General features: G+C 38.0%; 1 long non-coding RNA gene and 1 other non-coding gene across 5 annotated transcripts; both read left to right on the top strand.

Moving 5' to 3' along the window:
- The first annotated feature begins 64,870 nt into the window (after positions 1–64,870).
- Positions 64,871–229,001, top strand: LOC149127321 (uncharacterized). Of its 4 annotated transcripts, none has more exons than XR_016231975.1 (4): positions 64,871–65,234; positions 179,018–179,142; positions 224,807–224,891; positions 228,724–228,997. It is a non-coding gene; the product is annotated as an uncharacterized LOC149127321 (long non-coding RNA). The 4 variants fall into 4 exon arrangements; XR_016231972.1 differs by having other exon boundaries at positions 64,872–65,363; positions 228,724–228,998; XR_016231973.1 differs by lacking the exon at positions 179,018–179,142 and having other exon boundaries at positions 64,875–65,363; positions 228,724–229,001.
- On the top strand, positions 191,453–191,639 carry LOC149127322 (U2 spliceosomal RNA). Its single transcript, XR_016232035.1, has one exon. It is a non-coding gene; the product is annotated as a U2 spliceosomal RNA (small nuclear RNA).
- Positions 229,002–288,358: the final 59,357 nt, after the last annotated feature.

Genomic DNA, 288,358 nt, shown 5'->3' with positions numbered 1-288,358 from the left:
GCACTAGATTTCATGGGTCTCCATAAAATATTTTTGGTGCGGTTCTATTCCTAGCATTTGTTCCATCTCCATTCAATGTGCTTTTATTGTGCTTGAAGCTGACAGAAAATTGCCATAGCCAATCACCAAAAAGTGCTTATTTTTTTATGATGTTTTATTTTCATTGCTCAACATTAACATAATGAAACTTTAGATTTTTCTATTAAAACAATGCAGTACATGTGAAGTGTCATGATGAATGACAATCTCTCGTGATATACATTTTGGCGCTTGTAAAATAAAGACTGACATTAGAGCTTCCTGGATTAGATGCTCTCCAATTTTATTTAGAGGCTTTATAAAAAGCAAACATACACGCACGCGCACACACACACACACATACACGTTTAAGTAGAATTTCTCACCAGAAGATAAATAATAAAAATTATGTATTATAGCATTGTTGTTTCTATCAGTTATTACCAGTCAGCATCTACTATGAAACAAACCTAGGCCTTATTCTTTTGAACTGACATTTTTCATAGAATGGGATGCCTGCAATAAATGGTTGTATGTTGGTGTAGATTCTCAAAGACAGTACACATAGTATGAATAAGATATTTTTGGAAGCAGTGAACCATTAAGAAAATGTCTTAATTTTCTTTTGTGCAGATAGGATAAGGCTGATGAACTTAAAACGATTCTTGAGATTATCTATAAGAAGCCCTTACAATTTATGTTTAGAATAATTTTTAATAAAATGATACATAAATTAAGCTATAATAATAGTGATGTAAGTGGGCAGGAAGGGACATGTCATAAAAGTCTGAGATTAGAATGAAAATGTTGAGGATTATACATGCTTTGTTAAATAATTGGCTGATGTCAAAGGTCCAGTTATGTGGCGTGAGAGTGAGGAAAAGAAATAGAAGAGTAAGAGGAGTGAGGACCTTCAAGATTTGTCACCGTGTGTAATGTCCTTTGCTTTCTCTCTGTGTAGGTTGATTGTACACTCACTGGGGCTTCATACTTTGAAGGAAAAACCAATGTGGTTTAGATAAGAAGGGCTTTGGTTCAGGCATCTTTTACTTGTCTTCTTTCTAGAAATCTGTCTGTAAGTGACCTGGAGCAACTTATTCAATCTCTCAGACTTGGTTAAGTTTTCTCATCTACAAACAGAACAATGGAGTTAAATTGTTGTTATGTGAAAATCAGATAAATTACCAAATATTCTTGCTAAATATGGTTTGGCACACAGTGTCAGTTGAAGAATGGTTACTATTCTGCAGTGTGTGTGTGCTGCTTCTACTCCCAGCAAAGATATAGTGACCTATTAGATGGTTTGGTTTCTCACATATATTTATTTAATTTAGTTAAGTGACTAGGATTTTGATAATTAAGTATACGATTTTTAGAAATAAAAGTTGACACTTACTGAGCATTTACTGTGTGTCTTGCATGGTGCTAAACATGTTTGCCTTAATACACATGATATAGCACATGTAGTATCACTTTATTCTCCCCAAATATTTATGAGGTAGATGCAAGCATTTTCACCATGTAAAAGGTAAGGATGTGGAGGCAAGAGAGAGTAAGTCTCTGGTCCAACATCTCTCCCTTATTAAGTGATGAAAGTGAGATTCAATCCAAGTGATGCTGGAGTCTACCTACATTCACTATGAAGAAATCTTTAGCTTGAGTGTCAAAAAGAACACAAATAATTCATTCCTTTTGTGGGTCATAAGAAGCCTAGAGTACTGAGAAAGAAAAGCCAACAGCAGAAAGGAAGAAAATAGAAAATGGTACTCAGGCATTATAATGGAAGATAAGCTGCAGAAGGTCAATGGATGAGATTTTTAGCATTTAAAATGTTTGTATATTTGAAAGGAAGAGAAAGAGAAAAAACAGAGAGAGAAAAAGAGATAAACACAAAGAAATAAGCACACACAGAGAGAGAGAGAGGGAGGAAGGGAGGGAGTGAGAGAGAGAAAGAAAGATTACTAACATTTGATTTTTCATTCCTCAATGCCTGCAGCAGTCAGGGTTGGGACAGGCTAAAGCCAGGAGCCTGAAACTCAGTCCAGGCAGGTCTCTCATGTGGGTTTCAGGAAACTAAGTTCTGGAGCCATCATCTGCTGCCTTCCAGGGTGTGCATTAGCCAGAAGCTGAAACCTAGGCACAATGAACTGGGATATGAGCATCCCAAATGGTGGCTTAATTGCTATGCCAAATGCCACACTCCATCATTTTTTATATATTTTCAATGGAAATGTTTTATGTTACATTTTGTCTTCTCAGAGGCTCAGTTTTCTCCACTGAAAATGACCATGTTAGACAAAATGAACTCTGGGCTGCTTGCTCTGGTTCTAGTCTTTTTCTCCATGAGTTTTTTTCAGCTACAAATAACACTTTCCATTTCTCTATTTATGGCTCATAGGGGATCCCAACTTACATTTTGTCACCTCTAGTTATAGCTGAGAGCTCTAGGTTGATAACTGACTTGTTTGTCAAGATACAAAGAGGAGTTAAATGGTGGTGGAGAGGGAAATAGACTATGATACACAGAGACACAGAAGATCCCTCATTGGTAGCAGAAGCAAACAGTAACAAAAGTTGAAAGAATTCTCTTCCAATTTCGACATTTGAACTCTTCTTTGAATATCCAAAAAAGAAATATGTGCAATGGAATCTTATCAGATTTAATATTTTAAGCCAACAACATAACTTGAATGCTTAAGCTCTTGGGATTACTGCATCCAAGAAGTGAACAGACTTTTAGCCCCAGCTCAATAGTTAGGTTAAACTTTTGTATAGAAAAAGTGTGGAAATCAAAACCTTGTCCACTAATGTAGTGTTTTTTCATCCTTTTTTTTCAACCTCTGAGAGGAGGCATTTTATTTTGCTTGCATGAGTGTTCCCCAAAGAGACAGACATACAGTGATAGACCAAGACACTGTGAAGTTAGGAGCAAGAAGTTCCGGTATGTTCACCACCATCAGGTAGGTGAGGTGGCTGAATGGACCAACAATTATACAATGTGTGCCCAAGGTGTGGTCCAGCACTCTGTGGCATCTGCAAGTGTAGAGTTCCTTTCCCAACATGATGATAATTCTTGACACTTGCTATGATGCACCACACAGCATCAAGACAGTCCTGCAAAGTGAGAGGATGTCATAGAAGCACTTTGTAAATTGTAAATCACAGATTTGAAGTAGTTCTGTGTCTGGCTTCAAAATGAAAGGGCTTAGTTGAGGGCAGTCTTACACAATGATAGTAGCATCCCCAAAATAAAATCTATTTAAAAGCAGGATAAGTGTTCACAGAAACTCATGAGCATAAATAACAAAACAAACAGAGTATACTAGAATTTAAGTGCTGGAGAGGTTATACGCTATTAAAGAAGAAAGTTAGCAATGAAGTCAGCCAAAGTAAATGGCTGTTTCGACTAAGTTATCTTAACATTTTAATAGCTTGGAAATGTGAAGAATAGACTGATTAAAGGATTTTTGGAAAGCAGAAACTTTGAAAACACAATTATCCCAGAAAATGTTGGACCTTTTAAAAAAATACCTGAAAATTTAAATGCAGCTTAACACTATATATTTATCCAAATTGCCGCAAACATTACTTTCTTTATGGTAGAAATTACCCTGGAAAATTCTAATTAATGTCTTCTTCCTTTGTGTATTGCATAGCTCTCTTCAGCACTGAAATTATCACAAGGTAAATATATCAGCTTATCTACTTCGTGAACTCTACTGGTCAACTACCTGAGATAACATTAAACAAAAGTCTCAGGTAACTTTATGCTGAGTTTCTCAACTTTGGCACCCGTGATATTTTTGACTATGTAATTCTTTGTTGTTGGGGATGTCCTGTGAATAGTGAAAGGTTTAGTGGTATTCCTGGATTCTACTCTCAAGAGGCCAGTGATGTCTCCTTGTTTTGGCAACCAACAATGTCCCTTATGTATTGACAAATGTCCACTGGGGCACAAAGTCATTCCTGATGGAGAAGAGCTGCTCTCCAGTGATATTTGGCAGACTTCAGCTTTAATGGCTCAGAACTCACTAAATTCTGAGATGGCAAAATGAACTGAGGACACTGTAGAGAATAAATGGGTATATATCGAAGTGTTTTTGTGTTACAAGCATCTCCTTTACTTTTACTTTCTAACTCACTCTCTTTCTGGTTTGGCTATGAAGGTGCATAATCCTCCCCATGTGCTTCAGAGGGTGAGGACTGAGTTGTCTTTGGAAGGATCTCTGTATGTCTGTTTCTCTTCTACCTCTGCAGTCTCTCAAATTTTCTTTTGACTCCCATATTTCATTTTTACATATTCTCAGATGACTCCCAAACTAGGAAGAAATACAGTTAGGACTGGTTGTTTCTCTAGCATTTCAAATTGATGATGTTCCCACGAGCTCAGTGTCTCCTTGCATCAGTATTCTTCTGTTTTGTTGTTGCTGTTCCTATCTCATCATTTCCTACGTGTGCAGGCCTTTCAGAGTCAGCTTTAGCTTTTTTCCTTCTTTGCCTCTAAGTTATTGAAGGACCAAGTATTATTATTTCTAGCTCTGCAATCTCTCTTCTAATTTTCCATTTTAGCAATCTAAGACATTACTCCTGCCCAGCTTTTACTTGGATGACTGCCCTTCCAGCCTTGTCTTTCTGCATAAAGCACGTTTTATACTGTTGAGTTAACATCACTGAAGCACCTCTACTCCAACAAATCCTTTGGCCTTGAACAGACTCAATCTGATCTACTTCTCCAACCATATTTCTTACCACTGGAGCTAAAGATAACTCCTCCTTATCCTGTAGATAGGAAGTTCTACTTCTTTAGGACTTTATATCTTAGCTTTTTGAAATACTATCATTTTCTCTAATCCATATTTTCTTTTGTGTTGGTAATTTGGCTTAATATTTGAGGAGATACACAAACACCTTTTAAGGTATGAATTATATACAGGAATCTGAGAGTCCACTTTTACTTAAAGTTATTTAACAGATCTCTAAAGTTACTTTAAAGATCATTGTAGAGAACTACAATATGCAGATGGTCATAAAAATCTTTACATGGAATCCATGCACCCCTGTTATTGCTACTATTTATTTTACTTCTTGGAATTTAGCACAAGCATGCTGTCATTTCCTCCTCATTCTATGTCAGAACATTTAGTTTCCGCAGTTCAAAGAATTGTGCATCAATCTTAATCTGCATTCTATTTCAATAGTATTAAAAATACTATTTTTTTAAGGAAAGGACAACTCTAGTAAGTCAAATTATGAAGAGAACACAGAGGATGAGAGAGAAAGTCATGGTTATTTAGTGTTCAGTGGCACTTACTGCCACAGTCATGGGTCCGTTTATTGAAGGGAGTGAACACACATTTGAGCTTGCTGTTTATCATCAAGAATGCTGAAGCAGTTCCATGGGAGAAAGGCTTGGCTAGAGCCCAGGTTAGTAGTAAATGGAGGCCATTACTAGTTGATGTCTGTTAGATGGTCTGTGTGAAATGATTTGCTGGTCTCAACCCAGTTATTAGAAGACAGGTGTCTACATTTCAAAACATTATGACAATTGACACCAATTGGGACCTTTCTTGGGATTCTCAGCAGAGAAACAGGAGGAGAGAGTTATTGTTGCCTAAGATAAATAAATCTTAGGGGGAATTCAACAAAATTAATACCTACTGCCAGAAGAATAATATTTTCTGAAGATCTAGACATTTCCCACTTTGAAAGGACTTGTTTACAGTTACTTGTCCAGTATCTCTCCTTTTCCCTGATCTACTGTTATATTCCTCTGTTTCAGGAGAGGGCATTAGGTCTGTTTTTTCCTTCCTTATCCCAGGAATTGTGTTTTGAGATGAAAGAATCACATTATTTTATCAGTTCAGCTTCAGACTTGTTTGTGCTTTTGATTTTCTCCCTGGATTTATGATGTCTCTGTCTTCATGTACATAAAAAAGCTAGCGTATTGGCTTGGTTGCTGCCTGTTAATGGATTTTCCTTCTGTGGTACACTTAACTTGGTTGGACTGGGATACATAGCCCTTATATTTTGCTTTCTTCCTTCTCTTCTGAGCTCCTTGAGAGCTCTTGCTTAGTTTTAACATCCCTGCAATGCACATATTAGGTATTCAGTAAATGAACAAAATAAGCAATGAATGAATAAATGCATTCTTAGGCTGTTGGAGAAGTCTACCCACATCCAAGAGTCAAATGAGAAGTAAATATGAAAGAGACATATTCCAAGAGACCAAGTGGCAGGAAAAACCCTAGACAAAATTCATATATTGATATAGAGAAAGAAAAACCATTTTACTAGTCAAGAAGATTAATAAATACTTCTAGCATTTTAAAATTTTATTTAACCCATATACTTTTTAATCACATTTTTGTCAATATTTACTAATTTATATTTACCTTTTGTTACATTTAATAGTCTTGTTTTAAACATTAGTAATGTATTCAATTAAGTTATCAAAATCAGAATCAAATTAAGTCCTCTTTTAAACATATTCTGGCAGGTATTTGAAAATTTATAACTCACAGAGTAGTACTCTTTTGAATTTTCATGATAAATTAAATTTTGAAAAATAACAAAACACTTGGAAACATTTACCCAATTCTAATATATAAAACAATTCTTATATGTTTATTTGCAGTACTCAAATATAGTCGTGGTGTTTCATAGTTATGAAATTCTCTCTTTTGTCTTAAATAATTTTATTGGGTAATATAATCAAAAACCACACTTATTGAATTATTAATTCACATGAAATGAGAAACATTGGATCTAACAGTGCTGAGATTACAGAGAACACAGAAATTCCTCCTTACAAACATACATTGACGCAGTCTCCTCGCTTAGAAAGCTAAATCATGCCGATTACAGAGTGATTGTGTAAGATAGTTTGCATGGATTGGAACACTAAGCAACCATTCAAAATGAGAGTGGGAGAATTTCAAAGGCGTCAAGTAATTTGCTGAGAAATGTTTTCTAATTTCAAATCACACATTGGTTTTGCATATTAGACTATCAAATAATTAAAAAGCAAATATTTATAAACCCTTTTAGTATTAGAAGCAAATAACTCTTGTGTTAGTTGCCAGGAATTGCTGTATATTTTTGGGTACTGGGAATCAGCACTGCAAGGTAATTATCAAAGACAAAGCCAAATCCCAATGTTCAGGTTTCTGACACAGGACTACAAGCATTCAAAACCAAGGTGAATCAATTCAATTATGTCAGTCTTTCATAGCAGAACAAAAAACATAGATACTAGGTTCCACTCATTGTTCTTTTCATAGGTAATAAAATATCTTTACTATTTAAAGTATGAGTTAAATGGTACGTATTAGACAAGATGATTACCAAGACAGTGGCTTAATGCAGTCCACATGCATATTAGTGCTGTTAGGTAGTTCATATCAGTTTTAAATAGGCAGTTTCTGCTAAGCACTTATCAAAAATTATTTTCAGTAAAGCATATGATGTTGCAGGCCCAACACAGAATTTCTATTAACAACAATCAGTTTGTAAGCTGATCAATGTGAGATTCACTAGCTAAGGCATCTCAATATGCTATGCTTTCTTGCCTTTTGATATCATCTCTGGAAAACTCCTTGGATTTATTTCCGTGATGCTCATTGTAACCATCTCTGGAAAGCACAGCTTATAGAATGGTTTTGAATTTCATCCCTTAATTCAGTTTATGGGGCCTTACCTTCAAAGTTTTCACGTTCCCTTAAGACATATTTGCACTCGTCTTTCTTTTTGATGGAGTTGTAATTAGTCCTGGGGAGCAGTTGTTTCCAATTAACCAGGAGGGGAAAATCACAACTGAAGTTTTATAACAAATCATTAGGTATTCTGATATCAGACCAGTGGATTACGAATTTCTGTGATAAAAATCTGTTATGTGTTTTAAAAAAATCTTGCCCATTCTTATTTATTTGTGAAATTTTTTCACTTCCTGACATTGCCTGAGACAATGTGCCTCTTGTTTTCTTTGAGCTGCCCAGAGGAACAGTTTCTACCATGCACATACACAGCATTTTGCTGTAACTCATTTTATATCACACAAACAATAAAATGCAAAACACCCAAATACCTATTCTAACACTGTAGCTTGTGTTGATGGTCACAGTATTAATTTATTTTAAGCTAACATATTTTTAAATGAAGGAAATGGAAGTCCTCTTTTAAAAAGAAGAAGGTGACTTTTAATGAAACAAATGTATTTTTTAATTTCACAGTTTGAATAGTGGTGGTCTCTGCTTCTATTATTTAATTAAAAATGTATATAGCAATAACAAAAAGTTTTGAATCCTAACATTTAGAAGTATATTAAATCATTTGCATAGGGTCTTCTTTTTATATAAAAAATAGTTAATTGTGATATCAGTAAGTATGTTCAAGCAGTAAAAATGTGTAAGACTTATCTTTGGTAATCAATGATTTTTTAAGGAGATAAAAAATGAAAACTGCTATGTAGGTTGAAATAATTTTTTATGAGATGCTGTATGATGTATAGAGATTGCATGTAGATTATTCTTTTGTATAGTACACACAAAAACATATGGAGATCACATTTATGATAATGGAACATACATGGGCATGTCTGTAGGAGGTGTAGGTATAGGAGGTGACCCTTGAGGATTTTAAAAGTTCTGGTAAAGCTCAGAGGGGAAGATAATGTTTACTTGATCTTAGAAATCAGTTCTGACTTTCATAATGCAATCAGCCAGCATTATGAAATGGAAATATATTGGTAAATTTTTATCAATAGACATGTATTTTTCATGTTGGAGCTCCAAGTAAAAATAGAACACTCCTGGGTTGAAGAAAATGGAAGAATTCTGTGCTTTTTATAGAACACTGTAACCTAGGTTAAATAATTCCTTCGCTGTTTGGGAACCATATGAAAGTTTCTACAGAGCAGCCTATGAAGTGTGTGTTTGCATGTCTCCCTTGGGCTAAGTGTTTGCGTGTCTCTGGAAGAGGTGAAAATAGAATAGAGGGACTTGTCAGTCAGCTGTCTTTGTAACATGCCTTCATGATGAAAAGTGTATGTAGAAGGTTATCCTGTTGTTTTTCAGATATATTTTCCTTCCAGATGCAAGGAAAAAGTTTGCTTGATGTCTAATCAAGCAGTTCAGCTTCTTCAGATTTGAAGAACTCAGAAAGTTAGTTTTTTATTCTTCTTCATTTAAGTATTATTTTTTAATTGCAGCGTATTAAACATAAAATCTGGTACAATCTTTAAAAATAAATAGGACCTAACTATAAATGGGCCCTGTTGTGTTTTTATCTTTGACAAGCAAGTAATTGCTTCTCAAATTTATCAGTTTGTTTATGCAAAAACCATTTACCAAGCCTAGCTCAAAAGCATCAATTTCATCATTATCATCTTATTAATTTAGCCAAGCTATAACACAGCTGATTATTCCTGAGTAATATCCTCTGCAGCACATCATGTGTGGCAAAACCATCTGTACAGTACCTATTTAATAAATAAACCCTCGGCTAAATGTCTCTGTTTATTGAGAACTAATGTTTATAGAAAATATAATGGAACTCAATAAATAACTCAGCTTCATCAACCTGCATATGAATCAGTGCGAAGAACGCTGACATCATCACCTTTCAAGTACCAGAGAAAGCAAAATTACCCAAAAGAGCTATAGAGTCAATATTAAGGCATTAAAACTGCAATGAAGGCATATTAATGCTTAAAACTTCATTGTTGGCAGTGGAATTGGCACAATGGACATATTTTATAACTCTAGGAATACTTAGGCTTTATGGCTGCTTCTTTGTTGACTGCCTTGCACTTAATGTAGTTTTCCACTTTAAATAAAAAAAAAAAACCCGCAAGATCTTAAAAAAAAAACAAGAAAATTGCTGATTCTAAGCATTCATTTTTAAAATAATGCAAACTGCTGATTCCAATTGTTCAGATTTAAGAAAAAAAAAGCCAACTTCTTTAACTCCATGCTTCCTGAATTTGTTTAGAAGCAACTAGATACTTGGAGACAATGTTTTTCTTTTCTTTTTTTTTTTAAATCACATGTTATTTTTTTCCCTTTTATTAAGGACATTATTCTGAGTGACATCATTAGTACTGAGGACATACAAATGATTTTGTAATTTTGGAAAGAAAAGCTCATATATAGGGTGTTTGACCCTTTATTGATATTCATGCCCAATAATTACAGGTGCATGATTGTTTGACATCATTGTGTAATCCCATTGTGTAATCCATAAATTCAGTTTCATCTCATTTTCATGTTGATTCTCCTTAATAAGATATTAAACATTTTAGACTAATAGTTTGAATTTTTGTGCTGGTATGTATTCCAGTGGGTGCATTTTTTACAATTTGTTTTAAAAGTCTATATGCCTTCATTTTGCACTCCAAAAATGAAAGTTCATTGAAAAGAGAAAAAAAAATCTTGACTGATACCCAAGGAATGGCCTTCACCAATCTCTGAATACAGCTCTACTTTTGAGCATTAACATGATCCACTTCCTCCTAGAAGCCTTCCTGTCCTGTAGCTTAACTCCTCCCCTTCTCCCAGTGACCAAAGGATTTCTAATCTTTACCATGTCCCAACACTGACATAATGTGAAAATCAAGGGAAAGAACAGACACCAACCTGTTGCTGGGAACATGTGGGCTCCTTCTATAGACCTTGTTTCTCTATCTGTTCTTGTAGCTCTGAAAACTATTTGATTCATTCTTTCTTGGGAAATATAGTTATGCTCACACTTGGAAATTTTTTCTCAGGGCCATGAGGTCTTTGTAAAATCTGAATAAACAGAGCTGAGAACTGCTGAAATACCTTTGAAATGTCAATATAAAAGTAGAATTTTTTAAAATTTTGTTTGTTGTCATTTTTTTTTTTTTTTTTTTTTTTTTTTTTTTTTTTTTGACAGGCAGAGTGGACAGTGAGAGAGAGAGACAGAGAGAAAGGTCTTCCTTTGCCGTTGGTTCACCCTCCAATGGCCGCCGCGGCCGGCGCGCTGCGGCCGGCACACCGCGCTGATCCGATGGCAGGAGCCAGGAGCCAGGTGCTTTTCCTGGTCTCCCATGGGGTGCAGGGCCCAAGCACCTGGGCCATCCTCCACTGCACTCCCTGGCCACAGCAGAGGGCTGGCCTGGAAGAGGGGCAACCGGGACAGAATCCGGCGCCCCGACCGGGACTAGAACCCGGTGTGCCGGCGCCGCTAGGCGGAGGATTAGCCTAGTGAGCCGCGGCGCCGGCCCTTGTTGTCATTATTAAAAACATTTATTCCAAAGTCTCACCAGATAAGGGGACAAAGTGCATAAAACCAGAAGGTTGAAGTCCTATAATCTGTAGACATCAGCTTTCTTTCCTAGATTTTGGGTCTATTATGCTACATGTACTTTTTTTTTAGTGTTTTAATTTATGCAGTGGGCTCTGTGGTTTGCACAGAGACTACCCATTCTCCAAACCTAGGAGGGCTTGGGGGTAATTCTAACAGAATCCCTCTACCTCCTAAATTAGGCAAATGCCTCAAACAAAACGAATACCACATGAAAGAGCAGAAAGATAGTGAAATAGTGCCAGTAATTGCCTTGTGGGGCAACTCAGCTTAAACAACTTAAAGCTTGCAAACACTGCACCCACACTGCCCAGAAGAATACTTTGTTCGAGGGTTTAAATTGCAAGCTAGGGAGCCAATAACTCTAAAATCCCTGTTTGGGAGCCAGAGCACGCATTGTGCCTCTGACATATGTCTATAAGTAAACCTGTGTCTGGCACGTCAGCAGTTTTGAATAGCTTGGGTTTGGTGACCAAAGTCTGCTTCCCACGTATTCTGTCACAATCAGGCCCAGATCAGCAAAAAGGCTGTTGGGTTGACTGACTGGGTACGTCTAATTTAAGATGACCTGTGGTTTATAAGAGGAAAAAAAAGGAAGAATGCTAGCAAACAAGTTATATACTGTCCAGGGCCTTACACCCAGAGGACTCCAGAGATAAAGCAAAGTAATTTTTTCTATTTGTTCTAGTTCAGTGTCTAGCCTCCCATTGTGTAATCCATAAACTCAGTTTCATCTCATTTTAAGAAATCAATTTTAGATATTTCTGATGAGTGGTGATGTCAGGCCTTATGATTTTCAGGCAAGAAATCAAAATGCCAATTCCAGTCATCTGTCCAGAGATGGGTTATAGTGAGGCAGATGTCTGTCTGCTGTGTATGAAAGAAAGGGGGAGTGTGCCTCCCATAAAGCATGACTAATCTGAATATTTTTAATGCATTGACCTTACCTGGCTCTTAAATGCATCTACCCTTCTTGGTCCTCAGGACCTATTTTTAAAGGAGTAGTAATTTAGATGGCATTGTCTGAGAAGCAGTAATAGCAACCTCTGAATCTGACAGACCACAGTTCATGGTTTTAATATGGAGGCTTTTGATGTAGGTGGCCCTTTCTTAAGGGCTACACATTCTTGATGAAATGTAGTAATTGATAAAAGTATGTTTGTGTAAAATCCTTCACTTGATAAAGAGAAAAGTATAAAGTAGGTGAGGCCTTTTGGCTTTCTTCAATACTATGGTGGTAATGGTAGCATCTTTACAAAGAGTAGCTGTTCAAAGACAAAATTGCAATAAATATCAATATGATAGCTTTAGTTGGGTGATTTTGGGCATTGTGAAATATGTATATTAATTTGTTCATTCATCTAACCATGCAACAGCATTTCTGAGGTGCCCACATTGTTCTGGATATTGGGATACTTTAGTGAACATAAGGAGATACTGTCCCAGGTTCATAGATTTCACAATGTGTTGGGGAAATGAAAGGTTTTACAAATGAATGCAAAATTCAACTGTGAAAAAGACTATGAAAGATAGATATGAGACAGAGATACTGAAAACATTTTGAGCAAAAGAAATAGTCCCTTAAAACATTCATAGTGATAAAGAGATCTATTGGTGCATGCAAAGAACTGGAAGAATAGTTTAATTAGACAGTAGAAAGCAAGAGAAATCTGGTGTGAGATGAACCTGGAAAAGTTGGTAGGGTTTGATGTTATGATTTTTGTTTAGAGCAAGGTTATAGTTAAGCCACATAATCTATGTCCCTATTTTTCACTGTTTGGGGAACTTACTACTGAGTCTCATGACAGAAAATACTTGGTAACATTTGGTTCTAAAAAATCATTCTCTTTTAGCTGATATGTTTTCAAGATTTATTTTATTTACTTGAAAGGCAGAGTTACAGAGAGAGAGAGAGAGAGAAACAGGAAGAGAGAGAGAGTTCCATCTACTGGTTTACTTCCCAAATGGTTGCAACAACCAGGTTGGGCCAGGCTGAGGCCAGGAGCCAGCAGATTCTTCCAGATCTCCCACGTGGGTGCAGGGACCCAAGCACGTGGGCCACCTTCCATTGCTTTTCCCAGGCTATTAGCAAGGAGCTGAATAGGAAGAGGAGTAGCCAGACTTGAACCAGTGCCCATATGGGATGCTGGCACTGCAGGTGGTGGCTTAACCCACTGTGCTACGATGCTGGCTCCATTGCTGATGCTTTATGAAAAGAGTAAAAGATGTTTTACCAAAGAGTAAACATTGGAATTATAAAGGTAATCAATATAGATACGATCTTTGGTTTTATAAGACTTTTACTTTATTAGAAAAGATAACTTAGAATAAATACTGACACAGCAAGTGCCATAAAAGAGGAAGCACAGGTTTATGACGGGGTGCTAATTTGATGATGTGAGCTGGAGATGCCTCTATAAAAAGTGATTCCAGCTGATGTCTGAAGGATGTAAAATGTCCATTCAGGACAGTGAGGAAGAAAGTGGTAGAATATGGAGTTAAAGATAGAGAATTCAGGACTTGAAGTCATAGTGACTACTGTATTTATAGCTGAGGGTGAAAACTAATATGATTTTGCTCAACTGTGGATATGGCAGTTTTGTTGTCTGCATTTTTCTTCTGAAGCTACAGGGTTTTGAAAAGTGAAGATATCTTTATGAAATAGCTCAGCACGACACGCAGGTTAACCTGGATCTGTTCTGCCAAGCACACTACTGTGTAAGGACCAGTCTTGCACTTCACCAGGGTTCTCTGGCAGGTATGAACACTGACTCCAGATCATATTCTTTTTGATGAGACACTTTTGTCCTGGGGTGCCAATTCTGGCAGTGTGCATTCCTGCTCTAGGATCAGGACTATCCAAGTTGAGGGTGGAATGGGGCAAATTATAGTGATTATCTTTTATTTTACCTTTTTATTATTTCTCTTTTGAAAAAACTTACATGGAAATACATGAAGCACTTTTTCTCCCTTTATCACAGCAAAGGAATGAAAAGGAAGGGATTAGAAATTCTGAAGCAGGAACCAGCATTGTAGCACAGTGGATAAAACTGCTGCCTGCAACACCAGCATCCCCTAAGGGTACAGTTTCATGTCCCTGCTGCTCCACTTCCAATCCAGCTCCCTGCTAATGGCCTGGGAAAGCAGTGGAGAGAGATGGCCCAAGAACTTGGGTCCCTGCTACCCACATGGGAGACCTGAATGAAGCTCCTGGTTCTTGGCTTCAGCCTGGCGCAGCCCTGGACATTGTAGCCATCTGGGGAGTGAACCAGTGAATGGAAGATTTCTCTCTCTCTGTCTCTCCCTCTATTTCCGTAACTCTGACTTTCAAATAAATGAGTAAATCTTAGGAAAAAAAAAAAAAGAAATTCTGAAGCAGTTAAAGGCAGATAGAACTAAAATGGGACTTACTGTGGTTTACACACTTCCAAATTTTCCAGTTCTCTTACCTTTTTATTTTATTTTTGACAAGGAGCAAATTGCTCAGATGTATTTCACAGCCTCCAGTCCTCCCAGGGTTTTGGCTCTGTTTTATACCAAGATTCAGACCAAAACCCATAGCCATAGAAGGATGCACTGGAATAATTGAAAATCAATTTAATACTGTAGAATTCTGAACAATTTCTGTATGATATGGCTCAGACAATACTACACACAATGTAGGAGTTTGTCTGGTGTTCCACATTCAATAACCCTGTATTTTACAATTAGACATGTTTATGGCCTAAAATGTCACATTGTACTGGGCCTGGGTCTAGCTATGTTGCACCTGTTGTTTCTGCTTTCCACTGGTTATATAGAAAAAGATGCTTATATAAAAGCATTTGGTAAATTGGTTGTGACCCAGGGATTCAAAACTCTTGAAAAATAACTTCAATGGAAAAAGCCCCATATTTTATAAATTTTCTTTTTTATATGTTGAAGGTTTTATTTTAGCAAAATCTCTTGCTTTAAACATTTTTTGTTTTGCACAACTGCACATGTAACTGAGCTAAGCAATATGGATGTCACTTTTCTTATGGAAAGGACAAGCTACAATTTACCAATATTTTCCGACGTTTTTGGTAAGATTTACAACATAGTGTAGTCCAAGGAAGTATTTCCCACTTAATGTGTTAAATTATTTGTGTTTATTTTAACCTCTTTCCTATAAATCTGTACTGACTCTGGCAAGGTAAGTGATAGTTGTCCTGATGTTTACAACTCATTAGAAGGTGGAGACGGCTTTGACTGGAAGGGCAGAGCTTAGGTGAGAAGGGTCATTCTTTATCCAGTGATGGTCTTCGTACAGCGTGCATTGTTGGAATGCTACTGGGACATCCCTTCTTTATCACTCTATGTCACTTTTGCCACTTTGTTTCCTGATAAAGTATATCTCCCAATGCTAAAGATTAATTACTCCTACTGTGCTTCAACTTACAAACACAAGGACTGGATCAGGTGCCAGGGTTTCATCATCAATGTGTGTCAGACCAAGAGACTTGTTTACAGATTTTGCAGTTATGATCATTTATACAAAGAAAGTAGAATTTTGTTAGTGTCACTGTGATTTAGAATCCCAATGCAGGAAATGGCTCCTAAACTCTACAAGTTTACTGCTCTTTTTTAATAGCATGTGTAATTTTCATTACTTTGTCCTTGAAGTGTAAGGAAAGATCAGAAAGGTGCCTACTAGCGGGATAAATTCCACTCACCTTTTTTTTTTTTTTTAAATATGTTTTGCTTGCTACCTTTTGAATAGAATTGAGATCTAGATAACACAGGTAACTCAATAGGGGCAGTTTGATTTTAAAAAAAAATCATTTAGAGAATGACCACCAATTAGTTGATCAGAATGAGCTCAGATGGCAGAGTTCAGTGCCCATGGTAGCCGTCATCACTGATGAGCCTCAAGATTTCCAGTCACCTACAGTCATATAGATATGGTATAAAACAACAGCACTAATGAATGAGAGTACTTCAAAAAGTTTGTAGAAAATGCAGTTAAAAGTTATTGTGGTGCAAAAGAATTTTTGAAATCCAATCAATGAGGGGTCATCAAAAAGTTTCTGAAAATTGCATATTCTGGAAAAACTGTATAGATTTCAAAATTTTTCTGTAACAAAATAAACTTGTCTTTGAATTCCATTTATCCACAAAGTTTTTGAAATAGCCATGTATGTATATGAAAGCTATGTAATATTTTTATTGACTAAAAGGAAATTTACAATAAAGAGGTCATTGATGAAATTATGTTACAAAACTCAGTAAGTTATATGTTTTTATTAAACAAATGTTCTGCAGGGAATCAATCTGGTTAAGAATTCTGGAAGTTAATGTTTAAATATTCACCAGGCTAGGGTTTTTAAACTTTTAAACTCAAAGCTCACATTTGATAATACATATTTTGTGATGCCTTAATTTGTAATCTTGAATTCAGAGATAATATTTACCTACCTCTGTACATCATTGAAAATCTATAATGGCATAATTATAGTAAGAAATATAAATGGAAAGTATAAAATAAAATGTCATGCATGTAATTTGTACATATTCTAATACCACCAAAAAGTTCAAATCGCTCCTTGGTAGTGGGGTCATCCCTGTTTCTAGTGGTCTGTAAACATACTTGTTGTATTCTTTGCTCCATATCCAGTTCTGAACATGAAATCTGGCTTGAAGTCAGTGCTCAGTAAATATTTATGTAATGGATGTTGAATGAGCAAAAGGAATAAAGCCTTCTCAAAAGCTTACTGTCTGTCATCATAGGTCAGTTCAGTAACACAAAAAGCAAGGTGTAGATCCCTACAAGTCCCAAAAAGGGAGTGAGGTGTGTGTGCTACAGGAACATGAAAATGAGGGTGCCTGCCCCAGGCAGCTGTGAGCTGCAAAGGGATGCTATGACTCTCCAGCACTAGAGCAATGCCAGTGTGCATTTCAGCCACCCTACCCAGCACACATCTGAACTGGGTGCAGGTTCCGGTGAAGAGGACTGAGATCGTGGAGCTGCCATTCTAGGGCAATTCCAACGTTTCTGTGTGCCAGAAGCCCTGGATGAACAGTCATACACATGCTCCCAGGTTAGGCCCCTGAGATTGCAATACATATTTTAAGCAAGTTTCAGAGATAAATCCTCAAGTAAGTGGTTCATGGGCCACAAAAATACCCACTTACAGGAGGACAAAGCACTTAATGTATTCCTCCTAAGAATTTTCAGTGTTTGAACAATGCTTTGTAATCACTGGATGAATTTTGAGAGTCATCTTGAAAGGTAATTTCTTATATATTTTTATAAACAAGGTAAATAGAGAAGATGGGAACATATGTTTTAAAGACTTCATTTATTGGCTGATGGTATTTGTAGGACATTATTGTTTTAACATCTATGTGACAGTAAACATGATCTTGATTATAGGTGGTACAATTGAATTTGTTTTCTTTTTTTGTCTAAATCAACCAAACTCAAATTTGACCGACCCATGTATTTTTTTTTTTATTATTTTTTTATTTATTTGGGAGACACAGAGAAAGTGAAAGAGAGCTCCCATCTAACTGATCATATGCCTGGGAGAGTCCTGGCTGGGACAGACTAAGACAGAGCCCTGGGAACTCAATCCAGGTCTTTTCCATGTAGGTAGGAGAGATCCAACCACCTGAGCCATTGTCACTGTGGCCCAGAATCTGCATTGGCAGGAAGCTAGAGTCAGGAGCTGCAGCCAGGAATCAAGCCCAGGTACTCTGATGAGGGATATGGCTGTCTTAAATGCTAGGCTAAGCAACCTCCTCCTAAAGTTGTTTTCTTTTGCTAGTATTGAAGCCCTGCCACACAAAATGAGTTTTTTTTTTTTTTAACTTTTATTTAATGAATATAAATTTCCAAAGTACGACTTATGGATTACAATGGCTTCCCCCCCATACCGTCCCTCCCACCCACAACCCTCCCCTTTCCCACTCCCTCTCCCCTTCCATTCACATCAAGGTTCATTTTCGATTATCTTAATATACAGAAGATCAGCTTAGTATACATTAAGTAAGGATTTTAACAGTTTGCTCCCACACAGAAACATAAAGTGAAAAATAATAGATGATTTTTTTTAAATGATGATGAAATCAGATCAGACCTAATGTCATGTTTAATCCCAGTGAGAGTCAAGTTGGGAATTGATAATTTCTTTTTTTTTTTTTTAACAGAAGATCAGTTTAGTATGCATTAAGTAAAGATTTCAACATGTCTCTCATCATTATTTAAGTTACTTCTATAAAGGTAGCAGGGAGTAAAATACAAAAAATAAATCTTGATATTATAAATTTAACGTTCTCCATATTTTTCCCTTCTTAAAAAAAAAACTCAACAGTAAGCAGTTTATTTTTTTTTTTTTTTTGTATTTTACTCCCTGCTACCTTTATAGAAGTAACTTAAATAATGATGAGAGACATGGTATAATAAAACAAGTTAATTATCGCTGTCATCACAAACTTTAAAAGCTATCTTACAAACATCATTTTTTACTAAAATTACTTCCAGGTATTTTGAAGAAATTTTCTTCCCATTCCTTTCTAATAAACACCTTAAGATTATTGACCAACAGTGTTTTCTCATTAGGTTAACACTTAATTTTGTGTGCCTTGTGCAAAGTTTTTAAACATGATTGAAATCATGAGGACTCATGATGCATGCATGCTCTTTTAGTAGTAGACATCTGACAAAATTTGAGAATCTTCTCAATATACTAAAACTAATGAAATTTTTGACTTTATATATTTGAATTTGCTTTTCCAAAAAGATGAGGCAGAAGCAGAATAAGACTCTAAATTTTATTACAGTTTACAAGTATATTTTTAAGTTAGTAGAAAATGGGGTTATAAGCTTATTTTGGTGCAAAAGAGTTTTAAAATCCATGCATATGAAGGGTCTTCAAAAAGTTCATGGAAAATGTGTGTTATGAATAACTATGCACGAGTTTCAACATTTTTTACATCAAAATAAGCAGCTTTTAACTTTCCATGAACTTTTGGAAGTGCCCTCATATTATATAGTTCAATATAAAGGAAAGAATGCACAGTTATTCTGGTGAGGGAAGACCAATAGCTTTGCATAATTTCATGACCACTTCCTCCAGGCGAGGGAAGCTCCACCTCACAACTGCTACATTCCCATGTACCCCCAAGCCCCATCCTCATCAAAGTGAACGAACAAAGCAAAAGAGCCCTGATTTTGAACCACAGATCATTTTATTTATACCTGTATTCAAATTAATCATAAACTCACAAATTACATAAAATGATCAATCGATCACTAAATTAATAACTCTGCATGACACAAGACAATTTGTTTTAGTAATTTTTCTAAACTGAATTTTTTTTCTCTCTTAACTGGTGTTATTGAGTATTCAGCCATTTTAAAAAATGTATTAAGAAAATTTACAGAATCCTAAAATTATAGCTCCTTTCTTTTAAAATTAGTATTTCTCTTAGCACATTTAAAATAAACAGAATGACAGAAAAAAACAAATGTTCAGTTTATTGTTTTAAGCTTCTGAATAAGAAGAAAGTTGCCTTTTCATTTGCTAGAGTAATCCTAGGGATTATTTAAAAAACTTACAGAAGTAGGTATATCTTTAGTGGAAAATATTTTTACAGAAAGGCTTTTAAAAATTATTTCTTTGATGGAAATTATTTGCCTAAATCTTGTTTTGTGGGTATAAATTCAACTGGATAGTAGTGCGAAAAATTCCCCATTTTCAGTTGGATTTCCTTATTTTATTTTATATGTGTTCACTGAGAACTGTAGAACAAAATTTAATTTCTATTTAGACTTTTTACAAGGAGACCCAGTGTCAGGAGTCAGCAAATACCATGGATTTGAGAACCTTTTTGTTTTCTGTGCGTTCCAAGTGTGTACAACTTTTGAAAAAAATGACCCAGCACATGTTTATATTCAAACAGAAAAATGATTTTTTAACATCAACGTATGTATGTTTCTGTAGACTTTCTGATGTTCACATGTACAAATACTGAAAAAAATCACATTCAACTACATATGTACAAGCACACATGGAAGACCGAGCCAGAGCAGATCATAGGCAGTGGCCAGTTGTCTGTGGGGCTGACCTAGCTGGACTGATAAAGTGGTAATGTGTGCAGGCTGTGCCTCTTGAGAAGAGCCCATGGTTGTAGCAGATACAGGCGAAGGGCCCTTCTGCCTTGTGTTGCTCTGAGAGTCCAAAAAAGTTTGGCAAGTAGATCCTCAAGTCCTGCCCAGAGAATCCAAAATCATCACCCATGGAGCTTAATTCTGAATTTCCGGCCCAGACAAAACTCCGATTAAATTCAATGAGTGTTTCTCATTTTAGAAAGCTGTGCATGTGCATGCCATGTTCTTTTCTTAGATAAAAACGTACCCACAGCTCCTTCCATACAAAACGAAACCAAACGCATTTAGAACACATGTAAGCCATTTTTCTATGGGAAAGGCCATTTGTGGTTAACACAGAAAGTATTTATGGTTTCACTGTTAATTGTGGTTTCTTTGTATTAGCCAAAAAAGGTAGCATTTTTCATGGTAGGAATGGTATGAAAGCAATAGCCTTCCTTAAAAATGTCCGCATTTTCTGGTGCACGAGGAAGTGACTGAATTTATGATATCTCCTAAACACCAAAGCAGTATATGCAACCCAGAATTGTGTTTCCAATTTGAGGAAAAGTTTATTCAAAATTGTTTTAATTGTACTTTGGTACATTTCCACAAGTTAAGACTGTATAATCAACATCATATAAAATTTAAGGCTTGGACATATTTTATTTTTTATTCATATTTTCTAGGGATGTTGCAATTTCTGGATCAATGCTGTTTATGGCAATTGTTAATTTCACTTTCTGGCTATTGTTAATTTTACAAATTGTTAATCTGTAAACATTAATTCATTTACCCCAATCAGTGGTTTGGCTTGCCTGGTTTCCTGATTCTTTTCCTTCTGTCTTTCTTTCATCTCTTATTTCCTGTTTTTATTTCCTTTTTTGAATTAAAAATTGGAGAATCATTTCAGTGTTGAAACATTTTATTTCATATTTCTAAAGATATTATTTAATCTTTAAGTTGCATTTTGACAAGGATTCTGTAATGTGAATGTGTGAATTCAAAAGGTTAATTAAATATGAAAACAGCCAGATGTATTAATTTGAATGTACATTTGTTGGGTCTATATACTAATTTTTTCAGCAGGCATTTTCATAATTGCTACATTTTAACTTTCAAATGTATCACATATATATTATTAAAGCTGAAAAGACAGCTTCATGTTATTTCTAGGTCAACAACAAGAACACTTAGGAAGATTAACATATGAGGCAGTTTTTGTTAAGTACACTAGCTTTTATTACTTATAGGAAAGAATATATTTTATAGCTTCAATATTATGAATTTTTTTAAATTTAGAAACAGCACAACAAATAAGTATTAGACTATCTTATTAAATTCCATAAGAAAAAAAGTGATTAAGCCATGACCCTAATCACCTCTAAGTGTGAAAAGCATTCTTTATGAAAATGCTTGAGAGAATAATTTATCAATTTAATCACATATATTTATGTGTATCTCATGAATGTATGTGAAATTGAATCTAAATGAACATTTTATGTTACAAGCAGTTTTCCAAAGATCTGCATTTATTCAAAGATCATGTAAAAAGCTATTAACTTGGATAAATATCGTGTCCATTGCAAAACATTTATTTAATTCTGGGTTTTAAATTAATAGTTACAGACAATAAATACATTTGTACATTTATATATTTATACATTTATACAATATTAGTATTCAAAATCTTTCCATTAAAAACTATGAAGGTTTTAGTATATATTTTGCCTTTCCTTTCTTTTGCAAATGCAAAATTAAACTGGAATATTTTTTACATATGGAACTTTTACATTGTGACTACGTGACGTACTGTAAAACTTGCTGCCTCCCAATTAGCCTACAATATATTTATATAGTGTATAATATTGAATATTGATTGTATTACATCTTGACATGTTTGCCTATACATTTACATATTATTTTATTGCTAACCACAGGATGTGTTTTTCATGACTTTTGTTGATTTTTGTTCTGAAAATTATTGACATTGTGGGTGGTGATGCTCCTGGAAAGCAAATACTTCTCTGCAGAATAAAAGGGATAAAAGCTCAAACTAGATATCATGTAACTTCATTTTGATATATACATATCATTTTCTTTTTATGTTCTTAACCTCAGAAGCAATTCATTTCTGATCCCAGATAGTTTTTTTGCATAGCCAAAATATGCATTTTTGTAATTATTTTCATGTGTTCAAATATTGATATGAAGTAACCAAAGAAGGAAAACAGACTATGGATATACTGTGTTTTCTAGTTGGAAACAATAGGCGGTGGATTGTCAAATAGAAGGAAAATCCAGCGAGGTTCTTCCTTTTTTGCTGTTCACATGCATGTAAAAGAAGACTTCATAATACCTGGACATTCTAGCTTTCAACCGCCTTCCTCAGCGGAGCCTTGCCTTCTTTGATGCTGAGTCCTCCAGCACTGCGGCTCTGTTCTTTCCCGATCATCTGCGTGTGCTGCACACGTCAGACTGTAGGGGGCACTCCTCAGCTGCCACAGAGAATCTTGTCAGTCCTTGCTGCAGCTCCGAGAGCAGTTAATATTCATTATTTTATCAAGGCATTTAGGTGAAAAGGAATTCATAATTTGTCTTTAAAGTATACATAGCCAGAATTGAGTGAAACAGAAAAAAAATCACTTAGTTAACAAGGTGTGTATCTGGATTCCTGAGGACGTTAATAAAAATGTACAAAAATGCGCTGTAGCTGGGTAAATTAGTACTTTTCAGAGCTCAGGAAGATTTTGTAACACGCAGGTTTTTGTTATTATTCCTCAAGTCTTGTTGTCTCTGTGCTTTGAGGACTCCCAGGGAGCAGAATGATCGTGATTTCTGTTTGGGAAGAGGAACCACAGAGTTTTTACATAGAATTACGTGCCCTACACTGAAGCTTATAAACAGCTTATCTTTAATGGGAGTTAAATATTGAATTTAAGATTGTGTGTGGCCTTCTCCACTCTCTTGCATCCACTTTCTCTCCCCTGGGTCCTCCCCACCCAACAGAGTCTACTTGGGTGGCACTTCCAAGAGCCCGGCCGACCGCGGTAAGGACCCTGGTCCTCTCACCGGGCTGCACCTTTGAGGCTCACGTCAGCTCCCGGCGCAGCGGCGCTGGCCTTTTATAAAGTGTTCACAGTAACCTCTCTTGGAGACCCTGCAGGGGCATCAACTAGCCTGATGCGTCGGAGCCCGACTTTCTCTCCACATTCGGCCTCCTGCCTCTGTGCCCGATGTTCTGCCGCCTGCCATAGCCTTGACTGCACCCTCCCTACTCCAGCCAGGCCCGGGCCCCTCAGCTCTTCCCGACTCCCAGAGCCTCGGCCGCTGCTTCATTTCTCTCTTACCTTCCCTCTCTTGCTTGCAGCTTCCCTACTTCTCTTTACCCACACCTCCGTTCTGCAGTCTCTGCAGGTTTCCGTACATTTGAGAACAAAGCCCCTGGAGGAACTGTCTGTTCCTGGTGCCCTCTCTTTCCCTCCCTCCCACCACTCTACCCACACTCCCTTGTGAACTCTGCTGCGAAACCCAGGATCGTCCTCAGCCCTTCTCCTGGCTGACGGAGCAGCATCTTGCTTTCTTCCTGGGGCGTCACCCCTTCCTCCCTAGGCTACCCCTTCATGTGGTTTCCAGGTTGCACACTCCCTGCTTGTCCTAACTCACCAGCTGTGCGCTGTGTCTCATCTGTTTCAACTGGGAGGTGCTGAGGCCTCCAGCTTCTATTTTTACTCTCTACACTCACTCTCCAGGTTTGTCTCATCCCGCGCTTAAAATGCAGTTCTATACTTTGGAAAAGCTCTTATTTTCATAAATTTCCAGCTGCGACCCCTTCCCTCAACTCCTGACTTGCGTTTTCACACTCTTTCTTTACGGGATATTTCTATTTGGATGTCTAACAGGTTTCTCAAACCCATCTCCATTCCAATCCCCCAAACAACACATCAGCAAGCAAACCACTTCTTCACAGGTGTTCACATTTAAGACAAGGAATTTTCTCAGGATAAAACCTTGCTTATAATACAGTCACTGAGCCCCTGTCATCCTCTCCTTGATTGTTCCCCTGGTTCTCCCCAACATCAACAGTGCAGGGGGTACAGGCGCCCAGTCCTTTTCTAGAAATCTGCTGATGAGTGTCCATCTCAGAGGAAGAGTCACACGGCTGCCCGTGACCCACTGGCCGTGCTGGAAGTGGACCCTGAGATACCCATGGCCTCATCTCCCACGCTAATCCTGGCATCAGAGTTGCATTTTGCCTCTTCTGTTTTAAAGCTTGCATTCTGCTGTAAGCTACTTCCTCAAAGTGATGCCGCTTTATTATGTTTTTGTACCATTTGTTGTTCTCTTTTCAACGTAATAGCTAATTCATTATTTTTTTTGAAATAACATTTTTAAAAGATTTATTTATTACAAAGGCATAGTTACAAAGAGAGAGAAGGGGAAAGGGAAGAAGTAAGGGATGGAGTGGGAGAGAGAGAGATGGGGGAAGAGAGAGAGAGAGGGAGAGAGAGAGAGAGAAGAGAGAAAAGCAGGGGGTGGGAGGGGCAGGAGAGCTTTCATCTGCTTGGGTTCACCCCCAAAAGACTACAACCCAGGTCTCCTATGTGGGTGGCAGGGGCCCACGTACTTGGGCCATCTTCTGCTGCTTTTCCCAGGTGCATCAGAAGGGAGCTGGCTGTGAAGTGGAGCAGCCAGGACCCAAACTGGTGCTCAAATGGGATGCAAGCATCACAGGTGGCAGCGTAGCCAGCTGTGCCATACTGCTGGCTCAGAGATGACACATTCTTAACTTACATTATTAGTCAAAGGCTTAATAGCTCTACTAAATAAAGAGTTCAACAAATAAGAAGTAAGAAGATCACAATCCTGCAAGAAAATAGACAATGGCAATAAATAATAATCAAATGAAAAGATGTTCAACCTCACTTATATTAAAATAGTCACATCATTAAAGCAATCATAATATATAATTCCTATCAATTTGTTAAACAAAGATTTAAAACAAGGTTGGCAAAACACTGAATTTACTGCAGAACTGATACTTATGGGCGTATCTTTTATGTGTGACTTTATGGGATCCTGTTTTAAACATTAAACACACAAGAAGGAAGCTGTTTAATTCTGTGTTTCAAAAGAAATCACGACACTTCACCTAACTAAATATAAAAAAGCAGGAGAGAAAGAAACCAGTGTTTGGTTAGGTCAAGAATTGCATTAGGCCATTTCTGTACATCAGCTCTCAGAGTCTTTATAATACAACCCATTATACAGACAAAGAAACTGAGATGTCTAGAGATTGTGTAACTTTCCCAAGATTTCACATCTAGAAAATTATAGTAGTAGGCCTCAGAAATTTATTGATTTCTCACATTTGTATTCCTTTCAATGCATTATGTTGCCATCTGCATGTTAGCTTGACACAATTTGCTGTAAGCCCTGAAATGCTTTTTAGGCAGTTTTCAGCAAATAATATGGGTGTATCCTAAATCTTGACAGTCAACAGAGTTACATAGTTGTATGAGATGATGACAACCAGTTATTGTACTGGCTCCCTTTCTAATCTTTTACAGACATCACCTGTAGTATTTACAAGTCTAAAATGGTGATAAAGTGATGATATTGTCATCATCATCTTACAGAGAAGAAAGCTGAAAGCTCACAGAAGTTAGTTCATTTTCCTGATGATAAAGTTACTGGTGCTTGGGCTGCTCAGCAGGAAAATCAATCGGATTTCTGTATCTTTCATTTGCTTACTTTATTCACATGGTCAAATGTCATCTTATCAGAAAGACCTTTTCTAAACTCTGCCTCCAGATGGTGTCCTCTTAGCCTGCCTGACTTTAAAAACCTCTTATCAGTGCGTGTGTTGTGGTATAGCAGTAAAGCCACTGCTTGGGATGCCCACACCCCGTATTGGAGTGGCTGGGTTGCAGTACTGGCTCCACTTCTGATCCTACTTCCTGGATGCACATACTTGGAGTCAGCAGTAATGTTTCAAGTATTCCAGTCACTACAACCCACAAGGGAGAACCAGAGTGAGTTCCTGGCTTCTGGCTTGAGCCTAACTCAGCACCAGTGGCTGTGGACATTTGGGCATTTTGGGGAGTAGGCCAGTGGAAGGAAGAACTCTCCGCTCTCCCCACTCCCCTGCTGCTCCTCCTGCTCTGCCTTTCAGATAAATAAAAGTAAACAAAACTTTAAAAACTCCTACTGGGGGGGGGGGGCTGGATTGTGGCATAGTGGGTAAAGCTGCTGCCTGCAGTGCTGGCATCACAATAGGTGCCAGTTCACGTCCCTGCTGCTCCACTTCTGACCCAGCTCCCTGCTAATGGCCTGGGAAAAGCAGTAGAAAATGACCCAAGTGTTTGGGGCCCTGCCATCCACATCAGAGAATTGGATGAAGCTTCAGGCTTCTGGCTTGAAAACAGTGGATGAAAGATCTCTCTCCCTCTCTCTTTCTCCTTTTCTTTTTGTAACTCTGACGGTCAAAATAAATAAATAAATCTTAAAAAAACCCTATATTTATTTTTCAACCAATTTTTTAAGATTTATTTATTTGAATGTCAGAGTTATACAGAGAGAGAAGGAGAGGCAGAGAGAGAGAGAGAGAGAGAGAGAGAGAGGTCTTCCATCTGCTGGTTCACTCCCTAGTTGACCACACTGGCTGGAGCTATGCAAATCCAAAACCAGGATCCAGGATCTTCTTCTGGGTCTTCCAACATGGGTACAGGGTCCCAAGGACTTGGGGCATCTTCTACTGCTCTCCCAGGCCATAGCAGAGAGCTGGATTGGAAGTAGAACAGCTGGGACTTGACCCAGCGCCCATATGGGAGGAGGCGGCTTTACCCACTATTCCACAGTGCTGGCCCCCCACCCAATTTTTCAAGGTAAAACACCAGCTGTGTGAGAGTCAGAACGTTGATGAATTGCTTTGTTCAGGATTTCCTGTCTGTGTCTGGGGGTGCATAGGTTTGAATTAAGTGCAATGTGACAAGGCAGAGCAGCTTTTGATGGTGCCAGATGCTGTCACTGTTTTCATTCTGAACCTTTCAATGTTCTTTTTTTTAATCTTATTTTTGTTTAATCTTATTTTTTGTTCTCTTTATATTGAGTGTTTAACTGTTTTGAATGACTGTTACATACCATGCTTTTCTATTTTCTTTTTTGGCTAAAGCTCGCTACTGGCTTGTTTGGCTCCTACACAATGTCTTGGTGGCACTCAGCATGGAGGAGCTTCCTTGCCTTGTCTCGGTAGGCATCAGAGTTGTCATGAATTCCTTAGGAGTCTAGAGCTGGTGGACATTTGGTATGTTAGTTAATATGCCATTTGCAAAGCTTGCATCCCATATAAGCATGCGTGGGTTATAGTTCCTAGGAGGAAGCAGGTGATGGCTCAAGTACTTTTTTTTTTTTTAAGATTTATTTTATTTGGAAGCCGGCGCCGCGGCTCACTAGGCTAATCCTCCGCCTAGCGGCGCCGGCACACCGGGTTCTAGTCCCAGTTGGGGTGCCGGATTCTGTCCCGGTTGCCCCTCTTCCAGGCCAGCTCTCTGCTGTGGCCAGGGAGTGCAGTGGAGGATGGCCCAAGTGCTTGGGCCCTGCACTCCATGGGAGACCAGGAAAAGCACCTGGCTCCTGGCTCCTGCCATCGGATCAGCGCGGTGCGCCGGCCGCAGCGCGTTGGCCGCGGCGGCCATTGGAGGGTGAACCAATGGCAAAGGAAAACCTTTCTCTCTGTCTCTCTCTCTCTCACTGTCCACTCTGCCTGTCAAAAAAAAAAAAAAAGATTTATTTTATTTGAAAGGCAGAGTTACAGACAGCAGAGGCAGAGAGAGAGAGAGAGAGAGAGAGAGAGAGAGAGAGAGAGAGAGACAGAAGAGTCTTCCATCTGCTGGTTTACTCCCCCTATGGCCGCAATGTCCGGAGCTGCACTGATCAGAAGCCAGGAGCCAGCAGCTGCTTCCGGGTCTCCCACGTGGGTGCAGGGCCCAAGGACTTGAGCTATCTTCTACTGCTTTTCCAGGCCATAGAAGAGAGCTGGACTGGAAGTAGAGCAGCTGGGACTGGACCCGTTGCCCATATGGGATGCTGGCACTGCAGAGGGCAGCTTTACCTACTATGCCACAGCGTCAGCCCCTACTTGAGTTCTTGTGGAAGATTCAGATAGGGTTCTTGGTTTGTGGTTTCAGGCTGGCTCAGCTCTAGCTGTTGTCAGTATTTGGGGAATAAAACCAGTAGATGACATCTCTCTCTCTTTCTCTCTCTCTTCACTCTGTCCCCCCCCCCATTTCAAATAAATAAAATGAAAAAATAAAATTTATTTGTTTGGCCTGGCAGTTAAGCCACTGGTTAGGATGTCTCTGTCCCATATTGGAGTGCCTGGGTTTGAATTCCAGCTTCAGCTCGTGGGGCCTGCTTCCTGCTTCCAATGCAGACCCTGAAAAGCACCAGGTAATGACTCAATGGCCAGGTCCTGGCCACCCACATGGAAGACCTGGGTTTGGCTTGGCCCAGGCCCAGTGGTTGCAGGCACTTGGGGAAATGAAGCCGTGGCTGGGAGCTCTGCCTGTCTGTCTCTGTCTCTCTCTTTCTCTGTGTGTCTACATTTATGTCTCTCTGCCTCTCAAATAAGATAGACTTCTTTGAATGCTTAGGCGACCATTATTACTGGATTGTTGGGCAGTGAGAGATCAATCAGAGACCTTGGCCGAGGCAACTTCTGGGAGAAGTGCTTTATTTTTTCTTGACAGGACTTCACATGAGCTGGCAGAAAGGAAATACATACATCAGAGTAAAATCCAGGTCCTCTATGATAGGAGGAGATGCAGTTGTGGCTTCACATGCTACTCTTCAGGAGCTGAGGAATCCTGACTGTACTGGTGTCATGGGGAAAGTAGGAAGAAATGCAAAGTTTGAAAACTAGAGAAAATAATTAAACTTCTTCAGAGGTGTCAGAGAATACATGTCAGACAGTGGTGGAAATTTTAAAATTTTAAATAAAGCAAATGTGAAAGGGAAAATATAAAGGAACTTAAAAAATTTCATGGAAATTGGAATTAAAAGGTAAGGGGGTGGGCACTGCGCTCCCTTAACTGGCACAACTCTGATTCTTGACTCCACCTTCCTGCCAGCATGGACCCTGGAAAGCAGAAGTGACAGCTGAGGTAATTGGATTCCTGACATCCAGGTGAGAAACCCTGATTGTTTCCAGCTCCCACTTTGGCCTCCATCCAACCCTGCCTGTTGAAGCATTTGGGTAGTGAACCAGAGGATGAGAGCTCTCTCTGTCTCTCTCTCTTTGCTTTTCAAATAAAAGTTTATGTTTTCGTGGTTCCACGGCACATGGAACAATATGTATTATGTGCTGTATGAAGAACTAAAAGGGAGCTGGCAGGTTCTAATTAAAAAAAAATAGAAAATGGAAATGTTATTTACCTGATTTGATCAGTTTATGCCATAAACATGTGTTGGAATATGCATTAATATTACATATTAATAGAGAAAGATAAGCTTATTTTGGTGAAAAAGCTTTTTTCAAATCTATATGTATGAGGGATCCTCAAAAATACATGGAGTTGGAAGCATACCAGGGGATTCCAATTCAATCCCATCGAGGTGGCATGTACCAATGCCATCTCACTGTTCCAGGTGATCAGTTTCAGTTCACAGTTGGTCATGGTGGAGGGACTGGGAGTCAAAGGGAGCACATAGACAAGTCTAGTACCTGCTAACGCTAACTGATGGAGTAAATAAAGGGGAGAGTGATCCAACATGGGAAGTGAGATACTCAGCAGACTCATAGAATGGCAGATGTCCTAAATAGCACTCTGGCCTCAGAATCAGCCCTAAAGGCATTCGGAGCTGGCTGAAAAGCTCATGAGAGTATTTCAGGCATGGAAAGCCAAGACACTCTGGCAAAAGATCTCTGCGAGTGAGATCCCAGTGGAAAGAACAGGTCATCAAAGAAGGAGGTACCTTTCTCTGAAGGGAGGAGAGAACCTCCACTTTGACTATGACCTTGTCTAAACAAGATAAGAGTCGGAGAACTCAGAGGGCTTCCATAGCCTTGGAAACTCATGACTGGAGCATAGGGAGATTACTGATGCCATAGACAGGAGTGTCAATTGGTAAAGTCAACAACAGGAGTCACTGTGCACTTACTCCTCATGTAGGATCTCTATCCTTAATGTGCTGTACATTGAGATTTAATGCTATAACGAGAACTCAAACAGTATATTTCACCTTGTGTTTCTATGGGGGTGCAAACTGTTGAAATCCTTACTTAATGCATAATAAACTGATCCTCTGTAAAAAAAAAAAAAAAAAAAATACATGGAAAATGTGCCTCCTGAAAAATTGTGCATGGATTTAGAAGTTTTTGCTCCAAAATAAACTTTTAATTCCAATTCCAATGAATATTTTGAAGTATATTCATATATAATTAATTACAGCTAACCATCTGTCCATTTATCTCCCTGTCCATCCTCCATCCATGTATTGATCCACCCAATCACATTCTACATACGTTGGAGCTGGTGACAGGAATGGAACAAGTTGATCATAAATGTCATTTACTGTAACAATTAAAAATGTTTTCTTTACTGGAAATAAAAATTTCAATGTTGTTATAACTAAATGTAAATGGATGTTATCTCACATACATTCATGTGTCTTTTAGTCTAATATCAAACACAGGGCCTTTTTTAATTATCATATTGAGTGTTATGAGTGTGCACTGGCTGTGAGACTTGATGTGTACAGATTTGGATCATTTTTGAAGTGAGGAGATGATGATCTAAGCTTTACAGATCTGTAGTTACGATTGAAAATGTAATTCCTGAACTTTGCACTTATAAATTGCATATATGGTTTGGTCCATAGTGTGACCTTTTGATAAACAGGTAGATTTCTCTTTCCATGAGCCATGTTTAGTTGTAGAGAGCCGTTTAGGAACAGGAGAAGACAATTATAAAATTGATATTGTGATAGGCACATGATAGTGATGCTAATATCAAAGTTACCTCTGCCTGGTGATAAGAACAAATTATCAGTAGAGATTTGTGTTTCTTAAAAACCCAGTATGTGTTATTAAGTGGATATTTGTTAAAATTTTGACTAAGCATAAAAGAAAAAGTTCTTTTCCCATGTAATAGCAAATATTTAGGTCTTCTCTGCCTTTCAGATATATTTTGGAAATACCTGGAGGCTTTTGTATCTTTGTTCCCAGCTTTGCCTCTCTGCCAGTTCCTTTTGCTCATGCTCACACGAGCATATACCATTCGTTGGCTGGTATATGACAGATGTGTTTTTCAGCTCCTACTTCACGACACTGTAGAATTAGTTCTTATTGCTTGAGTGTGAATTTATCCTTACTAATTGCTTCTCTATGCCCCGCATGCTGTTTTTCCAGGGGAACACCAGACTTGGCAGGTATTTGGAAGTGTCCAAAGATGTCTTGTGTCTTCATGTAATATAACAAGTATCTATTGTATTTGAAAGGCACCACTATAGCCCAGGGTTTCTGTGTTGTTTTTATTTGTTTTCCAGTATGGTTTTGTGAAGGGGAAGTGTTTTTCTGCTCCAGCTACCTAGGACTGAAAACTCTTTCAGTTTCCTAGGTATGAGAGATTAATTAGAGGCATACTGTATAGGAACTCCATCACAATATGACTGAAACATGATAAAGGCCCCCCCCCCATGTAGGAAAAGTGTCAACTCTTGTGTGTGTTTCTCTTCCTTTGCAACTCATTGTGTGGAAGAACAGTGGCTCTCAGCTGATACTAATCTGGATGTAGTTGGATGACAATCCCACAAGAGATGAAGGAGAAAAAAAGTTCCTGAAGTAGATAACCATTCCTAATAGGACACAACCTTGGGATTTATGTGGGAGAAGGAAGGAGATATAAAAGTGTACCTGAAGTGACATGAGAAAAGAGAGAGATAAAGAGATAAAACTATCCTTGTCAGGAGACAGTTAAGTGTTTACATATACCATGGATACAAACTTTTGATAATTTTACAAAGAGGAAAGCAGAAGGAGGAGTAACAATAGTTAATAAGGCTGGTGACTGACTTTGGAAAGGGCATGTCATATAGTCTCCATTTAGTAATGTTGTAATAAACCAATGAATGGGCTTCAAAGGCTCATGGTTGTAAACATTTTGGGATGTTGGAGAAGGGCAACAAATAAATACAGAACACTTGGGAAAGAAAAGCATCATTCATCCCAATGTGGATAGACGCTAGTCTCACAGAGCCTGTGTCTTCCGTTGATATCCAGACTGTAGGCTGAGGATAGGTTTGCCATGGTTAAAATCAGTACTCCACGACTTGTGTGTTTAAAATGGAAAAAAGACTGGTGGTTGGAAACCTCATTTCTCTTTGTTACTGTTTTTGAAACATCAGGACATCAGCTTGTCTCTTGGGACTGTGCCCAGGAGGTCTAATTTTGCTGAAGGATCCAGTCAAGACTTTGGAACTAGTTTAGTATTCTAAATTAGTTATATTTTGATTTTACTTGGATTTGTGGAAAAACTAAAAAAGTCAACATCTAAGAGAAGCAATTCCAGGTTCTTCCTACCTCCCCTGAAATTGTATTTTGGTTGTTATGTTGAACATAAAAAGTAAAAAATATCTTGCAAAAATTGTTCACAAAGCACAAGCAGTTCCTCTTTGAGAACTAACTCATTTTCCTTTGGACTGAATGGTGTAATGTCATTCCTAGAAGCATCACAGGGATTCCCTCCTCCTGTTCAGGGATTAGAACGTTGGGATAAGTCCTTGCCTCTGCTGTCTCCTTAGAGCTGGAATCTAGAATATTTTATAGAATATATATTACATTTGCATTACCAGAGGAATGAAAGGAATTGGAGAGTGAGGGAGAGAAAGAAGAACTAAACATTCAAGCTACAACCACCATCACTGAAGGCTGAAAATAGTGAATCAGAGATCAAGAGTTCAAGATCTGGATCCAGGAAATAGACACTGAAGTCAAAGTAGAGAAGTGAGTCAGAATCAAAATGGCAGTGATCATGAACTGGAAATACAGATAGAATGTTTAAAAGTAAGTGAACAGAAATATATATGGTTATTAGGTCGGTGTACATTGAATTTTGTCATATCTCATCTTTCTGACAGAGTAAGGACCAATGACTCTGGGTGTGGTATGAGACTATTGAGGGTTACAAAGCCATGTAGCCCACAGTAACACACACTGTTATGCCAGGGGTGGGAGTGAGAGATTTTGGAATGTCCTAGAGGTTGGATTTGGAAAGTAAGACCGTGATGAGAATGCTTATACTTTCTGTAAATCACTTCAGCATTCGTTGATCCATGCCATTCAGAAATATGTATTGCAAATTTAATTTGGTTAATTCACAAGTCTATTTTTTACCTATTCGATTTAATACCATTCAAATTTGCCAAAAGTGATAAGCCAGTTTCCTGCCAGACTACTCAAGGCAAAATGTGAATCATCAGTGACTAAATTGCTTTTCTTGACATTGAATAAATTTCCAATTTCCTATTTAGCAATGATGCATGTATATAACTGACCTTAATAGGAAAATAAGGTCTTTCTATACTTTATCTAACTCAGGTCTTCACATAATTCTGCTCCATTGCAGACTTCTGTGTCAGTATATCTTTATGTATGTGTCTATGTGTGCATATGTGCATAACATGAAATGAACACATGTAGATTTAAATATAAGAACCTATGCATAATGTAGAATAAAATGACATGTTTATTAAATTCCAATTTTAGTTAATATTAGTGATGTGTCCAAGGTGTGAGAAGTTTTCAAGCATATTTTGTTTAATCCTTTTTTTAAAAAAGATTTATTTATTTATTTGAAAGGCAGAGTTACAGAGTGGCAGAGGTAGAGAGACCTTCCATCCGATGGTTCACTCCTCAAATGGCTGCAATAACTGGAGCTGGGCCGATCTGAACCAGGAGCCTGGAGCTTCTTTGGGTTTCCCATATTGGTGCAGAGGCCCAAGCACTTGAACCATCTTCCACTGCTTTGCCAGACTGTAGCAGAGAGCTGGATTGGAAGTGGAGCAGCTGGGTCTCAAACTGGCACCCAGTTTAATTCTTTTAGGTGGATAATATTATCTCCAATTTCCAGTAGAAGAAACAGATTTTGAGATGTTAAATAACTTCCTGGACAACTCTGATTCAAACTGTTCATGCCAAACTCATATTCATTTCTACTTTGAGGTTGTTGCTTGCATCATTGTGCTTGAATTTTCATGGAAAACATGGATTTATTTAAGATTTATTTATTTATTTGAAAGTCAGAGTTACACACAGAGAGAAGGAGAGGCAGGGAAAGAGAGGTCTTCTATCTGCTGGTTCACTCCCCAAATGACTGCAGTGTCTGGAGCTGCGCTGATCTGAAGCCAGGAACCAGGAGCTTCTTCCAGGTCTCCCATATGGACGCAGGGGCCTAAGGACTTGGACCATCTTCCACTGCTTTCCCAGGCCACAGCAGAGAGCTAGATTGGAAGTGGAGCAGCCAGGACTCGGACCAGTGTGCATATGGGGTATCGGCACCACAGGTGGCTATGCCTTCTATGCCAAAGTGCCGGTCCCAGAAAACATGGATTTCTTTGCTTCACTATTATAGTCACTAAAGTCTAAGTATAAGTGTTAAGTTTATGGCCATAACCATTTTAATAGCTGCTTCTCCCCATTCCTAATACCAGGAACTGAACTGAGAATGTAAAATTTGCATACTAGGCTTATCTTCCAAAATAACTTTCAAAGTATATGGGCAGTACATATTAGGAATACATGCCTAAGAATATTGAAACTTCTGAATTCTTTCCTTATAACCACATCAAAGGTAATTCTTGAGGTCTTGAAAGACAAAAATATTCCTTGGAAAAACAAAAGAAAATTAGCAAAAATTAGTCCAAACACAAACACCACAAGAAAAACTGTATAACTATATGCCCATAAGTATATGTTAATAAATTTAGCAACAAAAAATATACAGTACTTCATGATGTGACTCATTAAAAATGAATTTAACTAGATGGTGGCGGAATTATGAATGCATGCACAATGGTTACAGTAAATGTGCAAGTGTAGCCTTTCTTTTAGACCAAGTATTAGGGAAGAAAATTGCATACTTGATGTCTGGTGGTTTCTAGAATGCTGTTTTTGTTTACGGGTTGGGCAAATGCCAGTGGTTTCAACAAAATAAGAATAGAAATCATACATTATTGTGAAGTTATTTTAAAACAACACATGCGGGGCAGGTCACATACTGTTTTGTGACTATTGGGCTTGGAAATGGAACCAGACTCTGATATTTTTGAAGAATTGAGGGTATAATTTTTATTTGGTATCTCCAGAACTGACATTATGAATACTTTTCCTGATGCATATTTATGGATAAATATCAGATCATTGGAATATTTGCTGTGAAGGATAATTAAGAACTGAATAGAGTTTTTCCAGATGTCAATGAAGGTAATTTATCTCAGTGATTCTAGACTGATGTTAAAATTTATAAATTTTTTTTCTCCTTTTGAATGTTTGGCTCCTGGTGTCACTCTGACTGAATTTACAGATTTCATTTGAACATCATAGACATAGCTCCTTAATTCATTTTAACATGGATAAGACCTTCTGTGTATTTGGAAATATGTGCACATTTCATTATTACAAGACTGAGATAAAGTAGTTATAGCCTGAGGAGAGGGATGAATCACAAAAAATATTTCCAAAATCATGGTCCTTTGGTTTCCAGTTCATGGTGTACAGTGGAAAGGACTGTTATATGGGGAAATCTGTGGATGAAAATTGGATAAAAGTTGTTTATAAGGCTAGGGTGTTCAGGCCCCCAGGAGTGGTTGGGAAACCATATGTTCCAAACAATGGGTTACTGACCTGTTTCTTGAGAATCCATTGCCTAAGTGTTTGATTTATTTTGTGAATAATTTGCTTACTGTAATCATTGCCTTCCAGTGCAGATATTTGAAGATTGAAATGCAACATGTAATTTTTATCTTTTGAAAGAATTTCCAAATGTGTGTGGTTACGACGTACTTCATCCCCCTCATTTTAAACTGTTTCTGAACTATTATGTTATCTTTTTCAACTCTTCCCTCAATACAGCATTTAAAATTTTTGTTTGTCATGGTTTGATTGCTCAATATGACCCCTATTTGTTCCATGTACTTCTTGGCTACATCATCCCTAGTCAATGGATTGATATTTTTTTCCCATCTGCTGCCTGCTCGGATCTTCTTGGCATATGAGCACTCAAGGCGGCGAAGGGCAATGCTGTGCCACCTGACTGGTTCAGGCCAGGCCAGAGAGCCTAGGCTTTCATTTATTACAGCCTGTACCCCCAAACCACCAGCATGATTATTCTAAACTAAAAATCTGATTAAAACATTGCTGTTGTAAAAATCCTTCAGAAATCCTTTCCATAGGGTATAAAAAATTCATGATCTTCTGTTGCTCTGGACAAATCTCTAGTGGTCTAAAAAACTGGCTTTGAGGGCTCTGAGCTGCCACGACTGCCCCATAGGAAACCGGGTTGACTGCAACTGTGTTCCAGTCTCTACCATGGTGATAACAGAACTCTTCTGTCGCTGGGGTTGCTTTCAGGGAACCAGAGCCACAGGAGGTTCATTGGCCCTGACATATGGGGTTCTTCATTTGACCCCAGGGTTCTCCCCTCCTTTTTATTTATTTATTTATTTTTTATTTTTTGACAGGCAGAGTGGACAGTGAGAGAGAGAGAGACAGAGAGAAAGGTTTTCCTTTGCCATTGGTTCACCCTCCAATGGCCTCCACGGCCAGCGCGCTGCGGCCGGCGCACTGCGCTGATCTGAAGCCAGGAGCCAGGTGCTTTTCCTGGTCTCCCATGGGGTGCAGGGCCCAAGCACTTAGGCCATCCTCCACTGCACTCCTTGGCCACAGCAGAGAGATGGCCTGGAAGAGGGGCAACCGGGACAGAATCCAGCGCCCCGACCGGGACTAGAATCCAGTGTGCTGGTGCCGGTAGGTGGAGGATTAGCTTAGTGAGCCGCAGCACCGGCCCTCTCCCCTTCTTAAGGTGCACACAGGCTACCACGTTTGCTGAGTCTGGCTGGATTCAGGTTATCAGCCAGAATGCCTTTCCTGCAGCAATTCCTCCACTCTGACACTCACCCTTACTAGTAGGATCTGCTCATTCTTCTAGACACTTGTCTGCATGGTACATTCTCTCCTAGGGAGACTATAATTCCTGCTCAGAATTTGCCTTTCCTACAGGACTCAGATCATCTAAACAGCAATTATAAATGTAGTTCAAGTTGCTTTCCCTAAGTTGCTCCTTAGTCACCACGAGAATCAATCAGTGGGTGCAAAATAGGGTATCTGTAGGCAGCTACTACCATAAGCGTCTGTGTAATTCCCAACACATTGCTTTAACAATGTCCATTGTCTTTTCTTCCACCAAGATGTAAACTTTTTGAGGAGGGGATCAGATGATGGCACAACAATAACTTTATTTAGAGATATTGAACATAAATACATTGATTTGTATTGATATAGTAAAGACCAGTGTGCTTATAAGGGAGAATTCAAGGTGTTGGGAAAGTACTTTGCTTCTGGGGCTGATTTTTCAAAGCACTTGTTTCCTAGTTCATTTTTCAGAACAAAGAAAAGAAATTAATTTGCATTCTCATTCTCAGTGGTCAGAATGTGCATGAAAGTTTAGTGTATTTGTTTTCACTCTTTTAGTCTGGATCTGCCCAGCAGCAATAAACATTGTCGTTCTTTTGGAAACAATACTTGCCTAACAATCTTCTATCTATCAGTCTTTGTTGCTTTGGCCATATTAGATACGGAAATGGGCAAAATTTGATTTACCAAATCTCTCATTAGCTAACAAACCTGTGCTTGATGAATATTTGATCATGAAAGATTGATGTGTTATGGTAGTGACTGTACAGTGATGCTGCCTAAAAAAATCAGCTTTGTTAATGTAATAGATGAGCAAACTGGGAAGTTAATATGTATGCACTATGTCCCTTTTATATTCATTTAAGAATGGTTTGTCAATAATCTTACCAAATATAAAAGTACAGTGCAGTATACAAAAAATCAGTTGATAGAAATCTAAATATGGCATAATTACAAATAAATGCTAAAATAAGTTTACATTTTTAAACATGTAGGTCAGGTAACATATGGAAAAGTATAAACAAATAGACATCATTACTTCATGGACTGTAATTATTTCCAGTCAATTAGATTATAAATTCCAGATTCTTTTTTATTTTACAACATAATATGTTGTATATAAATACCTGTTTTTCAGAAGGAAAACAGTGCACTATGGGTATTGACCTAAAGATGTAAGCATCTCTCTATAATTTGTGTGCTGTTTTCTGCTAGCCATATAATTTTGCTTTGATAAATAACACATGATATAGTTGGCCTTGCTGGTTGACCACCCCAGAGAAGATACTTAAAAGACTATAATATTTGCAAAGGAGTTGGGTCAGTGACCACAAGACAATGACTACTCCAAAGCAAATAAACATGCAGGAAGTCATTGGTGGTCACAGTTCATGGAAGTCAATCTACAGATGATAGGAAGTAGAGATTAACAATGAGTAGAGGGGGCCCCCAATCAGCTCTACAATAAGTGCTGCAGAAGGGAGAGAGTGCTTCATTTAGAAATTTTTTTGTTCTTTTTTGCAACAAGTCATTTTATGTAGTATTTAAAATGCTAATTTAAAATGTTAATTTAAAAATAGGATAATGCTTAAACTTTAGAATTGAAAGATAAAATTAGGTAACATAGGTGAATATCCAAAATATCTGTATCTACAGGAATCTAGTTCCCACACAGATCTCCTAATTACTATTGCTGTGAATAACAAGGTTATAAGAGACACTTTGAATTTTACAGCCAAACAAATACATGCAGTAACAAAGAAACTCTTGTCATCTAGATTTTGCATATGGCAACTGTTCCATTTTCTTGGTCTTCTTTATTTTTCTCTTTGGATTCTTCTATCTTTTCACTGAGAATTTTTTCCTAAGGTCACCTCTTCTTTTTAGAGTAAATTCATTTAAATCAGTGGCTATGATTATTTTGAAACTCCACCAAACTTGGTAAATGCTTGCATGCAACTCTAATTTTCAATATATATCCTCTGTGTTTTGGGCCATTTGAATGTTTTACACATTATGTTGTATTTGGCCAGACAGAATATGTTTCCTCTGGACTCCCATATCTTAAAGGCTACCTTCAAATGATGGCTCCTTGGAAATGATGATTGGTCATCTATTGATCTTTCTTTACTCTTTTTCTCTATTTTCATAATAGAGAATAGCATGTTTCTTAATATTGTCAATTTGGAGTAGTTTCAGTGCTTTCACCATACCACAGAGCTGCCATCTCAGGTCACCGATATGCTTTGCTTACAATTCTCTCCATAGTCTTTACTTGAAACTCATAGCTTGAATTTAACTTTCTTCAGAGTCTTCAGCATGTCATGCTCATGGCTGTAATACAGTAAATTACTTGATACCAGAAGTCAATTTTTTTCCACCTGAAATATTTGATGATAAATTTTTATTTAAAATGATGGAATAGAGTGGTCTACTTATAAAGAAAATGTAAGTCTCTCAAGCCTGTAGCTTCACATGCCAGATGTATATGTTATGAAATATAGCTTGTGGTAGTTAACCAGAGAATTTGGAAGAAAATCCTCACCAGAATTTGTTATTTTTTGATATTTTGGTGATAGTTATTCTAACAAGGGTGAGGCAAAACCTCATTTGTGGTTTTTATTTGCATTTCCCTGATGGCTAGTGATGCTGAGCATCTTTTCATGTTTATGTTGGCCATTTGTATTTCACCCTTTGAAAAATCCTATTCATGTTATTTGCCCATTTCTTAACTGGATTTGTTTTTGTTTTGTTCTTGTTGAGTTTCTTGAGCTCCTTATATATTTGAGACATTAATCCTTTATCAGCTGTATAGTTTGCAAATATTTTCTCCTATTCTATTGGTTGCCTCGTTGTTGAGTGTTTCCTTCATTGTGCAGAAATTTCTTAGCTTGATATAATCCAATTTGTCTGTTTTTTGCCTTTATTGTCTATGCTGCTGGGGTCATGTCCAGTAAGTCTTTGCCTATGCCAATGTCTTGCAGTGTTTCCCTTATGTTTTCCTCTAGTAATTTGATGGTTTCAGGTCTTATATTTAGATCCCTGGTTCTGTGAGTTGATTTTTATATAGGGTGTAAAGTAGGGGTCTTGTTTCATATTTCTGCATGCAGAGATCCAATTGTCCCAACACCATTTATTAAAGAGACTGTCCTTTCTTCATGGAGTGATTTTAGATCATTTGTCAAAGAAAATATAAAATTTCAAGAAAATTAATAATATAAATTGTCACTCTTTGAGATTTATTAATTGAAAGTAGCAAATATACCTTTCCATTATCCATGTTAATGTATATGGTCAGGATAGTTTATTCAATAAAGAACAAATGCCCTCATATGCACCACATTATTGTATTCATCAACCTTATAGAAAACCCACTTACAAGCCATCACTTTTTATGTGATCTCCAAAAGAATTAAAGGAGATACTAATAATCAACCATGAGCATGTAATATCTGCTGTGCCTTAAATATGTGATACAAAAACTTCATAGGCTTCAACAGAAGAAATGTGGGTTTCCTAATACTTAAAGGCTTATAAAGAGGAGATGAGGTAGGACAAACAAGGAGAGCTTATATAAATACATAGAATTGGTCAACAGAAGCATTGTCAAAGTGGCAATGAATACAGTGATGAAGGAAACAAGCACAAGGCTAATTCTATCCTTGGAAATACATGTATAACCAACAAAAGGCAGAATTTGCCTAAAAAACAAAAATGGCAAGAAGCAAAGCAAGCAAAAAAATTAGAGCTGATTAGGAACCTATTAAATAAAGTTTTTTGCAATATTCAGTCACTGAATTATCCTTTAAGTAAATTCATGAGAAAATTGGAGACAAAAAATTAGGAGGTAGGAAGGTAGGGAAATTAAAGTCAGCTGACTTTCAGCAATCAAAGGAGTAGTTAAGATGTTTGTAAATTTCTGTCCTTTAGGAGAGAATGATCCAACATGGGAAGTGAGATACACAGCAAACCCATAGAATGGCAGATGTCCTAAACAGCACTCTGGCCTCAGAATCAGCCCTTAAGGCATGCGGATCCGGCTGAAAAGCCCATGAGAGTATTTCAGGCATGGAAAGCCAAGACACTATGGGGGAAAAAAAAAACAAAACAAAAAAACAAAAAAACAACAACAACAAAAACAAAACAAAACAAAAAAAACTCCGCGAGTGAGATCCCAGTGGAAAGAATGGGTCATCAAAGAAGGAGGTACCTTTCTCTGAAGGGAGGAGAGAACTTCCACCTTGACCATGGCCTTGTCTAAATATGATCAGAGTCAGTGAACTCAGGGGGCTTCCATAGCCTTGGCAACTCATGACAAGAGCCTAGAGTGATTACTGAGGCCATAAACAAGAGTGTCAATTTGTTAAGTCAACAATAGGAGTCACTGTGCACTTACTCCTCATGTAGGATCTCTGTCCTTAGTGTGTTGTCCAATGTGAAGTAATGCTATAACTAGTACTCAAACAGTATTTTTCACTTTATGTTTCTGTGTGGGAGCAAACTGTTGAAATCTTTACTTAATGTATGCTAAACTGATCTTCTGTATATAAAGAGAATCGAAAATGAATCATGATGTGAATGGAAGGGGAGAGGGAGTGGGATAGGGGAGGGTTGTGGGTGGGAGGGACGTTATGGGGGTGGAGCCATTGTAATCCATAAGCTGTACTTTGGAAATTTATATTCATTAAATAAAAGTTAAAAAAAAAAAGAATGTCCAGAATGAAGGCCAATCCCGCATGGCCTGACCTGAGTAGCTGTTCTAGCAGCAAAAAGACTGCAAGTAAGACAAAGCAAGGGCTTACCCAGACAGCATTTAAAATAGTGTTTAACAGGACTTTATACTTCATGTGTCTGTGTGGGTGCAAACTGCTGAAATCTTTACTTAGTATGTACTAGGTTGATCTTCTGTATATAAAGATAATTAAAAATGAATCTTAATGAAGAATGGGATGGGAGAGGGAGTAGGAGATGGGATGGTTTGCGTTGAGAGGAAGGTTATGGGGGGAAAAACCGCTATCATCCAAAAGTTGTACTTTCAGATCTGGCTGAAAAGCCCATGAGAGTATTTCAGGCATGGAAAGCCAAGACACTCTGGCAAAAGATCTCTGTGAGTGAGATCCCAGTGGAAAGAACAGGTCTTCAAAGAAGGAGGTACCTTTCTCTGAAGGGAGGAGAGAACCTCCACTTTGACTATGACCTTGTCTAAACAAGATAAGAGTCGGAGAACTCAAGGGGCTTCCATAGCCTTGGAAACTCATGACTGGAGCATAGGGAGATTACTGATGCCATAGACAGGAGTGTCAATTGGTAAAGTCAACAACAGGAGTCACTGTGCACTTACTCCTCATGTAGGATCTCTGTCCTTAATGTGTTGTGCATTGAGATTTAATGCTATAACGAGTACTCAAATAATATATTTCACTTTGTGTTTCTATGGGGGTGCAAACTGTTGAAATCTTTACTTAATGCATACTAAACTGATCCTCTGTAAAAAAAAAAAAAAAAAAAAAAAAAAAAAGAAAAGAAAAGAAACTATCAACTCCCAACTTGACTCTCACTGGGATTAAACATGACAATAGGTCTGATCTGATTTCATCATCATTAAAAAAAATCATCTATTATTTTTCACTTTATGTTTCTGTGTGGGAGCAAACTGTTGAAATCCTTACTTAATGTATACTAAGCTGATCTTCTGTATATTAAGATAATCGAAAATGAATCTTGATGTGAATGGAAGAGGAGAGGGAATGGGAAAGGGGAGGGTTGCCGGTGGGAGGGACGTTATGGGGGGGAAGCCATTGTAATCCATAAGCTGTACTTTGGAAATTTATATTCATTAAATAAAAGTTAAAAAAATAAAAAGTTGTACTTTCAAAATTTATACTTATTAAATAAAAAAAGAAAAAAAAGACTAAAAAAAATTTCTGTCCTTTATATTTACAATACAGATATTTCTAGGTCATTGATCATATAAGAATAAGATTTAATATATTATTATTGTAATGCAAAATTATATGACCTGGCGATGTCATTTTGAAAGCATATATAGTGAGTTGACATTAGATTGTGTTCAGTATCATCGGAAACTTTGTTCTATAAAGTCAATTTAACTTTTTATACTGACCCAAATATGTAGAAATGATGTTTCATTTGGGTTGAACTTGCTGCATAACAGGCCTTACATTTTCTTGGCTTTGCAAAGATTCATAAGTGAGATCTCTAGCAGCCAGAGTCTCACTTTGTCCCCTAGGTTTCCTTATGCCTGGAAGTTGCTGGTTGATTTAAGACCTGAAGTTAGTCCATGAGAGCCAACCCCAGCTTGTTAATAGTCAGGGGCCATGATTTACCATCTGACCTTTGTCTCCCCTAGGGCCTAACATGTCTTGGTTTCCCAGACTTTTTGTGATTCAAACCAGACAACTTGGGTATGATCGTTTGACTCAGAAAATGGCTTAATTAACACAAAAGTACAGTCAAATTGGTCAATGTTGCTTTTCTGAGTGTTTTCAACACGTCAAATTCATCTTATATGTGCTTCTTACAGTTTGAGCTTGGAGCAAATATAGTTCTCCATTATTGATTGGCCTCCATATTTTTTACTTAGGCAAAACCCCTTTGGCACCATCTTTCATTTCTCCTTCTGAAGAAAGGTTGAAATGAGATGTAAGATTTCTGGTTACATCCTCCTGGATGCCTTCTTATTGTGAAAGAATAAATGTTATCATATAGCTTCTCTATTATCCTTTTTCTGGTTTCTTATCCTTTGATATCATTGCCCTCCCACTTTGGTTGCTAGTTCATCAGCAAGATTACTCCTTAAATTCATGTTTACCCTATGTGTCTACTCTATTAGTCAAGATTAATTGGTACAATGATGAACAAGACACACCCATTGATTTCAAGTAGTTTCCAATCTAATAAGGGAGAGAAAAGGGTAGGCATGGAATTACAGGTGTGTAAGTACCACAACTGTTGTAAATACAGGGCAGGAATACATATGCATGGCTAGGAGAGTAAGCACAAACTGAGGCCATCATTAGCTGTGAAAAGGTGAACTGAGCCAATCAAATTCCTTCCCTCAGGAATTTGACCAGGAATACAGAATTAAGCAGAAAGGGCATCATGAAGTCACAGAATATGTAAAAAAACAGATGTTAGTCAGCATGTGAAAAATTATAGATCAGTCATCACAAAAGAGAATAGGAAGCACCACAAGGGACTGTGCAGCTCCTCGTAAGAGGTATAACTGACAGATGGGCTACCTGCATGGTAGGGGGCATGAGAAAGAGCCTTACAGGGTTTATTGAAATTTACTAAGTCATACATCTTGGAATTGTAATTTTCGAAGTTATATGTATTCAGTTTTCAGGGTGAAGTAGGGGATAACAGCATGTAGCAGTTATTAGCAATTGTGTCTAGAATGATATGGCTATACAGCATAATCTTTGGCAAACTACTAGACCATTCTAACACTTATGTTCTCCTTTATAACCGCCAATCTAACAGTAAACCTTGTTGATAAAGCTTCAAGATATATATGAAATCTCACCACTTGTCATATATCCCTATACTCTTATCTGAGATAAGTTAGTAGTCTGCTAACTAGTCTCCTGTTTTGCGTCTTCATTTTCCCACAGTTTGTTATCAATAAAGTGGTCAAGGTAACTCTTCATAAGTTTGTGAAAAGTCATATCACTCCTCTAATGATTGTCCACATCAACAAGAATAAAATTAAAATTCTTTGTGGTGACTATACCGTACTCATACGCTGTTTTTTGTTTTTTGTTTTTTTTTTTTTTTTTTTACCTATTGGAATGTATCTCCTGTTACTCTTTTTCTCTCCAACATTCCATTCCTGGAAATCTATCCTTGCAGATACTTGCATGGCTTAAATAACCTACCGTTCCTTTGGGTTCTTTTGGAATTATCACCCTCTGAGTATCTGACTCTGACCATACTACTTAAAATTGCATCTCTGTGCTCCGTTCTCCCTTTATTGATTTTTTTTTCTTCATCAGAATCATTACCACTTGGCATCTCTTGCCTTTCATCTCTTTTTTTTTCTATTTTCTTCTGAATATAGCATAAGCACCAGGAATTTTTTTGGTCTTATTCCCCACTGTAATCCTAGTGCTTAGAATAGAGCAATGCCTGGCATATAGAAGGGATTCACTAAATAATTTTTGCGTGAGTATATGAGTCAGTAGACAAAGAGATACAAGAGAAAGATATGTAAAGCAGATGGCAAGTAAAAGCTTGATCATTGTATAAAGAGTTCTAAGAAATTTATAACTAGAAGATAAACAAACCAATATAAGACATAAGTGAAGTATATTATTCCTGTGGTCAGTTATTCTATACCATGTCAATTCTTTCTTCTTTCCTACAAAAGTGCTGGCTGATGTCATTTAGGGTCACCTGGATTCAACTAAGGAGCAGCACCTTCCCCTGCAGCTGGAGTGTTCTTGCCACATGGTCTTGGCCAAGGAGGCATAAGCGAAAGGGCTTCTGAAAAAGTGCTTTTTGCCTTTTGTACTTTACTTTCTTTTTATCTGATTAACAGGAGCTTTGTTGCTACCTTGTAAGCGTGGAAAGAGGTTTATGTTTCAAAGAGAAGGGGAATGCTCAAAACATCAGGGCAGGGCAGCCATAGTGTGAGGGCTGGACTGTTCATCTTTGGACATGTTTTTATATGAAAAAGAAACAGCAAGACTTTGTTATGGCAGTTTTATTTGAATTTTATGTTACAGAGAGTTCAATTTAACTGCTAACTGAAACAAATCTGAATGAATAATTATTTTATAAGATATAATTATTTATTTGAAAGGTAAAGTTACAGAGAGGCAGAGAGAGAGAGAGAGAGAGAGAGAGAGAGCTTCCAACCGCTGGTTTGCTCTCCAAATGGTTGGAAAAACTGGAGCTGGGCTGATCTGAAGCCAGGAGCTAGGAGCATCTTACGGGTCTCCCACATGAGTGTAGGGGCCCAAGGACTTGGGCCATCTTCTAGTGCTTTCCCAGGCCATAGCAGAGAGCTGGATTGGAAGTGGAGCAGCTGGGACTTGAACCGGTGCCTATATGGGATGCTGGTGCTGCAGGTGGCAACCTTACCCCCTACACCACAGTGCTGGCCCCTAAATAATTTCTTAAAGAACATAACTTGGGGACAGCATTGTGGCATAGAGGTTAGGACTCTGCCTACAGTGCTGGTATGTCATATGGGCACCAGTTTGTGTCCTGGCTGCTCCACTTCCGATCCAGATCTCTGCTGTGGCCATGGAAAGCAGTAGAAGATGGCCCAAGCTCTTGGGCCCCTGCACTTGGGTGGGAGACCTGGAGGTATCTCCTGGCTCCTGGCTTCGGATTGGCCCAGCTACAGCCATTGAGGGCATTTGGGGAATGAACCAGTGAATGGAAGACCTCTCTTTCCTGGTTTCTCCCTCTCTCTGCCTGCAAATCTGCCCTTCAAAAGAATAAATAAAATCTAAAAAAACAAAAAAAACAAAAAAAAAAACTACATGAGGAAAAAATATCTGACAAAATGTTATGCTACTTTAATATTGAGGAAAAAATTCAATGAAAGGAATAGAGCATAATCATTTTTTATGCATCACATTGAGAATAAAAGTAAAATAACCTAAGTTTAAGAACAAAGGCCTTGGGGGCCAGCACTGTGGCTCACTTGGTTAATCCTCCACTTGTGGCACTGGCATCCCATTTGGGCGCCCCATTCTAGTCCTGGTTGCTCCTCTTCCAGTCCAGCTCTCTGCTGTGGCCCGGAGTGCAGTGGAGGATGGCCCAAGTGCTTGGGCCCTGCACCTGCATGGGAGACCAGGAAGAGGCATCTGGCTCCTGGCTTTGGATTGGCGCAGCACTGGCCGTAGCAGCCATTAGGGGAATGAACCAACGGAAGGAAGACCTTTTTCTCTGTCTCTCTCTCTCTCACTGTCTATAAATCCACTTGTCAAATAAAAAACAAACAAACAAACAAAAAAACAAGAACAAAGGCCTCAACACCAGATGGCCTAGGCTTAGATTCTTGCTTTTCCATTTAAAAACCTGCTAACTCATGTAAGCACTTATCCTAGCAGCTAAGATGCTGGTTAAGATGCCCAGGTTGCATATCAGAGTGTTTGAGTTCAATGCCTGGCTTCACTCCTGACTTGGGCTTCCTGTTAATACAGATCCTGGGAGGCAACAGTGATACCTCAGGTGATTGGTTTCCCATGTTTCACATGGGAGATCTGAATTGAGTGCCTGGCTCCTGGCTGTGATTTGGTCCTGTTTAGGCTGAGGCAGGCATTTGGGAGAGAGGAACAGCAGATAGGAGCTATGTGTCTTCCTGTCACTCTGCTCTGTGAACAAACATACAGGGTATTCGTGTGAAAATTCCTTAACCATGTTGGGTCTCTATTAAATAAGTTAATATGACAGGTCCTTGCAAAGTTAATGGAAAATCCATATTACAAAAAATGCATGAATTTCAAATACCTTTTTCACCAAAAAAAGCTTACCTTTTAATTCAATTGTAATGATCTTTTTGAAGTAACTTAAATATCTAGAAAGTTCAGAATATAGTATTTTCAATTACTATTGATTAAAATCCTACTGTGGTAAGGGTTACAGATTACTGGATATTATCATGCATTTGTAGTAAATAGTAGCCATTTGGGAAAAGCTAGGTGGTCGAGCTGGTGCTAATCCTCTGCCTTGCGGCGCCGGCACACTGGGTTCTAGTTCTAGTCGGGGCGCCGGATTCTGTCCCGGTTGCCCCTCTTCCAGGCCAGCTCTCTTCTGTGGCCAGGGAGTGCAGTGGAGGATGGCTCAAGTGCTTGGGCCCTGCACCCCATGGGAGACCAGGAGAAGTACCTGGCTCCTGCCATCGGATCAGCGCAGTGCGCCGGCTGCAGCGCGCTGGCCGTGGTGGCCATTGGAGGGTGAACCAACGGCAAAAGGAAGACCTTTCTCTCTCTGTCTCTCTCTCTCTCTCACTGTCCACTCTGCCTGTCAAAAAAAAAAATTTAAAAAAAAGAAAAGTTAGGTGGTAGATTTTTAAAATAAAAAACAATGTACATATATAATGAATATAATCCCAATGAATACTCCCGTTCCTGGAAATGTATTCCCTAGAAGTAAAAGGTCCAATATATAAGAATATTTATACCAAGACAATTAGTTTGTATAAGTGTCTGAGACAGCTAGAAACAACTATCCCATGAGTAGAAATCAAAGGAATGCCCTATCGCTACAGGGGTTTTGAATAATTTGCATTATATTCTAATGATGCATTATTAGACAGCTATGAAGAAAGTCAATTTGATGTATGAAAGTTAATTTGGAGAAATATCTGCAATCTACTATTATATGGGTATAATAAAGATTCAGAAATACTGTCCAATATACATACATATCTTTGTAAACAATTATATGAACTGGAAGACTATGTAAGAAGGATTCAGCCCCAGTAGTTAACATTGGCTATCACTAACGGGGTATATTGTGATTCAATAGGGATGGGAGAGGAAGGCAAAAAGAAAACTCCATTTTAAAAAGATGATAATAATAGAATATAATGCCATGTATGTAAAACTCTACAGAGGCATGGGCTCAGACACATGGACTGAAACATGCAGGGCTGTTTCCAAAATGTTGCTGGTGGTTAACTCACAGAAATGGGGTTTTGGTTTATTTTGGCTTCTTCATTATACTTTAGTTTGTTTCTTGCTTTGTGAAAATTACTACATATTTCACATAATCATAAAAACAGTTTTGTCATTGCTAAATATTTTTAAAGAAAAGAGAATGGGAAGAACAGTAGTTGAGGCAGATTATGTAGTTTTGTTTTTGTCTTTTGATATGCTTAGCTCTAAAGAGAAGGTGAAGTGGGCTGGAAGCTAGAAACAAATAGAAGTTTGGTTAAAATGATAGTTAGCAGAGTAATGTTTATGTAGTGTGGGAGATCTTAAAGATTCAGACAGAGCAGACAACTGAGCGAGGAAAGTCCTGGGAAAGATGAGAGGATGGGATCCAGCTAAAACACTGAAGCCTAAAGCATTGGTAAGATAAAGGATAGGTCCTCTATCATAAGGGGGCAGGAGTGGTGGAGAGAGGAGGGGGAAGAGGAAGAAGAAGAGGAAGAGGAAGAAAAGAAAGCAAATGAAAGGGAAAGTTTTGGCGATACAAAGATGGGGAAGTTCCCAGCTAATCACTTGTATCTTCTCATGAAGTTTCAGGAGTCAGGGACTTTTGTGGGATGACTTAGAATGAAATTTGATGAGAAAATTAAATAGTCCTGGAAGAGAAAAGGAAAGGCAGATCACTTAAGAATACAGAATTAGGCGGAGAGGAACCCTGTGTGTGCCCTCGGTTTCCTGGCCCACTGTTTTTGTTTTCTGGAAACTGAGTATTGAGAAAAAGTGTTAGGATCTGCCCTGAGTGGTGAAAAAAGTGATTCCATATTGGATATGAGTTAAAGGAAGAATTCCTCCCTTGTGCAGAAATGTGTATGTGATATTTCCTATGTAACAAAAATTAGAAAATAACCAATGGAGGAGTTGATGTGTGAATCTGATTTCAGACTGGAAGTCAACAGACCCAGGTTATAGTTCCAGATCCATCTCAAGATATACACCATGAGGAAAATGATTTAGAGTTTTGGAGTATACTTCTGTTTCCTATTCCGGTGGCTGAACTAAATTTTATGAGTATGCTTCTAACTCAAACATTCTGCTAGCTATAAATGCTATATTGGGTAGGTTTTGCATGGCTGAAGACTTTTCCAGGTTGGTTTGCATGTCATCTCCTCAATAACTTTGTTGTTTAAGTTAACACTCTTGAAATATTCTATAGCACTCTCTTGTGTTCCTTTCCATGACTGAACTGATTACTATGACTATTTACTTATTTGCTTCTTGGTTTTTGGCTATGTAGCTGAAGGTAGGGACTATGCTTTTTCAAATATACCAATTTTGTGCCAGTGACTAGTGCAGTGTTTGACACATTGAAATGACTCAAAAATGATTAATAGTTGGATACAGATCCAACAGATACTAAAACAGGCAAGAATTCTGTGGAGCTATAGCAGTTATAAAAGGATTCATAAGCTGTCTTTGAAAGATCAGAAGGATGAGGTGAGAGGGAAAGAGATGATATTCCATGTGTAGAGCACAGTACAGGATGTGAGAGAGAAGGGCATGTGATATTTAGGAGAAGATGAGTAGACCTGCTAGACAGGACTGTGAGGTCGACAGATTTACCAAGATGGACAATGCAAAACTAAGGAGTTGGGTCCTTAAATGAAAGAAACCTGTGGGCACCACTGATAGTTCTTAAGAAATAGAAGTGATATGAAATACATGAAGTTTACATTCCTTAAATAAAATTTAAAAAAAGAAAAAAAATGGAAGTAGTATGACTGACAGAATGGAAGTTAATGACTCAGCAGGAAAAACTAAGCTACATATTTGTGATAAGATAATTCTTCTTATCTGGCTGATAACAAAGACATGAACCTAGGTGAGACACAGGGTGCCTGGAATGCCTAACTCAGACTTGTATTTTCCTTTCAGAAACTTTAAATTTACCTTTTTGAATTCCAAACAACATGAAATCTTCACTTTTAGGCCCTTGTAAATCCCTGGATATGTTATCTGTGCTAACACATTATTTGAATGATATTAAATTTTTCAAATTGTGTGTACTTTCCCTTATTCTCATGCGGCCTCCAGGGATCAACTTTCAACAGGGCCATGTGACTATAAGAATCTTACTCCTTCTAGTCTTCTAGTTTCCTCTTTATTCAGAAGCCACTTCTTCCTTATTTATTTATTTATTTTTTTAACTTTTATTTAATGAATATAAATTTCCAAAGTACAGCTTATGGATTACAATGGCTTCCACCCCATAACGTCCCTCCCACCCGCAACCCTCCCCTCATCTACTCCCTCTCCCCTTCCATTCATATCAAGATTCATTTTCGTTTCTCTTTATATACAGAAGATCAGTTTAGCATACATTAAGTAAAGATTTCAACAGTTTGCTCCAACACAGAAACATAAAGTGAAAAACACTGTTTGAGTACTAGTTATAGCATTACTTCACATTGGACAACACACTAAGGACAGAGATCCTACATGAGGAGTAAGTGCACAGTGACTCCTGTTGTTGACTTAACCAATTGACACTCTTGTTTATGGCATCAGTAATCACCCTAGGCTCTTGTCGTGAGCTGCCAAGGCTATGGGAGCCCCCTGAGTTCACTGACTCTGATCATATTTAGACAAGGCCATGGTCAAAGTGGAAGTTCTCTCCTCCCTTCAGAGAAAGGTACCTCCTTCTTTGATGACCCATTCTTTCCACTGGGATCTCACTCATGGAGATCTTTCATTTAGGTTTTTTTTTTTCCCCATAGTGTCTTGGCTTTCCATGCCTAAAATACTCTCGTGGGCATTTCAGCTGGATCCACATGCCTTAAGGGCTGATTATGAGGCCAGAGTGCTGTTAGGACATTTGCCATTCTATGGGTCTGCTGTGTATCTCACTTCCCATGTTGGATCATTCTCTCCCTTTTTGATTCTATCAGCTAGTATTTGCAGACACTATTCTTGTTTATATGATCCCTTTGGTTCTTAGTCCTATCATTATGATCAATTGTGAACAGAAATTGATCACTGGGACTAGTGAGATGGCATTGGTACATGCCACCTCGATGGGATTGAATTCGAATCCCCTGGTATGTTTCTAACTCTACCGTTTGAGGTAAGTCAGCTTGAGCATGTCCCGAATTGCACATCTCTTCCCTCTCTTATTCCCACTCTTATATTTAACAGCGATCACTTTTCAGTTAAGTTTCAGCACTTAAGAAGAATTGTGTATTGATTACAGTATTCAACCAAAAGTATTAAGTAGAACAAACAAACAAAAAATACTAAGAGGGATAACATATTAAGCTGCTCATCTCTCCCACTTCTTCCTTATTTAAGAACTTGTTTTCAAATGAAAATGAATGTGTCATTTGCAAGGCTTTTATACTAGCAGTTGTGGTTGTTTATGGCATAGGTTTTACACACCATGTAATGGAAGGAGGGGCTGCCTCCACGTGCATGTCCCCGTGGTCCTCGGACTTCTGTTTGCTATTCCCAACACCTGCCACAGTAGTTTTGCTTATATAGTTTTTCAGTCATAACTAGGGTACTTTGGGGAGAAAAAGGGGTCATTGTTAATACATACCCTGGAATAATAGGTGTAAACTGATACTATACTGAGTATCTTGGGACATTTAGTCAACCTACTGACATTATACTTCCCCCCCTATATTTTATTGGAATCATATCTATTTTCTTAGTTTCTTATTGATGCTAGAAGAAACTGCCACAAATTTATTCTCTCATACTTATGGTGATTAGAAGTATGAAATGGGCCTTCTAGGGTTGAAATCAAGATATGGCAGGTGTGGTTTCTTCTGGAAGCTCTAGGGAAGACTCTGTGTCCTTGCTTTTGTCAGTTCCTAGCTGCTCACAGACCCCTGTGACACCGTCTATTCATTCCCTGCTTATGTTGTCATGTTTCCTTCTTCCTTTGATCTTCCTGCTTCCCTTTGGAAATGACTCTTGTGATCATATTTAGAGAATAGCAAGATAATCCAGGATAATCTATCTTGGTATTCTTACTTTATTCACACCTCTAAGATTCTTTTTGTCATTTAAGCCAACATGTGAAGGTTTCTGGGATTTGGGGGCCATTATTAAGCCTACCACACTTATCCTTCCAAGGGACATCTTCCAGGAAGTTGTGACATATTCCCTTCTGCAAATGACCTTTCCAAATGCTGGTTTCTGGTAGTAGCCACTTGTTGTCATCTTAGGGCTCTTAGGACTCCTCCTGCTGCCTTAGGGCTAGTTATGGCTCTGCTCCATTCCCTTAAGAATCACAGTGTAAAAATACAGTGTTGAATTTGATATGGATTCCTCCTGCAAAGGAGGAGTCAGATGGCTAGAGGTTTGCTGAATATTCATTTCTCTTAATCTCTCTCAGGAAAGAGAAGCTCAATTTTTAGCTTCATCTTTCATGGCTTCCCATTGCCTACAGATTAGAGTTCAAATTTTTACACTGGCCTATAGGTCAATATAATAATCTGCCCATGCCAGTCTCTGGCATTATCTCGCACTACACCCCACTCCTATGCCCAAGAAATACTGGACCATTTTATCTCCTCTAATTATTTCAAGGACTTTGTTTTTCTCCTATCTGCCTTCCTTCTGTCCCCTGCTCCCCGTAGATGTGTGTGAAGTGCATGTACAAACATACACACCTATCATCTGAACATTTCTTCATTCTTATGGATTCAGCTTAGAAGGCACTTACTTATACAAAACTTGCTTGGCCCTCCAATTAGTTTGGGTGTGCTTGGTACATATTACCATTGCAATCTGAATTTTTAAAAAATGTATATTTGTACAATCTTTTTTTTTTAACAAAAATTATTTATTTATTTGAAAGGTAGAGATACAAAGAGAGTTAGCGAGCGAGAGAGAAACAGAGAGAGATCTTCCATCTATTGGTTCACTCCCTAAATGGCTGCAACAGCTAGGGCTGGGCCAGGCTGAAGCCGGGAGCCCAGATCTTCCTATGCATCTCCCATGTGGTTGCAAGGGACTTGGACCATCTTCTCTTGCTTCCACAGGCACATTTGCAGGGAGTTGCATCAGTAATGGAGCAGCCGGGACTTGACCTGGTGCCTATGTGGGATGCCAACACTGCAAGCAGAGGCTTAACTTCTACACCAAGTATTGTGAAATATCAATTCCATGCCAAACTCATGGTTTTAGCTTTCTGTTTGGCTAGCATTGACTTCTCATTTATAGGAAATGGACAACTGATATTTCAGAATACTTTTTCATAAAGATAAGTTTTTTTTTAAACTTTTATTTAATGCATATAAATTTCCAAAGTACGACTTATGGATTACAATGGCTTCCCCCCCATACCATCCCTCCCACCCACAACCCTCCCCTTTCCCACTCCCTCTCCCCTTCCATTCACATCAAGATTCATTTTCGATTATCTTAATATACAGAAGATCAGCTTAGTATACATTAAGTATGGATTTCAACAGTTTGCTCCCACACAGAAACATAAAGTGAAAAATAATAGATGATTTTTTTAAATGATGATGAAATCAGAGCAGACCTATTGTCATGTTTAATCCCAGTGAGAGTCAAGTTGGGAATTGATAATTTCTTTTTCTTTCTTTTTTTTTTTTTTTTTTTTTTTTTTTTTTTTTTTTTTTACAGAGGATCAGTTTAGTATGCATTAAGTAAGGATTTCAACAGTTTGCACCCCCATAGAAACACAAAGTGAAATATATTGTTTGAGTACTCGTTATAGCATTAAATCTCAATGTACAGCACATTAAGGATAGAGATCCTACATGAGGAGTAAGTGCACAGTGACTCCTGTTGTTGACTTTACCAATTGACACTCCTGTCTATGGCATCAGTAATCTCCCTATGCTCCAGTCATGAGTTTCCAAGGCTATGGAAGCCCTCTGAGTTCTCCGACTCTTATCTTGTTTAGACAAGGTCATAGTCAAAGTGGAGGTTCTCTCCTCCCTTCAGAGAAAGGTACCTCCTTCTTTGATGACCTGTTCTTTCCACTGAGATCTCACTCGCAGAGATCTTTTGCCAGAGTGTCTTGGCTTTCCATGCCTGAAATACTCTCATGAGCTTTTCAGCCAGCTCCGAATGCCTTTAGGGCTGATTCTGAGGCCAGAGTGCTATTTAGGACATCTGCCATTCTATGAGTCTGCTGAGTATCTCACTTCCCATGTTGGATCACTCTCCCCTTTATTTACTCCATCAGTTAACGTTAGCAGGTACTAGACTTGTCTATGTGCTCCCTTTGACTCCCAGTCCCTTCACCATGACCAACTGTGAACTGAAACTGATCACCTGGAACAGTGAGATGGCATTGGTACATGCCACCTCGATGGGATTGAATTGGAATCCCCTGGTATGCTTCCAACTCCACCACTTGGGGCAAGTCAGCCTGAGCATGTCCCAAATTATACATCTCTTCCCTCTCCCATTCCCACCACCATGTTCAACAGGGATCACATTTCAGTTAATTTTCAACACTTAAGAATAACTGTGCATCAATTACAGATCTAAACCAGTCATATTAAGTAGAACAGATAAAAAAACTACTAAGAGGGATAATGTATTTAGTTGTTCATTAACAGTCAGGGCTATGCTGATCAAGCCACCATTTCCCATAGTGTCCACCTCACTCCAACAGGTTTCCCTCTTGGTGTTCAGTCAGTCGTCACCGATCAGGGAGAACATATGGTATTTGTCCCTTTGGGACTGGCTTATTTCACTCAGCATGATGTGTTCCAGATTCCTCCATTTTGTTGCAAATGACTGGATTTCGTTGTTTCTTACTGCGGTATAGTATTCTAAAGAGTACATATCCCATAATTTCTTTATCCAGTCTATCGTTGATGGGCATTTAGGTTGGTTCCAGGTCTTAGCTATTGTGAATTGAGCTGCAATAAACATTAGGGTGCAGACCTCTTTTTTGTTTGCCAATTTAAATTCCTTTGGGTAAATTCCAAGGAGTGGGATGGCTGGGTCGAACAGTAGGGTTATCTTCAGGTTTCTGAGGAATCTCCAGACTGACTTCCATAGTGGCTTGACCAGTTTGCATTCCCACCAACAGTGGGTTAGTGTCCCTTTTTCCCCACATCCTCGCCAGCATCTGTTGTTGGTAGATTTCTGCATGTGAGCCATTCTAACTGGGGTGAGGTGAAACCTCATTGTGGTTTTGATTTGCATTTCCCTGATTGCTAATGACCTTGAACATTTTTTCATGTGCCTGTTGGCCATTTGGATTGTACAATCTTAAATAGTTAATTTATCATCATTTATTTGTCCTTTTTTCTTTAGTTTCCCACTAAACCAGAAGCATGTCTAGGGACCTCTCTGTTTTGTTCACCTTGGCCCCTAACACAATCTTTTTTTTTTTTTTTTTTTTTTACAGGTAGAGTGGACAGTGAGAGAGAGAGAGACAAAGAGAAAGGTCTTCCTTTTCCGTTGGTTCACCCCCCGAATGGCCGCTGCGGCTGGCGCCGATCCAAAGCCAGAATCCAGGTGCTTCCTCCTGGTCTCCCATGCAGGTACAGGGCCCAAGGACCTGGGCCATCCTCCACTGCCTTCCTGGGCCATAGCAGAGAGCTGGACTGGAAGCGGAGCAACTGGGACAGAATCTGGCGCCTCGACCGGGACTAGAACCCGGGGTGCCGGCGCCGCAGGCGGAGGATGAGCCTATTGAGCTGTGGCACCGGCCCCTAACACAATCTTTGTGTGGGAGAAGGTGCTCAGTAAGGATACACTGATTTACTGCTGTATTATGAAGAGGACCTCATTTGAGCAATAATTCTTTCAAAATCTGCTTATTGACTTGACTTCAGGAGATGATATATACATACTCATTTATTGATATAAAGACCTTAGAAAAATATTATGTATTTTAAAATTCTGGGAAACTTTTTGCCATGTGTATTAACAAGCAACTTGCTCCTTCTTAGAGTACTCTTGTCATGTCCCTGAATCCAAGGAGGGTACAGTAACAAGGCAACACTAGGGTAGAAATAATGTAAAGAAATCAAACCATGATCTAGGCTTATCCTAGAATGGTTTGTATTTTTGTTCTCTGTAATCTGCTAATTCTTACCCACATAAATTTATAAAAACTTAGGTCTGAGTTCATGAAGGGACCTAACTGATCTCTTTAACTTACTGAAAAGCTATGCTTCCTCTGTTTGGGCTGTACCCATCTTACACTTCTACCGTGTTATATCTTCAAGAAAGGCAAGATATTTTTCTTTCTGGTATTTGTCTATCTTTTTCTGCTACTAATCGATTTCTTTTCATTTGTCCTCCCACATTACACCATGCCCAAAGAGTTTTCTATTTTATTATAAAATTTTATTCTGTCTCAGTGTTAAATACGTGTGCTTTTGCTCTAGTGGCTTAAACCAGGCATGTGCTGGTATCATATCTCTCTTTCTAGTAGATAGTTCTCTAAATATGGAAAACTATTCATTTTCAGCTTCACAGAGACTCTAACAAGGGTCTATTCTGCTTTCTGAACCTTTCTGGGTTGTAACAATGTGTGCCATATGGCCTCAACAAACACTCCTTTGCAATGCCTAATTTTTTTGCAGCCAGCTTTCCCTTTTGAATGTATGTACTCATGTGATTTTGCATATGCTTCTTTTATATAATGATCCAGATTCTTTGCTCTTCTGTTATATTCTTTCATCATTGCTTCAAGGTCTTTAGCTTAAGCAAAAGATGACAGTGTCATCTACATATTTGAGGTGTCTCTGGTCCTTGAGTCCTTGTCTTTATCTGTAGAAACCTTGAAAGTTTTCTCAAGGCAGGAGGTGAAGAGTCTTAGGGAGATACCACCTATTAATTCTACACTACAAACTGACCTTTACCACCCAATTTTCGAGTTAAATGTGACTGTATCATTTGTGAAGATATGTTTGGGGCACTTACCATGTGGATCTTCTATTGCTTCTTTGCAAGGCTCCCAACAAAGCATCAGTTTCCATTAAGTCAAAAGTCTTTTCAAGTCCCACAAAAGCCATACAAAATGACTTGTTTATTGTCTATTGTTCAGTCTGCTCTGCAGTTTGAAAGCAAATAAAAAATAATGCCCACTTTAACTACCCATACATGAAAGATTACATCAGTTGTTACATGTTGTTTATTGTCTACGAAAAAGGTGTCCTGCTAATTGAACTTCTGTGCCACAGATAATATTAATCAAATGATTAATTAAGATGCAGCAGTCTTGAATGAATAAATATTGTCTAAGGAAATGGCCACATTTTCAAACTGATTCAACCAACACTGGCACCCAAATCAAATGCATGCGTGAGAAAATAGAAAATAATAAATGGAAGTTATGTAAAATTTCAGGATGCATACATACCCACCAAATACAGGTACAACTCATATCCAGGGGTGCACAACCTCATCAGCAGCTGTGCTCAAAGATGCCTTTGCCAGATCATTTCCGCCTTTCTGTCTCCCTTCTAAGCACTGTCTTCTTTCTGTCCTCCTTGCTTTCCTCTCTTGATACAAGTTATTTATGAAATAGGACACTTCTTGGCAATCTCCATATGGTGGGATGAGAGGTGGAAGTGCTACAGAAAGAGGCATTATTTGTTATCTAAGGCTAAGTAACACATTATTCCTACAGCAACTTAAAACAACAGATATTTATGACCGCAGAGTTTGTGAGGGGTCAGGCATCTGAGTGCAGCTGGGCTGGAAGTCTGTGACTCACTTCTCATGGAAGTGGGGTGGGTACCTCATCTGAGGCTTGTTGAGGGCAGGGAAACAGAATTCATTGTGAAGTTCACTCACCTGTTTGTGGGTGGATTTCAGTGTTCCACCATATGGATCTCTGCACAGGGCTTTCTCATGATGTGACAGCTGATTTTCCCAGTGTGAGTAATGCAGGAGATGGAGAGAGCAAATCCAAAATGGAAGCCATGTTCTTTTTATAACCTAATCTCGTGCGTGACATCCTTTCTGTTCTGCTGCATTCTATTCAGCAAAACTAACTCAATCTGTCCTAACCACGCTCAAGGAGAGGTTGCACAAGGGCGTGGATATCAGGAGATGGGGATTATTTAGAGACATCTTAGAGGCTGCCTACTGCAACGTCCAAAGATTTCTTCTGCCACTTCTTTGTTCTTTTCCCTTAAAATGGAATTTAAATTTACTATATTTTCTGCAGTTAAATACAGAAGCAATCACAATGCCATTTTGACAAATTTGTAAATAGATTGTTGGGGAAGAATTCCTTTTTCTTCTAATCCATACTCTGCTTTATCTCTTTTTACTGAAATCCTGCTTCTCCATCAGTTTGGCTCATCTGATACACTTTTGCTCTTTGCCAGCTTACTCCTGGTGTCTAGCACAGTGTCTTGTGTCCAAATTAATATTTGTTGAACAAATGAAAGATGCTGGCACCATCAAAAATTACTGGTTACTTCTCTAGACATGAACTCTCCTTTCTGTCTGTCTCTGGATTTTGAGAAGCAGTAGGTTAAACACTTAACCTCTGGAGACAGAAACCCTACCTTCACCCTATACCTTTTTGTCTGTGGGGAAGCTCCTGAATCTTCCTGCGCTTCAATTTTTTCACCGTATTTGGTGATAGGGTCGCTCTGGGAGGCAGAATGAGAAAACACCTGTGAAGCTTATAAGGCTATTTGCATATAGCGGACACACTGATTACTCAACTATTTCTCATTACTTGGGTATTTCTTATCACTCATAGTATTCTCATTCCACTTCTCTGATAAAGTCTTGCATTATTGTTGTTTACATGCTTATTTTATCCCAACAAGCAGAATATGTCAGAACACTGAACAATGAAATCACTCATCTGCCTCCTTTTTCTACACTGTGATTTCCTTATAATGGATCATGTCTGATTTGTTTTAACATCGGCTGTATGATGGACACACAACTACTTTTTAACATGCATTTGCTTGACCTTGGACTAGGTATGAATAGGATTGGTGGCATGCCTTTTTTTTAATATCCCTTATAGCTCCAATAGTATATGTCTTTTGTATAGACGCTTAATATTTTTTAGAAAAATTGAACTAAGTGCCTTATTCCTTTACCTCTTCCTAACCCTAACTTTTGCTCTTGTACTTGTAGTGAACTAATATAGCAAATTCAAACCTTCTGCCATATATTATTTTAAGTTGCCATGAATATTTTTTAGACTAACATGGGGCTTGCTTAAATAAATGAAACTGACTCACCATACATATCTTTGGTTTCAAATTCTTGTTTGCTTTGAATCATTAACTAGCCTGCAGCCTCAGGGACACATGATTAAAATTATTTCTTTTTTATTAACCCGAATTCCATAATTATAGCTCTTCTTAGCACAGGTGATAATAGTTGACTATTAAAGGATATGATAATAAACTATGGAAATGCTCCTCTAACCCAACACAAACAACTCTGAAGATGTATGGTATATTAATACTTTTCACAAGGGGATTGTCTGAATTAGTTTTTTTCCATGCAAAAAAAAAAATGCCAAACCTGTACTTGGAGAATGAGAACCTCCGAGGGCTGGTTCATGATACTGAATTTTATTATGCATATAACAAAATAAAAATTTAGGGAATTAAAAGATATAACCAAGAAAAAAAACCAGAACATATCGAACTATTTATTTTTAATGTTTTAAAATAAAAAGAAAAAATGATGGCTAAATAAAAACTGAGTATTCACTTTATTATAACAAAGTACACAAGCTAAAGAGCTTGGTTAGATGCTGCATTTAGAAATTGTTTAGAAGTTGAATTCATTACAATATTTAATAGTTCAGTGTTGTTTCAGAAGAGACTTCCAATGAAAATTCAAAAAGGACATGCCTAGGTGTTCAAGAAAATGTGGGACCACATTTTAAAATAAGTTCTTTTACAAAAATGTAAAGTATACATTTCCCATTTGGAGTCAGAATCTACCAGCTGTCTTGTAAGTTTTATGATTATAGCACAAAGAAAGCTAGAAATGAATAAAGTAGCATGATTCAGTTTCTATCAGATATCTCAAAGATTTCCATTTGATGTTTGTATTAGGGACATAGGTTATATTTGATTGTTGTGAGCATGTGTAGACTAACAATTACATTTTTAAATAATGCAGTTATATATTAAGGTGTGACAAATGGTACAATTATGCCTACTTCTTAGCACTAGGAAAACCACATCCTTAACTTTTGTAATTTATACAAAGAGCACCCTGAAATTCTCCCATCAGAGTCATTCCAAGACTATTTCAAGTCAGTATAGCGAGTATCATCCAAGAGTATTTAGATATCCTCGAGTCGGCTGACACAACTTGAATCGCAAAGCAGCTGAAGAAAAGAACGGTGCTTGAAGCATTACAAAGAAACGTGGATATAGGAGATTGCTGCTAAATAAAACTTATAATAAACCAATAACCAATATAGAAAGTTAAGAGAAAGAGAAAAATATTTAAGTGAAGCTCTTGCAGTTGGGTTGCTCAAATGAGAAAAGTGTGTTTAGAATCTTTTTCTCAGCAGATTAGAAAATGCTGTTCCTTCCTACTGCCTCTTCAAGCCTTGATTGTGGTTCCACACGTTTTTCCTACATGTTAGACCCTATTTCCTTAGGCATCCTTGCAGACTTAGGTGAGAAATTATGGGAATGTAGCAACTTATCCCACAACAGTAGCACTACAGAGAAATTAAAATCCTTGTCCTCTGAAAAGGATGCATTGTAAATGATTACACTGGAAATTTTTAACTGTGTGACAGTCAGGATTGAGGCAGCCTTCCTTTGCTTTCCTTCAAGTTGAGCTTGACCAGCTAAGGCTTCCTTTGCCTCATGACACTCATGGGGGAGAGGGTCAGAAATGATACAATGATGGTTTTAAAAAAAAGAAATATTTTTCATTCTCAAAAGAGAATGTTGAAACTTCTGTTGTTTCAGGGAATAAGGATGGTAGTGGATTTTTAAGTACTTTTAATCAGTACTTGTTGACCATGTGTAATTGGGTTGAATCGCTATTACAAGCTGTTGTTATTTGTTAATTATTTTAAATGTAATGATACTAAATATAATCAAAATGATACTTAAGAATTATAGGGGTGGGCAGTTGGTATAGTGGTTAGGACACCACTTGGGAAGCCCACTCCCTATATTGGAATGCTTGGGCTCATGTCAAGCTCCACTTTCAATTCCTGCTTCTTGATAATGTGCATGCTGAGAGGCAGCAGGTGATTCAAGTACATGGGTCTCTGCCACCCAAATGGGTGACCCAGTGAGTTCCAGGCTCTTGGCTTCAGCTTGGCTCAGCCCTGGTTGTTGTTTAGGGAGTGAATCAGCAGATGGGACATATCTCTCTATCTCTATTACTCAGAAACAAAATTAATAAAAAATATGATAGTGGCTCTTAGTTTGTTTTGTTCTGTATTATTTATAGCTTGAATTTAATTTTTGAGTGTAAGATACCAGTATTTGGATTATCTTGAACATGTACAATCAGAAAGTATGATTTTTTTGAAGACAAATAGTTTTTATTCAAGTTCCAAGCCTCTACTACAAATGTTAAGAAACACAAAAGCTGTCAGGAATCACACATTTTTTTAAAATATTTTTTTTAAAAATATTTATTTATTTGAAATTCAAAGAGAGAGAGAGGGGGAGAAATAGAGATCTTCCATCCATTAGAAATAGAGATCTTCCATTCCCAAATGGCCGCAATGGGCCAGACTGAAGCCAGGAGCCAGGAGCTTCATCCAGGTCTTCCTCGTGGGTGTAGGGGCCTAAGCACTTGGGCCATCCGTCACTGTGTTCCCTGACCATTAGTGGGGAACTAGATCAGAAGTGGAGCAGCAAGGACTCGAACTGGTACCCATATGGGATGTTGGCATTGCTGCTGGTGGCTTAATCTGTTATGCTATAATGCCAGCCCCAGGAATCACAAGTTTACAGTTTCATTAATAATCTTTTCTACTAGCTGATGTTAAGTTCTAGGCACTAGATTTTGCTTTGCTTATATTTGGCTTTTAACTAAAATCTGAGAACAAGATAGTGTAGAAACATCAGTTTCTTCTGAGTCTTGTTTCAGTTATTGTAGAAATGGCAACTTTTCCTTTAAAATATCATGTATCAGATATTTTAAGTATGAAGATAGATCAAACTATTCAAGAAGGAATGAATTGAACTCATCTAAGATTTCACCCCGTGGGCCCAGAGTCGTGAATGACATACAGCCCCCTCCTGCCTGTGGTGGCTACTTGAACTTCATGTTTGAAACTTCTCCTTTTCATTTTTGCTGGCTCCCAGACATCACGGCAGAAAGGAAAGAACTTCACTTCTGAGTAATTTATAAAAAAAAAAAGAATTTTGATTTGTCCTCCAAAATATGGAATTTTCCAAGTTATTGGCTGAAGGTGAGGATCACAGCGACCTCCCTGCTAGGTCAAAGAGAGGGAAGTATCGGACAAGAGCAAGGGTTTGGAGCCATGGGCTTGGGTAACTTGTCATTAACCATGTGGAACTTAAGTGTTTTCATCAGTAAAATCAAACATCAGGATAATAATGCATATCCCATGGAGCTGCAGAGGGAGTAAATTAGGAGATATACGAATTTCTCTGCTCAAAAATACTAATTGATTTTAGTAGTTTTACTTCTACTGTTTTTTATACCTGTATGTGTATGTATGTAAGTAAATCTGTCCTTAAAGGCATGTATCAGTATATAGATATGAAAATACCTATAGAACATAAAGATCGATCATATATTACTGTTTCATCAATTTTTTTATTTAATACTTCATTATGACCATTTTCCTGCATCACTAAATATCTTTCAGAGTTGATTTTTTTTTACTGAATCATAATATTGTATAATATGGTTGACCTCTCATTTATTTATCCTCCCTCCATTAATGTCAGGCTGATTCTAGCATTTTTTGTTAGGATTACTGCATCAAGGCGATTTTCACGTGAATCTTCATATACTACTCTGATATCTTCCTTAAGGATTATCTACAGATTAGAATTATGGGATGGGAGGAAATGGACAATTTAAGGCTATAAGATCTATTGAACATTTGTCTCCAAGTGGCAAAAGTTGTATCAAGAGGGAATGAATTATAGCAGTTTATATTATCAACAGCAGAATATACCAGTGCTCACTTTCCTAAAATGTTCATGGACACAAGGAAGTTTAAATTAATCTAAAAATGTGATAGTGATAGTGAGGGGAAGTATAATGTTTTAAGTGAGAAAGGTAGTATCCTGTTACTGAGGCTAGTACATATGAAAGGTATTTGTTTGTATACATTTTTTGAATTCATTTTTAGTTTGGAAAAGATGTTTAATTTTTTTTATCATATTTAGATGCTTTTTTCTGTTACATCTTTAGATTTGTAGGAGAATATAGACACTGACTTACTAAATATTTGTTTTATCCTTTAAGAGTTTTCTTTCCTTTTATTTTTCTTAAATGTTAATTTTTTGTTTGTGTGACTAGTTTGTCTATTTAAACTGTAGAGCAGTAGCCATAATCTAGTTCTTTAAGGGTCCTGCACAGTTGGGTTCTCATGAAATAGAGATTTTACTTATCAAATTTCAGTTTCATTCTCTGAATATTCAAATACATTTGTTAACTGCATTTAGAGGAGAAAGTGAGCCTGCGAACGGAGGATGAGAAATCTGGAAATACAGTTCTAATCTTTGGAAATGTAAAATCATGTTTTCAAGATCAGGGGTCCACTGATTCTAAATCGAGGCCAGTCACAGTCACCAGGGAGATGAAAAACTACCACAGGGCCTGCCTCGCATCATCTAAGAATATAGAGTAGGGCTGAGCTACTCATCCTGGTCCCAAAGCTTCTCAGGTGATTCCAATGGACAAGGAGACGGTAATGAGACGCAGGTTCAAATCCAGAATCTGCTGCTACTCAGCTGCGGTGTCTCCCATAAAGCACCTAAACGCCCTGGCTTTCAGAGAGGTAAGGTGAGGGGAGTGAGCTATGGCACTCGAAGTTCTCTGTACCTGTTCTATAATAAGCCCTTGCTGCTTCTTCTATGCACGAATGTCCCCAGCCTGGTGGTATTGGGAAGAAATGTTAACATCGCAGGTACACGTTGATGTATTTGATAGAGCATATATGTGTGGTTTATATACAGAATATATCATTTGAAATTAAAATAGAGGAAGTTTTAAGTGATTTCACTTCAGGGTCCTTGCTAAAGGCCGGGTAACGCTGCCAGTTCTTCTGTGAGAATTACAGATTAGCAAAGTGAGAATTGTAGCAGTTTGGCTGTAAAGATATTAAAAAGTCTAGTAAGTTTAAGTTATTTTCACTCCAGGAAAACTATAATCATTTGAAAGATCGAAGAGCAAGAGTGAAATTTAAAATAGGATTTTATATTCACAAAGCACTGTGTTTCTGGTGAAGAGACATTGATGATTGTTTTCCTGCATTTTAACTTAACTTAGTTACCGGCTGATATCTTGGTATTGAAAGCAATTTGCAGACATTCTTATGAATGTTTTAAATCTATAAGATTTTAAAAATTCATTTGATGAATATTTTTGTTATTGTAAGGGAATCATGGCATTTCATATTCCAAGTAACTTTTCCTTTATTGAAATCAAATGTGTTACTGGACATAAATGTTGACATGTCACTGAGCACTTCTTCAGCTTAGCTCTATCTGAGCAAATACAACTATTTTTGATTAATCCTTTGTGTAGAAATTCTTGAACTGAGTTTGCTGACCTAACAATACACCATTTCAAAGTAGAAACTTAAAGCAACATAGATGTTAAAAGTGTTCATATGTCTGAATTTATACATGCTGATGTGAATTTTCATGGCCTTATTGTTTAATCTTTGTAGATGTACATCATTATTAACTTTTTATGCAACAACTGTTCCTGTATTGAGTGCAAACAATGCAAGAGGTGGAAATACCACACGTGACAGGCACAGGTTTCTCGATCCAACTCTTAAAGGGGTGCTTGTGAGGAAAGTAGCATAAAAGATGGAAGAACCCAGATTTCTCATGAAATTTAAATTGTATATATTCATCAGCTAAAATTACTGCTTTTAGCTCCCCTGTCTTACCGGTGTATTTTCTAAACTAGGGCAAGTAAACTAAAATTCATAATTTATAAACAATCTGTGGGAAAATTGGTGAATTATTTACAACACTTTTGAAAAATGTGTTTGCATCTTATATAGAAATTAGCTACTCTGTTAATCACAGTGGTGCCACAAATATGCTGGAAATTAGGACTTGCAAAGTGAATTTGGAAAAAAATAGTCCTGTAACTCAATCTGCGATTGGAAAACCAAACTGATCCTGAATGGTCTATTTAAACAAATGCCAATTATTGAATAATTCTCTGACCTAAACAGAAAGTTATTGTATATGGAAGGAGTTTTTTTTTCCTTTAGAGTGCTTTATTCCAGATGCCCTTTTAAATTGTTTTTAATTCTCTGTGGGCAGTAGATAACTAAACCTACGGAATGTAGTAATGGCAAGGAGGAAGCAATCACGTTGGCCACTTCTAGCTCAGAGTCATGGAAAAGGCATCTGTTATATATGAATTGCAGACTATAAGGACTTTGACAGTTCATAGACCAGACCTAATTTATTAAACTAAGTTTCTAATATAAACAGTAATTTGTTTCAGGCACTGACACTGCAGGTCTGGATTATGTGAACCAAATATAAAGAACTGTATTTCCTTTTTGGAAAGTGTGTGCCTTTCCAGCACTGAAAGAAAATAATCTAATCTGTCATAATAGTAAATATGATGAACATGGCCCACCTTCCTGAGCAGGGGCTGATTCACACTCTCTGTTTTTAAAAAGTTTCAGAAGTTATTTTTAAAGTACTAAGGCCTAGTTTATGAACTTCATGGCACACCTGTGGATGATACTCCAAATGGTTGAGAAAATGGTAAGACTACTTTAAGAGGCTTAATCTGTTGTGCACTTCTAACCTGAGGTACCGTTTAAACTGTTGATAAATAGTCTCACTGAAAAATCAACTGAGTAGAAAAACAAGAAGATTCCATTACTCTGTGATTCTTACAATGCTTGATAGAATGAGAATTTTGATATTTACATATTAAAGTAGTTTGGACATGTGAAAAAGACCATGTGCTAAATATAGCTTTACCACAAGATTTTGGAAGGTATGTTTCAATCAGGTCAAATCACATGTGGCCACTTTTTTAAGTGTGTGTATTCTTTGTCGTTTATGAAAGTACTAGCATATATTCTCGCCTGTACCCAGTATAGCATTAATAAACTATTTATATTGCCAATCCCTATGTTAGGTAAAAATAATTTATCAATGCTTACTTTTTGTTAATTCTTTTGTTCAAAAGATGCATGTTAGGGTGATTATAGCTACAAGTAGCAAACTCATCTTAAACTGTGGCTAAAACATAAAGGGCATTAGCAGAGTGGATGGAGGCACTTCCATGACAGTTAGTTCAATGGCTCAGTGGTAAGTTCAGTGAAATCAACACTGTTAACCACATTACTAGGTGATTTTTCAGTTATATATTCCTCTGTAAGGAAAAATATAACTTCCCTGAGATCTCAGTCAAATGCATCAAATGTCCGCTTATGACTCATTGCTCAGCAGTGAGGGCAAGAGCCTATATCAAGTATTTTAGGAGGATGGATCCTGATGGGCTTAAACTAATGAATGTGGCACCCTACATGAGGAATGATAGGATTTCTGATACTCAAGCAAAATCAGGGTATGGGTTACAAGAAAGAATGAGGAAATAGCCACCAGGTAGACAACCAGCAGTATTTGTCAAAGATAGGAATAAAAATAGTATTAACTTATTGATAATACCTGAACAATAAATAGATGTTAGGTAAATTGGAAGATCTATACATTATTTTATTGCCCACATACATTTAGGAATAATTGCTTTATTTTCTGACACATTTTATATAATAAAAATACTTGTAGAATAATCAGTATATAATAAATTAAGATCCACTAGTGGTGCTATGAGTGAACTGAAACATTTAGTTCACTTTGGTAGGACTATGCTAGATAGTCACAAACAGTTTTCTGAAGTCATGTTGTTGTCTATAATACTGAATTGACAGATTGGTTGCATTCAGTCAACAATCAATAGATTATTTCATGGAAAAACAATCTGAATGTTCCTCCTATCTAATCACTCACCTGTCACAAGTAATGTTACCTTAGTGTGGGGAAATGAGAGAAAGATGGGGGAGGAGGAGGAGTATGTTAGGAGAGGAGGCAGTAAATATAACAGAAGAGCAAGTTGTTGGATACAATGAGTCACTCAGTTCTTTATATGGAGTGGTAGGTATCTTTATTCCTTTTAACATAATTTATTTATTTTTTCTTTTTTAAAAAACTTGGCTCTCCAGCTCTGTAAGAGTCTTTTTTTTTTCTGCCAAGAGCCATTTGGATATATAAAACATCATTTGCAGGCAAACAAAGTTATGAGCTTAAACATCAACCTGCCACAGATTTATTAAATTTCAAGTCCTGCCTTCCATTGCCTTCACAGGGTTCAACCAAATGATTTGCAAGCCTTGTATGGCCCACTGGCCTGAAGTTCCCAACCTCATGTTGAACTCAATATACTACATAGCCTTAAGAATATGTCTTCTTAGCATAGAAATTTTCCTTATGGATAATGACGGGGACCTATTTGAAGGAATCATTTGCTGTCACATCTTAACAGTCATAAAGTAGCTTCACAAAATCTTCAATTAGTAGAGGTTGACATCACACTAGAACTGCAAGGAACAGTACTAATCTTAGGCATTTCTGTTAATAGCACAAAAACCAAGCCTGTGTAATCTTTAAACATATTTTAAAAGGAGTAATAAAGATTCAGAAATAAAAAAGCAAACACTTGTAATAACCAGAAACATGCTAATTCTTGGAATAGAGTGATAATACCATGGAGAATAACTGCAGCTCTTTCCCCAAATATACCCAGATAACACACAGGCTTTCTGCTAGCTGTGCAACTGTAGCGCACCTGGCGGTTGGTTTTGATGCTACCTGCAAATAGGCTGTTCTCATGAGGTATATTGTACAAAGCAAGGAGCCTGAAAAACATGCACACAACAAAATAAAACCCAACTTTACTTTATAACTTTAAGGTTTTGGGATTTCTATGTGCATGTTTACACACTGGCAATTATTTGAAGGTATATCAGTTATATGTATACATTTGTAGTTTTTTTTTTTTTTTTTTTTTTTTTTTTTTTTTTTTTTTTGGCAGGCAGAGTGGACAGTGAGAGAGACAGAAAGGTCTTCCTTTGCTGTTGGTTCACCCTCCAATGGCCGCCGCGGCCAGCTTGCTGCAGCCGGCGCACCGCGCTGATCCAAAGGCAGGAGCCAGGTACTTCTCCTGGTCTCCCAAGCACTTGGGCCATCCTCCACTGCACTCCCTGGCCACAGCAGAGAGCTGGCCTGGAAGAGGGGCAACCGGGACAGAATCTGGCGCCCCGACTGGGACTAGAACCCGGTGTGCCAGCGCTGCAAGGCGGAGGATTAGCCGAGTGAGCCACGGCGCTGGCCCCATTTGTAGTTCTTAAGACCAACATCTATTCGGACCATATTCGGTGCTGCTTATTCCTTTCAAATGTAACTTTTTAATGTTGGCTTTGGCTTGAAAACCTTTGACATCATCTATATTTAGAACTTTTAGCCTGGGGTTTGAATCAATCATATAAAGATGACTTCAATTACATCACTCTGTGCCCCTTCCCCCACTCCATTATTCTTCCTTTCAAAAAAGAAGAGATAATTTTTTAGGAATAGTGCATACCTGCAGTCATAATACAAAATTCTTGTCCTGTAATGCCCTGAATTCTATTCATTCATACTTTTTTGTGATGCATTTCTGATTCATTTACATTGCCATTGAACCAGACAATGTAATTCAGTTTCCTCATCTGTAACAGTAAAAGTCTATATTTCTTAGAAAAGTAGATGTCTGTTTATTGGCTGATTATTTTTGTTTTGTATGATATAACTAGAATCCCTCAAGAATTTAAGCACTATTTAATTTGAAAAACAGATCAAACTCTCATGTGCTGTTTCACTACCTAAATGCTCATTATAATTGGGAACAGCCTTAAGCCAGGAACAAGGGTTCTTTCATGTAGATGGCAGGGAACCAAGGACTTGAGTCACTTGCTGCTTTCCAAGCACTTATTAGCAGAGAGTTAGAATGGAGAGTGTCCCTGGTCCTCAGACCCAGGCAATCTGATATGGGATGTGGGAATCCCAACCAGAACTTAAGGACTGGGCAAAAACTTACCCACCTGCCCTGATTTTTTTTTTTTTTTTTTTTTTTTTTTTTTTTTACAGGCAGAGTTAGACAGTGAGAGAGACAGAGAAAGGTCTTCTTCTGTTGGTTCACTCCCCAAATGGCTGGTGTGCTGCAACAATCCAAAGTCAGGAGCCAGGTGCTTCCTCCTGGTCTCCCATGTGGGTGCAGGGCCCAAGCACTTGGGCCATCCTCCATTGCACTGCTGGGCCACAGCAGAGAGCTGGACTGGAAGAGGAGCAACAGAGACAGAATCCAGTGCCCCAACCGGGACTATAACCCGGGGTGCCAGCGCCACAGGCGGAGGATTAGCCTAGTGAGCTGAGGAGTCAGCCCTGCCCTGGATTTTTAACACTTCAATGCAAGACTTTCAATGACAGATTCCTTCTTACTGACAAAGTTATATGGCCATTGAGTCTACAGAAGGACACACTAGTCTTGACTGTAAGTTGCTAATTAGAATTGCATATTTCAAATGTTGATTTTCTGAAAACAAATTGCCATCATATCTACTTAATGTGTTTAGCAATGAATTTGGTTAAAAATAAATTCTATAAATTGATTAGTTTTTCTTGTATCAGAATTCTGAGTCATTAAGCTTCAGCAATATGTCTAGTTTCGGTGTAAAACGTTAAATTGAGCACTTTTCACATTTGTGCATTGCTTTCTTCCTTTGAGAGAAGTAAAAGCAAAATGAGCTGATTCTTTTTAAAGGGTTATAAAAAACTGTCTTTTATAAGTTAAATAAGCCTTTAAAGGGTATTAGCTTTTGAAAAGAATGCATTTTAGTTTGATATTTATTTAAAAGAATTTTCACTTTTTAAAGTTATCTTGACAGGCAGAGTTAGACAGTGAGAGTGAGAGAGAGAAAGGTCTTCCTTCCGTTGGTCCACCCCCCAAATGGCTGCTACAGCCGGCGCACTGCACTGATCCGAAGCCAGGAACCAGGTGCTTCTTCCTGGTCTCCCATGTGGGTGCAGGAGCCCAAGCACTTGGGCCATCCTCCACTGCATTCCCAGGCCACAGCAGAGGGCTGGACTGGAAGAGGAGCAACCGGGACTAGAACCCGGGGTGCCAGCGCCACAGGTGGAGGATTAGCCAAGTGAGCCGTGGCGCCGGCCAAGAATTTTCATTTCTTAATTTTTAGAAATTATCTTTTTAGATGAGGGTATAAAAATAGAAGTGTATTTGTAAGCCTATGATTGTTTTTATTATATTTTATATAAAATTGGGATTTTTATTGCTCATTAGTTGATGCTTAGAACTTATGGTCAAAACACAATGCAACCTCTTGTGATTGTGTTCAACTGGGGGGATCTTTCTGGATTATAACATTAATTGTCAACTTTTTGATAGGGCATAGAAAGTAGGTAATCAGAAAGCTGATCAGTTATATATAAATGCTTTTGGGTCAATCATGTACATCAGAAGAAACTCAACTCCCACATTCTCAACTTGAAGAATGCATTTTTTTCAAATGGGATCTTTATTGAGGAGAATTAAATATGGCATATTAAATTTCTTTAAATGAAATACTGAGATATGGCCTCAATAAAATTGATTGGTTTTCTCCAGATTTTTACTTTGTTTATGCTTCAGTTGGGACAATTGATACATTTCTGATTAATTCTCACAATAAATTGTATTTTCCTTAAATCTATTGTCCATCTTTTAAAATTATTTTAATAGCTACATTTTTCTTACTGATAGTTAGCTTATCTTAATTGTGGGATTTGATGTGATGCCCTAACTGGCAGAGTTAATATCAAGCAATTGGCCCCAGCAGGATGCAAGGGAGTAGAAAACTGTTATTGGTTCACCACTGGAGGCTGTCATTTCCATCCTCAGTGGTGGAACACGGGCTCTGATGTGACTTTCTGGATCTCACATGGTCTTTACGGTCAACAGTCAGAGATGCTGAGTGCTTGATTTGGGTCCCTCAGAGAGGACACTTTTCTTTGTGTGTTTCCTTATAAACTTTTATCCTATCTGTTCTTACCTGTCTTGTGCATTTGGAACCCTGAGAGATGTATTTGGCTGATTTTTCACAATGAACCATTCCCTTCCATTTGCTCACCCTTCTTGAACTCTGGGAATGCTACAACAGGGGATGCACTGGGTGAATGTGGTTATGAAGACAAAAGTATTTTCGGATGATGAGATTGGTGAGATTTATTTCTTTGCATAAGATTAGATGTAGGAAGTAGATTGCATTTCTAGCTTTTAATGCTATTTCTAAGAGACATAGCTTATAAGATATTAAATTTATGTATGTGAAACCAGAATAGGAAGAATACAGAAAATGCAAGGAGTCTTCAGAAAGTTCATGGACAATGCATTGTATGAACAAAATATGCATGCATTTCAACAGATTTTTACACCACTATGAACTTATCTTTTAATTTCACTTTCCATCAACTCTTAGGAGTACCCTCATCTTGTCATTTATAAGTTAAAATTATTTTCTTTTAATTCTTCATGATCATGCACTTATTTTGAAAGTGTCTTTTTTATTTTTGACAGAGTGGACAGTGAGAGAGAGACAGAGAGAAAGGTCTTCCTTTGCCGTTGGTTCACCTCCCAATGGCCGTTGCAGTCGGTGCACCGAAGCCAGGAGCCAGGTGCTTCTCCTGGTCTCCCATGGGGTGCAGGGCCCAAGCACTTGGGCCATCCTCCACTGCCTTCCCGGGCCACAGCAGAGAGCTGGACTGAAGAGGAGCAACCGAGACAGAATCTGGTGCCCCAACCAGGACTAGAACACAGTGTGCTGGCGCCACAGGTGGATGATTAACCTATTGAGCCATGGTGCCGGCTGCAAGTGTCTTTTAAAAAGATTTATTGATTCATTGAGGGGCAGAATTACAGAGGTAGAGACAGAGAGAGAGGTCATCCATCCTTTGGTTCACTCCCCAAATGGCTGCAACAGCCAGGGCTGGATCAAGCCGAAGCCAGGAGCTTCTTCTGGGTCTCCCATGTGGGTGCAGGGGTCCAAGCACTTTGGCCATCTTCCTCTGCTTTCCCAGGTGCATTATCAGGGAGCTTGACTGGAAGTAGAATATCTGGAACTCGAGCAAGCATCCACATGTGATGCACAAGCCAGCCCCATGCAAATGTCTTTGAAATCTTTGAGAGCAACCTAGGTAGATATTATTTTCTGGAAAGAGGAGTGAGATAGGAATGTAAACTTCTGAAATGACAGGCCAGCGCCATGGCTCACTAGGCTAATCATCTGCCTGTGGCGCTGGCACCCCAGGTTCTAGTCCCGGTTGGGGCACTGGATTCTGTCCCGGTTGCTCCTCTTCCATCCAGCTCTCTGCTGTGGCCCAGCAGTGCAATGGAGGGTGGCCCAAGTGCTTGGGCCATGCAACTGCATGGGAGACCAGGAGGAAGCACCTGGTTCCTGGCTTCAGATCAGCGCAGTGCGCTGGCTGCAGCGGCCATTTGGGGGGTAAACCAATGGAAGGAAGACCTTTCTCTCTCTCCCCCTCTCTCCCCCTCTCTCCCCCTCTCTCCCCCTCTCTCCCCCTCTCTCCCCCTCTCTCCCCCTCTCTCCCCCTCTCTCCCCCTCTCTCCCCCTCTCTCCCCCTCTCTCCCCCTCTCTCCCCCTCTCTCCCCCTCTCTCCCCCTCTCTCCCCCTCTCTCCCCCTCTCTCCCCCTCTCTCCCCCTCTCTCCCCCTCTCTCCCCCTCTCTCCCCCTCTCTCCCCCTCACTAACTCTGCCTGCCAAACTTTTTTTTTAATTTTAATTTTATTTTTTTAAAAAAGTAATGACAATAAATAAAACTCTTCTTGCTTCAAATGAGAGGTAGTCTCCCAATGCTTTTTGTTGCTCCAAAGCATAGAAGAGTCTTAATTTTCTTTGCAGTAAACATAAGAAAAGAGGGAGAGAAAATATTTGCCCTATAATATAGATGGATCTTAAATCTTGTTCACTAATAACAAGTATTCCTGGATCTGAGGCAGAGTGCTACAGATACAACAGTGGTACAAAAGTTCGTACACATGGGGCTGATGCTGTGGTATAGCAGGTAGAGCTTTTGCCTTCAGTGTCAGCAACCCATATGACTGTGGGTCCAGTCCTGGCTGCTTCACTTCTGACCCAGCTCTCTGCTAATGTCTGGGAAGATAGTAGAAGATGGCTGTAGTCCAGAAGAAGCCCTGTGTGGGGAGCAACTGGGAGCAGCTCGGACTAGACTAAGTTACTGGAATTAAGACTTATTCTATGCATCTGCTCTCCCACAATATGGCACTGGGAGAGGAGGAAACAGCTTCTACACAGCTGCCTCCAGTTCAATCAATAAACTGTAGGACCTGCTCCTGATTGGAGGAGAGCAGCGTACTCGGCGTGTGGGTAGCAGAGTTGGAATTGGTGTAAGAGGACTATAAAGGAGGAGAGAGACAACATGCACCAGGAACATCTATCTGAAGGAACACCTGTGCAGCCCCCGAGAGAGCCGGCCGGTGGTGTGCCGCTCCCCCGCGGAAGTGGGGAAAGTGGCTAGGGGGGACCGCCCTTCCATGGAGGTGGAAGGGTAGGTAGCCAACCCCGGGAAGAACCAGCAGCAAACCCGGGGAGGGCCGAGCAGACAAAAGAACAGCGCAGGGTCCTGTGTCGTTCCTCCACGAAGAGGGGGAGCGACACCCTGGCTCCAGGCTTTGGATCAGTGCAGTGCTGACCATTGTGGCTATCTAGGGAGTGAACCAGTGGATGGAAGACACCTCTCTGTCTCTCTCTCTCTCTCTCTGCCTCTCTGCAACCCTGCCTTTCAAATAAATAACTCTTTTTATTCCATTTTCCCATAAGCATTTTTTAAAAGCTTCTACACATTAGCATCACTCATGATCCCAGCACTTAAGTTTCTAGGATACCTAATGTTTGGAGCTAGCAGATTCAAGCGCCCCTCAGGGTTGAGGCAGTTAAACTGAGTCAGGGGCATGGTGTATAGACTGTGGCCATCTGTAAGCACACCCTTTCTTGCTGGGTCTCAAAAACAGCCTTTTGCTGCCAAGTCAGAATGCAGGCCTGGTGTTACCAGATATTCTAGTTTTCAAGAGAAACCACAGGTTTGGATTTTCATGAAAAAAATTTTTTTTAACGTTTATTTAATGAATATAAATTTCCAAAGTACAGAATATTGATTACAATGGCTTCCCCCCCCCATAACGTCCCTCCAACCCACAACCCTCCCCTTATCCACTCCCTCTCAAAAATATTTTTAATGTAACTCCAATAAATTTTAAATGTTGGCTGCTGAATACAATTCTTAAAATTACCTATTAGTCAGATTGGAACAGGTGAATATTTCAGATATAGATGAAGTTTGGCTGCCAATTGTGCTAACTAGTAACCAATATTATTCTCTTAAAGATATATTTTTGCCCTTCTAGAGAAAGAAGTATGATCATGGACATATTCACTAAAGCAACCTAATAGCTTAGAAACACATGGTGATTTTTGTTCCTATACATAAAGGGGGGGAGGATTTTAAATTTTTAAATTTTATTTTTAAAATTTATTTTATTTGACACACACACACATACACATACACACACACATACAGAGCAAGAGAGGGAGGAGAGAGGACCCCAAACCTCTGGTTCATTCCCCAACTATCTATAATGGTTGGTGCTGGACCAGGCCAAGGCTTGGATCTAGGAACTCAATCCAGTGCTCCCATGTGGTGGCAGAGACCCAGATACTTGGACCATCACTTACTATTTCACAGAGTATGTACTAGCGGAAAACTCCAATATGGTAAGCAGGTGGCAATTACACCAAATATATGTCCCTAGACTGTTACTGCTCAAAGTAGCAGTGCTAGTTTTTTTTTCCATTATTATGGTATATACACATCCTTTTATTTCTACATTTCAGGTTATGTGCTTAATTTTTATATTTTGAAATGCCAGTGTTTTTGTGAGGATAATACCATTATTTTTGTATGGAGTCTAAAACACGAATCATTTTTAAAGTTTTTCATCTACGTTCACAAAAGGTGTAGGAAGGAGACATACAAACCTAGACATGGTGGAGTGGGAGAGAGATCTTTACCAACGTTTATTTTCCAAATACCTGTAATAGCTGGGCTGGGCCGGGCTGAGTCCAGGAGCCCGGAACATCTTCCAGGGCTCCCACGTGGGTCTCAGAGCCCAACACTTGATCCATTATTCTCTGCCTTCCAGGATACCTTGGCAGGAAGCTGGATCAGAAGTGGGGTAGCTGGGATTTGAATTGGCTCTCTGGTATGGGATGTAAGCATCTCAAGCCCCAGCATAACCCACAACAACACACACCTCAACATGAATCATTTTAAGGCATGCCTAGAATTAATTTTTTTAAAAAGATTCATTTATTTGGAAGGCAGAGTTAGAGGCAGAGTTAGAAGCAGAGAGATAGAGAGGTCTTCCATCCACTGGTTCACTTCTGAAATGGCCACAATGGCCAGAGTTGTGCCGATTCAAAGCAAGGAGCCAGGAGCTTCTTCCAGGTCTCCCAGGTGGGTGCAGGGGCCCAAGCTCCTGGGCCATCTTCTACCCCCTTCCCAGGCCATAGCAGAGAGCTTGATCAGAAGTGGAGCAGCTGGGACTTGAACTGGCACCCATATGGGATGCTGACACCGCAGGCGGTGGCTTTACCTGCTATGCCACAGAGCTGGCCCCTAGAATTTTTTCTATCAAATAATATCTAGAAAGTCTTTCTGTACTTCCGTGGCCCTCATAAGGAGGAAGAACTATGACAACCAAATTCTTTTGCAACACAAATTTACGTACATCTTCGACCTAAAAGACTATAAAGCAGTTGAAATACTGGGCTAGTGCTGTGGTGTAGTGGGTAAAGCCGCTGCCTGCAGTGTGGCATCCCAAATGGGCCCCAATTAGAGTCCCAACTGTTCCACTTCCGATCTAGCTTTCTGCTATGGCCTGGGAAAGAAGTAGAAGATGGCCCAAGTCCTTGGGCACCTGCACCCGTGTGGAAGAACCAGAAGAAGCTCCTGGCTCCTGGCTTCGGATCGGTGTAGCTCTGGCCATTGCGGCCAACTGGGGAGTGAACCTGTGGATGGAAGACCTCTCTTTCTCTCTCTCTCTCTGCCTCTCCTTCTTTCTATGTGTAACTCTTTCAAGTAAATAATTAAATCTTTTAAAAAAGAATATTATACAAATAACACTGCATCTGGATTTCTTTCTGATATGATGAAACCAATGATTACAAAGTTAAAATGGGGGCAGATAAATCACAGCTTGCCATCTTCCTGTAGCAGTACATGTATTTTAATATTAAATTATTTTTGCTCTATCTTGCAGTTTCTTTGTGCATTGACCAGATGTGGCAAGTTTGATTGAAAGAATATGTAATATGTAAGTAGGGTTTAACAGGAATATACTAACAATATGCTAATTTTCCTTATTTATCTTTTGCTCCTAGTGATCATCTATAAACAAGATATTATTTACTTTTAAATAAATTTACAAGCTCTTACCTAAATGACTTATTCAATCCAAGATCAAAAGTCCAGTTAGCTTTTCTGAACTTGCTTGACATTTTTGAAAATTCTATTTTCCTAGACACGTTTCCCTATGATCTGCTACCTGAATAATTGAAATATATCTAAAGTGTATTTTTGTATGCTTTCAATCTCTAACAGTCCATTTTGTCTTGCAATTCACACAAAATCAATTATGCCTTTTTTTAAAAAAAATTTGGATCGGGAGAACAATAATGAAGTCAATATACAAAGGATGCTACTAAAAAGAAAATATTCATCAAGGAGAAGAATGCAGTTTCATGTGTGTATTTAAAAAGGTTGAATCTCCAGGTAGACAGATTTCCAGTGTTCAGGGGCTCAGCTGCGGTACTCTGTACTATACGCTTGTCTTTGAACTATGAAGCTCACTGATTACAGTCTTGCCCAACTCTGGGAAGGGGAGAGAGGGCTTGATACTTTTAATAGATTCTATTGGTTGTGAATAACCCATTTTGCTTTTATAAATTTATTAAACTTATATTGTACCTTTATATCTGTAATATATTCATTATTTTGCTTAACAAATAAAAACATCATTTACAACTGAAGTAGAAAACTTGGGGTCAAAATAAACAGCTTGTTAAGTGGATTTATGCAATTATTTCTCTGATTTTTTTCAAACCTGAAAAACTTGAAGAATTGCTCACAGATTTTCAGCACAAAAAGTGACACTGGGCAAGAACTAGAAAATTGCAAGAAGTATAATCTATCAATGCATGAAAATTGCATTTAGTCTGGTGTGTTTCAATAAAGAGAAATAACATAAATGTCACACTGAGCTGTTGATTATTATGAAATAGTTTAGGTTCAGATGTGTTTCATTTGCATATATATTTTGACATCAATATCACAAATGCAGCAACAGATAGTAGATATAATTTTTAAAATTTAGAGTGACATATAAGAATGTTTTTTCTTTTTAAAATGCTTTTTTAAAGAAATTAATGCATTAGGTTCTCAGGGTCACAGCAAATGCATGGTAACTACTACAACTCAATTCTCATGTTAGTGTGATATTAACACAAAGAGAACTGATTCGGTGTAGTTCATAGAATATGATACTTTTTCATAACAACTTTTATGATCATCTTCATTTGACCTGAAATCTCAATGACAGTGATAATTTACCATTGTTGGGCAGCGATAAAGTACTATATGTAGCTCAGAGAGTTTATGCCTTGTAGGGATAAATCCATTTTAGTTTTGATACACATAAACATTGTCTATTTAACAGACACTTAAACTGCTGTATATTGACAATAGTGTTCTCAGAGAAGACATAGGTGCTTGTCATGGAAAGCATAGAAGAGTGGTGGCTACTTTAACAAATAAATATAAAGATCTCTCCATTCTTCTCAAAGAATAGCAAAATACTCTACAGGAAAATAGCCACTTTATATATACAAAAATTGCTAGATGTATATGCAATGTCTACCTGAGCTGCATAGTGGAAAAAAGTTCTGAGGATTTAAAATAAAAAAAAAATCTTGCCTCTGCTGTATGTTTGATATGTGACCTTGGAAATATAATAGGGGTAAGTGAGAATTGCAAGAGAAATATTCAGAGTATGGCATGTTAAACTGTTGCTCTAATAATGTTCCCGGTGTATCTCCAAATAAATTGGAACAGGAGGAGGTAACATATCCCACTTGTAAATGAGAGTGGTGTTGATAGAAAACAAAACTCCCTTAACTAGTTAGCAAAAACTCCGACTGTAATATACTAAGCTTCTGGATTTGTTTTGCCAGATTTAAAATACAGTAATGAGTATATAAATTTCTGAGATATTTCAGTTCTAAAACTTGATGACCCTTTCCACTAAACGACCTTTAGTTGTTTCTTGGCACTGATTCTTTCCACTGATTCCCATAGTAACTGTTAGGAAAACTTCCTTCTCGGATCAGTCATGGTAGACGCTGACTTCTCTTCCCCATTGGTTTCTTTGTACACTGGATGTAGTTCTTTGTTCTTTTGCATGCAGAATGCTCTGAATCTCCTTTGCCTTGTGTGTGTTGTAGCTACTCGTTCCTTACACTTGCCTGTAACATTTTTCTGCTTGTATTCCCAGGAGCGGATTATCGCACCTAAGATGTATTTGCTTTAAGTGATTTTTGTAAGAGGACTAGAATGTATGCATTTAGAATTTTCTTCCATTCCAAGAGGTATTTTGTGTCCTATGCAAATCTGGGGTACAGTGTGGCAGGGAAACGTCTTTTGGACATGGGTTATATAAAGTTTTAGGCTCATCTCTTCCATTTATTTGCTGCTTGATCTTCTTGAAGCTTTGATTTCTTTCATAAAAATGGGAATATCAATTCCCATTTTGTCTATATCACAACACTACTTTTGGGTTAAATTGAGATACTGTATTGAAAGTTCTCTGAAAATTTGTAAGCTATTACAGAGAAGAAGAAATGAAAAATTTGTGCCCATGACTCCATGTATTTCTGACTCTCCTTTGAGAAAAAGAAATCAATAGATTAAAGGGATATATGGCTTTTTCTATTCTAAAATGTAATATCTTTCGACCTGAAAATCTGCAATTACTAGTGTGTTCTGCTGCTTGTCTACCAAGAGCTGGGCATGACTAATCTGAGCATCCAAGTTATTATAAGCCAGGTTTAATTAGACCTAAGGATAAGGCATGATAGAGTCCCTACAACGTGGAAAGGATAAAAATTCCATCCTTACAGGGATGTAGAAAAAGAAAGGAAGATGAGGCAGGAGGAGAAAATCACATGGTGAAATTCTTTTCCCATGTATTAGGGACTAACCTTGAGACAGGGCAGAATGAGCTGCAGCATCATTTAGAATCCCTGTTCTTGCTATGGAAATAAGAGATGGAAGATAAGATGAAAAAGTCTAATTAACCATGTAAAATATTTTCTGAAGAAAGCAACTTAAATCAGAACAAATAAAAATAGAAGGGATATATTTCATATTTTGTCCACCATCTTTTTATCTCATGTCCATTCAGCAGGAAAGGAGTTTATCAGGAAGATAAATATATGACAGAAAAAGGAAATTTAAGAAATAATATAAAATTTTCTTTCTACACACATTTATATTACTTAAAGTGTTGTCAAACATTTCTAATAAATATATTGATATCTAGTCTTTATTATGTTCTAGGTATAGGCTTACTTACTTTACAAAAATAATTCATTTAATCTTCATATAGCCTTATGAGAGCTATTGTGTATCCATTTCAGGTGAGAACAGGTAGGCCCAGAGATATCAGTTTGAAAGTAGAAGGGCTAGCATTCAATTCACACAATTTAGCCTTGGAATGAATGTTTTCTACCCCTAGATGATGTGGCCTTTAAATCTGTCTACTAGGTCTATTTAAACTTCCAAATGTTTTGTAAGTTGTTTTTTTAAAGGACGATCTTAATTTTTTTTTTTTTTTGTATTTGTAATGGGGGTGGGAGAAAGACATCTCCCATCTACTGGTTCACTTCTAAAATGCCCAATAGCTGGACTGAACTGAAGCCAGGGCCAGCATCTCAAACCCTGTCTTCTGCATAAGATACAAGAACCCAGTTATTTGAAACATTACTGCTGTCTTCCTCGTGCATATTGGCAGAAAGCTGGAATCCGCAGTGGAACTTAAATATAGGTACTCTGATATGGGATATGGGCATCCCAATTAATGTCATAACCACCCCCCAAATGCCCATCCCAATCCTTTTACATATCAAGTTCAAGGATATTAGTATTGGACAATTTTGATTTGCAAACACATTGGAATTATTTATGTTGTGGCTTCAAACTCACAACCCTGTGTTTGAGGAGGTTGGGGACATATAATGTTTGCTCTAAAAGGCCAATAATTAATAGGTGGTTGTCATAAAATTCACCTATTAAAAGCCATTTATTACATTCTAATAAAAATGCACATAAAGTAAATATGACTTTAAGGCAGTTGTAAGATTGTAAGATTTTATTTGGTGATTTTACCAAGATTTTGTTTGGATTTTCATTGCTTACCTAGAAGCTCTCATGAGAGGCATGAAATATATTTTCTTATATTCTATAAATTAACATGGAATGGGAACAGAAGGCTACTTCTCAGGAGTAGGAAACTTCCTTGTGAGGAAATATGTATGTTAAAACAAATGTCGGCCGGCGCTGCGGCTCAATAGGCTAATCCTCTGCCTGGCGGCGCCGGCACACCGGGTTCTAGTCCCGGTCGGGGAGCTGGATTCTGTCCCGGTTGCCCCTCTTCCAGGCCAGCTCTCTGCTGTGGCCAGGGAGTGTAGTGGAGGATAGCCCAAGTGCTTGAGCCCTGCACCCACATGGGAGACCAGGATAAGTACCTGGCTCCTGCCTTCGGATCAGTGCGATGCGCCGGCCGCAGCGTGCCGGCCGCAGCGGCCATTTGAGGGTGAACCAACGGCAAAGGAAGACCATTCTCTCTGTCTCTCTCTCTCACTGTCCACTCTGCCTGTCAAAAAAAAAAAAAAGTCAAAGTTCACATATTACCCTGTAATTATTTAGACATAAGAATCTAAGATAATTAATGAAAATATTTATTTTTATCAGAGTATATGAAAAATATCTACTATGAAGAGTTGAACATTTTTTAAAAACTGAACTTGCAGGGGCTGGCACTGTGTACACTGAGTTAAGCCACAGCCTGCAGAACCAGCATCCCAAATGGGCACCAGTTCAAGTCCCAGCTGCTCCATTTTCAAGCCAGCTCCCTGTAAATGCACCTGGGAAAGGCCCTGCACCCACGTGGGAGACTAGGAAGAAACTCCTGGCTTCTGGCTTCTACTTGGCCCAGACTTGGCCATTGTGCCCATTTGGGGAGTAAATCAGCGATCAAAATATTCTCTCGCTCTGTCTTTCATATGCACACATGCTCTGTCCTTCAAATAAAATAAAATACAAACTTGTAAATATGATGCTTGTCTGCTCAGCCAGAGGAAAACGAGATTTTGCTCACATGTGAATTTTATAGCAAAGTGATGTGACTATAATTTGCAAAAATATCTTGAAACAAAACAAAAACCTGGAAGAGAATAGTCAGTAGGTTCCCAGGGAAGATCATTTGGTACAGTGGTAAGACAACACTTGGGATACCTGCAAGCCATACTGGAGTGTCTCAGTTTGAATACCAGCTCCGTTTTTGACTTCTGATTTATGCTAATGTGCACCCTGAGAAGCAGCAGGTGATAGCTCAAGCAGTTGTGTCATTGCCACTCATGTGGAAGACCCAGACTGGGTTCTCTTCTCCTGTTTTTACCCTTGCCCAGCCCTGGCTGTTGTGGGCATTTGGGATGTGAAACAGTAGATAGATCTCTTTCTGCCTCTATCTGCCTTTCAAATACATAAAAAAAAAAATCAGGTCGTAGATTTAGGTCTTTAATCCATTTTGAATGGGTTTTTGTGTAAGGTATGAGGTAGGGGTCCTACTTCATACTCCTGCATGTGGATATCCAGTTTTCCCAGCACCATTTATTGAATTACTAAAGAACATTGGAGAAACCCTGCAAAACATTGGCACAGGCAAAGATTTCTTGGAAAAGACCCCAGAGGCACAGGCAATAAAAGCAAAAATCAACCAATACTATTACATCAAATTGAGAAGCTTTTGTACTGCAAAAGAAAAACTCAGGAAAGTGAAGAGGCAACTGACAGAATGGGAGAAATTATTTGCAAACAATGTAACCGATAAAGGATTAATATCCAGAATATAAAAAGAGATTAAGAAAATCCACAACAAAACAACCCATTTAAGAGATGGGCCAAGGCTTAAACAGGCATTTTTCAAAAGAGGAAATCCAAATGGCCAACAGACACATGAAAAATGCTCAGGATCACTAGCCCTCAGGGAAATGCAAATCAAAATCACAATGAGGTTTCACCTCACCCCAGTTAGCATGGCTTTCATACAGAAATCAACAACAAATGCCAGTGAGAGTGTGTGTGTGTGTGTGTGTGGGGAAAGTACCCTAATGCACTGTTGGTGGGAATGTAAACTGATAAAACCACAGTTTTTTTTTTTTTTTTTTTTTTTTTTTTTGACAGGCAGAGTGGACAGTGAGAGAGAGAGACAGAGAGAAAGGTCTTCCTTTTGCCGTTGGTTCACCCTCCAATGGCCGCCGCGGCTGGCGCGCTGCGGCCGGCGCACCGCGCTGATCCGATGGCAGGAGCCAGGAGCCAGGTGCTTTTCCTGGTCTCCCATGGGGTGCAGGGCCCAAGCACCTGGGCCATCCTCCACTGCACTCCCTGGCCACAGCAGAGGGCTGGCCTGGAAGAGGGGCAACCGGGACAGAATCCGGCGCCCCGACCGGGACTAGAACCCGGTGTGCCGGCGCCGCTAGGCGGAGGATTAGCCTAGTGAGCCGCGGCGCCGGCCTTAAAACCACAGTTTTAAAAATGTAAACTGGTAAAATTCTCACCCCTGGGAATTTACCCAAGGGAAATGAAATCAATAAACAAAAGAGCTATTTGCACCTCCATGTTTATTGCAGCTCAATTCACAATAGCTAAGACATTGAATCAATCTAAATGCCCATCAATGGAAGACTGGATAAAGAAATTATGGGATTTGAACACTATGGAAAATTACACAGCAGTAAAAAAATTAAATCTGGTAATTTGCAACAAAGTGGATCAATCTGGAAAACTTCATACTTAGTGAAATAAGCCAGTCCCAAAGGGACAAATACTATATATTCTCCCTGATCTGTGAGAACTAATAGTGCACCTAAAATGAAAGCTGTAGAAGTGAAATTGACACTTTGAGAAGCAATGACTTGAACAGCTCTCGGTTTGACTGTCGAGGATCAATTTTTAAAAAATTTTTTCTCTTCATACTATATGTTGAACTCTTTAGAATTAATCATATATATATATAAATTCAATTGAAAATAGTTCTCAGTAAAAAATAAGAGGGAGGAGGAAGTTTATAACTGTAAAGCTGTATGGTTCTGCATACAGAAATATGGACTTACTTCCAAGGGTACAGTTTAAAAACTCGTCAGGAGACTCCAAATCCCATTAAAATTGGGGTAAAAATGCAATCTTAATTGTTAAAGTGATCTTATTAAGTGTTAAACTGATCATATAAATAACATCAAGTGCCTGGTAATAATAATAGAATTAAAAAAGGAAGGAATTTACAACATGGGAAGCAGTCCACACAGCAAACTCAAAGTGATTGTCTTTCTATAAGTTACACTCTGACCTCAGAATCAGCCCGTAAGCTATTCAGATGTGGCTGAAAATCCTATGAGAGCATTTCAGGCACAGAAAGCCAAGACATGGTAGCAAAACAAATATCCTACTTGAAGGATCTCTGTGAGACCCCAATGGATTGAGCGGGCCATCAAAGAAGGATGTACTTTTCTATGAAGGGAGGAGAGAACTTCTACTTTATTTATGGCCTTGTCTAAATACTGACAGAGTTTATGGTCACAAAATTCTTCCATAGCCTTTTAAGCTCACAGCAAGAGCCTTGGGTGATCACTGATGTCATAAATACGAGTGTTAATTGTTAATTTAACAACAAAAGTCACTGTGCACTCACTCCCAATGTAGGACCTCTATCCTTAATCAGTTGTACTATGAGAATTAACTGCAAAATTTGTTCTCAAATAGTACTTTATACATTGTATGTGTGGGGTGCAAGCTGTTAATCTTTACTTAGTATGGAATTGCTCTTCTGTATATAAAGTTAATAAAAAAGGAATCTTAATGAAAAATGGAATGGGATATGGAGTAGGGGTGGGAGGGCAGGTATGGGGGGGGGAGAGCCATATATTCCTACAGTTGCACCTATGAAATTTGCATTCATTAAATAAAAGCTTAGAAGAAGAAATCAAAAGAAAAAGAACTATTGAACTGTTTTTCATACTATTTGTTGAACTCTGAACATAGAGTTAATCTTCTGTGCATAAAGTTAATTGAAAATAGATCTTAGTAAAATAAGTATCTTAGTAAAGTAAGATCTTAGTAAAAATAAGAATAGAGGGAAGAAGAAGGGTGGGAGTAGGAATGGGAGTGTGGGTACAGAGGGAAGAATAACTATGTTTCTAAAGTTGTATTAGTGAAATGCATGAAGTTTGTACACCTTGAATAAAAGGTTTCTGGGAAAAAGAATTTAACTGGATAAAGATTGGTGAAAGTCCCATTGGTGGGATTTATACTTCAGATAATGCACATTACGGAAATATTTTAATAATATAACACTCAAAGCTTGTGAAAAAAATTAAATTATGGGATATGTACTCTATGAAATACTACACAGCTGTAAAAAGTGAAATCTATTCATTTGCAACAAAATGGATCAATCTGGAAAACATCATACTTAGTGAAATAAAAATAAGACAGTCCCAAAGGGACAGATACTGTATGTTCTCCCTGATCTGTGATAACTAACATAGCACCTAAAAGGAAATTTGTAGAAGGGAAATAAACACTTTGAGAAGCAATGACTTTAATAGCCCTTGTCTTGACTATTGAACAGTTTTTTTTTTTTTCTCCTTAATGGAGAATGGGACTGGGAATGAGAGAGAAGAGGTGGGATGTAGTTGGGATAGGAGTGTGGGTATGATGGAAAGAATCACTATATTCCTAAAGTTGTACTTATAAAATTTTGTACTCATTAAATAAATGGTTTCTTTGGGAAAAAAATCAAAAATAGACAAGGAAGTGGAAACGCTTATTGTATAATTCCTCAATGTTATTCTATACTGTATACATATATTGAATTATTGCACTATACCCATAAAAGTGTATAATTATTTAATAATTTTTAAAATACAAACATTTCAACACTTAAGAATAACTGTGTTGAAAATTAGCTGAAATGTGATCCCTGTTGAACATGGTGGTGGGAATGGGAGAGGGAAGAGATGTATAATTTGGGACATGCTCAGGCTGACTTGCCCCAAGTGGTGGAGTTGGAAGCATACCAGGGGATTCCAATTCAATCCCATCGAGGTGGCATGTACCAATGCCATCTCACTGTTCCAGGTGATCAGTTTCAGTTCACAGTTGGTCATGGTGAAGGGACTGGGAGTCAAAGGGAGCACATAGACAAGTCTAGTACCTGCTAACGTTAACTGATGGAGTAAATAAAGGGGAGAGTGATCCAACATGGGAAGTGAGATACTCAGCAGACTCATAGAATGGCAGATGTCCTAAATAGCACTCTGGCCTCAGAATCAGCCCTAAAGGCATTCGGAGCTGGCTGAAAAGCTCATGAGAGTATTTCAGGCATGGAAAGCCAAGACACTCTGGCAAAAGATCTCTGCGAGTGAGATCTCAGTGGAAAGAACAGGTCTTCAAAGAAGGAGGTACCTTTCTCTGAAGGGAGGAGAGAACCTCCACTTTGACTATGACCTTGTCTAAACAAGATAAGAGTCGGAGAACTCAGAGGGCTTCCATAGCCTTGGAAACTCATGACTGGAGCATAGGGATATTACTGATGCCATAGACAGGAGTGTCAATTGGTAAAGTCAACAACAGGAGTCACTGTGCACTTACTCCTCATGTAGGATCTCTATCCTTAATGTGCTGTACATTGAGATTTAATGCTATAACGAGTACTCAAACAATATATTTCACTTTGCGTTTCTATGGGGGTGCAAACTGTTGAAATCCTTACTTAATGCATACTAAACTGATCCTCTGTAAAAAAAAAAAAAAAAAAGAAATTATCAATTCCCAACTTGACTCTCACTGGGATTAAACATGACAATAGGTCTGATCTGATTTCATCATCATTTAAAAAAAATCATCTATTATTTTTCACTTTATGTTTCTGTGTGGGAGCAAACTGTTGAAATACTTACTTAAGGTATACTAAGCTGATCTTCTGTATATTAAGATAATCGAAAATGAATCTTGATGTGAATGGAAGGGGAGAGGGAGTGGGAAAGGGGAGGGTTGTGGGTGGGAGGGACGGTATGGGGGGGAAGCCATTGTAATCCATAAGTCGTACTTTGGAAAATTATATTCATTAAATAAAAGTTTAAAAAAAATACAAACATTTAAGAATTGATGGCCAAGACTATAACTCTCCATATTGACTTTTGTGAGAATTGAATTTCTTTATCTATTTGTTTATCGAGAAGTCCAACACTATAAACTGTATCTTTTTTTTTTTTTTTGACAGAGTGGACAGTGAGAGAGAGAGACAGAGAGAAAGGTCTTCTTTTTTTCTATTGGTCCACCCCACAATGGCTGCTGCAGCCGGCGCGCTGTGGCTCTGAAGCCAGGAGCCAGGTGCTTCTCCTGGTCTCCCTTGGGGTGCAAGGCCCAAGCACTTGGGCCATCCTCTACTGCACTCCCGGGGGGCCACAGCAGAGAGCTGGATAGGAAGAGGAGCAACTGGGACAGAATCCGGCACCCCAACCGGGACTAGAACCTGGTGTGCCGATGCCACAGGCAGAGGATTATCCTATTGAGCCGCAACACCAGCCACCGTATCTCTTTCTGCTGAAGAAATGTGGCTCAGTTTGCTTATTAAGCTTTGTGGATGAAAGGAAAGCATGACTACTGGGGTGGTCAAGTCTTGAAGAGGAAACATTCCTTTTTCTATAGTAGTGATACCCATGCATAGTGCCATCGTAGCAATACAGCTATAAGTAGGCAGTCCAATATTTAAAATCATTTGTGGTCAAGTTATATTTGTACTATATTTCAATGTATGATAAGTAATAATAAAATATTACCAATATATGATACTTACTAAATTTAAATACATGAAGGTAAATTTATATGAGATTTGGTATTAATTTTTCTGTTAAACAGTAATATTCTATTTTCAGTAGGCTTTTTCAAGATCCTGTTAATTCAAAGGCATTTAATTGGCTGGCAATCCCTAATAACAATAATTATAACTTAGGCTAACAGTGGGTAGATAGGCTTGAGAATGTTATTTTCTCCTTTAACTTGTGTTTTTGAGTATTGAAATAAAGGTTCAATAGTCACTTTGAGTAAACTTAAAAAATATGGCCTGGTATCAAATCTCATTAGTTGTATGTTGTAACAGAAAGACTCAGTGGTTCTAGCAAGAGCAGAACATTTTTGCTAAAAGAAGTGATGACAGATGACCCTATGTTTAACCAAGACTAAATCATAAGCCAGATCACATAGTAGACAGAGACACACTTCACTGAGAACAAGCACTGTGGGATGATGCAGTTGTTGCACTCTGCATCCCTTCTCACTGAGGACACAGCAGAAGCCCTATAACCTCATTCATGAAATCAGCGTGTCAGAGTACTGCAGCCACTTCCTGGCAGGGTCTTCCAGACCTAGTGTTTGTGTGCATATCATCTCTAAGGATAAGTTGTTAAATGAAATCTGCTCTTCTATGGTAATTCACTGTTTCTCCACTTTTCTTAGACATTAAATGGTTATAATATTTGATTCAAATGAGAATCTAGAGTATATTTTTCATGATTAAGGCACTGTACAGAATTTTCAGTGATTCTGAAGAAGACTGGCACCAACCTTACCTTCAATAGGCTTATATTAGTAGAGAGAAGGCAGGTAACCCATAACACTAGGCACATCATTCATTCAACGGGTATTTCTAGAGACCTCTGATTTGTCTGGTGGCATTCCAGTGGCTTTAGGAGATGATGTGCTTTTTTGGAGCTCATGCTTTGCAGAGGCTGTGAGCTTGCAATTTGATAAAGAGTAAGGGACAGGATGAGTTCAAGGACACAGACTTTGGATGTTATGGGATGACCCAAGGACCATTTGGTGAAGGGAGAATCATTTGAGTTCAATGAAGGGGAATGGAGGTATATGTTATATTCTTTTTTTTTTTTAAGATTTATTTATTTTTTAAAAGGCAGAGTTACAGAGAGAGCCAGAGAGAGAGAGAAACCTTTCATCCATCTGCTGGTTCACTCCCCAAATGGCCTCATTGGCTGAAATTGTTCCAATCTGAAGGCAGGAGACTGGAGCTTCTTCTGGGTCTCTCACCTGGGTGCTGGGGCCAGAGGACTTGAGCCACTTGCTACTGCTCTCCCGGGCCATAGCAGGGAGCTGGATCAGAAGCGGAGCTGCTAAGACTTCAACCAGAACCCATATGGGATGCTGGTATTGCATGTGGCAGCTTTACCCGCTATGTCACAGTGCTGACCATGGTATATGTTCTTTAAAAGAACTACCATGACCAATTCAGGACAGTCAACATTAGTTTAAAGAGATGTGCATGCATGATTAATGAATAATGTGCAATAGTCCTAGAAAGATAGCTTGAGATGATGTTGAGTTCCAGATTGAAGAATTTAGTAGGTAATAAGCAGCTATTATAAAATTTTGAAGAGAGTCACAAAATAAAAACACTTGAAGGAGGTTGTTATGGCAATGGCTAGCATATATTGAAATGAGGCACTTGCAGGCAGGGTGGTCTCACAAAGAATTATTGCTGTATCTGTGGTGAGCAGTCCTCCAGCCTGAACTTGTGGAGGCAGAGTGAACAGAAGAAAAGACAAAAAACTGGGGATGCTAAATGTTTTAGATGATCTGGGGTCTTAAATTCTTTGAATAACTCCTTGATGTATATATTCTCAGCAGTGTTATTGCCCATGATTAATTTAGTCACCATTCTAAATTTCCTTATAGCACATTCTGACCTTGTTCACAGATACCTGTAGCACTTGTATCTCCTGCTCTTGGTAGACTTGATCCCTATAGTTATTCTCGTGAATAAATAAGTCATTCTTTGTTCAGCTCGAGCTGCATATTTGCTCTATGTTTTGGAAACTTCATACATCAAGGTTTCAACCACTTAAAGAGCTAATTAACCCTTATTATAAATTACTCACTATTTTTCTACTTTATTCTTGTCTTCTTTGCAATGGAAACTGTGGCCTTTAGCTCATTCCTGTGGCATGAGAAAAAAATGAATGCATATAGGAATGTGCTTGTGGATGGGGAGAGGTGGGCGAGACTGCTGCAGTGGAGGAGAGGAGAGGAAGAGGGCATCGAGATGCAGGCTTCCCTCTTCTCTGGAGGCGTCTCCTAAGTTCCAGTGGGTGTATGAGCAGTCAGCTGTCGGAGGGCACAGCGGTTGCTGTTATTTTTGTCCTTCTGTCCATTTTTTTTCCTGTGTCCCTGCTTCTGTTCTTTCCCTCTATCTTGCTATATTTTTCTTTCTGTCTTTCCTTTTGTCAATGTTTCTCTGTGTATTTTTTTTTCTTCCCACTTTCCTGCCTCCCTCCCTCCCTTGTTGAGCATACAACTGGAGAGTAGCCACTTTCCCTGTGAAAAGAAATGCTTTAATTTCAATAGGAAAGCAACCCAGTTTAGGTCAGGAAGCAGCACCGAAAACACTGTTTAACTATTCTCTCTAGTTTCTCTTAGTTTGCTCTTAAATGTATGAATTCACATGAGTTATTATGTGTTTGGATAAATAAGCCATGAGCAGCTTTACTCAGTTTTTTAATGGATACCATGGATGTTTTTTTTTTTTTTATCATGGACTATTTTCAGTAAAAATGTGAACCATTAACATTCAATAAATGACCGTCTTTTATATATTACATGTATGATATTATCTTAAACAACATATTATATAAAATATAAATATTGTAGAACTTCAACATTTAAATATAAATATACTATAAGTATACTACCTGCCTTTAATAATATTTTAAGACAAATACAGGGGCCAGAGTCGTGGCTCACTTGGCTAATCCTCTGCCTGCGGCGCCGGCATCCCATATGGGCACCAGGTTCTAGTTCCGGCTGCTCCTCTTTCAGTCCAGTTCTTTGCTGTGGCCCAGGAAGGCAGTGGAGGATGGCCCAAGTGCTTGGGTGCCTGCACCCGCATGGGAGACCAGGAAGAGGCTCCTGGCTCTTGGCTTCAGATCTGCGTAGCTCCGGTCATAGCAGTCATTTGGGGGGGTGAGCCAACGGAGGGAGGACCTTTCTCTCTGTCTCTCTCTCTCACTGTCTAACTCTACCTGTCAAATAAATAAAAAAAGACAAAATATATACATAAAGTTTAGCATCATGAATAGTAGATGTAAGTCCATACTTCCAATAGTTTTTTTGAAGATTGAATAAAACCGGCCCTTGTTTTTACACCATAGTGTCGCTGGTGAGCTCATCATCAGAAGAGGAAAAACAGCAACATCATATTTCTCCCGTTCACTGCTTACTTCCTGGTATCTCATTTAGTCCACAGAGTCTGCAATAATCTTTGAAACCTTTGTTCTTTTTGTGAAGATTATTTTAGGTGATATTTGACAGTAAAATCTGTGTATCTACTTTCTTGAGCACATATACTCTGCAATCCTTTGGAATGTGGTCAACGTTGATAAATTGCTGTGAGTTCTCTGTTGCCCATGTTGGTTTGCCATCAACAACATGAGTACCAGAAAGTACACAAACCCCACTGAACGATAAACAGAAGCATTAGAGTCGATCTAAATTCACAAATTAATGAAGATTTATTTCTTTACCATTTTTATCTGAGTAGTTAATGTGGGGTTTGCCTTGCTCATCTCCCAAGGTTTAGGCAGTTTTGCTCTGAAGTCTCTTGATTGGAAAATGTACAAAGCCCACTTCAACCTAAATTGGGTTACATGTATGGGTTACATGTATTTCTCCTACATGAGCAGCCTAATTCATGGGTTGTCTAAATGTATTATAATGGCTAGACATTTCATTGATGACTTGGCTTTACCGGGATTTTATTCTGTTTTATAATATAATCACATTGGTTTTCAAAGCTTAATTTTAAAACAACATAGCAGAACACACCTTTTCTTTGTTGGTTTCCAATTAACAGTCTACAACAGATGGCATTCAATTCCTAATTTCTTGAAGTTGCCTTTTTGATTTTGTTTTATCCCTTGGATGTGTCTTTTTAGTTCAAAGACCACCAATTCGTATTTTAAAAGTGTTTTAAGATATAGATTAATATTGATATGTTAGTGTATTTTCAAAATGAAAGAATTTTGGTTTGTATCTGTAAAAATAAACTCAATTTGGTAAAACGTAAGGACTATAGTAGCAGGGGCTCATAAAAATAAACAAATTAGCCAAACGAATGTGTCTAATTATCTTTGATTCATCAATGTTTATGCCATTGAAGTGGGTGTAATGGAAACATTTATAGATTCAGATTACATATGCTCTTATATTCTGTAATAAGAGGAGGAAAGAATTTGGAATGGAAATATCTTATTGACCTGGGTTTTCATAAGGACATGAACCTGGTATCTAAGTAGAAGTTCAGAAATGTAAGGGACAAAAAAACTTTCATATTATTTAATAGCCAGTTTCTTTTCTTTAACATCGTATCACAGGTTGAAAAAAATTTCCAGACCTAACTAGGTGAATGGACTAAACATTTATTCTTTGGAAGATGTGTTGTGAGTTTTGGTGAAAAGAAATAACTCAGGTTTTAATTCTCTTTACTCTGTCAATTATTTTCTGTGTAACTGAAAAGAATGTTTTTATTCTTCAGTGATTTATTTTTTCACTTTCAAGATAAGAATGATAAATATTCTCACTGTTGCAAGAGGAAAAAAAAATCTCATACTCTCTTAATTGACTGTTGTTTCAGAACTTTTAAGGAACATTTGTTTACATCTAGGCAATTTTCTCCAGAGGAACAAAAATGTTGCAATGCTTGATAAGAAACTCTTAGTTTCATCAAATTAATTCAGTTTCATACATAATATAGATTTATGATTTTTGAACAAAGAGAAAATTTCATGAAATTGTGGAAAGACAAATTTTGCATTCAGTAACCAGCCAGTTTTAAAACAAGCTGCTTTTCCGATGAAAGCATTGCTACATCTCATGCTGCCCTAATTTCAGAGGTATTTAATCCACATCCCCATCCATTAAGCAAAGACTATTGGAGGTTCCATTATAAAGAATCAACATTTTTAACAGCTCTCACTTAAATTATCATGACAGGTACTGCAGTGCAACATTGTTAATCTTTTCCTAAAAGCTTAATGTTGCTATGCAGTTGTTTACTAATAAATCAAAGAAAATATGTCTTGTCATTTTAAGTTAGACATAGATGGATGAATTTCTAGTATCTGGAGATGGAGAGATGGTTCTACATGAATAGAACTGATCATTTGCCTTAAAGAACATGTGGGGGCTGATGCTGTGGCCTAATGGGTTAAGCCATTGTTATCAGCGCCAGCATCCCATATGAGTGCCAGTTTGAGTCCCAGCTGCTCTGCTTCTGATCCAGCTCCATGCTTCTGTGCCTGGGAAAGCGGTGGAGGATGGGTGAACTGCTTGAGTCCCTGCACCTATGTGGGAGACCCAGAAGAACTTCCTGGCTAGCTCCCATCCTAGCTGTTGTGGCCATTTGGGGGATGAACCAGTGGATGGAAGATCTCTCTCTCTCTCTCTCTCTCTCTCTGTTTCTGTAACTGTGTCTTTCAAACAAATATTTTTTTTCACTTTTATTTCATAAATATAAATTTCCAAAGTACAGCTTATGGATTACAATGGCTTTCCCCTCCCATAACTTCCTTCCCACCCGCAATCCTCCCATCTCCCACTGCCTCTCCCATTCCATTCACATCAAGATTCATTTTTAATTATCTTTATATACAGAAAATCAATTTTATATATTAAGTAAAGATTTCAACAATTTGCACCCACACAGAAACACAAAGTATAAAATACTGTTTGAGTACTAGTTATAGCATTAATTCACATTGTACAACACATAAGGACAGAGATCCTACATGAGGAGTAAGTGCACAGTGAATCCTGTTGTTGACTTAACAAATTGACACTCTTGTTTATGGTGTCAGTAAACTCCCTAGGTTCTTGCCATGAGTTGCCAAGGTTATGGAAGCCTTTTGAGTTCGCTGACTTCAATCTTATTTAGACAAGGTCATAGTCAAAGTGGAAGTTCTCTCTTCCCTTCAGAGAAAGGTACCTCCTCCTTTGATGGCCTGTTCTTTCTGCTGGGATCTCACTCACAGAGATCTTTCATTTAGGCTTTTTTTTTTTTTTTTTTTTTTTTTGCCAGAGTGTCTTGGTATTCCCTGCCTAAAATACTCTCATGGACACTTCAGCCTAATCTGAATGCCTTAAGGACTAATTCTGAGGCCAGAGTGCTCTTTAGGACATCTGTCATTCTATGAGTCTGCTGTGTATCCCACTCCCATGTTGGACCGTTCTCTCCCTTTTTGATTCTATCAGTTAGTATTAGCAGTCACTAGTCTTGTTTATGAGATACCTTTGAATCTTAGACATATCATTATGATCATTTGTGAACTGAAATTGATCACTTGGACTAGTGAGATGGCATTGGTACATGCCACCTCGATGGAATTGAATTGGAATCCCCGTTTCTAACTCTATCATTTTGGGCAAGTCAGCTTGAGCTTGTCGCAAATTGTATATCTTCTCCCTCTCTTATTCCCACTCTTACTTTTAACAGAGATCACTTTACAGTTAAATTTAGACACCTAAGAATAACTATGTGTTATTTATAGAGTTCAACCAATAGTATTAAGTAGAACAAAAAAAATGCTAAAAGGGATAAAGTATTAAGTTGTACATCAACAGTCAGGACAAGGGCTGATCAAGTCATTGTTTCTCATAGTGTCCATTTCACTTCAACAGGTTTCCTTTTTGGTGCTCAGTTAGTTGTCACTGATCAGGGAGAACATATGATATTTGTCCCTTTGGGACTGGCTTATTTCACTCAGCATGATGTTTTCCAGATTCCTCCCTTTTGTTGCCAATGACCGAATTTCATTTTTTTTTTACTGCTGCATAGTATTCTATAGAGTACATGTCCCATAACTTCTTTATGCAGTCTACTGTTGATGGGCATTTGGGTTGGTTCCAGGTCTTAGCTATTGTGAATTGAGCTGCAATAAACATTAATGTGCAGACAGCTTGTTTGTTTGCCAATTTAATTTCCTTTGGGTAAATTCCAAGGAGTGGGATGGCTGGGTTGTATGGTAGGGTTATATGCAGGTTTCTGAGGAATCTCCAGACTGACTTCCATAGTGGCTTTACCAGTTTGCATTCCCACCAACAGTGGGTTAGTGTCCCTTTTCCCCACATCCTCGCCAGCATCTGTTCTTTGTAGATTTCTGAATGTGAGCCATTCTAACCGGGGTGAGGTGAAACCTCATTGTGGTTTTGATTTGCATTTCCCTGATTGCTAGTGATCCTGAACATTTTTTCATGTGTCTGTTGGCCCTTTGGATTTCCTCCTTTGAAAAATGTCTATTGATGTCCTTGGCCCATCTCTTAAGTGGGTTGTTTGTTTTTTTGTTGTGGAGTTTCTTGATTTCTTTGTAGATTCTGGTTATTAACCCTTTATCTGTTGCATAGTTTGCGAATATTTTTTCCCATTCTGTTGGTTGCCTCTTCACTTTCCTGACTGTTTCTTTTGCTGTACAGAAACTTCTCAATTCGATGCAATCCCAATTGTTAATTTTGGCTTTGACCGCCTGTGCTTCCAGAGTCTTTTCCAAGAAGTCTTTGTCCGTGCCTATATATTGTAGGGTTTCTTCAATGTTCTCTAATAATCTGATGGTGTTGGGTTGTAAATTTAGGTCTTTAATCCATGTTGAATGGATTTTTGTGTAACGTGAAAGGTAGAGGTCTTGCTTCCTGCTTCTGCATGTGGAAATCCAATTTTCCCAGCACCATTTATTGAATAGACTGTCCTTACTCCAGGAATCAAACAAATATTTAAAAAGGAAAATACACAATTGGGGCCAGTGTAGGGGCTTAATAGGCCAAGTCGCCCCTTGAACTGCCAGCATCCTACATGTATGGTTTCTTATCTGGCTGCCTCACTTCCAACTCAGCTCCCTGATAATATGCCCAGGAAATCAGAAGAAGAGTCTTAAGTCCTTGGGCCATTGCACCCACATGGGAGACCTGGATGAAGCTACTGGCTTTGGTCTGGCCCAGCTCTGACCATTGTAGCCATTTGGAATATGAACCAGTACATGGAAAAATCTCTGTCTCTCCCTATTTCTGTCTGTAACTCTCTACCTTAAAAACAAAGTATGCAGGCACATGTGCACACAGACACATAGAGCCAAAAATACCATACCCAAAGAAGTTGAAATAAGAAGAAATGATACACATGAAAACAATTTGTAATTATCAAGAGATATAAAAATTATTCTTCCTCTCTATCTTTGCTTAAACTTTTTATTTCCTTCTTTGATGTTTTCTTTTTTTATTTTTTTAATTTTTATTTATTTTTTTGACAGGCAGAGTAGACAGTGAGAGAGAGAGAGACAGAGAGAAAGGTCTTCCTTTGCCGTTGGTTCACCCTCCAATGGCCGGCGCGGCCGGTGCACTGCGCTGATCCGGTAGCAGGAGCCAGGTGCTTCCTCCTGGTCTCCCATGGGGTGCAGGGCCCAAGCACTTGGGCCATCCTCCACTGCACTCCCGGGCCACAGCAGAGAGCTGGCCTTGAAGAGGGGCAACTGGGACAGATTCCGGAGCCCTGACTGGGACTAGAGCCCAGTGTGCCGGTGCCTCAAGGTGGAGGATTAGCCTAGTGAGCCGTGGTGCTGGCCCTTTGATGTTTTCTAACAGGGCAACCAAGATTGGATACTTCATAGTTGTGCATTTTTGTTTCTATTTGCTGTTGTGTCCATTTCCTCTGGATGTTTATTTGAAATTTTGATATACTTCTTTCCTTACTGATGCCATAAACAAGAGTGTCAATTTGTTAAGTCAACAACAGGAGTCACTGTGCACTTACTCCTCATGTAGGATCTCTGTTCTTAGTGTGCTGTACATTGAGATTTAATGCTATAACTAGTACTCAAACAGTATTTTTCACTTTATGTTTCTGTGTGGGAGCAAACTGTTGAAATCTTTACTTAATGTATGCTAAACTGATCTTCTGTATATAAAGAGAAATGAAAATGAATCTTGATGTGAATGGAAGGGGAGAGGGAGTGGGAAAGGGGAGGATTGCGGTTGGGAGGGACATTATGGGGGGGAAGCCATTGTAATCCATAAGCTGTACTTTGGAAATTTATATTCATTAAATAGAAGTTTAAAAAAACAATATAAAAAAAACTTTCTTTCACGTTAGTTAAAAATATTATTCTATTTAGTGCTGATAATTTGGTACTGCAGAACTACTATGAAATAATGCACATTCAAGCTACTGATTTTATTTAATTTCTGTACTTCTCATTGCTCCGTGGTGATAGTGAAAAATAATTAATGAAAGACTGAGTGAATAAATGTATCAAAGAAAGAATAGGCCATTCTGTAGCATTTTATGAAATATCACACATTGTTTCCCTTTGTAGAAGCACATCAGTTCTCAATTCATAAAAATTCTTATCAGGAATGATGATATGACCAAAACGTACAATATCTTTATCATATCATCATAGTTTTGTGTAAAGTTTTACTTTACTTTCAGTATTTCAGCTGCTTCTAATTCTACACACACGCACGCACACACACACACACAAGTGATTAAAAGAAAACTTTTTCAGAAGCTCGAATATAGTTCCCTAAGAAGGAGTGACTCGGTATTGTAGAATTACAGGCTGATCAAGTTTTGGCTTGATGGTTACATAATAAGTTGGTGCCTTCCCAAGTTATTAAGTTTTTAGAGTCGTTTCTATGTTTATTTGGTTTCATGAAATGTTAATGTTAATTATGAACTATTCAAAACCTCCAGGAATTGCAGCATTTCTCAAGTGTTCAAGAATCATAAAGATTTTAAAATAAATATGTTGAGCAGAATAAACAATAACAAAACTGAAATTTTCTTTCAAGGTCTGCTGTCATTATCGCTGATAGCAATTTACTGACAATCTTAGGTAACTGACAAAATTCAATTACAGGAACAAGTGGGGACTTTAATAAAAAAGCAGAACTATGTAAAATAGTTTAAGAAACAAAATTGTATTGATAATGCAGAGTAGCTGATTCAAATTGATCAGTAAGAAAAACATAACAGAAATATTTCACAGGTTTTGAACTAGGTTTTAAAATATCTTGCTTTCAGCTCCTGCAAACATTGGATAATACAGATCAGATTGCAAGTATGAGAACTTGCCCTTCTGTTATTTGGGGGGACATTAAGTGCCCTTTAAGCTTTTTTTCTATTATAAAGAGAACAGATTTCATGCATTCTATAGGTATAATTCCAAGAAGACAACCACAGTTTCCTCCCTCTCCACATTCCTCCCCCTTCCTCCTCACTCCCTCCTTTCTCTTCATTGGCTTTTGCAAAGACATAATTTTAATTCAGTCTATTTTCACAGGCTTAATTTACCACTAACCATTATATTCAACAGGTAGAAAGTAGGAAGATTATGGTTCCATAGGAGGATAACAAGGGTTAAAAATGACAGTCATATCACAAAATGCCCTTTTCATTCCTATACTTTTTTTAAAATTTGTTTGTTTATTTGAAAGGCAGAGTTACAGAAAGGCAGAGGCAGGGAGAGAGAGAGAGAGAGAGAGGTCTTCCATCCATGGTTCATTCCCCAAATGGCCACAACGGCACAGCTGAGCCTGTCCAAAGCCAGGAACCAGAGCTTCTTCCAGGTATCCCACATGTGTGCTGGGGCCCAAGGACTGGGCTATTTTCTCCTGCTTTTTCAGGCCATAGCAGAGATCTGGATCAGAAGCGGAGCAGCTGGGACTCAAACCTGCACCCATATGGGATGCTGGCACTGCAGGCGGCATCCTTACCCACTATGCCACAGTGCCGGCCCCTCCCATACTTGCATACTTGTTTCTATTCCCCTTTTTGATCATGGACACTGGGGAGAGGAAGAAGTATGGTAGAATTGGGTGGTAAAATTTATTTTGAAGACCCCAAAGAATCCTTTCCCTAAATCAATGAAATGGCTTTTTACCCTCTTTCTGTAAAAACTTTTCATCTGATTTAAGTATTCTAAGGCAAAGAATGAAAGTTCAAAAGTAGAAGGGATAGAATGTTATGCACAGTGGAACACGGGAGCTGCTGGTAGTGAGTGGTAGGGGTGGCAAGAATCCAAGCTTAATATCTGGGGAGCTAAGAATACTATTTTAAGCCAAGAAACTAATTTTACACCACTGTGGAAAAGCGTTTTAAGATAAAGTCCTTTCATTGCACCCTAAACCCGACCCTGTATCTCCTTTTCTGAGTCCTGTCAACGGCACCCCGAGTCTGTTTTTTTTAATCAAGACTGGAGATTTCACATATTTTCTGATACCTCACCTTCTGCCCCATCAACATTGTCAAATATTTGCCAAGACCTGAAGATGCTATCACCTGCCGCTTCCCAGGCACACTAGTAGGAAGCTGGGTCAGAAGCAGAGTCGCTGGGCAGGAAGTGGTGCTCTGATGTGTGATGTGAGTGAGCTGCAGACCCTGCACCCCAACACTCAACCCTTGAGAACTTGTGACAGCTTGTTTTTGGTGTGTGTCTCTTTAAATATTGTCTTCAACTGTCTGTACCCCATGTTACCCGTGAGCCCATTACACTCTTATCTCAAGAGGCCCAATAAAGTGAAGAAGAGCATGAGGTCAATATTTTCCTTGCTGGTGTTATTCTAAGTAAAGCATTTGCTTCAAAACCTCAGTATAGAATCGCAGATTCACATTTGATGTTCAACTAACTTTCTTTGACCTTTACTCACATTATAATACCTTTCACAGGTTTTCTAAGTGCACACCAAGCATGGAAAATTGTTTGCAATGGATCCTGAAGATGAGTTTCATCTTAATCAACTTAATAGCTGTTTTTAATGCAGCATGGTATAACCTAAATGTGTGCCTATAAAACCATCCAATTTACAGATGGATTAGTCACCGAACTGGTCAAGTTAATAAAAACACAATTAAGGTTAACTTGATCTTTTCTTCTTTTTGGACTTTCCATATATGGGCTTATGAATCAGAAAAGATCAAATGGGTTTGAATTCCATCATTTTCTTCCTCAGCTCATTTCCTGGTGTGTGTGTGTGTGTGTGTTTTCCTATAAACACTTAGGTTATAGCACAATTTGGTACCTTCTTTTTAATTTGCACTCTTTACCCCAAATGATAATTAGTTATATGTGCATCACGTTTCCTTCCTTGTTATCAGTTCCCTTAAAGACTGTGTCAGTATTTCACTTTCTCTCTGGCCTCTGCATTTATTTCATGCTTTGAACCAAGAACATATTTGGCAATCGGTTGTCAACACAGTTAACTGCAAAAGCATCTTAACAGGGCAGAATTGCTGTCTCTATGTTCAATGTCTGATTGAGATGTCTGATTGAGATTTACTATATCCTTAAGGAGGTTTTGGAGTTAACTTTTGTTATCTTTTAGTCTGCATCTAACATGTGCTTTGACCATGAACCAATGTGCATCTTTTGTGTGTGAGGGACTGTTTAGCCATTGCAATGAGCAGCATGATAAGATGTGTGTCTGGGTCAGTGCAAGGAGGTGGGGTGGGGGTGTGTGGGTGAACAGCACGTTTCCTAGAGAGGATGTTTGGGTTGGGTAGTACTAAAGGATTATAGGACATGCAGTGGAGGCACTGTTACAAAATACCAAGGTGTCAGGGATCTGGAAAGCCAGTGTAAGTGTGGAGCTAATCCTGTAGACAAAATAATTTGATCATCTGAACATTGTGTATGTGTCAACTTTCTAGTATCTTTGCGTGTAGAGACCATAGCAGAGACTTGGACATTTGCTCACCCAAACATCCATTCTATCTTTACTTCCTAGCAGCAGACCCCTGACTTTTAATTTGGCTATCTGAAAGAAATGTCTGTATTTCCCATCCTCCTGCACTGAGGTGTGACCATGTTCTCTCCAATGGGATGTAAGCAGTGGTAATTTAAGAGGCTTCCAGGAAAGCTGACTAAAGAGCAGTCACAGGTGAAAGGGCCCAGTATTAGGCTCTTCTGACTTTATTTATTTTGCTTATAACACTGATGTGATGGCTGGAGCTTCAGAAACCATTTTGGACCATGAAGCATTCAGACAATATAATCCATATGCTAGAAAGTAGATTCAGAAAACAGAAGAATCTGAGTTTTTGATGGAACTGCCTCACCAGTTCTAGGCTGCTAATCTCTAGTCTTCCATAAATGAAAGGGAAATGAATATTTATCTTATATAAGTTTATCTATTTTAGGATTTTATGTGAATATGCCTAAATCTAACCCTTATAAGAACAAGGCCTATTTAAAACATTATGTTTTAATCCACTCTGGGACACAGCAAAATATTAGACATATGACGTCCTCTTAAGGCATTGAACATATGTTTTAATTTCTTGGCAGTTAAACAAGCAGAGTAAGGATGTTATTATCCCCAAGATCATTGACTCTGGCTATAGAGAAAGCATTGAAAATATCATTTCTTAGTTCTTCAACTGAAGCAGTATATTGCGAGGGAGGACTCCACATGCAGTAAAGAATAGACTTCAGTTTTAGTCCTTCACCAGAAGTGTGAAATGGACAAGTCATCTTCTCTTCTGCAGAAAGGGAGTTGCATCTACTGTCTGGCTGATTGTGAATATTAAATGATTAAATGAGGTAACATAAGAAGTAACATATGTTAGTTCTTATTTTTCTCTTTCCCTTCTCTAAGAACAAGAAATAGGAAAATTGTGAAATAAACCAGGCATATTCAGATAATTAAAAGACATTTGTTAGCATTGCTATTAATGTCTTTATTGGTATTAGTGTTTCATTTATTGTCAAAAATAAGGTTATTGAACTCTCTAAATATTTCTGCTTGCTTGCCTTCTTAGCCACATTCTGAAAAATTTCTTTTGAAAATTATTACTAATTAGATATACTTCACTTAGGATATATATATATATATATAGAAACTAATAATTTTCCTTTATGTTTTTCTTAAAATTCAAAATGATTCACTGCCAGAACCTTGAGATTCTTCTAATTTATTAATATTAATATTGATTACTGGAGTCGACGCTGTGGCACAGCAGGTTAATGCCTGGCCTGAAGTGCCAGCATCCCATATGGGCCCCGGTTCTAGTTCTGGCTGCTCCACTTCTGATCCAGCTCTCTGCTATGACCTGGGAAAACAGTGGAGGAGGGCCCAAGGACCCGGAAGAAGCTCCTGGCTCCTGGCTTTGGATCAGCACAGCTCCAGCCTTTGTGGCCAATTGGGGAGTGAACCATAGGATGGAAGACCTCTCTCTCTCTCCCTCTCTCTCTCTGCCTCTCTTCTCTCTGCGCAACTCTGACTTTTAAATAAATAAGTAAATCTTAAAAAAGGTAGGAAAATATTAAATTATTTAAAAAAATACTGATTACTAAGAAATTTTGTTAACTAGCTTCCTCATCTAGTTTCATATAAAATTATAAATAGTATAGCTGTTTAATTGGTTTTTGACTTTTAAATAACACATTATGTTGTGAAATTTTAATGTTTATCTTATAATAGTTTCAAGTTCTGTAATTCTAAAAGAACTAAAGAGTATTTTATTAGGTTTATTGTAGAGCTGTACAGGAGTACACATTTTTCCTTGTGATTTTTAAATTCATATGGCTGTCAATATATAACAGGTGGCAATAGGGAAGATAGTCATCTTAAATTTATTATCTTCATCTTATATTTAATACTTGAAACAAATTTTTATAAATAAGGGAAGTAGAACAGAGTCTGGTACACATTAGAAAAATAGAGGATGATATGAATAATTAGCATATGGGTTTCAGAAGAGAACTTCATTAATCATTAGCAACTGTTATAAATATTTTAGACTTTTATTAAGAATATGATGCCAAACATTTTATAATTTGCATGTTGAGGAGAAAGAGAATGGTACTTAAGAAACATTTCATGAAATAAATTCAGAGTCAGCTGGAATTTTAGAACAACTGAACTTATAAACTAAAGTTTTGTTCACTTGATTGATAGTAGAATGTATCTTATAATTACAAGTAAGCATAAGCATTTTTGAAATCTGATTTTTGTGCAAGATACAGGTTAATGGGATATATACAAGTTTTTCTTAAAAGATGGTCATAAAACACTTGAAGTTCCATAACTTGGATTGTGAAACATTTTCATTATAAGGTGATGATGAGGAAATTCTCTGAAGAGTGATCACCATCAGGATAAAAGGACATCTCAATGTGGCGTGCCCATCACTTGGTGATCTCTCTACTCTGCTTACCTCTCTGACTTCCCCTCACCCTGCACACTCTCATCAAAGGCTGCTTATGCTTATCCTGTACACTGCTTTCTCTTTCCTCTGCTTTGCAAATTGTGATCTCTCTAGCTCAAATCATCCTTCTCCTACTTCTCACTCTACCTGCCTTTGCCTGGTTAAAACCCACTTTCCTTTAGTGTCAGCCAAGACGCTATGCATTACTCCTCCATCCCATGTTAGGAGTCCCGTCTTTGTAATCCCAGAATGTGCTGTGTGCCCCTTTTGTGGCAACCACCACACCATACTGTATATCAGCTGTCTGTAAATTCACCTCTGTTGGAAGTCTTGTGACTTGGCTAGCATAGTGCTGGGGTCTGATATTTACATTCCCACACAATCCATGTGTTGAAGCAGGCTCTTTGCGAGGTGACTGGATCACGAATGGGCCCAATAAAGGCCTGAGAAAGCTCGTTTGTTCATTGTGCCTCACGAGGTTACAGCCCAAAGTTGCCCTCCGTGAACGAGAGGCCACCAAATCTACTGACACCATGCTCTTGGACTTGCCAGTTTCTAGAACTGTGAGCAATAAGTTTTCTTAGTTTATAAGTTATGCACTTTATGATCTTGTGTTATAGAGACCTGAAGACTAAGACACACAATAAACTTGCATGTATAGGCATGCTGGCACATAGTAGGCAATCAATAAATTTGGTGACTGAATGAAAGTTGAGAAAGAGAGCTATCTTTTTTTTTTTTTTTTGATAGGCAGAGTGGACAGTGAGGGAGAGAGACAGAGAGAAAGGTCTTCCTTTTGCTGTTGGTTCACCCTCCAATGGCCGCCATGGCTGGTGCGCTGTGGCCAGCGCACCGCGCTGATCTGATGGCAGGAGCCAGGTACTTCTCCTGGTCTCCCATGGGGTGCAGGGCCCAAGCACTTGGGCCATCATCCACTGCACTCCCGGGCCACAGAAGAGAGCTGGACTAGAAGAGGGGCAACCAGGACAGAATCCGGCGCCCCAACCGGGACTAGAACCCGGTGTACCAGTGCAGCAAGGTGGAGGATTAGCCTATTGAGCCAGGGCGCTGGCCAAAAAGAGCTATTTTAAGGTTAAATGTGTATATGTATGTAAAATGCTAGCTCTGACCACATTTCTTCCCTATTGTTGAACTGGATTGCAATATGACCAATTTGATTACAACCATCTTTAACAATAAACTTAGGTTTCTGCCTGATTTATTTAGTCACAGTTTCTGTGCCAATTGTGAAGATGAGTATGATGGACAGAATGGCATTTACATAATGTTGCTTTGTCTCACATTTAGATAGACCAAAATCAAGATATATTAATAAAATATATGAGAATTTATCAAGGTTAGGCATAACACTATTTAAGTTATAAGTATTAATTCTAATGACTATTGAATATGATTATGAATGGTCAGGTATTTTAAATAAAAATTTAAATAGAACAAATTGACAGCAGAATGATGTACATAATATAATAATTCAATAAAAAACCATTATAACCATTATATCAATATTACTTTGATTTTATATTGTATTTATAGATGTTTAATTGCACTTGCAGTTGGGGTAAGTGCAAGAGACTAAACATATCACTAAACCAGATGCCCATCCTGGATTCTGTATTTGAAGAATAATCTCAGTTTAAGCCAAGTAAATGAAAATAGAAAAGCTAGTGTATTTTGGAGTAATTAGGTCTAAAAAATGTGCTGCCATAAAATGGCTTTCAGTAATGCACCTCATCATTGCCAACCAACTGCCAGTGGGCACATGGAGCAGCTACTCTAAAACTGACATGAGCAAGCATATTCTGGAGTTTTTCTTGATTGTGGTTGGATGTTTTCTTCTACGAGGGACTAAGAGAAACATCACCCTGCCTCACACCTTCTTTGATCTCAGTTGCCATCTTCAAGGCCTGACTGTATTATCACTCCAAGTGCCAGTTTTACACAGCTGCGTATGTCCCTCCATGACTTCATCTCAACCCTCGAACTCTCCATGTTTGTCTACTGAGAATCCCTGTCTGCATTCAGTGGCCTCCCATACTTCCTCAACTTTTTATCTGAAAAACGCATCTCCTTGTCTTTACTGAAAACTGTATGTCTCCTAAAAAATGCCCCTTTCGAGGAGAGAACTTCCACTTTGACCATGGCCTTGTCTAAATATGATCAGAGTCGGTGAACTCAGGGTTTCCACAGCCTTGGCAGCTCACGACAAGAGCCTAGGGTGATTACTGAGGCCATAAACAAGAGTGTCAATTTGTTAAGTCAACAACAGGAGTCACTGTGCACTTACTCCTCATGTAGGATCTTTGTCCTTAGTGTGCTGTACATTGAGATTTAATGCTATAACTAGTACTGAAACAGTATTTTTCACTTTATGTTTCTGTGTGGGAGCAAACTGTTGAAATCTTTACTTAATGTATGCTAAACTGATCTTCTGTATATAAAGAGAATCGAAAATGAATCTTGATGTGAATGGAAGGGGAGAGGGAGGGGGAAAGGGGAGGGTTGTGGGTGGGAGGGACATTATGGGTGGGGGGAGCCATTGTAATCCATAAGCTCTACTTTGGAATTTATATTCATTAAATAAAAGTTAAAAATAAAAAAAAATGCCCCTTTCTCTAAACTTCCTCAAGCAGGTCCTCCAGGTTCCTGGGTGGAGTAGATATCCACTTTTCTTTTAGTTGTATTTATTCACATTTTTCCAATCTCACTCCTGTATGATCCCTTGTACTCTAAACTGCGTATCTTAGTTCTGTACTGCATCCCTATATTCTCATACATATACCATTTCTTCTTGCTAATTCCTATTTTTTACTGAGATCAGTGTCATAGTTCGGCATTTCGTGATCTTGCTGGGCTAAATAAACACTCTTGGAGCAGTCATGACAAGTTACAACTGTTGCTTCCTCGTGCCTCCTAGGTAAAGGAGAGACCTGTGTATGACCTTCTTAACAGCCTCATCTCCTATAACTTCTCTTATTTAGTTGCTTTCATTGTTGCCTCATGGACTTCATCATCAGGTGTGTAGCATCTCCTACAATTTGGTTTTAAACACTTGAATGCCAGCTCTTGTCCTTCTCCTCAGTTTCTCACTCTGCAGAAATTCTTCATTCTCCTTGGGACTTTCCAATATTATCAATATCACTGTATCTCTTTATTAAACCCACTTCTGGCCAGAGCCACGGCTCAATAGGCTAATCCTCCGCCTAGTGGCACCGGCACACAGGGTTCTAGTCCCGGTCGGGGTGCTGGATTCTGTCTCGGTTGCCCCTCTTCCAGGCCAGCTCTCTGCTGTGGCCTGGGAGTGCAGTGGAGGATGGCCCAAGTGCTTGGGCCCTACACCCCATGGGAGACCAGGAGAAGCATCTGGCTCCTGGCTCCTGCCTTCAGATAGGCGTGGTGCGCTGGCCACAGTGCGATGGACGCGGCGGCCATTGGAGGGTGAACCAAGGGCAAAAGGAAGACCTTGCTCTCTGTCTCTCTTTCACTGTCCACTCTGCCTGTAAAAACAAAAACAAAAACAAAAACAAACAAAAAAAAACCACTTCCACTTCTCTTCTTTATTCTTAAATAAGTTGAGGGGAGAAGGAAAAGTAGGGGAAAATAGGAGAAAGCAATTTCATTCTCTGGTTCACTCCACAAATGCCTGTAACAGCAAGGACTTGGGATAGGCTGAAAGTAGGAGCCAGGAATGCAATCCAGGTCTCTAATGTGGATGAAAGGAACTTAATTACTTGAGCCACACTGCTGCCTGCAGGATCTGTAGTAGTAGAAATGTTGGAGTTCGGAGCCAGAGCTGGGTATATAACCCAGGACATCTGTTTGGGACATGAGTATCTTAACTGCTAGGCTAGACACTCACTCACTCACCCCTCACGACAATGCTTTTTCCCTTATTCCTTTCCTTAAACTTTCTATTCTACTCAGATGTTTCCCACGCCCATTTCTTTTTATGGGGAAAAAACACTATCAAATCATCTTCCTCATAGATATATAAACCTTTTCTCATATATAATTTTTTAATCTTTTCTTCTGTTAAAATGAAAAAAAGTGTTCCTCCACCTGCCAATGGTACATTATTCTGATTGTCCTTTAGGTCATTGCACTCTCTCAGCTTTCCAAATATTTCTCTTCTTCAGTATTCCCCATTTCTATTTGGCATCAATTATTTTTCCATATACAGTGAATCATTCCTTCCTGGTGTTAAAGTGTGTTCTAGAATTTCTCTTCTTGATAACTCTGACCTCTAATCCCAAACAGTGAAGATTCTGTTTGTCCTCATATTCTTGCTTCTATTACCTCATCTCTTAAACAGAGATCAACTTCTCAGAGATTCTATACCACATATCTCCATTATTCTGCCTTTTAAAATTCAGTCTTACATTCACCACTCAGCTGAAAACTGATCTTGTTAGATCACAGAAATGTTTATATTGTCAAATTCATAAAAAAAAGACCATTTTCTATCTTCATCTTACTTGACCTTTTGGTAGCGTTCAACGTAGTTGGCTGATTTCCCCCTATGCACACACCTTTCTGATTTCACTGACGCTGAAATCTCTGGGCCTTTCTCACTTCCCTGCATTCTGCTTTATAGTTTCCTCTACTATCTACTCCTCCAATCAATGAGTAAATTTTGCAGCTCTACTGGGTTTGCCCTCTTTTCTATTTGCATCCTCTTGAGAAATGCATCCCTTTCGTGACTTTAAATACCACTCATACACCAACACCTCCTAAGTTTCTATCTCCAGTCCAGATGCTCCTTAAACCCAGACTCATTTATCTTCCCACACCTTACTTTGCATACCTTGGCAATGTCTTAAACTAAATATATTCCAGACTCAGCTCATGATCTTGTTAACCCAGCTGTCTCTCCAACACGTCCCTCCTCCAGTCTTTTTTTGTTGAGACAAGAGAATAATGCTTGATTTTTTGCTTTTATTCATTTCAAGCTTATGACATATTGGATTTCCTTTTTGCTGTATTCTGGAGTTCTGTTTCTTTCCACACCTCTACTACTACTGTGCTAGACCAAGCCCTGGTCACCTCTCATCTGAACAGCCAACTTTCCCTTTTGTCATTTCTAAATTTAGTCATCTAAAAAATTCTAATATGGCTGTATACTTTTGCTGTTTAAAACCTTTAATATTTTCTTATGTTTCTGAAATAAAATCCAGCATGACTTGATTATTATGGCTAATATGACTCAACATGATCTGAGTTCTACCTACCTTGGAATCTCATCTCGGGCTTCTGCTATTCTCCTTGGTCATTGTGCTGTACATATTTTGACTTACTTATCTATCTATTTATTTAAGATACAGACAGACTAAGCGATAGAGCTCCCACTGCTGGTTTACTCACCAAATGCACTATATGGCCAGGAGACTGAATCTAGGTGCCAGGAACTCAGTTCAGGTCTTATACATGGGTGGTAGGAACCCAGTTACTTGGGCCATCACTGTTTTTCCCTAGGATATGTGTTAACGGGAAGAAACATTCAAGAGCTAGAGTCAGGGATCTAACCTAGTCCTCTAATGTAGAATGTTGTCATCCTAACTGGCAACTTGCCTGCTAAACCAGGCAATTTCTCAGTCTTTTTAAATTCCTTGAACACACTAAGTTCTTTCTTATATCAGGCCTGTGTATATGCTTAGTCTCATACCTGATCTGCCTGATCATTTTCTAATCTTTTAGATCTGAGCCCTAATTCTACAGATTTCAGTTTAAATTTCAATTCTTTACAGAAATTTTCCATGATTATATTATCGAATATTTGGTAACTTTTAATGTGTCATCCTGATGGTTTGTTGCCTTTATACGTATTATGATAATTTATGCTTATTTAATTTTATTTTCTCATTGAAGTAAATATTTAATCTGCCAAATTCTTTTATTCCATGAGGTCAAATAACCATGTTCCCTTGGCTCATTTCTGAGCTATCAGAACCTAGCACATTTCCAGGCACATAGTAGTTGCTAAATGAAGACTGTCCTGAATTCATCTTGAAAAGAATGAGATTTTTTTCTTACATTTCCTCTCTATACCATTATATAATATTCAGTAAAACTATTCCCTTTTTAAAAAATATATATGCTCAAAAGGCATTCCATGCATTTTTCTTTGGATAATAGTGACCAATTACACTTGCTTATATAATGATACTCTGCAATTATATATTTCTAGGTTCTCATAACCATTTATAAATAATAATTAATGAGCAAGCAGATGCAGTGATACTGGGTTATTAAATAATTTTCAAATATACCTGAGCTTATTTTCTTAAGAACTATCTTATAACATACATCAACTTTGATTGAACTCCCTGGTTCACTGCATTATTAGAAAAAACTGTAATTTAAAAAACTAAATGCTTCCAACTTTTCCCCATTCAATAGGATGTTGGCTGTGGGTTTTTCATAGATTGCTTTGATTGTATTGAGGAATGTTCCTTCCAAACCCAGTTTGCTTAGAGTTTTCATCATGAATGGGTGTTGTATTTTATCAAATGCTTTCTCAGCGTCTATTGAGATAATCATATGGTTTTTCTTCTGCAGTCTGTTAATGTGGTGTATCACATTGATTGTCTTGCGCACATTAAACCATCCCTGCATACCAGGAGTAAATCCCACTTGGTCTGGGTGGATGATCTTTCTGATGTGTTGTTGCATTCTATTGGACAGAATTTTATTGAGGATTTTTGCATCTATGTTCATCAGGGATATTGGTCTGTAATTCTCTTTCAGTGCTGCATCTTTTTCCGGCTTAGGAATTAAGGTGATGCTGGCTTCATAGAAAGAATTTGGGAGGATTCCCTCTTCTTCGATTGTTCTGAATAGTTTGAGAAGAATTGGAGTTAGTTCTTCTTTAAATGTCTGGTAGAATTCAGCAGTGAATCCATCTTGTCCTGGGCTTTTCTTTGTTGGGAGGGCCTTTATTACTGTTTCAATTTCTGCCTAAGTTATGGGTCTGTTTAGGTTTTCGATGTCTTCCTGGTGCAATTTAGGTAGATGGAATGTGTCCAGGAATCTATCCATTTCTGATAGGTTTCCCTGTTTGCTGGCATACAAGTCCTTGTAGTAATTTCTGATGATTCTTTTTATTTCTGTGGTGTCTGTTGTTACATTTCCTTTTTCATCTCTAATTTTATTGATTTGGGTCTTTTCTCTTCTTTTTTTAGTTAGTTGGGCCAATGGGGTGTTAGTTTTGTTTATTTTTTTCAAAAAACCAGCTCCTCGTTTGGCTGATTTTTTGTAATGTTTTTTTGGATTCAATCCTGTTGATTTCTTCTCTGATTTTAATTATTTCTCTTCTCCTACTAGATTTGGGTCTAGTTTGCTGTAGGTTTTCTAGATCCTTGAGATGTGTTGAAAGCTCATCTATTTGGTGCCTTTCCAATTTCTTGATGTAGGCACCTATTGATATAAACTTTCCTCTTAACACTGCTTTTGCTGCGTCCCATAAGTTTTGGTATGTTGTGCTGTTATCCTCATTTACTTCCAGAAAATTTTTGATTTCTCTTTTAATTTCTTCTATGACCCATTGTTCATTCAGGAGCATGCTATTCAATCTCCATGTGTTTGCGTATGCTCTAGGGATTCCTGAGTTGCCAATTTCCAACTTCATTCCTTTATGGTCTGAGAAGCTACATGGTATGATTCTAATTCTTTTGAATTTGCTGAGACTTGCTTTATGGCCTAGTATGTGGTCAATCCTAGAGAAGGTTCCATGTACTGCTGAGAAGAATGTAAAATCTTTAGCTGTAGGATTGAAAGTTCTGCATATATCTGTTAGATCCATTTGGGCTATAGTGTCGTTTAAATCTACTTTCTCCTTGTTGATCTTCTGTCCTGTTGATCTATTTCTGAGAGTGGAGTATTGAAGTCCCCCAGTACTATTGTATTGGGGTCTAAGTCTCCCTTTAAGTCCCTTAACAAATCTTTTAGATAAACCGGTGCCCTGTAGTTAGGTGCATATACATTGATAATAGTTATATCTTCTTGTTGTATTGATGCCTTAATCATTATATATGGGCCTCTTTGTCTCTCTTAACAGTTATGAAAAACCAACGGCCAACATCCTATTGAATGGGGAAAAGTTGGAAGCATTTCCATTGAGATCTGGTACCAGACAGGGATGCCCACTCTCACCATGCTGTTCAATATAGTTCTGGAGGTTCTAGCCAGAGCTATTAGGCAAGAAAAAGAAAAAAGGGATACAAATTGGGAAGGAAGAAGTCAAATTATCCCTCTTTGCAGATGATATGATTCTTTATTTAGGGGATCCAAAGAACTCTACTAAGAGACTATTGGAACTCATAGAAGAGTTTGGCAAAGTAGCAGGGTATAAAATCAATGCACAAAAATCAACAGCCTTTGTATACACAGACAATGCCATGGCTGAGGAAGAACTTCTAAGATCAATCCCATTCACAATAGCTACAAAAACAATCAAATAATACCTTGGAATAAACTTAACCAAGGACATTAAGGATCTCTACGATGAAAATTACAAAACCTTAAAGAAAGAAATAGAAGAGGATACCAAGAAATTGAAAAATCTTCCATGCTCATGGATTGGAAGAATCAATATCATCAAAATGTCCATTCTCCCAAAAGCAATTTATAGATTCAATGCAATACCAATCAAGATACCGAAGACCTTCTTCTCAGATCTAGAAAAAATGATGCTGAAATTTATTGGAGACACAGGAGACCTCGAATAGCTAAAGCAATCTTGTACAACAAAAACGAAGCTGGAGGCATCACAATACCAGATTTCAGGACATACTACAGGGCAGTTGTAATCAAAACAGCATGGTACTGGTACAGAAACAGATGGATAGACCAATGGAACAGAATTGAAACACCAGAATGCAACCCAAACATCTACAGCCAACTCATATTTGATCAAGGGTCCAAAACCAATCCCTGGAGTAAGGACAGTCTATTCAATAAATGGTGCTGGCAAAATTGGATTTCCACATGCAGAATCATGAAGCAAGACCCCTACCTTTCACCTACACAAAAATCCACTCAACATGGATTAAAGACTTAAATCTACGACCTGACACCGTCAAATTATTAGAGAGCATTGGAAAAACCCTGAAAGATATAGGTACCGGCAATGACTTCTTGGAAAACCCCCAGAAGCACAGGCAGTCAAAGCCAAATTAACATTTGGGATTGCATCAAATTGAGAAGTTTCTGTACTTCAAAAGAAACAGTCAGGAAACTGAAGAGAAAACCGACAGAATGGGAAAATATATTTGCAAACTATGCAACTGATAAAGGGTTGATAACCAGAATCTACAAAGAAATCAAGAAACTCCACAAGATCAAAACAAACAACCCACTTAAGAGATGGGCCAAGGATCTCAATAGACATTTTTCAAAAGAGGAAATCCAAATGGCCAACAGACACATGAAAAAATGTTCAAGATCACTAGCAATCAGGGAAATGCAAATCAAAACCACAATGAGGTTTCACCTCACCCCAGTTAGAATGGCTCACATTCAGAAATCTACCAACAATAGATCCTGGAGAGGATGTGGGGAAAAAGGAACACTAACCCACTGTTGATGGGAATGCAAACTGGTTAAGCCACTATGGAAGTCAGTCTGGAGATTCCTCAGAAACCTGAATATAACCCTACCATTCAACCCAGCCATCCCACTCCTTGGAATTTACCCAAAGGAAATTAAATTGGCAAACAAACAAGCAGTCTGCACCTTAATGTTTATTGCAGCTCAATTCACAATAGCTAAGACTTGGAACCAACCCAAATGCCCATCAACAGTAGACTGCATAAAGAAATTAGGGGACATGTACTCTATAGAATACTATACAGCAGTCAAAAACAATGAAACCCAGTCATTTGCAACAAGATGGAGGAATTTGGAAAACATCATGCTGAATGAATTAAGCCAGTACCAAAGGGACAAATATCATATGTTCTCCCTGATTGGCGACAAATAACTGAGCACCAAAGGGGAAACCTCTTGAAGTGAAATGGACACTATGAGAAACAGTGACTTGATCAGCTCTTGTCCTGACGGTTGATGTACAATGTAATACTTTAACCATTTTAGTATTTTTTTTTTTGTTTTAGTACCATTGGTTGAACTCTGTAATTAACACACAATCATTCTTAGGTGTTTAAATTTTAACTGAAAAGTGATCCCTGTTAGGAATTTGGAAAACATTATGTTGAGTGAAATAAGCCAATCCCAAAGGGACAAATACCACTTGTTCTCCTTGATAGGTGACAACTAACTGAGCACCAAAAAGGAAACCTGTTAAAGTGAAATGAACACTATGAGAAACGGTGACTTGATCAGCCCTCGCCCTGACTGTTGATGAGCAGCTTAATATGTTATCCCTCTTAGTATTTTTTTTTTTGTTTGTTCTACTTAATACTTTTGGTTGAATACTGTAATCAATACACAATTCTTCTTAAGTGCTGAAACTTAACTGAAAAGTGATCGCTGTTAAATATAAGAGTGGGAATAAGAGAGGGAAGAGATGTGCAATTCGGGACATGCTCAAGCTGACTTACCTCAAACAGTAGAGTTAGAAACATACCAGGGGATTCCAATTCAATCCCATCGAGGTGGCATGTACCAATGCTATCTCACTAGTCCCAGTGATCAATTTCTGTTCACAATTGATCGTAATGATAGGACTAAGAACCAAAGGGATCACATAAATAAGAATAGTGTCTGCAAATACTAGCTGATAGAATCAAAAAGGGAGAGAATGATCCAACATGGGAAGTGAGATACACAGCAGACCCAAAGAATGGCAAATGTACTAACAGCACTCTGGCCTCATAATCAGCACTTAAGGCATGCGGATCCGGCTGAAATGCCCATGAGAGTATTTTAGGCATGGAAAGCCAAGACACTCTGGGGGAAAAAAAAAAAACACCTAAATGAACTATCTCCACGAGTGAGATGCCAGTGGAAAGAATGGGTCATCAAAGAAGGAGGTACCTTTCTCTGAAGGGAGGAGAGAACTTCCACTTTGACCATGGCCTTGTCTAAAAATGATCAGAGTCGGTGAACTCAGGGCTTCCATAGCCTTGGCAGCTCACGACAAGAGCCTAGGGTGATTACTGATGCCATAAACAGGAGTGTCAATTTGTTAAGTCAACAACAGGAGTCACTGTGCACTTACTCCTCATGTAGGATCTCTGTCCTTAGTGTGCTGTACATTGAGATTTAATGCTATAACTAGTACTGAAACAGTATTTTTCACTTTATGTTTCTGTGTGGGAGCAAACTGTTGAAATCTTTACTTAATGTATGCTAAACTGATCTTCTGTATATAAAAAGAATCGAAAATGAATCTTGATATGAATGGAAGGGGAGAGGGAGTGGATAAGGGGAGGGTTGCGGGTGGGAGGGACGTTATGGGGGGGAAGCCATTGTAATCAATATTCTGTACTTTGGAAATTTATATTCATTAAATAAAAGTTAAAAAAAAATTTATATTAGAAAAAATCAAAAAAAAAAAAAAGAAATCTGTCATCTTAAAAAAAAAAAAGTAAAGCTCTATAATTAAATATCCATGATATACTGTTTTAAATAGCCATGAAGTTTAAAAAATAGTTGTATGGAAAAAATTCTTTGTAGGAATCAGAATCAAATAATTATATTTCTTTTACCTGATGCCTACTGGGCCCCCACTGTATTTCAAAAAGTTTTCTGATCTCTGGAACTATAATGCTCATTGTGACATGATCTCTATTGCATTGTAGTAGAGAGGCATCTAAATTGGCAGGTAATTCTAGTCCAATGTGCTAAGTGTCATGGAGCACTAAGGCATACGTGCTTCATACACAAAGAGTAACTTCACCTGAAGAGGGCTGGGAAATCCCTACAGATAGGACTCTTGGGCTGCTGTTTAAGGATGTATAGGACTTCACAAGGTAGAGATAGTGAAAAAGTAATTAGAGAGAGGGATGGATATGGGAAAGTAGATAGCATGTAACAAAAACCACCAGGGAGGTTAGAAAAGAGGGTATCAAAAGAGAAATAGTAATGGCAGAGAAGGCTGTAAACCACAAAGATTTTGTTTATTCAGGTTATCTCCATTCAATTCCATGTTATTATCATGGTTTAAGAATTCTTAGCCTTAATAATATTATAACACTGATGAAATACCACATTGAATGTTTTCCACTGTATTTTCTTTAAGAGCAGAGGTCATTAAGGCCACTTAGGCATGGTAGTATTTTGTCTATGTATTGCTGCATCTTTAGATGATTTATGGTTTCAATTTTAGGCTATCAATGTCAGGAATTTTTAAAGCTTAAAGTTAAAAAAATTGACTCCTTAGGTTTCCTGCACACAACTTGTTTTTCACATATGTATTTTATATATACATGTATATAATATATAACATATATTACACACACACACACACACATATATATATATATAAATAATATCTCATACCTTTTAATGAAAGATACTCCACATTAGAGATACCTCAAGGGGGAAAAAAAAAAGAAATCCCTCAGGGGATTGGCATTGTGGTACAGTGAGTTAAGCTGCCTCCTACAATGCCAGCATCCCATATGGGCACATGTCCAAGTCCTGGCTGCTCCATTTCCAATCTAGCTCTCTACTAATGCACCTGGGAAAACAGTTGAAGATGCCCAAATATTTTGGTCCCTCCACCCACATGGGAGACCCTGTTTACTCACAAGTCTATGTATGTTTACTTGCAAGTCTACATGAGTTTCAAGTTCCTGACTTTAGCTTGGCCCAACCCTGGCTGTTGAGGCCATTTGGGGAGTGAGACAGATGATGAAGAATCTTGCTCTGTCTCTCCTTATCTCTCTGTGCCTCTGCCTTTCAAATAAAATAAATAAATCTTAAAATTCCTCAGAGTTAAAATCTTACTCCCTATCAAGTTTCTTTTTCTTTCTTTAATTTCTTTTCTTTCTTTCTATCTTTAACATTAATTTTTGTTTTGTTTGCTAAATTAACAATCACCTGATGAGCTTCTTTCCGTCTTTCATAATATAATTGATGTTGTGGCCTGTCCCATTTTGATCTTCTGAGATTATAGCAATTTTATTCCTTTTCATATAATTTTGAGAGGGAAATATGATAAATTCCTGACTTTACACTGTCATGGTTAATTGGAAACCTTCAGAATAATTTTTCTAAAATAAAAATCGGATCCTGTGAGTCAACTGGCTCATACTTTAAATCGCCTTGCCTATACAGAGAGTAAAATGTGAACTCTTTTTACACGTTTTCCAAAGTGTTTCATGATCTGGCTCTTATCTACCTATCTTCTGGACAATGCCTTTGCCTTCTTCAGTTATGGTGCTCTTGTAAGAGTCACATGTAGCTGCTTCCTAATGTTCCCTGATGTAATAGTACAGAGAAGTAGATCACCAGCAAACAATTTTCCGCTTAGATTGTGGAATATGGAAAGACTGCAAACCTGCTAGTATAACATTGTAAGCAATAGGCAATGTAGAGCACATGGGAGAATATTTTGAGCAAGGAAAGAACGCCTAAGATCTCACCAGAACCCCAGAGTCTACAGGTTCATGTATGGCAAGTACAATGGAGGACAAGAGATAGAACTGGCTTGAAACAGAGGCAAGCCTTAATTGAAACCTGTTTGTCCACAAGTTACGTAAGTTGGCTCCTATTTTTCATTCTTCTTTCTTCCCCCTTCTTATATTCTAATTCTAATTGCCTTGCTCCAAGCAACTCCAGATGCCCCTCCTCTTACCTTTCAGTTGATTGCGTTATTATTCCTAAATCTCCTCTCCTGTGGCAGTACTATCATATGCCACTTTAGTTTAGGCCTCATGGTGGGTGGAATGTACTTTCTCACTCCTTGATTTTGAACTTTGTCTTGTGATTTTGGACAATATGTGTACAACAGGAGCAGAGGATACAATTGTACATACATAATTTGGCTTGCTCTTTTATACTTTTGAAAGAACCATGAGGATAACATTTCTTGGATACTTGTTGACTCTCTTTTGTCTGGATGCCTCAGGGAGATTTTTGGACCTAGAAATCTAAGTCAACCCATAGACCTGTTTCTTGAAGCAGAGCTTACCAGTCACCTGCAGATACATGAGTAGGAAATAACTTTTATTGCTAAATTATACTTCCATGTTATGTATCTTTTTTGCAGAAAAAGATGACAGATTCAAAAACTTATTCCAAGAAGTGGGGCACTTCCATAAAAAAGAACCTCTGAAATACGTCACATTTGATTTAGGTCTATGATATTCAAAATGATTTAGATGATACTAGAAATAATAGTTCTTACACAGGAAAAAAAATGGGTGCAGGAAAGCCCACAGAAATGATCCCACAAATATCTCATTCATCCCATCTAGAGATTATGGCTAAAAATCAAATGTTTGGGTGACTTTGGTACATGGAATTAACAATAATGAATTATATAAAACTCTACAATGATTTTAAAAGATATGTATAGCAAAATCACCATCCACTTGGAACAAAAATAGACTAGCTGTACCTGTTGTAAAAAGACCCCTGAGTCACCAATTATCTTGGCACAGAAATACATACATTTAATTAATGATACATATTTCTTTATAAGTTTTGCTTCAGTGATATCCCACTAATTTCAATGTCATGTGCTTTCATTCTCATTTAGTTCAAAATATAAATTTCTTTTTTTTACTTTTTTCTTTGACTCATGGTTATAGAGATTTATTATTTACAACAACTGCTTTATTCTTGTCTGCTGATTCTAACATCTGTATCAGTTCTAGAGTAATTATGATGGTTCCTTGGAGGGAGGATATCTGGTTGAAAAAAGAACAATCCTGAGCTCCCATTTTCTTTGGTTTTCTCACATCTCACCATTTTGGTCTTGAGATATGCAAAGCTCTTTTCCTGGGTAGGTTATGGTCAAGCAGGGTCAAAGTCCTTTCCCTTGGAGCTGAGACATTTCATTGTTCCCAGAGAATTTTGAATGGACAAAAGTCCAGCAGGGAATCTGTTCATTCCATATCTCATCCTATCATCCATGCCTACCTCATTCTGTGCTTAGAGTTCAAACTTTCTCCCAGCCCTGGCCTCTGGTCTGAGAAATAGTGTCCCCTTAACACTGGGCACCAGAAAGGAAACTACCTTCAATTGAGGCCCCATTCTCAGCTGTAAGGGTATGGACTTATTTTAGCATAGGTTCCATAGTACAATCAAGAATAATTAAAACTGTTGAATGCAAAGTTCTAAGACAAGAATTACACAAATATTTGCATGCATTTGATTATAGAAAGAATAACCATGTTTTTTTTTTTTTATTTTTGTGTGTGTGACATGGCTATTCATGATCCCAAGGGAAATATTTTTATTTATTGAAAGAGAGAGAGAGAATGACTGATTTAGTTCTTATATTTCTATGACAGCCAGGAGCCTAGAACCCAATCTGGATCCCCTATATGGGGGGCAGTGACCAGGCCCTTGAGCCATCTCCTGCTGCCTCCCACGGTGTGTATTAGCCAGAAGCTGGAATTGAGAGGAGCCAAGATTTGAACTCCAATATGTGATATTGGTACCCTAAACAGCATCGAAATTGGTTTCCAAAACACCTGCTACCAAGAAAATGTTTTTGAGGGGATTACTGATATATTTTTATTCTTGGTATTACTTCAATTCCCTAATACTTTTCAGCAATCATTTTTATCTCCATTGTCCCCTAAATATAGAGAAAAGAGAGGGGGAATGCCACACATTTAAGTCTTTAAAGACTAAATGAGAGGTTTGGCATCTCTACCTGGAGTCTGTTCCTACCTGCCCAGGTAATACTCAGGAAAGCAATACCCACAATACCAGTTTGTCTGTATCTGTGAAGGCAGTGAAGCAGCATACATGGCATCGCTTGTCCCAGGGGCCTACACCTAGACTTGGAGTTCTTTTTTTTTTTTTTTTTTTGTTTGTTTGTTTTTTTTTTTGACAGGCAGAGTGGACAGTGAGAGAGAGAGACAGAGAGAAAGGTCTTCCTTTTGCCGTTGGTTCACCCTCCAATGGCCGCCGCGGCCGGCGCGCTGCGGCCGGCGCACCGCGCTGATCCGATGGCAGGAGCCAGGAGCCAGGTGCTTTTCCTGGTCTCCCATGGGGTGCAGGGCCCAAGCACCTGGGCCATCCTCCACTGCACTCCCGGGCCACAGCAGAGGGCTGGCCTGGAAGAGGGGCAACCGGGACAGAATCCGGCGCCCCGACCGGGACTAGAACCCGGTGTGCCGGCGCCGCTAGGCGGAGGATTAGCCTAGTGAGCCGCGGCGCCGGCCTAGACTTGGAGTTCTTTTAACACAGTTGAGTACACAAAGTATAGGGAATTTCAGGGGCTAGGAGAGGTGAAGGTGCCATTTTCTGAAGCTCAGAATGGATCCAGAATGAGAACTTTTCCCAAGGCTCAGGGGTGGCCTTTTTATGGGACATGAACAAGTCTTTCAATTAAGAATGAAAAGCCTCAAACATTTGGTGTCTCTCTACCTTTGAATCATTTAAATTAAATATTTATTCTTTGTGATCATATCTGATTATGGTTATAAAAATAAGCTACAGAACAAACTTGCTTTTTTGATTCAAAAAGTTATTCAATACACAGGGCAACATGAAAAATAAAGAAAATAAATAAGACATGGTCATTTTTTGAAAATAGCTTTCTTTGTTTATAAATGATAGTCATGTAATTAGTCCCAACACACAAATACAGCATAATTAATGCTATTAACCAAAATGTATGTTTCAAAATATCTACAAAATTGTATAATTAGAATGTAATTTAAGCCACTTAAACTGAAACTTTGGCCTTTTATTTTTATCTTAGGTATTTCATTGTCATGCCTGTATTTTCTGATTTTAAAAAGTAAAATATACTAGATATTTCCAATTTCTAGACTTCTTTTATTGTGATAAATTGACTTATATTTAGTTATATACAGTCATTACAATGATTCAAAGTTGCATAAAATTCACACAACAAAATATATGTATGCCACTTTTATGAACTATGTAAGGAATATCAACATCATATGAAAATTTCAAATATGACTACAAAAACAAATACTAGTAAGAGTATTATGAGTAATCAGCATTTCTACAGTTAACTATGTTGGCATTTTCATGATTAGCCCCTATTTCAAAGATTATAACTTTTTTTAATTGTATCTTTTGCTCTTTTTAAAATTTTTTTTCTTTTTTCTTTTTTTAAAATTTTTTAACTTTTATTTAATGAATATAAATTTCCAAAGTACAGCTTATGGATTACAATGGCTCCCCCCCTCCATAACTTCCCTCCCACCTGCAACCCTCCCATCTCCCACTCCCTCTCCCCTTCCATTCACATCAAGATTCATTTTCAATTCTCTTTATATACAGAAGATCAGTTTAGCATATATTAAGTAAAGATTTCAATAGTTTGCACCCACATAGAAACACAAAGTGAAAAATACTGTTTGAGTACTAGTTATAGCATTAAATCACAATGTACAGCACATTAAGGACAGAGATCCTACATGAGGAGTAAGTGCACAGTGACTCCTGTTGTTGACTTAACAAATTGACACTCTTCAATTGGTAAAGTCAATAACAGGAGTCACTGTGCACTTACTCCTCATGTAGGATCTCTGTCCTTAATGTGCTGTACATTGGGATTTAATGCTATAACGAGTACTCAAACAATATATTTCACCTTGTGTTTCTATGGGGGTGCAGACTGTTGAAATCTTTACTTAATACATACTAAACTGATCTTCTGTAAAAAAAAAAATATATCAATTCCCAACTTGACTCTCACTGGGATTAAACATGACAATAGGTCTGATCTGATTTCATCATCATTTAAAAAATCATCTATTATTTTTCACTTTATGTTTCTGTGTGGGAGCAAACTGTTGAAATCCTTACTTAATGTATGCTAGGCTGATCTTCTGTATGTTAAGATAATTGAAAATGGATCTTGATGTGAATGGAAGGGGAGAGGGAGTGGGAGGTGGGAGGGTTGCGGGTGGGAGGGACGGTATGGGGGGGAAGCCATTGTAATCCATAAGTCGTACTTTGGAAATTCATATTCACTAAATAAAAGTTAAAAAAAAACAAATTGACATTCTTGTTTATGGCATCAATAATCATCCTAGGCTCTTGTCATGAGTTGCCAAGGCTATGGAATACTAACTGATAGAATAAAAAAGGGAGTGAACGATCCATCATGGGAAGTGAGATACACAGCAGACTCATAGAATGGCAGATGTCCTAAACAGCACTCTGGCCTCAGAATCAGCCCTTAAGGCATGCAGATCCAGCTGAAAAGTGCATGAGAGTATTTCAGGCATGGAAAGCCAAGACACTCTGGCAAAACAAAAACAAAAACAAAAACAAAAACCAAAAAAAAGCACAAAAACCTAAATGAAAGATCTCTGCGAGTGAGATCCCAGTACAAAGATTATAACTTTTTTTTTAACTTTTATTTAATTAATATAAATTTCCAAAGTACAGCTTATGGATTACAATGACTCCCCCCCATAACTTCCCTCCCACCCGCAACCCTCCCCTTACCTTCTCCCTCCCCCCTTCCATTCACATCAAGATTCATTTTCAATTCTCTTTATATACAGAAGACCAGTTTAGCATACATTAAGTAAAGATTTCAACAGTTTGCACCCACATAGAAACACAAAGTGAAAAATACTGTTTGAGTACTAGTTATAGCATTAAATCACAATGTACAGCACATTAAGGACAGAGATCCTACATGAGGAGTAAGTGCACAGTGACTCCTGTTGTTGACTTAACAAATTGATACTCTTGTTTATGGCATCAGTAATCACCCTAGGCTCTTGTCGTGAGTTACCAAGGCTATGGAAGCCTTTCCAAAGGATTTTATATTGAAATTTATTTTTTGAGCTCTGAACCAGAGAAATTTTTTGAAAGTAAGCTTTTCTCAATATATTTGACATTTCTCAGTACTTAGATAAGCATAGGACCAATTCCCTTATGTCAGCCATCACTTTAAATGTCCTGTTGCTATTGGAACACACTTGCATGCAAAAGCAGAGAAGAAAGCCACCAAGGACTAACCTGTGACCTTGGGTCTGTGATGTCCCTTTTGTGGGGAAACAATTCATCCAATTATGGGACTGTGGATAAGGCTCCAAGACAGAGTCAGCACATTTCTTTTGTTGCTCTATTCCTATCTTTATTTGGACTTTCCCTGGGCTACCTTCCTATTTCCCTATTTCAAAACCCATCATTCTATGAAGTTTCCCATTCCCAATTCTCTCAAATGAAATGAGTTATCTCCCTAAAACTATAAGACCTTGTTTTCTATTGATATTCTGTGTTACTTGTTTTTAACAGATATTTTCATACTTAACCTTATTCTTGATTTTGAAGGTGGCCTTAAATGAGTCTCCAATTTTAAATTCATAGTTCCATTGTTCATTGCCTTATATACATACAAATATAATACTTCTTAGGTCCCTAGGCCCTATCCGTTGGAACTGAACTTTTAATTATTTTTTCCTACCATGTGCTCAGTATTCTCACAGTACAAATCACTGCTATGGTACTTGACCATGCACAGGATACTTTGCCCTAGGAACTTATGGAAGAAAGTCTGTCTGTCAGTATAAAACAAAATTCTTTACCTCTGACCAAATCCTGGCTGCCTGAACTCTCTCAATTGGCTCTGCTTTATTTGATACTACAGAAGACCAAACATGAGCTCATTGATGTGACATTTCACATCTGAACAATGGAGTCCTCTGTAGCACTCTCCATAAACCATCTCCTCTCTTATGAGGGGGGGAGGGTATTGGGACAGGTGTCAAGACTTATTCCTCTTTGTATTTCCAGAACTAAGGACATAGCAAGTGCTCACTAAATATTTACTGCATACATGAGTTCGTCTAAAAAAAATCAGTTAATTGGGACTTATTTGTTAACTGGGACTCATAGTGTTCCTTCCTATCAGTTGACATAAAGAGCAGTTAGATTAAGGGACTTCCTATCTGTCCATTGGGCATAATGATGAGAATTAGATATGAGATTATATCTGTATTAGCTCCATTCACCAACAAAATGAACTCACCACGTACAGACTGTTCTGCAGAAGGTGTTAATTCACAATGATTCAAATTAACATTAATATTTGCAGACATTGCCTTTCATTTATCTTAGCTCATTTACGTTATCATAAAATAAAGTGGAGTTAAATATTATTATATGCAGAAGAAATTTAAAGTGGTTATGTAGTACAACAAACCTTATAAGGCATTTATCTTCATTACTGAGGAGACATTTGAAAATTTCCTTAAGGATAAGCCACTTGAGTTACAACATTCCTCAAGGGAAAAGATGAATGCTTGGAGATCTAAGCATCTAACATGTTACCCAAATAAAGGATTTCTTATGATAGATTTGAGGATGGAGCCCATTAAAAAACTATAAAGGTACATGTGCTAGATTGATTTAGTCTATATCCCCTAATTTTTACATCTCCCTATAGCTATGCCCTTTGATATCACTCCTGTAGTGCTCTTAGACATGGCCACATACTTTGGCAAGTAAGACAGAAAAAGATTGATAGAAGAAACGGCTAGGAAAGTATTTGCTCATTTCCATTTATTCAACTCTGACTCTTTCCACTTCGAAAGGAGCACATCTAGTCTAGTCTGCTGGACGGATGTGAGAGGGTGGGAGGGACCAGAATTGTCCTAGCTAAGGCCATCCTAGACCAGCCAATCCTAGTCCATCACCAGTGAATAAGACACACATCCGGAATCATCTCACTAAGCCCTGATTATCAGAACTGTGCAGTAGGGCCACAGCTTCATGAGAAATGTTTAATTGTTTTAACTTACTGTCTTTTAATGTGATTTGTTGCTTAGTGTTATTATGGCAAAATATGATTTATACAGTGGCTAATTCTACAGAATCAGGTGGAGTCTACAATATTTTTGAGAATACATAATGGATTCAGATTTTAAACTTTTCAGTGATTTCAAGTACAGGGGAGACATAGAGGTAAAAATGTAAACTAGAAATTGAAAGTAAATTTGTTTTCAGAAGGAATTAAATATTCAGAGAGTGCAAGACAATTTCCAGAATCAGCATAATAACTTAGCATAGGCTGTGTAGGCAAACTATGTAGGCTAGAATTTGGCTCTAAAATGTAATAGCTGTCTGACCTTGATCAAATTCCTTAATCTCTCCACCTCCTTTTCCTCATCTGTGAAACTTTTGTACAATAAAATTACATGAGGACATAAACATATATGAGTATGTGTGTGTATACACTTAAATATATGGTATTCAAGAGTTTTTATTTAAAATAAGCAAACTTTAATATTTATTGTACAACAGAGAGACATAAATTGAGTGACACCGAGTCATCACTTTTGGCAATTTTCAGGATGACAATATGTGACTTCAAATAAGGCATTTTTCTGGCCATTATCAATGTGTTTCCTTTCTGGATATATTTAAATGTTGCTATCAGTTTCAAATCCTTTTAATAATAGAGAGTGGTGGATTATAAGGGATGACAAACGTATATTCAAATTGTATGATAATAAGAAAGCCACGGAGCCTTCTGAAATTCAATTTTTTCATCATCAAAGACTTGGTGTTGGGCAAAATGACCTCATAGGAACTGCAGACTCTGAAATTCATTATGTCTATCATAGTACTAAGAATTAGCAAGTCATCTCATGTCACAGCTGTGGGTAAGTGATTTTTTAACACATTCATAGTTTAAGTGGTAAGAGAATACACTGTTTTATGCAAGCAAAGACTATAATATGCATTGGTAATGTTTCTTGAGGGCCTAAATTATGGCAGATACTGTGGTAGATGATGAGGACTAATAGATACAGGCCCATTTCTATAGGTACCTATTGTGTGGTTGGAAGGTAAAGAAGTGAAGACTGGCAAGTGGGGCAACAGGGCCAGCAAAGAGGAAAAAACCCTACTCAAAAATGTTACAATGGGACCGTCGCTGTGGTGTAGCCGATAAAGCCACTACCTGCAATGCCAGAATCCCATGTGGGTGCCAGTTTGAGTCCTGGCTGCTCCACTTCCAATCCAGTTCTCTGCTATGGCCTGGGAAAGCAGTAGAAGATGGCCCAAGTGCTTGGGCCCCTGATCCCACGTGGGAAGACTCAGAGCTCCTGGCTTCTGGCTTTGGATCAGCAAAGCTCTGGCTGTTGTGGCCAACTGGGGAGTGAACCAGCAGATGAAAATATCTCTTTCTTTCTACTCTCCTCTCCCTGTGTAACTCTGACTTTCAAATAAATAAATAAATCTTTAAAAAGAAAAAGACGCACTACAATGGAATACAAATAAAATATGTGCTAGGATGTAAAAATTTTTTTTAGAAAAAGTTATCATGAGACTGTCATTGTGGCTCAGCAGGTTAAGTTGCCACCTGTGATTCCAGCATCACAGTTGACACCTGTTTGAGTCCCAGCAGCTCTGCTTCCAATCCAGCTCCTTGCTAATGTGCCTGGGAAATCAGTGGAGGAATCCCAAGTACTTGGGTCCCTGCCATCCACTTGGGAAACCTAAGTAGATTTCCAGGTACCTGGCTCTGGCATAGCCCATGCCTAGTCATTGCAGTCATTTGGTGAGTGAACCAGTGGATGTGAGATTCTCTCTCTCTCTCTCTCTCTCTGTGTGTGTGTGTGTGTGGTCTATCCTTCTCTCTGTGTGACTCTGCCTTTCAAATAAATAAAAAAAAAACCTGTCATATGTTTTAATAAAAACTTGCCCTTGGCTGATTGATAAGATAAAAACATTTACCATTCTACAATCATCATACTTGTCATACTATCTCCCAATAAAAGTATGAAAAGAGCCAGCGCCATGGCTCACTAGGCTAATCCTCCACCTTGCGGCGCCGGCACACCAGGTTCTAGTCCCGGTCGGGGTGCCGGATTCTGTCCCGGTTGCCCCTCTTCCAGTCCACCTCTCTGCTGTGGCCAGGGAGTGCAGTGGAGGATGGCCCAAGTGTTTGGGCCCTGCACCCCATGGGAGACCAGGAGAAGCACCTGGCTCTTGCCTTCGGATCAGCGCGGCGGCCATTGGAGGGTGAACCAACGGCAAAAGGAAGACCTTTCTCTCTGTCTCTCTCTCTCACTATCCACTCTGCCTGTAAAAAAAAAAAAAAGTATGAAAAGAAAAAATTTAACCCTACATGGAAATTGTTAATCCTAGACAAACATTAAAAATAATGTAATACTTAATGAGTTATGGTCTTGACATTGTACTCAACCTTGCTTCTCTAAGACTGTCAATAGAGGAACTAGAGGAAGACTGGAAGAGGTTCTTGCTCCTTCCTCTATGGTTTTAATAATCCTAGCATCTCATTTGGCCCTCAGTTCCTAGGCTCAGATGTGTTTCTACAATTCTATTTGTTCCTTTTTGTTTGTTTGTTTGAGAGTCAGAGCTACACAGAAAGAGGAAATGACAGGTAGATCTTCCATCCATTGGTTCACTCCCTTGCTGGCTATAATGGCCAGGGCTGAATGAGGCTGAAGACAGAAGACAGGAGCTTCATCCAGTTCCCCTATGTGGGTGCAGGGGTGCAAACACTTGGGCCATCTTCTGTTACTTTCCATATGCCATTAGCAGGGAGCTGGATCAGAATCGGAGCAGTGGCACCCTAACTGGCATTGCACGAGGTAGCTTTACCTGCTATGCCACAATGCCAGCCCCTACGGTCGCTGTTTCTGAGATAACTTACAGCCCTATTTTTGCCCTTTTTTTAAAATGGTTAACAACTTTATATCTACTTATCCACTCTTCATAGTACATTTTCGTGGAGTAAAAACTGTTCTGGTTTGTCTATCTTTGTAGAGCTTATTGAAACCAGGAACAAAATAAAACCTCCTGAAAAGTATACCTATAATTTATTTGAGAGAGAAAAAGAGACTTCATCTGGTGGTTTACTCCTCAAATGTCCACATAGGCCAGGACTGGGCTGGGTCACAGCCAGGAGCCAGGAACTCAATGCAGGTCTCCAATGTAGGTGGCAGGAACCAAATTATTTAAACCATCACCACTGCTTTTCAGGGATATTCACTCTGAGAAAGGTGGCATTGGGATCTGGAACCTAGTGACAAACTCAGGCACTCCAAAATGAAATACGGGTATCCTACCTGGTCTTAACCTCTAGGCCAAACATCTACTTTTCCTCCATATATTTGTAAGCATTGTGTTATCAAGTGAGTATTCATATAATATTTTAAAAAGAATTATTTCTTAATTTATTTGAAGGGCAAAGTGAGAGAATGATTGATTGTTTTTTCCACCCATAGGCTCACATTCTAAATGGTCTGATAGCCAGTCTGTTACAGTTCAGCCAGGCCAAAGCCAAGAACCTGGAATTCTAACCAGGTCTAACACATAGATGGCAGGGGGACAAGCACTCAAGACATCCATCTGCTGCAGCTCTACCAGGTGCATTAGCAAAGAGCTCAATCAGAAGTGGAACAGCTGCAAGTTGAATTGGTGCTCCTATGGGATGACACACAGCAGGTGGCAGCTTAACCCACTGTGCCACAATGCTGGCCCTCATGTAGTATTCTTACATCGTTTCAAAGAATTGACCATGTTGTGTTTATGTAGTGTTCCTCTTTGTCTTTGATGATAATCCTTGTTCTCAAGTCTACTTTATTTAATATAAATATATCTATTCCAGTTTTCTTTTTATTATATTTGCATGGAATATATTTTTCTGTTACTTTGAATCTATCTCTGTTTGTATTTAAAATAGGTTTCTTATAGATAACAGATAGTTGAGCATTTTATTTTTATTTAATCTGACAATGATCTCTATCTTTAAAATGGCAGTTTAACCCATTTACATAAAATGTACTTATTCATGTAATTGGATGAAATCAATTGTCTTGTTAGCTATTTTATATTTTCCCATCTGTTCCTTTAAATTTTTCTTCTTTTACATTTTCTCATTTAATTGAACATTTTATGATTGATTTTAGTTTTATTTCATCTATTGATTTATTCATATCTCTTAAAAATTAGTGATTACTCTGTGTAATCAGTCAGCATCTACTTCATGCATAGTATAAAGCTTTTATAACACTATTCTTACAATGTCTTTCTTTTCTTTGTGACATTGTCGTATCTTACAGTTGCATATTTCATGTAAATCTACATAAGTTGCAGTGATATATTTTTCTGTCTGAAAAACATCCTTCTACTCCATTACATAATAAGTAGTCAGTACTTATTTATTTACTTGAGAGAGTTTTTACTTCTTTTTACAAGTATGTTTTTGTTTGATATAGGATTCTGGGTTGACAGATTTTTAACAATTTTCAACATTTAAAAAATATCACACACAGTTTTCTAGCTGGCATTATTTCTAGTGAGAAATCTGCTATAATTCTTTGTTCTCCTGTAGGTAGTGTGCTTTCATTTTGTCTTACTGCCTTCAAGATTTTCGTAGTCTTTTGTTTTCAGCACTTTGAATATAACATATCAGTGTAGTTTACATTTATGTGGTTGCTGGTCTGAGCTTTTTCAATCTGTCATTTGGTAACTTCATTAATATTGGAAAATTCTTGGGCATGATTTCCTAAAATATTTCTTTTGCCTTTTATTCTCATTCATTCTCTCTCTCTCTCTCTCTCTCTCTCTCTCTCTCTCTCTTATTCTTTGGGCATTAGACTTGTAGATTCTAATGAATTTAATGATATATCAATTGATATATTGACATTGTTATATAGCTTTTGGAGTCTAATTTTTATTTTTGTTTGTTGTTACTTGTACATCACCTATATTCTTTATTGTTTCAGTTTAGGTGATTTCTGTTGAACTATCATCAAATGATCTTCACATTCACCGATTCTTTCTTTGACTCGGTCAAGTCTAATGATGAGTCTATCAAACCTTATACATTGATGTTACTGTATTTTTAACTTCTAGAATTTTCAGTTGATTCTTTTTTAGAATTTCTATATCACCTATAATTACCCAACTGGTCTTGCATTTTGTCCATTTATTTCTCAACAGGCTTTAAGCATGTTCATCTAAATTTTGTTAAATAATTTCCTGTTTGGTAATTTCAAGATTTGCCACATTTTTTAAAAGATTTCTTTACTTATTTGAAAGTCAGAGTTACACAGAGAGGGAGAGGCAGAGACAGAGAGGTCTTTTATCCACTTGTTCACTTCCCAGATGACCGCAATGGCTGGAGTTGGGCCGATCTGATGCCAGGAGCCAGGATCTTCCTCTGGGTCTCCCACGTGGGTGCAGGGGCTCAAGGACTTGGGCCATCTTCCACTGCTTTCCTAGGCCATAGCAGAGAGCTGGATCGGAGGTGGAGCAGCCAGGTCTTGAACTGGCACCCATATGGGATGCTGGCACTGCAGGTGACAGCTTTATCGACTATGCCACAGTGAGACCCCAAGATTTCCCACATTTTTAATTCCTATGATTTTTTTTGTTGCTCAGGAGTGTGTTGTTCTTTTTGTATGCTTTATGATTTCTGCTGAAAGTCATGTATCTTAGATAGTAAAGCCAGTCATTTTATGTAGTTGGCATGCCTGAAATTTGGCATGGTTCTCCTTTCATCTGACCTATAATATGGTAAGGAGGTCAGTTGTGTTTCAGGTTTGTTGTTGTGGTTACTGTTAGAGTGCGAAAGTCTTCAAATTTATCCATCAATACCTTTTGTTAGTTTGGTTTCCCAGAGGTTTTCTTTTTCCTTGGTCAATGCTCCTTTATTAACTCGAGACCCTCCTTTATGCTGGACCTCAGAGTGTTTCCTTCTATGCTCCTGTTTCTTTCCTGTTTTGCTCGCATCTGTCTGAGAATGTTAGTTGCTATGTGGTGATTGTTGACTTGTCAGAAGGGACTGGCATTGGGCATCCTCCCACGTTTGCACTAAACCTTAGTTTTAGGCTGGAACGGTGCTTTGTTCTTGGCAGCTGGAATGTGGACTCCTCCATGCTGCCTCTTACCAGGCTCTAGACCTGGGGCTCTGCATTTATTCCTGCCCCCACTCTCTCAGAGGTTGGATTTCGGGGAAAGGGGTATAATTCTCATCTCCTAGCTGCAAGAGTGTGCTAACGGTCACCAGTGTTTCGCCTTTGCTCCCACAGTGTAAGGCTTTGTTCAACAAGGAGACTCCAGAAGGGCCCAGTAGAGTTCTGTGTGGATGCTCTGAGCTATAGTGCAGGTACATTTCCTTAAAACTGCCTTCAATCTCTTCTGTGTTTGCCCACTGTTCATGGCGCGGGGGGGGGGGGGGGAATCCTAAAGAAGGTGCTACATTTTATTTTACTTATCTCTTAGGAGGATCATACTCTCTCCAGTGTATATTTGACCTTACCAGTTGCCAGCTACCCTGTTTGATCTCTTGTTCTGGTGTCCAGCTGCGTCTCTCTTTAGGAAGTTATTGCTTATGTCTTACTCTCTTGGCACCTGTCTTTTCTTAGACTTGGGGCTAGTTGGTGCCTTATGATTTCAGCTTTCAAAGATTTCAATAAAATTTGTAAATTTGTTGGACTCCATTACATTTTATGGAGAGAAATGACACATGTTCACTATTCCAGCTCTCTGTACTCTTGGGTGAAAAGTAAATTTGATATTAATAAAAGCATCATTGTAGGAATAATCAGAATTTCACATTTTCTTGCAAATTAACAACCAAGGGTTTTATGGGATTTAAAAAAGGAAGATATCCACAAGTAGATGAAGATGTGTTATATTTTGTTCCTAAAATACTTGCAAAGAGCTTATTCTCACACTCCAAGCATTGCAACTGAAGGTGGGTTAGATTGCCAAATTCTTTGGAATAGATGAAATCATTTCAAAGCAATGAGGGACTGATGTTCTCAATTCATGTGTTGTACAAGATTATCATTAAGATATTATTTCATGACTTAAATAGCAGCATTTTTCCTAGTTCATAAAATAACAGTGTGCATACAACTGATGACAGTGTCTGGACTGTTAGCACTGAATAGGGCTTCATTAAGGTAGTGTGGCAGGTGACTTTGATTAGACATTGAGATTTGAGTGCATAGAAAGCTTTTAAAAATTATGGAAGGCTACAATATTAAGTTTTCTCATTTGAAATTTCCTAAAATAAATTTATTCATGAGATTAATGTTACATTTTATAATAGGCAAAGGTTTTCTTACAGCTTGGTATATAGCTCAAGTATATTTTTATTGAGGAAAACATAGACTAAAGGTCCACAAATTGTATTCCAAAAGTGAGAATTACTGGCTTCTAAGAAGTACAACGTAGGGCATGGGTGACTTGGGATAGCAAGGAAGGCAAAAGGCTGAAAGATAACAGTGTCAGTGGGTCGAAACAAAAGTCCATCAACAACTTGGTGCTTCTCAATATTATCTAGGTTAGTCCCTTCTTCACATGTTGATGTAAAATTACATAGTAAGTATAAATTTATGAAACTGAACTCTATTACATATTCAAAGAAAGCTAAACTCCATTAACAATCGTATCACATATCCCTATGGAAAATACTTTTTTAAAAAAAGATTTATTTGATTTATTGAAAGGCAATATTAGGCAGAGAGACATAGATAGAGATATTGTCCATCTACTGATACACTCCCCAGATGGCCACAGTGTCCAGGGCTGGGCCAGGCTGAAGCCAGGAGCTTCATCCAGATTTGCCACGTGAGTGGCAGGGGCCTAAGCATTTGGGCCATCTTCTGCTGCTTTTCCCAGGCCATTAGCAGGAGCTGGATTTGCAGCGACGCACCCATATGGGATGCTGGTATCACAGGTGGTGGCTTTACCTGCTAGGCCACAACACTGGTCACAGCGAAAATTCTTGATCATTAAATTGACCTTGTTTGATAGGCTTTGTTAAGGAGATATCAATGTGGCCGGCGCCGCGGCTCACTAGGCTAATCCTCCGCCTAGCGGTGCTGGCACACCGGGTTCTAGTCCTGGTCGGGGCGCCGGATTCTGTCCCAGTTGCCCCTCTTCCAGGCCAGCTCTCTGCTGTGGCCAGGGAGTGCAGTGGAGGATGGCCCAGGTGCTTGGGCCCTGCACCCCATGGGAGACCAGGAAAAGCACCTGGCTCCTGGCTCCTGCCATCGGATCAGCGCGGTGCGCCTGCTGCAGCGCGCCGGCCGCGGTGGCCATTGGAGGGTGAACCAACGGCAAAAGGAAGACCTTTCTCTCTGTCTCTCTCTCTCACTGTCAACTCTGCCTGTCAAAAAAAAAAAAAAAAAAAAAAAAAAAGGAGATATCAATGTATTGTGGAATTCTGTACATTTCTTCCTGTAAATTTCTTCCTGTTCATGGTCAGAGAAAATACATACTTGTGAAGAAAGGCCTTTAGTGTTTTATGAAGTCTTTATAGTACTTATACTTTCGTTTGTACATCCCTCTTTCAAAACTCCTTAATAAATTTCAAGGAAAAAAATGAAACAAAATAGTTGTGTTAAACTGAAGCTCCAGCCTTCAAGAAACACTCTATATTTTACATTAGTATTTTTTCATTAATCATCAATTCTACATAAAATGTAAGATTTGTACATGTCATGAATTAGGAAATAGAGTTGAGACCTGATAAATATTTCACTTCCTTTACTGTAGTTAGTTTTATCATTCATAAAAATTCCAAATGAAGAGCTATGCCACATGCTAGTGTACTTTTTGGAATGCATTTCTTTGGTAGTATTTTAAATAACAGGGAGTACCAAAAAACTGATCATTATGTAGGGATTTAACCTCAGCTAGCTATTTTATAACCAATGCTTTATTCCAGCTCTATAATTAACATCTAAAATTAACATTTTTCAACATGGCTTTAAACATTAGAGAATCTAAGTCGATATAAATACTTAAAGTACTATTGCTTTGCACTTTTTAGGCCGTTCAAAATGGAACTAAAGACAGTCTCTCTCCACATAGAATATGGTACAGTACATGATTTGGAAGTATTTTGTAGTTTTAAATATTTTTTATGCAATTGGGTGTAACTATTTCCATATGTTTATAAGAACTAAAAGGAGGTAGTGGCAGAGATGCTGAGAAGTTCTGTGTCCATTCTCATTATTAACCATAGAAGAAAATTGCCCCTTATCTTTAGTCTGTTGGTCAATGGAAATTATTCACTTTCCTTAGTAGTAACCTGGAGAACTGTTTAATGCACCATAAACAAATCTTATGAATATTTTACATGATTAAAATGATCATAACTAGCCGATGTTTCTTGCTGATTGAATCTGCCACTTCTGTTTACTAGGAAAATAAATAACACATGTTTGCTCTCTTTCTAAAAGGTTCCTATTTATTCTGTGGTCATTTCCCACTTATAATATTTCCAGCTTAATTTCATAAAACAGCTTTTATATGCCTTGAAAAAACTTGTATTGTACATTGTCTTCAAATATTTTGCCTTTGAGCTCTGAACTTTTATTTGAAGATACATCCAGCTATCTGGTTTTTCTTTTCAATTTTTGAGGCCTGTATTAGAATCAGAATTTAGAAAATGAAACAGCTGCATGCCTTACATATTACATGCAGAATAGGCAGACTTCAGCTGTTTGAGAATTTTTTTCCTTTGCTACATTAGCAATGTTTGTGCCTAATTTATAGTTGTCAAACAGAGAAAAAACAAGGTTTACAGGGCATTTGTCTGTCAGTGGGTTTATTATCATGAAAAAACATGAAGAGAAAATGTTCTAACAAGAAAATTCCCATTGTTGTCATTTCTTCAGACATGGATGCCACAAGTAATACTATTTATATCTCCCTTCTAATGATTTAAGACCTATCAATGAACATGACTAAATTATATCATCAAGAGATAAATTTCTAGTATGCCATGCACTCTGTGTCATGTGCTTGACATATATTCAGATTGAGAGTGAAGGTCTATTTCTGTACCACTATGAAGCCTCTTGGGTATTTGATTCAAGGTTTATTTTATTTCACCTGTTTGTGTCGGATTGGACGTCAAAGTTCTATATGCTTCAACACATTCTGCTTATAGAATAATTGCTTATGAGGTTGCCTTATTTTCCCCCATGCCTATCATATGAGGTTCTGCTTCTCTTTCCCTTTCAGCTACTTTTGTACTTGGTAATAAAGCTCTGTAATCTAAAGTGAGGGTTAAGTGTAGGCATTCTTCATCCATGGATCCAAGGAGTTGAAGCAGCTAGGCCCATGTTTCTGCCAGTGGTAAAGTGGGAGCCGGTCTCAGCCTGGAGTCAACATCATCCTCTTACTCCAAAGACCATCCATGTGAGGAATACATTCAGTAAGGGGCCAGAGACCTTGTGGAGCATTTCACTCCCCCCATCAAGTCTGAAACCAAAGGGTTCACAGTTCAGAGAGGCTCACTGTAAATGAGGTTCCCCTTTATTAAAGAAATATTTTCTTTCCCATAAATCCCAAAAACTTTTTCTTATAAATTATTTAAATTTACAATGGCAATTATACAAGATTCTGACAGAGTAACATATCTAAGGTGCTGGATAATGGTGCCAGTATTGTTCATGTCAAGTACCCTGATCAATACTTCATGTGTGTTAACTCATCTTACCATTGTACCAAACCTATGGGATATTATAATTCCTACTTTACATGAAAGTTACTCAGGACTCAGTCATGTAAATTAGTGAATGAGGGTGTTGGATCCAGGTTTCTCTTACTTGAGAATATATATTTTTCATTTATCAAACTGAATTTGTCTTAAATTTAGTTATAGATCTCTCATTTTTGGAAGTCTAAACTTGGTTCAAATTCATTTGCAAGAGGAAAGAGGCTGAGTTAGCCTTATTTATAAAATCAAGTTGGCAATTTAAATTATATCCCATAGTCAACATAATCTGTAGCAACTGCCTTTTGCATTTCCAAATGGGGCAAATAAAGGTTATGTGAATTACATGAACTTGCTTTATTTAATAATTAGCAAGTTCCATAGTGAATATTCTATGTAGTTAACCAAAAATATGGGAATCTAAGGTGCTTCCATCTTTTTGGAGCTTATGTCAGGAAGTCTGTGCATGAAATTAAGACAACTATGTAAGTAGGGATTAGCAGGGCCAAAGAAAGGAGTGTTTTTTCTAGAAAAGCGAAGGAGAATTTTTTGGGCAAAGCCAAGTGTTACAATATTACCCTTGTTTGTAGAATTATATGTTTTTTGACAATAATAATTTAATAAATAGTTGTGTGTCACTGGCTAATGTAAACCTATTTAGTTATGCACAACTGTTTTTGTGGTTAATGTTGCCACACACTTAGTGTAAGGGTTAATAGATACTCCTCCACAAACTCTAACCACCTAGTCTTCTAAAAAATATTATATATTTATTTGAGAGGAAGGGAGTAGGAGAGGGGAGGGGAGGGAGAGAGAGAGAGAGAGGGCGGGAGAGGGAGGGAGAGAGGGGGAAATGGAGGGAGGGAGGAAGAGACCATGCTCCCATTCACTGGTTCACTACCCAATTTTCTATAATTGCCAGGGTGGGCAGATTGATGCCTAGAGCCAGGAACTCAATCCAGATCTTCAATGGTGATATTTTTATTACTTGAGCCGCCTTCACCTCTGCCTCTCAGGGTCTGCATTAACAGGATGCTAGAGTCAGAAGCAAGAGCTGAGTATCAGCTCCAGGAATTCTGATGTAGGATATGGTGTCTTAAGAGCTAAATAAATGCCCATCCCCAACCACCTAGTCTTGTCTTTACTCATACATGCTCTCTTTCTGTCTCCTTCAACATATGAACTCCAAATCCCATTAAGTTGCCGGGTACCGATGCCATCTTACCAGTTAAACTAATCAGTTTAAGTTCATAACTGATCATAAAGATAGGATTAAGGTCAAAGAGATCACATAAATAAGACCAAATGTCTGCTAATAATAATTGATAGAATTAAAAAGCAGAGAATGATCCAACTTGGGAAGCAGGACATACAGCAGACTCATAGGATGACAAATGCCCTGAACAGCATTCTGACCTCAGAATCAGCCCTTGAGGCATTTGGATCTGGCTAAAAAGCCCATGAGGGCATTTCAGGCATGGAAAGCCAAGACACTATGGCAAAAAATTACCTCCATGAAAGATCTTTGGGAGTGAGATCCCGGTGGAAAGCAAGGGCCATCAAAGAAGGAGGTACCTTTCTCTGAAGGGAGAAGAGAACCTACACTTTGATTATGGCCTTATCTAAATAATGTCGGAGTTTGTGGACTCAAGAGTCTTGGCAGCTCATGACAAGAGCCCCGGGTGATTACTGACGTCATAAATAAGAGTGTCAATTGTTAAATCAACAACAGGAATCACTGTGTTCTTACTCCCCATGTAGGATCTCTGTCCTTAATGTGTTGTACTATGTGAATTAATCGTATAACTAGTACTCAAACAGTACTTTACACTTTGTGTTTCTGTGTGGGTGCAAACTGTTGAAATCTTTACTTAGTATATACTAAATTGATCTTCTGTATATAAAGATAATTAAAAATGAATCTTAATGTAGAATGGGATGGAAGAGGGAATAGAAGGTGGATGGGAGTGGGGGTGGGAGGGAGGATATGAGGGGAAGAACTGCTATATTCCTAAAGTTGTACCTATGAAATTTCTATTTATTAAATAAAATCTTTCTAAAGGAAAACATATGAACTCTTTGTGCTCCTTTCTAGAGCTAATCCTCTATTAGTGCAGGAGATTCCTTCACTGTTTCCCTACTCAAAGACATTGCTTCAGAAATTCTTCCCTCACTCTTTTGCCCATCAATTTTAATTCTCTCACATAAACCTTCTCTTATTTCTTTCTGCTCACTATTTCCTACCATAGATTGATCCAATTATTAGTTAATGGCAACATGGTTATTTCTGAGGACAATGATATACAAAAATTAATATCTTGAGGGGCTGATTAAAGTTACGAGGTTTGAGTCAGTTGTGCCTGCAATGACAGTGCACAATTAAATCTTCAATGCCTTTGAGAGACAGATGAACTCCAGAAAACTGATGCCATGGGCAACCCAATGTCTGGAATTTATCAGTGAAAATAAAGATTAAAGGACAGATATAGCTTAAGTACAGGAAAGGCAGCATTTTCCCATTTTTCAATCTGTAGATATTTGTGGGACCACTCTGTATTATAAATAAAGGCTGTGAGAGATAAGATTTTATAAACTGTCTTCTTTTTCATTGTGTATGTCAGTGCAGAAATATTTGTAGTGAGCCAATAGGAGTGATTATAAAAATAAGAGCTAAGTTCATTAACATTTATTGAACAGCTGTTATATGCTTAATATACTAGACATTTTTCCTTGAATTACCTTATTTAATTCTCACAGCAATCCTGAAATGCTGATGCTAGTACCTTTATCTATAGAAGTAGGTCAAGTAACTTATCCAAAATAAGGCAGTCATGCATTTGTTAGGTTTTAAAGGAAAAAAAATGTTCACTACAAACTGGACTTGCCAAAGATTTAAGTTAATATTGGGCAGTGTAGAACGAATAAACAGGCTAGAAGAGTGGAAAGGTACCAGAATTCAGGGTATTGAAAGAAGATTGAGGACCATGAATAGGCTAGCTGGTTGGAAGACGGCTCATGTTTAAAAGCAGATGGAAAAATGTATTTTGGAAGGGAAGTTTAGCCCAAATTACAGTGCATCTATGCAGTTTTAAAAACCTAACTTTTATCGATGTAGTTTTTAGTTCATTTAAGAGGTTAGTGATTTTAGTTTTACATTACCTATTTTATGATTATTTGGTTGAGGAAAGATCAAAGATGAAAAGGATTTTAGTTTCACGTTCTATATCATATGGCAATTTAGTTTTGTAAAAAGATGCCCAAATACACTATTTGGATCTTGTTCATAATTTGTGCCTAATATAGTCTACACCTCAGTTATGTATGCATATAAAGCCAATTCCAAGCAACTTAAAAGTAACACAGGAAATTCAGGTTAACATTTGTCACAGTTTCCAATGGAAACAGCCTCTTCTATTTAACTTGTGATGAAACGAAAATGCTACACCTCATTTTCTCCCTCTCTTAGTGTAATGCCTTCTTCTATCCTAGCCAAAAATCTCACAAACTTGGACATTGCAAAGAATACTCTCATCCTGGCCTTTATTGTGAGACACTGAGGACTGTTTTCTGTAAAGGACTTAAAAATATGCATTTAAGAGATGATGAATGTTGCTCAGTGGTAAATCTTTGTGTAAAAATGTGTTAAATTTTAGTCATTTTCTGTGGGATTGTAGCATCAGCAACTGGCATGAGATGAATCAGACTGATGATTCCATTTCTTTGCAGAGCAGACAGCATGATATAATGGCACAGAAAAATCTCCCTTGGCAACTTTTGTAGCCACGAAGTAAAAGAGAGGTGTTAGATATTACTATACTTGGAAAGAGCAGGAGTCCTCATTTCAACTATTGAAATTATTTGAAGCCATCTTTTACCATTTCCTTTAATGTTGATAATATGGATATTGTCTGCATTTGATCTCTTGAGCAAGACAACCTTATCTTAGTTTTCTGTGGGCTTCTGGAATCCTTCAGAAGTCTAAGAATCTTTCCTATAAAGGACTGTTGAACAGTGCATGTCCATATATATTTTTTCTTTGCACACATTCCACCTTGCCAAATATCATTTCAAGAATTATTTCTTTTTAAATTGTTTGGAAGGTCACCTTCTATGAAAACCAATTAGTTGCAATTCCTTTAGGAAAGAATTTTAAGGTGGAATATATATGTAACAATTTTAAAGGAGACATGCATGTTTCAGAAATCACCTGAAGCAAGTTTCTATAAACAGGAAGTTATAAAGCCTGTCAGGATGTGTAAATTTTGAAGCTTTTAGAGATTAATTGGTCATTAGGAATTACCAAATTACTCACTGAATGAACCATGGATATTCAAAATGGTAAATGCTTGCATAAGACACTACCTTCCAGCCAACTTCAAATAATTGTCTCTTGCTTGATTATATGAAGCTACTTACTACCATCGAAGGAGGAAATCTGTTTTAAGCTATAGTTTGCTTTCACCAGACAAGTGTAGCTTTTCTAGCCCTAATCAAGCTAACCTACAAAATAAGGCTTAGAGACCACATGGCTTAAACTTTTGGCAAGTTGCTCTTACATCAGGGAAGACAGTTTAAGTTATTATAATCCCAGAATGTTACCTTTAAAACACAGCCAGTGTAAACTCTCATTAATGAACATATCCTCAATAGGCAGGACCAGCATGGAAGCTCAGATGAGCTCCTTAGACAACCGAGAGCAATCTCTGAGACAATGGGCATATGCTTGGGCAGCAGTTTCAGGAAACTGTGAAGAAAGTTGAAGAGGGGATTGTCAAAGAAAATGGTCAGCAATTTTACAATCTTTCTCAGAAATAACACTACTTACACATAAAGAATACTCATCCTTTGAAAGAAACTCTCTCATCAGAAGTTGATAATGCATTTGCTAAGTAAGAGCACTTTCATTAAAATATTTGAAAAAGTTGGAAAGGGAGAGGAAGAGATTCCATCTGCTGGCTCATTCCCCAAATGCCTATGACCCAGGAGATCAATCCAGATGTCTCAAGGGAGTACCGGAGCTCAAGTACTTGAGCCATCACCTGTCGCCTCCCAAGGTGTATACACATCAGCAGGGAGCTGAAATTGGGTGCAGAGCTGGGACTCAAACCTAAGCACTCTGATATGGGATCTCAAGCAACGTCTTAGCCATGAGGACAAATGCCCACTGCATATTAACATAACTTTTAAAAAGCCTTACTTATTTATGTGAAAATCAGAGTTATAAGAGAGAGAGAGAGAAAGATATCTCCCGTTTTCTGGTTCAATCCCCAGATGGTCACAATGACCAGCGTAGGTAGTTGGGACCCAAACACTTAGACCATCTTCTGCTGCTTTTCCCAGGACATTAGCAGGGAGCTAGATCGGATGCCAGCATCATCTCATGCCATGGCTTGACCTGCTATGCCACAGTGCCGACTCCTAAAATATTTTTAATGACTGGATTCTGAGGTTATTTCATTCGAAGTTCATAATGCAATATAAAGATACTACCACATTAAGGCAAAATATTATGAAAAGTTTTAATATCATAAACATAAGCAGTTTACAAGTACAGACAGTGTTTGTCTATAGTAAAAACTAGTTTTCCCATTCCCATTCCTCTTAGGAATACAACTAGATAGCAATTCCTAGCCTCCCCTGCAAGCAAGTGAGGGTAAGTTCTGAGTTCTGACCTATTGGATGTGAGTGCAAGTGACAGATACTACCACACTGAACCTGTAGGTTCAGTCCCTAAATATCTCCCCTTAGTATTCAGTCCTCTGTCTCTACCCACTGGTTGGAGGTAAAGGATTCAGCAGATGTCTATGAGATTCTAAAGGATAACAGCATCAAGCATTGGAAAGGAGTTCCGTCCTTGAACCAATGCATGAAAAGCTTTCCCCCAAAATACTTACCTTGAACTGTTGTCACATGATCTTAACTAACTGAGATTTGCTATTTTTGTGGCATTTAGACTGACCCAATCCATAGACATACCTATGAAATTGCATGTGGGATTTTTTTAGTCGTCTTCTTAGGGGGCCTTTGAAGTACAGAGGGTTCCAGACTTACAGTGGTTTGTATTGCAGTTTTTAAACTTTATGATGCTGTGGAAGTGATATGCATTCAGTAGAAACTGTGCTCCTAATTTTAGATTTTTATCTTTCACTTAGTAATGATATACAGCTAGATGTCTTTCACAAAGCTGGGCAGCAGTTGTTAACCCTCAGCTCCTGGTCAGCCACATGATCATGAGCACAAACAACCAACATGCTGTACAGAGTACATTGTGTTGCTAAGCTATGATGTTTGGAACAATTACATGTATTAAATGCGTTTTCAATTTATGGTATTTATTATGGTGTACTCCCATCATAAATTGAGGAGCGTGTGCATTAATTAAAATAAATACACAAAGCACTTTACCTTGAGGGGCACCCTTTAAATATGAAAGGATATTGAGTAATCTGTAAGATAAAATATATCTTTAAATCTAATATATCTACTTAATAAAAGGATTGTGTTCCTATGTAGCTTCATGTATAACAGAGTATTAATGAAGAACATGAGGTTAAATCTTTTTTACTTATTTATTTCTTACTTAAGATATTTATTTCTTAAGAAATGAGAACAGAAGGAAGGAATTGTGGAAGGTAGAGTAGCAAACTGGCATAGCAGCTGGACAGAACTCTAACTCCTCACACCTGGCATAGAGGTGCCTTAGTCTCCTGGAAAAGGGCTAACATTCAGTGCACCGGCATTTCCCCAGCGGCACTGATTCCTATGGAATGTTAGTAAGTGTTTCACACAGGCACACACAAATACACATATGTAGACACATACACACACATGCATACACTTGCACAGATCCTATGGCCCTCTAAATTTAGGAATAATTATGTAATCAAACAGATTTCTATTTTAAAATATTTTGTAAACCTGTACTAGGCGAATGTGCATTTTGACTCTTCAAGAATTAGAAATAATATGTAATATTTCCCAAAGTTATTTGACCTTGGGAACTTCATTTTTACCCCAAGGGACTGTTTGCAGGAAAACACTATTTCAGAAACACTGATTCCTGTATAGCAATAATCCTGACATCACAGGACTATGCAGGTGAGAATTGCTGGCTCAAAGCTTTTTGTAAAAGTAAGGCCATCTCCAGTGGGATAGAGATATCTATTCTTTTCTTATGCCAGAAGATATTACTTCATTCAAAGCCTTCTTTGTTCCCAGATACTGTAGTTAAGAGATATTATCATGATCCATAAAATCAACTCCTGTTAAAAATATTTTTTGTGAATGCTATAAGCAACAGTAACTTAATACTCCAAAGAAGTGCCAATAAAATCTTACATTCTTTACTTTTAATGACTTTGTGCTTTCCACATCTCTTAAGCAGTAAAAGATGAATATTTTATTTTTATAGTAAATGGTGAGTCTAGTGAACTTGAAGAAGCTTTGTTGTCTAAAGAAGAGACTCTAATGAATAACTGGGGAAAGAGAGCACATTGGTATGTTCTTGAATCTAAGCAGCAAACTTTTAATGAATTTCAAGTCATTTGCTATTTATAACTAAAATCTTGGGAAATGACATTAAAATATTTTGTGACCTACAGTATAATTTTAAGTCCCAATGTTGTTGGCTATGCATTTTCAGTTGTGCTAGAATTTTATAAATTATTAACTTCATGTTTATTTTCTTCACACACAAAATCATTATAAATCAAAATTTCTTGTTCTTTGGTCAAAAAAAGTATTATATTATCATATTATTTTTTCTTTATAAAAATGTTGAGAACTTTGTCTTCAATGCATTTTCCCAGATTTATTTTGGCTGAAGATTTCATATATTTGAATAAAGATGAACATTTAAAGATTTTTTTTGGAACCACATACTGTAATTTCACCAAGTGGGCTAAACAGAGTGCATTGGAGAAAACTTGCCTTGGGCTCTAGATCTTGCGTCCCATCTTAACAAGAGACTAAACAGCACAAACCACTCCTTTGTTAATGGTTGGGCAGAAAAGAGGATAAATGATAAACAGTGAAAACGTATAATTGGATCTGTTTCTTAGACATCCATTGATGACATGCCAGCAAAACTGAGGCATTTTAAAATGACATGTTTGTCAACATTAAAAGAATCTAGGCAAAAGTTGCATATCTGTGTGACAGGAACATTTTAGACTTTGCACTGGCCCCTGAAACATCCCTTTACTCACCACTACTAGAAAGAAAAAAACATTACCGTTTTATTCACTTCCTTAACATGGCAAATATGTACATACAAGTAGCACGTACTAAAAAATGATGGGCAAGAATTTTATACAGTTGATTGGTTTGGGATTGTACTCTAGGTTACCACCAAGAGTAGACAACCCTTGGAGCCCACCGATGGCTGGGGTCATTTGTGTTGCCATAAACCAGAGGGAAAGAACTTCTGACTCATGGGATATTGAGTAGACCAGACCTTTCCATGGTGGTAGTGATGCAGTTTCTCCTCTCCCATTTCCTTCTCCCTTGCTTCTTTCTCCCGTATATCCTCCCCTCTTCTCAGCTATTTTTCTAGTTAGGAAGCATTACAGCCTGGGAGGATAAAAATACATCTTGACAATCTTGAGGAGAAGAGAAATTAATTAGTTCTTTAAGGAAGCAAATGTATTTGGGGGCTTGGGGAAAGAGAATTATGAAAATTATTTTTATGCTAGAATCTATATAACATTGGTGCTCAAGACATCTGTTGAATGTTCTCAAACTGAATTTCTATTCTGCTCTTTTGATCTGGCCTTGTCAGGTATGTAGACATTGCAATCTCTTATAGTTCAACTGATTAATTATTAACTTGAAACCTATGCAATGTGTCTCAGAATCACCCATCCCCAAGGGAGAAAAGACTCATTTATTGGTTCTATTCTTTTTGTTGGTTAAAAGCTGATCCATGGACTTTTGAGTTCCAAGTGCAAAACTTTCAAAAAGTTCTTAGGGATGTCCCAGAGAAATGCATCAGTGAAACCCCAGGGAGAGAAGAACTCTCTAATCAGGTGCTAATCAGGTTGGATCTAAGTAAAAGAAATCAGAGATATAGAACTGATGATTATCAGAGAAGTGCCTGAGATAAGAACATTGAGTCCAAGATCATTTGAAGTACTGTACACATGTCCAATAATCCGTGTGAGTAAAGGAAGTGAAATAATTATTGCATAATAAAATGCTAAAGACCATGATGAATGTTAATTTTGATTACCTTATTACCATCAATAACATTCAATGTTTCCTTTGCTTACAATCTCTAGAAAACATACGAAGGCCCCAGGATGCATGGTATGAATGGGGTGCTTGAACATATGCTTCTCTAGAAAATTCAGCTGATTTCCCATTGAAACCATGGACTCAAGTGTGAGTCAGAGTACAGTTATAATACTCAACGCCCTGCCACAAAATCCCCTCAAAATCTGATCAACACTTCCAGATGGAAGTGTGCCTGGGGTATTTATAGGTTAAACACTAGTTTTAGGTTAAATTAGCTCCATGTTATTGGAGGTACTTTTAAATTGTGTAAGTGACTGGAGTTAGTCAAGTAACAGTGATCTTAAAATAGCCCAGTTCCAATGACAGATGTAAAGACTCTTATTAGAGAATAAAAGTCTAAACAATTCTTTTCTTGAATAGCAGATACAACAAATTTTAGTAGACATGAAAAGTGACTATTGTCACGTTGATGTATTTAATGACTAAGCGTTCTGAAATGATTATAATTTAGGATAGTATTAAGTATTTCTTTATATCACTACTGCCATCTCTTCTACACTTCCAAGTTTACTTGTGGAGCTCCTTTCACATTTATCATCCAAAGATACATATTAATCCACATTCACATAGACTTTCCCTTTTAGTATGAAGAAGGACTGGACTTCTTTCCTACGCTGGTTGAGATATTAGAGCAAAATAAAACCCAGTGTTTTGTGTTTATTCGGCCAGTTTCTCTCTTCTACTTCCATACCCTTAAAAACTAGTCAGCTACCTTGACATATACTTGTCCTGATCCTCAGCAGTATAGCTTTTAGAGTAGACTGAAGAATATCTGTACTTTTTCAGTGTTTTTGGAATACTGTTCTCCGTGTTTGTTCTGTTAAGGGTATGTTGTAGATTAATTTTCTATCAATCATAAATAGAAATAATGAAATTTAATCCATGCTCATCTAGACCTTATCAAATACAGACTTTATATTTGGAAAAGTATGGAATTAAAATTAGAACAATTATTTAATTTCTTAATTTATTGTCTAATATAATTTTTAGTTGGTAACTAAAAGATTATTGCATCTTATTATTTATAAAACTTGTTCAACACTAAAAGCTGGGCACCTAAGCTTCTTGTAAATGTTAATGTACTCAAAGACCTTTGTTATGTTCACTTGTCATTTGAAGTTATCAGAAAATGATTATTAAAACTAATATTTTTCTTAGGAAATGAGTATAGTTATTATTTGATAACAGACTTCAACACATTCACAATTACTTGCATTTTATATGCAATTTCTCATGGAACCACTGGGCCAACCACAGTTAGTTTTGAATCAAGCTTGGAGTACACTGATGTAAGATTCACATTAACAGTTGATATAGTTGAGTAGTTTCAAAGCTGGTAGAATTTTAAGAATAGTTCATATTTTAGAAGTCTTACACTTTTGAGCCGGCGCCGTGGCTCAATAGGCTAATCCTCCACCTTGCGGCGCCGGCATACCGGGTTCTAGTCCCGGTTGGGGCACCGGATTCTGTCCCAGTTGCCCCTCTTCCAGGCCAGCTCTCTGCTATGGCCAGGGAGTGCAGTGGAGGATGGCCCAGGTGCTTGGGCCCTGCACCCCATGGGAGACCAGGAAAAGCACCTGGATCCTGGCTCCTGCCATCGGATCAGCGCGGTGCGCCGGCTGCAGCGGCGGCCATTGGAGGGTGAATCAACAGCAAAGGAAGACCTTCCTCTCTCTGTCTCTCTCTCTCACTGTCCACTCTGCCTATCAAAAATAAAATTAAAAAAAAAAAAAAAAAAAAGAAGTCTTACACTTTTGAAATAATGCTGGATTTTCAAAGAAAAAAAGGTATGTTTTATTTTAAGGGGCAAATATTTTTTAACTTGTATTTAGTAGATATAAATTTCCAAAGTACAGTTTATGGATTATAATGCCCCCCCATAACTTCCCTCCCACCCACAACCCTCCCATCTCCTGCTCTCTCTCCCATTCCATTCACATCAAGATTCATTTTCGATTATCTTTATATACAGATCAATTTAGTATATATTAAGTAAAGATTTAATCAGTTTGAGGGGTAAATATTTTTAAAACTTTTCCTGACATGTTACTTTAAAATACGTAAAGAGAAACTCAATGAGGTTTATTTTGTAAGATTAGGGTCTAAAGAACAATTTTCAAGACTGTTTTCTTTTAGTGCAAAATCTTAAACAGAAGAAGCTAAGAGTGAAGGTTCTCCACTTCTTCTTTATACTTTGGTTCTCCTAATAGAACTCTGCGAAGTATTTTAAAGACAGTTAAGAATCTTTGACAAGAGCAATAGGGATAGTGAAGAAACTATCTGAGGCTATGTAAACACCCACCTCGGAAGATTGGGCAGACAATCCCTGGAGCTCACACTTGGCTGGGAATTATTTGGGTTGCCATAAGCAAAACAGAACTTCTAACTCATGGGGCACTGAGTAGAGTTGAAATCTGGGTATTATCTCAGCTGTGGCACAGAATGTTTTCTAGATCAAGGGAGAATAAATGACAGCCAATAGGTCAAATCAAGCTTGGAGTCTGTTTTTGTACAGCATTCTAGCTAAGAATGGTTTGTAAATTATTAAAGCATTGTAAAAGCAGCAGGAGGAGAATAAGAAAAAGCTTAGCAAGAGGAAGTAGAGAAAGGGGAGGTTGGGAGGAGGAAGACAATTGATTGACACCTTGATTGAAGCTTTGTGAGACCCAAAGTACAGGACGCATTTAAGCCATGCTGATTTTAGGTGCTAAATTTATGTAATTAATTAATCCACAATATATAACTAACACAAGGGAACACACTTTCCAACTTGCTCTATGAGGCCAACATTGCCCTAATGCCAAACAAGAAAAAGATATTATGAATAAAAAGCAAAGCTTAGGGAAATACCCCTTATGAACATAGATAAAAAAAAGAGTGAGTCCGATGATGCATACGTGAGAAAAATAAGACATCATGACCAAGTAGAATTTACCCCAGAAATATGACTGAATTAACATTTGAAAATGAAACCAGTATAATTCAGTTTATTGATGGACTAAAAGAGAGAGAAAAGGTATGATCTTTTCAACTGATGTAGGAATATGTTTTGACAGAATTCAATATCCATTTATGATTTAAAAAGAAAAAGCACCCAGTAAGCTAGAAATAGGGAATTTCTTGAGCTTGGTAAGTGGTATTTACAGAAAAACCCTGTCATACATACCATATCAAATGATTTCTGCCACTATTGGGAAAAAGGCAAGGATATCTGAATTTATCATTTCATTCAATATTATAGTGAAAGTCCTAGCTAGTACTGTTAAGCCACTAAAAGAAATAAAACACATTCATATGCAGAATATCAGCATTCTTAAAGAAATGAGCATAGGAATAGAAAGTGCTTTTGTTTAATGAAATCCTAATTTGTTTCTAGTGCAGATGAATATAGTTTTCCTTTTTATTTTTGCATGTTTAAGTTTCCTCTTCCTCATTAGATAAAATAAAGAGGTAAATGAACTTCATATTGGTATTTTGCCAAATCAACCATTTTTCATCCTTTTGTCAGTAAGTGCTTTTGAAAGGCTGATGTCGATTCATGTCTGTGTTGTACATATTGCTTCATGAAGCCTGTTAATATTCATCAAATAAGTAATTTCTTATTCTTATATGGCAGTTAGCCTACTAATTTTTTGGCTAGCATTATAGTATCCTAGTATATTCTTATAGACATAATAACTGCCAGGAAAATGCTTGGCCAGACCTCATTCAAGTGAGGGAAAGGATATTCATGATTATGTGACATGTATATTTAGAATATAATATTTCAAGTTAGATTTGGCAAGAAAACAGTCATGCACTAAAACATGTGAGATATCTTGAGTACTTTTGGAAAAACCCTGAAAGGAAAATAATTTAAGAGTTACTAACATTTCTCTTAGCTCTGACTTCCCAATAAACTTTGGGTACAACATTTGCATTTTACTTGACTGGCATCTTTTCTACGTGAACTTTCATGAAACATGCTTTTCTTTCCAAGAGTTCTTTATTGTAAATGACCAGGTGACATATTTTCCTAAGAAGTCATGGATCTTAAACAATGATCATTTTCTATATTGATTGAAATGGTGTTAGGGAATTTTATGCTAGTTTCTGCAAAAATAGCCTGAAGCACATGTTGGGTAACCATGTATGTGGAGACATACATATATTTAGGACATCATAATAAATTCAATTTCTTATTTCGGTTGATTATAATTATAAATCTAGGCCATCAGTTGTATTGGAGCTCTGCTCTACAATCCTTTCCAAGCCACATATATGGAGTCACCTCTGGAAAATGACTTTGGAATATGACATATCACTTACTGGATAACTGCTCTCCAGTCAAATCAGGGTAATTCTTTGTATAGTGTACTGGAGTTGCAGAAAAAAAAAAAAACAACAACAAAAAAACAAAGTAAAAAGCTTCCATCTGGCCTTATTTCAATTGTTTTGACTCCTCACTCTCACAGTAGCTCATGTCAAAACCAATTCCAGTTGGTTTTAGTTAATAAAAAAACACAAAAGTTCATTGGAGATACTGGAAATAGGATTATTAATGTGTTGGTGACTATGGTAAATATTGAAGATTAAAGCTTGGTAGTGACTCCAAGTGATCAATTTCAGTTCACAATTGATCATAATGAAAGGACTAAGAGTCAAAGGGAGCACATAAACAAGTCTAGTATCTGCTAACACCAACCGATAGAATAAATAAAGGGGAGAGTGATCCAACATGGGAAGTGAGATACTCAGCAGACTCATAGAATGGCGGATGTCCTAAATAGCACTCTGGCCTCAGAATCAGCCCTAAAGGCACTCGGATCTGGCTGAAAAGCCCATGAGAGTATTTCAGGCATGGAAAGCCAAGACACTCTGGCAAAAAGATCTCTGTGAGTGAGATCCCAGTGGAAAGAACAGGTCTTCAAAGAGGGAGGTACCTTTCTCTGAAGGGAGGAGAGAACCTCCACTTTGACTATGACCGTGTCTAAACAAGATAAGAGTCGGAGAACTCAAGGGGCTTCCATAGCCTTGGAAACTCATAACTGGTGCATAGGGAGATTACTGATGCCATAAACAGGAGTGTCAATTGGTAAAGTCAACAACAGGAGTCACTGTGCACTTACTCCTCATGTAGGATCTCTGTCCTTAACGTGCTGTACACTGAGGCTTAATGCTATAACGAGTACTCAAACAGTATATTTCACTTTGTGTTTCTATGGGGGTGCAAACGACTGAAATCTTTACTTAATGTACACTAAACTGATCTTCTGTAAAAAAAAAAAAAAAAAAAAAAGAAAGAAAGAAATTATCAATTCCCAACTTGACTCTCACTGGGATTAAACATGACAATAGGTCTGATCTGATTTCATCATCATTTAAAAAAAATCATCTATTATTTTTCACTTTATGTTTCTGTGTGGGAGCAAACTGTTGAAATACTTACTTAAGGTATACTAAGCTGATCTTCTGTATATTAAGATAATCGAAAATGAATCTTGATGTGAATGGAAGGGGAGAGGGAGTGGGAAAGGGGAGGGTTGTGGGTGGGAGGGACGGTATGGGGGGGGAAGCCATTGTAACACATGAGTCGTACTTTGGAAATTTATATTCATTAAATAAAAGATTAAAAAAAAATAAATAAAAAAATTAAAAAAAAATAAAGCTTGGTAGTGAGAGTTTTAAAAGATATTCTGGTATAGAGATTGGAAGATAAAGAGATCAAGGCCACTTATCTCTTCTTTGTATTATATTTTTCTGAAGATGAGTCTTTAGTTCCAGTAACATACTCAAGAATATGGGGAGTCAATTCTTCTATGAATGTCTGCCAAAACAGCTTGGGGAACAGCTGGTGATAATTCTGGCTTCATTCCCCCACTCAACAGCTGATACTCAGGAGCAGGGAGGCAATTGAGGAGGTGTGTGTTCTGAGCCAGGCCATCACTGCTTCCCCTTCAGCTACTTCTACTCCCACGGTAAGGAGCAGATTGGAAGGCTGGGTTCCTAGAAGTGGCCTCAGAGGGAGGCCGGTCCTGGGGAAAAATGATGGTTTTGGCATATAGAGGTTCAGTGGTAGTAGTGGAAAAGATCAAGTGCTTCTGTCACCTGCAGATGAACCCTTATTTAAGGTATACTGGTAAGGGTTCTATTTTGTGAATAGAATATTGAACTAAGTGTATAGAATTAGGTGATTTACTACCTAGGGATAAAATTCCTTAGCTAATGTAGTTTTCACTAATTATTTAAATAAATTACCTTTCTCTTAACCGTTGGACATGTTTCTTCAGAAATTAAAAAATGGTAGCTTTGGATATGGATAATGTCATCTATTTCACCTTTTAATAGCCAATGTAGTGAGAAAGTGTTATCCACAACTGGAAATTTTCAGATCCTAGTTCTATTCTCCTCTTTACTAATATCTAATGTTACTGTGAACACATTATTTTTGTTCTGAAACCTCATTTGCTTTCTGTAAAATCAGAATTATGGTAAAATAAATTATATCTGTATCCCTTTGAACTGAAGTCAGTACCTTGTAATAACAGTGTTGAACCAATGTAGAATGACTTGGATTTCTCTTTTACTTAATGACATTTCCCATTTATTTAAGAATGCACCTGTGTTCATGCTATAGCACTCCCTGAAGCTCATATTCTTTCTCCTTTCATCCTTTTTTCTCACTACTCAATTTCAGTCCCATGGGTCTGAAATGCTCAAGAATAACAAATTGCATCTTAAACCATGGCTTTAAAAATTATACACAAAGTTGTAGATGTGGCCTGGTTAATTTGGGGTGGTATTTTATTTTGGGAAGTTGCATGATTCTCTTGACTTTTGTTGAAATTAAAGTCAACTAAAATTACTAAGTCATTTTAACACTTTTAGCATTATCTTTGATAGTGCATATTACCAAAATCATTTATAGACTCTTTAAGTCTGATTCTATTGTTATTTTATTTTATTTTATTTTACCAGGCAGAGTTAAACAGTGAAAGAGAGACAGAGAAAGAGAGTTATAGGCAGTGAGAGAGAGACAGAGAGAAAGGTCTTCCTTCCGTTGGTTCACTCCCCAAATGGCCACCACGGCCGGCGCTACACTGATCCGAAGCCAGGAGCCAGGTGCTTCCTCCTGGTCTCCCATGCGGGTGCAGAGACTAACACTTGGGCCATCCTCCTCTGCCCTCCCGGGCCACAGCAGGGAGCTGGCCTGGAAAAGGAGCAACTGAACTAGTACCTGGCGCCCCAACCAGGACCAGAACCCTGGGGTGCTGGCACCACATGCCAGAGGATTAGCCAAGTGAGCCATGGTACCAGCCAGTCTGATTCTAGTGTACTATCCACCTATTATTCTGGTGTGAGGTAAGATTTAGAGTCCACATATTTGTAGCACTTAGTATAGCATCTGAAATATAGTGAGTGGTTATGAGTAATCATCATATTATCCTAACTCCTTCCACTGTATTTGATATCCCATCAGAAAGATTGATAAATAAATTATTTATGTTTCATTTAGATTTGGTATAAGATTTGTTTTCATGGAGCAGGCAGAGGTGTGAATCCTTAAGTGTCATGATTTCTAGACAAGAGATTGTTTTCTGTTGCTATTGTTTTAGTTTTAACTCAGAATGCTTTGTATCATCTTATCCGATTACATAAGCATTCATGTAATATATTCTGTCTTCATATTTCCATCTTGTCTAAAAGAAAAAATATGAGCTTTCAGATTTTCCATGTCCTAATTTATTCTCATTGATATTATTCTGTGTTAAGATAATCAATAGTTTCTAAGATTTCATAATCTCTTCATAATTTGTTATCAAATATCATCCAAATATATCCTACATTTTCTGACATTGTGCACTGCAGAATTCTGTTTATTCCCTGGCTTTAATCTCCAGTTTTGTAAACCATCAGTCCTGAATGACTGTTGCTGGCAGTCAAATTATTTTTTTCTGCTGTCTTCCTATTCCCCTGGACAGTTATCGGCCAGGTCAGGGGATTTGCTTTTGAGAAAATGTAGATAGTCACTGCCATATGCTCACTGATTTCTATTTTGAATTTATTTTATTTTTGTTGTTTAATACAATATAGTTTGGTAATGCCTCTTTTAATATTCACTTCTTTTCCTCTCCATTCAGAATAATTTTGCTTTGAGAAGCTTGGAAGCTTCCTCAGAAAAACATTATGAATTAGTTAGGATTCTTTTGGATGCCAGTAATAGAAAATTAATCCAAGAGAGTTTATTGGGAAACAACTGAACAGTCTAGGGACAATATGGCTCAGACATTATTGGAGACAGTGCTTCGGTTTTCAGGACCCAGCTTCTCTCTTCTGTGTGAACTCTTGTTTCTTGGCTGACGCTGACTTCCTCTGCAGACATTTGCCTCCTTGTGAGGGCGACAGCATCTCCAACCTGCAGGTCCTCTCCAGTCTAGTGCAAAGGAACATCTGGCTTTATAGGAATTGCAGCAATAATTTGCCGATGTTTTATTGGATCTGTTGGAAGCACATGCTCATCCCTGAAAGGATCCCTGTGTCCAGGGAAATTCAAGGTGTTTTTCATCATGCTTGCATCAAGTCTGCTACATCTTGATTTAGGTAGGTGATGAGGATTAGCCATGCTGCCCCAGATAAGTTGGCATTTGAGAAGAAAAGCAGTAAGGTAACTCTTCCCTTTCCCCTCATGCCTTGAGCAGATCACAAAACCTAATTGGCCTTCCTTTGAAGAACATCTAAACCTTCTTCCAGATATGACCTCCTTATGCCCAGAGAGAAGGAATATCCTTATTTCTGAAGACATGAGTACACAGAGAAGAATTTAAGTAAACAAGCTTTATTTAAAACCTTCCAGCTGATTATCAAAGATCATACACCTTTTGCCTAGTCATGACTGTCTACTACTCATGAAACTGAAGCATAAAAATACAAGTTTGGGGTAGAAGCTTAGCCTCACTTTTAAGACACCAGTTAAGATACCCAAATCCCACATCAGTGCACTTTGGTTGGATGCCTGATTCTGGTTCCTGTCGCTCCCCATCTTCGTGGAGGAACGGCACAGGACCCTGCGCTGTTCTTTCGTCTGCTCGGCCCTCCCCGAGTTTGCTGCTGGTTCTTCCCGGGTTGGCTACCGTCCCTTCCACCTCCGTGGAAGGGCAGTTCCCCCGCCACCTTCCCCACTTCCGCGGGGGAGCGGCACACCGCCGGCCGGTTCTCTCGGGGGCTGCACAGGTGTTCCCTCAGATGTTCCCCTTAGATGTTCCTGGTGAATGCCGTCTCTCTCCTCCTTTATAGTCCTCCTCCGCCAATCCTAACTCGGCTGCCCACATGCCGAGTACGCTGCTCTCCTCTAATCAGGAGTAGGTCCTACAGTTTATTGGTTGAACTGGAGGCAGCTGCGTAGAAGCTGTTTTCTCCTCTCCCAGCGCCATATTGTGGGAGAGCAGATGCATAGAATAAGTCTTAATTCCAGTAACTCAGTCTAGTCCGGGTTGCTCCCCACATTTACCTGTTTCCATAATAATTAGGCTTTTACACACAAATAAATATCATTTTTATTCTTTAAAGTGATGGTTTAAATATAAGTATAAAAGCTTGAGGAAAATATGCCTCTGTTTTTCTTCCCAAGCTGCATCAAAGTCACAGTAATGTAATACATCTACAAAGGCTAAAACAAAAACAGGGGACCAGAGAAGTAAACAAAATGTTGCAAGATGGAAATTTTATGGACAAACAAAATGGAACAAAAGGATACCTCACACTTTACAGTGAGAGAATCCAATAACAAACAGGAAAAGTTTACACTGGAGAATTCCAGAAAGGGCCAGGAAATGAAGGTTCACATACATTTGAAAAGTAAAACATGAAGTAGGATTGAAGATAGAGTTGCTGATTTACAGTCTGTATCAGGAGCTCTTAGAACACACATTTCTTCTCACTCCCTGCAGAAGACAGATGGATGTATTTATGCAGAGGTAGACTCTGACCTTGGGAGTCCCTTAATAATGGAGGATGGGGTGAGGTGCTGCATTGAAAATAAGATAAATCCCTTGTACTGAATTATGAGTTTGAATATCCTTTTCCAACTTGACCCTGGAATGCTGCTAGCCAAGGCTGTAATACCAGGCAGAGGATTGATTTATCTCTCAAACTGAACAGTGCCAGAGAAAAGTATAATGTAGGTTCATTGTGCACTGGTTACCACTTCATTGCCCGCTCCATCTTGGGCTGCTCTTTCAATATTTGGCATAACTCTGGTAAGAAAGACTATCAGGAAGTGTGGGTTTTAATTACTTGTAGAGAGGCAGCAAGGAACTGCAGAAGCCTAGGATACCTGATATGCCACTCCTTCAAGGCTCAAGAAAGCTGTCTGTGGTAGATAGAGTTTGTCTTCTTGTGCCCCAGTTGTACTTCAGCTGAGAAATCCAAGAAAGCAGCCTACCCTAAGATGTATGCCCTAAGGAATTTGTGATGCACTGGGCTAAAGCCCTGAAGATTATTTTGTTCTTGGGTGGACAGGAACAGGGTCCAGGCCATCCCAGACAGTTTCTTCTTATCACATGTTGCTATTTTCGAATACACTCTATAGACATTCTTCATAAGTAGCTCCTCAGATATTTTTTCATGACAAAAAGTTGACTAATAAAATAATCTGCATTAGAGACAATATTGGTAAATTAAAATTGACCAAGAATTGATACAGATTTAAAGTGAGGAGAGTAAAAGTTTGACAGAACTCAATATACAGAAGCCATGTCCTCAAATTCCAGTCATTCTAATTCCATATGTTCTAAATGTAGAGTCATAGAATGTAGAACTTGTTCCACAGAAAACTTAGGGATGAAAAATACAATGTCTGCTGGCGCTGCAGCTCAATAGGCTAATCCTCCACCTTGCAGCGCCGGCACACTGGGTTTTAGTCCTGGTCGGGGCGCCGGATTCTGTCCCGGTTGCTCCTCTTCCAGGCCAGCTCTCTGCTGTGGCCAGGGAGTGCAGTGGAGGATGGCCCAAGTGCTTGGGCCCTGCACCCCATGGGAGACAAGGAGAAGCACCTGGCTCCTGCCATCGGATCAGCGTGGTGCGCCGGCCGCAGCGCGCTGGCTGCGGCGGCCATTGGAGGGTGAACCAAAGGCAAAGGAAGACCATTCTCTCTGTCTCTCTCTCTCACTGTCCACTCTGCCTGTCAAAAAAAAAATACAATGTCTAAGATAAAAATCATATTAGATGGGATTAATGACAGATTATACACTGTAGAAGAAAAAATTAACTAGTATTAGAAAATGTACAAAATGAAAATACAGGGCAAAGAGAATTTTTAAAATTAGTCTAATAACAGTGAGACATGGAACAACAGTCAACTGTGTAACTGGAGCACTGGAAGGTAATAAACAGGAAAAGTAACTTTTTAAAATTTTTTATTTAGTAAATATAAACTTTAAAGTACAGTTAATGGACTACAATGGCTCCACCTCCCATAATTTCCCTCCCACTCACACCCCTCCCATCTCCCGGTCCTTCTCCCATTCCATTCACATCAACATTCATTTTCAATTCTCTTTATATACAGAAGATCAATTCAGTATATATAAATTAAGATTTCATCAGTTTGCACCCACACAGAAACACAAAGTGTAAAAATACAGTTTCAGTACTAGTTATAGCATTACTTCACACTGGACAACACACTACGGACAGATCCCACATGAGAAGTAAGTACACAGTGACTCCTGTTGTTGACTTAACAATTTGACACTCTTGCTTATGGTGTCAGTAATCTCCCTAGGCTCTAGTCATGAGTTACCAAGGCTGTGGAAGCCTTTTGGGTTCGCCGACTTTGATCTTATTCTGACAGGGTCATAGTCAAAGTGGAAGTTCTCTCCTCCCTCCCTTCAGAGAAAGGTACCTCCTTCTTTGATGGCCCTGTTCTTTCCACTGGAATCTCACTTGCAGAGATCTTCCATTTAGGTCTCCCCCCCCCCCCCCCCCCCCGCTGTCTTGGCTTTCCCTGACTAAAATACTCTCGAGGACTCTTCAGCCAGATACAAATGCCTTAAGGGCTGATTCTGAGGCCAGAGTGCTATTCAGGACATCTGCCATTCTATGAGTCCACTGTGTATCCTGCTTCTCATGATGGATTGTTCTCTCCCTTTTTGATTCTATCAGCTGGTATTAGCAGACACTAGACTTGTTTGTGTGATCCCTTTGACTCTTAGACCTATCAGTGTGATCAATTGTGAACTGAAATTGATCACTTGGACTAGTGAGATGGCATTGGTACATGCTACCTTGATGGGATTGTATTGGAATCCCCTGGCACATTTCTAACTCCACCATTTGGGGCAAGTCAGCTTGAGCATGTCCCAAATTGTACATCTCTTCCCTCTCTTATTCCCACTCTTATATTTAACAGGGATCATTTTTCAGTTAAAATTTAAACACCTAAGAATAATTGTGTGTTAATCACAGAGTTCAACCAATACTACTAGAACCAAACAAAGAGAAAATACTAAAATGGATAAAGTATTACATTGTACATCAACAGTCTGGACAAGTCACTGTTTCTCATAGTGTACATTTCACTTCAACAGGTTTCCTTTTTGGTGCTCAGTTAGTTGTCGCCGATCAGGGAGAACATATGATATTTGTCCCTTTGGGACTGGCTTAATTCACTTAGCATGATGTTTTCCAGATTCCTCCATTTTGTTGCAAATGACCGGATTTCGTTGTTTTTGACTGCTGTATAGTATTCTATAGAGTACATGTCCCATAATTTCTTTATCCAGTCTATTGTTGATGGGCATTTGGGTTGATTCCAGGTCTTAGCTATTGTGAATTGAGCTGCAATAAACATTAAGGTGCAGACAGCATGTTTGTTTGCCAACTTCATTTCCTTTGTGTATATTCCAAGGAGTGGTATGGCTGGGTTGAATGGTAGGGTTATATTCAGGTTTCTGAGGAATCTCCAGACTGACTTCCATAGTGGCTTAACCAGTTTGCATTCCCACAACAGTGGGTTAGTGTCCATTTTTCCCCACATCCTCTGCAGCATCTGTTGTTAGTAGATTTCTGTATGTGAGCCATTCTAACAGGGGTGAGGTGAAACCTCATTGTGCTTTTGATTAGCATTTCCCTGATTGCTAGTGATCTTGAACATTTTTTCATGTTTCTGTTGGCCATTTGGATTTCCTGTTTTGAAAAATGTCTATTGATGTCCTTGGCCCATCTCTTAAGTGGTTTGTTTGTTTTGATGTTGTAGAGTTTCTTTGTAGATTCTGGTTATCAACCCTTTATCTGTTGCATAGTTTGCAAATATTTTTTCCCATTCTGTTGGTTGCCTCTTCACTTTCCTGACTGTTTCTTTTGCAGTACAGAAACTTCTCAATTTGATGCAATCCCAAATGTTAGTTTTGGTTTTGACTTCCTGTGCTTCTGGGGTCTTTTCCAAGAAGTCTTTACCAGTACCTATATCTTGCAGAGTTTCTCCAATGCTCTCTAATAATTTGATGTTGTCAGGTCGTAGATTTAAGTCTTTAATCCATGTTGAGTGAATTTTTGTGTAAGGTGAAAGGTAGGGGTCTTGCTTCATGGTTCTGCATGTGGAAATCCAATTTTGCCAGCACCATTTATTGAATAGACTGTCCTTACTCCAGGGATTGGTTTTGGATCCTTGATCAAATATAAGTTGGCTGTAGATGTTTGGATTGATTTCTGGTGTTTCAATTCTGTTCCATTGGTCTATCCATCTGTTTCTGTACCAGTACCATGCTGTTTTGATAAAAACTGCCCTGTAGTATGTCCTGAAATCTGGTATTGTGATGCCTCCAGCTTCGTTTTTGTTGTACAAGATTGCTTTAGCTATTCGAGGTCTCTTTTGCCTCCATATGAATTTCAGCATCATTTTTTCCAGGTCTGAGAAGTATGTCTTCGGTATTTTGATTGGTATTGCGTTGAATGTATAAACTGCTTTTGGGAGAATGGACATTTTGATGATATTGATTCTTCCAATCCATGAGCATGGAAGATTTTTCAATTTCTTGGTATCCTCTTCTATTTCTTTCTTTAAGGTTTTGTAATTTTCATCGTAGAGATCCTTAATGTCCTTGGTTAAGTTTATTCCAAGGTATTATTTGATTGTTTTTGTAGCTATTGTGAATGGGATTGATCTTAGAAGTTCTTCCTCAGCCATGGCATTGTCTGTGTATACAAAGGCTGTTGATTTTTGTGCATTGATTTTATATCCTGCTACTTTGCCAAACTCTTCTATGAGTTCCAATAGTCTTAGTAGAGTTCTTTGGGTCCCCTAAATAAAGAATCATATCATCTGCAAAGAGGGATAATTTGACTTCTTCCTTCCCAATTTGTATCCCTTTAATTTCTTTTTCTTGCCTAATGGCTCTGGCTAAAACTTCCAGAACTATATTGAATAGCAGTGGTGAGAGTGGGCATCCCTGTCTGGTACCAGATCTCAGTGGAAATGCTTCCAACTTTTCCCCATTCAATAGGATGTTGGCTGTGGGTTTTTCATAGATTGCTTTGATTGTATTGAGGATTGTTCCTTCCAAACCCAGTTTGCTTAGAGTTTTCATCATGAAAGGGTGTTGTTTTATCAAATGCTTTCTCTGAATCTATTGAGATAATCATATGGTTTTTCTTCTGCAGTCTGTTAATGTGGTGTATTACGTTGAGTCTTAGACCCCAATACAATAGTACTGGGGGACTTCAATACTCCACTCTCAGAAATAGACAGATCAACCGGACAGAAGATCAACAAGGAGACATTAGATTTAAACGACACTATAGCCCAAATGGATCTAACAGATATCTACAGAACTTTCAATCCTACAGCTAAAGATTTTACATTCTTCTCAGCAGTACATGGAACCTTCTCTAGGATTGACCACATACTAGGCCATAAAGCAAGTCTCAGCAAATTCAAAAGAATTAGAATCATACCATGTAGCTTCTCATACCATAAAGGAATGAAGTTGGAAATTAGCAACTCAGGAATCCCTAGAGCATACGCAAACACATGGAGATTGAACAGCATGCTCCTGAATGAACAATGGGTCATAGAAGAAATTAAAAGAGAAATCAAAAATTTTCTGGAAGTAAATGAGGATAACAGCACAACATACCAAAACTTATGGGACGCAGCAAAAGCAGTGTTAAGAGGAAAGCTTATATCAATAGGTGCCTACACCAAGAAATTGGAAAGGCACCAAATAGATGAGCTTTCAATTCACCTCAAGGATCTAGAAAACCTACAGCAAACCAGACCCAAATCTAGTAGGAGAAGAGAAATAATTAAAATCAGAGAAGAAATCAACAGGATTGAATCAAAACAAAAACAAAAACAAAAACATTCCAAAAAATCAGCCAAACGAGGAGCTGGTATTTTGAAAAAATAAACAAAATTGACACCTCATTAGACCAACTAACTAAAAAAGAAGAGAAAAGACCCAATCAATAAAATCAGAGATGAAAAAGGTAATGTAACAACAGACACCACAGAAATAAAAAGAATCATCAGAAATTACTACAGGGACTTGTATGCCAGCAAACAGGGAAACCTATCAGAAATGGATAGATTCCTGGACACATGCAACCTACCTAAATTGAACCAGGAAGACATAGAAAACCTAAACAGACCGGTAACTGAGACAGAAATTGAAACAGTCAGGGCTATGCTGATCAAGTCACCGTTTCCCATAGTGTCCATTCCACTTCAACAGGTTTCCTTTTTGGTGTTCAGTCAGTTGTCACCGATCAGGGAGAACATATGGTATTTGTCCCTTTGGGACTGGCTTATTTCACTCAGCATGATGTGTTCCAGATTCCTCCATTTTGTTGCAAATGACTGGATTTTGTTGTTTCTTACTGCAGTATAGTATTCTAAAGAGTACATATCCCATAATTTCTTTATCCAGTCTACCGTTGATGGGCATTTAGGTTGGTTCCAGGTCTTAGCTATTGTGAATTGAGCTGCAATAAACATTAGGGTGCAGACCTCTTTTTTGTTTGCCAATTTAAATTCCTTTGGGTAAATTCCAAGGAGTGGGATGGCTGGGTCGAATGGTAGGGTTATCTTCAGGTTTCTGAGGGATCTCCAGACTGACTTCCATAGTGGCTTGACCAGTTTGCAAAAAAAGGAAACCTGTTGAAGTGGAATGGACACTATGGGAAACGGTGACTTGATCTGCATAGCTCTGACTGTTAATGAACAACTTAATACATTATCCCTCTTAGTAGTTGTTTTGTCTGTTCTACTTAATATGACTGGTTAAATTCTGTAATTAATATACAGTTATTCTTAAGTGTTGAAATTTAACTGAAATGTGATCCCTGTTAAACATGAGTAGGAATAAGAGAGGGAAGAGATACATAATTTGGGACATGCTCAAGCTGACTTGCCCCAAATGGTAGAGTTAGAAACATACCAGGGGACTCCAATTCAATCCCATCAAGGTGGCATGTACCAATGCCATCTCACTAGTCCAAGTGATCAATTTCAGTTCACAATTGATCATAATGAAAGGACTAAGAGTCAAAGGGAGCACATAAACAAGTCTAGTACCAGCTAACACTAACTGATAGAATAAATAAAGGGGAGAGTGATCCAACATGGGAAGTGAGATACCCAGCAGACACATAGAATGGCGGATGTCCTAAATAGCACTCTGGCCTCAGAATCAGCCCTAAAGGCATTCCAATCTGGCTGAAAAGCCCATGAGAGTATTTCAGGCATGGAAAGCCAAGACACTCTGGCAAAAGACCTCTGTGAGTGAGATCTCAGTGGAAAGAACAGGTCTTCAAAGAAGGAGGTACCTTTCTCTGAAGGGAGGAGAGAACCTCCACTTTGACTATGACCTTGTCTAAACAAGATAAGAATCGGAGAACTCAGAGGGCTTCCATAGCCTTGGAAACTCATGACTGGTGCATAGGGAGATTACTGATGCCATAGACAGGAGTGTCAATTGGTAAAGTCAACAACAGGAGTCACTGTGCACTTACTCCTCATGTAGGATCTCTGTCCTTATTGTGCTGTGCATTGAGATTTAATGCTATAACGAGTACTCAAACAATATATTTCACTTTGTGTTTCTATGGGGGTGCAAACTGTTGAAATCTTTACTTAATGCATACTAAACTGATCCTCTGTAAAAAAAAAAAAAAAAAGAAGAAGAAATTATCAACTCCCAACTTGACTCTCACTGGGATTAAACATGACAATAGGTCTGATCTGATTTCATCATCATTTAAAAAAAATCATCTATTATTCCTCACTTTATGTTTCTGTGTGGGAGCAAACTGTTGAAATCCATACTTAATGTATACTAAGCTGATCTTCTGTATATTAAGATAATCAAAAATGAATCTTGATGTGAATGGAAGGGGAGAGGGAGTGGGAAAGGGGAGGGCTGTGGGTGGAAGGGACGGTATGGGGGGGAAGCCATTGTAACCCGTAAATCGTACTTTGGAAATTTATATTCATTAAATAAAAGTTAAAAAAAAAAAAGAAATTGAAACAGTAATAATGGCCCTCCCAACAAAGAAAAGCCCAGGACCAGATGGATTCACTGCTGAATTCTACCAGACATTTAAAGAAGAACTAACTCCAATTCTTCTCAAACTATTCAGAACAATCGAAGAAGAGGGAATCCTCCCAAATTCTTTCTATGAAGCCAGCATCACCTTAATTCCTAAGCCGGAAAAAGATGCAGCACTGAAAGAGAATTACAGACCAATATCCCTGATGAACATAGATGCAAAAATCCTCAATAAAATTCTGTCCAATAGAATGCAACAACACATCAGAAAGATCATCCACCCAGACCAAGTGGGATTTATCCCTGGTATGCAGGGATGGTTCAATGTGCGAAAAGTATCTTTGAAAAACGAATCATTGAAAGAGTTTCAATTTTTATGAAAATAGAGATTCAAGAAACTACAGGGACTATGTATACAATTATAAGTAAAAGGCTCAAAATCAGTGACCAAGAGATAATCTTAAAAGTAATCAGAAGAAAAAACTATATTACATGTGGAGGAATAAGGATAAACATGAGAACAAATTTCTTGTCAAATATACTTAAGTGGTAAGAAAGGGAAGGTGCGTATTTAATACACTAAATATTTAATATACTAAAAGGATAAAAATCCACAGTGCCACTAGGCTATGTTTTTACAGCCTTCAATAATAAACTTCAATAACAAAGGAGGAATAAAGATTTTGTATAAATCAAAGTTCAAACAATGGTTTTGTAGAATTGAAAAAATAAAATGATATATCATAATTAAATCCTTGTAACAGTAGGCATAAGGAAAATTATTCCAGTTGAAAATGTGGACCTACAAATGGAAATGTGGACCTACACACTAAATGTAATGAGCATTTTAAAAAGTAACCATGAAGGTGAATGGAAAGATATCACATAGGAGAAATAGAAAATACATAGGAAGTTTTTGGATTTAAATCTTACCATAGCAATAATAACAGTAAGTAGAAATGACAAACATCAAATTTAAAGGGGAATGATTTTCAAATAGGATAAAAAAATGCAATATCAATTGTATGCTATCTATAAGAAACATCTTTTAAATATGAGACACAAGTAAACAGAACATAAATAATAATGCTAGGCTTGCACTAATCCTTGGCTAATCTTCCACCTGTGGCGCCGGCACCCCAGGTTCTAGCCCCAGTTGGGGTACTGGATTCTGTCCCGGTTGCTCCTCTTTCAGTCTAGCTCTCTGCTGTGGCCTGTGGAAGGCAGTGGAGGATGGCCCAGGTGCTTGGACCCTGCACCTGGATGGGAGACCAGGAGGAAGCACCTGGCTCCTGGCTTCGGATCAGCACAGCGCACCAGCCATAGCAGCCATTTTGGGGGTGAGACAACGGAAAAAGGAAGACCTTTCTCTCTGTCTCTCTCTCTCACTGTTTAACTCTGCCTGTCTAAAAAAAAAAAAAGAATAATACTAATACTATTTTAAGGAAAACTGGAAAGCCATATTACTATCTGAGAATCATAATGATTTCATGATTCATCATGAGAATGGAACAACATTAAGTATTGGTGTCCTTCAAAATATAACTTCAAAATATTCGGAGTGAAACAACTTCAGGCAGAAGCAGTCAAATTCACAAGTATTTTTGGAAATTGTTATAAACCTTTTTCAACTTATTTAATATTTTTCCTCTACAAATTCAGTGAGAAGATGGTACTTTCAACTCATTTGGTCTATTTGGCAACTATAAAACACTCTACCCACTGACAGCAGAATACACATCACTTTCAAGTTCATACAAAATATTTTTAAAATTGATTCTATTTTGGACTACAAAGCAAGTTTTATTAAAATAATGCGAATTTTGAACACAATTGAGTTAAATTAAACCTCAGCAATGGAATCACCCTGAAAAAGTTGACAAGCATGTGAAAACTATGTAATACACTTTGTATAGCCCTTTGGTCAAAGGTAAAATTATAAGGGAAATTAGAACTTTTATCCTTAACAAAAATAAAAATTAAACATATCAAAATTTGTGGAATGTCCTGTAGCAGGATTAAAAGAAAAACTATAGCTCTAAATGTAAAGAGTTAGAGATGTCTAAATCAGTGACCTTTGCTTCCATCTTAAGTAATTAAGAAAAAGAATAAATTGAAGCCAATGTAAACAGAAGTCATGAAATAACAAATATTTGAACAGAAAACAGTGAAAAATGAAAGTGATAAAATCAATGAATCCAAAATCTGCTTCATCAGTATCAATAAATGTGACAAAGCTCTGGCTTGACTCAGCAGGAATAAAAGGGAGAAAACATAAATTACCAATATCCAAAACAAGAGAAGTAAAATAATGCAATTTGCAGATATAAAAATATAATAAGGAACGATTGTGAAACAACATGCCAATCATTTGAAACCTTAGGTGAAATTAACCATGAAAGCCACAAAATACCAAAACTCACTTAAAAAAATGAGTAAGCAATGTGAATAAGTCTGTATCTATTAAAGCAATTTGACTTTTAGTTAATAATCTTCCCTCAACGACAATTCAAGTCTTTATAGCTTCATTGTTAAATTCTACCAAATATTTAAAGAAATGATATAAATGTTAAACTCTTCCAGAAAATTGCAAAGGAGGTAATCTTTCCAACTCATTATATGAAGCCAGAATCAGCCTAAAACTAAAATAAAAACATATAAAAATACAAAGACCAAAAATTTCTCATGATAATGGATCTAAAATTTGAAATAAAATTTTAGAAGTTAAATTTAAAAACATATTGAAATAGTAATATATTATGACCAAGTGGGATTTATCTCAGGATAACAGAGGATTTAATATTTGAGAGTCAATCAATGCAATTCACCAAGTTGACAAACTATCATTGGAAAAATGATATTTATCTACCTAGACATAGACTATTTTCTTCATTATTACATTTTGTCAATATTTTATATTTTTCTGAATTTACTCAGATCACTTCAAGTCTTTCCTCTGCCTGTTTCTGATTTTTCAGTTATGCCTATTCTTGTTCCTCTTTTATTTTTTTTAAGAATTATTTATTTATTTTACTTGAAAGTCAGTTACACAGAGAGATAAGGAGAGGCAGAGAGAGGTCTTCCATCCGCTGGTTCACTCCCCAGTTGGCCGCAATGACTGGAGCTGTGCTGATCCGAAGCCAGGAGCCAGGAGCTTCTTCCAGGTCTCCTACCTGAGTGCAAGGGCCAAGGACGTGGGCCATCTTCCACTGCTGTCCCAGGCCATAGCAGAGAGATGGATCAGAAGTGGAGCAGCTGGGTCTTGAATTAGCGCTCATATGGGAAGCCGGCACTGCAGGTGGTGGCTTTACCTGCTATGCCACAGCGCCGGCCCCTCTGTTCCTCTTTTGTTAATTATTCTAAATGAAGACATTTCGTTTTTAAAATTAGTTTATTTTACCCTGCCATCTAATTCTTAATAACACTATAGTTTTAACACCCTGTATTGGTGTTTTGTTTTTTAAATAATTACAGTGTTTTGTCAAGGTATTCTGTAGTACAGATACGTAGGTGACATTTCATTCTACTTTGTATTTTTCTTCCAGAAGGTGTTTGTTTGTTTTTTTCATATTTTTATTAATATAAAGAGAACAGATTTCCTGTACTTTGTAGGTACAATTCTAAGAAGATAACATACTTCCTTTTCATCCTCTCTCCCTTCCCAATCCCCCTTTTCCCATCATTTCATTTTCTTTAATTTTTGCAAAAGCATAATTCCAGTCTGCTCTGTAATCACAGGCTTAATACACCATTGCACATAATGTCTAATAAGTAAAAAGTATAAATGTGTGTTATTAATGGTGTTTTTTTAAGTCTGTGCTTGCCAAAATCTCCCTGCCAGAATGACTGAGATTAGGGTGAAGTAAATGAGGTCCTCGTGTTGGGTAAAAAACTTGGAGGAGGCACTAAAAATCAAAAGCCAATCAATTAAACTGTAATGTTATTCAAATAAAAATTATGGAAAAAAATTTACGATGTCCAAAATATCAGAATTTTAAATAAGGACAGATTTAGTAACAGTGCCATGCCAAGCATATTGGAGCCTGAGGCAAAGGAAAAAAAATCAGTAATATTAATTCTGTGGTTTTTAATTTTCTTAATTTTAGCCACCCTGTTGTGTATGAGATGGTATGATATGGTGGTTTTATGGTTTTGTCCTGTATTCCTAATGATCTTGAACACCTTTTCACATATTTAGTGGTCATTTGTATTTCTTCTGTGAATTGGGAAAGTTTTTGTTTTCCCTCTCTTGGGGTGTTTGCCTTCCTACCTAGGAGCTTTTTAAAAAAATCAACAATATATATTTATGGCATAGAATGCAGTATTTCTACACATGAGTACGCTGTATACTGATCAAATTGGATTTATCAACATTTCCCTCTTTTTGATATTACTTTGTGACTAGTCTTGGAGCTCCTCTCTTCTTTTTTTTTTTTTTTTTTTTTTGACAGGCAGAGTGGACAGTGAGAGAGAGAGACAGAGAGAGAAAAGTCTTCCTTTGCCGTTGGTTCACCCTCCAATGGCCGCCGCTGCAGCCGGCGCACCGCGCTGATCCGATGGCAGGAGCCAGGATCCAGGTGCTTTTCCTGGTCTCCCATGGGGTGCAGGGCCCAAGCACCTGGGCCATCCTCCACTGCACTCCCTGGCCATAGCAGAGAGCTGGCCTGGAAGAGGGGCAACCGGGACAGAATCCGGCGCCCCAACCGGGACTAGAACCCGGTGTGCCGGCACCGCAAGGTGGAGGATTAGCCTATTGAGCCACGGCGCCGGCAAGGAGCTCCTCTCTTCTATTTGCTCATAAAACATATAATGTGAGCTATAGTTACACAATAGGCTGTTTAATATAAGGGACTTTTTCTTACTTTCTAGCTCTGATTTGGGACCCATTATATAGCCTTCTTCCATTTGTCCACTTCTTCCAATCTCTACTAAATACTATCTTGTGTCCAGATTCAGGATTTTGACTTCTACATATGAGGTAGTGCTTGTAGCATTTGTCTTTCTGTGTCTGCTTGTTTCGCCTAACATCATGTCCTCCTATTCTGTTCATTTTACTTCCTATGATGGAATTTGATTATTGTTTTCCCTGAATAATACTCTATTGTATACGTATGTGTATATATATATATGTATAATTTTTTCGTTACTCTTCTATTAATGGATCTTGGTTGAATGTGTGTATTGGTGATTGTGAATAGTGATACAATAAAAATGATACTGCAGTTATTTCTTTGGTACAATGATCTCCTGTATTTTGCCTATACAGACACACACACACACACACACACACACACACACAGAGTAATGGGACAGCTAAATCATATGGAATTCTATTTCTAGATTTCAAAGGAATCTCCACATTGTTTTCTCTATTGGTGGTACTAATTTATGTTCCTATCAGTAGTATGTAAGAATCCCTTCCCTTTTCTTCGCATTCTCATCAACATATGTTACTTTTTGTCTTTTAGATAACAACCCTTGTGAGGTGAGAGTATTTCAATATTTTAAAATTTTTTGAGACTTAACATGTGGCCCATGTGCTGATGAGAAGAATGTGTACTGGACTGTTGCTGGATGAAACGTTATGTAAACGTCTGTTAGGTCCATTTGCTAGGTAGTATGACTCAACTGGGTTAAGTGCTTGTTGATGACCGTATTGGTGATTCCCACCCCTCTTACTCCTCCCTCAACCATTTCCCATCCCATTCACCACTATGATCCATTTTCAATTACTTTATACACAGCAGACCAACTCTATACTAAGTAAAGAGTTCATGAAAAAAATGTTACTCAACAGTAGAGACGAGGGCTGTTCATAGCCATTGCATCTCAAAGTTAATTTCACTTTTTGAGAAACTTAATTAACTTTAAAGAGGCGCCCAAGCATGATACATCTTTTGTGAGCATTTAGAAATAACTATAACTTATGAGACATAAGAATATTCTTCACTTAACACATTAAAATAAAATAAGAGAAAAAAGAGCAGGCAGGTCTCCAAATGGCACCTAGATATGAGATCCAGCATTTTAGGTAGTGGCTTAATCTGCTGTGCCACAATGCCAGCAGAGTTTGTGGACTTTTGGTAAAACAGATTGCCTACCTCAATAAGCAGGTGTGCTTCCTCTAAGCAGTTGAAGGCCTGAACTGAAAGAAAGGCTGACCATCCCTAAGAAATGTAAATTCTCCAGCAGGCTGACTTCTGATTTCATCTGAAACATACTTTTTTTTTTTTTTGAGAACAAATTCTTTTTCAATTTTTTTTGACAGAGTGGACAGTGAGAGAGAGAGTCAGAGAGAAAGGTCCTCCTTTTCTGTTGGTTCACCCCCCAATGGCCGCCGCGGCCAGTGTGCTGCGGCCGGCACACCATGCTGATCCGAAGCCAGGAGCCAGGTGCCTCTCCTGGTCTCCCATGCGGGTGCAGGGCCCAAGCACTTGGGTCATCCTCCACTGCCCTCCCGGGCCACAGCAGAAAGCTGGACTGGAAGAGGAGCAACTGGGACAGAATCTGGTGCCCTGACCAAGACTAGAACCCAGTGTGCCGGTGCCGCAGGCAGAGGATTAGCCCATTAAGCAGCGGCACCGGCGGAAAACAAGTTTTATCATTAATTAAGGAAGCATCTAAGAAAACAAGCAATGGATTTGAACACTTGGGAATAACTAAAACTTATGGGACACAAGAATATTCTTCAGTTAATTCACTAATACAAAATATATCTTTGAGAACAAGTTTTACTGTTAACTCTCATAATCCAACTTTGAGGACAGAGGTCCTGCAATGGGAAGTTAGTGCACAGTGACTCCTGTTGTTAATTTAACATAAAACTCTTATGTATGATGTCAGTGCTCACCTGAGGCTCTTGACATAGCTGCCTAGGCTATGGAAGCCTTTTATCCAAAAACTCCATCAGAATTTAGACCATGCCATAAGAAAAGTTGAAGTTATCTCCTCCCATTAGAAAAGAGTACATCCTTCTTTGATGACCTCTTCTTTCCACTGGGGTTCACCCACAGAGGTCTTTAATGTAGGACATTTTTTTTACCACAGTGTCTTGGCTTTCCATGCCTGAAATGTTCTCATGGGATTTTTGGCCAGACCTAACTGCCTTAAGGGCTGATTTTGAGGTCAGAGTGCTACTTAAAGGGATTGTCATTCTATGAGTCTGTTGTGTGGACTGCTTCCCACATTGGACATTCTCTCCTTTTTAATTCTATCTGTTATTATTACCAGACACTTGATCCTATTTATATGATCACTTTAACATTTAATCCTATCCATATGATCACTTGAACACTTAAAATGCTATTTTTATCACTCAGCTTAAGGGGATTTGGGATCCCATGCAAGTTCTTAAATGTATCCTGAGAAGTAAGTCTTTAGTTATTTATGTAGAACTATACAGCTTTACAGTTACAAACTTCATATACATCATAATTACGTTAGGAACATGGTAATTCTTCCCACCATGGCTGCCCTCCCACACACATTCTCACCCATCTACCTCCTCCCTTTCTTATTAACACTCTAATTTTTTTACTAAGATCTATTTTCAATTAACTTTATACACATATGATTAACAAGAGTTTAACAAATAGTATAAAAAAATATTCCTCAACTGTCAAGACATGGGGGATGTTCAAAGTCATTGCTTCTCAAAGGGTAAATTTCACACCTACAGATTGACTTTTAGGTGCTCTATTAGTTATCACATATCAGGGAGTAAATGTAGTATTTGTCCCTTTGGGACTGGCTTATTTCACTAAATATGATGTTTCCAGTTTCATCCATTTTGTTGCAAATGGCCAGATCTCATTTTATTTTTTATTTCTGTGTAGAATTCCATGGGGTACATATCCCATAATTTCTTGATCCAGTTTTCAGTTGATAAGTATTTGCGTTGATTCCATGTCTTAGCTATTGTGAGCTGAGCTGCAATAAACATGGAAGTACAGATCATTATTTCATATGCTGACTTCATTTCCCTTGGGTAAATTCCCAGGAGTGGAATGGCTGGGTCATATGGTAGGTCCATATTCAGATTTCTGAGGTATCTCCATACTGTCTTCCACAGTGACTGGACCAGTTTAAATTCCCAACAACAGTGAAATAGGGTATCTTTTCACCATTCTAACAGGGGTGAAGTGAAACCTCTTTGTGCTTTTGATATGTATTCCCTGATGGCTATTGATCCTGAGCATTTTTCCATGTGTCTGTTGGCCATTTAGATTTCTTCTTTTGAAAAGTGTCTGTTTAAGTCCTTGGCCCATTTCTCAACTGGGTTATTTGTTTTGTTGTTGAGTTTCTTGATCTCTTTATATATTCTGGTGTTAATCCTTTATCAGTTGTATAATTTGCAAATAATTCCTCCATTCTGTCACTTGCCTCTTCACTTTCTTGAGTGTTACTTGTGGTGCAGAAGCTTGTCAGTTTGATATAATCCCATCTGTTAATTTGGGCTTTGAAGATTTATTTATTTATTTGAAATTCAGAGTTACACACACACAGAGAGAGAGAGGGAGAGAGAGAGAGAGAGAGAGAGAGAGAGAGAGAGAGAGAGAGGTCTTCCATCCGCTGGTTCACTCCCCAATTGGCCGCAGTGGCTGGAGCTGTGCTGATCAGAAGCCAGGAGCCAGGAGCTTCACCTGGATTTCCCAAGTGGGTGCAGGAGTCCAAGGATGTGGGCCATCTTCTACTGCTTTTCCCAGGCCATAGCAGAGAACTAGATCGGAAGTGGAGTAGCCAAGTCTTGAATTGGCACCCATATGGTGCTTCAGGCCAGGGCATTAACCCCCTATGCCACAGTGCTGGCCCCTAATTTTGGCTCTGCCTATGCCTCTAGTGTCTTTTCCAAGAAGTCTTTGTCTATGCCAATGTTTTGCCAAATTTGCCCATGTTCTCTAATAACTTGATGGTATCAGGTCATATTTTTAGGTCTTCAATCCATTTTGAGTAGATCTTTGTGTAAGGTGTAAGGTAGAGGTCTTGCTTCAGATTTCTGCATTTGGAAACCAAGTTTTTCCAGTATCATTTGTTGAAGAGATACTCCTGGCTCCAGGAACTAATTTAAGCTCCTTTGTCAAATATAAAGTGATTATAGATGCTTGGATTGATTTTTGAAGGTTCTAGTCTGTTTCATTGGGCTATCCATCTGTGGTTTTTTTTTTTTTTTTACCAGTTCCAGGCTAGTTTAATTATAACTGCCCTGTAATATTTCTTGAAATTTGGTTTTGTGATGTCCCTGGCTTTGTTTTTGTTGTAAAAGATTACTTTTTCTATTTGGAGTTGCCTGTGTTCCCATATGAATTTCAGTATCATTTTTTTCTATATCTAAGAAGAATGTCTTTGGTATTTTGATTGGTATTACATTGAATCTGTAAATTGCTTTTGGAAGCATGGACATTTTGGTGATATTGATTCTCCAATCCATGACCATGGAAGATTTTTCCATTTTTTTGTATCTTTTTTATTTCTTTCTTTAATGTTTTGTAATTCTCATTGAACAGATTTTTGTTATGCTTGGTTAAATTTATTCCAAGATATTTGATATTTTGTAGCTATTATGAATGGGGTCTATCTTAGAAGTTCTTTCTCAGCCGTGGCATTGTCTGTGTATACAAAGGCTGTTGATTTTTGTGTGTTGATTTTATATCCTGCAACTTTACCAAACTTTTCTATGAGCTCCAGTAGTCTCTTAGGGGAGTCTTTTGGATCCCCTATATATAGAATCATGTCATATGCAAATAGGGATAATTTAACTTCCTCCTTCCCAATTTTATCCCTTTGGTTTCTTGTTCTTGCCTAATGGCTCTGGCTAAATTTCTAGGACTATATTGAACAGCAATGGTGATAGTGGGCATACTTGTCTGGGTCTGGATTGGAAATACTTTCAACTATTCCCTCCTCAATAGAATGCTGGCCATGTGTTATAAATTGCCTTGATTGTGTTGAGGAATGGTCCTTCTATATCCAGTATGCTTAGAGTTTTCATCATGAAAGGGTTTTGTATTTTATCTAATGCTTTCTCTGCATCTATTGAGATAATCATACGGTTTTTGTTTTTCAGCTTGTTAATGTGATACATCACATTGATTGATTTGTGGATGTTGAATCATCCCTGTATACCAGGAATAAATCTCACTTGGTCTGGGTGAAAGATCTTTTTGGTGTGTTGTTGGATTCGATTGGCTAGGATGCTGTTTAAGGTTTTTATGTCTATGTTCATCAGGGAAATTTTCATGTTTTTCTCTTTCTCTGCTGCAAGTTTTTCAGGCTTACGAATTAAGGTGATGCTGGCTTTATAGAAAGAATTTGGGAGGATTCCTCCTTTTCAATTGTTTTGAATAGCTTGAGAAGATTTGGAGTTAGTTCTTCTTTAAATGTCTGGTAGAATTCAGCAGTGAACCCATCTGGTCCTGGGCTTTTCTTTGTTAGGTCATTATTAATGATTAATTTTTTTTTTTTGACTGCAGTTAGACAGAGACTGAGAGAAGGTCTTCCTTTTCCGTTGGTTCACCCCCCAAATGGCTGCTATGGCTGGCGTGCTGCACCAATCCGAAGCCAAGAGCCAGGTGCTTCCTCCTGGTCTCCCATGCGGGTGCAGGGACCAGCACCTGGGCCATCCTCCACTGCCTTTCCCGGCCACAGCAGAGAGCTGGACTGGAAGAGGAGCAATCCGGACAGAATCCGGCTCCCCAACCGGGACTAGAATCTGGGGTGCTGGCGCTGCAGGTGGAGGATTAGCCAAGTGAGTCACGGTGTCAGCCTAATGATTAAATTTCTGTCTTGGCTATTGGTCTTTTTAGGTATTTTATGTCTTCATGGCTCAATTTCGGTAGGTTGTATGTGTCCAGGATTCTCTTTATTTCTTCAGGGTTTCCTGCTTTGTTGGCATACAGCTCTTTGTAGTAATTTCTGATAATTATTTTTATTTTTGTGGTGTCTGTTGTCACATTTCCTTTTTCACTTCTAATTTTATTAATTTTGGTCTTCTCTCTCATTTTTTTGGTTAGTGTGGCCAATGGTGTGTCAATTTTGTTTATTTTTTCAAAAAACTAGCTCTTTGTTTTGCTGATCTTTTGTATTGCTTTTTTGGTTTCAACTTGGTTGATTTCTTCTCTAATTTTAATCTTTTTTTTTTTTTTGACAGGCAGAGTGGATAGTGAGAGAGAGACATAGAGAAAGGTCTTCCTTTGCCATTGGCTCACCCTCCAATGGCCGCCGCAGCCAGTGCACCGTGCTGATCTGATGGCAGGAGCCAGGTACTTATCCTGGTCTCCCATGGGGTGCAGGGCCCAAGCACCTGGGCCATCCTCCACTGCACTCCCTGGCCACAGCAGAGAGCTGGCCTGGAAGAGGGACAACTGGGACAGAATCTGGCGCCCCGACCGGGACTAGAACCTGGTGTGCTGGTGCCACAAGGCGGAGGATTAGCCTAGTGAGCCGCGGTGCCGGCTAATTTTAATCATTTCTTTTCTCCTACTAGTTTTGGGTTTGGTTTACTGTTGTTTTTCTAGATCCTTGAGATGTATTGATAGATCATTTATTTAATCTATATATTTCTTGATGTAGGCACCAATTGGTATCAACTTTCCTCTTAACACTTCTTATGCTGTATCATATAAGTTTTGATATATTGTGTTGTCATCTTCATTTTTTCCAGAAATTTTTTATTTCTCTTTTGATTTCTTCAATGACCCACTTCATTCAGGAGCATGTTTGTCAGTTTCCATGTGTTTGCATATGTTCTAAATATTTCTGAGTTGCTGATTTCCAGCTTCATTCTATTGTGGTCAGAGAAGGTGCATGGTATGATTTTGATTTTTTGAATTTGCAGAGACTTGCTTTATGGCCTAGTATGTGGTCAATCCTAGAAAAAGTTCCAGTCACTGGTGAGATGAATGTGTATTCTGCTGCTATAGGATTAAAAGTTCTTTAGATAGCCATTAGGTCCATTTGGTCTATATGTTGATTATCTATTGTTTCCTTGTTGGTTTTCTGTCTGGTTGATCTGTCCATTGCTGTAAGTGAGGTATTGCAGGCCTCTATTACTATTGCGTTTGAGTCTATATCTCACTTTAGATCCCTTAACATTTCTGTTAAATGCCAGGTGCCCTGTACTTAGGTGTATATACGTTTATAATAGTTATATCTTCCTGTTGAATTGATCCATTAACCATTACATAATGCCCTTCTTGTCTCTTTTAACATTTTTTGTGTTAAAGTCTATTTTGTCTGATATTAAGATGGCTACATCAGCTCTTTTTGGGTTTCTGTTGGCATGGAATATCCTTTTCCATCATTTCAGTTTGTGTGCATTTTTGTTGGTGAAATATGTTTCTTGTAGGCAGCAAGAGATGGTTTTTAATCCATTCAGACAGTCTGTGTCTTTTAATTGAAGAATTGAGAGAATTTACTTTCAGGGTGACTATTGATAAGTAACAACTTTGCCCTTCCATTTTTCCAATAATATTCCTATTTTTTACTTTGGATTTCCACTGTACTTTTACTGGGAGATTTTCTGCCTTTATCTTCTTTTGTAGTGATGACCATGCTTCTGTATTTCAGTGTGTAGCATATCCTTAAGCATCTTTTGCCAGGCTGGATGGTTGGTGGCAAATTCTTTCAATTTCTTTTTGTTATGGAAAGTCTTTATTTCACCTTAATTTCTAAATGAGAGCTTTGCAGAGTACAATATTCTTGGTTGACAGTTTTTTCTCCTGAGACTTGGAATATATCTCACCATTCTCTCCTAGCCTGTAGGGTTTCTTATGAGAAATCTACTGTGAGTCTAATTGGAGATCTGAAAAAAATCTGATGTTTCTTTCATGCATGTTTTAGAAACTTTTCTTCATGTTTTACTGTGGAGAGTTTGATTATAATGTGTCATGGTGAAGATCTTTTCTGGTCATGTCTATTAGGAGTTCTATGTGCTTTCTATACTTGGATATCCCTTTCTTTTTCAAAATTAGGGAAGTTTTCTGTTATTATTTCACTAAAAAGATTTCTAATCGTTTCTCTCTTTCTATGCCCTCAAGAACTCCTAGAACCCATATTTTGGGTTATTTGATAGTATCCTTTAGATTCACAACAGTGTTTTTTATTTTTGTAATTTCATCTTTTTGTTTTTGGTCTGAGTGTATAATTTCCTATGATTTGTCTTCTAAGTTGGATATTCTTTCTTCTGCTTCACTAATTCTGTTGTTAATCCTTTCCACTGAGTTTTTTATTTGTTCTGTTGAATTCTTCATTTCATTTTGATTTCTCTTTAAGATCTCAATTTCATGGGAGAAATTTTTTTCATGTCATGTACGAACTTCTTGCATTTGCTTCTGATTACTTCTAAGTAATCCTAAAGTCAATTTTTCGAATTCCATTTCTGACATTTCATCAATCTCTTCATCTTCACAGTCTAGTATTTAAGTGTTGTTTTCTTTTGGGGACATAATGTTATCTTCCTTATTCTTGTTTCTTGAATTGGTGTGTTTACTATTTGTGGAGGTTTCTTTACTTTTTTTTTCTCACTGTGGCAGCTTTTATCTTTGGACTATGCCTCTGTGGATTAGTGGAGTGTCTACTTTGTCGGTGAAACCTATTTGCATGTGGTAGATGTGGCCAGAGAGCTCTGTTCTGTGCTCCAGGGTGAAGGGAGTTTCTTTCATTAGAGGAGAGGTTTGTTCTTCTCTGTTGGTGTACACTCAGCTCACCTCCTCTCCTCAAAGGAGACCAATGTCCGGGTGCTAGCCCCACTGGGTATAATATTCATCCATACTGCCATAAGAACCACACAAAAGATCTATGCAGTCCTTGGTGTAAGCACAGATTCACAGCAATGCCCCTCACCAGGGAACCAGGGAGCCCTGAGCATGTGGAGCCCCCCACAGTGACTGCCCAAAGTCCCAGCCATACCCTGAGCCCTCCCACATAGCCTCATTGTTTTTGCAGTGCTGGCACACAAGCTTCCCTTAGTCAGGAGCACCCAGTCCCCTCTCAGTTCTCCCCACTAGACTCAGGAGTCTCTGTTTGCTGGTTGCTAGGCATGCACACAAGCTGGTGCAGCTGTTATGTATGTCCAAAATGGTGCCCGCTCTTTATCAGCTTTTTTACAGGATGCTGCTGCAGGGTGATTGAGAGAGAGAAATGTACCTCCTCTTTTTTTTTTTTTTCTTCTAGTTTGGCAAATACACTATCCCCCCACAGGGTCCCTTCCCTCCAGGCTCTTCATGCAGCTTTGTCACCAATGGCTTGGGCTGCTGCACTCTCCTAAGCTGGTGTAGAGGCTCTCAGCTGCTGGGATCCTGAGTTGTGCCTGTCCGCATCCTCCATATAGATCCACAGTGTCCCTCTAATTTGTGTGGAGCTTCCTCCATTGTTTTTTCCAAACTCTTCCCTGAGACTGCATTCTACTTTTTTAAACTCTCTTTTCCTAGACTAGAGCAGTAAGTTTCCTCCCTACTCTGCCATCTTAACCCAATCCACCCGCAGTCCCCAAGAAGTAACTTCTGTCATTTTGTGCTTACTTACTGATTTTTGAAATATTTTAAACTTTGCAATGTTTCCATGACCCAATGCCATTTTTTTTTTTAAGATTTATTTTATTCATTTGAGAGACAAATTTACCAAGAGAGTTAGATAGAGAAAAAGGAGAGAGAAGGAGTTCCTTCATCTATTGGTTCACTGCCCAAATGGGTGCAACAGCTAGAGCTGAGCTAATCCAAAGCCAGGAGCCAGGAGCTTTCACCCACATGGGTGCAGGGGCCCAAGGATTCTGACAATCCTTTACTGCCTTCTGCTGTTGGTAGGGAGCTGGATTGGAAGTGGAGCAGCTGGGACTCAAACTGGTGCCCATATGGGATGCATGTGCCAGAGGGCGGAGCTTTAACTAGCTGTGTCACAGCATCGGCCCTCCAATTCTATTTTGATGGAAAAAAAGAGGACTTCAAAATATACATGGGGAACCCACATTACTTTTTAATCTTGTGTTCCATAAACTTTTTAAAAGTACCATTGTATTAATTTTAATGAAGCCAAATTTATTAGCTTTATGCTTTATGCTTTATATTCTTTGTGTATTATTTCTGATGTCTTTCTCCACCAAGATCATAAAAATATTTTTCTAAGATTTCAATATTCTTTATTGTTTTATATTTTCCATTTAGATTTACAGTATTCTGTGAATGATTCTTAGTAAGAAATAGAAGTGTCTCTGCTCCTACCCTTTAATACACAATTATTTCTATTGATGGCACTTATTTATAGAATTTTGTATTTCTTCTGCATTGAAGTGACATATTTAATGCATCAATAGTCATAGATGCTGGGAGTATCCTGGTTTCTCTATTCTGTTCCCTGCTATATTTGTTTCTGTGGCATTCCTATGGTGCTGTAACTGAGTTTGTATAATTTATTTTCAGGTAGATGAAATGCTTCCACTTTGTTTGCCTTTAAGAGTTTGTTGGCTATTCTTGGCCCTTCTAATATCTATATAAATTTTTAATCAGCTTGGCAAGTTCCATAATGGAGAGACTATTTATTTATTTAAAGAAATGAAGAAAGACAAAACAGGAAAGAGTAAAAAAGAGGAGAAGATGATGAAGAGAGAAAGAAAGAAGTAAATGAATAATAAAGTTGAGTTATTAATTGGGATTATTTGGTATCTACAAACATTTTCAGATAATTCACATTTTAAAATCACACTTCTTTTTTGTTTATTTTTTGACAGGCAGAGTGGACAGTGAGAGAGAGAGACAGAGAGAATGGTCTTCCTTTGCCGTTGGTTCACCCTCCAATGGCCGCCGCAACCGGCGCGCTGCGGCCCGCGCACCACGCTGATCCAATGGCAGGAGCCAGGTACTTCTCCTGGTCTCCCATGGGGTGCAGGGCCCAAGCACTTGGGCCATCCTCCACTGCACTCCCTGGCCACAACAGAGAGCTGGCCTGGAAGAGGGGCAACCGGGACAAAATCCGGCGCCCCGACCAGGACTAGAACCCGGTGTGCCGGCGCCGCAGGCGGAGGATTAGCCTAGTGAGCCGCTGCGCCGGCCAAATCACACTTCTAATAACTAAATTCAGTATTGAATCTATATATTTGAATTTCATTTTTTTCTTGGGATGTTTTATAGTTTTCTTTGCATTGGTTATTCTTTGTTAGATTTACTCTAAAAAATTATGTAGCTTATGCTGATATCTGTTAAAAATTCATGCATCAAATTTTTATATTGCAGATGAACAAAAATTCAAAAACAAATTAATTTTGCTGTACTTTTTAATTTAATGGTTTATCTTTCTAATAAATTATATTTTCTATTTGTATAATCAAGTTCTTTGAGTAATTACAGTATATTTTCTGCATAATTAATACATATTTTATATTTTCTTATTTTAATAGATAGATTGAGGTATCTGGGATTTGAAGTTGCCCTCTCATATGGGATGGTATCCATGTAAGAGGTGGCTTAGCGTGCTGCACTACAACACTGGGCACAAGTAACAGGTTTCATAGAAATGAAGACAGTGAGTATTCTAATCTCATTCCTTAGTGCAAATAGAAAAATTCCAACATTTCACAATTTATGTTTTATTTTAGTATAAAACCTTTAATATGGTATATAGGAATTTGCTTTATTAGTTTTCTAAGAATGTTTAAATTTCTGGTTATTATCAATGAGTATTGAATTTTGTTTATTGCCACCACTTAAATTATAATGTCAATATTTTGTAAATGTTTACTTTTCAGTTGTGTTAAATCACCTTGGTAGACTTTTCTATAAATTAAGCTAAAATTAGGTTCCTGGATTAATGGCAATTTATTCATGATATATGATTATTTTCACATTTTTATGTTTGCATTCCTAATATTTTTGATTTTTTTCACTTTTGGCTGGTTTTTGAAATAGATTCATAATTTTTCTTTGCTCATTATCTTTGTTGTGTTGGTTTTATAAATTAACTATGGGTTATACACTCTTTTTACATTTTCTGTACAAGTTTGCATAGATTGGCTTTATATTGTTCTTAAATGCTGATGACATCTGATCCCATCATTTTTGTTGTGGGAAAATTTTGAAAAAAATTATTAAATTCTGTTTATTTAATGTTGTTGAGACTGTTCAATTTTTTCTTGTCTGTTTTACTTTTGAAAATTAGTGTACTAAGTATTTTCTATTGGTTTTTTTTTTTTTTATTTTTATTTATTTATTTTTTTTTTTTTATTTTTTTTTTTTTTGACAGGCAGAGTGGACAGTGAGAGAGAGAGACAGAGAGAAAGGTCTTCCTTTGCCGTTGGTTCACCCTCCAATGGCCGCCGCGGCCGGCGCGCTGCGGCCGGCGCACCGCGCTGATCCGATGGCAGGAGCCAGGAGCCAGGTGCTTTTTTCCTGGTCTCCCATGGGGTGCAGGGCCCAAGCACCTGGGCCATCCTCCACTGCACTCCCTGGCCACAGCAAAGGGCTGGCCTGGAAGAGGGGCAACCGGGACAGAATCCGGCGCCCCAACCGGGACTAGAACCCGGTGTGCCGGCGCCGCTAGGCGGAGGATTAGCCTAGTGAGCCGCGGCGCCGGCTTCTATTGGTTTTAAAATTCTTCACTTTCATTTTTATCTGCCTAATATGGTTATTTAAGCTGTGTTTAGTGCTTATCTTTTTCTATAATTATATATTTCAATATTTATATTGTTTCTATTTCAATCTACCTATGAAATTTCTTTTAGAAATGTCTTATAGGCAGAGAATTTGGTTCATTTAAATTTACTTCAGTCATTGATGTGTTTAGGTTTAAATCTACCATGTTGCTAAATGCTTTCTATTACTTGCCTGTTCTTTCTTCTCTTCTTTCCCACCTTTTGGATTGATTGAAGGTTTCCTTTATATTATTCTATTCCTTTTGCCAATAATAATATAGTTTACTTATTTGTATCTGAAATTGATTACTTTATTCCCAGTATATAGAAGAAACTAAAAACACATTCACTGCACTCACTATATGCTTTGCTTGCATGATGTTAATATGACTTTAGAAAGATGTTATTATGTTTCATAAGTCTTTATCTCACATGGTAGCATAGAGGCTTATCGAAGATTCTAGTACTCCATTTCCACTTATCTTTACTTTTTTGGATGCATGCAAAGACTTACTTACAATTCATTTGGGGTTGTGTAGAAAATTTTGGCCAATAGGCATCAAATGAAAGAGATTTGTGCTAACTTTGATGTGAAGCAGTTAAGAGGGAATATGTTTTTCATGTGCTTTCTTATTCAATGCTTCAGCAAAGTCTGATGCCGCCTTTCGATACAGTAGCACCATGAGCAGATGCAGATAATTTTAGCTTGGGTCTCTAAATGACCTTGTGGAACAATCTGCCAGCATTCATTGGACAGAGGCAAGAGCAATAAATATAGCTTTGTTTTATTATGCTTCCAAGAATTTGGGATTACTTTGTTTCTACAGCGTGTCTTAGTCTCTCAGAAGTAATCTATAAGCAAATATGACCACTTGTTAAGGATTCTTTATGAGAGAGTGGCTACTTGAGTGTTAGATTTACATATGTTATAATTTAGATTCATGATAATCATATGAGGTAGGTAGGAAAGGCTTTCTTTTCTTGTTTTACCAATCAACAACATGAATTCAGATCTCTTTAGTAATATACTGAAGAGCAAACTCATATGATACAGAATTTGGACCTAGATATTCTAAGTTCAAGTCTGGAGTTCATATATCCTAAATTCATAGCAAATCACATATTCTAAATTATTTTTTTTTCCATGAACATTCATATGTCTCAACATCAAAAGTCATTTTTGTAACAAGAATTTATATCACACAAATAGCAGGTTGGTTTTCCATGATGTTTCCTGCCTTATGGGACCTAATATGCATATTCAGGAACTGTACATTCTCTGGGGGAGTATATAATTCACACACGGTACATCACACTATCTGATATATATGAATACCTTATCTGTCATCCTGATTTTTTAAATATATTGCATTATAGCAGATTTAAGATACTTCTCTGTATTTCTACTGAACTCAGCTAGCTCATGAGTAGCTATATTTTCTCCTTAGGTTAAAAAGAAAAAAGATAAACTTTCCCACCCAAGATATCTTATCCCAAGTCTGTTTAAAATTCAGTCAATTCAGGATTCAAACTCAGTCTGCTACTGTGTCTTTATCTGTCCCTGGGGTAACCATGTGGTAAGGTGGGAGTTGGACCCCCGAGCAGGTAGCTGGGAGTCTATTCTGAGTGGGGACCTTGAGTCATTGAGGACCTCTGCCTTTTAGTATCTGATCTGTGGGCATGCTCAGCTGCCTTATGGTTTTGATGTCCAAAGTCACTGTCATGATGCTGACCATGATGTAAACCATTCTTGGCCATGCTATTCTCACTTCCACTGCCTCCTGGTTTCCCCAGGGCTCTTATAATTTCTCTGCCTGAAAGTGTGGGGAAATTGCCAAGAGGGGATCTTGGAGAAACTTAGAAATTCTTTACTGTTTTCCTCACCCCAAATAGGGCCTGTATGAGGCTGCCTTCGGGTCCATGTGTAAAGATACCCCGTTCAACCACAAAATTGAATGTTGTTTCTTTACAAAACTTAGACTTCCTGAGACCATACCTGAGATCTATTTCTGTTAAGTTCCAAGCTGCTGGATCTTAAAAATCAAATGCTCCAAAAAATCTTGCTCTTAAACTATAATATGATGTTTGCCATGAAGGGCAAGAAAGAAAAACTAAAACCTCCACCACCTCAGCTGACTTCTTTGTCAACAGCTATTAACTGGTTTGCCTTGAGGGAAGTATATATGGGAAGCTAACTTCTTGGTAACAGCAGGTTAATTCAGAAAGAAATGAAAATAGTTTACAACTTGTGCATTATTCTTCAAATACCTAGATTTTTTTCTCATTGTCCATGTTTATATTATTCCCATTTATTCCAGTTTGTGACCTTTAGCCAAATCATGTCCATTAGGTACCTCTCTAGGGTCCTCATGGGTTATATGCACTGGATGGCAGTACTTTGGATGAGTTCCATATTATGCCTTCATGTCCTGTGTCTAAATCTAGTGAGTTTTCCAAATGTCTTCCCAAGTGGTGAGCATCCAGTAAGCATATCAAATGCTTACTGATTCCCTGGTGTATTAATCATAATCCTTTTGAGTACAATGGATAGGTAGATGACTTGAAGAATATTACTTGAAGAACACCAGGATGCTTGATGTGACTTTGAGAAGAGAAAGAGGTCCAGCCAAACTTCTGGGTTAATGGCTGTGAAACACTGAATCCCATCAGGATTCTCTATTCTCAACAGTGGTTTCAGTGCCTTACTCCTAGTAGAAAACAGCTGGAACAACTTTTCACCATTTCATAACTATTTTTATTACTTAAAAAAAAAGATGTATTTATTTGGAAGACAGAATTACAGAGAGTGAGAAGAGACAGAGATAGAAATCTTCTGTCCACTGGTGCACACCCAAAATGGCCACAACAACCAGGGCTGGACCAGACTGAAGTCAGGAGCCAGGAACTTCTGGGTCTCCTATGCAGGTGACAGGGGCCCAGGGACCTAGACCATCTTCCTCTGCTTTCTCAAGGAGTTGGATTAGAAGTGGAGCAGCTGGGACATGAACTAGCACCCTATATGGGATGCCAGTGCTGCAGGCACTGGCTTAACTCACTACTTCACAGTGCCAGCCCCTCATAGCTGCTTTCAGAAGATCTTAGGATTTGGATGAATATTTGGCTTTATTGGTTAAGACACTGCTTGAAATCCTTCATCCCGTATTAGAGTACCTGGGTTCCAGCCCAGGCTGTTTCTGATATAGCTTCTTGCTAACATGCATCCTTGGTGGCAGTAGCTGATGACACAAGTCCTTGGAATGCTGCCATCCGTGCGGGAGACGTGGATGGAGTCCCTAACTCCTGGCTGTAGTTAGTCCCAGCCCTGGCTGTTATGGTTATTTGGGGAGTGAACCAGTGGATGAAAGGTCTCTGACTGTCCCTGTCTCTCTGTCTTTCAAACAAGATAAAAAGTAAAATAAAAAAAAGAAAGAATATTAGTATCAAACTCTTGTGTCAGATGCTTGCCTCAGGATCAATTACTATGACAACAGCTAATTACTACTGGCCCTACAAGAACAAAAAGAGTATTGTTGGGTTTCTCTTAAATGAGGTGTGTTAGAATGAACAGATAGTAACTGCACTGTATCCTTTGTGTGTTTTGCAGAATGATGAACACATAATAGGCATTTGTAATTATTTGCTGATGAATTGAATAATTTGTTGATTAATTAAAGAAGTGAGACACTTATCCAAGTCCATATGGCAATGTCATTTAAACTTAGCATTTTCTTTGAATCATTCCATTTCCTCACCTGGATTCAACTTCACTTTGCACTTTATATAAAACCAGCCTCCTTTCAATTCATGGAAATAACAACTGAAGTGATTAATATCTGTTAATATGGATTAACATGTCAGATCTAAATTAAACCAAAACAGTTTAATTTGAAATGCATTCAGTGATTTCCCCGAGTTCTGAAGCCTTTGAAATTCCCTACCAGATCCTCTTTTTTTGGTTAAAAGCCCAAAATACTATCTTTGGGATTCATTGAAGCAAGAGATGGCAAATGACTATTTCATTGGCATATGTCGTAAAAATCATCTTTCCTCCTTTTCTGGGCTTAGTTTTTCCACCACATATCTCAGCACTCTATGTGTATAATGCTTCATGAGACAGGTAGGTAGTGAGCCCTATATAAACACTGTGGCACGGTCTCTCTCAAATTCTCAAAGCATCCTGGTGTATCACACCCCTTTTAATGACGTTTGTACATTTGACATCTTTAAAAGAGGATTATTTTTGGTTCATTAATTTCAGATAGCATTAGAAGGGTAGCCTTCTTAGAAACTAAAGAGATAAAAGGATAGAGAAAACCAGATCAATATACTAAGGGAAAGGAGTGCATGGAAATCAATTAAGTGATCTTTCTTTCCGTTTTTGAATTAAAGTATTAAAAATTATTTTCTTATAAAAAATAAGACACAGATACTTTGTGGTTGAGAGATTTGAGTTTGCCACTCAATATTTTATTTCTCTTTCTTATTCTGATGTTTAATGTAGAATTTAAATAGATGTAATACTTTAAAATAATTGTATGTGGAGAAATATGAAATGTGATCTCAGAGAATAATCTTCAACTTCCTTTTTTTTAAAAAATTTATTTATTTATATATTTGAAAGTCAGAGTTACAGAGAGAGACAAGAGGCAGAGAGAGAGAGGTCTTCCATATGCTGGTTCACTCCCCAGTTGGCCACAACGGCCGAGGCTGCTGTGTCGATCCAAAGCCATGAGCCAGGAGCTTTCTCTGGGTCTCTGACACAGGTGCAGGGGCCGAAGGACATGGTCATCTTCCACTACCTTCCCTGGCCATAGCAGAAAGCTGGATTGGAAGTGGAGTGGCTAGGACTCAATCTTGTGTCCATATGGGATGCCGGCACTGCAGACAGCAGCTTTACCCACTACACAACACTGCTGGCCCCATCTTCATACTGTCAAATAGTTTCTTTTAAAAATTTTTATTTATAGCCAGTGCCGCAACTCACCAGGCTAATCCTCGCCTGTGGTGCCGGAACCCCAGGTTCTAGTCCTGGTTGGGGCACTGGATTCTGTCCCGGTTGCTCCTCTTCCAGGCCAGCTCTCTGCTGTGGCCCTGGAGTGCAGTGGAGGATGGCCCAGGTCCTTGGGCCCTGCACCCGCATGGGAGACCAGGAGGAAGCACCTGGCTCTTGGCTCTGGATCTGCGCAGCATGCTGGCCGCAACGTGCCGGCTGTAGCAGCCATTTTGGGGGTGAACTAATGGAAAAGAAGACCTTTCTCTCTATCTGTCTCTCTTTCTCACTGTCTAACTCTGCCTGTCAAAAAAATAAAACAAAATAAAATAAACATTTTTATTTCTATAAGGAGGACAAATTTCAGTATCATTTTTTTTTCCTTTTTTCTTTTTTTTTATTTAGTAAATATAAATTTCCAAAGTACAGTTTATGGATTACATTGGATTTCCCTCCATAATTTCCCTCCCACTCGCACCCCTCCCATCTCCCGCTCCCTCTCCCATTCCATTCACATCAAGATTACTTTTCAATTCTCTTTATATACAGAAGATCAATTCAGTATATATTAAGTAAAGATTTCATCAGTTTGCACCCACACAGAAACACAAAGTGTAAAAATACAGTTTCAGTACTAGTTATAGCATTACTTCACATTGGACAACACACTAAGGACAGATCCCACATGAGAAGTAAGTACACAGTGACTCCTGTTGTTGACTTAACAATTTGACACTCTTGTTTATGGTGTCAGTAATCTCCCTAGGCTCTTGTCATGAGTTGCCAAGGCTATGGAAGCCTTTTGGGTTCGCCAACTTCTATCTTATTCTGACAGGGTCATAGTCAAAGTGGAAGTTCTCTCCTCCCTTCAGAGAAAGGTACCTCCTTCTTTGATGGCCCCATTCTTTCCACTGGGATCTCACTCACAGAGATCTTTCATTTAGGTTTTTTTTTTTTTTTTTTTTTTTTTTTTTTTTTTTTTTTGCCAGAGTGTCTTGGCTTTCCATGCCTAAAATACTCTCATGGGCTCTTCATCCAGCTACAAATGCCTTAAGGACTGATTCTGAGGCCAGTGTGCTCTTTAGGACATCTGCCATTCTATGAGTCTGCTGTGTATCCTGCTTCCCATGATGCATTGTTCTCTCCCTTTTCGATTCTATCAGTATTAGCAGACACTAGTCTTGTTTGTGTGATCCTTTTGACTCTTAGACCTATCAGTGTGATTAAGTGTGAACAAAAGTTGATCTCTTGGACTAGTGAGATGGCATTGGTACATGCCACCTTGATGGGATTGTATTGGAATCCCCTGGCACATTTCTAACTCCACCATTTGGGGCACGTCAGCTTGAGCATGTCCCAAATTGTACATCTCTTCCCTCTCTTATTCCCACTCTTACATTTAACAGGGATCACTTTTCAGTTAAAATTTAAACACCTAAGAATAATTGTGTGTTAATTACAGAGTTCAACCAATAGTACTAGAACAAAAAAAATACTAAAATGGATAATGTATTACATTGTACATCAACAGTCAGGACAAGAGCTGATCAAGTCACTGTTTCTCATAGTGTCCATTTCACTTCAACAGGTTTCCTTTTTGGTGCTCAGTTAGTTGTCACCAATCAGGGAGAACATATGATATTTGTCCCTTTGGGCCTGGCTTAGTTCACTCAGCATGTTTTCCAGATTCCTCCATTTTGTTGCCAATGACCAAATTTCATTTTTTTTTACTGCTGTATAGTATTCTATGGAGTACAGTCCCATAACTTCTTTATCCAGTCTACTGTTGATAGGCATTTGGGTTGGTTCCAGGTCTTAGCTATTGTGAATTGAGCTGCAATAAACATTAATGTGCAGACAGATTTTGTTTGCCAATTTCATTTCCTTTGGGTAAATTCCAAGGAGTGGTATGGCTGGGTTGTATGGTAGGGTTATATTCAGGTTTTTGAGGAATCTCCAGATTGACTTCCATAGTGGCTTAACCTATTTGCATTCCCACAACAGTTGGTTAGTGTCCATTTTTCCCCATGTCCTCTCCAGCATCTATTGTTGGTAGATTTCTGAATGTGAGCCATTCTAACTGGGGTTAAGAGCATAACATTAATTTCCACTCTACTTTCCCTCATTCTTCTTTTCCCTCCTCCTTCTTTTCTTAGTTTTCTCTTAATTTTTATAATTACATAATTTCAATTTACTTTATGATTATAAGCTTAAACCTCCACTGAATAAAGAATTCAGCAAGGAGTAAGTAGAAAAACCTCTGTTCCTCAGGAGTATAAACAGGACTGTAAAAAATAATCAAATATCAAAATGTCAGTCTTATATACATTACATTTTTGGTATTCTATGTTAATTGCCACAAATAAGGGAAAAATATGATATTTGTCTTCTTGGTAACAGCTTATTTCACTAAGTATAATGGTCTCCTATGGTGTCCATTTGGTTATGTAAGGCAGGATTTCATTCTTATTTAAGGCTGTGTCTTGTTTCAATATGTATATATCCATAATTTCTTTATCCAACCATCAGTTGATGGACATCTGGATTGATACCATATTTTAGCTTTTGTGAGTTAAGCTGCAATAAATATGGGGGTACAGATAAATCTTTCATATGCTGATTTTATTTTCTTTGGGTAAATTCCAGGAGTGAGATGGCTGGGTCATATGGTAGATCTATTTTGAGAATTCTGAGGAACATGCATACTGTCTTCATTAATGTTTGTTCCAGTTTACATTCTTATCAACCGTGTATTAGGGTACCTTTTCCTGACATCCTCTCAGCATTTGTTATTTATTGAGTTTTTGATTGATAGTCATTCTAACTGTGGTGAGGTGAAACCTCATTGTGGTTTTTATTCATTTTTCCTGATGGCTAGTGATCCTGAGCATCTCTTAATGTGTCTGTTAGTCATTTGTATTTCAGCCTTTGAAAAATGCCTGTTTGTGTCCTTCACCCATTTCTTATTTGGTTTGTTTGTTTTATTGTTGTTAAGTTTCTTGAACTCCTTATCAATTTTTCATCAGATGTATAGTCTGCAAATATTTTCTTCCATTCTGTTGGTTGCCTCTTTGCTTTGTTGAATGTGTCTTTTGCTGTGCAGAAACTTCTTAGTTTGCTGTGATCCCATTTTTCTATTTTTGGTTTTATTGCATGTGATTCTGGGGTCTTATTGAAGAAGTCTTTACCTATGACAATATCTTGCAATGTTCCCCCATGTTTTTCTCTAACAATTTGATTTTCTCAGGTCTTAAATTTAGATCTTGAATCATTGCGAGTTGATTTTTATATAGGACATAAGGTAGGGTTCTTGTTTCATACTTCTGCATGCAGACATTCAATTTTTCCAACACCATTTGTTGAAGATACTGTCCTTTCTCCATGGAAGATTTTAATTCATTTGTCAAAAATTGGTTGGTTGTAGATCTGTAAATTAATTTCTGGGGTATTTAATTTGTTTGTGAAATAGCTAATTGGGCTTTTTTTTTGTTTAAATTTTTTTTCCTTTTTTTAAACTTTTATTTAATGAATATAAATTTCCAAAGTACAGCTTATAGATTACAATGGCTTCCCCCCCATAACGTCCCTCCCACCCGCAACAAACTTTTTTTACTTAGTAGAGTTTTAAAAATTAGCAATAATCATCTGTGAAGTTATGAACTATCCACCTGATTCCAGGATAAAGCTGTAAACATTAATCCCCAATCAAAGTAGGTTTTAGGATAGATATTTTATCTTGTAAGTTATTGAAGTTGGATATACATATGCACACACACATACAAACATAGCATATATATGAGTACTTCAAAGGTATGTGAAATTGAATTAGAAGTTTATTTTGCTGCAAAAAAATTTGAAATCCATGTATGACATACATTCAAAACCTTCATTTTCCTGTATTGTGGAAAACTTTTGCATCAAAATAAAATCATTTCTCAATTCCATTTTCCATAAACTTTTTGAAGTACCTTCATATATTTTACACAGATAGGCATACATATGAATACCTATATAATCAATATAAACTATTTTTCAACATCCTTTAGTAAGGTTTCAAAGTATTGTGCATTTCTCTTGAAACTATGTAATATAATTAGCCACTAAATCTGAAAAAACTCAGTGGGCATATTGAAATAGAGAATTTGCAGTCCTTTACTATTTATGGAAAAAAGTGATAACTAAGTGAATATATCACTATCCAAAGCCTTTCTTAAGATGAGGATGTTGAATTTTATCAAGAGTAGCATACTATTTTAGAAATTTGTGAATATAACTAAAAACTTCTAAAGTTGTATTTTTTGTAACTCCGTGAGGGTATCGAGGGTTTATAACATAACCACATGCAATTGGCATTGTCACATATTATCTGATCGATGAATAAGGTATTAATTATTTTGTTTCTAAACATTTATCTGTGATATTTTTAGAATCTAGCTAGATATTTCTATATTTTCCAATTACCTTAGTTCTCTAGAATATGCAGTCCCCAAAATTATGGATACCTGCTGTAAATGTTCATAGAATTAATGAGCTGTTACATAATAGAAAACCAAAATGTGTCCTTTTGTTGGAACTTGACCATACTTCATTTTTTAATTCATTGTATTTTTCATCAATATTCCTTTCCAAAAATTGAGTATGATTTCCCCCCCATGCTTTATTTTAGCTAAATGCAAATTAGAAGTGTTATAGCTGATCAATGCCACAAAGATAGTTCTTTTAAATAACCAGGACATGAACCCTTTAACAAAATTCAGTCAGTTCTATTTATAGTTCCCCCAAGCTATGAACTATTTGTACACCCATGTTTCTGCATAATGACTTTTCAATGTGGCTTCAGTAATCATTCCAGAAGGCACAATCTCAAAATATCTATATGCATAAAGAATATATTTAAAATAAAGGCTAAATTGGCTGGCCATGCATTAAACCATTTGCTTGTGAAATCATTTTGTGAAATATCGCCAAACAGGAGATGTTCCAGCTGAGTGTAGGACATAGCAAACATTTTTTTTTTGCTTACCATATTGTATCACCATAACTTCTTTTGGAAACACTTCTTTCTCCAAGTGTCCTCTTAAATACTTCTTCCTTCTTCCTCTAAGATGACAAGCCATTTTGAGAACTTGGACTTCATTTAGCACACACAGGATTAGGAGAAGAGATAGACTCATTCTCAAACTACTTGCCTTTAAATACTTGAATATCTGAAATGAGAAGCACTGGTGATTTTGCGAAGAAAGTATGTTAGCACCAAGTCTCCCCCAGTTTTGGAGACGAGGGGTGCAAAGAGTGAACAATATGGGCTTCCTTGGAAGAACACTTGTCTTCTATGTTTCTCAATGAGAAGCTGTTCTCTTTTTATAAGGCTTTGGAAAGAAAGACATTTTAAAAAGCCATATTTTGAGTTGTGAACCAAAAATAATTCATGTCTTTTGAGCTTTTCTTTAATCAAGAGCATGCATGAAAGCTTTTCACACAAATGAATATGCTTTTATAATTAACCTGGCCTTTTATAAGACAATATCAAAGTAAATACATTGTCTTGCTCACTGCCATGTTTCTATCTTTATGAGCACAAAGAGAAACAATCAGATTTGAAGTTGTTCATGATATTAACTTCTAGTAATAGAGGAGAATCTTTCTACATTAATATCTTTAATTTCAAAATTTTCTCCCTTTCTTCCTCCAAGAACATCACTTACACAGATATTACAGTTAGAATGGCTGAAAAAAATGATTCACTGTGCTTACTATATTGTTCTAATTTTAGGCAGACTTCACTGGCATAATCTCTGGCCAATGTTTACTGATAGAAATGATATTTAAGTAATTAGGTTAATTAGAATTGCTTCTCCGTGTAATTTTTATTAACTAGCTTTAGCTGCTCAAGTGCTTTTAGGAAACAAAAATGTAATTCAGCAAACTTGGCTATTTCTGAGATTTGTTTTTATCACAGAGTGAGGATCCAATTCACTTATAGGAGAGGTCTTCAAAAAAGTTCGTGCAAATGTGGACTATGAAAAAACTATTCATTTAAAAAAATTTTTTCACCCAAATAAACTTATATTTTAATTGTATTCTCCTGAACTTCTTTAAGTACCCAGTTAAAATTGGCATCTCAGTGAGAATTCAGGAATATAAGTGAATACAGACAGTTTTGTGCTTGGTCATTTTTAATTCTGCTGTGAAATAATTTTTATGTATCTATTCCCATTGCTTCTCGGCCTTTTGGCTAAGATCAAGTGTAGTATGTATCTATTCCTATCTCTGCTATCCGTGTGGAAGTGCATGTTTTTAAATGGTGTGTGAGGGTAAAATATTAAAGGTGTTGGGAAATATAATTTAGTTTTAAGTGTGGCATTTTTAAAGGTGCTAAATGAAGATACCTGCATGCCATCTCTTTTAGATTAAAAAGTGAATCATATACTTCTCTATCCAATAAGCACACCTATTATACTTATATAAGCACATGACATCATCGTTTAAACCAAACTGATTTCTAAGCACCACAGCTGTTACTAGTTATTTAGAAGTCTAATTTGAGCAGAATGTGTCACGCCAACTTTACACACACGCGTTCACACAGGCAGTATTCACATTAAAACTTTCACCTCTATTAAATAGCAACAGTTCTTCAAAAATTCCAACACTCTACTCTTAACAACTAAATAAAATATGTGTCTTTGAGGAGTAATGTGCCTATTTTATTTTTATTCCTTGAGGCAAATCTTGTATTGAGTAGTGCAGTTTTGTTGCCCTGCTGCCACTTTAATCAGTTCTCAAAGATGAATGTGGCACTGGGTGGATTGTCTATTATTTTCTTCCTCTCGAATTAAGGGTAAATCTCTGTGACTTTGTTTTCAATGGAGGTCACATAGATATAGCCATCAATATTGAAATAGCATTTTCTCATGCAAACAGAAACTTTAATAGCCTCGACAAGGGTTTGCTCCTTAGGGAGACTAAATTCAAAATGGCACAAGCCATCTGTTGTGGTGGGATTTTTAAGTTCCCTTATGTAGCACCTCTTTCTCTGACTCTTTTTATTTTTTGGTTGTATAAGGTGACAGCTTTATAATCCATTCTTAGATTTCAAGTGACTAATTCATAAAAGTACAACAGGTCCCAATCCTTTGTACATGGGCATCCTCTATGACAAGAGGAAACTGAAAAAAATCAAATTTGCAAGTTGAATCCAATGGTCAATTCAGTTCCTACTGAGGAAGCTTCCTGTTGCTCTGAGCATGGAGTACTTTGGTACATGGGGAAGCTGGAGAGGTCCCAACAGATGACTGTCCCCAAACAGTATTTGTGCACACCACTAATTTGTGATGTTGGAAGGCTTTTTGCTGAGCTGGAATAGATACAAAAAGCATTTATTTTTAGAAAAAAGAATGTTCTTTGAGCTGAACTTAGATAGTCCCCTGGAGTTTGGGGGGTAGAATACGTAAAAGATGTGTTTATTTGAGAGGGACTCAAGAAGAGAGCACCGTGGCTCACTAGGCTAAATCCTCCGCCTGCGGCGCTGGCATCCCATATGGGTGTAGGTTCTAGTCCTGGTTGCTCCTCTTCCAGGTCCCGTTTTCTCCTCTTCCAGTCCAGCTCTTTGCTGTGGCCCAGGAGGGCAGTGGAGGATGGCCCAAGTGCTTGGGCCCCTGCACCCACATGGGAGACCAGGAAGAAGCTCCTTCTGTTGCGCCCATTTGAGGAGTGAACCAAAGGCAGAAAGACCTTTCTCTCTCTCTCTCTCTCTCTCTCACTGTCTGTAATTCTACCTGTTAAATAAATAAATAAAAATAAAAATAAAGGGGAGAGCACAGGAGAAGGAGAGAGGGTGGGCGAGAGATATCTTCCATCTACTGGTTCATTCTCAAATGCCCACAATAGCTGGGACTGGATCAGGCCCAAGTCAGGAGCTGTGAGCTGAATCCTATCTGCACATGATGGCAGAAAATCAACTACTTGAACCATCACCACTCAAAGTCTACATTAGCAGGAAGCTAAAGTCAGGAGCTCAATTTATCCATTATGGGACAAAGACATCTTAACCAAAGTATTAAGTGCTAGCATAATTTTCTATCATCAAGTCCTGATATCACAGTACTACCCTTTACAAATGTAGGAATAATTGTACATTCTTACTTTGAGTGTAGAATTGCTTTTTGAACATTATAACCTCAGTTGGTCCAAGACATTCAAGTCCATAGTAGGACTGGGAATGAATAATACTTTGGGAAAAAGTGTGATTCCTCCTGTTTTAAAAATTTTCATCACAATGAAGGATCCACTAGTCACTAGTAACTCCCAAACTTTACTCAAAAATAAACTCGGGACTGTGCCTAATTCAATTTTATATGCTATTTTGTAACTCACATTAATTTGTAGTGATAAGATTTGAAGAATTATGACAAAGTGTGTTGAATTAGACCATATAAAAATGGTATTCACTTCTATACAATGGCACTATTTTCCTTGTGATGTGTGCCTTATTTTTTTTACCAAATGGGTATGAGACTGAGAATTCTCAGACTGTTTAAGAGTATATTATATAAAAAATCAGGTTGTAGTAAATAGTCATAGAAAGACAGAGGCCAATACACTGGTATTTCACGTTCTGGCACCTCAATCAGTCTTCTACATTCTATCTTAGTTTCATTTCTTTTAAGTCAGACCAGCATTCAAGCTCCTCCTCTAGCTTACCTGGTGTTACTCCATTTCTCTGTATTAAAATAATATAATATGAAGTTTGAAAAAAATGAAGAAAAGATTTCTGAGTTCATCTAGTCCAATGTAGAACCCCCTTGTTAGTAAAACCAGGTATTTAAATGTAATATTGCTTAGAACTCTCAAATGAAAAACTGATGCATTCCAAATTCCTCTGGTTGAAGCCAAGGTAGGCTCTCAGTATTATCTTTCCCTTGGCTGTCACCTGTATTCTGAACATTGATCTATGAGTTCCTTTATCTGGGCTAAACTTTGATGACACTGTCCTATACAAGTCTTTCCCCTCCCCCACCTCTCCTTTGCATGCACATCCTCTCACTCATAGCCCAACTCATTTCTTTTGGGAGTGCTTTTTCTGGTTTACTTGTTTGATTTTTTCACACTTTCTCCTAAAGAATTTATATTATTTTAAACTTTATTTATGTAGATCTCAATGCTTATCTCTGTTTACTACATTGACTATACCTTTGAAATTGTACAATTCTAAAGATCTATGTTGGGGTCTGCATGAACTTAAAACAAGTACTATTGCTTAGTTGTAGTTTAAACAGTTGCCTTTTGAACAGAGAGAAAACTCTTATCATTACCCTGAACATATTATGGGACAAAACTGGAATACTTTTGAGAGTAAATGGGGACATTGGCAGCGATTACCAGGTATACAGCTTTTCCAAGGCATAAACCAGAAACACCCAAAAATATTTGGTCACCATAATTACTTTTCATCTGTTTATTCAAGAAATATGTGTTGAGGTCCTATTATTGTTGCTATGATTTCAGGGTGCTCTAGCAGAAAATGTAAGCCCCACAATGCTCCAGGTACTATAGATGTTTAAGCCTGGGCCAGTTATTGAGCTTTGATTTTAAGTCCAAAAGGAGTCTTTTGACTCATCTATAAGGACTTAGTAAGTCACTCAAGGAGCAAGGAAGTAGTAACAGAACCTAGAACTCAGACCTGCAGACTTCCTGGTCAATAACCTTGGATATAGGACAATGATTCCTTTACTTTATCATTATTCACATTATTTCTTTTGAGAAAGATTCTTTCTATTTATTTGAAAGACAGACATATCTTAGAAATAGAGGGAAAGGCAAAAAAATTTCTATCTACTGTTTCTCAAATGGCTGCAACAGCTGGCACTGAGTCAGGAACTCCATCCTGGTTTTCTACATGAGTGGCAGGCATCAACATTCTTGGGCCATCTTTGGTTGCTTTTCCAGGAATATTAGTAGGGAGAGAACAACTAGGCCTCAGACTGGCACTCTAATATGGGCTGCTTAATCCATTGTGCCACACACCAGCTTGCACCTTAGTTTTTTTTACCCTGTAAAATGGAAATATAAGACTGATTTGCGGCCGGCGCCGTGGCTCAATAGGCTAATCCTCCCCCTGCGGCGCCTGCAGACCGGGTTCTAGTCCCGGTAGGGGCGCCGGATTCTGTCCCGGTTGCCCCTCTTCCAGGCCAGCTCTCTGCTATGGCCAGGGAGTGCAGTGGAGGATGGCCCCAATGGAGACTAGGAGAAGCACCTGGCTCCTGGCTTCGGATCAGCGCAATGCGCAGGCCACAGCGGCCATTGGAGGGTGAACTAACGGCAAAAAGGAAGACCTTTCTCTCTGTCTCTCTCTCTCACTATCCACTCTGCCTGTCAAAATAAATAAATAAATAAATAAATATTAAAAAAGACTGATTTGCATCTAGAAACACTTTATGCTTCCAAGAACTAGGAAAAAAGAAACCATGATTGAAAGGATATATAGAGATATAAAATTTTCTACTTGCTATTGATTGGAAAATGACTAAGCAGAAGTTTCTGGAGATTTTTGTTACATGGTGGCTGTTTAGCAGAAATATAAAGGCATTGGTTAAATGGAGGGCTCACATACATTAATTTAAATTATTTTATAAAAAGACTCTTGACTGAAGACAGGTAACCCCTACCAGATTTTTTTTTCAGTTTATTTTGCTTTGGGCATGCTAATTGTCCACCAAAATCTAATCTCCCATTTTTTTATTTATCATAACACATTTGTGCACATAGATCATTTTTCCTGGCCTTTGTTGTAGCTGGATGGGTCCATGAGACAAAGATCTTGCCAACATAATGATATACACAGCTACTATATCACATCGAAGGAAATTTCTTGTACCTTGTTAATTTTTTTTCACTTCTATCTCATCACCTAGGATTGAGACATGACCATGACTCGACTTAACCAGGCAGCAACAATGCCCCTAACAATGTGCGAGTAACAAGATAGAGGCAAACACAGTCCTGAATGACCTGCAGCAGAGCTGTGCTGCTAACCAGAACTTCCTATCTACTGCTAGACTGCTTGAGAGAAATAAAATCCCATTTTCCTCAATTCACTACTTGGGATCCATTTGTTACAGAGGCTTAGGCTGTAACCTGACTAATGGTGTATGCCTCCCAGGAGGAGCCGTGAGCAGCCATCATAGTCAGAGACAGAACACTCACATATGAGAGAAGAAGGGACTCCAGTGCCCTTCCGTGGCCATTGTGCCCAGAGAGGCAGTCTCATTTGAAAAACTCAGTTCCTGAAGACTATACATTGAGCAAGCATCTAAGAAAAGTATAAAATAGGCTCTGGCTGGAAAACTATACATATTAGGACTGTCAGATTGTATGAAATTCAAGCAGTAAGAATTATGCAAAGATGAAACTGGAGCATAAAATGTGCCTTCGTGGTACTTGTGAAGGATTATCATCAACTCCTTGCTGAGGAAGAGCTGGGGAAACTGAAATCTCTGCATACCTTTTATAGTTCATGGGCTATATTAACGAAATGGACTTTTATTACTGATTGAATATACTTGCTCTTAATAATTTCACTTCAATCTTCATGACTTTAGTCTTTAAAGAACTCATATTAGAATTGCAAAATATAGATAACTATTCAAGTGGACCACAACTAAACTGGGGAATTGATAACATCTAGTTCAGATGAAGCAATAAGCATGTGATTCACTTATTTATTTATTTATTCCATCATTCATTCATTCATGAGAATGTTAGGTTCAAATTTTATACCTTGTAACCTCACAGTCACTTTGATGGCAAATGAAATTAATATTTATTAATTTTTATACAAGGAAATAATCGTTTACTGACTGCCTACCATTGATCTTCCAAACACTATTCAGGATGTGGAAGATTCATTGTAATGTCATGGTTTTCTGGGAAATGGACTGGTAGCATTTTTAACTTGTTTCTTATAGCTGCCGTAATACTCATCTATTTGTTTCAGGTATTTTGTCTTCCTTACCTTTTACTCCATTGATTTCACTAGTTTTCTTTTTTCAAAGATTGATTTATTTATTTGAAAGTCAAAGTCAGAGAGAAAGAGGGAGAGGCAGAGAGAGATCTTCTGTCTGCTGGTTCACTCCCCAGATGACTGCAACGGTAGGGCTGGGCCAGCCTGAAACCAGGAGCCAGGAACTTTATCTGGGTCTCCCAGTGGGTGCAGGGACCCAAGTATTTGGGCCATCTTATGTTGCTTTCTCCTGAGCATTAACAGGGAGCTGGATCAGAAGTGGAGCAGCTGAGATTTGAATTGGTGCCCATATGGGATGTTGGCACCGCAGGTGGTGGCTTTACTCGCTAAGCCATAGCTTCAGACCCAAAAGTTTGCTTTTCAAATATTAGGTTAAAAATAATGATTATTCCTGACTCATTATTCAAATTTTTATATGTTGCTCTATTTGCATTGGTATTATAAGTGGTATCATTTTTTCCATATGGCAAAATATAAATTATATCAATTGTTTTATGATACAACCAATGTTTATTGTATCCAGCTTGTTATTAAAATTTTAAATAAGATCTTCACTGGCATCCAAATATGTTTGTAATCAGTGGTCATTTTGGAAAATATTTCCATTTTTTTTAAAGATTTTAAGTTAATATGTGTGGATCTTATTCTCATCATTAGGTAATAAATGGAAAGATAAATACAGATGCTTATGTCATCTTTTATGTCTCAAGCTCATTTACTACATTGCAATTTTTTTATCACATAATCAAAGTAAGCTAGGTGTGTTAGTATTCTTGTTGCTGCAGTGTGTACTCTGACTGGTTGATGGATTGAGAAAAGTAGGCTGTTTCTCAAGGTAGATTTTCCTTGTCTGCATGTTCAAGGCATCCCAATAGTTAATACCTAACAAGTTATATTGGCTGAGTTCCTTCTTCCATTTGATAGCTCAACTGAAGCTTGATGTTTATGGTGGAAATTGTCTTGATTTCTTTAGATGAGATGAGCATCCAAGGAGTTTGAAAATGTGTTTTAATTAAGATTCTGCTAAATTTTACCAGACACCTACTTGGAAAACAAAGCAACTGAATAATTAACTCTGATGAGAGCAGATGCTGGTCTAATGACAACCTGTTACTGCTCAAGTGCATCATTAGTTGTTTTACTGTGCTCTTTAATATGTCCAGAGCTCTCCTCTGTTAATGAATACATTGGTAGCTGTGTACTTAAAATAGTTCCTCATTCTGGACTGTTGTAAAAGATATTTCTAGCATCTGCAAAATTCTTCATTTCAATAATTCAATCCCCACCCACCAACCCCTACCCTTCATCTATTTGGCATGTGCTTGGAACCAAACACTTCTTTAGTTTTCCTTGTGGGATTATTTTAGCCATACATCAAGCGAAGCTTACAAATTGATGAGAATCTAATGATGCATTTATTTACAGATGTGCCTTTCATTTCCCTGTTATGTTGTTGAAGAGTAGGAAGAGTTTAAAGACTCTCCCTCCCCACTTCACCCCCACACTGTTGTGGGAATAGCTATGCATTTGACAAAATAAGAAATAGAAATAGCCTCATATTTGATTTTATGTACAGTTATTAAGGTCAAATTGGTAAAGATTCTTTTTAAGTGCATGGTTCATCTTTCAAAACAGAAAAATAAAAAAAGTATTTGTCTTTAGTTATGCAATGGCATAATTTTTTTAAGTGAGAGAGAGTAAAGGAAGGAGGGATAGAGAGAATGCTAGGGAGAGAGCACTCCCAACTGCTGATTCATTCCCAAAATACCTCCAATGGTTAGGGGTGGGCTGGGGCCAAAGTGGGGGGCCAGGAACTCAATCTGGTCTCATACATGGGTGGCAAGGAGACAACTACTTAAGCCATCACCTGCTGCCTCCCAGAATGCACATTTGCAGGAATCTGGAATCTACAGTAATCTGCAGTAGATGTGCACTTAATAACCAGTAGGGCAAACACCCACCCAAATGTTCTTTTTTAAAGCTATATAGTGCATTGTTTTTAAAGAGAAATAATAGTTTTACTGTTGAAACCTTAGGCTCAGCACCAAACAACCTGACCAGCAACGTTAGTTTTCAAGCTGATACAAATCAAGGTGATATAGAATCCAAGTTAACTTTCATGTTCAGAGCCAAAGCATGTATGCCACTATCTTGAAAGTTAAAAATTTTTAAGGAAATTCATGAATGAGTCAAAAGTGAATATCAGATTTAGGTTACTTTAAATGTATTTATTAATTTAGATTACTTTAATTAATACTCTAAATTAAAACAAGGAAGAGGAAAATGTTTGTGAAGGAGCAAGGTAATGATGTCTGCTAGCTGGATTTCCTAGCATTGTGTTCTGTGCATCCCTTGACTCTAAGAGGCAATCTGTTTGGAGCTGCTCAAATACCGTTCAGGTCTTCAAAGTGTATAGAATAGGAACTTTGGACTGTCTCCTCCCAAAATGCAACTACCCTTCATCCAGTCGAAGTTCATTTTATATTCATTAAAGTGTTCCAACAGAAAAAAAAGGCATTCGTAAAAAATGATTAAAACACTGTTCTTCATCAAGTCACATATAAAATATGGCCATCTTTCTGTGGTAAGTGAAATTTCAAAACATTCTCTTCTCTCCCTATTGTGGAGGGCAAAGGGAAACTAAGAAATCTGTTTTGCAAAATGTGCTTCATAATGATTTTACACTTTCAAAATGATATGCAACTCCCTTTTATCCATTAAAAATTCTTGTTCAGGCTGGTGCCACGGCTCACTAGGCTAATCCTCCGCCTGCAGCGCGGGCACCCTGGGTTCTAGTCCTGGTTGAGGTGCCAGATTCTGTCCCGGTTGCTCCTCTTCCAGTCCAGCTCTCTACTGTGGCCCGGGAAGGCAGTGGAGGATGGCCCAAGTGCCTGGGCCCTGCACCCGCATGGGAGACCAGGAAAAAGCACCTGGCTCCTGGCTTCGGATCAGCGCTGTGCGCCGGCCATAGTGGCCATTTGGGGGGTGAACCAACGGAAGGAAGACCTTTCTCTCTGTCTATCTCTCTTGTACTGTCTAACTCTGCCTGTCAAAACAAAAAAATACTTCTTGATAGCCCCCAGCATTTAAGATAGCTGTTGGAGAGAAAGCCACATTTCTGGTTTTGCCTTCAGTCTATCCCAACATTGTGTTTAGAATCCAACTTTAATACTGCCTCATAGAATCTGCACCCCATTCCTGTGAAATAGTGGTTCCTTCACCATGAGATCTAAACACAGCACGAGACAGAGCCATTCACCAATCTCCCACGACCAAAGGCCATGATGCCATCAGGTACTTTAATTTCATCCATTCGTGTACAAGTTCTCTCCGTTAACTTCTTGTAATGAGCATGCCTCATGAACACATGGGCATTATGATTATTTATAGCTTCTTCTAAGCAGAGATTCATAGAATGATGCCATGGAACTGGAAATAATTCCCAAGCCTCAAAGTAGGGTTGCTATGTAGAGGAGTAATGCATGACACCAAAGGAGCTGTGTTGTGGATTTAAAGTCAGCGTAGCACAGACTTTCATGAAGCACAGCATGAGTAAGTCATTGCTTTACCCCTTTCCAAATATTTTTGTGCCCCTAGACTTTGATTTGATTAGAACATCATTTAAAGTGATGTAAACGACATCCTTCTCATACTCATCTTCCATTCATGAATGACTGAGTTAATACGAGTTTCTATATTCGTCACTGGATTTATTACTCACATCCATTATTCCCTTGGTACTTTATGCTTCTTCCTTTTACCTGCACGTCTACCTGTCCAGGGTAGCTTCTCAGCAGGAGTGCAGTTGTAGGTCATGAAACGTGGCAGCTGTTTAAGTTCTAACAGACTGGATACCTTAGCAATTTCCCCGCTTTCCTCTGTACTTCCTTTGCACAACGCCCTCTGTAGAAAACTCCTGAAACACATTCTCCTGACCCTGACGCAGAGTACGAAAGAACATAAAGTTCAGAATCACAAAGACGGGGTTATCACTGAAATCTTATTCACATTCTGTAATTCATCCAAGTCTCGCTCCTCCTCTCTGTATGTTAAAATATTAACCTTACTTGATGTGGGAGCATAACAAGGTGTGTGTTTGTGGGAACTCTCTTGGCTCTCACAGGAGGCCTCATACGGTGGCAATCAGGAGTTAATTTTGTTTTGCAAGTCATTGAAAAATGAGTTACATATTCACTGCCATCAATATGTGACACGTTCTATCTTACATGTGATGGGTTACATGTTCATTACCATCAATATGTAACATGTTCTATGTTACATGTGATGGGTTACATGTTCACTGCCAGCAATATGTGACATGTTTTATGTTAGATGTGATGGGTTACATGTTCACTGCCAGCAATATGTGACATGTTCTATGTTACATGTGATGGGTTACATGTTCACTGTCATCAACACATGACATGTTCTATGCTACATGTGATGTGTTACATGTTCACTACCATCAATACGTGACATGTTCTGTCTTACATCTGTGACTTTATGCTCCATCCTGTTTCAGATAGTTTCACTCTTCCTCCTTTGGGGACATGGGGAAATTACAGAAGGAATGAAGACTAAAACCTGTCAACTTATAGGAAATTTCATATCTCATGAGGGTTGTGAGGCATCTGTGTGGTCATTTGAAGAAAGCTAAGCTTATAGTTGGTGCCTAAGAATGTGTGTCACACACCTGCTCTGCTACTTGGTACTAAAGTAGCCCCTGATCCCAGAAAAGGCAGATGGTGAAGGAGAAGACATGCCTACCACTTGGAAACTGGGGATCCACGATTAGCTCAGACATGAGCTCTTCTATTACTTTGGACAAATTATATGACCTTTGGACATATTTTATCCTCCTATATAAAATGGGCACAATAAATAGTTACCCCAACTATCTCACAGAGTTATATGTATTCTTTATTTACTCTGAAAACATATACATATGAAATTTCATTATCCTTAAAGACTAAAGCAGGAGGAATCATTAGGCAACTTTTCCAAAACTACACAGAAGAAATAGTGAGAAATAGAATTAAATACCCACTGGAATTCTGAGATATAAAGGAAACTAAAATAGGGTTAGCCAGTTTATTGTGGCTTATGATGGTGAATATAGTTTTAAAAACCTTTAATTAGCATACACTTCATTTAATTTTTTAAGGATTTTTGTATTTATTTATTTGAGAGGCAGAGCTATAGACAGAGGTAGAGACAGAGAGATTGCTTCTTGGCCTTTTGGCTAAGATCAAGTAAGACAGAGAGAGAGTTCTCCTATCCACTGGTTCACTCCCCAAATGGCTGCAACAGCCAGAGCTGGTCTGATCCAAAGCCAGGGACCAGGAACTTCTTCTGGGTCTCCCATGTGAGTTCAAGGGCCGAAGCCCTTGGGACATCTTCCACTGCTTTCCTAGGCCATAGCAGAGAGTTGGATTGGAAGAGGAGCAGCAAGGGCACAAACCGGTACCGATATGGGATGCGGGCACTGCAGGTGGAGGCTAAGCCTACTATGCCACAGCACTGCCCACTACTTTGCATATTATTAAAGTTCTAATGTTTGTGTATTTGTTAGTTTGTTTGAAAGGCAGAGCAACTGAGGTGGGTGAGGGTTGGAGATGGAGAGGAGAGAGAATGAGAGATTGCGAGAGAGATCGATCTTCCATCCTCTGGTTCACTCCCCAAATGGCTGTAACAACCAGGACTGGGCCAGACTGAACCCAAGAACCAGGAACTCCACCTGTCTCTCACATGGGTGACAAGAGCCTAATACTTGGGCCATCCTCTCTGCCTTCCCAGGTACTTTGGCAGGAAGCTGGTGCTTGAATCTGTACTCCAATATGGGATGCTAGTGTTGCAAGAGGCAGCTTAACCTGCTCTGCCACAACACTGGCACTTAAAGTTCAAATATTTGAATATAACTTTTCAGGTAAAGGTGAGCATTCTAAGTTATAGGAAAATATAAATTATTTTTATTTTATGGCTAAAATTTTAAAAATTTTATTACCAATAATTATACATATTCATGGCTGCAGTGTGAAATTTCAGCACAAATTCACAATGTGTATTGATAAAATCAGAGTAGCCAACCTTTCCCCTTCCCTGGCATTACTTTATGATGGGAGGCTTTATGGTGGGAGGCGTAGAGCCCCTTTCTTCGAGTTGTTCATAAAAATAATGTACTCTGTTACTGTGAAATATACTCACCCAACTCTGCTACATAACTCTAGGAACTTAATCAATTGATTAACTCTGGGTACTCATTAAGCAAACTCCCTCTATCCTCTCCTACTTCTCCCAGCTGTAATTATTCATTATTTTATGTTCAGATTGATTTTTTTTTTTTGCTTCCACACATGAGGGAGAACATGTGGTGTTTGTGTTTCTGTGTTTATTTCACTTAACATGATGCCATCCTGTTTCATACAATTTGCTGAGAGTGACAGACTTTTATTCTTTTCTGTGACTGAATAATATTCCATGGTATATAAATATATTATTGGTATCCATCGTGCAAACTTTCATGTTTGTTTCATCTGGCATTCTCATAGTAATTATGGATGTGTTAAGGAAGTGGCTTCCCTAGGATAAACTTTACTCAAAAAATACCCCAAATGGCATTTCTGGGGGGAAGAACTGGCCTGCCTTGTGATCTTATCTCAGTGGAGAAGCTGCAGGGAATATTTCAAAGCTGGATGAAGAGAGAGAGCAATGCTGGATAAGAAAGCACACTTCCGTGGCACACTGCCCCCTGGAAGTCATTGAATACCATGTTTTGTGTACATGAATTTCTTCTCTTGCTACCCCGACTTTTCTGTCATAGGTATCCTCAAGGATGGCTTCACCATTCATCAGGGCTGTCTCATGGGTGTGTAACCAATGTGGCAACACAGGCTCTTCACTCAGAAGGGTCCACCATGGGAGGTTCAATACACTGTGGTCTTCAAGGTCTTCATATTTGTGCCTTGGATTTGGATTTTGTAAGTGCAGTGAAACAGGACTATGGAGGCCTCACAGGGGATTTGGAGCCTGGATTCATGTGTGGTCTCATCCACCTCTTTCACTCACCCTACCCTACTGATCTGGGCTTCTTGCCCACCCTTGATCTGGGTGTCAAGTGCACTCCACCATGAAGATTATACTTGCTTGGATAGCCACTGCGGGTGAGGGCAGTGGTGCACAGTAAGTAGAGACTGACTTCCCATGTAACAAAGCTGCATTCTTGTTTTGTACCAGATGTGGGGAAGTTACATAGCTGGCCCTGCTATTTAGCAGTTTCTGAGACAAGCTCTCCACTCCTCAAAAGACTCAGGTCATTTTGTAAATAAATCACCAATGAAGTGTGTAGTAACCAGAGGTGTGAAAATGACTCTTACAGATTCAAGACACCTTGTGATCTGGTGGACCAAACAGGAATTGCTTATCTATCACTCTAATAATCTATCATTATCTTTTTTGATAAATGCTACATGGTGAGAATTGAACAGTCATTCTAATTCTGAATACACTAAGGATATTTGATTCCGGGTGGGTATAGATGTCCCTTTCTCTTTGTAAAAGAGTTACCACCAATAACATCAAAAACACCAAGAAAAATAAGTTAAATGCTTAAAACATCTGTTTTTGCCCAGCAGTGTTTGCTCTGCTTTGTAGTGCAATAAAGCTGCAGGATTAAATGCAAGTAAGTTCGGCCGGTGCCGCAGCTCACTAGGCTAATCCTCCGCCTTGCGGCGCTGGCACACTGGGTTCTAGTCCCGGTCTGGGCACCGGATTCTGTCCCGGTTGCCCCTCTTCCAGGCCAGCTCTCTGCTGTGGCCCGGGAGTGCAGTGGAGGATGGCCCAGGTGCTTGGGCCCTGCACCCCATGGGAGACCAGAAGAAGCACCTGGCTCCTGGCTTCGGATCAGTGCGGTGCGCTGGCCGCAGCGCGCCGGCCGTGGCGGCCATTGGAGGGTGAACCAGCGGCAAAAGGAAGACCTTTCTTTCTGTCTCTCTCTCTCACTGTCCACTCTGCCTGTCAGAAAAAAAAAAAAAAAAAGGCAAGTAAGTTCTTTCTGACCCCTACACTGGATTGGGTGGAGGTGAGGAGGCAGTGCTGACAGTCAGCTATGTCTCATACCTCAGTTGTCTGTCTTGAAAATGGAGTGATAATAAAATTTTCATGGAGATGCGAAGGTTGCATAGACTGTACAGAAGATACTTAAAGCCTTCATTAGCAAATGGTGAATTGTGAATACATAAGTAATTATTGTTGAAATATTCACCACCACTGTGTCTGTTTCTTGAACAGAAAGTTATCAAGAGAAAGAAAAGGCATCAGCTCAGACTTTGGCTGCTTTTAAAATGATCTGTATTGTATATATCTCCTTTGTGTGTTAAGGAGTAATTTGGCAGAAAATTGGTATGTCACCGGATCTTCAAAGCATTCCTGGAATATGCATATTATGAAAAGACTATGTTTGGATTTCAAAAATGTTTTGCACCAATATAAACTTATTTTAATTCTATTTTTTCCATGAAGATTTTGAAGCCCCCCTTGTTGAGGGTGATACATGTGGATATATATAGCAGTGAATTTGCAATAGATTAAAACTGTCAGGAACGTTAAAGATTGTGAAGTTTTGGAGAGGGATGGGGGGACAGAGAGGAGGCCTTATGGCTAATTATATTCAGGGAGGTCCTGAAAACACTGGGTCATAAATGATTTGATTCCTCCACTACTCTGTGCACAATGTAAAATGAGTTTGAAGCTTAAGTACAATGTATCATTTGAAATCTTCATAATGACTTGTTGCTGTTGCGTTTTTACTTTATAGTCTAGTTTTGTTTTTGTTTTTGTTTTTCCTTTAGTTGTGATTTATTTCCACGATAGGATCCTTGGTTAAGAATTCTAAATTCAGGGCCAGTGCTGTAGTGCAGCAAGTTAAAGCCTTGGTCTGTAGTGCTGGCATCACATATGGGCACCAGTTCAAGTCCTGGCTGCTCCAGTTCTGATCCAGCTCTCTGCCGTGGCCTGGGAAAGCAGTAGAAGATGGCCCAAGTCCATCTTTTGGCCTCTGCACCCATGTAAGAAGCTCCTGGCTTTGGATCGGCACAGCCATCTGGGGAGTGAACCAGCAGGTAGAAGATCTTTCTTTCTCTCTCTCTCTCTCTCTCTCTCTCTGCCTCTGCCTTTCAAATAAATAAATATCTTATAAAAACAATTCTAAATTCTAGTCATTGTACCTATTCTCAGCAAAAGCATAATGCATTTTATGTACTCTGTCCCATGGCAAGTCCAGGAATCACGTATATGCAAAAGTGAGGGCAGTACTGTATCAGCAGTCTCTGATAAAATAGTGATCATTTCTGCAGCTGACCATTCTTGCACATGTAGGAAGGGACTAACAGGTCTGAAATTCAGGTCTGATACTGTGTGTTAGGGTGGCCCTTACAGAACAACGTGTGGTTAATGCAACATGACTCAGATCATTTTAGCTTTCCTTCGGCCAGGCTCTACATCAAGAATCTGAAATCAGCGGCCTGATTCTCATTTTGGTCCTTCCCCTTGCAGATCTCCTCAAGGTACAGGGCTGCCATTTACTTCAAAGGGAACGCTCGGTGTAGAGGAGGTATCCAGGAAAGGAAGGAAAATGAGAATCTAACTCATTATTTTAAAGATGGTTAAAATAAACAAGTCAGCAGGCATGTTTTCTTTTAGAATACTCAGTCAAAATCTTTTTTGTCAAAGCAGGGCAGTGTGTAAAGCATTTATTATCTGACCTCCATGCAAAGTGGATCAAATATATTTTTCATTTGATGAAATCAGGTAGAAGTTGGACTGCACTGAATTACACTGATTGCTATTACCCATACACTTACCATTATGTACTTTCGTATTATACCTCTTCATTTTCCACAAACACTAGCTGCAGAAGAAGAAAAGACTTATACAGATGCAAACTCAGAAAAGCAAGACAGTCACTTATTTTTATACAGAAACCAGCATACTGACATTTTAATGATGCTGGGATACTGCCATAGTGTGAAATTTTGTATTCAGAGCATTTCAAAAGGGAGTAGGGAAAGCACCCGGTGGGATGAATTCAATGAGCTTGTGTACAATGCAGGTATCATGTAATGATCTGACTCCTTAGGTCACCTTTCCTCCTTCAAAAATATAGGAGGCCTTTAAATTTATGGGATGCACAGCTGAATGATGTGCCTTTTATGGAGACCTCTTTGGGTCTGATTAATTAGTAATTGGGGCGAGACTTATGCACTTCAGTGACTCTTGCTGCCTTGATTGTAAATCGCAATCTGGTGCTAAATCTCAGCAGGTCACATTGCTGTTTGTGCTGTACCCCAGTGACACAACTGATTAAATCTGTGTAAACAGTATCATTATGAAAATATTTTTGTTATAGGCATGAGGAATTAACACATTTTTATTTTGGATGAAAATTAAAATTATTTGTGGGAGCTCAGTATGTTTTCATCAATTGTCAGTCATCCCAATGGAGCATGTAGTGAAGCAACTCTTTGAATTTCCACAAAAGAGAAAAAAGCTCTCAGACAGAGGGCTTTCAAAACTGAGAATTATGATAATTATGTCATTTATAATACAGATAGCTCCATTACAGGCAAGTATTATGTCACTTAATAGTTAGTTAAACAAGTTAACAGAAATTTGGGAATTAGCCCACAGATTTCCCTTACAATGGGGTCCTTTGGAATGAATAGATGTGTTTTTAATAGATGCCAATGCACACTCTCTGTCTCTCCTTCACTTTCTCTATCTGTCCCTCAGATGCTCCATTGGCATTATTTTCTGCACGTAAACTAAGTGAACTTCAGCACTACGTGAACCGAGTTAGTTGCCTCTGAACAGCAGGAAGGGGTGCTGGTGGGTGGGTGGCTGCAAAGCTCCTTGACTCAGCTAGCCCTGGGACCAGCTGGAGGTTTCAGTGGAGGAATGAAGATGGGCCATTAGATCACTTTGTACAGTTTGTGTGACTTTTCTTTTCTTTACTATTTTTTTTGAACACTGATTCCAAAGAAAGTGAGTTTGATTTTGTTTACAACACAAATTATTATTTTATTGTGAAATTCTCATAGATGGGAAATTCAGTTGACTAGTTTTTCTGTCCATCTTATTGTACAGTAGTCTTGCCACTTACTTTATATTTTAACTGCCTGTGTAGAGGAAAGTGGTTTGATTTGTAGACTGCAGCCGTGTCATTGTCTGACTACCAACACTTGCAAAAAAAAAAATTAGCTTGAGGATATCGTGAGCCAGGATTCTAAGCTGCATGAATTATAATATTTCTTTCTGTTTTCCTGAATGGCCACTCCCTAACTCCAGAGGGGCAGGAAAACTGCACGTGGTAACCCCCAGCAAGGTCTGACCTCACCTCTGTTGGCTGAGGCTGCTTAGTGAACCCCGGCAAGTGGCTTCGTTCCCTCTGAGCTTCCTTTCACAGGGGACTCCATGGGAAAGGCTTCAGTGAACTGTAATCAAATGTGCCTCTTAAGTTACTGAGACTGGAGTTCTGATCATCTACTTGGTAGCAGCTAAAGCCTTGATAAAAGAATATGGACTTTTCTTTCTTTCTGTAAACCCACAAAAATCATTATTGAAATATCAAGGCGAAAAAGAAGGGGCTAACAAGTCAGCAAATTTGCCATGTGCCAACTTCCAGACTTAAACAAAGATCTGCTGTATACATTTCAAATGACTGCCTTCATATTATCTAGGCTGAAAAAAAAAAAAGAAAAAACAAAAACAAAACTGCCTTTGAAGAGAAGAGGAAGCATTTACTATACCCTATAATGCTATACAGATGTTCTGAATGCGGCTGCCAAGGTGGGAGGGGCTGCATATATACAGGGAAGGCCATGAGGAGAATATTCAGAATGATGCAACTGTTATTCAGGCCGCTCCTGCCTGCCTACTAAGTAAGTTTATGTGGTCCCCAGAGATCTCTGGGCATAGGCCAGTCTAGGAAAATCTGATATTTGTTAGCAAGTCTCCACTTTTATTATCATATTCCCCTCACCACTGAAGTATTTGTCCCTCACTGGGGACTCCGAGTATTAGTTGATTAAAGCATTTTGGATATGTTTTTTTCATATGTCAGATATAACAGCTCTCTGTCCAAACACCAAAGGACAAAATAAGTTTAAAAGGATTACAATAAAGAGAAATGAAATGCTTTCGTTTACATTTTTAACTATTCCCCAACCTAGTGTAAAGCATAAAGCCAAAATCTAGAGAGAAGAAATTCAAAAAAATAAATTATAAAACTTGATTGTTCAAACAGAAATGAAGACTAGAACAGTGTGTAGATAGTTGATTATTGAATACAAACAAATACAGAATGATTGTGTTCCAACCTTCTACCATGTAAGTAATATGACTTAGGCAATGTTGATAATTTTTAACCCATTAAACTCCTTTGAAAGTAGCATTTTGAAAAATGTGAAGGGTAATTTTCAAGAAGCACGACATTCAGGGTATTTTATTTTTACTGGCCTATTAATAAAATCAGAAATAAGACTGATAGAAAAGAAATAAAATCATCACTTTTTCTTAGTAAACATTCAAAGAGATCAGGACACACACACAACCACACACAGCTAAATGTGGAGACTGTATACATTTCCATATTTTCTCCTCCAAAAAATAGCCCTTGTTTTATGGAATAAGGAAAAATAGCTCATCATTTTTCTCTTTAAAAATATTATGTTATATTTTAAGGATAGTGCATGTTTATTCTACAAATATTGGGAAAAGTAATAAAGTAAAACATAACTTTCCCATGGCCCCAACTGTCCGACATAAACACCATTAGTCTCAAGGTTTTCTGTACGTTGTAGGTAGATGTGCTGGCCGCACTACCTGTGAAATCTTGAGACTTCTGTGCCGAATTCTTTAGTAATCTAAGCGCCTTTCATCCTGCGTAGATGAATTCTTCCTGACATTTCCAAGCAATCCTTTATGCTCCCTTGTTTCACAAAAGACAATGTAAGCAAGCAGAAATATGATGTTTGTATAATGCAAGTTTATTAATGTAAGATCTTGGAATGTGAAATCTAAAAAACGTGCTTCACACTTATAAATGGCAAGACTATTGTTGAACCAGAAGGCCCATGTAGAAAGGAGATTGACATGGAGAAACAGGAGAAGCCCTCTCACTTATGTCTGCGTTGTGCTTTTCCTACTCTCTTGCTCACGCTTATGCCCACTCCTACCTCTGCTCTCAAGGAAATTCAGTAGGCAGCTCTAAGGAACTGCAAGCACACAGAAAGTTCAGCCTCCTATAAAAATCAATTAGCTAAATTGTATTTGTGAGATCGCCCAGAAAAAGGGATATTTGCATATAGCAAAATTTAGAAGTGGAGAAGACATAAGTGATCTGGGGGAAAGGACAAGGAAGGGAAATGTTACGGGAGTGAAGTTAGTATGGCTATAAATTGGTAACATGCAGGATCTTATGGAGATAGATGTTGGGTACCTTGTGTTTATATATTCCACAAGTAGTCTTAAAAGCATTCATGGAAAATATGCATTATCCTTTAATTCCATTTTCCACAAACCTTTTGAAGCCCTTTTGTATAGATTAAATATCCTGGCTGTAATTTTGCGCTATAGTCTTATAAAATATTGCCATTGAGTAAAATTGAATGAAGGGTATATGGGATCTCTCTGTGATATTTCTTACAACTGCAACTGAGTCTGTAATTATTTCAAAATAAACATAAAACTCAATTCTCTTTTTGAGAAGCTTCTGGAAATAGGGTGTTATAAATATCTTTGTGCACATGTATAGAATATTTGCTGAAGTTCCTTAAGGACTACCCATTGTGATTTCAGCTATGCTGACTCATATAGAAATTGCTTGTATTGAATATATCTAACTTGATTTTTTTTTTTTGACAGGCAGAGTGGACAGTGAGAGAGAGAGAGACAGAGAAAAAGGTCTTCCTTTGCCGTTGGTTCACTCTCCAATGGCCACTGCGGCCGGCACGCTGTGGCCGGCGCACCGCGCTGATCCGATGGCAGGAGCCAGGTACTTCTCTTGGTCTCCCATGGGGTGCAGGGCCCAAGTACTTGGGCCATCCTCCACTGCACTCCCTGGCCACAGCAGAGAGCTGGCCTGGAAGAGGGGCAACCGGGACAGAATCCAGCGCCCCGACTGGGACTAGAACCCAGTATGCCGGCGCCGCAAGGCAGATTAGCCTAGTGAGCTGTGGCGCCGGCCTTAACTTGATTTTTTATTTTACTTTAAGAATTATTTATATACTAGCTTAAAACATAGTAATAAGAATTATCATTTCTGAAAGCATGGTAGAATAGAGTGGCTAAAGTAAAGGCATGGGAATTGTCCTGTTTGAATCACCTCTATCACTTTTAAACAGTGGAATTTAAACAAGTTATTTCATCTCTCCATATTTCTGTTTGTTCATCTCTTAAATGATGGTGACAGTAGGTATCTCATACCATCATCATAAAGAATAGAGAAAATAACACATACAGAACACTTAGAATAGAGCCTGGACCATAGTCTACAAACTGCCCAAGTATTAGCTTTTCTGTGATGTCTCTGATGATGATGCCTCATGTGTATCAGATCATATAAAATTCATGTCAACTATAGCTGTTGGAACATTGTTAATGTTGATTAAGAGAATTAAGAGCCTTAGGTCACAAAGCTGTAACATTTAGAAAGAATCTGTTTTAATCACAGCAGTATAAGTTTTTTAGTAAGATAGTCCAGAATTTCATTTTGAGAGAATAATATATTAGGCATATGAACATCTGATCTTCAATTTAAACAATTGTGATTTGGAAATAATAATTTTAAAAAACGAAGCAAATTTTCTTCCTCAGTTTCTACCATGTCTTGGTCCTCCAAGGCCTCCATGGGCCCCTCGTGATATTTTGGTCATTCAGTTTTTTATACTGGAAAAACCCAGGGTGAAGTCATGTATACCAACAAAAGAGAGGAAACCAACCCAACGTTTATCCTCAGAACTTCAGAAAAATTGAGGTTTTGGTTGTAGTCCAGCAAAGGGTGAAGATTCAGGTCAAATCTTATTTTATATAAAATGACTGCCTCCACTGTGAAACAATCTAGTAGTTAGAATTGTGGTAGGTTCTGGTTTAGCTAGTCTGGAGAAAAATGGTGAAATTAATCATTTGAATGAACAGGAGATTCAATGATTTAGCGTGGCTACCAAAATAGATGCATCCTAAAAAAGAATAAAATATGTTTTGCTGAGTATCATATCAAGAAATGAGTTTTTTTGTTATATTTTATACGTGAGAGTTGTCATGTATGCTTATTCCTGCATATTAATAATTCAAAACTAGTTAAACAGTTAAATATCTGCAAATAAATAAAGGACAATTAAAACACAGCAGCAGAAGGGTATACATATAGTCTTTCAGAAAAACATTTGACTGTAAATAAAATGGCCCAAATACAATTTTTAAGATATGATATACAATAGTCACATGGAGAGTTTGGGCTAGAGTGTTGCTGACTTGTGTCCATGTTTCAATGTTTCAACAGTTCTTTTGACATTTTCCTAGTTGCTGTAAACAATCAGTGCATCTGGTTAAGCAAATGAAAGCTTTACTAGAAGGAATACTCTCTGGTAGACCTTCCCAATGCTTCCCAATATCCATGAAAATCCAAATAACATTTGTTTATCTTAGTCAGTTGGCTACAGTTAGCTGGAAGCTGGAATGGTAAGTCCTAGGGTTCTCATGATTAGCTTAATCTATTCATGACTTGTTGCCTTGCTTATTGTTTGTCATAAGCAATGTCAAGGTTCTTTTATCAATTTGAAAGAATAATTACTGAGTAGACAACCAGTGGTATTTGCCAGCCATGACCTGAGGTGACACAGTAAAGGAGAGTATGGGTTAGTTAAGTGAGGCTGCCAAGAGGCAAAAGGGTGAATGCAAGAAAGGTGTAAATGAATTGTTGACTAAATCTGCAGCGACTTCAAAGACAAGTCAAAGAAGAGCATAAGCAGGATCAGGGAGTCAAGAAAATTAGGGTAGAATAGATCTGTCTGGACTGAAGAAGCCATAAGAAAAATTGGGAATGGATAAATTTGGAGATGTAAGGATGAGTCAGTTGATGGAGAAGATAAGCTATCAAACCTTGCTTTATCCCACCAACTTCATCAGCTGACAAGCTGTCAGGGCTTTGGGGTTCCCAATATACCTTCCTTTCAAATTTCCACAGAATATTTTTAAAAAATGTAAAACCTCATTAAATTCCAATATTAGGGAACATTGTCTAACCACCATAAATTAAAACTAAAAATTAGTAACCAATGTATAAAAGTACTTGAATTTGGATATTAAATATACACACACATATATACATAGATTAAGTGCAAATGCATATATATGAGGGTACTTCAAATAGCTCCTAGGAAAATGAAATTAAAAGATGAGTTTATTTTTGTGCAGAAATTGTAAATTTATGCATATGAGAAGTCTTCAAAAAGGTCACGGAAAATGTGTATTATAAAAAAAAAAACTATGCATGCATTTAAAAACTTTTTTCACCAAAATAAACGTATCTTTTAATTCTGTTTTCCATGACCTTTTAAAACTGCCCTCATATGTAAATATGCATATATACAAGCATAGGTATGTGTGATAAATCTTGAGTCAAAAATAAATCAGAATTGGTGGGTGTTTGGCTTAGTGGATAAGATGCCCATGTACTATATTGGAATGCCTACGTTCGAGTTTTAGCTTCATATTCCATTCCATCTTCCTACTAATGCAAACTTGGAAGACAGCAGGTGATGGCTCAAGTTGTTCTGTTCCTGTTACCCATGTCAGATCTGGACTGAGTTCCTGTCTTCCAACTTTCACTTGGCCAAGCTCTGCAGTTGTGGGCATTTGGCAGGATTATAAAGAAGCTGATGCAAGTTCTCTCTGTGTGTCTTTCTCTTCCCCTTTCAAATAAGCTTAATAAATAGATAAATAATTCATAGTTACTATTATGGACTATTTAGGAAATCTTGTCATTTTCAACAACATAGATGGAATGAAATAAGCCAAGCCTAGGAAGACAAGTATCACATGATCTCATATGTGGACTCTCCAAAAAGATTATCTCATGATGTTAAAAGTATATTAGTGGTTGCCAGAGGCTTTGGAGAGAAGTGTGAGTGGGAAAGGTTGATTCATAGGTACTAAGTTATAGCTGGATAGAACTAAGACATTCTGGTATTTTATTGCACAGTAGGGTAGCTATAGATAATGTCAATGTATATTTCTCTATAAAAGGAACAGAGCTATAAGATATAATTTTGGATGCTTCCATTATAAAGAAATATTAAATGTTTGAGGAGATAGATATATTTACCCTGAACTAACATTATACAATGTACACTTGTATCAAAACAGCTCATTGGATATCCCATAAATATGTACATTTTTATCTATCAAAAATTTAAAAAACAAATTTAAAAAGATTTAGAAAATTATATATCCAGAGCACATAAGATGTAGCCAAAAACTATTAGATGAAAATCTTCATCTTAAGGACTTTCACTATTAAACACGAACCAAAGGGAACCATTATTAAAAAAGAAACCAAATGGAAAAAAATAATAACTGCGCTATCAAGAGAAGTTGAAAAAATAGAAAAACAAAATGCTGAAAAAGAAAACAAATATTACAAGTTCAAACAGAGATGGATATGCCATTACAAATAAAGAAATAAAATTGGTTTTAAGAGCACATTCAGCATAATTTGGCAAATGCTCATGAATTTAGCCAGCATAAGTATGTGGCTGACCAAACATTATTAGAAATTATAGTAAAACCTGAATAGCTTAGTAACAATAGATGATGTTAAGAAAATTATCAAGGTTTCATTTTAAAAAAATGCTACTATACTCATAGTTTCTCAGATAACTTCTTTAAAAAAAAAGAAACAGAAAATCTTTAAGCTATTTAAATCTTTTGTAGAATAAAATAAAATCTTCCACATTTTAAGAAAAGTCTAGAAATTCTGATATCAGAGATGTTACTTTCATAAAAAATATCAGTAACCAATTATAAGTAATAACAGAAAGGAAAAATAATAAAACCATGAATTAAAATCAATTGCAAATAGTGCAAGATTTATTCATTTTTAAAAATGTATTGATTTACTTGAAAGGCAGAATTACAGAGAGAGAGGCAGAGAGAGAGAGAGAGAGAGAGAGAGAAAATCTTCCATCCACTGGTTCATTCTGCAACTGGCTGTGCCAGGGGTGGGCCAGGCTGAAGCCAGGAGCTTCATCCATGTCTCCCACATGAGTGCAAGGGCCCAAGTACTTGGGCCATCTTCTGCTGCTTTCCCAGGCATTTTAGCTGGGATCTGGATAGGAAGTAGAACAACTGAGATTTGAACAGGCACCCACTGGGATGCTGGCATTATAGGCAGTAGCTTAACCTGCTGCACCGCAGTGCCAGCCCAGTACAAAGGTTTTAGTAAATGACTAGAGATATAATCCAACCATTCATTCAAAGGCAGTTCATAATTAGAAAATTTATTAATTTAGGCCGGTGCCACGGCTCAATAGGCTAATCCTCTGCCTGCAGCACTGGCACACTGGGTTCTAGTCCCTGTTGGGGCACTGGATTCTGTCCTGGTTGCTCCTCTTCCAGTCCAGCTCTCTGCTGTGGCCCAGGAGTGCAGTGGAGGATGGCCCAGGTCCTTGGGCCCTGCACCTGCATGGGAGACCAGGAGAAGCACCTGGCTCCTGGCTTCAGATCACCATGGTGTGCCAGCCGCAGCACGCCAGCCACGGTGGCCATTGGAGGGTGAACCAACGGTAAAGGAAGACTCTGTCTATCTCTCACTGTCCACTCTGCATGTCAAAAAAAAAAAAAAAAAGAAAATTTATTAATTTAAATGACCATAACTACAAGACAAAGGAAAAGGCATAATCCTTTCCTTAGCTATTGTGAATATATTTGATAATATTGAAGAACATCTATATTTTAGTGTAAAAGTTCTTTAACTATACTGAAAATAAGAGTATATTTTATAATTTGATGAATAAACTTCATATCTAGTCAATAACTCCGCCACAAATTTTGAGGTCACACCCAGAGAGTTCTATTTAAAGTTAACTTAAGTTCAGGATAAAGACAAATATACTTGCTATCATCATTTTTGTATTGCAATGCTGAGAAAGTGCTAGTCAATACAATTAAAATTTTAACAATTGGTATGAATATTGGAATGAAAACATAAAGTTATTTGACAATCCACCAGGGATACCAAGCGGATCAACATAGAAGAGTTGCCAACAGACAACTTACAATAGTGCATGGTATTACAGAAATAAAGTAGAATGAATGCTCAAAACTCTATAATTATTCTGTATGTCAATAATTGACTTCAGAAAATAGTATGAAGCAGGTATCAGAGTGGGTGGGTATTTGGCATGGTGATAAATTGCCATTTGGTACATGCACACCCCATGTCAGAATTCCAGCTCCCTTCCTGATTTCATCTTCCTAATTAAGTGTTCCCTAAGAGGTGCCTGGTAATAACATGAGTAGTTGGGTCCCACATGGGAGACCCTGATTGAGTTCTGGGCTCCTGGCATACTCCATTGTGGATATTTAGGAAGTCATCAGCAATTGGGAGTTTTGTGTTTAAGTCTCTCTACCTGTCTCTCTCTCAGATGAAATAAATGCTTTTTAAAAATAAATAAATATTAATATTATGTCAAAAAGAATTATAGATCTGGTAACAAATTTAATAAGTGTACAATTTTTCTTTTTAATAATTTTAAAGTTTTTTATTTATGTATAATGCTTGTACATTTTCAGTTTTATCCAAAGAATATGGCTTAATTTCCCACGTAATTTAAAAAAAAGACACAATGAAATCAAAACACACCTTTTACTTAAGCTGTAAATTTTAAGTATTATAAATATAGGAAAGCTTCCTGAATTCAACTACAAATTAAATTCAACCCTGATGAAAACTCAGATAGAACTTGTTTAACAACTTGAAAATATATGACTTCATGGATTATATCTGGTCAAGAAAATTCTGGAAGAAAACATTAATTGGAAAGGATGAAGCTCTCTGGTGCCATAGAGCTGATGTATGACTACACTTACATGGTATTCTGTACCCTGTACCTTCCCTTCCCAGAACTTGTCATTTAAAAAAAAAAAAAAAAAGATTTATTCATTTTTTTGAAAGTCCAAGTTACAGAGAGGGAGGGATCAAGAGGGAGTGAGGTGGGGGGAGAGAGAGAGAGACAAAGACAGAGAGAGACAGAGACAGAGCCTGCCAAGGTTTGGCCAGACTGAAGGCAGGAGCCAGGAGCTTCATCCAGGCCTCCCATGTGGGTAGCAGGGGCCCAAACACTTGGGCCATTCTCTGCTGCTTTGCCTAGGCCATTAACAGAGTGCTGGATCAGAAGTAGAGCAGCTAGGATACAAACTTGCACCCACATGGGATGCCGGTATTGCGGGGAGCAGTTTAACTTGCTACGCTACAAAGACTTGTCATTTTTATGAGTCTAGATTTACTTATGATTATTTTGTTACTTTTTACCCTCTTCATTAAACTTGTAAGCCTGCCAATGCCAACAGCTATGACTTTTAATTCTTGTGTTAATTATGATGCTTAAGAAATAATAGATATGTCATAGCTATTTGTTGAACAGGTAAATCAATAAGCCTTTTCAAAAATTATTGAATTATAATAAAAGCTGCTTGGTGTTGCCATCACAATGGCAAACCTGTGGGTCAGAATGAAAAATACAAAAACATATTAATGTATGTGCCTTTAAAAAATTCAAGGGGTTATTGACCTCGTTGTAGATAAGATGGTTTGTTTAGTAAATCGAATTGGGGGACATGACTTATAATAAAGTCAGATCATCACACATTACAACAATGTGAATTCTAGCTTTATAAATATGATAATAGATTAAAACTTGTAAGTATTGTGAAAAAATGTAGGGATAAAATAATTCTCTCTAAATCTTGTTTTGCCTTACAGGATCACTGTCGAGATGAACTAACTTACATATGTCACTGATTCAATTACTTTCTTAGAATAACTTCCTGGAAGCAGGATTGCTAGGTTAACGTATCTGCTAAACAAGGGCAGAACCTTGAACATTTCTGGCTGAAAGGCTGTAAAAATTCATAGGCAGGAAAATAAGCACTTATTTTTTTTCTTTGAGGGGCTCACACAGTGCTGGTAGGAGGTGATTCCACTTAAGTTTCTTTCCCGTTCTTTAGTTTGTTTGATATTTTATAATTCTTTTTAAATTGTTATATAAAATTGTACATGCTCATAGATGCCATCTGATACAGTTAGATGGGGGAAGTAAGTTCTGGTTTTATGTTGCATGGTGGGGTGACAACAGATAATAAGACCTTGTATATTTCCAAAACAAGCTAGAAGAAAAGATTCCAAAAGTGTTCTCCATGAAAAAATGATAAATGTTTGAGGAGATACCCTGATTTAAAGATTATACAATGTGTACTTGATAGTACTTTAATGCAGTATTCAAAACTGCCTTTAGTGAAATTAACACATTTAATTTCAAAGTACCAAAAGTCAAATGCACAACAATGTAAGATGATTTGGTTAGTGAAGTTATATATTTATATAATAGAGTATTAAGCATTAAAATGATGCCCTCTACATTAAATGGCATGAAATATATTTTACAACATATTTAACTATAAGGTAATTGATTTGACTCTAAATTTGAATAAAATATATTTATGTGAATAAATTTTCATGCTAAAAATTTGAATAGATACAGGGGAAAATAATAATGAAGTCTGTCTTTTTTGATTGGATGTCAAGTGATTTCAATCTTAATTTCTTTATTTTGATTCCATTTTTAAATGTTTTTTCAAATGATTACATATCACTTGTAAAATGTAAAATTTCCTTTAAAACACTAAAATAACTTGTAATCTACTTATAATATTTTGATTTATTTGTTGAACTAAATTTATATAACTTATCACCAGTATCATATGATGTTCTCCCCAAAATAATAGGCACTTAACAAATGCTTAATACTTCAACCAGAAACATTTGTATTGAAGATTATAATCCCATAGATAGAATGTATAGACTCAACTTTCAAAAGGATTTGATCTAGCTTCTGCTAAAATTTTCTATGCAACAGTTTTAATGCCTGAAAGAGAGGATGGGAAGTTGTTGGTAGATTAAACTTTGTGGTGGTGGGCAGGCATCACAATATGTAGACAATCTATTATATATCAATGGCTTACTAGAGTCTTCATCCATGGCTATATAATGATGAGAAAAAATGGCAGAAACACATGGGAAAAAATTTCATTTACTCTGCTAACTTTAATTACAAATTATACTCTAGCAAAAAATTTAATCGTGGTATTCTTGTCATGATAGCTGCAATGAAACATCATAGTTATTGATTAAAAATAAAGCAAAACAAAAAACAAACCCAAACTCACAAATACATTTTTTGTTCAACAATAACTTTTCATACCATACATGTTATATAGCTTCTACACAGATATAATTTAAGAACTTAATGGGTAAAGTATTAGCAGTTGCCCTGGCAACAAAAAATTTATTTATTTGAAAGGGGAGTGACTGAGTGAGAGAGAGGGAGAGAGAAAGAAAGAGAGAGGGAGGGAGGGAGGGAGAGAGAGAAGGAGGGAAGGAGGGAGGGAGAGAGGGAGGGAGGGAGGGAGAGAGAGAGAGAGAGAGAGAGAGAGAGAGACTGACTTTCATTTCTTGGTTTAGTCCTTAAGTGGCCATAATGGCTTAGGACTTGATCCAGGCCAAAATCAAGAGCCTGGAACTCCATCCAGGTCTCCTGTGTGGGTGACAGGGGCCCAACTATTTGTGCTGTCTTGTGCTGCGTATCAAGGCTCATTTGCTGAAAGCTGGTCAAAAGTGGAGCAGTCTGGGCTCAACCAGGATTCTGATTTGGGATGCAAGTGTTGCAAGTGGTGACTTACCGTACTGTGCCACAACACTGGCCCCTAGATATATTTCTTTACTGACATGAAATAAAACAAAATTTAGCCAAAATATTTCTATAGAAGGCTAACTTTCCTGAGCCTTTTTGTGAATCAGAGACTAGCACTCGAAATACCTTGATGAACTGGTTAGCACACTATTTTGTTTCTCAGATGCTTTTATCCCAGCTGAATCTTGGCAGAGACTGAATGGATCTCAGTTCAAGTCTGAAATTTCTGGAAAATAACTGAGACAACAGAATTCTGCTTAATTGGTTAAAGCAGGACTCAAAAGCCAAATGTCAGAATTTTATCACCTAATGATTTTATTTGCATCATATTTCCATAGAACATCATCCCATTTCCATATGGGGCAATCATTTTGCTTAGTGAAGGTTACTAATGTCATTAGGAACCCAATGAGGACTAAAGGGCAGAATGTATATTTTAGCTGGCAATATACACACAGTAATCAGCTCACCTGTTATTAATGGCCAACAATTATTGCATAAGCTTGTCAGGAACCAGGCTAAGTGGTTTCTTTACATGTATTGTCTCATTTAGTCCTCACATCCATCAGTGAAGTTGGGATATTTTCCTCTTTATATCACAGATTGGAAAGTAAGATGAATGCTTGAATTGCATAGTTAGTAAGGGCTGGCGTTGAGATGGAACCCAGGTTGGCTGTTGCCAACACTCAAGGCCTGATAATTCTGCTATCCTGCCTCTTCTAACCATTTATCTCCAATCTCCTGCCACCACCTTAGTTCAAGTCCTCATCACCTCTTGCCAGAGTTCTGAGCCAGAGACACCCTTCATAGGTGTACTGCCAAAATTTGAAATGCAAATCAGTTTCATGAACATTATTTTTAGTTAGACGATATCATTTTTTTTATTTTTGGGTCCACAGAATGTACTTTCAAATTTATCAGAGCTTCACATTTTAAAAATGTCATGGTTTTTATGTTTTTATCTAACTGTGAGGGAAAGGGTAGAAAGAAGGAAATTAACACTTATTGAGTTCCTAATATGTGCCAGGAGATATTGTTTTGTATGTGGATTCTCAAAACATCCTTGTCAAGGAGGATTGTGGCTGGTACCTGTGGACTGCCTCTTTTGGACATTTCATGTCTGCTAATTAATTTAGGGAGGTCGCATTGGCAAATCAACTGAGGATTTTTGGAGTTTAGGCGTGAGGTCAGTGAAATATGTCTTTGGTTACTGCTCCCATCTTTCTGAGACAGAGCATGTAAAACATCCTAGATCTTTGGGATTCAACCAACTGTTTTTGTTGCTGTTGTTGTTTAATTTATTGATTCTTTGTTTCTGAATAGTACTGAGGATGAACCCAAGCAATGGCTGAAGTAGTGAGAGAACAGACTTTACCTTTAGGATCAAAGTTTGATACTATCTTTATGCTGGAAAAACAACACAAAACAAAGCAAAATAAAACAAAACTGTGGTCTGCTTTGCCCATGCATTGTCTAAATCGAGTTTGTTTTCTGCAGGGTTCTCCTGAATTCCTCTGTTTCTTTCACATTCTCCATCACAGTTGCATGTAGGTCAGTACAATGTGGTGCCTGATGATTCTGAGGTTTGTTTTGGGAAATTCTTAAATAATCCTTGGGTTTCAGAGTTCACAGAACAATCCAAAGTCAATAATTCCATCTTCCAACCGCATCTCATATTACAGCAGTGACTGTTGGCCATAAATAACTGCTTATCTGTTCTTGCCTTGACCTCTTCCTCTCAAATTGCCAATTTTGGGTAACCAAGGTCAAGGGTGGGTAAAGGCTATATAGTAAACACAGATGGCTGCTGCAGGTGTTTTGGAGAATGTCAATCATTCATTGGAATATTATGGATGCAGAGCTCATTTTGGTGCTATCTCTGTAAAGTGGCCGTGTTTCCCAGGATTAAATTTCAAGCATGTTGTTTATTTTGATTGGTTTCTACTAGAAAAGACACATACAACTGGCAAAGATGTGAACAACTCACAACTTCTTCAAATACATTTCTTGTGGTGATACTCATCACCATTGTCATATTTACAAAGACAAGGCGAAAGTTCTAAGCAGAAAGCCATGATTTTGGAAATTTCATCCTTTCGCTGAATTACAAGATGACATTGAATATCAACAAGTTACCCCACATTTTCAATAGGGCTTCTTAAAAGCATTTTCTCAATCTTTCTCCACACCCCCACACACCCAAAGGAATAATATTTTCTTTCGGTGCTATGACATTTTTTTCCCACTACATGGGATGCTCATGGCCCACATAAGGCCAGTGCCAGGCAATACAGAATGGGGGCCAGAAGTTTGTTGGGATGAGGGGCCCAGGGGGTAAGGGATGTCAAACTAATTATTGATCAATTTACTGTGTCTATTTAGTAAGTCAGTCAGTCTCCAGATACTTTTGTAGTCTTTAAAGAAGACAAATGTTCACAGTTTAAATATCCCTAAATATATAACAGATGAACAAGCATGCTTTGGTGTGTAAATGCTGCATAGATTCAGAACCATCAAAAAGCCCCTCAAAAATGCTTTTCCATCTGCTGCTTCTAACTACATATCGCACATCCTGGCAGCGCACTTCACAGTGGTGTGAAAGATAGGTTCAAAGCCAACCTGGCAAATCTATTTATCTTTTTTTTTTTCTCTTCCCCAAAATGTGTTTCTTTGTGCAGCTAAACTAGCAAACATATATAGGAACAAGGTGCCAGGGCTAAGAGGAGGCACTTGTCAGGCCTTAATCATTCAGGAGAAAACCTGCTTCGTATTATGCTCTGAAACACTGACATCAAATTGCATCTTCTTAGAGAGCTGGAGACGCTTTGGATTCTGTGTGCTCAGGAAAACTCACTTCTGTGAGTGATGCCTCTATGTCCAGGGGAACCTTGGAAGATACCCAAATAACCCTGTAGATGGCGTGGTTAGGAGAGCCCCCTGCAGGAAGCATGTAATAGCTTTCCTCTCCTGGGAAGAGTCCTGCAAACAATTACATGCAACCCAGAACGTGAATTCCTGAAAGCAGTGCTCTGTTTTCAGGCAAGGCGGCTCTCAGAAGCATGGGCATTTATAACCAGCAGGGTAATCCGTGTCAACACAGTGGTGGCAGTTAATGACCTACTAATAAAGGCTTCTTAATTGACATGCTACATGTCGGTTCCTCTGTATACGGAACATACTTATTTCATGGAGTAAAAATATATCCAGAAAGATAATATTTACAGCTACTCTTTGGATTATGGTTATTGTCAGATTATGTTAACATCGTACAGATGTGCCCTCTAGCCTTTCTGTGGTACTCTACTCTAGTAGAGGCTAGGAAGATTAGGATTGGAGCATAGGTGTGTCACCTTAGCTATGTTTTTCATCATGGGCTGAGTGCATGCAGATGTTCTAGCCATTATTTCAAGGGGACTTTACAAATTTTCCTTGAACCACAGTGTGATATGTATAACCAAGAGTTCTTTGTGAAAATGTTAACCCTACAGATTAGAGGGAGTGGGGAATGCTGAGATTGAAAACATGAAGACGACAGAGTTCTAGCTCTTGCTGCTCTCCACGTGCCTACATTCCCAACTGCAGGAGCTCCTCTTGGGGTTTCAGCAAGTGTGGGTGGGAAGTTTTATAAAGGAAATCACATGTAGGGACAACCAAGTAAAAATAGTAGGAAAGGGGATCAGGTATTTTATTTTAAATTAGTGGGTATACATTTCCTTTGCATATGTTTACACTACTAGGTATTACTTTTAATACACACAAACACAAGTACACCCAGATCTAAGCTCATGGTACACATAGGCCCTCATTTACATTTGCCATTTTATTACTTTTGGCGGTGACATGGCAGCAGACACCGTTGTGTGAATGGGATTTTTAAAGGCAATCCACAGCCTCAGGACAAGAGGGACATCAGGAAAGTGAGAAGCAGAGTCCAGGTGCCTCTAAGGGGCAGCTGCCCCCCAGCTTTGGCTGTGCTGCTTGGCAAGGATGTGAGTGCGGGGTTGCTGGAGCCTTTCGAAGGTCTACCAGGAGTTTCAAGTCCAGATTTTTTTTTGTGAAATCTCCTGATTTTAAAACATTGCCAATATTCTGAAATATTTTGTTAGCTGAATTAAATATTATATAGGCCCAAATCAGCCCAGTGTGCGGGCCACTAGTCTGTGAATCTGCGTTTGAAGGCTGGTAGAGCTAGCACTTCTTACCATGGGGAGAGCCGCTGCTAATGCAGCTTTTTCAGAAATCAGGACTGGTTTGACTGGGTTTTTGTTGTTGTTGCTGCTGTACAGCATACCTTTTCCAGTGTATTCTGCACAGAAAGAATGGATTTGCTGACAGCTCTTAGGGGACTCAGATTTTACAGGAATGTTCCTGCACTGAGAGAGACTTTAGAACATTTCAAAATACTTCACTGCAGAAAACCATCCTTCTAGAAGTTTCCACCATAGAATGACTAGATCTGTTATTTTGTCGCTCATTTTACAACCATTGCAAGACACACTGAAAAGACTCTTTTCCATTCTGTCTAGACACCTTTTCCTAGACAACATCCTGAAACATAAGAATAAGCACAAAAATGGACATATTACATCAAATGCACCCCTGAGAGGGAAGGTAAGTTTAACAGTTTCCCACGTGGGAGGCATATTGATGGTAATTATCTTTCCTCCTACCTCACTTAGCTTTACACATTCCTCTGGTCATGCTTCGCCACACACTGGAAGCATGTTTTAATTGGCAGGAAGCCTATGGTGGTGTGGGGGAGGGGCAGCTACAGGGAACTGGGGTTTTCCTTGGTGAGGCAGCTATGTGTTGCTCACCCCTAGTGCTCATGGAAAATTTATTCTCACTAGGATCCAGTGGTGATCAGCACGCTAAAAATAATGTTATCAATAAGCAAGATTTTTTTTTCAGTAATGTAACCTTAAGGTTTTTTCCAAGGACATGTAACTACCTGTAGGAAGTTAATTATTTTTCATGACAGTTATTTTTTTCTGCAGACAGATCACAATTTTAAGTTAGTGGAACACCAGCTGATACAGAAACCCACCTGTTTGGGAGTTTTTTTTCCCTGGCTGACAGACAGGAGATGTTAGCTGTCTGAGAAGACCTTAACATCAACATCTTCTTAACAGATATTCTAGGAACCAGTCCTTGAATGTATCCCAAAGTCTTTCTAGATGGTGTGTACTGGAGAACAAGAGGCAGTTCTCACAACCACTTAACACCTTTTCCTTGAAACAGAGGCTTGTAGGACTGGCTGCAAATCTTTAGGCAGATTTGATACTTTATGTACATGCATCCGATATGCTAAACACACCTAACGCCTTTTAAATTCTCCCAAATTTTAATGATTGTTGTGTAATTACAATTTTCTATTAGTTTATAGAGATGTGTATATGTTAGCAATAGTAGAAAGAATAGCACTGTTATTTTAAGTTAATTTCCTTTGTTTTCTTGTCTTTGAGGGAAAAATCAAGCTAACTTCAAAAATAACTGTGATACTCCATTTATTTATTTTTGGGAAAATATGTTTTTTAAAAAATACTTATTTATTTGTTTGAGAGACAGAGTTACAGACAGAGAGAGGGAGTTACAGAGAAAGCAGTCTTCCATCTTCTGGTTCACTCCCCAAATGGCTGCAATGGTCAGAGCTGAGCTAATCCGAAGCCAGGAGCCAGGAGCTTCATCCAGTTCTCCCATGTGGATGCAGGGGCCTGAGCACTTGGGTCATCTTCCTCTGCTTTCCCAGGCCATTAGCTGGATCAGAAGTGGAGTAGCCAGGATTCGAACTGGCTACTGGTACAACTCCTTTTTATACCTAATACTATTCTGAAGACTTCCCCTATTTTACATGTGTGTGTAAATATGTGGATATATGTAGCAGTTAGAATCTATTACACATAAATCTAAATATGTATCTTAAATATGTCAGGTCCTAGCATGAAGCTAGTCACATAGTAGGCATTCAGTTAAAATGGTGACTATTTTTATATAATGCATTGGATTTGAAGTGTCCATAGGCACCTTTTCTTTGATTAAAATAATGACTCAGAAGTTTAACCAGGCTGGGAGGCAAGGTTGTAATTGGTAATATTCCCTGGCATTATACGTTAAGGTTTTTCCATGCACACAATTTTCTGCTGCTTCTTCACTGCCTTTAGGAGTTGAAATACAATATGAAATTGCCTGCTGCACATACCAAAACACCTTGTGATTATGGCTCAATGAAAATCATTCTCTCTAAGTGAACCTGGAAATGTATTTTTAGGGTTGTATTTTCATTTTAGACTGGAAATTGCTCTGGATTATCATGTGGCTCTATTTCACCCCCATGAACTTTTGTCAGTGGTTGTTCTGATTGCACTGAATCAGGTTGTGAGGAATCATTTTCATCTTCCCTGAAATAGTAGAATCTGGAAACTAAATTGGAACTCACTAACGGACAGACTTGGTAAACTGATCTTCTCATCAGCTCTCCTGGATCTGATGACAGCAGAGCGAGAGAAGCATGTTTGCTTATTCCACACCTGGAATCTCATTCCAGGGATGTTTCCCCAGGTTTTCCCAAGGAAATACATCACACTTCAGAATGTAGACTTTCTTTGAGAAATTGTATTTTTATAATCTTGGGTCTTTCATCTTAAAATCAGATGAAAGACATTTTATCCTCTTCCTATTTTTCTGCTTAGGCATGAAAAATCTCTAGGTCATTGCCTTTTGGAGTCATCAATGTCTCTCATATACAAAAAGCAAATGTAAATTTGCTTGCCAACAAAAATATAAAAGAATTAACAATGTTTGTATAATTCAATAGTAATTTAGCCTCGGAGTTAATGTTTCAATTAAAACTTAATAAGCATGCATGAGATGTATTTACAGTGTATGTTGAGTAGTGGTAAAAAAAACTTGTTTTGCCCACTTTTGCAAACTGGTAGATAGAACATATTTGTTTACTTGTAACATGATAATTCCTCGAGGTGTGAACACTGGGGTATGGAAGAGGTGAAGAGACAAACATTATAACAGGTATTCCGCAGAAGTGTCAAGAGATGCAGAATGTTGCAACATAAACAAAAGATGGTGAATTGAAAATGATCTGTCCAGGGGTTGAACTAAAGTTTTTTCAATGACAAATAATTACATTTTTGTTTCTCAATTCATGAATCTTTTAGATTTCAAGATGGCTGCAGAATGAAATGTCAAATTGTAATTTGTAGCTAGATATTTCATTATTAATGATTAGAATATAACAGGAGAAGAGACAATGTATTTGTCCTGTCTCATAAAACAGACCTAATAGTTTTATTCTCTTACTTTAATTTAAAATATAATACATTTACCCAGTAGTTAAAATGATCACCTGTTTAAAGCCACTAATACATACTTCTATATTGTATCATTATAACAAGTTAAGTGATAATAATTGAGTATAAATAGTATTTGTTAACTGTCAAACTTAATATTGTTTAATTTGTAATATTTTAAATGAACTATTGATTTGACTATCACAAGCTATATATTTCTTTTATTTTGAAGTGTTATTGCCTATATCAGCTAAATTTTTTTTGCAGGAAAATCATGACATAATGCCTGATGTCACTCAAACTTTCTCTCCCTTGGTATTTTCAGCATTCTGAAGTCCATAACTATTTAAAATCCTACTAGTTTTAGTAACTTATTATCTTCCTCAATAACTGCTTAAATCTTGTTTGCTTCCATTTTGATGTACATAAGACATTTAATTTAGAAAAGAGAACATATGTTTAAGAAAAAGGACAAAATCTTACTATTAAATAAGCATGTTTCAAAGACAAAAGCGATTTCTCAATATGTCTGGGAAGTATCTGATTTAGAAAGAAAATGCCATTATTTTCTCCTACTGTATTAGTTCTTAGCCAGAAGTTTTAGAAAGTGTAATACTTCAATTTATACAGTTGAGTAGAATAAGCTCTAAATCTTTTCAACCCATGTGTGTGTTGGGAGATGGAGGGAGGAAGGTATCAAAATAAAGGCAGACAAGAGTTCAACAATTGTTGTGGAAGATGATAACTTTAGAAAACTAATAAGTTTTTTTTTTTTTAAAACTATGGACATCAGGATGCTGAAAGGACCAAAGGAGAGAAGGTTGAATGACATCAGGCATTATGTCATGATTTTGCCATTTATTACAGCTGCAAAAAATAGCTGATATTGGCAATGATACTTCAAAATGAAAAATATAGTTCATGATAATAAATATTCATTTAAAATTTTAGAAATTTAAATAACATTGACACACATTATATCTATATCTATATCTTTATCTATATCTATATCTTTATCTATATCTATATCTACATCTATCTATTCTTTAATATGGCAAAGCATTTCATTGAGAAAGGAAACTAGTAACATGTAGCCAAAGCAACCAGGCAAGTTAATGATTTTTTTTTCTCCTTACCAGGTTGGTTTGGCACTTTGAAGACACTGCTGGGCCAACTCATGTTAGTGCTTGAAGTAAAGTGTTTTGGAGTTTTGCTTAGTTGTTTTTTCTCATTTCGATGTAACTTTTGTTTTCTGGAAATCTTTTAAGAAATTTGTTATCCAATACTACTAAAACAACCTGTTGCACTTTAAAAAATTTAAATTTAACAAAAGAGAATAAATCAAATGTGAGAACAGCTGGTTTTTTTTTTTTTTTAGATCATTTCAGTCTTTCATTGTAACATAACATTCATTGCAATGATAAGGACCCATGAAAACAGAAAGAGAATTTGTAAATTTTGACAAAAGAAAGAAATCTATTCTTCAGCTCTGCAGATCAACTTCAAGACATACTGTTTTGTAACATAAAAGAGTGCTTGCTATGGTAATAAAAGTATAAACTATTCCAAATGCAAATCCTTTGTTAATTTATAACCAGTTTCTAACCAAAAATTTACCTTAGACTATTCTTAAATAAAAAGTTTGACAGATAATAGTCATCAATGCTTTATGTTTTAGCATAAATGTAACATCCAATACTAAGATAGTTATCTTGATTTCTATTTGCTTTTACATTCTTAGCAACATTATATAGGATTTTCTTTGGTTTCTTAAGAGCATACACACTGACATACACATCTTAAACACACAAACTGATGCATACTTACAGCTTCACACACATTCTTAAATAGCATGTTCTTACATGCACACACTTGCAGCACCCTCATATGCTCATTTAGTATTGATGGACCAATCAAAATGAAATCAAAGAAATATTGACAAGAATAAGTGCAAACTCGTTGATGATGATGACATGCTACTTAATTTAAAGTCTAAGAGTGAATGTATTTGAGGAAAAGGAACAACTCATTTGAATGAGGCTATATTCAGAAATTATAGATTGAAAATACAAGTGGAAAATTATTTGTATAGGCTGAAGTATATGAAGACCAACATATTCTTGATAAGTTTTACCAATATTAGAATGAAACCTGTGTAACCTTGAAAGACTTAGTAGTGTACTCACGGTGCTGAAATGGTGACAAACATTCAGGTGATACGTTGTAGATTCCATTGATTGGCCGGAGCCACGACTCACTAGGCTAATCCTCCGCCTTGCGGCGCCGGCACACCGGGTTCTAGTCCCAGTCGGGGCGCCGGATTCTGTCCCGGTTGCCCCTCTTCCAGGCCAGCTCTCTGCTGTGGCCAGGGAGTGCAGTGGAGGATGGCCCAGGTGCTTGGGCCCTGCACCCTATGGGAGACCAGGATAAGTACCTGGCTCCTGCCATCGTATCAGCATGGTGCGGCGGCCTTTGGAGGGTGAACCAACGGCAAAGGAGGACCTTTCTCTCTGTCTCTCTCTCTCACTGTCCACCCTACCTGTCAAAAAATAAAAAATAAAAAATAAACTTAAAAAAATAGATTCCATTGATTTTAACTATTGGGTTGGGGCACCTTGACAAAAACCCACAGTTAAATTCATTTTCCAATCAGTGCCACAGAAAAACTGATCTAATTCTGCTAATGATTACCAACATTTTCATCATATTCTTCCAGATTTCCATGTATTCTTTGGCAGAGAAAGATTCAGTCTGATGATTTTCCCTTTAAGCTGTTGGAATTTTGGAAAAATTCAGCATCTTGTCAATTCATTCACATTTCTGACATCACCAATTGCTTCCCAACTCAGGATATTGATCCAGCTCTTTTTTTTTTTTTTGGTCAGAATTATGTCAGTATTGCTGTTTCCCTTTGTATTGCTGTTTCCTTTGGCCAGCAATAATAAATATAGACTATTAGGTATTACACGATTCTATCATGTTAAATGTGTTTCAACTTTTTAAATAATCTAATAATAATGAAGTTAAATGCTGAAAAGATAATCTCCTTGCCTTATACTCATACCATCACTGTCAGAATTGGGGGCCGATGTGGACTTGCACAAATTTTGATTTCTTCACCTCCATGGGAAATCCAGACTTGTGCTTTCCTTATCTCTCTACTCAGTATGTTGTAAACAGAAACTGAGACAGACATATATTCATAAAGAAAAAATGCTCTAAAATACTGAAAACATACCTAGCATGATGAGACATTGACATGGGAGTGGCAAGCAATTTCTATGGTCTAATGGAGGTCAAGGGAGAAGATAGTGGGGAGCTTTGACTATCTTGGCTATTATTTCTGCTTCATAGTAGTATTAGAGTTATTCAAGGTGCTAATTCAAATGAACCCATGGAAATGTTTTCTCTGAATGGTGTCAGGGAATCTGCACTTATGACATCCTTATTTGGTGCTTATACAGACAATGGCATTTGAAAATTTTTGCAGATTTGCCTATTGGTTAAAAACATGAGTTCAGAAGTCAGTTCACTGTGGATGGTGCTCCTTTGTCAATGGTTTTCCTTTCCATGGAATGCAATGGTCCAGGTTTCTTCCATCTTGTGCTCCATGTATCCTTGTAGGGCTAAGAATTCTCAGTTTGCAGATAGTAGATTAGGAGAGAGATCAAGGAGAGGTCAGCTCTTCAAAGCAGAACTTGTGGGACACATGGGGAGGTTCCCATGGAAAACCTGAGGGTATCCAAGCAAAACAGCAACAGTTTCCACTTCAGTTTCCACTTAACTGATAAAGAAATACAAGCTTGACAATTGGAATACTTTTGCCAGGTGGACAAGATTAATAAGTGAGACAGCGCCAAATAATCCTGGGTCTATGACTCACAAGCTTGTACTTTATAGTGTTATTGGACATGTAGGAAGAATGAAATGGGTGGAAAGTGGCAGAGGTGAGCACGTTAAAATTGGGTAAACACATACTGATGATTGAGACATCATTAAGTACTCATATTCTAGACACACAAAAAGCTTTGTATGAAGTTATAAAGATATAAACTAGAAGAAGCCATGAGAATAAAAGTGGTGATAATTTTTTAAATGAACATTTTCTTTCAAAACTGTGCTGGGGCCTGTGCTGCGGCTCAATAGGGTAATCCTCCGCCTTGCAGCGCCAGCACACCGGGTTCTAGTCCCGGTCGGGGCACCGGATTCTGTTCTGGTTGCCCCTCTTCCAGGCCAGCTCTCTGCTATGGCCCGGGAGTGCAGTGGAGGATGGCCTAAGTGCTTGGGCCCTGCACCCCATGGGAGACCAGGAGAAGCACCTGGCTCCTGCTTTCAGATCAGCGCAGTGCGCTGGCTGCAGCGCGCCAGCCATTGGAGGGTGAACCAATGGCAAAAAGGAAGACCTCTCTCTCTCTCTCTCTCTCTCACTATCCACTCTGCCTGTAAAAAAAAAAAAAAAAAAAAAAAAAAACAAAAAACTGTACTGGGACAACTAGTATTCAGGACAAAAAAAAAAAAAATCAAATTGGAATCACTACCTTATACCATACATAAAAATAGTCAAAGATTTAAATGTGAATACTAAATATTTTAGAAGAAAACATAGGAGTAAATATGACATTGAATTTGGCAATGATTTTCTTACATATGACATTAGAAGAATAAGCAACAAAAGAAAAAAAGAAATAAAATATCAAAATTAAAAAATGTTTATCCTTCCAAGAAATAACAACGAATTAAAAAACAATCCAAGAAATGGAAGAAATTTTTGCAAGTCATATGTCTGATAAGTGACTTGTATCTAAAATACGTACATATTTAATACTTACAAATCAACAATGAAACGACAGATCATAATTACAAATGATTACCAAGTGGAAGAAGGAGTTAAATGAACATTTCTCCAAAGAAGATACAAAAATGGCCAATAGCCTATAAAGGGTGCTCAACATCATTAGTTACCAAGGAAATACAAATCAAAATCATGAGATGATTTCTCACTTACCAGGATGGTTTTACTAAAAACAGATAATAAAAAGTGTTTAAAATGATGTAGAGAAATCAGATCTCTCACACACTGTTCAGGAGGATGTAAAATGGTGACACTGCTGTGGCAAACACCCTGGAAGTTCCTCAGAAATGCTAAAAATAATTCCCATTTTATTCAGCCATTCCAGTCTTATGTACGTATCAAGAGAAATGAAAGTACATGTATGCACAAAAGTGTGTACATGGATATTCATACACCATTATTTGTAGTGATCACAATATTTGAAACAACCCAAATGTTAATGATGAATCAGTGGAAAACTAAACTTGGTATGACCATGAATGGAATATTGTTTAGTCATAAAAAAGAAGTAGTGACACATATTACAACTTGGATCAACCTTAGAAACATTATGCTAAATGAAAGGAGCCAATTGTGAAAGATCATATATTATTTTATTTATTCATATGAATATCCAAAATAGATGAGTCTATAGAGGAAGCAAATTAGTGCTGGCTGTGGGATGGCAGGAGATGAGACCTGAGTAATGGTATCTAAAAGGCACTGGCTTTCTTTTTGTAGTGATGGCATTGTTCTAAAATGTATTGTGATGAAGGTTGCACAATGTTATGAATACTGAAACTCTTCATATTATATACTTTGACTGAATTCTATAGTATAAGAATTATATCTCAATAAAGTTAAAAATAAGGCAAACTGCTTTTCTCTGGTAGAAACAAATATTTCTTATGCATAGATATTCAGATGAAAACCTGGACTTTGCAAAGCAAAGCATTCACACAGGGATTTGCTGGCAGGTATTTTATAGTCCTTTAAGGCTATCAACAGCTTCAAGTGTGTTTTCTAAACAAAGCTGATGTTAGGCTAGGGAAATGCTCATTGAATATAACTACTGAGCCACACAAGTTTGCATACAGCCTCTGCCTTACCTTATGATGATTGCATGCATGGTTCACTAGATGTAACAAAGTGAATCCTGGAAGCTGAGTAGAAAGAGCTCTGTCCATTTGTCTCCTGTTGGCCTCTCTATGTTCCTACAACTCTGTGGGCAGGTTTGAGGCAGCAGGGGCCTTGATGGGGCTGATCCTGAATTTGTGTGAGGCACAGAGAGCATTGTTCCCACAGTGAGCTCCAGATTGAAGGCAACTTCTTGTGAAATCAGCAGGGTGGGCAGCTGAAGAGCGTGTGAATATTGTGCATTTGTAAATATTTGAGCACATCTGCTTAGCTCCCTCCCAAAAAACCGCTGGGAAAACCCACCTCACATAGTGCCATGCAATGCTGTTACCCTGCTCTAATTGTCAAATCTGTTGAGTGTTTTTCTCATGCACACAAAAATTAAACATCACTCTCCTTATTCATGATTAATTCAGCTGCAGTGCTGCACTGTGTCACAATGCATTTTTTAAAGTAATTGTTAAATTCTACCTCATAATAGGAGCAGTTTTAATTAACTTTTTGTCAGTTAATCTTTTTTTCTCATACATTTTCAATATCTAGTGTGTAAATGTTGAGTCTCTGCCCAGGGGTTTGCAAACCCTTGGTATGAATGCTCAAGCCTTGTCCCTGATGATGAGTTTGCCATGTAATCGTAGACAGAGTGCCTTCCAGACTCCATTCTGTTCAGCTTTCCTATGCCTTGCTGTTCAATCATTTGCACAGCCCAGCTACAGTACACAAGTTTAAAAGTTCAGGCTCTCTTTTCTTTTTCTCCTAGAGCTGTCTTCTGTGTCTGGGAGAGATGTCACACAATAGAATGAAACAGGCAGACATAGAGGATACAATGGTGAGAGACAGCTAGAATGTGGAACCAACCCATGGCGAGGAGTTGGCCATGGGAAAGGCATCCCTGGACAATTTTTGTCTGCAGAGATAGCATTTACTCATCAAACTTCCTTTAGCATCTCCAATTGGCAATATTACTCTAGTCACATTTTCACATATTTGAACTTTTTTTTGGCATAGTTCATTCATCAACTCTATGGGCTCTATCAATAAATAGCTCTATGTGGCCACATCTTTGATCTTTTAAATAATATTTATCACATGTACATAACAAAAATTCAATTATATATTTAATTGTATATACTCATGTTATTTTCTTTCTCACAAGGTGCCTGTTTAAAAACAATCGTTTGTAGGTTTTCTAAAACTTTTAAAATGGCCACATCTGTTAGTACAACTCTTCCAGTTACTTCTAGAAAAGCAGCCACTTTTGTGTATTTATAGAATGTATTTTTCAAGATATTGCATGATTTTCAAGTGTTAAAAAGCATGCTTTTGGAAGTAGGAACAGATAATTCCCTATTTTAAATCTGATGCTAAAATGCTGAGAGATTAAATAAACACACCAGATGTTCAAATTGCTAGTTAAGTTGTTTAAACAGTGTGGCCAGAACCATAAGACAGAATACATTCACTTTGACAATTTGTACTGAAGTAGCATCATGTTGAATTTATTCGTTAACTTCTTTATCTATATTTTTGAAAACAGCTTTTGAAAATTTATTTTCATTTGAAAGACATATACAATGAGAGAGAGAGAGAGAGAGAGAGAGAGAGAGAGAGAGAGAGAAAAGAGAGCTCTCATCCACTGGTTCACTCCCAAATGTCCACTATATCCAGGACCAGAACAAAGCTAGGAATTTGAAACTCAATCCAGATTCCCCGTTTAGGTGGAGGGACCAAATTACTTAAACCATAATGGGCTGTCTCCCAGGGTGCACATTAGCAGGATTGGAATTGGGCCACCTCAAGCAGTATCTCAACTGCTTCACCAAATTTACACTCTTGTCTAGAGTTTATCTTAATGATTGAATGCAAATGAGATAAAAATTGTGCTAGAGTTTCCTGCTAAGGAAATATATTACAAGGTACTTCAGGAAGTTCATGGAACACTGTGGCAGAAGATAAATTTATTTTGGTGTAAAAAATTCTTGAAATTTATGCATGTGAAGGTTCTTCAAAAAGTTCATACCACATTATTAAAAAATTCATGAATTTCAGAACTTTTTACACAAAATATACTTATCTTTAATTTCATTTTCCACACTTTTTGAAATATCTCCTAAACAAATTATATTTTGTGTGAAATGCTTTGATCTCAGAAAGATTAAGTGTGGGATTCAGTTTGTAAAAATCTTGAGTGTATAATTTACAAGGTAAGTAAGCAGACAAGTAGCTGAGACCCTCTAAGTCCCATCTTTCATGCATATAAAATGGAGATAACAGTATCTATATCATGCAACTTTTTTCATTAAAAGAAGTGTGTTGGGGCCGGCTCTGTGGCATAGCGGGTAAAGCCACTGCCTTCGGTGTTGGCATCCCATATGGGCACTGGTTCACGTCCTGGCTGCTCCACTTCTGATCCACTCTCTGCTATGGCCTGGGAAAGCAGTAGAAGATGGCTCAAGTCCTTGGGCCCCTGCACCCATGTGGGAAACCTGGCCGTTGTGGCCAATTGGAGAGTAAACCAGTGGATGGAGGACTAGTTTCACATCTTGTTTAACTACTGTCTCCTACCGCCTTCACATAACATCTGTGTTATGTCATTGCTGTGTTAGGTCATTGCTAAATTACAATTGAATGTTCACTTCAGTTCTTTTGTTCATCAATAGTATTTAGCACATAATATTGCAGAAACATGAATGAAACCTGGTTCCTGTTCTCAAACTCTTGAAATTTGAATGAAAAGAATCCAGGTGAACAGATAATTACAGAAGTTCATGGCATATAGTCATTGTGCTTCCTGGAGAAAGGCTGTATGGAGAAGGTAGTATGTTTCTGGGATTTAAATAAGCAGAAGTTATACCTCAGTTTGAGTCTGAGGGAAGGTCATGTATGTTTGTGTGCATAGAGGCACTTCATGAAAACAACAAGTTTGGGAACTGGTGACAGTGCTGTGTGGTTGGATTCTAGAACACAGGAAGGTCTGTGAGTAGCAGAAGTTTGTGACAAACATCCATTCTTTTTCTTTTATTCTTCTTCTTCTTCTCTCTCTCTCTTTTTTTTTTTTTTTTTTTTTTGATAAGATGTGTTTATTTGGCAGGCAGCAATGGAGAGAAAAAGAGAAAGAAAGATCTTCCATTCATTGGTTTACTCTCCAAATGGCTTCAGTGGCCGGGTCTGTCTCCAAAAGAAGCCAGAAGCCAGGATTTGCATGTGGTCTTCCACATGGATAGCAGGGCTCCAAGCACTTGAGCCATCTGCAGCTGCATTCCCAGGTGCATTAGTAGAGAGCTGGATTAGAAGGGGAGCAACTGGTGCTCCAATATGAGATGTTGCAGTCACAAGCAGTGACTTAACCCATTGTGCTGCAATGCCAGCCCCAGAACATTAGAATTTGTTCATTCAGTCTATTCATATCATGTTCATGCCAAAAATCTACACAATCTTTGGATTTGGGTGGTGTTACCTTGTCAACTGTGGTGGTTGCCTGAGATATAGAGGAGTGAAAAACACAAACTAGGTGATACGTCCTCATTGAATGCCTCAGTGGTGAGGAGAGTTGGAAATAATGAGAGAGATTATGTAAATTTAGAGTCAGAGGCAACTGAGGCAGAATAAACAAGTCTGGAAATGTTTATTATTTGTTACCCATGAAAAATTAATATTTCCTTCAATTAATCTTATTGTTTACATGCTAGGGTGGAAACCAACCTTAATTTTGCTCCCAATGTGGGAGAGAAATTCGGCTCACTGTGCTTTCCCAGAATTCTCTTTTTTGCTCTTTGTATTCAAGTACAAAGTGGAATGGCGCTAATCCAATTCTTATTTGGAAACCAAGTGTGATAGGAGCGTAGATGTCACAGCAATGTGTCCAAATTTACTTTATTTTTGAAATGCCATGAATATGCTGTTTAGAATTATTCATCAGTGGTATTTATTTTTCTACATAAGAGTATTTTATGGTTCTACTTTCCTAATTTGTAAGTCCTAATGTAAAATGTGCTGATATATCAACTTTATTAATATGTAATTTCTTGGATCTATACATTTTAATTTATAATAATTTCTAAACTTGTAATTTAAAATATAAATTAAGAGACTACATAAAGCTCTCACAGCCATTATATCAATACTTAAGAATATTTGAATTTCCAGAAATTCCCCAATGTGAGAAGAGCATTTATCTCTTGTTGATAGAGACAAGGAAAATATGTTAGAGGCTTACTTTTCACAATATTTAATTTCAAATGAATGTAGCTGTATCATATAATATCAAGTAACTTGGGAGTTGAATTTGTAACCAAAAATAAATGACCAGTAAATTCTAGACTGCTGATTTTGTAAAATAATTGGGCATGAACATTCTTCAAATTTCAGGTAATAGATTAGGGACAAACATCGATGAAGTAGAATTCATTGATATTTATTTTTTATTGTAAGCAAGCAAATATTTGAGCCCATTTTGTCTTTTTCAATGCTAGATCTTTATGACCTGCCTTAATATAAATTTTCATACCTTATTAAACAATTTTAATTATAGTTTTTAAAATAAAAACAATATTTCCAGATTTGTGGAGGATTTTTGATCATGGGCACAGACCGCACTATCAATGAAATTATTAATTAGAGTGAAGGGAGCCCCCCAAGGCCTTCCTTTTCAAAATGAAAGTATGTGATATAAAAATGTAGTTTGTAATTGAGTACTTCCAAACTAATACCAAACAGCAAGTCTATAATTAGTGTACATAAAATTAAAATTTACTTAGAGAGATTTAACTGGAATTTGAAGTTTTCATGATCCAAACCAACATGAAACTGAGAAATTCAGTTTCACAGCCCCTTTTCTTTTATAATATATATTGATTTGTTGTTTTTCATTGTTTCTCAATTTAGCAGATCTTTTAAGAGCAAATTATGTGAATAATCCTAAAATAATGTATGTCTGCACCTCTGAGTGTGTATATAGTGTATATAAAGCTATCTTTTATATTAAAATGTTCGAGAGCTAAGGGACTTAGTATAGAATCTGGACATTGTATAGTCAAGTAGTGCAGTCTGGGCAATGAATGGCACTTTTGATATGTCTTAAATTTCAGAATCTAACCCCCATTTACTCTCTGAATGCACAGAGCAGTTGAAAAGATGCCAGATTTTTAAAAATCTCTTTTAGTATTGATTAAAAGTGTGTGAGCCATTACTATCTGAAAGTGTCATCCAAGATTAGAACAAACAGCCCCAGAAATAAAGCGGCCTTTGTAAGGCTAGAAATGGATTTCAGAATCAACAGTAAATAAATAAATAAAATGTGGTGCTGCTTCAGTCTGTACTCCACAGAAGATATGGTTTGCAGAATTTTTGTTGGCACTCTGCCATACTTATTTTCATTTATCTTTCTCAAAGCACCATTTCAAAAAGTGCAAAAGCATGTTGTTGATAAAGTAGATTGTTTATAGCTGAATTGAAAATTTCAGAACAACACATATTGTAATAAAGTGGGGGAGGGAAATCCAGGAAGGTTGCAGCTGCAGCTTTTTGAGACTCATGTCAACATCACTGTTAGAAATTGGAAGATGTGTTATTTTGTCCTACACAATTTAATAAGCAGATTTTTATAAACTGTATTAAGTGACAAGTATTATCCAAAGCCATAAAGTCTACTGAGTTTTTATTTACTGAAGCGCTTTCCCAGCACACTGTTCCCATATTGCAGTTGCCTTTATAGTGTTGTGTTTTGTAATGTACTCAGCTACGCAGGGGTGATTTCAGCGATAGTAAATCCTGGGCCCATGAGTGTCCTTGTGTACCATAGTAATTTTAATACTTCTGCGGTTAGCTACTGTGGGGTATAAATTTCAGCATCAACTTTAGGTGTTTTATTGTGTTTTTTTTTTTTCTTGTTCCTGTTTTACAAAAGCATAGCCAATAACTATGAAATAAGAAAAAAAGGCTTAAACGAATAGGAGAGATGTCATGGTTTCTTTCTTTAGTCACAGGAGTAAATACCATAGTTGATAAAGTTTATGTATTTTATTCAATGAGCAACTGTTAGGAATCATTATATATTTAAAGATGTCTTTTTTTTTTTTTTTGAAAGTGTTACACTGAGAGGGAGAGGGAGACAGAAAGAGAGAGAGAGATCATCCATCCTCTGGTTCACTTCACTCCCCAGATGGCTGCAATGGCCAGCCCTAGGGACCAGGTGGAAGCCAGAAGCTTGGAGTTTCATCTGGGTCTCCCATGTGGGTGGCAGGGGTCCAAACACTTGGGCCATCTTCTGCTGCTATACCTAAGTCATTAGCAGGGAGCAGAATCAGAAGTGGAACAGCCAGGACATGAATTTGTGCCCATTTGGGATGCTGGCTTCACAGCCAGAGGCTTAACCTGTTATGCCACAAAACTGGCCCATAATTCTATATTTTTTAAAAATTTTATTTATTTATTTGAAAGAGTTACACAGAGAGAAGAAGAGGCAGAGAGAGGGAGAGAGAGAGGTCTTCCATCTGTTTGTTCACTCCCCATTTGGTTGCAATGGCCGGAGCTGCACTGATCCGAAGCCAGGATCCAGGAGCTTCTTCCGGGTCTCCCACTCTACCTAAGGGGCCTAAGGGCTTGGGCCATCTTCTGCTGCTTTCCCAGATCATAGCAGAAAGCTGGATAGGAAGTGGAGCAGCTGGGACTTGAACTGGTACCCATATGGTATGCCAGTACTGCAGGCGTCAGCTTTACCCGCTACTCCATAGCGCCAGCCCCAATCATTCTATATTTTTATTAAAATACTGAGTTTCCTAAACTGTGTACCCAGGACCACTGGGATTCCTAGAGATGTTACTTGTCATTCCCATAAAAACAAAGAAACAAATAAGTATTCTGTGGCCAAGTGTTAGTTTAATAAGAAATGCTGGGGCCGGCGCTCTGGCATAACAGGTAAAGCTTCCGCCTGCAGCGCCAGCACCCCACCTAGGCACTGGTTTGAGTCCCAGCTTCTCCACTTCCGATCCAGCTCTCTACTATAGCCTGGGAAAACAGGAGAAGTTGGCCAAGTCCTTGGGCCCCTGCACCCACCTTTGAGACCCAAAAGTTCCTGGCTCCTAGATTGGCCCAGCTCTTACAGTTGGGGCCATCTGGGGAGTGAACCAGTGGGTGGAAGACCTCTCTCTCTCTCTCTCTCTGCCTCTCTGTAACTCTGCCTTTCAAATAAATAAATAAATATTTTTTTTAAAAAAGAAATGCTGAGTTAAACTTGATTTCTTTATAGAAATTTGTTCTTTTATATGCCACAACACAATGTTAATCTCCAAGAAATTGCTTTTTTCCACTGCAATGACCATTGCTTTCCTTGTAACAAACCTGTTTAGTGCTCTGGAGCAACCTAACGTAGAGCAGTGTTCTCCATAGCACTGTGTAGGAAATGCTGGTTTATAGGATGCATTGCATTTACCACACAGGCATTTAACCAAAGCTTTTGCATCTCATCCCTTGAGCATGTAGGAAGAACAACATAAGACATTTTGTGAAACCTTACTAAACATTTGTTAAGAAAGTTAGTAATCTCTTGAATGGAGGCTTTCTTGCCAATAAATGACTACCCTACAAGCTAAGTGGTGGCATAGTTCCTCTGAATCTGGTGGCTTTTTATTACACCTGACAACTAAGTTGAGTTCTCTTCTGTTCCTAGTTGTCCTCTGGACATCTGGTTGTTCTCCATTTGTGCATGAGCCCCCTTTTTTCTGCACTCTATGACTTCTTAAATTTCTTCTACAATTTTTCTTAGAATTCACTCTGAGAATTATGTGCTTAATACTTATTATGTTAATACTTAGAATATCTTTGTGATGTTCTTCAATTTTACTATCACGTCTTCACTAATCTATGATCCTTGCTTTCTGAAAGCTTTTTGATTTTATTATTTAGTATTTTTGTTATCATTTATTCAAATACTACTCTTTTCTGTTATTTTCTTTTGAGAACTCTGTTATCTGTGGACCATATTTTTTCTACCTTCTAAGTCATTTACTTTTTTTTAACTTTTATTTAATAAATATAAATTTCCAAAGTACAGCTTATGGATTACAATGGCTCCCCCCCATAACTTCCCTCCCACCCGCAACCCTCCCCTTTCTTGCTTCTTCTCCCCTTCCATTCTCATCAAGATTCATTTTCAATTCTCTCTCTCTCTCTCTCTTTTTTTTTTTTTTTTGACAGGCAGAGTGGACAGTGAGAGAGAGAGACAGAGAGAAAGGTCTTCCTTTGCCATTGGTTCACCCTCCAATGGCCGCCATGGCTGGCGCGCTGCGGCCGGCGCACCGTGCTGATCCGATGGCAGGAGCCAGGTGCTACTCCTGGTCTCCCATGGGGTGCAGGGTCCAAGCACTTGGGCCATCCTCCACTGCACTCCCAGGCCACAGCAGAGAGCTGGCCTGGAAGAGGGGCAACTGGGACAGAATCCGGCGCCCCGACCAGGACTAGAACCACGTGTGCCGGTGCCGCAAGGCGGAGGATTAGCCTAGAGAGCCACGGCACAGGCCTCAATTCTCTTTATATACAGAAGATCAGTTTAGCATATATTAAGTAAAGATTTCAACAGTTTGCACCCATATAGAAACACAAAGTGAACAATACTGTTTGAGTACTAGTTATAGCATTAAATCACAATGTACAGCACATTAAAGACAGAGATCCTACATGAGGAGTAAGTGCACAGTGACTCCTGTTGTTGACTTAACAAATTGACACTCTTGTTTATGGCATCAGTAATCATCCTAGGCTCTTGTTATGAGTTGCCAGGGCTATGGAAGCCTTTTGAGTTCACCGACTCTGATCATATTTAGACAAGGTCGTAGTCAGAGTGGAAGTTCTCTCCTCCCTTCAGAGAAAGATTACTTTTAAATTAGTATTTATTCCTTTCCTTAGCCTTCCAATTTAACCTTAATTTTTAAGGAAAATAATTTGTGCTTTGTCCATTAGGATTAGAGTTTCTGAATAAAATATGCAACACCAGTTAAATGTGGGCTTCAGATAAATAATGACAGTTTTTTTTTTCAGTATGTTTGTCTCACTTTGCCACCTCTAATATCTTGGATATAACTAAACTAAAAAAGTTATTATGGTTCATTTGCAATTCAAATGTAACTGAGAATCTTCAATTTATTTTTTTTTATTTTTGCTTTATTTGACAGAAACAAAGAAAGAGAGGGTTTATGTGTGGAAAGAGAGAGAGAGAGAGACAGAAAGAGACAGACTTTCCATTTACTGGTTCACTCTCCAAATGCCCGCATCATCCAGGGTTGGGCCAGGCCTAAGCCAGTAGTCAGAAACTCCATCCAGGTCTCCCCAAGTGAGTAGCAGAGATCCAACTACTAGAGCCTTAACATGCTGCCTTGCAGGATGCACATTAGCAGGAATCTTGATCGGAAATGAAGAAGCCATGAGTTGAACCAGGCCCTCTGATATGGGATGTTGGCATCCCAGGCAGCAGCATGCCATGGTGGCAAGTGGCCACACACCAAATCTACCTTTATTAAAAAATTTTCTAAGTCTTTTTCCTCTGATACTTCCATCTAAACGCCAGTTTCTTGATTTTTTGTCTCCGTCTCAGTAACTTCTGAAATCTAGAAGACTCTTCTTAGTAGCAAGCACATTTTTCCATTCAAGGACTAAAGAGATTAAATCATTGATACAAACTTAAAAAAAAAAAAAAAACTTCCATAGAAATTTCTGATGTGCAGAAAGTTGACACTTTATTGGATAAGCTAAGCATTTTTTCTCTTCAAATATATACATAAATTGATTTTCAGATTTTCAGGCCGCTGTCTGTATTATGTGGGATAATGGTCACTCCATTAGCATTGGATCCTGAAATGTATAATGTCTTTAAAAAAATATGCACTTTAACATGGAAACCCTGAGTGAGCCAAAGTTGTAGTATTTTAAGCAACCAGGCTATTGTTCTTTTCCACACCTATATTTCCTGGGTACCTCCATTGTGGTCAGTCAGAAAAGGAACAAAGTTTGAAACAACATCCATGGACGTTTTTAGTGCTACAGATCATACCTGCTCACATTCCGTTGTTTGGAATTCAGTCATACAGCTATCTTTAACTGGAAAAGAGTCTGCAGAGTGTTATCTAGTTCTTCCAGGAAGAAAAGGAAAATAGATTTTAGTGAGTAACTAGAATTTGCTGTCACCACAATGCTTGAAGGGAAACACAGTTGTGCTAAAGAAGTATGAGAACAACTTTATGGATAATGGCTGACAGATATTTTGTTTTCCTGGAATTCAAAATTGGATTTTTTTTTTGCTTCTGTTATAATTATTTCTTGATGTGATTAAATAGCACAGGTGCTTCCAGGAGAAAAGTAAAATAAAATAAAATAAAATAAAATATTTTGACATTAAATTGACATTTCCCAAGATTCAGGGAATGAACAGATTACTCTACTCTACTCTACACCTAACAGATTAATTATTGGGAGAGATATACAAGGTGGTTTGGGGAAAGACAAGGTGGTTATGTAGAATATGGGCAAACCATTCAGCAAGGCAGAGTGAGGAAGCCTGCCAAGGTATGCGAGTACTTCTTTAGCAGATGAATCAGAAACTTGTTTGCAGAGCTGTCAACATAGCCTCTCTCCTAAATACTAATTGCTTAACAAACACGATATTAAGATCTTTAAAATAAGTGTTGCTTTGTCATATATGTGTATTTATAAACATAGAATGGAAATCTCTACATGCAAAATATTTAGAGTTAGATGCTGTTGTAGGTAATTAGTTAGAAAGGCTGTATGTTTTCTCATCCACCTGCTGGTAGAAGCAGATGGTAGTTTATTTCTGCCCATGTGACCTACAGATTCTTCAGGTTTACCATAATACTATGACTATGGTAATACATTGTTCCCTTCTCAGGGATGGTTAGGACTCTGCTGTATTCAAGTTATTTGCTTTCCTCCTTTGCCTCAACAACCTTTTGAGAACAAATACAAATAAAGAGAGTACAGGTCTTCTCACACAAAAAAGCTTTACATCATGTTTTCAGAAGTGTATTCTCTTCCCACCAGGACAGTTGTAATTTTTGATAGAAAGAATGCTACCAGAGCTGGCGGTAGGTTAATCCTCCACTTACAGTGCTGGCATCCCTTATAGGCACTGGTTCGATTCCCGGCTGCTCTTCGTAGGATCTATCTCTCTGCTATGGCAGGGAAGGCAGTTGAAGGTGGCCTGAGCCCTTGGGCCCCTGTACCCTCACTGTCTGTAACTCTACCACTCAAAAAAAATAAGAATGCTACTATTTTCAATGGTACACTGCCAGGGAATGTTTTGGAGTTGATATCTTGTAGGATTTTAGCAAAAACAAAAATCCAAAAATGCCTTGCAGTTTCACTGTCCATCTAAAACAGTCACCACCTGTTTCCAGTCTCTATGTTGTGCCTAGACATTTAGCTTCTCATTCTTTCACAACAAATCCTTGTGTACTTTGTACTTTATTAGCATTTTCAAGCATGAGGCCTTAGATTCATTCAATTTGAGTTTACAAAATTCAAATGGAGCTAAATTTTACTTTTAATCATCCTAACCTAATTCTAAAAAGTTTGCACTTAGAAGATAAAATGGAATAAAAACATAGAGCAGTATTTGCTTAATCTGGGAACAAATTGTGTTAATGAAACCAATAAGATAAAAATAATTCAGAAGAAGGTGCTAGACTATGGCTATAACATCAGTACCTGAGAGTCCTTTCTCTCTGAAATCACTCCAGTAGAATTTGCAGCCATTTGATGTCTGCCACAGCTAGGTAATGTCTGGTTGCTACTAGGACAACTTATCTCTCCTTAAAAAGCTATTCCAAGTGATTTTTCTTCCTAACCCTCAGTATTACTTAATGTTAGTTCATTTTAAACTTTGCCAAGGCACTTGAGTTAGGCCTTCTAGAGTTTGTTTACATGTGTCAGGCAGGACTTGAAATATTTTTTTCACTAAGCTTTTCCTGATGCCTACAAATATGGTTGCTTTAAAATCAGACTTCCACACTTTTTAAAAAGGCTTCAGAATTTTTGTAAATAGCACACTGATGTTCAAGATTGTTGGTTCCCTTCCTTCTGTCAAATTAGGGCTGGAAAGGTGAATAAGTGGAGGAATTTGAGTCAAGTGCAGAGAAGACCCAGTGAATGACTCCCACAGGGCCAGCTCTCTCCCTGCTTCAGGCCCTGGGCAGACATATTCATTCATCATAATGTGTCCGTGTTTCCTCTCGGAGTAGTAATACCTCATCTCTGTTTTTCCAAGGGATATTTATAAGCTCAAAATGAGTAATGTAGAAATACAGTAGAGAAAATACTAGGGAGGGAGGAAGCAAAATGTCATTATTAAAATTAAGAGGCTGTGTAGTTTAGCATACATTAAATGCTTTAAGACTTCAAAACTTCACATTCAAAGTGTGCTTTTAGGACACACAGCCTGGGTCTCACCCTGGAGCCAGCTGGGAACTTAGCATTGAGTCCCTACCCAAGAGTTACAGAGTTGGATTTGCATTGTAGTGAGATTCTCCAGGTGTTTTTATGCACATTGAACTTTAAGAAACACTACCAAAAAGCCGCCTTGAGAAGTGTGTATAGTGATCTCAGGTCTGCAGACAAGGAGTCTGACGCTCTGAGGGGCTAGAGTGTGCATGCTAAGAATTTAAGGTCTGTTTGAGGCTCACATTCACACGTTTCCACCACACATCACTGCTTTCGGTGCACTGTAGCCAGTTTTTAAAGACAAGTGCAAAATTGTCACCTATTTTTTTCTCTATTTTTCCTAGCTTTTGACTATTCTGGCAATATTCTCCAAAGGATTCACACCAATTCTGATGACAGTGAAGTCATGCATTGCTAAAGGAGACCAAGTTTGGTGGGAAGATCAATAGCATGGATTTTTGTGGCTTTGCACAGTTCTATTTTTGAGTGCTTGCAGGATCTTATTTATTAGAGTGTGTTTGCAGAAACTGTCAGTAAACATCTTTTCTTTGTTAATATTTAACCCACCAACTCTTTCAAGCTCCCATCTTTCCCAGCCTCACAGGCCCACATGCTTTTTAATCCACTAATAGCACCAAACTGTCTCCATGGTGCAATAAAAGTCTTCTATTTTATGACTTCCTTGAATTACTACCCTAAGTTATAATTTTCCAGATTTGTTTTTGCCTTCAAATCCCTTACTTCATTGTAGCCACATGAAAAATGTTACACCCTATGCCTTCTACTTCCCAAACTCTTAGGCTTATTTTTAATATACTAATCGGTTTTGCCCAGAGTAAGTTAGTCTTGCTGCCATCCAGAATGTTTTATTCACCATTCAAAAGAACTTTTAGAAAGTTTATCATAAAATACTGGGAAATAGTTGAAGTAGCTCTAATGATTATTGATGCTAGTAAACTTTAATCAAATCAAATAATCGACAAAAATCCCCCAGTTTATGAAACTGGAAAAAAAATTAGATCAACCAATTAGATGCTGCCTAGAGTTTTGTTTTAATGCTGCAGTGTTCAGAGGACTGAGTTGAGTTTCTGGAAGCCAAGGGAGCTTCCTTTTGAGTGACAGCCATAAATACCTTGCTCTTATCTGAAACAAGTGAAAGAGTATGATTTGAGTTGGAGATAATTTTATTTTCATTGTATTTATTTAAGGGCCAGAAGGTGGGGAGGGGTTTAGTTTATAGCTTCCTGTCCTAGAGATAAACTAGTAAATATGGAAAGTTATCTAATCATCAGTCTTCTTTCTTTTATCACAGCTCCAAGGATTGACATCAATTATCTACACACGCCCCCCACTGTGTGTGTGTGTGTGTGTGTGTGTTTGTCTGTTTGTCTGGAGAAAAAGACTAAGTGGAAAGGAAGGACAATGTAGAAGTGACAGTGATGGTTACTCCCCATTCACCATGGAGACTGTCTTTAACCACTTACCCGTGGGATTATGTATAGGAGGCCTTGATCTCAGATCACAATCTAATTAATACCATAACATCTTTGTTCTCTTGCATTGCAGCTTCTTCCAGGCAAAGTACCGTAAGCCCTCAAGGAATATTAACTACGCTATTATAAATAATAATAATGCTGTTACTAATATACTTTTTAACATGAAATTGATCCCAATTATTGAGAAAAATATTACAGTGGTATTTTAACTAATTTCCTATCTCACAAACTTTATAAATCATAATTCCTTGCTGAAAAATACAATGTGTTTTCTAATGGAAAATGTAATAGGCTGGCACTGCGGCTCACTTGGCTAATCCTCCGCCTGCGGTGCCAGCACCCCGGGTTCTAGTCCCTGTCGGGGCGCCAGATTCTGTCCCGGTTGCTCCTCCTCCAGTCTAGCTCTCTGCTGTGGCCAGGGAGTGCGGTGGAGGATGGCCCAGGTCCTTGGGCTCTGCACCAGCATGGGAGACCAGGAGGAAGCATCTGGCTCCTGGCTTCGGATTGGTGCAGCGCACCAGCCTAGGGGCATTTGGGGGGTGAACCAACAGAAAAGGAATATCTTTCTCTCTGTCTCTCTCTCTCTCACTATCTAACTCTGCCTGTCAAAAAAAAAAAAAAGAAAATGTAATAATGCATGAAGATATATTTTTTCTTAGAACATTTGAAATCCTTGCAACTTATTTTTTTTTTAAATTTAGCATGACAATTTTTATCTTTTCCAGCAAAATAAAAATGCAAAAATGAAACCTAGGTATTTTTCCTGGATATAAGTGGCTAGACTGTGTCAGAAAAGAAATTCCTTTTAAGACTACTAGAAAATCTCTTTGAAAGAGAGGTTATGAGGCATGCAGAACCTCAGGGGACAAGATGGCAAGAGAAGACAAGGATGAAGAGTTGATCTTCACTTCAGCTCTGCTTTGACTTTTCAGATATTTGCTCAGTAGTTAGCAATGGCAAATGAGTTAAAAAAAAGAAGGTCGAGAAAGATTTTAGTATTTTCAGTGCTCTGAAGAAAATAATTGGCCATCAGGACCCCTACAGCTTTTTTGTTGAGATTCTATACCACCTATACAGTAAGTTTGCAAGGAAAATCTACCGTAAACCTTCACAGAGACCAGAGCTGGGGTTCACTTCACAGTCAGGTTGAGACAGATGAGTGATCTGCCAGACAGAAGCAAGAGTAGATTCCCCACTGCAGTGGTTCACTTCATCCAATCTGTCAAATAATCTCTGCAATTTCTAAACAACAGTCCCTACAGCCAAGAAAAAGTATACATTAAGAGACAAGATTAAATGAGCAGAAATTAAGAGAAACAATGGACAGTAGAAACAAGCCACTAGAAACCTAGATATTAGAATTATTAGAAAGATTTAAATAATTACTATTAACCAAAAACAAGATATATTAAGATAAAGATTTTATCAGATAACTTTTACTATGAAAAGGAATCAAAATTCTATGCCCACAATAAGTAAAACCAGAAATTCCTTAGTTGCTTTTTATAGTACAGCAGATAAGCTAAAAGAAAGGTAGTAAAAATATTCAGGCTAGGACCCAAGGGGTCCTTTCAAGAAAGAAGGTAAAAGGCATCTATGACATAAAAAAGCATAGCATCTGTGTGATTAGAGTCCCAGACTAGAATTGAAAGAGGAGGAAGAAATGCTGTTTGAAGAGATAACAGCTGAGATAAACGATCAAGGAACAAATTTAACAAACGCTATAAACCTCAGGCAGGATACATACAATAAAATCCATGTCTGGAAACATCATAATAAGCCCACTGAAAACCAGACACAAAGAGAAAATATTAAAAGCAGGAGAGTGAAAAATGAACAATGGGAAGAAGACTAGAATTTTATGTATGTTAATCCTGGAAGTAAGTTTCCTATTTCCCAATTCCCCTTCCTGATATTCCTAGCTGCAGGTTGAGGCATCTGCATACTAAAAAGTCAGCACCAGAGAGAGCACCAGGATGTGTTCTAGTTCTTGCTAGATGTGCAGAAAGGAGAATCCTCAGACTTAGCATAGGGGAAAAATCCTGTACTGTTTATTTTACTCTCATTCCGCATACTCTACAAAAATGTTGAGCTCTGATGTTAGTAGTGGCAGTGGCAGCTAAAATGTCAGACTGACATCTGAGACACTGATCAGAGCAGGTATGGTCCCAAGAGGGAGAGGCTAATTCCTTCTACTTCCACCACATAGCCTAGGCAGAGTGGAGTAACTGTACTCATAATCCCAGCATTCCTACTAGATAACACGGAAGCCCCAGGACAATGGAAAATACAGAGAGAAGGCAGAAGGAGAGGAGTTTAGGAACATAACCCTTAACATTGTTCATGAACTCCTGGTCTCATTCCTGAGCTGTCTTTGTACATATCAGATCCTAAACAATAAATGATGTTTTTTTTTTTTTTTCTAATTCAAAAGCAAGATTTATTTAAGTCAGAAATCTCCACCCAGAGTGGCCTGGAAGGGGTTCCAAGAAAGGCAAAACCCAAAGGGGCTGGTGGTAATGGGGTTTTTAAGCACAATTTTGGAAAAAAACAAACCAAAAAAGCCTGTCAATCAGTAAGGCAGGACAAACCCATCAAAAGACATAATTTGTAATCTTATTTACCCTGTATGGCTTGCTCATGATCAAACAAAAGAGCCATCAGAAAGCTGGGACATATAACTTGTTTTATAGTAAACTGTGAGCTCAGAAGGGTGGAGTCACCACTCCCTTGCTATTCTCATAAGATTGGAAGCTCCCAAGGAGGGGGCAGGTGGGCACTTTTGATCCCGCTAGAGATAACTTTAGGGAAGCACGCATTTCCACCCTCAGTTTCCACCATGACTAATCTGACTGCCTATTAACCTGTCTGACTCCTCATGTTCCCTCCCCCAGAAGAATGGACCCTAACTTCTGCTATGGGGCATTGGGGTGATGATTGATGATCGATCTGGCTTCAGCAAGCTGACTAGAGGTGGACTAGGGAACAGCAGTCAAGACAGGGTTCCAGCAGGAGGTGGCCTCTTGGAGTGGGGGTGGGGAACTGCTTATATCCAAGGTTTCATATACATGGCTATATGGAATTTCACTGTTTCAAGTCTAGAGAAAAGGAATCTAATGAACAGATTAAATTCACAAAGTCTATAACAAAGGGCAGAATCCTTATTGGAGGACTTAAGAAAGGTGTTGTCTAAACCATGAGTTTTCCCATTGAGAGGCAAATAGAAACAGACAGGAAGGGCTTGATAATAATTAGGTGGCCTGGCTAGATATGAGACCCAGACCTTCCTATCTCTTCACATGGGGTGCCGGAAGAGGGAGGTGTGAACCTCCTTGGGGAAGGCACCCTGTTGACTTCCATTACCTAGCTAGCCTGGGAGAGAATTGTGAGATCTTTTATCACCTGGCCACTGGTTGACACACACCAAACTCCACTGCAAAGATATTGGAAGCTAAACTGGCATTTTGGACTGAAAATAGTGAGCTAGTTAGAACTTGTGGTCTGAATTCACCTGAGTTGATTGTCTACTAAAATAAACAAACACAAAATTAACATTCTGCACAGAGCCAGATTCTTATAACCTAATATTCAAAATATTTGGATGCAGTCCAAAATTTCTCAGTATTCAACAAATCATGAGTACCTCAAACAAGAAAAGAATCAATTTTCACAGCTGAGATGACAAAACACTGGAAATAAGAAATAAGACTTTAAAGTAGCTATTATCAAAATTCTCCAAGAAGGGCCAGTGCTCTTGAAATTACTGGGAACATGGGAAGTTTTAGCAAAAAATTTAAAAGATATTAAAAAGAATAAAACATAAAATTTTATGATAATGTAATGATAACAGTAAAAGCCTTACTAGATGAACTCAAAAGCAAGTTGAATATCATGGACAGTCAGTGAACTTGAAGTAGATGAATAGGTTTACCTAATGTGAATGACAGAAAAAAGATAACACAAATAAACGATTGATCCCAGTCTCAGGGAGTCAACATCATACACACTGCAGGAATCCATTTATGTAAAGATTAAAATAGCCAGAACTAACTCCAGATATTGAAAGTCAGAAAATTGGCTGCCTCTCAGGAGTTGTACAGAAAGTGGTGGCTCGGAAGCAGTGAAAGGCTGATTGGGTCCTGATCAGGATAACTGTTATAATATGTTAACTGAAATTGTTTAGAACAGAAGTTATGTGATTGATACATTTGTCTTTATATGGATTATATTTTAAATAATTTGAATGAAACATTATTCTTTCATGGTCAAATCTTCTAAATGATTCCTTGGATTGGAATTTTTTCCATGGTCATAAACATGGCTATTCAAGTCCAGCAGTGAAAATGTGCAAAGCACATATATTGTAGAGGTAAAATAGAACAGATCTTGGCTGACAATGAGTGATGGGTCTTTATAAAGTTGCAGATTTTTTCAGAGTAAAAAGAGTTTTTCAAAATAGGGTAGGATGACAGAAAAAAGAGAAAAGAAGTAACATTTATTGATAATCTGATCTAATTAGTACTGTGCCAAGTCATTTGTATTGTCAGTCAAAATGCACTAGACAAAAAGGTGATTTCATTTTAGCTGTAGCAATAGTTATAAAATTCATTAGTGAGAAACATATCAAAGAATGGGGGCCTCAACTTTTATAGAGACAAAGAGTCTTTCCTGAGTCTTATATAAGTGATGTGGAATATAGGAACATTCTTAACAAAGTCATTGAAGAAAGGTGTGTGTGTCATATCTTGGATTTGCAAGAAGAGCATCACAACTATTTAAGTTTAGCCTGGAGCACAAAATTGTATTGGTAGGGTATTCCTTAACTCCTGATTGTTTTCTAGGAGCCAAGGGTTTGGGTTAAGTTCAATATTATTAGCTTACAGCATTTAATTTAATCTTCATAAAGACCCAAACACAAGGCATGTTATTGCCCCTATTTTGTAGGTAGAAGAGAAGCTTAGAGCAAAGCAAGTGACTCAATACAATATTTAAAAATTCTGAAAATTATATCTTAAATTTTGCTAAACTGGTATAGTTTAAAGCATGTAGATGAGTGGCATTAAGAACTGAAATCTTTTATTTTTTATTTATTTATTTATTTTTTTGGACAGGCAAGTGGATAGTGAGAGAGAGGCACAGAGAGAAAGGTCTTCCTTTGCTGTTGGTTCACCCTCCAATGGCCGCCACGGCTGGCACGCTGCGGCCGGCGCACCGCGCTGATCCGAAGGCAGGAACCAGGTGCTTCTCCTGGTCTCCCATGGGGTGCAGGGCCCAAGTACTTGGGCCATCCTCCACTGCACTCCCTGGCCACAGCAGAGAGCTGGCCTGGAAGAGGGGCAACTGGGACAGAATCCGGCGCCCCGACTGGGACTAGAACCTGGTGTGCCGGCGCCGCTAGGTGGAGGATTAGCCTAGTGAGCAGCGGCGCCGGCCTAGAACTGAAATCTTAATTTGGAATTTTATATATGTACTGAACAAGAAAAAGGATGGGAGTTTGGGTGGGAGGGAGGGTAGGGTGAGAAGAATCACTATGTTCCTAAGTTTGTATCTATGAAATGCATGAAGATTTTATACCTTAATAAAAGGTTTCTAGGTAACTAAAAAAGAAAAATAATAATTAATATAAACAAAAAAGGAAAAGATAAGGTGATTAAGGTGATTACACACAAACACATGAGAAGTTAATGAGGGGACATTTTTCTGCAACTGAGGTAGGTTGTGAGAGGCTGGCTATTGAAGCATCAGTGATCTAGTGTTTTTAAATCTAAAACCTGATGTGAGAAGAAGACTCTGAAAAAGTACTGAAGAACTGAACATCGTGAGCAGTTAGCATTTAGTTCCTAGTTGCTTTGGGCACCTGCAGAAAATAGCTCCAAACCTCTATGAGATTGTCCCATAGGTACAGATGGCTTTATCACTGGCTCCTCTTTGTGACGAGGGGGTGTGAATTTATCAAACATTTCTTGAGCCAGGGTGTATGTGAGATTGCTTTATTAGGTTATTGGAATCAGTGCTTTAAACACCATCACCCTGACCTTGAATATCTCCAAATGCGGTGCTAATAAATATTTAAATTAACTACAGTAGAGTAGGACTAACCCAGTAGTGAAAGTATAGATATTTTGCTTTGACACACCAAGGGAAAATTGAAAGTACCTCTAATTAAACTTTTATAGACTTTAGTATTAAGGTACCTAGTTTACTCTTTTTCCATGCCTCACAACAGAATTCTTAAAACCTCAACATATACTCTTTAAGTCTTTTATACTATACCCTCATCTATCATTGGAATTATATTGCCTAAGTAGTTAAAAAAAACTCAACAAAGAAAGAAATAAAAATAATTTAATGCTTCAGTAATCTGCAAAGTAAAGAAAAGGAGAAAGTTCTCTAGAGACAGTTGTGTAACTTATAGTCTGAGAGCTACATTTTTCTTGATACGATGAAGATAAAAGAAGAGGAGAGACATGATATAGATTACCACTCCAGTAAAGCATTTCACACAACATTTATCAAAACTTGAACTATCAGTTTCAAAAATTTAAAGACTCTATCTTTTCCAAAAATAATAACAAAAATAAAAACACAACTGTGGCAGATAAAGGAGGAACTTACAAATTTCCATTGGACTTGACATGAAGTTCTATTTTCTTTTGTATATATTTTAAGAGAATTAGTTAAAGAAATCAGCAAGATTTTTGTAAATGCATTTATATTATAAAATTAATTGCATTCTTCTATGCCATAAGGCAAAGTTAGTAAATATGATTTAAATACATACATACATATTTTTATAATTTCTGGAAATTTAAATTTTTAATAAAAATTTTTAACTAACATGTAATGCATGTTAATTGTATGGGTCCAATATAATACTTAAGTGCATACAACCAGAATTGACTATTCAATCCAGGCAAATAGCTTGTCATTGTTCTTATCCTCTCCCCATGTTTGGAGCCTACCAGCTCCCCTCCTCTAGTTCTTTACACAGTTTATAATACATTATTTTTTTTCAACTGCAAGATCTTAGAAATAAATCTAGCAACTATATAATTTCTAGGAAAAATAACTCAAAAGGCTTCCATAGCCTTGGCAACTCATGACTAGAGCCTAGGGAGATTACTGACGCCATAAACAAGAGTGTCAAATTGTTAAGTCAACAACAGGAGTCACTGTGTACTTACTTCTCATGTGGGATCTCTCCTTAGTGTGTTGTCCAATGTGAAGTAATGCTATAACTAGTACTGAAACAATATTTTTACACTTTGTGTTTCTGTGTGGGTGCAAACTGATGAAATCTTTACTTAATATATACTAAATCAATCTTCTGTATATAAAGATAATTGAAAATGAATCTTGATGTGAATGGAATGGGAGTTGGAGCGGGAGATGGGAGGGGTGTGAGTGGGAGGGAAATTATGGGGGGGAGCCATTGTAATCCATAAACTGTACTTTGGAAATTTATATTTACTAAATAAAAAATAAAATAAAATAAAAAAAGGAAAAAGGAAAGAGTGGAAAAGCAGATATGGTGAGAAAGAGTACATGTGAAAAAAATGAGCCATATTAAAGTATTTTGGTTAAAAAAAAAGAGTTTAATAAGTAAAAAGCTTAGTGTGATGCCATAATCAAATAATGCTAATTCTTGTGACCTATGAATTCAATAAAACTTTAGATCTAATTTTAACTTTATATGAGATAGCAGACAAGAATTACCAAAATATTAGAAAGGAATACAAGATATTAAATATCAAAACTTACTATAAAGCTGCAGTAATTCAGACAATATGGTTTCTCATAGATATGAAAAGAATAAAGACCCATAAATATATAACCACACATGTAGAAAATTTATGCATAACAAAAGTGGCATTGCAGATTGGTGAGAAAATATCAACTACTGGCTGAATTGTTCTGAAACAATTATCTTTGTGGGAAAAAAATGTGACTGGACCCCTGCAGTCCATCATACAAGAATAAACTCCAAGTGAATTAAAGACAAAAACTTGGAAAGCAAACTATAAAATGTAGATATATTAGATTTATATCCACAAGGTTCTATTTTTAATACCATGAAACTCAAACTGCAAGTTAGAAAGTTGATATATTTGAATACCTTAAAATTTAAAATTTTGTGCATCTAAGCTAGTATAAAAATTTTAAAAAGTGATATAAATTGGAGGAAGATATCAATAAATATTGTAAATGATTAAGGACTGATAAAAGACTCTTAGAGAAACAATAAAAAAGGAAAGAAGACTAATAAAAACATGATATATACTGTACAAAAGGATACTGTTAAAGGACCAACAAAATTATGAAAAATTCTCAATCTCATTAGAATATAAGAAATGTAATTAATCTCACAATAGGGACTTTCCTTACCTGTCATATTCATTCATATTAAAGTGCTTGACAGTATAAGATATGAATAAACTTGAGGATTGAGAATTTTATATTCTGCTTGTGGGAATTGAAGATCCACTTTGGAGAAAAATCTGGCAATGGATGTCATGATGCAACAATATCCACCAACCAACTCCACAGGTAGGAAATGAAACATATAACCACATACAAATAATACAAATAATTAGTGTTCATACCGGAAAACCATTGGAAACAATTCAAATGCCAAGCAATGAAAGAAAAGATAAACAAATTTTTTACACCATTCAGAGTGCCAATGAGAAGTAAAAAATGAATGTGCTAAATCTCCCCTATCCACATCAATGATTCTCATAAATAATGACTCTCACAATAATATAAAAAATAATGTTGGGGAAAATAAAAGTCAGTTACACAACACATTATAACATCATCTCTTTGGTTTATAAGCATACCAAAAAAAACTACATAATGATGATCGGTTCAAATGTCTAAGTCACAAGGAAGTCCATGGCCTGGTAAGCAGCAAGTAAGGACTATCAGTAAGTAGAAGGATGAGGCTTAAGATCGAGAGTGTCTGTGGGAGCATTAGCTAAAGTGATAACTTTTTAAATTAAGCTGGACAGTCAGTAATAGGTATATAGATATCTATTATAAGTAAAGTTCCTGGATCTTTAATAAGTAATTGAGTACAATTACAATTTAAGAAAGGTTAGGATGCAAAAGACAAGCATTTGGAAATATATACATGTATATGTGCATATATGTGTCACACAGGGAGAGGGATAAATTCAGAAAAGGTAGACACCATCTGGAGTGAAAATAAGAAAGAGCTTACTTTTTTTTAAAGGTCTGTTTATTTGAAGGAGTTACGAGAGAGAGGGAGAAATGGAGACAGACAGACAGACACACACACACACACACACAGAGAGAAAGAGACAGAGAGAAAGGCAGAGATCTTCAATACAATGATTCACTTTCCAAATGGCTTCACCATCCAAAGTTGAGCCAGGTTGAAGCCAGGAGCTTCATCTAAGTCTCTCACCCTCCAATGGCCGCCGTGGCCAGCGCGCTGTGGCCAGTGCACCACGCTGATCTGAAGGCAGAAGCCAGGTGCTTATCCTGGTCTCCCATGGGGTGCAGGGTCCAAGCACTTGGGCCATCCTCCACTGCACTCCCTGGCCACAGCAGAGAGCTGGCCTGGAAGAGGGGCAACTGGGACAGAATTCAGCGCCCCGACCGGGACTAGAACCCCGTGTGCAGGCACCGCTAGGAGGAGGATTAGCCTGTTGAGCCATGGCGTCGGTTGTGCTTTAACTTCTAAACATCATTGGTAACATCACATCTTTTTGTTAAAAGGTCAGTAGAAAAAAGCCTATGAAAATTGAAGCAAAAGAAAAAGAATTCTGCTAATTCACTCCACAAATGCACTAACCATTAAAAAGGATGCACACATGTGTAACAATGGGTACAGAGGCCCAATACTTGGACAATCTTCTATTGCTTTTCCAAGCACAATAACAGGGAGCTGGATCAGGAGTGGGGAAGCCAGCTCAGGCAGTGGCTTAATGCATTAAGCTACAACACCTGCCCCAGAATTTGAATCTCTTCATACAATTACTTTCTAGTACCAAATACTATGACTTGTGTTCCTGGAGAAATTTGGTAAAGATTTAGTCCCCTCTCTTGTGGATCAGTTATCTGATGTTAACTGATGTGGAAAATGATGTGTCTTGAGTATAATTTCTTTGACAATGGATATGATGCTGACTTATTTAGCTCAATTTCTGTAGTGTTTAACAATTATTGGGTTTTCAACAAAGACATGCCAAATTAATTAACCTCTCCCCTCCATCCTACAACATATTCTCAAATCCTCTCCTACTTTTCCTACATCTCTCCTGGTAAAGGTAATATCTCATAAGAAAGTCTAAATGTTTGGACTTTCTGGAGTGGAATGGAGACTTTTCTTCAGAAATCCCATCTAGAACTCTTTTCATGGTTTACTTTTACCCTCTTGATCAAATTTTCTATCAATTGGCATTCCAACTGTTCTAAATTGTGTTCTTAAATGTGAGAGATCATCAGAATCCTGTCATGGACTTGTTAAAGCACACATTGCTGGGACACAGTTTCTCTGTCAGAAAAATAAGGTTAACAACTGATAAATTAGCATTTGTAATAAGTTCCCAGTTGATGACAAAGCTCCTGGTCCTAGGACCAAACCGAAACCATTGTTCTAGATGGTCTAGTACTTAGGTGAATTTTAATAAGAAATACTGCAAAAATTTAGAAAAATGCATGCACCTTTTTCAAGTTCTGTGAATAAATCTAATGGCCTTTATGCCCAAAGGAATTCTTTTCTTGAGTCTTTCTCCTTAAATCAGGAAATGAGAATGTGAGAGGATTTAACCATAGCTAGTCCAGAGAGTAAATAGGAAAGGGAAATGGAACCCAGATAAGTGTGACTGCAGACCTTGCCTTCAGAGGAGAGAGAGGTAGGGCTGAGGTCAACCAATTCTACATAAATTCTCTGTGCACTAATTGGCACTGTCAATGGTTAATTTCATCTTAAACTTCTCATACTGTACACCTTTAGATTTCTGAACATCAGACTTTCTGAATTTCACTTTCATTCCTGTTTCTTTTATGCATTTCTCTGCCTCTTAAAAAATGATATCCTATTCCATCTTTAGACATTTTCTGATAATTTCATTGCAAGATGGTTTTCTCTACTGTCACATTCATTTGTCATTTATGAAGAAATATCTTTTAAAACTCTCCTAAGATAGCTTTATCTGTGTACTCATCACTCCATTCACATGTCCCAAACTAAATGCAATTCCAATGAAACTCATTATTGCTCCATTGGTTCAACTATTATGCCATACCCTGTCTTTCCTCACCCCCAATATCATTTATTTTCCTTGCATCTGTTATCTCTTCCGTGCTGAACGGCAGTGTACAGTTTTTTTGTGTTACACATTAGACTGAAACTGACACTTTATGTCGGGCACATTACTTAATTTCTCTTAAATGTTGACTTTTCTTCTTTGTAACATGAAACTAATAATAAATCTGGCTTCACAGGTTTTTAATGATGTTTCAGCAGCATCACAGAGCTTACTGTCCATGCAAGTTCTAGGGCCCTATTCCAGACCTCCTGAAACAGGAATTCTGGGCTAAGGTCTTGAAGCCTGTGTTTTGACTAGTCCCAGGTGAGTCTGATGCATATTTCAGGATGAGAGAGAATCATTGATGTAAGGGAATGAACTACCCAGGCACTTAAGCCAGAAGTCTGGAAAGTATTCTCTCTTGTAGCCACATGTAGCCAAATTCTTTTGATCACCAAAGTTTCCCCAAACAAATGTACAAATCCCATTTCATCTACTCTCCATTGCCATGTTTACTATTGCCATAAATTCTCAAATAGATGGCTGCCACAGCTTTCTGAAAGCTTTGCCACTAGTTTTGCCATCATGCATTCCTTCTGTACAAGGCCATGAGAGTAGGGCTCCTTTTTAATCTAATCACACATTTCCCTTTGTTATGATTCTTTCCTGCTCCCTTGTCCATTAATGGACAGAGTCAAGATTCCTTAGCAGAAAGTAAGTGGTTCTTCATATCTGGGTGGGGAGTAACAGTAGAGACACCTTCAAGTCTTGCCAACTCAGCTATCTGCCAACCTTCTCCCAAGATTTCTCCTCTGCTTACAGAACTGGTATCTCTGAGGCTTGGTTTCTGGTAGCAGTTCCCAAAGACAGGGTAAAGCTCCGACTCTATATTTAGGTTAATTGTCTGGTGGTTATTTAATCATCCCATCTTTTTCTAATCTCTGAAAAAATAGGCACATTAATAGAACCCCTTTAATTGTGTAGTCTTGTATTTCGAATGAGTAGTCAAATATATCAAATATACTTATGCAGTATCTTCTCTAGAACAAGCGATCAATACATGGCACACCTCTTTTTCTCTCTCCCATTATTATCTTCCTAGAAACTCATAGGCTTGATAAGTACTGCTGTTGATATCAGTTTCTTTTTAGCTAATACTTGGGGTACACTATGTTGGATTATAAATACTTTATTTTTGTATTAGACACTATTAGGTATTTGATTGCCGGTATCCTATCCCCTTGCTTATGGCTGCTCAGAAAATTATCTGTCACCAGTCATGTGTAGTTTTCAAGGGAGGGTAATTCCAGATTCTGGCATCCCAGTAAGGAAGCCAAGTGAGTCAGCTCCTTTCTGGCAGGGCCTCGTCCCAGGGCAGGGTGAGAAGCGAAACTCAGCCACCTGAAACCTCTCCAGAGATTTTCACTCTACTTGGAGAGATGTAAGAGCTGGGAGCTCAGTCCTTCATCCTCGCGGGGGTATCCTTGTATCCTTACTAGGATGTTTTTCAACTCCAGGATTTTTGCCATATTTCCCTTTTTGGACATGCAGAATTCCTTTGCTTACTTCATGTTCAAACAGAATCCTCCAGATTCCTGTCCATGCTATGACTCCTTGGAGAGCCACTTAATAAAACCACAGTCAGATTCTGCTAATTACCTCTAAGAGGAATCATAAGGTATCCTTTTCTTTGGCTTATTCTTTTTTCCCATTGAACTTAAAGACAAAGCCCTAACCCTTTTGTGATTAGAAGAAAGGTCATATTGGAGCATATATGATAATGTCAGGTTTGTTTTTGCCATTAGAACTGTGTACACAACTTTCAGGCAGAGTGTGACCTTGATTCTCTCATTCTAGTTCATGTTGATTAAAAATTGTTTTTTTTTTTTTTTCAAAACCAGATTTTCATTGCAAACGAAGACGGAAGTATCATAACTATATTTATCACTAACAGTCCTTACTTGCCAGTGATTATCAATTAGTAAAAACAGATTTTAAGGATTAAAACAATAACATGCAGTATTTATCCTCCAAAGCCTACTTCTCATTAAAAAGTCTTTCCAATTGGCCTGTAAAGGGCAATGTTGTCTTTTCTCTACATAGAAAGAGAAGGCTTTCGGTTTTGCACCATATTTGTGTCTCTTTTCATAATTACCCATGTGTAAAATGTTTCATTTCATGTTCTTTTTTTTTTTTTGTAGTATTCCGCCACTGAAAACTGACAGACCCAATACTTAGTTACCAATCTTGTTGGTCTACTCCTATGTTCGTTACTAGTACAGACATCTTGTAACTAGTTTCCTAAAAGTCACTTTAAAAGGGGATTTGAAAAAACAATTTCTCTTATATTACCTTTGTGTTCAATGAAACTATACTAGTATTCTATATAGTAAGAATGTTCATTACCAATTAAACAAAGAAGATATCAATACTTTAATAACAAAGCCACAACTGATTTTAATAATTCATGTAACATTTTAATTGGACTTATTGCTCAGATTTAAGCTGTTCAATTCTATTCAGAGTACTGGTCTCAAAATTTTTCCTCATGAATTCAGTTATTTTGATTTAATATTTGTTGTGCTAATATTTGTATACCAAACTGTGGGTTTGGTGATTGGAATGGGAGCAATCATCCCTGGAATATGACTTAATTTAGGACTAGATGGGAAGACTTAACTCTTTGAGGAGGTTTTATGTGTTCTTTGCTGCAGACAACAGATATGGTAAAACACTGAACCCCTCCTCAGCCCTTCTGTTTCTAATATGTGCCTGGGATCTGATCTCAGGTGTGTCTCTCCCCCTCCCCCTCCATGTGTATATGCAACAAGTTTAATGCTGTTAACATTGTCCAGAAATTCAAAGTGACAGAACCGGAGGTACTGCAATCTGGAACTCTTAACTTTTGTAAACTGGTGAGAATGGTGGAATGTGCAAGCTCTCTAGTTAACGACTTCTCCATCTTCTCTTATAGACTCCTCTGTTCAACCATTCAGGAATAGGATACATATTAGACAACTAACATCTGGTCTGAATATCTATTAGGACCATATGCTTTTCTCTGCTATATTATCATCCTAGAATAGATTAAGGGAAATCCAAACCAAATGAGGATTTAGGGAAATTTTCAAGGGTCACTTAAAAAAGCAATTTTGGTTTTCCCTTTGCAAAGAACACAGCATACTGCAGAAACAACATAGAGACCTAAGGAGAGCCTCAGAGCCGAAATAAACTGTATAAATACTCATCATAATCATCACCATCTTCCTTACAATTTTCAAATGGGAAATAGCAACTGTTAATTGTCACAGTTACAAATGGGTATATCCTGCTTGGATTTAACTTGAAAGATGACATTCTCTGGAATAGCATTATCTTCTAAATGAAAACCAGTAGCTTTGGATCTGGCTCTATTCCCCTGTCCCAAACTCCTTGCTGATAATATTCACAGAGCTTTGGGGACTGGCTAGGTTCTTCTCCTATGTAAATGTCTTTATTTATGGTTGTGAGATCTTCATGGCCTAAAGACAAAGGGCTAGTTTGATTGTGGAAAAGTGTGTAACTAAACTAGAAGTGTAAAATAAACCTGTAAATGGTTTTCAGAATTCTTACCTAATCAGGGACAACTTGAAAGTTTATCAATAAGAAGATTTAAAGTAGATTAGGAAAATAGTTATAAATTTACTCTAAATACAATATAGGTGTTAGGTTGGGGTGATGTCTAAGGTTATGGTCTACATTTTATAATTTTTTGAGTTAATTTATGGATATGGAAACTTTTGACATTATATAGGCAATAGCACAGAATTAGAATAATTTTTGATATGAGCTCTACTTGAAAGTTTTCTCCTTAATATTGAGCTATCTTTAGCAACCAATATGCTATTTCCCACCTATCCCATCTGCTTTTGCATCATGGAGGTGGAACAAGCTTTGAACTCATTTTAATTTGAGATACTCATATTTATTTGATAAAAGGATTTTCTGCTTTCCTTGATATGAGCCAGAACTCTGGTGATGAAGAATTAGTAATTAATTTCTTTAACCAGCTCCCTAACCATCTCTTACATTTTTCTTTTTTAAAAAATTGTATTAATATAAAAAGAACAGGTTTCAAAAGGACCATTCTAAAGTAACCATGCTTCTCTCCCTCTCCTTCCCTCAATTCTCCTTCTCCCTTCCTTTCTTTTATTTGCTAACAAATTTAAAAGAATATTTATTTAATTGAAAGGTAGAGTGACACACAAAGACAGAGGTAGAGACAGAAGAAAAAGAGAGATAAAGAGAGATCTCCTAATTCCTGGTGCATTCCTCATATGGCCACAACAGCCAGGTCTGTCCAGGGTGGCAGGTGGCCCAAGCAGTTGGACCATTCTCCACTCTCCTCCGAGTCACATTACAGGAAGTTGGAGTAGCGTAAGCTCGTGAACTGGCACCCCAAAATGAGATGCTGGGATTGTTAAGTGGCGGCCTAGTGTGTTGAACCAACATGGCAGCCCCTACAATTCTGCATTAAAGGCAAGCTGCTGGCAATATTCTACTGTCTTCCTCTCTTTTTCCTCATGCTTCTCCTTCCTTCCCATTTCCAGTAAATTTAATTCCATTATCTAAGGATGCATGTTTAAAAATAATGGTTCAAGAGTGATTAGAAGAAAATTTATTTAGGAATTTGTTGTTGTCAATGTCTAATATGTTCATTTAAAGAAACAGTAATAGCATTGCCTTTAGAAATAAAAAAAGAATGACTTTCATTGAAAGAATAAATTATATTTCATTAATAGAAAACATCTCATTAAAATATTTTGATAGGTTAAATATCAGATAGTATCTTTAAATAGTAGTAGAGTAGTAGGAAGCTCAGCCATCTAAACAAGGGATGGAACTTTAAGTCATGTGCTTCAGGTTAGAATCTAATTTCTAGAACAACATTTAAATGCATGTAAAAACATCCAAAACATGAATATTTGTTTGCTTTAGTGAAAGATAGATCAAGATTCTGTCCTTACCAATGAAGAAAAGGAAGCTAAATTTACAGTCTTTTTTTTATTGAATAATAATGTAAAATACATCTATATTCTAAGTAAATATATAAATCAAGTTTTAGGATTATATTTTTCTTAGAAGATGGCAAAAATACTCAGTGGCTGTCTCAATCAATGTAATAGGTCAAAGTAGAATGTAAAGTTTGAGTCAATCATGCAGGAAGAGTTTGATGAGTATAGATCCAAACTGCCGAGAAATTTTACAGCTAGCAGAAGTCAGCTCTAAACTGGAAAAAATTGGATATTTTAAACAAAAAAGGTTTGGCATTTTTTTCTTTTTTTACAATTTTATTTAAGGTACAAAATTTTGTGTATTTCTTGTATAAAGATTTAGGAACATATACTTCCCACCCTACAGTCCCTCTTGCCCAAGCTGCCACCCTTCCTCCTCCTTCCTCTCCTAATCTCTCTCTTAATTTTTACAACCTTCTACTTTCAGTTTGCTTTATACACATAAAAGTAAAGAGTTTAATAAGTAGTAAGAATATTAAAAAAAAAAACACTGTTCAGGGCTGTAGACCATCACTGAATCTCAAAATGTGAATTTCATTCCTATACATTGATTTTTGGTACTCTCTTAGTTATCGCAGATCAGGGAAAATGTATAGTATTTGTCTTCTTGGCACAGGCTTATTTCACTAAGTATAATGATTTCCAGTATAATGCATCCATTTTTTATTGCTGTGTAGTATTCCATAGTATATACCATAATTTTCTTTATCCATTCATCAGTTGATGGACATCTGGATTGATTCCATATCTTAGCTATTGTGAATTGAGCTGTAATAAACACGGAGGTACAGATAACTCTTTCACATTCTGATTTCATTTCCCTTGGATAAGTTCCCAGGAGTGGCATTGCTAGGTCATATGGAATATCTATGTTCAGCTTTCTGAGGTATCTCCATACTGTCTTCCACAATGGCTGTACTAGATTACATTCACACCAACAGTGGCTTAGGCTTTTCCACCACATACTCTCCAACATTTATTGTTTGTTGATTGCTGATGACAGACATTTTAACTGGGGTGAGGTGAAACCTCATGTGGCTTTGATTTTCATTTCCTTGATGGCTAATGATCCTGAGCATGTTTTCATGTGTTTGTTGGCCATTTGAATTTCTCTTCTGAAAAATAGCTGTTCAAATCCTTTGCCCATTTCTTAACTGGGTTGTTTGTTTTGTTGTTGTTGTTGAGTTTCTTGAGCTCTTTTTAGATTCTAGATATCAATCCTTTACCCGTTTCATAATTTGCAAATATTTTCTCACATTCCCTTGGTTACATCCTCACTTTGCTGAGTGTTTTCCTTTGCAGTGCAGAAACTTTTCAGATTAATGTAATCCCAGTTTTCCAAGCACTTTGTTGAAGAGAATGTCCTTTCTCCAGGAATTGGTTTTCCCTCCTTTATCAAAGATTAGTTGGGGCCGGCACTACAGCTCAATAGGCTAATCCTCCACCTGCGGCACCAGCACCCGGGTTCTAGTCCCAGTTGGGGCTCCAGATTCTGTCCTGATTGCTCCTCTTCCAGTTCAGCTCTCTGCTGTGGCCAGGAGTGCAGTGGAGGATGGCCCAGGTCCTTGGGCCCTGCACCCACATGGGAGACCAGGAGGAAGCACCTGGTTCCTGGCTTTGGATGGGTGCAGCACAGGCCATAGCGGCCACTTGGGGGTGAACCAATGGAAAAAGGAAGACCTTTCTCTCTGTCTCTCTCTCACTGTCTAACTCTGCCTGTTTAAAAAAAAAAAAAAAAGATTAGTTGGTTGATGATGTGTGGATTGATATTCTGAGTTTCCATTCTCTTCCACTGGTCTACATATCTATTTTTGTGCAAATACCAGGCTGTTTTAATTACAACTGCCCTGTAGTATGTCTTGAAATCTCATGTTATGGTTCCTCAAGCTTTGTTTTCACTGTATGAGATTGTTTTATCTATTCAGGTTCTCTTGTATTTCCATATGAATTTTAACATGATTTTTTTTTTCTGGATGTGAGAGAATGTCATTGGTATTTTGATTGGGATCACTTGAATCTATACATTTTATTTGATAGTATGGATATTTTGGTGATATTGATTATTCCAATCCATGAACATGTAAGATTTTTCCATTTTCTTATGTCTTCTTCTATTTCTTTCTTTAACATTTTATAGTTTTTATTATAGAGGTCCTTGACCCCCTTGGTTAAATGTATTCCAAGTTTTTTTTTTTTTTTTATGTGAATGGGATTGATCATAGAAGTTCTTTCTCAGTCATGACATTGTGTGTATCTACAAAGGCTATTGATTTTTGTGTGTTGACTTTATATTTTGCCATTTTAGCAAACTGTTTTATGCATTCCAATAGTCTCTTAGTGGAGAATTTTGGTTCCCCTATATATAGAATCATCTCATCTGCAAATAGGGATAGTTTGACTTCTTACTTTCCATTTTATATCCTTTTGATTTCTTTTTCTTGTCTTATGGCTCTGGCTAAAACTTCTAGGACTATATTGAAAGTAGGCATCCTTGTCTAGTCTTGGATCTAAGTGGAAACACTTGCAATTTTTTCCCATTCAATGATACTAGCTGTGGATTTATCATAAATTGCCTTGATTGTGTTGAAGAATGTTCCTTATACACTGAATTTGTTAAAGTTTTCATCATGAAAGGCTGTTATATTTTACCAAATGCTTTCTCTACATCTATTGAGATAATCATCTGGCTTTTGTTTTTCAGTTTGTTAATGTGATGTATCACATTCATTGATTTGCGAATGTTGGACCATCCCTGCATACGAGGGATAAATCCCACTTGGTCCAGGTGAATTATCTTTCTGATGGTGATGTGGATTTTATTTCCCAGATTTTTTTTGAGTATTTTTGCATCTGTGTTCATCAGGGATATTGGTCTATAGTTCTCTTTCTCCGCTGTTATCTTTTTCTCATTTAGGAATTAAGATGATGCTGACTCCATAGAAGGACTCTGAGTAATTCCTCTTCAATTATTTTAAGTAGCTTAAGAAGAATTAGAGATAGTTCTTTAAATATCTGGCAGAATTCAGATCATCCAGTGAGGTCGTCTAGTCCTGTGCTTTTCTTTGTTGGAAGGGTCTTCATTACTGAATCAATCTCCATCTTGGTTATTGGTCTCTTTAGGTTTTTATATCTTCATGACACAATTTTGGTAGGTTGTATGTGTCCAGGAACCTATCCAATTCTTCTGGGTTTCCAAATTTGTGGGCATACAGCTGTTCATATTAATTTCTGAAGATTCTTTTTATTTCTGTGGTATCTGTTGTTACATTTCCTTTTTCATCTGTGATTTTATTAATGTAGATCTTACTCTTTTTCTTTTTTTGGTTACTAGGCCAATGATGTATAAATTTTGTTTATTTTTTCAAAACACCAGCTCTTCATTTCACTGACTTTTTTTTTCTTTCAATTTTGTTTCTTTCTTCTCTGACTTTAATCATTTCTTTCCTCCTGTTAATTTTGGGTTTGGTTTGTTGTTTTTCTAGGTCCTTAACATGCACTGCTAGCTCAGTTATTTGGTACCTTTCCAATTTCTTCATGTAGGCACCAATTGCTATAAACGTCCCTCTTTACAGTGCTTTTGCTGTATCTCATTAGTTTTGCATGATGTATTGTATCTTCATTCGTTTTCAGAAATTTTTTTATTTCCCTTTTAATTTCCTCTATGACCCACTTTTCAGTCTGGAGCATGATGTTTAGTCTTTAAGTGTTAGTGCTTTTTTCTAGAGATTCTTTTTTTTTTTTTTTTTTAAACTTTTATTTAATGCATATAATTTTCCAAAGTACGACTTATGGATTACAATGGCTTCCCCCCCATATCGTCCCTCCCACCCACAACCCTCCCCTTTCCCACTCCCTCTGCCCTTCCATTCATATCATGATTCATTTTCGATTATCTTAATATACAGAAGATCAGCTTAGTATACATTAAGTATGGATTTCAACAGTTTGCTCCCACACAGAAACATAAAGTGAAAAATAATAGATGATTTTTTTAAATGATGATGAAATCAGAGCAGACCTATTGTCATGTTTAATCCCAGTGAGAGTCAAGTTGGGAATTGATAATTTCTTTTTTTTTTTTTTTTTTTTTTTTACAGAGGATCAGTTTAGTATGCATTAAGTAAGGATTTCAACAGTTTGCACCCCCATAGAAACACAAAGTGAAATATATTGTTTGAGTACTCGTTATAGCATTAAATCTCAATGTACAGCACATTAAGGATAGAGATCCTACATGAGGAGTAAGTGCACAGTGACTCCTGTTGTTGACTTTACCAATTGACACTCCTGTCTATGGCATCAGTAATCTCCCTATGCTCCAGTCATGAGTTTCCAAGGCTATGGAAGCCCTCTGAGTTCTCCGACTCTTATCTTGTTTAGACAAGGTCATAGTCAAAGTGGAGGTTCTCTCCTCCCTTCAGAGAAAGGTACCTCCTTCTTTGATGACCTGTTCTTTCCACTGGGATCTCACTCGCAGAGATCTTTTGCCAGAGTGTCTTGGCTTTCCATGCCTGAAATACTCTCATGAGCTTTTCAGCCAGATCCGAATGCCTTTAGGGCTGATTCTGAGGCCAGAGTGCTATTTAGGACATCTGCCATTCTATGAGTCTGCTGAGTATCTCACTTCCCATGTTGGATCACTCTCCCCTTTATTTACTCCATCGGTTAGCGTTAGCAGGTACTAGACTTGTCTATGTGTTCCCTTTGACTCCCAGTCCCTTCACCATGACCAACTGTGAACTGAAACTGATCACCTGGAACAGTGAGATGGCATTGGTACATGCCACCTTGATGGGATTGAATTGGAATCCCCTGGTATGCTTCCAACTCCACCACTTGGGGCAAGTCAGCCTGAGCATGTCCCAAATTATACATCTCTTCCCTCTCCCATTCCCACCACCATGTTCAACAGGGATCACATTTCAGTTAATTTTCAACACTTAAGAATAACTGTGCATCAATTACAGATCTAAACCAGTCATATTAAGTAGAACAGATAAAAAAAACTACTAAGAGGGATAATGTATTAAGTTGTTCATTAACAGTCAGGGCTATGCTGATCAAGCCACCATTTCCCATAGTGTCCACCTCACTCCAACAGGTTTCCATCTTGGTGTTCAGTCAGTCGTCACCGATCAGGGAGAACATATGGTATTTGTCCCTTTGGGACTGGCTTATTTCACTCAGCATGATGTGTTCCAGATTCCTCCATTTTGTTGCAAATGACTGGATTTCGTTGTTTCTTACTGCGGTATAGTATTCTAAAGAGTACATATCCCATAATTTCTTTATCCAGTCTATCGTTGATGGGCATTTAGGTTGGTTCCAGGTCTTAGCTATTGTGAATTGAGCTGCAATAAACATTAGGCTGCAGACCGCTTTTTTGTTTGCCAATTTAAATTCCGTTGGGTAAATTCCAAGGAGTGGGATGACTGGGTCGAACGGTAGGGTTATATTCAGGTTTCTGAGGAATCTCCAGACTGACTTCCATAGTGGCTTGACCAGCTTGCATTCCCACCAACAGTGGGTTAGTGTCCCTTTTTCCCCACATCCTCGCCAGCATCTGTTGTTGGTAGATTTCTGCATGTGAGCCATTCTAACCGGGGTGAGGTGAAACCTCATTGTGGTTTTGATTTGCATTTCCCTGATTGCTAATGACCTTGAACATTTTTTCATGTGCCTGTTGGCCATTTGGATTTCCTCTTTTGAAAAATGTCTATTGAGGTCCTTGGCCCATCTCTTAAGTGGGTTGTTGGTTTTGTTTTTGTGGAGTTTCTTGATCTCTTTGTAGATTCTGGTTATTAACCCTTTATCTGTTGCATAGTTTGCAAATATTTTTTCCCATTCTGTCGGTTGTCTCTTCACTCTCCTGACTGTTTCTTTTGCAGCACAGAAACTTCTCAATTTGATGCAATCCCAATAGTTGATTTTGGCTTTGACTGTCTGTGCCTCCCGGGTCTTTTCCAGAAATTCTTTGCCTGTGCCAATATCTTGAAGGGTTTCTCCAATGTTCTCTAGTAACTTGATGGTGTCAGGTCGTAGATTTAGGTCTTTAATCCATGTTGAGTGGATTTTTGTGTAAGGTGTAAGGTAGGGGTCTTGCTTCATGCTTCTGCACATGGAAATCCAATTTTCCCAGCACCATTTATTGAATAGACTGTCCTTGCTCCAGGAATTAGTTTTAGATCCTTGATCAAATATAAGTTGGCTGTAGATGTTTGGGTTGATTTCTGGTGTTTCAATTCTGTTCCATTGGTCTATCCATCTGTTTCTGTACCAGTACCATGCTGTTTTAATTACAACTGCCCTGTAGTATGTCCTGAAATCTGGTATTGTGATGCCTCCGGCTTTGTTGTTGTTGTACAAGATTGCTTTAGCTATTCGAGGTCTCTTGTGCCTCCATATAAATTTCAGCACCATTTTTTCCAGATCTGAGAAGAAGGTCTTCGGTATCTTGATTGGTATTGCATTGAATCTGTAAATTGCTTTTGGGAGAATGGACATTTTGATGATATTGATTCTTCCAATCCATGAGCATGGAAGATTTTTCCATTTCTTGGTATCCTCTTCTATTTCTTTCTTTAAGGTTTTGTAATTTTCATCGTAGAGATCTTTAACGTCTTTGGTTAAGTTTATTCCAAGGTATTTGATTGTTTTTGTAGCTATTGTGAATGGGATTGATCTTAGAAGTTCTTCCTCAGCCATGGCATTGTCTGTGTATACAAAGGCTGTTGATTTTTGTGCATTGATTTTATATCCTGCTACTTTGCCAAACTCTTCTATGAGTTCCAATAGTCTCTTAGTAGAGTTCTTTGGGTCCCCTAAATACAGAATCATGTCATCTGCAAAGAGGGATAGTTTGAGTTCTTCCTTCCCAATTTGTATCCCTTTAATTACTTTTTCTTGCCTAATAGCTCTGGCTAGAACTTCCAGAACTATTTTGAATAGCAGTGGTGAGAGTGGGCATCCCTGTCTGGTTCCAGATTTCAGTGGAAATGCTTCCAACTTTTCCCCATTCAATAGGATGTTGGCTGTGGGTTTTTCATAGATTGCTTTGATTGTATTGAGGAATGTTCCTTCCAAACCCAGTTTGCTTAGAGTTTTCATCATGAACGGGTGTTGTATTTTATCAAATGCTTTCTCGGCATCTATTGAGATAATCATATGGTTTTTCTTCTGCAGTCTGTTAATGTGGTGTATCACATTGATTGTCTTGCGCACATTAAACCATCCCTGCATACCAGGAATAAATCCCACTTGGTCTGGGTGGATGATCTTTCTGATGTGTTGTTGCATTCTATTGGCCAGAATTTTATTGAGGATTTTTGCATCTATGTTCATCAGGGATATTGGTCTGTAATTCTCTTTCAGTGCTGCATCTTTCTCTGGCTTAGGAATTAAGGTGATGCTGGCTTCATAGAAAGAATTTGGGAGGACTCCCTCTTCTTCGATTGTTCTGAATAGTTTGAGAAGAATTGGAGTTAGTTCTTCTTTAAACGTCTGGTAGAATTCAGCAGTGAATCCATCTGGTCCTGGGCTTTTCTTTGTTGGGAGGGCCTTTATTACTGTTTCAATTTCTGTCTCAGTTATGGGTCTGTTTAGGTTTTCGATGTCTTCCTGGTTCAATTTAGGTAGGTTGCATGTGTCCAGGAATCTATCCATTTCTGATAGGTTTCCCTGTTTGCTGGCATACAAGTCCTTGTAGTAATTTCTGATGATTCTTTTTATTTCTGTGGTGTCTGTTGTTACATTTCCTTTTTCATCTCTGATTTTATTGATTTGGGTCTTTTCTCTTCTTTTTTTAGTTAGTTGGGCCAATGGGGTGTCAATTTTGTTTATTTTTTCAAAAAACCAGCTCCTCGTTTGGCTGATTTTTTGTAATGTTTTTCTTGATTCAATCCTGTTGATTTCTTCTCTGATTTTAATTATTTCTCTTCTCCTACTAGATTTGGGTCTGATTTGCTGTAGGTTTTCTAGATCCTTGAGGTGAATTGAAAGCTCATCTATTTGGTGTCTTTTCAATTTCTTGATGTAGGCACCTATTGATATAAACTTTCCTCTTAACACTGCTTTTGCTGTGTCCCATAAGTTTTGGTATGTTGTGCTGTTATCCTCATTTACTTCCAGAAAGTTTTTGATTTCTCTTTTGATTTCTTCTATGACCCATTGTTCATTCAGGAGCATGTTGTTCAATCTCCATGTGTTTGCGTATGCTCTAGGGATTCCTGAGTTACTAATTTCCAACTTCATTCCTTTATGGTCTGAGAAGCTGCATGGTATGATTCTAATTCTTTTGAATTTGCTCAGACTTGCTTTATGGCCTAGTATGTGGTCAATCCTAGAGAAGCTTCCATGTACTGCTGAGAAGAATGTGAAGTCTGTAGATGTAGGGTTGAAAGTTCTGTATATATCTGTTAGATCCATTTGGGCTATGGTGTCGTTTAAATCTACTGTATCCTTGTTGATCTTCTGACCGGATGATCTGTCTATTTCTGAGAGTGGAGTATTGAAGTCCCCCAGTACTACTGTATTGGGGTCTAAGTCTCCCTTTAAGTCCGTTAATAAATCTTTTAGATAAACTGGTGCCCTGTAGTTAGGTGCATATACATTGATAATTGTTATATCTTCCTGTTGAATTGATCCCTTAATCATGATATAGTGTCCCTCTTTGTCTCTCTTAACAGTTTTTGTGGTAAAGTTTATGTTGTCCGATATTAAGATGGCTACACCCGCTCTTTTTTCATTTCTGTTGGCATGGTATATCTTTTTCCAGCCTTTCACTTTCAGTCTGTATGGATCTTTGTTGGAAAGATGTGTTTCTTGTAAGCAGCATATAGATGGGTTTTGTTCCTTAACCCAATCAGCCAATTGGTGTCTTTTAACTGGACAGTTCAGGCCATTCACGTTCAAAGTGACTAATGATAAGTGGTAACTTTGCCCTGCCATTTGCCAAAGATAAGTTCTAATATATGCTTTGAATTCCCTGTGATCTTTTGCTGTGAGGTTTCCTTCCTTGGTTTCCTTCCTTTACCTTCTTTCATATTGATGACCGTGTTTCTGTGTTTCTGTGTGTAACACATCTTTAAGCATCTTTTGCAGGGCTGGACGAGTGGCAACAAATTCTTTCAATTTCTGTTTGCAATGAAAAGTCTTTATTTCACCTTCATTCACAAATGATAGCTTTGCAGGATATAATATTCTGGGCTGGCAGTTGTTCTCTCTTAGTACCTGGGCTATATCTCGCCATTCCCTCCTAGCTTTTAGAGTTTCTGATGAGAAGTCAGCTGTGAGTCTGATTGGAGATCCTCTGAGAGTAATCTGACGTTTCTCTCTTGCACATTTTAGGATCTTTTCTTTATGTTTCACTGTGGAGAGTTTAATTACAACGTGTCGTGGTGAGGATCTCTTTTGGTCGTGTTTATTAGGGGTTCTGTGGGCTTCCTGTACTAGGATTTCTCTGTCCTTCTCCAAACCTGGGAAATTTTCTGCTAATATCTAGAGATTCTTAAGTTGTTAATTTCCAGCTTCATTTCATTTTGATCATAAAGGACACATGATTTGGTTTCAATTTTTTGCATTTGCTGAGACTTGCTTTATGGCCTAGCATATTGTCTATCCCAGAGAAAGTTCCATGTGATGGTGAAAATAATGTGCATTCTTCAACTGTGGGATGGAAGGTTCTGTAGATACCAGTTAGGTCCATTTGGTCTATGGCGTTGATTAGCTCTGTGGTTTCTTTGTTGATTTTTTGTCTAGTTGATGTATCCATTGATATAATTGGGGTGCTGAGGTCCCCCATTACTATTGTATTGGAGTATATGTCTCCCTTTAAATCCATTACAATTCCTTTCAAATTGACAGGAACTAGAGTATTGTGTGCATATACATTTATCATATTCACATATTCTTATTGGATTGATCTCTTATTCATTACATAATGAGTTCTTTGTCTTTTAACAGTTTTTGTATTAAAATATATTTTGTCTGATATTAGGATGGCTATATCTGCTCATTTTTGCCTTACATTAACATAGGATAACTTTTTCTATCCTTTCAGTTGCAGTCGCATGTATCTTTGTTGGTGAGGTACATTTCTTATAGGCAGAAAATAGATGGGTCTTGCTTTTTAATCCATTCAGTCAGTTTGTATCTTTTAATTGGAGAATTTAAGCCATTTGATTTGGCTCTGCTATTTTTCTGCTGTTTTTTAAATATTCCTATTTTTTAACTTTTATTTAATAAATATAAATTTCCAAAGTACAGCTTATGGATTACAGTGACTTTTTCCCCCAAACCTCCCTCCCACCCGTAACCCTCCCATCTCTCACTCCTTCTCCCATCCCATTCACATCAAGATTCATTTTCAATTATCTTTATACACAGAAAATCAATTTATTATATACTAAGTAAAGATTTCAACAGTTTGCACCCACACAGAAACACAAAGTATAAAGTACTGTTTGTGTACTAGTTATACCGTTAATTCACATAGTACTACACATTAAGTACAGAGATCTTACATGGGGAGTAAGTGCACAGTGACCCCTGTTGTTGATTTAACAATTAACACTCTTATTTATGACATCAGTAACACCCGAGGCTCTTCTCATGAGCTGCCTAGGCTATGGAAGCCTTTTGAGTTTGCCAACTCTGATCTTATAGACAAGGCAGAGTGAAAGTGGAAGTTCTCTCCTCCCTTCAGAGAAAGGTACCTCCTTCTTTGAAGACCCGTTCTTTCCCCTGGGATCTCACTCACAGAGATCTTACATTTAGGTCAATTTATTTTTTTTTCCCACAGTGTCTTGGCTTTCCATGCCTGCGAATCTTTCATGTGCTTTTTAGCCAGATCTGAATGCCTTAAGGGCTGATTCTGAGGCCAGAGTGCTGTTTAGGACATCTGCCATTCTATGAGTCTGCTGTGTATCCCGCTTCCCATGTTGGATTGTTCTCTCATTTTTAATTCTATCAGTTAGTATTAGCAGGCACTAGTCTTTGACTCTTAATCCTATCATTATGATCAATTATGAACTGAAAGTGATCACTTTGACTAGTGAAATGGCATTGGTACATGCCACCTTGATGGGATTGAATTAGAATCCCCTGGCACGTTTCTAACTCTACCATTAGGGGTAATTCTGATTGAGTGTGTGCTGAACTATACATCTCCTCCTTTTTTTCTTCTTTTTTCTTTTCTTTTTTTTTTTTTTGCATGGGCTTAACTGTGGCCCAGCCCAATCCCGAGTGTTTTTTTTTTTTTTAATTTGACAGGTAGAGTTAGAGAGTGAGAGAGAGAGACAGAGAGAAAGGTCTTCCTTCCATTGATTCACCCCCCAAATGGCCGCTATGGCCAGAGCTATGCTGATCTGAAGCCAGGAGCCAGGTGCTTCCTCCTGGTCTCCCACGCGGGTGCAAGGGCCTAAGCATTTGGACCATCTTCCACTGCCTTTCCAGGCCACAGCAGAGAGCTGGACTGGAAGAGGAGCAACTGGGACTAGAACCCAGCACTCATATGGGATGCTGACACCACAGGCGGAGGATTAACCTGCTCCAAGTCGCTGGCCACCCTATCATCTTAAATTAACTTAATTTTTACCTCCGTTTGGTGGATTAAATGGTGAAGTACATAGGACATAATCCTCAAAGTTTTTTGTTATATTCCTGTGATATATACTAAATAACTCAAAATGAAATTATAATATATTTTGCTTCTGCATCTACTACACTGAGCACAGTCTGTCTTGTGCCATAATGTTTTAATTGTTTAAATAAAGATTGTCCTAGAAATCTTACTACATCTAAGATATGAGTCAGATTTCATTTTGGGAAAATACTGGATGTGAAATGGAAAACATTCAGGTTATTTTTATAAAATAAAAAAGTGTACTTTCACTTAAAATGAAGTGTCTGAAAGTAAATATATAGCTTTTAGCTTTATTATTAGGTTCAAGTTAGTTAAATGTTTAAATTCAGTTCCTGAGTTTCATAAAGTGTGACATTTAAGCTAATATATAACTGGTGTAGTAACAGAAAAGAGAACTAATCAATGTTCTTCAAGTGTGCATAGTTACTACAGAGTAGTTATTCTTAATCTTGTTCTTTGCAACCTGTGAATAAAATATACTCTGTAAAAATACATATTGTTTTTCATTTTTGGGAAGTGACAACATCTTCCAAACTCTGTCTGGAGTGTATTGGCTAAAGAATTATGGGCAAGATGGGGATAGTGTTGTGGTGTATCCACTAAAGCTAGATGTTATGACACCAGCATTCCATCTTGGAGTGCTTGTTCTGATCTAACTTTCAGGGAAAGACACCAGAGAACTTCCCACCTGCTTGGGCTCCTGCCATCCATGTGAGAGACCTAGATGGAGTTCCCAGCTCCTGACTTCAATCTGGTCCAGACCTTGCTGTTACGGCCATTTGAGGAATGAAGCAGAGGCTTGAAGACCTTCATTTCTTCCCTCTCTCTCTCTCTGATTCTTGCTTATTTATTTATTTATTCATTTATTTTTGACAGGCAGAGGTAGACAGTGTGAGAGAGAGACAGAGAGAAAGGTCTTCTTTCCGTTAGTTCACCCACAAGTGGCCGCTATGGCTGGTGCGCTATGCCAATCAAAGTCAGGAGCCAGGTGCTTCCTCCTGGTCTCCCATGCGAGTGCAGGGCCCAAGGACCTGAGCCATCCTCCACTGCACTCCCTGGCCACAGCAGAGAGCTGGACTGGAAGAGAAGCAACCGGGACAGAACTGGCACCCTGACCGGGACTAGAACCCGGGATGCTGGAGCCTCAGGTGGAGGACTAGCCTAGTGAGCCGCGGCGCTGGCCAATACTCTGCCTTTTAAATGAATGAATGATTTCCCGGGGTCAGGGCTGTGGTGAGCTGGTTAAGCACTACTTGGTATGCCAGCATCTGATATCAGATCACTAGTTCAAGTTCTGTCTGCTCTGCTTCTGATCACGCTTCCTGCTAATGCATGTAGGAAGGCAGCAGAAGATGGCCCAAGTACTTGAGTCATTGCTGTTGAGGCCATTTAGAGAGTGATCCAACAGATTGAAGATCCTTTTTTTTTTTTTTTTTAAGAAAAGGAGAGCGCTAAGTCCATCCTTTGAGAGAGCGCATGAAGCTGTGATCTCCATGCTCTGTGCGTGGAGTGAAGGCTCCGGCAGAGGGGGAGATGTGTCCCACCCAGTTTTGGGTGGTCTGCTCTGTTTGAGTGCTCCATTGTCACTGCAGAAGCTACACAAAAGCCTGAGACTGTTATTTGGAAGACAGAAAAAGCAGGCAATGAGGCAACCAGGCAACCTGTGCACAAGCCAAGATGTCTGAGTGAAAAAGCTACACATTTGTCAACGTCCACTGATGAGAGAAAAAGAGGATCCCAGAGAAAAACCTCGGAACCCCCTTTCATGCCTGCCTTCTCCACACGTCCTGCAGAACTAGGACCAAGAGAATGAAGAGGCAATATGGATGTTAAGAGAAATAAGATCTGAAGGCCATGACGGAGCCCCTTTAAAGTACTGGTGTTAGAAATTTCATAAAGGGCAGAGCCAAGATGGTGGAATAGTGAGGGCGTGCACTGATAGTCCAGGAAAAGATAGTTTAATGAAAGTGGAGTTACAGTAGCCTCAGGAAAAGGATCAGGAAAAAATTGCAGAGGAAACTCTTCCGGATCTAGTGGATGTGCATGGAGGACCTACAGGGAGAGCAAGGTCGCCCACTGCATGGAAGCTGAGCTGCGGGAGCTGCCGGAGCCACAGAGTCTGCGCACCAGGGCTGGAAGGGGAGGTGAGACAAAGACCTCGGTAACCTGAGACATTGGCGGGGAAAGGCAGAAAGAGCCTGCAGAGAACTAGGCCTGAAACCCCACTGAGGAAAGTTCACCAGGCTGGCTGGAGGAGAGAAAAAAATCGAATAAATAAGGGGAACCAGCACGGACATTAGCCTCTCCCTCCACTCACCTTACAAAGCCAAGAAAGACAAAGGGCAGGCGCCATTTTGCGTATATAAAGTGGGTGCCCCTCATTAGCCAAGCAGAAAAACCTGACTCTGGTGGGGAGAAATAACAGGAGGTTAACACCTCATGAAAGCCTGGAGCTAACCAACTGAGACTGTGAAAAACTGAGGGGGGACGAGAGAACACACCGAGTACACAAACTCGGTAACCTGGGCAACCCAGTGAGAGACTGCTGAGAAACTTGAGACCACACTGAGGGCTGCATAACCTCTTTGTGTGGTCCCAGCGGTAAGCAGACGAATACCCACAGGGACCAGATTTCATACATCAACTACTCTCAATTCCACTCAGCTGTGTGGAATTACTTCCCAACTGAGTCAAAAAAAAAAAAAAAAGAGAGAGACAGAGAGAGAGAAAGCGAGCAAGGGAGAGTACAATCTGGGTGAATCACCTTTGGCACACCCTTAACCCTGAAGAACCAAACAGAGCTCTCTGGCCACACCCATCACAGCCTCTAAGGATCCATCAAAAGCAGGCAGTTCACTTAATCTAGAGTCACAGTATAACGAGAAAAAACACCACAGTGAAGAAACCAAAGAATATCTCCAATATGCCAAAAAACAAACACAAAAACTGAGGTAACAAGAACAAGGAAAACACTATGACGCCCCAAATGAAATAGACACCCCAATTCAAGATTATGAAGATGATGAAATAGAAGAAATGCAAGAAGCAGATCTCAAAAAATTGATAAGAACATTAAGAAGTTCTCAAAAACAAATTCTTGAACTACAGAAATCCTTAATGGACAAGATAGAAAATCTTTCTCGTGAAAATGAAATATTAAGGAGGAATCAAAATGAAATGAAACAACTAGTAGAACATGAAACTGATAGTGACAAGAAATCATAATGAAATGAAGAATTCAATAGATCAAATGACAAACATATTAGAGAGCCTTAAAAACAGAATGGGTGAAGAAGAGAGAATATTGGACTTAGAAGACAGCACAGGAAAATATACAGTCAAACCAAAGAAAAGAAGAGGAAATTAGAAATCTAAAAAATATTGTCGGGAATCTTCAGGATACTATTAAGAAACCTAACATTCAGGTTCTAGGAGTTCCTGAAGGCATGGAGAGGGAGAAAGGATTAGAAGGCCTTTTTAGTGAGATACTAGCAGAAAATTTCCCAGGTTTGGAGAAGGACAGAGACATTGAAGAACCTTAAAATCAAACCAAGATGGAGTGACTTAAGCTAACACTATTAAAAACAAGAAGTTACCTTTGCCCCAAATAAAATTAAAGTTTAAAAATTATAGCCCTAAACTTTTTCCCCCAGAGCTAAAATTAGGTGCAGCTATAAAAATAAGGGACCCTATGCTTAGCTAGCTGAGACACTTGCGTCTGGCTGTGCTAAGACCTAACCCATTTTGTATGCCTCCTAATATTCAGATAACGGTGTGGGAAGCGGGACGCTGCTCTCCCTCCAGGGGAACGAAGGGAGCGAGACGTCGTCCCCCTCAGGGTGAACAAGATGACACTGACAGGGAAAGGAACTGCCGAAGAAGTAAACAGCAAAATGGCGACGAGGTGCATGCCTCCCATGTGATCCCATAGCTGATTGGATAGAGGACACATGCCTTTCACATGATCAGCTCGCTGATAGATAGAGGACGCATGCCTTTCACATGATCAGCTCACTGATTGGATGGAGGACGCATGCCTTTCACATGATCAGCTCACTGATTGGATAGAAGGCGCATGCCTTTCACATGATCAGCTCACGGATTGGTAGCTGCGGGTATATAAACCGTGTGGCTCTGTGCTGGGTGTGCTCTCTGGACTCCCAAGTTCAGGAGGCCCATCTGCGCAGACGCAGAATAAATCCTCTTGCTTTTGCATCAGCCGGTCTGGACTCTGAGTCTTTGGGGTGTGCCTCTCGATGTGTTAGCATCCTCGCTCAGAGGGTCTAACAACATCCTAGTACAGGAAGCTCATAGAACCCTTAATAAACATAACCAAAAAAGAACCTCACCACAACACGTTGTAATTAAACTCACTGCAGTGAAACATAAAGAAAAGATCCTAAAATGTGCAAGAGAGAAACGTCAGATTACTCTCAGAGGATCTCCAATCAGACTCACAGCTGACTTCTCATCAGAAACCCTAAAAGCTAGGAGGGAATGGCGAGATATAGCCCAGGTACTAAGAGAGAAAAACTGCCAGTCCAGAATATTATATCCTGCTAAGCTCTCATTTGTGAATGAAGGTGAAATAAAGACCTTTCACGGCAAACAGAAATTGAAAGAATTTGTCACCACTCATCCAGCCCTGCAAAAGATGCTTAAAGATGTGTTACACACAGAAACATAGAAACATGGTCATCAACATGAAAGAAGGTAAACGAAGGAAACCTCACAGCAAAAGATCACAGGAAGTTCAAAGCATATATTAGAAAATATCTTTGGCAAATGGCAGGGCAAACTTACTACTTATCAATAGTCACATTGAACGTTAATGGCCTGAACTGTCCAGTTAAAAGACACCAATTGGCTGATTGGGTTAAGGAACAAAACCCATCTATATGCTGCTTACAAGAAACACATCTTTCCAACAAAGATCCATACAGACTGAAAGTGAAAGGCTGGAAAAAGATATACCATGCCAACAGAAACGAATAAAGAGCAGGTGTAGCCATCTTAATATCAGACAACATAAACTTTACCACAAAAACTATTAGGAGAGACAAAGAGGGGCACTATGTAATGATTAAGGGATCAATTCAACAGGAAGATATAACTATTATCAATGTATATGCACCTAATTAAAGGGCACTGGTTTATTTAAAAGATTTGTTAAGGGACTTAAAGGGAGACTTAGACCCAATACAATAGTACTGGGGGACTTCAATACTCCACTCTCAGAAATAGACAGATCAACAGGACAGAAGATCAACAAGGAGACAGTAGATTTAAATGACACTATAGCCCAAATGGATCTAACAGATATCTACAGAACTTTTCATCCTACACAGAAAGCATTTACATTCTTCTCAGCAGTACATGGAACCTTCTCTAGGATTGATCACATACTAGGCCATAAAGCAAGTCTCAGCAAATTCAAAAGAATTAAAATCCTACGAGGCAGCTTTTCAGACCATAAAGAATGAAGTTAGAAATTAGCAACTCAGGAATCCCTAGAGCATATGCAAACACATGGAGATTGAACAACATGCTCCTGAATGAACAATGGGTCATAGAAGAAATTAAAAGAGAAATCAAAAATTTTCTGGAAGTAAATGAGGATAACAGCACAACATACCAAAACTTATGGGATACAGCAAAAAGCAGTGTTAAGAGGAAAGTTTATATCAATAGGTGCTTACATCAAGAAATTGGAAAGGCACCAAATAGATGAGCTTTCACTGCATCTCAAGGATCTAGAAAATCTGCAGCAAACCAGACCCAAATCTAGTAGGAGAAGAGAAATAATTAAAATCAGAGAAGAAACCAACAGGATTGAATCCAAAAAAACATTACAAAAAATCAGCCAAATGAGGAGCTGGTTTTTTGAAAAAATAAACAAAATTGACACCCCATTGGCCCAACTAACTAAAAAAAAAAGACTCAAATCAATAAAATCAGAGATAAAAAAGGAAACGTAACAACAGACACCACAGAAATAAAAAGAATCATCGGAAATTACTACAAGGACTCGTATGCCAGCAAACAGGAAAATCTATCAGAAATGGATAGTTTCCTGGACACATGCAACCTACCTAAATTGAACCAGGAAGACATCGAAAACCTAAACAGACCCATAACTGAGACAGAAATTGAAACAGTAATAAAGGCCCTCCCAACAAAGAAAAGCCCAGGACCAGATGGATTCACTGCTGAATTCTACCAGACATTTAAAGAAGAACTAACTCCAATTCTTCTCAAACTATTCAGAACAATCGAAGAAGAGGGAATCCTCCCAAATTCTTTCTATGAAGCCAGCATCACCTTAATTCCTAAGCTGGAAAAAGATGCAGCACTGAAAGAGAAATACAGACCAATATCCCTGATGAACATAGATGCAAAAATCCACAATAAAATTCTGGCCAATAGAATGCAACAACACATCAAAAAGATCATCCACACAGACCAAGTGGGATTTATTCCTGGTATGCAGGGATGATTCAATGTGTGCAAAACAATCAATGTGATACACCACATTAACAGACTGCAGAAGAAAAACCATATGATTATCTCAATAGATGCCGAGAAAGCATTTGATAAAATACAACACCCTTTCATGATGAAAACTCTTAGGAAACTGGGAATGGAAGGAACATTCCTCAATACAATCAAAGCAATTTTTGAAAAACCAACGGCCAACATCCTATTGCATGGGGAAAAGTTGGAAGCATTTCCACTGAGATCTGGTACCAGACAGGGATGCCTACTCTCACCACTGCTATTCAATATAGTTCTGGAAGTTCTAGCCAGAGCTATTAGGCAAGAAAGAGAAATTAAAGGGATACAAATTGAGAAGGGAGAACTCAAACTATCCCTCTTTGCAGATGATATATTTCTTTACTTAGGGGACCCAAAGAACTCTACTAAGAGGCTATTGGAAATCATAGAAGAGTTTGGCAAAGTAGCAGGATATAAAATCAATGCACAAAAATCAACAGCCTTTGTATACACAGGCAATGCCACAGCTGAGGAAGAACTTCTAAGATCAATCCCATTCACAATAGCTAAAAAAACAATCAAATACCTTGGAATAAACTTAACCAAGGACATTAAAGATCTCTACGATGAAAATTACAAAACCTTAAAGAAAGAAATAGAAAAGGATACCAAAAAATGGAAAAATCTTCCATGCTCATGGATTGGAAGAATCAATATCATCAAAATGTCCCTTCTCCCAAAAGCAATTTATACATTCAATACAATACCAATCAACATACCGAAGACATTCTTCTCAGACTTGCAAAAAAATGATGCTGAAATTCATATGGAGACTCAGGAGACCTCGAATAGCTAAAGCAATCTTGTACAACAAAAACAAAGCTGGAGGCATCACAATACCAGATTTCAGGACATACTGCAGGGCAGTTGTAATCAAAACAGCATGGTACTGGTACAGAAACAGATGGATAGACAATGGAACAGAATAGAAACACCAGAAATCAATCCAAACATCTACAGCCAACTTATATTTGATCAAGGATCCCAAACCAATCCCTGGAGTAAGGACATTTATAGACATTCAATAAATGGTGCTGGGAAAATTGGATTTCCACATGCAGAACCATGAAGCAAGACCCCTACCTTTCACCTTACATAAAAATTCACTCAACATGGATTAAAGACTTAAATCTACGACCCAACACCATCAAATTATTAGAGAGCATTGGAGAAACCCTGCAAGATATAGGTACTGGCAAAGACTTCTTGGAAAAGACCCCAGAAGCACAGGAAGTCAAAGACAGAATTAACATTTGGGATTGCATCAAAATGAGAAGTTTCTGTACTTCAGAAGAAACAGTCAGGAAACTGAAGAGACAACCAACAGAATGGGAAAAAATATTTGCAAACTATGCAACAGATAAAAGGTTGATAACCAGAATCTACAAAGAAATCAAAAAACTCCACAAGATCAAAACAAACAACCCGCTTAATGCACCTTAATGTTTATTACAGCTGAATTCACAACAGCTAAGACCTGGAACCAACCCAAATGCCCATCAACAGTAGACTGCATAAAGAAATTATGGGACATGTACTCTATAGAATACTATACAGCAGTCAAAAACAATGAATCCCGGTCATTTGCAACAAGATGGAGGAATTTGGAAAACATCATGCTGAGTGAATTAAGCCAGTCCCAAAGGGACAAATATCATATGTTCTCCCTGATCGGTGACAACTAACTGAGCATCAAAGGGGAAACCTGTTGAAGTGAAATGAACACTATGAGAAATGGTGACTTGATCAACCCTTGCCCCAACTGTTGAACAACTTAATACGTTATCCCTCTTAGTATTTTTTTTGTTAGCTCTACTTAATACTTTTGGTTGAATACTGTACTCAATACACAGTTATTCTTAAGTGTTGAAACTTAACTGAAAAGTGATCACTGTTAAGTATAAGAGTGGGAATAAGAGAGGGAAGAGATGTGCAATTTGGGACATTCTCAAGCTGACTTACCCAAACGGTAGAGTTAGAAACATACCAGGGGATTCCGATTCAATCCCATCAAGGTGGCATGTACCAATGCCATCTCACTAGTCCCAGTGATCAATTTCTGTTCACAATTGATCATAATGATAGGACTAAGAGCCAAAGGGAGCACATAAACAAGACTAGTATCTGCAAATACTAGCTGATAGAATAAAAAAGGGAGAGAACAATCCAACATGGGAAGCGAGATACACAGCAGACTCATAGAATGGCAGATGTCCTAAATAGCACTCTGGCCTCAGAATCAGCCCTTAAGGTACGTGGATCTGACTGAAAAGCCCATGAGAGTATTTCAGTCATGGAAGGCCAAGACACTCTGGCCAAAAAAAAAAAAAACCTAAATGAAAGATCTCTGTGAGTGAGATCCCAGTGGAAGGAACAGGTCTTCAAAGAAGGAGGTACCTTTCTGTGAAGGGAGGGGAGAACTTCCACTTTGACTACGACCTTGTCTAAATATGATCAGAGTCAGTGAACTCAAAAGGCTTCCATAGCCTTGGCAACCCATGAGATGAGCCTAGGGTGATTACTGATGCCATAAACAAGAGTGTCAATTTGTTAAGTCAACAACAGGAGTCACTGTGCACTTACTCCTCATGTAGGATCTCTGTCCTTAATGTGCTGTACATTGAGATTTAATGCTATAACTAGTACTCAAACAGTATTGTTCCCTTGTGTTTCTATGTGGGTGCAAACTGTTGAAATCTGTACTTAATATATGCTAAACTGATCTTCTGTATATAAAGAGAATTGAAAATGAATCTTGATGTGAATGGGAGGGGAGAGAAAGAGGGAAAGGGGAGGGTTGCGGTTAGGAGGAGGGAAGTTATGGGGGGGGGGGAGCCATTGTAATCCATAAGCTGTACTTTGGAAATTTATATTCATTAAATAAAAGTTAAAAAAAAAAGAAAGGAGAGCCATTTACAAAAATCATGAAACCATATACTCAATGTATAAAATTCCCTTTAGGTTTAATGAAAATAAAATCTAGCATACATACAGAGAAATGGGAGGAGGATGGGAAAATCAGACAATTTGTGTATATTCTTGTGAAGTTTTAAGCATGTATTCTCAAATTTATATACTAATATTTGTTCAGAGTCACTGCAGGCTCTTAGCTGCAATGACTTGAGTCTAGACTTAGCTTTTCCACAAATGTACTGTATCAACTGAGCATTTTTAACCTTTCTCATTTTTCTCATTTTCACTATGAGGATAATAGATCTAACACAAAGGGTTCTTTGAAGGATTTAATAATATAATCTTTGTAAAGTCTTACAAAAATTTATCATAGTACCTGACTCAGAAAGTGTTCAATTAATATTAATACATATATTATTAAATCATTATATGCACAAATTGTGGGAATTAAGATATATATAAGATGCTCTAATCACTCATAGTTCAAATATTCTAAGATAAAAATGCTACATTTCTATACAGTATTTGTGAGTGTACATCCACACATGTATGTATAAGTATATATACTGCTGTATTTCCATATTTATTTCTGTATACATTTGCAAGTGAATAATATATGTGATTTTCTGAGTAGGTTTTACTTCTATTTATTATTTCAATATAGGGTTTGAAGAGTAATTCTCACACCCAGCCAATTAAAGACACTTTATAGTTTAGACTTGAAAAATCAGTCCAGTTTTGTTTTCTTTCTGTGTGTCAATGAATCCTCATTGTTGGCCAGGATCAAAAAGTCAAAGCCACATTCCTACTGCTATATGAAAGATAATGTCCTGACATTATCTCATTGAAATAAAAATGGGAGTATCTTAAATAATTATAAACACACACACACACACACACATAGCCCCCAGTCTCATTTCCTCATTCATGAATTCTGATTTCTATTTTTTAGTCTCTGTACCTACAAAGTTTCTACCATAACTCTTGTACCACCCCACTCTTCTACCACCATTTTTTGTATGTCACTGCATTCTGAATTTTTAAATGATTTTACCCAATAGTTCTCTCCCCTTGTCAATGTAATCTGTACACATTTAAACTTTCTGAAGACTACTCTAAAGCATGACTTCACTACAGTTCTTCCTCTACTTAACCACTTTGTGCCTGTCCCTATAAGGATATGTTCCTCATCTTTCTATTCTTGTATAAGGCTTATTTTTCCTATAAAAATCAGATCAATTCCTGGATTTTACATGAAGTCTTCTACTCTCCCTAATAGTTAATGATAGTCTCTTTCAATGAACTCTGATATGAAATACATACTATGTATACATCATTCACTAAGCATGTATGCTAAGTTACCTGTGATGGCATCTACCTTTAGATTAGAAAGTATTTTATTCCTTCTCGGTCTTTTGGCTAGTGTAGCAAGTATTTGGCACTCTTCACTTAATGTCCAAAGAATCCAGAATGAAAGCTTCTCTAATTCACTTATCTTCCCATCTTCCCCACAGTTCTTAAATATTTTAAAAATACCTTTCCTTATTAAATCAATTTTACTTATAGTAAATTATTTTAATTAATAATGTTCTCTACACCTCTAAGAGAGAGGACATGAAAGGGAAGAAAGAATAGAATCAATGGCAACTCATTCCCAGTGAATCTCTCAAGTGTATAATCTACTTGTAACTAACTAAGTTGTCAAAGGGCTGGAGCATGTGAAAGGGGGTTCTAAGACCTGTACTTGGTGTTGGTGTTACTTTTTGAAAATACATTTCCTGTCTGTCATGTTACCTTATGTATTACAATTATAAAGAATACAGTCTCCTTCAGGTTAGATGTTTAAAAAGTTGATAATAACATTGATATAGCAGTGTTTGGCCCAATTTGGCAAGAACATTTGCCACACTTTTCAGAACAGATATTTAATGGGAAAATCAGTATGACAATAATGTGGGCATACATCAATGCTCCAATGATAATGATTTCCATCTAGATGTAAAATTGCATTTTTGAATAGTATTTTTCAACTGATGGCACTTTTGCCCCTATGAGGATATTTTGTGATGTCTCCAGACATTTACTTCTGGCATGTAGTCAGTGGTGCCAAAGATACTGCTAAGCATCCTATATGAACCTGGATAGCCACCCAACAAGGAATCATTTGGCTCAGATGTTGACAGTGCCGAAGTTGAGACACCCAAGCTTGGAGTTTCTAGTGGAAATGTAATTTTTCCCCTCAGCTTTGGAGAATAGGCCTCTCTTAAATTTTGTAAACAGAGCTTAATGAATGTCCTTCAGGGTGAAACAGTAGGATAAAAAGTGTTCTAGGAACCCATTAGCTATCGGATTCCCACAGAAGGTTATAAAACATTCTCACCAACCCGTTGGATGAACGATAGGAGAGCTGCCACTCTCTCCATAAATATTCATCACTATGGAAACCTTCCCACATCCATGCCCTCCTATAACCTTAAATGGCAAGGACTCATTTTATAAGGATGGTGAAAAACAACAGATGAAGTCCTTATTGATATCCTACTAAACATTTAGTATTAGTATTTATTTATTTTTCTTTTTTTAAAATTATTTTATTTATTTCAAAGTCAGAGTTAACACAGACAGAGGAGGAGGCAGAAACAGATTGGTCTTCCATCCACTGGTTCATTCCCCAAATGACCACAATGACCAGAGCTGAGCTGATATGAATCCAGGAGCCAGGAGCTTCTTCCAGATCTTCTATGTGAGTGCAGGGGCCCAAGGAATTGGACCATCTTCTACTGCTTTTCCAGGCCATAGCAGAAAGCTGGATCAGAAGAAGAACATCCGGGACTCGAACTGGTGCCCATATGGGATGCCTGCGCTGCAGGCTGGAGCTTTAACTTGCTGCACCACAGCGCCAGCCCCTAGATTAGTATTTCTTAACCCACACTATTCATTGAGAGCACCAGAGGAAACTTAAAAAAAATTCTGATGCTCTGGTCTTCCCACCCCCAATTAATGAGAAATTGTGGTGATAAGAGCCAGACATCACCAACTTTTGAAAGTGCCCAGTTAATTGTAATGCACAGTAAGTTGGAACCATGATTTTAGCCTTTATCAATGATGCTATGTTTGAGAAGGAAACAAAGGCTGACCTGGAACCTATACATATAGAGTCAAAGAAGATGTGCAAGTCATTTAATGAGCTTCATGCTCCAAAACTCAAGAGAGATTTCAGGTGTCACTTTGTTAGCATGAAGGTAGCACTGACTGATACCAAACATTATGGAAACAGTTATTTAAAAGTTAGCAAGCAGCAGGAAGGGGGTAGGTGCTTCCTCTAATTCCTTTTCATCTTTTTTTTTTCCTTTACATCTTTATAGTGTATTCAAAGGCAGAGTGGTTTCTTACTGTCTTTCAAGGGCAATACCAGGTTTTG

Source organism: Oryctolagus cuniculus, chromosome 3, assembly GCF_051225735.1.
Source record: "Oryctolagus cuniculus isolate XC-2025 breed Fujian yellow rabbit chromosome 3, ASM5122573v1, whole genome shotgun sequence".
NCBI classification, from domain to species: Eukaryota; Metazoa; Chordata; class Mammalia; order Lagomorpha; family Leporidae; genus Oryctolagus; species Oryctolagus cuniculus.
This window is presented reverse-complemented; position numbering and strand designations above follow the sequence as displayed.